We start from the raw sequence: 239,337 nt of genomic DNA, 5'->3' as shown, positions 1-239,337 counted from the left end.
GCACACTCATAGCTACACATGCAAGGGTTTTTTTGTTGCTGTTTTGTTTTTTACGTTTTAACAGCCGCCTACACAGGTTCTATGTATACGTAAATATCACATTCAAAAACTTTTCTTCCTACAAGACAAAAGATTAGTCTCTAAGCAATTGAGCTTTCAGGCTTCAAGTGATTGGGCAAATCAGTACCTATAAACATCGCTATTAGCGGATTAAAACATTCTACATACTTATGCTCAGGGGAGACACCATTTTAACATGCAGAACTGTTTCCATCAGTAAGACACACAAGACAGATGATTCCCATATGCTAAATCTTTATTGTGCAGCTGCTGTTCAGAGCTTTTATTACCCTTCATAGACACACATCAAAAAAGAATGTACAATAACAGTGGCTAGATTGACGGGCAATGTAATAAATCTATTTGGTGGTGGTTTGTACACATGCAGTAATTCTTGTGGTGCAAGAATTTTAGCCAGGAGGCCAACCCAACTGACGACCACCCAGAACATGGAGATGTACATGATAGACAGACTGCCCACCCTCAGGCCCTTCATTCACAACCATCCGGAATCCATTGGTCAGGCCCAGGTTAGCAGCACACTTCTTGCCAACAATCATTAAATGCCCAAGAAGCTGGAGGAGAGAGAAAAAAAGAAAAAAAAAAAGAAAAAACACACAGAGAGGGGAGGGGGGAAGGGAAGGAATGAGAGCAGAGAACCATTCAGAGAAGCCAGTTAGCTAATTCCTTATAATTCAACCATTGCTGTCCAAATTGCTGTCTGTCTGCAACCGACATTTTCCAAGTAAAGCTACAAAGACTGATTATGCATAAGACAGGAAAGAGAGCTATGGAATTTTTTCAAGCAAGGCAGTAATGGACTACAAAAGAGTCACAGAAGCTAAATTTGTCTCAGGGTCAAAGCCCCCATTATTTCTTCAGGCAATGTAAGCAAATCTGGTGGAAAAGAAACTTTACATTGTCTTGCATGGGTTTGCAACATCTTTGAACTTCATTTTTATAGTTACGAATTAAATATTCAGCACCTGTCATACAACTTACCCTTTCTTCACCCCCACCCTGCCAAAAACCCCAAGCCCTATTCTCCATATTAGAATAAGTACTATTTATTGTAAGCCAGGAAAATAGATATCAGGCTGTATTTCACAACATGGCTTTTTGCACTAGAAATCCATATCCAGAGATGCGCATTACTTTATATCACTAATTTGACTGAAAAATTCCATTGCTGTTTTAAGCTAGAGGCAAAGGATTATGGTGTCAGAAAAGCTGAAATAGCCTACTTTGCCTCTTTGTAGTGTCAAAGGGAAAGGAGGGGATGGGGAAGAGCCTAGTAGATTTTGAACTAATTACAGTCAGTTTGGCATGCAGAGAGCTTCCACAATACTTACAGATTCATCAGAGTCTTCTGCTTCAGATAATCTGACAATTGGCTTCTTAGGAACCACTAGGAAATGCGTTGGAGCTTGGGGTGAAATATCATGGAACGCAAGGCACTGGAGAAAGAGTAAACAGTTAAAATGTAAACTACTACCTTTCTCTGAAAGCAAGCTAATCAAATCAATACAGCCCAATAAACATATACAGAAGTAGAATATCAGATACCCCAGAAGTAGAATATCAGATACCCCAAATGCAACCAAAGATGTTGATTTTTCTTATTATTAAAGTTTGCCACTTGCTATACACAAATACCTATTTACAGAGAACTGTTGGTATAAACACAGAATGTCGATTTTTTTCAAGTATTATTTAAAAGTAATAGCATTCGCAATGAGAAAAAGTTACCTGTCAATTAGCTTCGTGATTTATTATTTTCTTATATGCATAAGAACTAAGAGCTGACTGCATACATTCCTTCCTATAAAAAGTATATTCATGCTTATTTCACCTTCTTCTTAAGGCCCTATTTAATAATACAAATGGCAAACAACTGCTAACCATCTTTCAGTTACATCTGATTATTGCCTTGGTCAGATGTAGGAAGGCAGTTTAAAAGAATCTGGAGTTATCTGACTGAGGCTGTATTAAAACGCTATCCTTAATAACATCAGGTATTTCAGAGAAAGAACATTTAAAATAACGTATTAAGGCTTCAGACATCTCCAAATTGAGACAAGGGTATCACTGAAACATTGAACACTGAACACCTACCTGTAGGAAGCAGGTAACTCCCGACTAATTTTATGGAAGTACTAAGATTACTAGCAATCAGAAACTGCATGTAGCAACTCACTGAGTTGCATTAAATCGATCTCAATACATTTACCTCCACATGCAAAATCATGAGGTCAAGGAGAGAGGTGAGCATTTCAGGTTAGAGACTTCCAATATGTGGAGAAGCAGAAGAGAAGAGAAGGCAAAGAGAGAGGCAAAGGGAGCCATGCTGTTTATGCAAGCGGCCAGCCATAGAACTGGAAGTTGCCACTGCAACAGCCACAACCTAGAGAGGCCCATACTGTACCACCCATAGACTCTGCTACTGCTAATCATTGGGAACCTAACCTCTGGCTTACTTGTAAGACTTAACATCAAAATTTTTGCAATTTATGGTCAAGTTATGCCCCAGAGTAAGAGTGCATAATTCTAGCACATAATTTAGATTCCTCAAAATACATATTTCCTAGATGCTTTCCATTTTTGTGCATCGGTAAACAAAATTTCCTATTCACTGGCCAACTCTATTGCTTTTTAATTCTATATAGAGCACCTGTGGCCTTTGCCAAGAGTAAAGGTGATGAGAAGCCCCATCTTTGCCTGCTCTAACAATTCATTATCTTGTATACCTCCAACATGCCCTCCCCTTAAGCCACCCCTATGTAGATGATGCCCAGTTGTAAACCTCTCCTGATTAACTGCTTGTTTTTCCCAAACCAAAAGGGTGGATAAAAAAAGAATGGATGAATGGAAGTAATTTGTACACAATTGCTTAAAATTAATTTAGATTGATCATTTCCTAAGTGTTTTTCCAGATTTTTCCAAATTTCTTATTCTGTGCGGTTCATATAGAGGCAGAAGACAAATGGCTAAGCTGAGTCAAAGAATTTAATGAAGTAGATGAGTGGCAAATCATTTTCTATGGGGCAGAAAGTATAAGTTTTGAACAAAAGCATAATCCCAGAAAGCCTGTGAATGGCCAGTAACACCAACCTTCATTTCAGGGTGTTTTGTTTATTTTTATTTCAGGTGCAACAGCACTGATAAGGCTTAATTCCACAAAGACTTTGTACTTTTTGCATCTCCTTTGCACTGTATATCAATTAATGATTAATTAATCGTTACAACCCTCCACATAACATTTCCTGCCAACAATAAACAGATTTTCAGTGCAGTGAACAAAGTGAATTAAAGATCATTCACTATAATCACCTAAACTCTAAAACTAGTTCTAATCTCCCGCATACTTTAAATTAAAATCGAGTGAGATACTGCAAACAATTAGTCTTCCAGAAAATACTCTGGATTCATGGCAGTCAAAGTGGATTATTTACTCCCAAGTCGCTCATCATTAAAGTTCATAGCCTATTTCTCAATCAAGCACACTGTTCACATTACATTGCTGCAGTCAGCACAGCTGAGGAAAAACCTAATGCAAATTGCACCTTGACAAAAGAAAGGAGGCACATCTTTTTGTAATGCAGAGCAGTACCACAAGAACAATTTTTGGAAAGCAGTGCACATTTCCAACATTCTGGCAAAGAGATGGCAGCTTAACACTATTGTGATCCATTAAGAAAAGCACTGTTCCAAGCGATGCATTGCTATTAAGCACACAGATGAGGAAAACAGCACCTTTGAGTAAGAGCTTGTTTTCTATGCCACAGATAAACCCTATTTTCAAAGTGCTTAGTATTCAAAAAAATCATATTGGATACTAATTTAAAGTTAATATCTTATAGCAATTTTTTGTTAAGAATCAAACTGGATTATTTGGTTCCCAGCACACTGCAGTGCATCAGCAATTTTTTCAAGCACGCTGTTAACACAGTCACACTTCACTGCAGACATCAGGCCAGAGGCATTTTTGCAGCCTATGGGATGAGTAGCTTCCAGGTTTTTAAAAAGAATTAAAAAAGTAATTCATTAATAACCCAGCTGGGTGGTTCATAACCAAAGCCTGGCACAGCAGAGCTGCAAAATCTCTACAAAGCTATTGCGAGGCCCGTCACCATCAGCATTTCTGGTATGGAAAAACAGCCAACTACAGTCACTGCTCAGAAGCGCGGGGTTTAGATACCTGCAACCGGGACCACGCGGGGTCTGAGCTTTCTAGGCCCGCCGTCCCACCGGGACGCTCTACACGAGCGGCGACCGCTCCCCGCCGCCCCTGAGCCGCGGAGCCTGCCAGAGGCGCCGGGCCACAGCGGCACCACGCAGCAAACACCGGCACCGGCCGCCTGGCTGCGCAAGGGCGCCCCGAGACCAGCGGCGCAGCGTCGGGCGCCCCCCTGCCCCATGTCGGGGCCTTGCGGCGGAGGGAGCGCCACAACCCGCCTAGGCCCAGCCCCCCCGCAGCACCGCCGCCTGCCGCCGGGGCGGCCGCGCCCCAGGAAGAGCCCCCGCCGCCTCCCGCACCTGCTCATCCTCGTAGATGATGCTGGCGGGGATCTCCTTACGGATGATCTTGCCGAAGATGGTGTCACCGCCCGGGCGGGCGGCCTGCGCCTTGCTGATCTCGTCAGCCATGGCGATGTGCTCACGCGCGGCGCCCGCCGCCTCAGCACTTCCTCCCCGCGGCCACGCCCCGCCCGGCGCTCATTGGTTTAGCGGGGGGGGGGGGCCCGCCGGCAGGCCTCGCGTCGTGATTGGCCTTCTCGCCTGCCCTTTGCGGTTGTCGCGCCCTGGCGGCGCATGTGCTCTCGGTGCCGCGGCGTGTATCAGGGATGGGGGAGTGCGCGGCGCGGCGGGAGGGAGTCGATGGGATGGAGGGCCGGGGCCGGGGCCGGGGCCGCGCAGTGCGGTGGCGAGTGGCAGTTAGAGCCGAGCGCCCCTCGTCGCCGTTAAAGCCGGTAAAGGTCAGGCGCAGCCCCTTAGGAGCTAGGCCGAGGACAGAGGCAGGTCGGGCTGTTGGCCGCAGGTTGGAGGCTGTTTGCGCGGGGCCGTGGCCGGGCAGAGGCCGCGCTGTGGCGTCGTCAGGCATGGGCTGGTGGCCCCAGGCTGAGCCTGAATGGGCTCCTGGGCCTGTGAATGGGGGGTGTGAGTGGGTGTCCTGGTGAGGCTGGTCAGGGCCGTTAAGGCCTGTTAGTGTTCCCAGGGCCCTGATGCTTGACATCATGTGTAATTCTGGTATGAAGTATGTAATTCGTCTTTCACTCATCCAAAGGAGCATACCTATGTCTTTCTAGACTTGGATTCTCATTATTAATTTAGTAGGAGTAAAAAAAGGTAATTGTTTCAATTCCGTCCAGGGTTTTCTTTCCATGAGAAAAGATGTTAAACAAAATGTTTTGGATCAGTTCTGATTAATAAACCTTGATTATGCCAATGTCATCATTTTTAAGAAGTAGAAATTCACTTCGAATGCTTCTGGGGAATGAAAGACAGCTGTGTAAAAGTGTGTTGGTTGTAAATTGATGGGTTTCTAATTAAATGTCTGAAGTGATGAGATTTTTCTTTGAAAGAAAACTAGTAATGTACTTTTTTATGTCATTCATAGTTTGGCTCTAGGATTGTGGGCACTGCAATTTAAACCAGATTGAAGAGAATTAATAGATTTAGTGTTTAAATTGTTTGTTAATTTTTTGCTTGAAAACAAGATATACAAAAGTCTATCATTGTGTGCAGTCCTAGGCCGGTCCTTTTTATTATTTTTAAGGTCCCATTCAACTCCTGTTGACACCAACAGGAGTCTCTTAATAGGTCTTGGCATGGTGAAAGGCAGCATTTGAATCATTTGTGTTAGTCACATCAGAAAAGGCCTTGTGATCCCAGCAAGAATTATGATATTATTAAGCCTTTTGAACAAGCTACTGGTAAGCATGCTAAAGCTGTAAAAACCTTTCTCTGCTCCACAGTTAATGTGATTGTGCTGGGGGCCTTGTAGCCCCCCAGTCTCCCTCCCCAGTGCCCCCACAGCTGCCTGCTGTTGCTGTGGCTCTGCGAGCAGTGGTGGTCAGCACGCATAGGGGTGCAGGTTGCCGGGGGGCTGCTGTCACCCAGCTGGTGTCACAGTGCCAGTGTCGGTGCCTAGTTGTTGTGTTGCTCAGCATTGCCTTCTCCTGGCTTTATGTTGATATTCATCCGTCTCCCATCAGTACGTTGGGGGAGCTGATCTGTGCTGGTGTTGTGTGATTTTAGGCACGCTTTGTTGTACCCCAAAAAGCACTTAGAGGCTTGTTACCTTGTAGGCAAACAGAAAACCCTGACTTCGGTGTTTCTGTTTAAAGCTCCTAGGTCTCGTGGTGACAGAGAGACCTTCCTGAGGTGAAATATCGATGCCTCAGCTCTTTGGGCGCAGGCTGCTGTCGGTGCGGGCGGGCAAGCCCAGCGCGGAACGAGGGTGGGGGCCAGCGCGGCCCGGGGGAGCAGTATTGGCAGGGACTCCCGGAACCCCCTTGGTGTGGGGGCGCGCCGGAAGATTTGCAGCGTGCACTTCCGGTAAGCCCTGTCGTTTCTTACCTAGCGGAAAAGGAGGTAGCCACGGACCTCGGGGCGGCGCCTTCCGATTGGCTGTTGCTGAGCGCGCGGGGAGGAGGCGTGGCGCTCCGCGGCGGCGGGCAGGCGGTGCGGCCCTCGCCATGGGGAGCCGCGGGCAGGTGAGCGTGGTGCGCATGCGCGGCCCTCGCGGAGGGGCGGGGGGGGGTGCTAACGGTCGCCGCGGGCGGGGTAACGGTCGCCGCTGGCGGGTGGGTGTCTAGCAGCCGGGGGAGCCGCGCTGAGCGCGGGCGTCGTGTGGCCCCTCTTGGTGGAGCCCTGGGCTGCCCGCGGTCCCTGAGCAGGGCGGGCGGGTGTCCTCTCTCCCCGCGGCCTCCTCGGTGCTCGGGGTCGCCTCCAGCCCGGTGGAGCGGGGGTCTATGGGGAAGGGGCGGAGGGGAGCTGTGCGGGGCGGCCTGAGCCGCTCTGCGGCCGGCGGCGGAGGAGCGCTGCACCCGGGCCTGGCTGCCCGGGGCCATAAGGAGGGCCTGCCCCTGGGGCACGGGCTGCTTGTCAGAGGGGAAAGGGGGGCTGACAGGAGGTGTGGGGCCGCTTGAAATAAAGCATTTGAACTCTTTTTTGAGTGAGTTGTGTTTTAGCTTGCCACAGACATTGAGGGAAGGCGTGCTCTGATGGCTTGATGTCACGATGTGCAAATAGGATTGGGCTTTTTGTCAGTCATAACACTGCTTGGTGCTCAGCAGTTTGGAGTTGATGGTAATGTACACAGCACTGAAGAAGACAGGCTGTGTCCCCCCTTGGATTTGCAGTCTGAGGGTGTAAATACTAATTGGACTTCAAACATATTTGTATACTTAGGGATGTTGGGGAATTTTTCCTTATATTTGACTGGAGGGTAGGACCTTTCTTCTAGCACTTGCTAGCATTTATAGCATCAACAAGCAGAATTATGATGGGAAGGTGTAGAAAAGCAATGGCAGAAAAGCAGGTGCTTGTCTCAACATTTCATTTTTTTCCAATGTAGCCTGCTTTTGGGGGGATTTGAGCCCCCTGTCTCAGGACAGAAGTGTTATAAAGCCTAATGTTATTCCATTGGGGTATTGGTGGGGGAGGGGATCTGTGCTTTGCTAAATGACTACAGTGCTGGAAGGAGTCAATGCATTGGTAAACCCTGCTTCAAAGTCCTCTAATGTTATCCTTGTAACTTCTGTGACCTGGTGTTACGCAAAATATTATGTGGGGTTTGCACAAATAGGCAAATGGCAAAAAGCGTTAGAGGAAGATACCTGAAAAGTATTGATCAAAGAGAGAGTTTGAAATAATCAGAAATTATGGGCCATGGTTTCGCCCTACATATGTCTTTCACTCAAAATTACTTGTAATGTTAATTTTGCTATTTGCAAAGATGGTAAAATATTACAGACTAGAAATATTTCAAGATGCACTGTCCAAATAATTTAGTCAAATCTCCTAAAATATGCCTACAGAAGAAGGGATTTACATGCTAGCTCTTAATTCTGTTCATTCTAGTTTCCACAGTTTTAGCACATAGGAACATTGCAATTGAAGACAACCTAGTCCTGGTTAGCTGTGAATTATTAAGGACAAAAAAGGCAAAAAGGAGCTAATGTACTCTCTTTTATATGTATCTGCTCACATTTGTTTGTCAGATCATGCTTTAAGTCTTCTAAAAGTGACAGAAGTTTTTAATTTAAAGAAACATTCTGGATACTCTCAAACAATTGGGAATGCACTCATTTATCTTCTTTCCAGAAAGGTCTGTAATATAAGTATGTCCTCAACAGCAGCATATTTAGTCATAAATTACAATAAAAATTATAAAGCACTTTACTCCATTGAAGTAAAGCAACATTTGAATTCGTTGCTATTTGTAAGTTGTCCTTTAATATTGTAAGTAATTCCATGATACTGTTATGTTATAGAAGCAGTATTGAACGGGAAGATTACCTGTTGTTACTGTTTTATGACTTCTTCCCCATCTTAACTGTCATGTTGCGTGTGTACACTTCTGGAGGAATTGTTGTAAGATTTAGCCAAGTAATAGCTGAGCTGAGGGTGAGAACTTAGCTTGAAAATCTAAAAAAGTGTCGATACAGAGTAGTAGCTTTCAGAGAAGCTTGCCATCTCTCTCTGTCATAGAGAGACTGAAAGTATGAGCAATGCTTTTTTCACAGCCCTGCTGGGATATATTTATTCGCTGCTGTCCCAGGTCATTGCTTCTAGGGGACAGACATGTTTGCATCCCCAACTCACACATACAAAGCATGCTAATGAAGAAGGTGGTCATTTCTTAGATATAGTACATGTTTCTTGTGCTTTCCTTCTAAGAAATTTTCAGAATATTGATTGTGAGAAAACAATCTAAGATTATGAGGAAATACCTAAAATTGTGCCTTCTAGAGGTGCCTGAACACACAAAGAAGTACCAAAAATAACTTTTAAATGTTCCCAGACTTCTTGGTGCTTGTCAGTGATTGACAAAAAGTCAAGGTTTCCTGGTGTTTTCCATAATTCACAACAATATGCATGAATAAACAGCCAAAACCATGTGTCTATGAGCTGTCATTCTCCATGTTTTTGCATTATATACATACTGAGGTCTGTCATCTCTACATTGTAAATCCTAATCCTTCTGAGTGTTTGTTCTTACTGAGGTTTTTGTCTGATGATATGATAGTTATTTTTAAGAAAGGACTTTGTTTTGTGTTGGTTTTGCCATATCACCTGTAGAAGATCATACCTAAGCATTATACAGAGACATTAAAAATAATTGTGCTCATTAGTTAATCTGCTAGTTGAGATCCTTTAAAAATTCTCTTTTCTCACATGTGAGAATACTTCAGCCATTTACATTTCTTTCTTTCTTTGTAGTCAAAGTATTAAATCCAATGAGATACTCCTGAAAGTCTGTTTAGGTGACTTGTACAGTTGTTCTGATTGTATTTTTTTTATATATTGGCATGAGAAATACGTTTGCATTAATGTATTTTCAGGATTAGATCCCTGTCATGCAAAGTGATTATTTAAAAGCATAGTGGCAGTACTCTCTTGCATCTCAGATGAGTTTGAAACATCCAGAACTGTCTAGGATTTTGATTTCTTTTACAGCTGCTTTATCTGCAGATTATTTGATCAAGAATTGAGACATAGCATCTGAGAAACTGATTTTCAGCTAAGTTACATACTAAATGGAAAGAACATAAATTTTCAAGCAAAAGCAAAATATCCTTAATTGCAACATGCTCATTTTAAATAAGAATTGTGTTAGCAAACAAATTCTATTGATATTTTGTTGACAGGTTTTGAAACTTTTTAAATTGTTACACAGAACCCGACAAGAGGTTTTTAAAAACGATACCAGAGCCCTGGAAGGTAAGATATTTTTGTTCTGTGGTAGATGTGCACCTCTCTCTGTGCGGAACTTTCTTCTGCTTGCATGTTACATTGCCTGACTATGTTCGATTCTTAAAGTGTCATCATTGTGGCTATGAAGACTGGAGAAGGTAGCTAAAAATTTCCCCTATTTTGGAGGAGGTGGAGGTGGCTGGTGTTAACCCAAATCAGTTCTGAAGTGGCAGATAGTACACAACTATGCTAATGCTCCTGTGGGACCAGTGAGTAGGTGATGCAAGAACCAAAATGCAAGGGAAGGAGACCAGAGTACTTCTTCTGTTATCAGGATTGGCTTATGTCAACTTGAGGTAACTGTAATTTCAGCAATAATTTCCTTGTCTCATCCAGTTTAGCTGTTCAAGAGAAATGGTTCACTGTATTTGTTTCTTTCTCACTTTTCTTTGTAACTTTACCATTTTTTCCCTGTTTGTTGTGAGAGTGTGTGGTGAAGACAGACAATATGAAGTCATTAATGCTATTTTGTCCTGTTAACAGAAGCAACAGTGCTAATACGAGGGAGGGTATGGTAATTCCAGTTTATGGAAAAATAGATGGAAGGGAGATAATTAACATTCATTTGGGTTTTCTTCTTTACCAAATGTGTTTGTACATATTTTGTAAGAGAGAAGAAACTTAGGGGGGAACTAGTGAAAACACAGTTGGGTAGTAGGCAAAAGAATATAGCTAGAAAGAAAATAATTCTTAAAATAATCTTCTTTTAAATGACTGCCTTCCTCTTTTAATAGGCAGTCATTGAGGAAACTTCTGTGTGTCCATAACCAGACATCCTATAAGTTGAAACAAAAACCTTGTTTTTAGACTTGTGCCATATTTGTTAAGTATAATGTTGCTGAAAATGTCTCTTTTTGGAGCCTTCGTGATCTGTGTGGGATTTTTTAGCTTTTTTTCCCCTCCCCCCTCCCTTCAGTCCAGTCAAAGCATGTTTAACTGTGCTAAGAATTTGACTTGATCCTCATGTACAATTGCTGTACAGGAGGTCAATATTGTTTCTATAGTAATGGAAACTTTCAGTAATAATGTCTACACATTAATTCTTTTTAAATCTCAGGATACTAGATGAGCAGTCATAGCATTATATTTTATCCCTATACCAATAAAATCAAAATAAGACACTATCATGTGAATTCCATGGAAATCTTGTATTAAAAAAACTTTGGGTTGAATGCATCAGGAAGGGGATGAATTTTTTCTTTTAATGGAAAGGAGTAGGTAGCCAAAGGAACGCAGACATAAAACCAGGTTAACAAGCTGCCTTGAGACAGCTAGAAAGGCTTTAGGAATATGGGTTTTGAGCCACTGACAAAGTAAAGATGAAATTGTTTTGTTTACACTTTATTTCCTTACTTCATTTAGCTGCAAGACAAAAGATAAACGAAGAATTCAAAAATAACCAAAATGAGACATCTGCAGAGAAAATAAATGAGGTACCTCTTGTTTTGATGTTTTTTTCCACTTTGCATCAAATTTCATGCCTTTTTCTGAAAGAGTATCTGAACTAATGCAGACATTTATTGAGACATTGAGAGTGCCAAGTGAATTCTAAAAGGTGCTTCCATGGATCTTTGTTTACAAACATATTGATACCTCCATTGATATGTAGTATGTCATATAATTTTGCATGCATCAAAATACATAAGGAAAAAGCACCTTCTAGTACTTTGATGCACTTATTCTGAGGTTCATAATAAAATTAGGTGAAAGAAAACTGTTTAATGTTGCTGTTTTTTCATGTAAATATTTCGTGTATTTTTCTTAGAAAATTTTTTGGAGCTTGGATCACTTAAGTTTACCTGTCTTTGTTGTATAGATAAGTACACAAAAATATGGAGAAATTAAATAATATTCTGCATTATTGACAGAGATGGGAACTTATTTTGATTCCTGATTGCAAGTTAGGCATCATTTAGCGGCAGAGGGAGAACTGTTAACTGGTCATGGCTTTATTATAATATAGAGGTATTAATTCTACCACTGTTTTCTGTTTCTTATTTCCTTATGGTGAAAACATTATATGCCAAAAGGAATAGGATATTTTGTTTTGTCACTATTTTTATGTTACTTTTGCTCAGTTGCTATTTTAACACTTTTTACTATAATTTTTCCAAAACTTACTGAGGTCTGAAATGAAACTTACGTATTTTAGATGTTTTTAGTTATTACTACCCATACTGAGGGAATGATTTAGTCATTGTCGTTCATCCTTTTAAGGAACTATTTATACAATGTCGTTTGCACCAGTATGCGGTTTCTACTACTGTTCTTCTACTGTTGGAAAGAAATGCCTCCATCTGTCCATTGCAGAAATAAATCTGGATATTTACGTCATTCCAGCCACTGGACAGTAATGTAAATAGTTCTGGGCATTTAGTTAGGATTTTCTAGCATGTCTGCTTGTTTCCAGGCCCCTATAGTAGTACCTCTGTGTTTGTGTCCTGGACTTCTGATCTGTTTAATTTTATGTTCTTTTCATTATTGATATACAGGAAAAATACTTGCTGTAATTTCTAAATCTGTATTTGTTAGGAATGGCAGCCTACAAAACATGCATATATTACCTTTTAATATGGGTTAATTGATATATTGATTCAATGCGTAAGTGGCAGAAATTCCAGACTTCCATCAGAACTATAGAATCCTAGAACAACATATAAGCTGTCATAGTCATTATTGAACATACATATATGCTGAAGTGACATTAATGCAGAGGAACTGAATCAAATGACAGTATAGGACTTCTGAGAATTTGGACACTTATTTGTATAAACATGGGTGTGGTATGCTGTTTTGCTTTAAATATCAGGTTAAAAAATGAATATTGGCCAACCAAATGGGTTTTACTTTGCCAGAGCAGAATGCTGCAGTTTCTTCTGAGTGTGACATTAAATATTTAGGTATGAAGTGACCTAAGAAGAGGGGAATAACCATCTGCAATATTAGAATGTGGAGTGCAGTGGCTGCATCTACCCTAGCATTTTAGTTCATCAGGAGTGCACTACTCAAGTTGTCCTGGTCGTCTCCGCTTACTGTGATTTGGCTTGTTTTGTGAAGCGGTCTTAGAGCATGTGGCTGGATTACTTTAAGGTGGAGCTGAAGTGAAAATCATACTTCAAGAGCAAGCTTAATGCATTCTAGCTTCTAATGGGCGTTCAGTAGGGGCAGTACCTAGCAGGGCAGTACCTATCTCAAACACTTTAAAGGGGAAAAGGGGGGCCAGAGAAAGATCACGTAGTTGTCAAGTCCTTAGGCCTAACTCTTATGCTGTGAAGATTTGCTCCTGTTCGTACACACTGCTTCCTGATGTAGATATAGATGTTGTCTCCCAAAGTGTCTCACTTGCACAATTTCATGTATTTCTGACAGAGGTATAATGCAAACAAGTACTAGGCTTCTGCTGATCACTCAGCAAAATTGACAGTGTGCCTCTGTTTATCCTGTCAATGGGGGAAGGATTTCCAGGGCTTTTACTACATAATCATGCTTCTGTTAATCCTTACATTGGAGTGTCTTGCTCCTGCACTGCTTTCCTGTGAAATCTCAGTATTGCTAACTCTTGCTGTATTTTGCCCCTATTTTTGTCTCCTTATTACAAGAGTAGGAATGTTAAAAGAGCCAGATTATCTATCTCACTAGAGATAGTAAGATGCTGCTTTTGAGTCATTTGCCAGTGCCTGTAATTATTGAAACAAGTTACTTGTTTTGGTAATTGTGTTCTGCCTTATTCCTTTGCAGTTTTAACTGCATTTATAGGTCTTATACTGCTGCATGTTTCCAACCAGATGACTCGTTTCCTTCCTCAGGTGCTGTATGTCAGGGTAGCTAATATATCAACTTGTAGGGTACTCCAGGCTCCCGAAATGAAAGCTATGTGTAGATAGTAGATAGCTTTCTGAGTAATAGAATTGACTGGCTTTGGTATTTGAATAGCTCTCTAGTATGGAAAATGCCTACAAGGTTAATTGTATATCACTTAAATTTCTCAGTTCTTATTTTTCTTCCTTTACTAGCTTCTGAAAATAGCTTCAGACGTTGAAGTGATTCTCAGAACTTCTGTTATTCAGGCAATTCACACAGATTCCGACAAAATATGTGAGTAAAGCTGCATGTTAAAAAGATGTTAAAAGACGTTGAAATTTAGTAAATAAATATAAAACTTGAAAACTAAACAGGGGGACAGAGAGGGAAATGTCTGTCTATTGTCCGTATATCTGCCTGTACACTTAGTAATTTAAGCCTGTTGATTAATGTAGAGATCTCAAAGAGGTAAAGATCTCAAAGATGCAAAGTTTCTACACAGATTTTGTGAATTATGGAGGCTTGATAGAGAGGCAGAGGCTACCTTTAATGTCATCACCGAGGAAAAGAAGTTATAACTCGGTTATCCATTTTTGCTCCTTATCCATTGGGAGTGATAGCATCTAGCTGGCAAGTCCATGTGCCTCTACTGGCTGCTCCATCAGCATATGTTTAAATCGGCCACAGTATCCATAGGTGCTACTCAATAGGTAGAAGCTGCTTGAGGAGAATTAAGAAATTAACGTTTGCTGCCCATAAAATAGCTTTTTCCTTTAGGTTTGAGTGTTGTCTTTTATCTAAAACCTTGTACAGTACTGACATTTTAAAATTTAATGTACCTGACCAAGTTATGTCTTGGAAGATTTGTGACACAGTGATGGCCTGGATGCAGAGCCTCTCAAACTCTGAAATTTTGGCCATAGGATGTCAATCAGTAACAGAAAGTTCATCCCTGAATGCCATTCTATAAGCAGGTTTTAGTGCATTTGCACCTTTCCTGAGAAATTTCCATTTGCACCTTTCCTGAGGTTTTGAATACTGTCAGCACTTTGAACTAGACAAATCTAGTATAGCACTTACTAGAACTTAGTATCAGTGGCAGTAGAGTGTATGCCATTAGAAAATTTCTGGAAGCAAGTTCAGAATTTGTAGGGATCTGAGACAATTATCTCCTTTTTTTGCTAGCAGTTTATGCTGAATAACATCATAAGTGTGCTATGTAAAATTGTACCTATAAATGAGTGTGGTTTTCACTGCTGTTCCTCTTTACTGAATATCTCATCCTGCTGTTTCTATCCTTGCCTGCTTGTAAAGCAAAACTGAGCTTTTAGGTGTAGTAAATTGTACAGGTGTTCAATTCCAGTACAGCTATGGTTAAAGAACTTGCAGCAGAGCAAAATCATCCTTTCTGATCCTTAATCTTCACACTCTGTGGTGACTTTTATCATGTTGATAGAGTTACAGTTAGCTCCCTTGCTACTTTTTTGGTGTATTCTTATATTAAATGAGAGGCTTGGGCTTCATTTTATAAAAAGAGGGTGGAAATATTTTCGTTTGCAGAAACAAGAATAAGTATATCTTTAAAACCTTTCAGTTGTCCAGAAGAGGGAGTTTAATGGAAAATGAAAACATTCTTATATTTATGGTTTTGTAGTGTACAGTTTTTAGAATGAAAGAAATAGTGTGAACTTAAATCACTTCTGAATAAGCTCTTAAGTTATTAAAATTATAGTAAAAACATTAAAAATCTTCTGTAGTATACCCTAAAGTGGCTAGATGAATTGCTGTTTGTTTGCAAATGAAAATAGGTTAAGTGAATTTAGTTGAAAAGTTTACTTTTCATAATGTTTCATTTTATGTGCTGCATGTTTGTTTTAGAAACTTTGTAGATGAAGGTTTGCTTTGCTGTAATAGAAAGTATATTGGCCTACCTGGAAAAAATTAAGTGTTATAAAATATTTGTATCTGGGCTGTATTTAAGTTAGTATACTGCCCTTATTTCATCCTGAGCAAAAACAGACAAAAAAAAGTAATTAGTTGTTATGTTGCATGAAAGAGGAGAGGGGAAGGAGAAGCTAGGTAAGATATGTTTCCAAAACCTGTTGCTGCAGCTTGTTTTCCCAGGAACCGTCAGAATCTTCTCATGCTTAACTTTTTGTATTATAGCTGACAATATGTAATTTAGCCATCTGGTGGGGGGTTTTTTTGCAAACTTGCATCTCTAAAATAACTATTTAGTATATATCCTGAAAAGAAAAGCCAGAACTAGTTTTGAATAGTGAAGAAAAATACTGATAAGGTGAACATACTTCTTTTATTAAATGAGATTATTCAGTGCTGTCATGACTTTGGAAACAGTGCACAGGGCAACATTACTCTTCTTAAGAATCTGAGACAAAGCAGTGTATAGTCATGTTTGGATTCAGTGATAAGTCTTTTAAATGTTAAATTAGGCAGGATTTTGCTTACTAAAGAGAAGAAATTTTGAGTTACAAGCTTGTTAGTCACTTAACCTTTCTGAATTTTTTTTTTTTTTTTTTTTTTTTTTGCAAAATGTTTCAGTCTGAGTCACGTTATTCACTAGCATACAAATGTCTTGGTTCTATTTATTTTACTTCAAATTAAGCTGATAAAAGTCAAGCTTAAATTTTAGTGATACACCACACATGCAGTATGTCCTGATGATTTTGATGTGCTATGTTGACTCTGTACGTTCAAAACATAGCTTTCAAAAGGACAGTAAAAAAAATTTTCTTCTTTCAGTCTTTATCTGTTTGGGGTTTTTGTTTTGTTTTTGATAGTTTAAATCCATCCAATTCCTATTTTTTTCTTTTTGTATTGCTTTCATGCACCTATTGTAGCTGTATAGATCAACATGATTTGTCGTGAATTTACTCATCTGTGTTTTCTCTGTAAGAGAAATACAATTGAATTTTTATTTAAAGCTCTTAGAAACTTATTAAATGCATCAGTATCAATCCACAGATGCAAAAGAAACATATCCTCAAGGAAATCAGTTTTCTTTCTTACTTACAATATATGGGAAAACAGTGACTTTGGACAGAATGTTACTCAGTGTTGCGTGTGTGTGTGTCTCTAATGTTTTATGGGTTTACTGTACCCTTAGTACCTGACCTAGTCTGACCTAGTCAAAGAACAGCATTATGCTTTCAGCCCTTTGTGCTTTAAGTTGCTGCTACTTGAGCAAATGTGACATGACACAGCTCCTTCCCTCCGTGCAGAAAGGCCAAGCTGATGTCTGAAGAGCCAGATGGCCAGAACTTTGAGCCAGGAGCAGGTTAAAATGGTGCATAATTAGACAAACCCTAACATGCTGCCATTCTTTGAAGAGTTAGTGGTGATAACTTTCATTTGATTCCTTCATTTTCTGTTAGCCTTTGAAAAAGGTGTAACTAAATTAATATTATGGATCTTAAATCAGATGGGGGGAGGGGATATGTCAAATTTGATACTCATTTTTGAAATTGTTTAAGTAAACATAATCTGACTCAGGATTGTCAGCAATGTTAAAATTGCCATTTTCTCTCTTACTAAAAGTTATTGCAACACTTTGCCCTTTTTATGGATTCTTAATGTCATTAAAATATTTTCCGTGCTTTTAAAGGGAAAAAGCTGAAGGAAATATTCTGACAAACAGAACGTAAATGTTAATACAGTTTTGTCTTAGGTAGTTGCCATTACGCTGCCTGTCAGCTTACCAGACTCTCCTTTTAGTAACTTGATTTGTTGTTTGCAAATGTAAAAACAACTTTATTATTTTAAATAGTATTTTCCAGAAGGTGGTATTCTTACAGGTTTTTTTTTTTTCCTGTTACAGTGCTTGTACCCAGGAAAGATCTGCTACAAGACAACACTCCTTACTTTGATAAACCAACAAAAAAGCATCAATCCTGAGGAAAATATGTCCTTCTCCCCCAAAGGTTAATATCCTGTAATGAGATCTCTGAAAACCAGTAGCAGATATCTGTTTTAAAACTAAATTTGGAAAATAGTAAATACTGTTAACAGGAATACAGAGATTAAAACCAAAACACCGTTTTTATTGTGTGCTATGATACCATCATGCAGTTCTGAAGGATACTTTTCTTGTTTGGAAGGTATTAATATTTCCATAGAAACTCAAGATGCATACTGTTTTCCTAAAAATATACTTCTGAACTGTGTTACTTCAGCCAAAAATGGATGTTGTTAATTATGACAATCATCAAACAGATTGTTTTGTGGCAGTTCAGAGGTTTCACAAAACCTAAATGCAGGTCTTAATCCTGACAATATTTATTTGTAAGTTTGTCATCAATGATATGCTGCTTTGAAATAATGAAAAACCATCTTGTGATTTACCATTAAATTTATGCTTTGCAGCAAAAGCATGATTTCTGAAGTTGTCATTAACTGTACACTGTAACTGTACTGTGATGTTTGAAAGGGTTCTTTAAGGTTTATCTGAATAAATTATTCAGATTTTGCAGATGGGAAAGCGTGTGTAGTGTTTTTCTTCTCCTGACGCACCTTTGAATGAGCAAGAATAGCAGAGTTTGTGTATCTGAATAACAGTGGAACAAGAGAGCTCAGCCATAACCTAAGCTAAGGATGTTGGTTTAGATCATATGGTTTATGGATTTAAGGTTTTTGGTTTATCTTGTGATTACAGAGTGACTTCCTGAGGCATTTATCAAAGAAAAGAGGATGGGTGCTTTTGAAACTTATGTAGTCTCAAGTGATCTGACTTGTGTAGAGTGAATTTATGGTGAGTTTATTTACTAAGCCCTTACTGCTTGCATTTTTTTAGTAGAGAATCATTTCTTTCTCACTGAATTACTCATATAAACCTGTTCGTTTTAATTTGAATTGCAACCAGATATAACTACAGTGAATACAGAATCTTCTCTGTGCGAAATCAGTAACAGGAACCATACTGGGATCTACATAAATGTAATACCACACGAAAGTGTGCTACCTCACAGCTCTCTTTCAGATCTCAGTGATCCTGTTTATTTTTAATAAGCCTTGAAGGTGCCAGTATTGCATCTGCCTATAGCTTCTGACATGGTTTCACTGACTGGCTAGAAGAGAAAAGTAGTGCCTGTATCCAGTTTTTCTCCCCTCACACCGAGTGGCAATGGGACAAGTACTCCTTTTCTTAAAATTGTCACCTCTGCCTGCCATTGGCAGGGTAGCCAGCAGAGAATATACATTGTCCATAATCCCTCCTTCATCTTACGATCAGTTCAGATGACCCACTGATATTGCTACCACTGTGGCTCAAAGGCATCAGGCGAATGGTTGGGGATAGAACGAAATGAGTGCAGTTCTTACTCGTTTGTTGCAATCTGGTGGCTCCACTAGAAAGCATGTCTTGGTCCATTGTGGATGCACTGTTCTAGGCCTCTGTGCCTTTTCCTTCCCTGAGGACAGGCTGTATCTTGCTTCTGGTTTCCCATCCCTTTGCAACCTTAACTTTTCTTGTCTTTTCTTTAAGGAGCATGAGAAAGGGGAGGCAAGGGAGAGAGAATAGATGGTAGTTGCAGTTGTAAAGAGAAAACAAAACAGAGCATCAGCTCTCGCAAAGTGACTAATTCTGAAGCAGAAATGATTAAGCTGGGGTTGGGCAGGAATGACACATTATACAACCATTAAAGTATAGATCGCACAGCATGCTAGAATTATGGGGGAATTTCTCTCTCGCAGATCCATTGCTTTAGGCTATGGGAATAGTGTATGAGTAACTTTATTTTTCAGATTGGTTTCCTAGTACTGTTAGTTTTAGTAGTGATGTAAAATAGTATTGTCCATTACCATGCATGCAAAATACGAATTTAAAAACTTAGTGATGTCAACAGTAGATGGCACTCTTCTGTATGATATGAGGAAACTGCGAGTAGAGAAACTATTTTCACATGACTATTATTTTGTTCTTGTTCTGCTGTCATGTGTTTTGGGTTTTCATTTTTAATATGACTTAACACATGAATAGGAAGATAGTGCAGAAATGGCAGCCCACAAGCTGAGACTTGGAATTCTACAAGTGTTTTTGTGCTTCATTTTGCTTATGTGTTGAATATTCTTAATAAAAATATGGAATGACTCACCTGTATAGCATATACAACTATTGAAAGTGAAGGACACGATCAGAGAAGTTGATAGGGTTTAATGGTCATAGGAATAAAATTCTCCTTACTCTCCTGTGCAGTATGTTTATGGTTCTGCTGCATTAACTTTCCATGTTCCTGCTGTCCTTGTGCATTCCTGGGCAGCAGACACTAACTGAGTTTTCAAGTGCTGAGATGAGGAAAATCAAGCTGATACACAAAAGACTACTAATGTCAGAGACTGACAAACCTGTTAGTTGCTCTTGTTTCAAGGTGATCTTAAATGAGAGTCTGGGGAGTATCCAGATGTGGGATAGGGAATTGAGCCTAAAAGTATCTGAAAGTTACAGTCCCTGTCTAGCCCAGCAGTTGTTTGCTTTCTGCAAACTGAGCTTTCCAGCCTTGAAAGACTCTCACAAACCTGCTTAATGAGCAGCTGGTAATTAAAGGCTTCTCTGTGCTAGTTGGTGCTAGTGGTTATTCCTCTTCCTGTGATTCTCTGCTTACCTGTTGGTTCACGTTCCAGTATCTAATCCTCTCCCACAGCTTACATTTCCATTTTCATTTCATTATGACTATGAGTCTGTTCTTGATACTGCTGGCCTTGTCCTCATATATACTTGTTTTTTTTTTTTTTAAGAAAAGAAGTTTTGTTGCATTCCTTCCTCAAAGTTTGAAGTGTTAGCTGAAACTGTCTAAAACATTTCACTTAATGACATAGGAGGGAAGAAGATTGATTCTCTTTAGGAGAAACTGGGATTTGACAGGCTCACAATAACATGATTCAAACATGTTAAACTTTTTCAGATTTACTGGAGCTGCAGAGTTTTAGAGCAGATCTATGTGCCTTCCTTTCAGAATGTGCATCATCAGCCTTATAAGGCATAAAGGTAGTATCTCCTTAAATTGTTGCTTAATGTGTAACTAGGTATTATTCAAACAAAATTAACCCCCCTGTAAAAATCTTACGCAGTCAGGCAGGAAAGCTTCTGTTAAAAAGGGATAGCTCTCTGCTTCATCAGATCTGCTATAGTTCAGCTACTGTAGCAAAGAGGTCAATATGGTGTATTCAGCTAGATATTTACTGAAGTCCCAGGGGGCCTCTGACCTGTACAGATATACCAGCAGTGCTACTCAGCACTACCTAGGCTAGCTGGTTTAAAGGTTGGTTTCAATAGGTCTACGTAAGGTAGTCACATGCATATGCAATGGTTGGTAGGACAAATGTCACCTCAGTGATTACACTTAATAAAAAAATCTAAGCACTTCAGCTTTTGACGTCATTTACCAGAGATGTCTCTGTTGCTAGAGCCTTCTGCTCTGGCATTCTCCTTCAGGAAATCTTGGCTTCGTGTGCACTGTAGCTTTAATGAAAGCATTAATTACAGCCTAGCAATACTTCCTGTTTAAATATTGGGGGTTTCTTTTGTTCTGAACACCTTTCCCTCTCCTTTAACATTTTCAAAGTATGAGGTTTCCTACCTTTTTCTCTGTGAGCACTAACTCAGGATGGGGGTCAAACACAATTTTAGTATGGTTGCTATAGTCTGATCTTCATAAAGCACCCAAGTGACAGATTTAATCTATGAATTGATTTGTTTTGCATGCATAGGATTTGAGTTGGAAGCCTTTATGGTCTTCCAATGAAATAAGGTGGCTTTTGTAATTTAGCAGGGCCAAGTGAATCCCTTGCCTTGCTCTATTCCCATGCACTTCAGTAAAGGAAACCTTTAGTGGCTATTTTTATAGGCATTGCTATCCTACACCACGATGGGACCCCATAAAGAGTTGATCTAGAAATAGCGTTAAGAATTTAATCTGGAAAAGTGGCTCATACCTTCCCTGAGGTGCTGAGTTTTCAGGGGTATTTTTTCAGGTATTATGAGATCAACAAAACAGTGACTAAATCTAGTGTTAGCTTCTATTCCTTTACATTAGAGGTCATACCAACTGAAGGTGCTGGACTGAATGCTGTGTAGCTTCATCAGTGCTGTTTGTGTCACGCTGGACCTGTAAATGAAGTAATTTAGCTTCAAGTACTGGCAGTTCTTTACACTTCCTTTACAGAAGGGGAAAAAATACTGACAATTGAAAACTAAAAATAAAGGCTGACCAACTTACAGGAAGAGCTGAGTCCTAGTACTTCCCTGCCTTAGATAACTTTTTCCAAACTACTTGCAATGGGAAATGCAGTTTATCCTAAATTTTGGAGTTTACTGGGCTGTGAAATCTTTGATATTTAACTGTACTTGGAATTAAGCACAAATCGCAAAATGAATTCAGCATGAAGGCTATTATTTTACAGCTACGAAGGTCTGTTTTGATAACTCTAGTAGAAATTTAGCTGTCTTTGTTGGTATAAGATATGTTGTTTGAATGGGGTATGCTAAATCTGTGATGTAGATACCCCGTTCTCTCTAATTCCGGTGTAAGACTTCATCAATGAAGCTTTTACGAAAGCTTCATTCACTTTTTTTAAAGTTTAGCTTTCTGTGCATTTGTTTTTAGAAAGAATAAATCTGGGGAGAGGAAAAGAGAGGAAGGACACATCTTAAAGTACTTTGTTAAATAACAGTATAAATAACTTGCTTTTTTTATTACCAAATCTTTCCCTTTAGTTAGCATTTTTAATAATCTAGATTGCTTTCTGAAAGAGAATTAAAAGCATCTACTTTCTGTATTACGCTTTCCTTTTTCTCAGAGACTATGTGCTTCAACTTTCCATCTCACCTACCTGTAAGACTGTGACTTAAGTCCAGGATTAGTCAGGATTAAATAAACAGCCCATGAAACTATGATCTATAGAAGCTGGGAGGGTGGATGGCACCCTCCATGCTAGACCATAAAAGTGGGAGAAGTTCTCCTGTTTCACCTGCTACTGCAGTAGTGGCAGCCCTTTCCTCTGAGGTCAGTGGCTTTATGCAAAAGTTGATTCACCTTTGCAGATGAAAGTCATCTCCCTAGCCGAGCATGAGTATTTTGTCAGTCTGCTCTCCATGCAGTAAAACTGTGGCAGTGAATAAGAGTGGACTGCAACCCGTACAATACTCTGCACCTTTTCCAGGCAGTCTGTAAAGGAAAAAAATCAAAAGGTCATTGCAACACTTCCTTCCCATTCTAAGCGTGCATTTAAGATAAAAACCTTTATTCCATTTGCTCTCCACCTGCAGATGAGACAGCACTGATGTTTCTGTTGAGATCTTTATCTGTCCATTCATACATTTTCTGTTTGGAAAGGCTGCTGTCCTCTACTTCATACTTCTTCCTGACTGTTGCAGAGGCACAGCCTGAAGTCAGTTCCTTGTGGGATTTTTGGAGAGTCAGCACAAACTCAGCCCGTGAAGTATGAGTGCTTTTAAGGAGAAGGGACGAGCTTGTCCTTTCCACATAGCTAGCTGTGTCTAGTTATGTCCCAACACCAAGAGTGTGGCCTTCAGGCTGTAATTCCTTTGGATGTGATTTCAAAGGCTACATGTATTGTAAGCTTTCTCCAGCAGCATGTTGCACTGGAACAGCAGGGAGGCGATCTCCTATGTAACAGCGTAGTACTTAGAATTCTTACCCAGCTGGAAGTAGTCCCTGAAGGATTTTCCCTTTAATGTTAAGAACATGCCAGATTTTTTTGTATTTTCAGTATTTAATTATGCATGTGGTTTCCTCAATAAATTTTCTCTGAACATAGATCTTGATTGCGGAAATTCAAGCAGACAAGTGATCTCGCTGAAACCTGCAGAGTTGTCCAGTACAAGCTGGGGCAGAGGGAGGGAAGGGGGGGGGGGGGTTGGCTTCTGTCAAACCAATAAATGAAATGCAAAACAAATGACCATATAAATGAGGATGAGGGCATTAAAATTCATAGATGGAAGAGCAAAGGAAATAAAAGAACATTAAGGACAGCTTTTGCACTAGTGAAGGAAAAATGTTGATATTCCAAATGGTTCTTTAAACAGTTTTCCACTATAAATGTCAGGTTTTCATTGTTTAATTCTAGTCTGCAGTGCAGCTAAAGGTGAAAGGCAGAATGAATGTATGTGGACTGAAGAGGTACAGAAAATAAAATTGAATAGAGAAATAATAAAGGCAAAAAATGCATTCGATTTTCATTTGTTTATGTTTCAGTGCAGTCATAATTAAGACTGCAACATGACCAGGATAGTAGCTCCTTTGAGCAAAAAGATTAAGGTTCAGTTATCTGTTTTGTACCAAATTTCCTGTATAGTTTTGCCTAAGTCATTGCTTTATTTCAATTGCATTCAGTGGGACTTAGATAAATAAATACTCAGCTGCAATGACTTAGGGAGACTTCCTTCTGTGTCTTGATTCCTTATGGAGAAAGAAAGAAGAGAATTTCCCCTGTAAGGGAATTGTAAAACTCTTAGATACTATGATGAGGATCATATAAGAACCTCAGATGTATTCCAGATTATAAGTATATAAGGTGCAATAAAGCATGGCAATTTAATGTGAGACTAATACTATACTTGGAAAAAAAACAAAAGGAGGGAGAAGACTCCAGGAATAGTGAGGTTCATTTTGCAGAGTTTCTCATGTGTGTTTAGAGAAGAGAAGCCATGGAGAAAAGCTTCAGGCAGGCAGGTCTGTGCTCCTCACTGCAGTTTTGCTTTAGCTACTGTGTTAAAAAAGACAAAATTTAGGGGATTGATGATTCCAAGGACCAAAGACCTGGGGCGGAGTTATAAAGGGTACAGTACCTGCCTTTGTCAGATGGCAAACATATGTTACGATGCACCAGTTATGTCAAATAATGAATCACACACAACAGCATGCAGTTTGACACCCTTCCCCACTCCTCTACAACAGATTTGTAGTTTCATGTTCTGCTTTAAGATGAATATTGAAGTTTCTTTCACAATTTTTTAACCATTTTTCACTGAATATTTGAAACTGTAAGCATTTAAAATGGAGGAGGAGAATGAAAATGCTGGCACACACACTCCATCATTTTAGGGCAGAGGACCCCAAATTTGCAAGAAAAAAAGCCGTTTAAAAAAACAGAACAAAGTACACAATACCTTGTTTCTGTGGTCAAGAGATCCAGTAAAGCTTACTGCAAATTTCATCATCTTGTTTTTGTACAGTTCCATTTATTTAAAACTGAGTTTTCTAATAGATGAAGTAGTTACCTAAGTCAGTTGTTCAAATATACAGTAACTCAAATCATCACAGAAGCTAATTCAGTTGACCTCTCAATGAGTTGTCCTAAGTGCAACTTCCTCTACTCCATGTGAAAGAAAGAAAATAGATAGGGAAAACTGAAATTGCACAGAAGAGAAAAAGCATGAGAGCATCTGAACTGAACTACCTGTAATATCTGGCGTGGTTCTGAAATTAAAATCCTGTTGAATCCTAGAAAAACAACTAGAAAAACTTCCTTTGTGGAAGTAATATGACTCTCCAAGTTTTAGTAAGAAGAAAGGAATCAAGAAGAATTTTGTTATTTTGTGAATTACTTAGAGGACTAGTTTGTATTTGAAAATTGATAAAGGTTACTGAACAGAGATGCAAAAAGTTACCATAAATGTTTATTAAAGCAGAACAAGAAAGAAAATATATTATATCCATTCGAATGTGAAATTATAAACAAACTAAGAGTAGCTAAGTGGTAGTTACCTCCAAGTAAGTATCCATATACATAAGGAACCACAGCAGAATGAGCCAGATTTTTGGATGCTGTAAAATTGCATACTTTCACAATGCGACTATCCTCCAAGTAGTCACTTGTTTCCAGAAGGAAAGGTAATAATAGTAGGATGTTTTCACAGGCTATAAGTGGGGCTAAGAGGATGACATCTAAGCAGGAAAAATACAGGCTGGATATCCAAAAAAAAAAAAATGGAGCTTGACTCCCACTAAAGTCAGTTTGAGTCTGCTTAGTATATTCTCTTAGGCAGGGAAATACTGCCTCCAGGAAAGAGGACACTCTATTTACTAGGACATTTAAAGCCACATTTGCCACAATACTAAAACGTATGCAGTAGTTAGTGCACACTGGAATGAGTAGGAATGAGGATTCAGCTGGACCCTGGGAAAATAATCAGTTGTACCAGCTAGATTATTTGTATGTTAGAGTAATTCAGAAGAAATGTGTCCAGCTGCACTGAAGGCAGCAGGAGCTGAAAGAAAAGGAGGTTGTTGTACCTCCATCATCCCCCACCAGACAATTAGGAGAAAAGGAGAGAGCTAATACAAAAAAAGAAATTGTATTGCACTTAGTTCAGTGGGAGTACAGCCTTCTGTACTAATAGACCGTTGATCTCTGTAGGCAGGAAGTCTTCCTACCAGGTGATTAAGATGAGAACTGTGGGAGCCACTAGACCTTTTTTTCTTAATATTTTACATATGAATATTGTGCACTTGACTTGTCCTACACATGCCCTTCATGAAGTCTGTGCTAGAGCCATTTTCACAGATGTTGCCAAGTGCTAACTGTTAGTGTTGCATTAACCTGGATTATTTAAACCTTATCCAGCAAATGGGTTCTGGCTATCCTGCCCCTGGGGAAAAAAAAAAAAGCAGTTAGGAATCATTTGAAGGGGCTGTTGATATCTCCACCAAGTTAAATGTGTGGGAACTTGATCCCACTTGGGGAAGCAGTGGAAGCACTCTACTTGCATGAGGTTAATTTAATAGTTATGGTGAGGTTGTGAGGGGGGTCTCTTTTCATGTCTTAAGTTCTGTGTCTGCTTGCCTATTTTATGTTTGCCCACAGCAAACTTTGACTTGGGTAGAGTTAAAGTCTGAGAGCAGTATACAGAGCAGTCTTAGACTAGAGCACCCATCTGTTTTGGTCTTCTTCCTTCAATATTTTTGTCATTTACTCATGGTCTGGGAACAAAATGCCCCTTCTATGTCAGTGTACAGGGACTGATGCTAACATGTGAAGCATATTACATACGATATTGCTGTGCAAGAATAAGAAAGCCTATTTTGAATTCTGTGAAGGACATGCTGTCCTTCAGAAATAAATATTCAGAACAGAGCTGCTCTTTCCAATGGTTAATGGTGGGAAATTGTCTGCCTTATTTGGCAAACAATTGTGGAAGCATCTCAGGTCATTCTTTCTGAAAGGTTGATAGGTTTTTCCCCTCCTAGTGAACTTGAAGAAGAGTTAACTGCAGCATATTCCGTGCCAGGTAGCTGTATACACAATATGTAAATGCTTGTGGATTTGCTGGGTCCATTAAAACCAGAAAGGCCAGAGCTTCTCGTTGTCCTATCATAAGCCAGCGATCTCACGACAAGGAAGTAGAAAGGAGTTGTATGGAAATACAGGTTTATATCCGTGGGGTGTGTAGCTCTCAACCACAGCATTACCGCTGCAGCAGTGGGAGAAGACTTTGAGTAAGGAGTGTCTTGCCTCCTTCAAGCGTGACTTTATATGAAAATTCCAGCTGTGGTGCATATTAGTTAGAATGCGATCTGGCCAGTGTTTAAGTAAATACGTGTCCTTGCTTATATAAGCAGCACAATTAAATGCAGTGCTTAAATGCTTGCAGAACTGGCAGCTTGTTTTATAATGATAGTTTGCCAAGGAAACAAGGAATTTGGGAGTAAATCTTTCCTGCCTTATGCGCAGAAGCAATCTCATTGAATTCAACCTCTGTGCGTAACACAAGCAGGATGTGGCATATTCTTCTAAGAGTGCCAAGCTGATGTTTGCACTGGGTATTTTGGGTGAGTAGTAGCCCAGAAGCAATACTGCTATCAATAGAAGGGCTGTGTAACCACTCATTTAATTTCTGGAGCCATTTTAAATTCTTGCCATGGAAAAGATCTATATAGTTCTATATACATCTTCACCATGGTGATTGATTTCTTTTCAAAGAAAGTAGCTTCGTGATTTGTATCTTGTGTTTCCTACCTCTACTGACTTCCAATGCACCTCTATGAAAAAAAATATATAGTACAGTTAACTATTTATATATTGGACTGTAGCAGGAGGTATTCCAACAAGATGCAGTTACAGAATCACCTGCAGAGAGCACTAACAAAGCCTTCAGGCCTTGAACCTGCATTCGTACATGAGATTTGGGGGATGAAGCAGCAAAAATGTCAAAGAAACTGAATAAAAGCTCACACTGCTGCATGCTTACACAGCCGTGCAGGTTCAAAAAGTGAAGTCACATGCTGCTTCACATGTTTTAACTTCCTCGATTTGTTATGCTCATCTTTAGGCCTCTACATATAGTACAGTAGTGATTTAATGGATATAAAATGACTTAAGGGATAATTTGAACACCGGATGATTTTTTGAACAATAAGTGCTGGCATAATAGGGTACTCTAGTTATTCATCCATCTGTGTATTTGAACATGTCCTTAGGCAACCTTAGATGAACATAAACACCTGAAATGCCATAGGTGCTTTATGCCTTTTGTCTGTGCATTAGGCTCATTTATTATATGTAACAATGTATCTTTGTAGAAAAGACAGATAAACTAAAGATCTGAATGGAGTTGATCATTGGCATTTAATTTAAAAGCTGATGCCAAATTTTGTTTGGGATCACTTTCTCAGAGCTCTAAATGACAGAACATATTTTGGCCAATTCCCAGAAGAGCTTAAAGAGCCTGATCTCCTGTCCTAAAGATTAAACCTGATGGGCTGAAACCTTGGCTTCATCCCAGCTAAAATGAGGGTGGGTTGTTGCAAGTAGGGCATTCACTGCAACCTTGTCCCCAGCCCTGTTAAACAGCAGTGGTTAGCAATGAGCAGTCCTCCACGGGGCTGCTCTTAGCGTCCCTCCTTTCCATGTGCTTGACACAAGCGGAGCGAGAAGGATATTGGGGGAGATGAGGGAGATGATGGACATCCCCCAAGGTGAAGAGCTGAATAAGGCAGAAGCTGTAGCAGATTTCTGAAAAGATCAAAATGCTTCTCAATGGCTCTCTCCAGGCCCTTGGAAATCCACAGTAGTTTCGTAATGCATTTCAGTGGCCTAAGGGTTTCCCCATTTATCCCTGGGGAGCGCAGCAACTTCAGGATCAGTTATGAAGAGACAACTACCTGGTGATACTGGCCACAGAAACTCGTCTGTTTGTTTTCTCCTTTAGCCAGGGGACTTTGACTTATCCAACAGCCCCTTGGCCTTATGTAGTCCTGCTGTCATTGCAAAGCCTAGCAGCAGGTTCTGCCAAACTGCTTGCAAGCCACATACAATTCAGGAATTTGCCCTGCTGATGCATTAGGTGTTGGCAAGTATTTTTTTTAAGTTGCAAATGCTCTATCAATATGCAGGTTCTCATGTTTGCATTTTGAAGCCAGCATAGAGGGACTAGATGCTAGTCATTTCCCTAAAGATTTCCTTACTGTTCTTCTCTGATAACAACAGTATTCCAGGCTAGAAACTATTTGGGGGGGGGGGAGGGGGGAAGGACTCCTTTTTTTTTTTTGCTTTCAAGATTCAAGATTTCTGGAGGCAAACTGTTAAAGGATTCACTGTATTCTATGTTGAATGTCAATACCAAGAAATTAAGCAAAAGAACGTATGTGTCTGTTATTCTTCATGCATGTCACGGTTCAAAAATTAGTTAAATTGGGTACTTCAATGGAGAGTTTTTATCCTAGTTTCAGTTTGGTAGGCCAGGTGCTGAGATTAGAGGTGGAGGTATTAAATGGACAAAGAAAGTAAAAAGAAACTGTATGGAAGGCCTGAATAATTGTAGTCCATTGAATTTCATTATTCAGTGACATTTGACTGCTTCTTCATCGTCTCCAGAAAGATGAATTTAGTGGTTCAGGTCAAACTTCGTAAAGCCAAGAGCTGCTGCATAAATGAGTATCAATTATGATTATTTACCATTTTTAACAGCAGAAAAGCATATGCTGGGGGGAAGAGGCCTTAAAATGTAAATAGAAGATCTGATCCCTGCTTTCAGGAGGTTATTAATTAGTTTAAAACATAATGCAAAAAAGGGAGAAATGGAGCAGAGTAAAACAGGAATTCTGCCTGGCTGCTCAGCCTAACAACAGAAAGAACAGAAATTTGGTTTTAGGATATGCACGTGTATTTTGTTAGCAAAAATACACAACCAGAAATTTCAGGTGCTGAACAGAAATGGGAATTCAGGAGAGATTTCATGAAGAAAGAAAACCCTCCCTGGTTTTACCAAACAACGTATGTGTCAGAGATGGTTTGACAGAAAGCGAGGGCAGCGGCAGGAAGAGAAAACTGTAGCATGAGGTTAGCACCCCAGCAGTGCGGAGGGCGAGATGAAATAAGAAGCTGAATTCCTCGAGAGGAGCTGGCTCGCGCTTGACCTGGAGGGTACAACACCAGCACTGAACTAGGTGTAATGAAGGAGGGAGCGGGGAACAGACTGACCTGGTCAGGTTGATAGCCCAGAACAGTTTTAGGACCTGCGTTACAGATTAAATGGCACAGGGGAGCCAAAGCGAAAGATGTTTCAATAACCATGGTAGTGGATATTGGAAATTTATACTGGCAGTTTAGCTATTAGAAAAGGAAAAAGAGGGCACGCCTTAAAATCTTATGTAGAAAAAAGATTTGGTGTGGTGTTATTTCTTCATTTTCTGCTTGTAGCAAGAGGTAAGTGTTTAAGATAAAATCTCTCTGGCCACGTTAGTGTAGAAATACTGCATTGGTTGTGACACAGGACTGTTTTGAATAGAAAACAGGAAATTAATCTCTGATTGAGATCTGTTTCTTATCACTCTTGTCCTACTTTGAAGTTCTTACATCCAAAGTATTTTCCCTGCAAGCACAAAATTGTTTTCTTAGTAATAACTCCCCTCCCTTCCTCCCTTCTTGAAATGAGCCTTTGATTCTCTTGCATACGCTGCCCTAAAATGTATATAGTGTCTGTGGGAGCTAGGTATCCCCATCAGAGCCTGGAGTGTCTTTCTACGTGTCGGCACAGGGGCATAAGGGAGTGTAACGAAACTTGCCCACGCTGTTTGGATACAGAAAGGAGGAGAGGTCAGATGCGCCGGAGCTGCCGGATGCCTGTCTGAGTGGGACTCCGGGGTTGCGAGAGGTGGGAGGAATATTGGCTCTGCCTCCACAGTACACTGGCACACGCATTCATGGCAGCAGAGAGCAGAAAATAGCCTCCGCCAGCAAAAAGGACTGGACCAGGTTATTGTTCTCAAAGGCAGGGGGATGCAGATTGCTGTTCACAGAGCCACAGTCATGTTGTTGCGCTGTGTTGGTGGCACCCCAGCTACATGCATTTCAGAGCGACTCTTTACGGCTTTGTCTTCTACTATTAGGTGCAGGAGTGGTCCGCTATTAAACTTCGCAGTGACTGCAGTGCATTTGCATCCGCAGCATACAAATAGCAAGGTGGTGAGAGCGCACTTTTCACAGTGGCTGTACGGAATAAAAACAGATTACTTACTTCAGTATTCACCGGAGTATGCTGCACAGTCTAAGGGCAGAGGGGTGAGCTGGGAGTAGGTCCATGGAAGAAGTGAATATGAGTGATCAGCAGCTATGCAAATAATCACAAAACATAAGACACTTTTTAAGGCGAGGCTGCTTTTTTAAAACCCCTGTACTTCAGTACATACTCTATGACTTGCCTGTGATCCCTGATGACCTGCTCTGCACTGCTTATGTGGAGCCAGTTCCCAGCTCTCATCTTTAAATGAACTTCCCCACAAAGAAGGGGCTGCACAAAATGGTGCGTATAGCCTCTGGCTGTGTTAACATCATACTGTTTTTTCCACTAGGCTGGCGAGAAGAAATCACCTGCCTTTGCTGCTGTACATGGCCCTCCCCTGACCCTTCAGCAGATCTGAGGCCTGGAAGAAAGGTGTGGGGGAAAGGCAAAGGTCTGGGACTTGGGGGTTTTGGAGGTCAGGTCCTCTTTCATACTGTGTGACTGAGATAGATGTAACAATATTGCTGGGGGAGAAATGCCCCCCTCATACTTCTTACTAGTCTTCAGTGCTTCAGGTCATATCCCTGTTATTCTTGTCCATTTTTGTACAAAGAACAATACCTTTGTTCCTCTTTTGTAATCCTCAGTGCTAGTGCCCTTCTCCCTTAAACAAGGAGACACAAGTATATTATGAACTGTGAGTCTGGTACCTATGTGTGTGATTTGTATGTCTGACACAAACGCATCTTATACATAAAGTCTCTTGCTTACAGCAGTATTTTCATCCTGTCACCTATTAGTTAGGGTTGATGAGATTATTTTCAAGGGTTTTTTACAGTGGAGCAGTAGCATTTCTAGGGCTTAATATCTGGAATAGCAGATCTGTGCGATGAAGAATAGGCCTGTGGGGACCCGATACTGTTCTAATTTTTGTGCAATTCACAGCAGGAATTCTTGTTAGAAATCACTCATTAAAGTTGATTCAGTCAGATGTGGTGCAGTACTGCAGTACTCTGGTGAATTACATATACATCCTCACTATGCTTCAAAATGAATATTTTACACGATAAATATTTTCTGAACAATAACCATTCAGCAGACATGCACTAGCCAGAAAAAAGTTGGGGAACATTTGCTAGTTACCAAGTAACAGCCAGATTCTGATGCCCACAACAGGATAGCAATTATTATATGATCAGTCTCATGCTGGAAGTTTATAAATCACTTTAATAGTTGTCAGATCTGCTGTTTGATGTTGTACCCTTCTACGATGTAGAAATAAAGAACAGCCACAACATGTTTGCATTTAGCTAGAAGCAGCTCTGGAAGTTACGGTTATATGGTTAACAAAATGCTTAGGTGATGGTACACGTTGTGTGTGCATTTACATATGCATTTATAGGTAATTCTTGAATCTCCAGAGTCATCAGATGTGACTTTGAGGAGATGATCACAAAATGATAAATCATGAAGCCCTGACGCCGTGTAGCTGCAATTCTGAGCGTGGAGTGCAGCTCAGGGTCTGAACTGTGTGTCTGTGGGCTTCCTGCTCCGTGGTACAAGCCGTGAGTTTGCTAGTCTTGACCTCAGCTATGCAGGCCAGTGCCCTAGGTGGGACATAAGGACAGATTCAAAGGCTTCCTGCTGCTAAATGCAGGTACCCCATGTAACATGTGCACAACAGTTGTGTTCCGAGTTAGCTTAACCACATGCTGATGCTATGAGGTGTTTGCCAGAAATACATTTTGACAAACATAATACTAGTGGAAGTTGCACAAGGGATCACCAGGGACATAAAAGCAAGGCAGAGGTATGTTCAAGGCGCTGTCAGCATGATTTCATTGTTGGTTTCAGCTGATCAGAGATGAGGTTGCCACTGAAAGGGGAAATTGCACCTTGTCCTTAAGTACATGTTCTTGCTACCTCTTTGATACCAGAACCTGCAATTGTTTGGCAAGTCAGATTGGCTTGTTGATCTGGCTGAGATCTACCCCCGCAAGAAAAAAATATTAGACTTCAGTGAGACTGCTGTGCTGACATGACTCATGGCTGAGTGATCACTAAAGCCAGTGCAAAACCATGGCAAGCATGGGAGCTGGGTCTAAGGAGAGGAGCAGGACTGCCCCTTTTGGCAGCAACACAGCCATCGACTGGCTAAGGGTGACAGTGAGACCATACCCTAATTTAGCATTCCCCTTGGTTCAGGTCAAAGCTGTTCCTGTCTCTCAGGGGGAATAACAGAGTATCTGGCAAAAACAGTTCCTGGCCTCACTCAGGAGGAATCTCTGTTTTGGGGTACAAAAGTCTAAGGTGCCGCAGGTGCAATTTACACTTCTGTGTTCCCTACATGAATTGGATGTGACCTTTATTAATTGAATCCTTCTTTATTCTTTTACTCAGCTACAGCTGTGGACATTTTCAGGCTGGCTGCAGGTCCTCTAAGGGTTCTAGTAGTCTTTATGGAAGTTTTAGGTAAATTGGTACAGCCACAGTCAGACTTAAATCCTCATTATTGAGAACACATAAGGGATAAGAAATGACCATTAGATCCAGTCCCTCCCAGCAGTCTTCCCAGTCTACGCTTCTATTCAGAATGATCATAGCACCTGCTTTTGTGGGGCTGAAGTCTTGCTCTTTGACCTCTCTGCCTGCCTGGTCCCACAGAGAGCTATTATGGACATCCATAGCAAAAAGATTTTTCTGCTTACCCTGTGGTGAAGTGAATGCCACTGGATATAGATAACTCTGTCTCTGCCTTGGTTACAGTATGAAACAGTTTCTCTCTGTTCTTGTAGAAAATATAAGTTTTATATTTTTAGTTTTTCTTCATGCCTGAAACACCCTGGGAAAGAAGGGATTTCATGGCCTTGTAAAAGCTGTGCTCAGAATAGCTGTCAGAAGTAAAATGACTCATAATCAATATTAGCAGGAAGGCATGCTTGATGCAAAGGAAGTGTGTGGGCAGAGGAGCGAAATAAGCCTGTTAAAGGAGCTAGCAGAAGCCTCCAAATATAGAAGTTGGTGGTAATAAATACTACTAAAAAAAAATTTTGAATCGATGATAAAAATGAAATATATGATTCTGGTGACTGATATGTGATTCTTTTTCTCCTCCCTACTTACCTGCCTTCTCCACCAACAAGCACCTAAACAAGTCATAGCTTCTGCAGTGGACGTGCTCCACGTTCCCAGCTCTTGTCACTACAGAAAACACATGGGGTGTCTCCATAGAGGGACAAAGACCTTGCAGTCCTGAATGTTGTATCCCTTACGTTTTTGGTGCCTGATTCAATAGCGGACCTGAGCTGATACCCTTGGCTTCCTGTATAATGCTTGAGATGAGCTATGTCCTTAGGAATGGGGCTCATAAAAGCCATCATTAGTTTTGAGTAGGGGACTACGTAAGTGAGAAATGTAGGAAAGAACAGGCACCAACATTTGTGTGCTCCTTTCAGGTAGGAGGATATCTGCTTCTCACTGGGCTTGTGAGGAGCTATCTGCCTTTCCTAACCCCTTTCTATAAGACACCCCTAATGTAAATCAGCATTCACTTTTTTTATTTAAAAAATTGGCCAAATTTAAAAGTATCCATTATTTAATCAGCTTTTCCCTGTTAGTTTTATAGCACAGTGGTCTAATATAGCACATATAAACAACTGATACTCACTCCTTGTTAGTGCTGGGAAGGCTGATAGTGCTTTAGCAGAAGTAACTACAGCAACTGTACAGGACGGCTCTTTTGAAAGAGGATGGGAAGGAAAGGGAAAAGAAAGGAAGAGTAAAGGAAGCCAGAGGGACAGGGGAAGTTCACAGAATGAAACTGCCTCTTATCAGTGTCATTCTCCACTTTTAATCATAAACATTCCTCAAACCCTCTGTATGTTTCACAACTCCAGAAAAATTTTCAGTCTCATTCAAATCTATAGTAAAATCCCATATATCCTAAAAATGATGTTCATTTGCAAGATGTACCAAAAAAAAAAAAGCCAAAGTGTTAAGACAATTTTAATAGATTGAAGCCCAGACAAAACTTTTGCTTCTATACATTTGATTTTCAAGGTTTTAAGTTATCCCCTGTCGGGTTAGTGTATGACACCTACTAACAAAATTATCTTTTAAATAATCTCCCCATCTACAAACTCAGAAACCAAAATCTGTGCTAAAGTGACTTCAGGCCTCCCCTAGCATCAACATGCAATGCCATCCCAGCCAGCCAGCTGCATGGTCAGCAGATGAGGGCTACACCCATCTCTCATACCACACCCACTTTCTAGTAGACCTAGTCACCAACACCTGGCGCTTGCATGATATTCTGCCCTCACGACTTGTAAAGCTGTTTTGTAAAATGTTAATCAGCAGCCCAGGAAAGAATTGTCATTCTCATTTTACAGATGGAGAAACAGCTGCAGAGAGGTTAAGTGGTTTATCTAAGGTCTTGGAGGAATAGAGCGGAGAATATAGTTCAAGAAGCCTAGCCCTCATGACCTTGATTTAGCTGACGCTTTCTTTGCAAGGCACCTCATTATTCACATTTGCTTTTTTGTATAATGGCGATATTTAATTCCAATTATAAGAAAGGAGAGCTATGAGGCGTGGTCAGTTACGATAATGAGGCTAAAATCATGAAGAAAATACAAGAGAGTGTTTACCACTAAGAGGAATACAATGTTGAGTAAGTTGTGGGCACGTACACTATCAGTTCTGACTTCTGCAAGCAGACTCTGCTAAATCAGCAATGGGCATAAGTGATCTGCTGCATTTCCAGATATGGGCTTAGTTACCCCAGGGCTGTCTTTCATGCATTCATGTTTTAAACTGTATAAACTATGACTTCCTGAAAATAAAAATAGCTTTGTTAAACTTAGACTTTCACTAAACTATTTCAGATTACATGTGGCAGGAAAAGTATTTCTTTACATAATAAAAGTTTCTGGCTAGTGACAAGACATTTTAAGACCTAAAACATATGCAATGTCCTAAGTCCCCTCTCCTCCTCCTCCTCTTCTACTTTTTTTTGACTGTGCTTGACTTTCTTCTCACACTGAAGTTTTTAATAACAATAAAACTCAAAACCTTACAGCTGAGTTCTTCTATCAGACAGAGAAGTAAAACAAATTAGAGCAGTATCAGCATTTTATCGTTTCTTTTCTGTGCCCAGTAGAACCCTCAGCTGTGCTTAACATCATGAACGATCTCACTGAAGGTCATCGAGTTGCCCCCATACAAGAGATAAAGAGGAAGAAGCCATCTTTTGTACTAATGAGGCAGAATGCCATTTTTAGGACATGTCCACAGGTCACATACTTAATGAGATGGCAACTCCTAAGGCTAAGTGCCAAGTTGTGTAGTTGCAGTAGGCAGTGTTTGACTTCATGCACTCGCTTCAGAAAAAGTATCAGGTGAGGGAAAGCGGCATGTAGCAGAGCACAGTGATGCTGAGTGTGTGGCTATCCCTACGGCCTAATAGTTTGTTCTGTTTGACTCAGAAAACTCCCCCAGCAAAAAAGAAAACTACTCCTCAGACTTTGTGGTATGATAGTTCATGGGTTTCTGTCAGTGAAGTGAGGAAGTTTGGTATGTGTGGGTGAAGGGCTAAGGCTTTAATAATGTTTTAGAGTTATTTTAATGATATTTTCCAGGGAAAAGAAAGAAGCAAAGCTAAGTTCTGGAGAGCTCTGCTAAGGTGCGGACATAAGCAGCACACTACACCATCTTTGTGAGCTTATCTGCAGGCTTGAATCACAGGGGAATGTTTGGGGTGCGTTTTGCCTGTCCAGCCCAATTTGTGTTTCAAGCAAGTTAGAGAATGTGGTTTTTATTCTCTTTTTGTGGTAAAGGGGCCCTTCACATCATCAAAGAATGGGTGTTCGTTCTGTCCAGCCCAATCAAAAGCACATGCCAAGGAGCTTTTTCCCTGGCTGGAACAGTGCACTGAGGAAGGTTCCCCTTCGTCCATGGCTATTTTCCCTGGTGTCCCTCAGTAAGCTCCCTTCCTCTCACTTCCGCAGAGTTGCAGAAGGTCTATCACTGTTCACGACTGCAAACCCCCTCCAAAAAATTGACAGCAGAGAAAAAAGACAAGGGAAGATGTGTAGGAGAGAAGAGCAGCTAAGAACACAGCTTTCTGCAGCACTTCTCATTGCTGCCAGGCTGAGAAGAAATTCTAGAGCTATGTACAGCATTTTCTGCAATATTTATTTTCTCTTGGGTAATAGAAGCATGGAATGAAAGAAAGTCAGTGTGTGGAATGAGCAGCCTTGCCGTATTAGCATCTCATGGCCATATAAAGACAGTAATCTCTCTAAAGTTGCTCCCGTTGTTTCTGTCTTGGTAGCACCGCTGGCAGTGACTCAAGAATACAAAACGATTTACAGCAGAACCAGATACAAAAGGGGAGAAAGGCAAACAATGAGGGTGTTTTTAGTGAATTGCTTGCCCCGTTATAGATGGGTTTTTTAGAAGTTATTTTTCTGATTAGTTTATATTTAGACACTGTTATTGGTAACTCTGCTCTTACTGGTATGCACCAGTGACTCAGACTGCGATGCACTCCCCTTCTTGACTCTGGGACAGGAGTTTATGGTTCCCGGAGCCTCACGGGACTGGTTCTCTCTCTCTCTGTTGACCACGCATGTACGCACACAAATATAATGTAAATATTTATTATTCCTCTGTAGAGAATACACATACAGTAATCAAGCAGATCTTGAATGGCAAGGGACTGACAGCCTATCTAATTCTGAAACAATATGGAAGTGAAACGTTCTCTGCCTGGCTGTTCATTTTCTGTTGCACATCAGTGAATTCAGTTGGTCTAAGTTAACTTTTAGGGCACTTCCACATTTCGAGGTCTCTGTCACAACAGGTTTATCTGAAACTTAAACAAGTATATACAAATACTGCTTTTTTTCCTGTATTGCCAACTGCAGATCTAGCAGTTATCTTTCTCAAATGAACAAAAGAGAAAATAAATAAGTATCATATGTGCAGAGTAGGATTGTAAGATGTCCTGAATATAGGCTGAGAAGTCAACAGTCCTGAATTCTGAGCCAGATCAGAAGTCATTTTCAAACTTTGCTGACAAAGTTACATAAATGCAAGTAATCCATACTTAGGTGTGTATTATAACAGGGTGCACAGTATTTCAGTGCCCCTTGGAAGAGACAAGCCTAACACACTCCAGCCAAGTTTTGTTTGTGGATTGCTACAGTTCGGTGCATGATACGCTAACTCTAAATCAGAAGTCTGAAATAGTTCAGAAAGTTGATTTCTACATGAGCAGGTAGCCTGGTGCAACAGCAGTGGAGCAGCAGAGCAAAACACTCCATGCTGAGGACCTGATATCCACACTACACCCATCTGGGAGGTTTTAAAGACAAATGCAGGTGTGAACTAATTGGAAGTTCCTGAATCCATTTGTCTCAGTGCCTTAAAGGCAGATTGATTACAAGCAGGAGAGACAAATGGAGGAAAAGGAACTGCTGGAAAACATAACTTTAGCTAAATTTTATTTCTGTCTTTTTTTTCCTTTGGATTATAGAGCTGCATGGACTAAGCACCAGCACAGACATATTGTTGATGTCAAATTGGATTAAAACAGACCACTTTGTTAAAAACCAATAGAGAAAAATGTATTTCAGTAGGTGGCCTGGAACCATCAGAGTGGTACTAAAGCCACCCAAGTCCTCACTTCATCCCTTCTGATCCTTTCTTACTTTTGGTTGTTCCGTCTTGGTTTTTATTTTGACTGTGAGCTCCTCAAGGTATGATCTATTTCTACATAGGTAAGAGCTTTCTTGTTTTGGTTAAATATGACATAATGGGGCTTAGGGATGCTGGCCCAAGGCAAAAAGTAAACAAAACTAAGAATAATTATATTTAATATTCTGATCTTCCATTAAATTTTCAGCCTGCTCCTGCTCCCTATTTTCAAAGCAGTTGACCACCCCAGGAAATCAATAAATACACATCCATTTCCTTCATCATGTGGGTGAAGTCCAAAAGGACAGAAAAGCCAGAGAAAGTGTTATCTTATTCAGGAACATACACACCAGTTGTTACAAAATTTGAAAAGAAATTTGACAATTGTGAGATTTTCCAGAACATTAGCATGGGAAAAATAGGCTGTGTCTTCACCATGGGGTAAGTGTGCATGTCCCATACTCTGGTCCCACCAACACCTGGAAGAGAGGACCTGCTGGAGCACTTTGCAAGTCCCCCACCAGCTGCAAATCGTGGTTACCTCTGTGCAACCCCATCAGTAATGTAGGAAGAAACACATGGAGCTGATGCTGATGGCTAAACATGAAATCCTCAACAAGGCTAAGAAACTTTCTGATAGCAGAAATGGTCTTGCCTGTTCCTGGGAATTAGTTTGCTTGTGCAACACAACTGCTAGACAAAGAGGGAGATCTGGGGGGAGAGAGAGGATTTTTACAGCTTCAAGGTGAGAGTTTTGTTATTTTTTGTGTGTTCTTTTGAAGTGTCATTTGAGGGAAGTAGTAGGAAGAAACTTGTAAAGGAAGACCAGAAAATATTTAATTGTTCTACTCCCACACTAGATTGAGCATAATAAACGGAACTTGAGCCCTGTGTCTCTAATTTGATTCTTTGAAAGTCCCTCATTCTTTTTGCCCAAGGCAGACATCTATTTTCCTATCATAGTTCCTCTGAAACTAACATAGCTCTTGGGGCTTGATCCAGCTTCCATTGAAGTCAGTGGGAATTTTTTAATTGATTTCAGTGGGAACAGAAATAGGCCTCTGGGATACATCCTTGCATTATTATTTATTTCTCTTCTGACAGATTATGTCATCATAAATACATCCTGCATTCTTGAGGAAGGCGCAAACAAGATGGGTAGAGTTTCACTCCCCAGCAAACCTCTTGGTTTATTCCAAATCTAAATTGGGCTAGGGAGAAAACCTGAAAGACCAAATCAAAATCTGTTCTGTGACCCAAATGAGTTAACACATTTTTTTGTTTAAGCCCCAATAGGCATATGCCCCCATATTACACCCAGTTTTCCACTGTAAGTATCTTATAAATGAAACCTTTTACAGTGCCAAACTATAAACTTTGATAGTAGCTTCCAAAAAGGTTTTTGGTATGATAGACTGATGTTATTCTTTGTTTTAAATTCCTAGCTCCCTGGATAGAGCAACACAGTGCATTAACTACCAGGTGGTTCTGGTTTCATCATGCTATAATCTGCTTCTGATCCCAATGAAACAAGTGGTGGTTAACCTGTTTCCAAATGTGTATTTGGACCAACATGGCTAAAAATACAGAAACCAAAGGGGAAGCAATCACGTGATGGACATGAAACAGTAAAGTACATACTGACTTTTCAAAATTATATATCCTTAAATCCTCCAGGGCACAGTCCTATTTATGTATCATTGCCATTTGCAGCTCAGCTGTAGGGTGCTTGAGGAAAAGACCCTTTACCATTTCTAAGAGGTATTCAGCATAGAAATCCTTGGAATGTTTTCCTAAATATATAAATGGGTGGCACATTTTATATAGTTGTACCCTGCTACTATTCTGCACTTTTTCACTGTAAGTTTTTTGATATACGCACACTGTAATCAGTCTCCTTGTCAGGGATTTTTTTAAATGGAAAAGTATTCATTAACATTTTGTATGGAATGTAGGTAAGACTTGGGTGAAAGTGGTACATTTTGAAAGGCCCAAGATTTCACTGAAGGACTGTAAGGAAAGACTCCTCTCCGCACTGCAACCACCTACGGTGCTGCTGTGGCTACCTCACGTGAAAAGCAGACATTCCTGGAATAAGTGAAATACAACACAGGGCAATAAACCTTGGTCAGAACTATTTTCAGGGCCATTAAAAGTGCTGGTGGTAATAACAACACACCGATCATCCGAGGTCTCGTCTCACTAGGAGGAGGCCTAATATAAATGTCACCACAGTAAGAAGGAAGTTTTGAAGGTCTCAGCTACACCAGCTCCAACCTGCTGGGCCGCCCTTGCTGCTGCCTCCTGGGTGGAACACTGAAGGCGCAGCAGCAAGCTACTCCCACAGACGGCCCATAGCTGCAAAACTCACTTCTTCTGGCACTCCTCAGAAAGCCATATTTGACAATTTTTTAGTTTGCAACTTACCAATTAACTGATATGAGTGAACCATTTGATTGCAGCAGGCCTTTCAAAGTACTAAGGCCCCTTATTCTAGAACATTTGTTTTTGGATATAGCATGATTGTATTTAATTCAGGTTAGATATCCCGGTGCTGTGATATGTTAGACAGCAAAGTTGTTGCTCAACAATGACATCTGAGGAAAGTTTGCTTTAAGATTGAATATGGAATAATGAAGGGAAGGAAAATGGTTGATTAAATGCTCCATGCTCACTTTTGTCCCATAGGGGAGAAAAGGCAGTCATTCAAGACCCAGAGGAAATAGGCTTTCAGAGAATATTTGGATTTATAGTGCAATTAGCTGGTAGAACTTAATGCCACCATATACTGCTAAAGGCATACAGCTGGGGGGAAAAAAAAAGTATTATTACCTGCCTATGGCAGGTATGATATCCATCATGTCAGTGGGGTAATTGGATAGTCCTATTTTCAAGGCTATGATCTCATCCTCCCAAAAACATAAATGTGAAAACCTGAAGAGTTCTCTGAAGCTATTTTCCTGTTATTCTATTTGCTTTCTTTTCAGTTTTGTGCTAGTTTCTTTTTTATTCCTAAGGAAACAAGGTTTCTCTTGACGTACTTCAAGTTGTGCACACTGTGTAGGTCTGCGTGTTTGTCATAAGAAAGGTAGAAAGCTCAGATTTGTAAGCTTCTGCAAGTGTCACTAAAATAAGTGGACCAAAAGATGGGAAAGACACTGGCCAGAAGCTGAAAAGTCACAGAACGCTATTTTCCTTAGTTAGACTGCAGAGAAATCACACAGTAGAGACATCATGACTGTCTCCACTGCAAGAAAAGCTGTGGTCATCTGACTTTTTACTAGACATCAGGGAAGCGATCTCAGGACAGAAACTGTAAGAAACTGAAATTCGTTAGTTCCAGCATTGATGGAACTCCGTGCTATTCTTAATCATAGTTCAACTTACACGCGTTGTTTTGTCCTCATTTTGGCACAGCCTAAGATCTCACTTCCCTTTGCAAATCTGAGACTACAAGTCAGAATGGATGTGACCATCCATTTCCATTTCAGATAAACATTCTTCTATCAGATATTATGGGCAACATCCATGCAGCTTGAAGTCTAGCTGTGATGATATGTATAGCATTGCCTGTCACATGCGGCTAGAGCTATTGGTTATTCCCTGAGATTCTGGCCATAAACATTTCATTTTTATTTCCTCAACACCTGTGAATAATTTTCTGGTGCTAGAGAGCACATTCACTCGGGCCAGTCATGTGCACCCTACTGCCAGCGTTATTTGCTACATCAGTGGGCTTGTTGTGTTTGGGAACAACAGGCAGGTGCTTGGGCCCAGCCCCATGCAGGCAACTGTACCACGCTGGGGCAAACTCTGAGTCCGGTGGTGCAGCCGGATGTGCGAAACCACACTTTCTCCAAGAACGAATAAGTGAGACTTACGACCTAGTGATAAAAAGCTGTGTAACTGCACACATACATACATTTTCTGTGGATTGGATGACACCTGAGTTTAATTTTTGAGGCAGCTTCACATATACCTTGCCTCTGGCCTGACCTGAAGGTCTCCTGAAACCCTCCTACAACTGCTCTAGTGCATGTACAACTCTAACCATTAGCAGTAGCGGGATTCTGATTCTAGGGAAAGCTTGGCACGTTCTTCCTATCCTGTCATTTAGTTCTTTTGTGAGCCCCACCTCTTCTGACCAGTGCTATGGACACGAAATAAACACCAGTACTTAATGATAATACGGTTTGAGGTTCCAGTTGCAAGTTCAAAGAGCAGAAGCTTCAGGGCACACAGTCACTGTTCATATGCTGAGGGCGGTTGTTTTTCTCTCATGAATATGAATGCCCCGTTCAAAACAAATGTCGTCAATCTCTGGTGGCTTGGGACTGAAAGTTATTCCAAATTAGTCTAGGAGGTTGGCAGGAAATCAAAAATACCAACAATATATGAGTCGATGCAACTCACCACCAGTTACATAAATGAAGGAGGCATCGTAATGGAATGGCTGACTGCACAGCCAAATACTGTTGCAAGCAAGCTTTTAGCACTACCTATCCATCAGCTGAATAGCTTCTGTTTGCAGGCTCCAAAATTAAATACCTAGTTAAACTAGCCGCAGTAAACAGTGTAGATTAAAAAAAAAAGGTAATGGAAAAGGTACACTGCAATTTATAAGGTGAAATTTAATATGAAAGCGTTCTAGTATAAAGAAAAAAGGTCCAGACACTCAAAACACTGGGTTATGAAGCTAAACCTGCAAGGTAAAAAAAAGTAGTCTCAGTGAAGGCAATGGTATGTCTTCCAGTTAAGTCATTTAAGGTCTCAGGTCAGGATCAGATTGGGGTACTTCCCTGTGTTTGGGAATCCAAAGAATGTTTCATGGAGAGGACAGAATTCCCCTTACAAGAATAAAACACCCCCAGTGCTGGATACAGCATCCTGTTGTATTTTTCAAAGCCAGAAATAGAATTATTCTGAAAATATTAGGAGTGCTACTTTTGGGGAAAAAAAAAGAGAGAGAAAGGGTTTGAACAGCTTAAAGGAAAAAAATAGCCATGGTGATTTATATCGTTTCTGGAATAAAAGTTGCCATCTGGTTACCACTCTCAGTTACACTGAGCTGGCTCTGCTGGAGGGACAGGCAGGTTAATACCAGCGAGAATGTGAGTCCACCTGGTTTGCAGTTTAGAACAGGGCTGGTAGGGCCCCATTCAAAAAGAGGAGAGAGTACAAATCTTCAATGAAAGTGGAGATTAAAGACTCAAAAAGAAAAATAAGGAGAAGGTTAAAGAATAAAAACAAGGTAGCATTGTCAGCTTTCAAAATGTGGGCAGGATGTTGGTAAGGATGATCATAAATGGCTCAGAGACCCAATAAGTCACTTACCCAAAGTTCCTGTTGATTTCAGAGGATCTTTTCCAGGATGAATAAAAGAAGCTTCTTAAGAAAATACTTGATCATAGCCAGCACTACTAATGAGATAAGACTGTAAAACTCTCCATGCCATTAATAAGGCACGTAGGAACATTAACAGCAATGTAGAGAAAATTAGATGTCAAAGAGGATTCCAGGTTTTTTCTTTTTCCTCCTGCTCTATGACCATCCCAACTGGTTTCATAGTAGCGTATTGCAGCAAAGCCTGCTTTTTACAATGCCTAATGGAATAGCTCCTGATATCTGGTAAGACCAAGAAATCAATATTTTCATAAACAGGAAAACAAAGTTAATCCCTAGAGCTTCTGTAATAATAGTAAAAATAATAGCATAGCATCATTTATTATTTGCATCACAATAGCAAGTAGAGAAGCCAAACAAATTGGAAGTTGCTTAATGCCAGGCAATGTGCAAACATGTAAGAGCAACATGCAACCTAAACAGAGAAGACAGCCAGAGGGTGAGACAGGAAACAGAGACACTAGGTGGTATCTAACTGTGACTTTTCAGGGCCACATACAGGTGTACAATAAAACGATGGCAAGTTACAGAAAATGCATTAGAAACCCAGTTATTGGAGCTGGTTCTTGCAAGCCAAAGGAATTTTTTGCATGCATACTTAGTGTAAAAATGCTACTGTTTGTGGGGTTGCATTTCTATCAGAAAGAAAGGAAAATGAAAGAAGGTATCATTCAGAGTTTTCACTGCAGCCTCACAATGAAGCAACTATATGGTATTCGTTTTCACTATAGCTATTTAGCAAAGTTCCTTTCTCATGGAAATATTCCTGTTGGAAATATTCCTCTTATCTCAGAAATTCCCTTTGGATCTGCACTTGGTAGCTCCTTCTGTTCATAGATCTTCTTTTTATTATGCAGAAAAAGTCTGAGCTACTTTGCCAAGTTCAGGCCTGTACATGTTAAGTGAGAAGTCACTGAGCTAAGAGGACACGTACTTTTCCATTCTCCTCTCTCGGTGAGTTGTAAATCTGCCTCATGCTAATTTATCAAAAGACCACCTTAGCTTGTGCTCCAAGTCTCTGCCCTATGGATCTAATTTGGAAAGAGACACACCTACATGGCCATGAGGGCTATAAGGCTCTACCTATAGAGCCATATGGGGCAGGCATGGATGTCAGGCTCCACACGGGCCGTCATCAGGCTGCTGTGTAGAGGGGCTTATATCCGAACTCCGTGCAGGTTCAGAGGGATTGCTGGGACTTCAGGATCAAACTACTGCCTCTTCTGGAGAGAGCAAGTAAAATTTTCCCTTACCCTGACTTGTTCACAGGAAGGAACCATTTAGAGAAAGCACTGGAAGGTGACTATCCCCCATAGCTTCCTCTTTCAAATCAGGCAATTTTTCCAGTAGTCTGTGGAGAAGACAAGTAAGAAGTTGGACGTGCTTCACCTCCCCGCTTGTGCTCAGCTCCGCTTAAAGCTGACAGTCATGACCAGACTCAACTTCAGCATTAGGTTATGAACAGACCCTTGCAAGTGATTGACCCAGCAGAGCTCAACACGTTGCTCCTTGTTAGCTGAGTCACATTAACTGACCGTACTGCTAGCTCTTTGCCTGTGGCAACTGCAAAGCCAAACGCATGTGCTTAGACTGCCTTCACGGAGATACACAGTCACCACAGGTAAGGAAGGCAGCTCAATCAATAGGTGACAAGCACTTGCAATTGCTGGTCCACACCTTCACTGCGTTGCATACAGCTGCACTAGAAACAGAGGAATCCCATGGTGTTTACGAGTGTTATGCCCACACACTGCTATTTAGCCACAGCTAAAATGCTCATTTTATTGTTCATTTAAAAAAGAGAACAATGCATTGTATCAGTAAATTTGAAATTAAAAAGGAATTTTTCCCTTTTAGAAAGTAATCATTTGTTCACATACACCATCAAAGGCAGCAAAAAATGTATTTCTATTTGTTGTGTTGTTGTTATATGCTACCTAACAAGCATTCTGGCACACAGGGTGGGAAAAAATATCAGTTATCATCAGAGGTTCATATGGAGTTAATTCTGCTTGGCCATTTTTATGCTTAGGTAAGACCCTGAAGACAGAAGTAGAGGAAGAAGAAGTTTTTGAAAGATATGGTTATTGCATATTACTATCTTTGGACATGGAAGAAGTAGTAAAAGTAGTCGACAATGTGGGTAAGACTGTCAACAAGGTGGGAAAGAAATTAGGGGAACGGTCAGTATTTAGTCAGGAGGATATTTGAGAAACACTTAGAAACTGGTAAAAGCAAAGTGCCTTAGCTCTTGAGGAACAAACTGTAACAAAGCAGAGTCCAAACTGCTGCTCAGAGACATTTGTCCAACGCAGTTCAACCTGCCGAAGATTTAATTGAGTTCATTACAGGCATGGCTGGCTCTCTACACAGTTTGTTCTCACACACAACATGATTAGTACTTTGTTAGTAACCATGGCAGCTAAATATGTACCATCCCTGCCAGAAGCAGAGCCTGGCACATGACTGTCCTCCGACAACTATTTGGCACATGCTTTTGCAACATAGATGAGTCTCCTGACTGTGCTGCTGGACCTGGTTTGGAGAGGTTGGCTTCTTATCGGTTTATGCCAGGGGGCTACTCGACCTGCCTTTGGGCACTCTAGTCTCTGTTGAGACACAAGGCAGGGGACATACCCAAACTATGAAAAATGCACCAGAACCACCTCACACAGATAGCTGTGGATGCACGCATTTGGCACAGCCTTCTGCGAGAGGAATTGCTGTGGGGAACAGCTCAAACCATATGCGTTATGACAGGATCTGATGCAAATGCCACAACTGTTTAAGAAAGTACAGTGGTACTCCTAATGTGGACAGTCCTTCATGGGAATCATGGATGTGTTAGCAGGTTTGGCCTAAGATCCCTGAGACATTCCTGTGATTCACCTGCTCCTGCATGAAATTTGGCCAGTAAGACCTGGAAGTTCTTACTTGCATCACATGTCTTAGATTCACGGTATTGAAGTGACATATTGTATGCATGTCCCTCTTCTTGGTTTATACACTTGACAAAACAGGATCATGTTTCTGCAGAAAGTTTTCTGTGTAAATATACCTACTCCGACATCTTCATTTAACTACTTAGTTTTCTGCATGAGCTCAACATAGTTTTCTGCTCAACAGAATTTGTGTTTGCACGTCTTCATCAGTATTGCTTTGCTCCTCCTCCCCAAAATTTTTCAGGAGTGAAGTCCTGAGAAACAGAGCTTGAGGAAGAAAATGAACTAGTGGTTAGACTGACTGGATCTGCACTCAAACTCTGGATTAAGTTTCTGGTTTTACCACATACTATATGTATGACCTGAGGCAAGCCATAGTCTCTTTATGCTGCAATTCCTCCTCTGCAAAGTGGGGATAATAATACCTTCTCTACATCACAGGATTCTTGCGAAGAAAAGTCCATTAATAGTAATGAGAAGCTTAACTAGAATGGTAACAATGATTGCAGCTGTTTGTAGGCATCGGATAACGATGTTCCACCATCCTAACGTGCAATTGCAACCCTGACCACAGGGCTGGGACCGGTGATTTTCAGTGGCTGGATCTGTGCAAGGGAAGGTCAGTGGCTGGACGAGTGGTCCTGTTCAAATACCCCTCACACACTGTCCTTCAGAAGGCAATTCAGAAATTACCACATGTGGCACAAACAAAGGCCTCTTAGAAAAATGTTCAAAATCATAGAAAAGAGTCTGGAAAAATAACAAAAGCCAAGAGAAGAAAGAAAATCAGTGGAAAGCATTGCAGGAGCACTGCCTTCTGCATTATACTGTCAGTTGATATAGGTTTCATTAAGGACACGAAACCTGTATTGCTAATAAGTCTAGATGTCAGAAGTATTCATATAGACTCAAAGAGCAAAAGCTTTTGAATAATTTTTCATATGTTTAATATCATCTTCCAGATTGCTTTATAACAGTTTGCTGATTTAGGTATAAATAGGGAAACCTTCCACTGTATAAACGCATCTCGCCAGTCTTCTGGAGACTTGGGTGTATCTTGGTGACATTGCCCAAGCTCAGCTTAGCGGAAAGTCCTTAGCACTGCAACATTTTCCATTTTTACCCATGCAGCTGACCTACACATTATCTTCAAAATGAGGACAGCTAGCACACAGGTGAGACAGAGGAGGATGACAACTTCTCTTAATTTGGAGAACTGGAACACAACATAAGCAGGTTGTCACTGGGTGTAGCTGCCAGCGTTACCTTGCTGTGAGGAAGATCTGATCTCGCACGCTGGCCATGGTTCATGTTTGATGCGTGCTTGTCACATTTAGCTCGGAAGAGTGAAAGCTTTTTCTGTCTTTTGTAAAGACAACACACGGCCCAGTCAAATGGAGTCAGGGGCGCTGCACTAAAAGGTCGCAGTGGTGCAACACCTATGGGTGTGCAGCGCCCAACCGTCAGCCCCAGCTGTTCTGCACAGCCAGACTCACGCTGCCATCATGGACAAGAGTCTTGATCCTGCAAACAAAATTAGCAAGATGTGAAAGTCCATCAACTTGGGCATGGTTTATAGTTTCTTTTTTTGCCAGTCTGACCACGACCGCGCCAGCTCTCGCACGCTGCTGCTCCACAGCTCTCCCTAGACCCTGTGCACGCCAGGACGGGGCCAGCTGCTTTAACGCCGACCGCCCCGGCAGGTGCTGCACATCCCCACGCAGCACAGGAGCGCCTGGGCGGCCCAGACCACCTCCGCGGGGCTGAGGCGGGGGCGGCGCAGCGGAGCCCCGGGCCCCCACGGCCTGGCCGCGCCGGCGGCGGGCGGCAGAGGGCGCTGTGGCACCGGCCGCGGCGGCGGGCGCGGGCGGCTGCGGCGGCGGTTTGAACGCGCGGCGGCGGCGGCGGAGGAGGAGCGGGCGGTATATAGGGGCTGACAGGCAGCGGCACCCGCCGTCGCTGCCGCCCGGCCTCCTTTGTCCCCTCCCCTCGCCGAGCCGGCAGCGGCACGGAGCGGGCCGGCCCGGGGATCCGCGCCGCGCCGCCGAGGTCGCCATCTTCACCCCCCGCCCCGCCCGCACCCCGCCGGCCGGGCGCGCCGCGCCGCCGCTCCAGGGCGGCAGCCGGCCCCCCCTCCCCCGCAGCGCCCAGCGGCGGCCGGGCCCGGGCAGGCAGGGAGCCGGGCCGCAGGGCGCCCGCTGTGCTCTCCCTCCCGCCCGCCCGCCGCATGTGACCGCCTGGCGGCCGCCGGCCTCCTCCATTGATCGCGGCTCCATCGCCGCCGCCCCAGCGCCGCGGGGGGGGCGCGCGGCTCCCGGCAGGAGGCGCGGAAGGTGCCGGCGCGGCGCGCAGACAAAGGAGACGGCGCCGCCGCGGGCAGCGGTGAGTGACGGGGGCGGCGGCCGGGACCCCGCAGCGCCGCGCAGCCCGCCCCGCTGCCGGGGGTGCGGCGGGCAGGTAGCGGGGGGGGGAGGAAGCCCCGCGGGCGGGGCCGGGCACCGCGGGGGTCCTGGGCGCTGCCGGGAGCAGGTAGGCGCCGCGGCGGCGCGCGGGCAGCGGTGCTCGCGGGCGTCCGGAACGGCCGTTAGCCTGGGGGGGCGGGAGGGCTGCGGCAGCGGTGAACGAGAGCTAGGGGTGGGCGCGGGGCGGGCAGGTGGTGCCGGGGGCCCCGGGGGCGGCGCCGTCACTCTGCGGGAAGCGGCCCGAAAGCGCCCGGCGCGGGCGGGCGGCGGCCGCGGGGACGCGCGGGGGGCGGCGGGCGGGCGGGGCGCGGCGCGGTGTGGTGTGGTGTGCGCGGCGGGGCGGCGAGACCGGGGAGCACGGGGCGGTGGGGCTCCTGCCGCGCAGGTCGGCTGGGAAATAGGTGGTGAATCTCCTCGGTTTTGTCTTTGAGCTCTGCGGTGATGCCCCTTGGAGGAATGGCATATACCCTTCTTTTAATTTGCTTTAGGTGAAAAACAAACTCTAGAGTTAATTCAAGCAAAACCCCTAAACAGACCTTTCCACACCCATTCTACATGTATCCCTCCTGTACTGCGATAACTGTTCAAAAATTGTAAAAGCAACTCCCCCTAGCTTTGCAAGCATCTCTGTTTTTTTTTATTGATTTATTTTGGTGATGGAAGAAGCTTGTGTAATGCTCAGGTGCTGGCAGTCACTCTTCAACCTGCATTAATGTATAGGCAGCCCTGGTAACTGTAATACTGACACAGTAACTTGTACTTAACTGGAGTAATCGAAATTGGAACTCGCTCTTCTTGCACTCGTAAAGAAATGTTAATCGATGCCGTTTGCTTAGGGAATCTGTTTAGTAATAGCTCAGTGAAGCTACAGATCTCTTTCTGAAAACTGCATTTTTCATTTTGTCAAAACATAGATAATAACTTTGAAAGCCAACAAATGAAATAAGTTTCTATTGTAATTTCTTTCTGGGGGGAGAAGGGGAATATCAAAGATGAAATTGTAGAGAGTGGTTCTGTGGATGCTTACAACCATTAGCGATCTAAGTACCAATTCAAATTGCAGTGAGATCATTCCCCGTGTATAAATTCTGGTATGTGCACAAACTTAATTGTGTGTAAATATTTGCATCATTGCTCTCTTAAATCTAGTTTCTCCCATTAGCTTGGTTTAGAACCTAAATCTAAAGACATATGTCTGGATAATTAAAATTTTTCTGCTAGTGAATAATATTTTCTACAGGCTCCCTGTATTGAGAAAGGATGGTCACTTTTCTACAGCAAAGAATCAGTCATGCTGTATTCAAGAAACTTTCTGTTGAGGTTTCTCTGTATTTATCCCAGGTTGTGTATACATATCAGAAATTTAAAAATTGGTGTTATAGACTATTGTAATCCTTTCGTACACCGAGTGGAGAACACTGAAACTGTTGTTACATGTAGTTTGTTTTCCAGAAATGTTGCAGCTGTATCATACATTATCTTTGACTGAGAGGCTGTTTCACCAATAATTTATTGACAGTTTACTTACACTATCATATTACAAGACAAAAATCAATTATTTTGAAGCCTGCTAGTAATTCTGACCTTACGGGCATGTCAAGCTCTGCGGTGGCTTGCAGTACAGCAGTCTGAGCAAAGCTAGTGGAGACTGTGGCTTGTCACGATAGGGAAAAGACAGGAGTGTTTTGAACATCCTGTCATGGTTTCTGTTGTCCAAAAAAATAAAATGAATTGCTTTAGAAACAGGAAGGAGAGAAGAGAAATTTGGTGTGTGTTCTAGGTGACTTTCTGCATTTTTTTTTTTTTTTTTTTTTTACTGTGGTGTTTTTTTCTAGGTATCAGAGCATTCATTGTGATGATAAATCATTAGTCATAGAGTAGTGACAAGAAATCACATCGTGCCCTATGGAGGTGTTGCAATAAACAAGAAGTGTTAATCACGTTCTCGCTTTGTCTGTCTTCCCCAGTAAGAAGTGTAGTAGACACTAATTGTTTTACATCTCCAGAAGGAGTACTGGTTTGTGGTGATGAAATCATGTTAATCAGCGCTTGCTGCTATAATTCATTGTCCACTGGGGAGGAGTTAGCGTAATGCCTGGTAACTTGAGCAAAGCTTGCAGAGGGTTATGATGTTTATATGCTAGAGATTGTGACCCCAAAGGGGTGTAGGTGTGTGTCTGTGGGGTTTTTTTCAGGTGGGAGTTGGCCCATTTGGATTTCCTACTTGAATCTCAGTACAGTGTTATACAAATCATATTTTTACATTATTGACATATGAGTTGCAAGTAAAACATGTCTCCATCTGTGGTGTATGATGGGGGGGCAGTTCCTAGGAGAACAAGTTGAGGATTTTTTTTCCGACTGTAAAAATAGTGTTGAGATGCTTGCTTTGTTTAATGCAATTTATAGGCCAACCTTTACAATAAGGCATGAAGCATATTGTTGAATTAAATCTAGTCAATAATATAAAAATTTAGAAAAAACCCTCTTTCTGGAAGTGTCTCTCTTGCAAGTCTCCTTTCTTTCTTTGTTTCATTTTTGGAGAACTTAAATTTCTCAAAGTGGTAAATTGTATGTAAGCTCAGCACAGCATACAGCTAAGAAAAATCTCTTACTAGTCTTTTTTTGCCGACTCTGTCATGACTCCTGTTAGCTCTGGTTAGTGTGTGCAGACCTCCACTGGGTTCTGGTGATCTGACCTGAATGATGCAGTTATGCTTCGTCACCTCCGTAGCTCTGGTATCTGTTTCTCACTGTACGCCTCTCTGTATGCTCAGAGATGAGAAAGTAAGTGAAGAATAGCATGGCTTTTCTTCCAGCCTTGCTAGTATCTTGTTGTGTCATATTCATAAAAATGCCACTAACACCTATTTCTGCTTGTTAGTTATGTCTCCTACTGTTAATGTTAGCCTGTAAAGCAAATAAATGAGTTTTAAAGGAGCTGAGAGTTAAGTGAGTGATGTGAAGGTGTCGGTCAGTGTCCTGCTACCTTAAGCACAAATTCAAAGAAATATTCTTATCTATGCTGAAAGGTTGTGGGAATTAGCTGCTGTTTTTTCCAGATGCATAGTTGGTTCACATGTGTGTGACTTCCAGTGCTAGCTTTCTTAACAGGGTTAACATGAAGCTTTCTTTAGTATTATAGCTGTCTTGCTGTGTTCATAGTCCTCTAAAAGTGCTGAAGTTAAGTATGCGTGGTGATGATTGCACAACTAAATGGTCCCCTCCTTGGAATATACCATTGAATGGAATAGTTTGAGATGTGTCTGAAGAGCAAGGACATGGTGTTCCTTCTCATAGCCCTGGGTGGGGGGAGGAACACCCCTGTAAAGCATGAAGCTCCTGAGATGGGCAGGTTGCATTGCTTTTTGAGAGGAAAGAAAAAAAAAAAAAAAGAAAATCCATCAATCTTAGGAGGCCTTTGAGCATTTGCAGTCTCCTAAAGGTTTCAGCAGGAAGTCTTGATGAAGCAAGCCTATCTGGTGTGATTAGTGTCTTTTGTTTTAATTGTGTGATTACTGGAGTTGTCAAGAAATAATGACAAACTTGAAAAATGAGCAGCCTGAGACAGGTGGAAGTGGATAAGAGAATAATCAATCAGCTGCAGTGAAGGTGTTAAAGTGGGGGCTTCACTCAAAATAGAGCAGAATGGAGAGGGACCTGAGCAGTGAGAACCTGGCAGTTATCATAGAGAAAATGTAAAAAAGTTGAGCTGGTGGTTTGGGAGAGGGTCCTGTGAGAGGGTCTATTCTTAGTACCTGTTATACAGCTGGGTAACTGTACTTGAGGACCCCACAGTTTCTTTCTAGTTCTGTATTTTGTGTGCAGTTAGAGGTTGATAGGAGACTAAAGTACTAGTCCAACAATAATTATTATCCCAAGAGGAATAAAAGTTTCCCTTGATGAGCTGCCTTCTGTGAAGGCACAGTTCAGTGAGCGCAGACCTACTTCGAAGCACTGTTCCATCTTTCTCTTAAGTGTTACATTAACAGGAGGGTTTAGGAGGAGGGCATAAGGAGGAAGACATAAGGTGACAATGCAATTGTCAGCAGGTTTTGCAGGCCACTTCCTGAAAGGATGAATACACTATGTTAACTTCCGTCTTCTCTGATTTGGTTTGATCTCTCTGCCTAATAAGATCAGCAATGTTTGTCTTAAGATGTCAAAGGAGGGACAGGTATCTGCTCTGCATGCACAGTAGTGCATCAGCGCGGTACGTGGGGAAAGCAAGCTGCTGGCAATGACACTGCCTACAGGAGCTGGGAACTGCTGTCAGACCTCCTTCAAAGTTATGGTTTAGGCATATTTAACAAATGAGTACCAGAAATGGGTCTCTGGGGATTGTGTTAAACAAATGGCTTGCTTATTTTGTTGATATTAAAAGTATGGGTCATAATACAGGCCAGCATCTAGTACTGTGAAAGGTCTGTCCTGCTGCAGGCATCTGAATAGTTGACTTGATACTATGGCTATTAGAAACATATGACTAGTTATACCAGGTTATCAGCTCAGTCCTTGGCTGGACAGAGTTTGAATCCTCTCCCCACCGTATGTGAGCTGTAGCTGAAGTGGCATGGCAATAAGGTTAGCTCCCACTACATAAACCATTGCCTCTGTGTGGGAAGAGGGGCACTGGAGGAGAAATGGGGATTCTTCCTTCACACAGTATCCTTCACAGAATTTTCATATGAATGGTGAGGGGCTCCTGAAGTTAGGAGGAGATTATACCAAGTGATGACAGCTCCTATTGAATTATTTTTTCACAGCAAAAGAATATGGTATTTACAGTTGTAGCTTAAGCAAGTGGGGATAAAATATTATAACTATCTCTAACCATTTAGACCAAAACAGAGAGCTATTTGTTTCATCAGTATATAAATCACTGTATAAAGACAAAACAATGCATGAACCAAATAACTGGGCATTACAGACTGCATCATTGTTTGTTGAGTATTTGGGTGTTTTTGTGCTTTTTTACAAACTACTGCACAGCTCAAGAAAATGTTTTTGACTGTACATGCTTTGAACTTTATCAGCCATCACAGTGTATTGATTTGTTTCTTAGGAAAGCTTTCTTTCCACAAGATAGTGGTGTCACCAAAGCCTTTCTAGTCAAAATCCCAATTGTCTTCACAGAAAAAATAAATGTATTTCCTCTTTTGGATGAGGTTTGCAATTTCTATCTTAAACTCGGAGCCTTTTCTATCTAAAGGATAGGCTTATATTTGTATGGACTTGATGCATCCTTTCTTTGACTTCCTTTTTGGAGAGAGATCTTTGTCATCTTTCTTTTAATCGCCCACTGATTTTGGAGACTGACTGTTTAGATCTTTTTCAAAAATAGCACTTTCATAAACTGAAACTGGCTTCCTTGTCAAAACAGTCATACTATTAAATATTGAATTATTACATGTGGAACGCCCTTTGTTACTTTTATTGGTTGCTTTATCTTATGGCTCATGTTCAATAATTCTTGTGCTGACCGATAACATCTTTTTTAATTGGCCCCACGTGATGCAGCTATTCTCATCAAACACCAGTTGCTGAAGGAGCTCAACCTCCTCCTTTAAAGCTTCCTGAGGACTTCTTTTTTTTTTTCTTTCTTTTTTAATTTGAGCTCAACTACCTATTTCGCCTATTAACCCTTGGATGAATGGGATCTTGCCCTGATCTTTTGTATAAAAGTCCTTTTCTAATAAGCTGAGTTGTATAAGGCTTGTTCTGCCTTGAGATAATCAAAAAAACAAATAAAACTGATGCAAGAAAATAGTTTAGAGTTAAGAGCAGTATTATTTACCTGACCTGTATAAACAGATTCCATGATCTGAGAGGAATGGCTTTCTCCACCCAAAAGCATGTGTTGATATTTCAGAAGGAGTAGCTTACCTGACACTGGTGACATATCTGAGAAGCCAGCCAAATCAAAGGTTCAGAAATATCCATTTAAGTGACCTCTAATTCTTACTGACAGTCTTCAAATAAAATTATATTAGTTTAGATACTTTGTGAACCTCTTCAGGTATTTTGTTTTAGTGTCCTCAAGCATGTGGTGCTTTTATGATTAACTTTGTTATTGAATGAAAGAGCTATACATGCACTTTATGGGAAAATTTTATTGCCACCACTGTTACTGGTGTGTAGGGGAATCATATGCTGAGATAGACGAAGACTATGTAAGTCAGTAGCTCTGAGCTTCATTTCCTTCCCTCTCCTATCAAAATTTCATCTCAGAAATATTCAGGTGATCTGCTGTTATTCTGAGCGTGTTGCTGATCTTATGGTTCAATCAGGGCTTACTATCTAAAGAAGTCTTTTTTCAGTATTAAAATAGTGACTTTATCTCAAAGATGAGAGCTGAACAGACCTGGTTTTATTTGACATGGTTGTAACTTGTTTACTGCTCAGCTGTTATGGCTAAATCTTTGCGATGCTCTTGGAAAACGCTGGTTGAGCTTGAGACTATATGGAGGGAAATCTGAAGGGACACTATGTCAGTATAGCTGCTTTATTCTGAGATGTATAATTGACTCTAACATGCTACTTTCCATATGTCTTTCCCTCCTCTTTCCCCCAGATCCCACCATTGCCAAGCTTAGTAGGTGGGCTCTAAAGAAAAACCTGTAAATCCTGGCTCTGGAGCCTCTTGTTGGCCCATGCACGATTGCTGTGCACTTCTTCCACTTACTCCAGGCCTTTTCCTGGGAAGTTGGTAGGAGTGATGAGGGACTCCTTCCAGGCTGAAATTTTTGAAGCAGAACCCTGCCTGTGAAGTTAATGATGAAACTCATTGAGCTCCGAACTCCATTAGGACTGTGGCTGCACGGAAAGCTGACTCCATCTCTGCAGGAGCCTATTTGCAAGGGTAATATTTGTCGCTACTTATGGGCAAGAGCCATCATGATGTCTTGTCCCTGGCACCTGTTTGTTAGAATCGTAATTGCTTTAGTTGTTTTTCCTGAGTCTTTTACAAAGTAAAATATGAGACATTGTCACAGCGTATGTGGAGAATCAAAGTACAGGAGGTCTTGGTGGACTGGTTTCAATCTACCATTTGATCTGGGCAAAAAGAACCAGAGCTGTCTTTGCTCCCAGTCCTGTGCTTTCTTTGCTTTCAGGACGCGTGTGTACTCATCAGGATAGTGGAGGTGATCCTGACTGGTTAGGGGATTTTCTTTTGTTGCTTTTTTTTTTGTGTTTTTTACCTTTATTTGAAAAATATCACAAATAAAGGTAATCTGGGTGAAGAGTGATCCCTTTTGTGGGAAACTTGCAGAACAGGAGCAAAGAAGTTATAGTCAAAATAAGTGTGCATGTTAGTGAAAATCTGTGCAGATAAAGAATTGTTTTAAAGAAAATAAGATTCTAGTTGTTCTGAAAGTGACACTTCTGTAGATAACAACTCAAATGTTAACAGATAGTGAATGATTCCAGATTATGCTTTTTGTACTGAATTTGTGTGTATTTCTTTAATCCTTTAATTTCTCTAATCCTTAAATTTAGTTTCTTTTCTTTCAGGGACTGAAAGTGTAGTGTGAAGGCTTGACTGTTGCTTTGTTTCTACTGGCTGAGGTCATACTAAGATATTTTTATCAGTGCTCTCCTGTAAAGACAGCTCTTTAAAGAATTATTTGTGGCTTATTGTCTCTTCAAATGCAACTTAATTTGTATTTGTGTCTAATCAAAGATGCTGAGGGCACTTCAAATACCACACTCACTATTCTAAAATCCCAGGCAGCAAATTTTGCAAATCACCATGGTAATGTGTGTGTGGGAGGAAGGCTAAAGTCAGAGTCTGCATTTAATATTGCATATGTTCAGTGCCACTAGCACGGCTTGTTCTTTGATGTATATGTGTTCCTTTGCTTAATTAAAAAAATCAGACCATAAGCAGCCTTAGCTGCATCATATTATTATTTCACTTTTATCTGATTTGTTGCGATTCTGAAACAATCCACTGAAATCACTTCATTCTCAGGATAATGGCTGAGTTTTCTTCCTGGTCAGAAAATGACGCACAAAGATCTTGTGAATGTGAATGTAACAAACTTCAGAACTTTTTTGCTGCCTCTGTAAACCTATCTTATGGATGGGTTTAAAATTCAGTGTTTTACAAGAGGAGCCGCATACTAAGGACTCTACTGCTGGTAACTCATCTCCCCTTGATTTCATGCGAAGTCACTGTGAATGTTTGAGTTTCTCAGTTTTTAGGTATGCCTGGATGCTTTTGTGCATGCGTTTGTTGCCTTAGACAAAAAAAATTCTGAAATGCAATCAGCACTAGCGGGTTTTTGTTTGTTCTGAGGGAAGGTTTTTAAGAGGAACTGTGTCTTCTAGAGTGCTAGAACTGGTTCGGCTAAAAATAACAAAGCTAATGGTAGGCTATTTTCTTAATTATTAGTCTTATTCAGCAATCAAACAAGCTACTTCTGCCACTGCTGACTACAGTTAACTTCATATATAGTGTGTGTGTGTGTGTATATATATGTATAATCTGTTTAAACCTGGCTTTTCATGTTTTTCATGATTTTTTTTTTTTTTTTGGTATTAGAGATGGCCTGTGAGAGTAGGGTGTCTTGCCCTTTCATTGCCTAGAAAAATGGTATTGCAGAAGCACCAAGAGGGCTATAGAGTTGAAGTGATCTGTCTGCATCAGAGCTCGAAGGAGCCTGGGGAGGCTCACAAAGAGCTCCCTGCGCTGCTGGCCAAGCGTCTGGCATGGCACGAGCTGTAGATCTGAGCCATCGTGTGTATTCAGATCATTTGGTGTACTTTTTTTTTTTTTAACAATACTGTTCATCTGTTGTATGCAGTTTATGCTGTCACTGAGGTTTTTTCTTCTCTTAAATGGCAGCCCTGCTTTTATGAGGGTAAGTGTGGGAAGTGATGACTTTGAAGGTCTTTACCTCATGATTTTTTTTTTTTTTGAAGGCTATGACCTGTGTAGGTAGTGAAGCTACTTGGTTAGCTAGTGACTTGCTGGGCCCCTTTGCTTGTTGAAGGATGAGATGTTTAATCTGCACTAACTGAATAATCTTTTTTGCCAGCTCTTTAAATGACAAAACTTTAGGATGCGTAGGACTCTGAACACTGATTTCTTGTGACCAGTGTACTATTGACTTTTTTCTTCTGTCAAATCTTAAAGGTTATTTCAGTCCTCCTACTTCTAGCCTGTGCAGGATTTGTACCAGCACTAAGGTTAGTTGTCATCTACATGAGTCAAAGCAGACAGTCAAGGGATTATTCAAATTGCTTTTGAAGCAAAAATTTAAGTAAATTGCATTCTTCGTGTGTTAAATCAGTTGAATTAGTCACATCATATTCTTAGTCTATGTTACTTGGCAGGTATGAAAACATGCTATCTGCTTCTGAAAAGTATACTATTAAATGCACCCTCCTCCCACCAAAATCCTAGCAGTATTAGCCTCTTCAAACTGTTTGATTATGGAAAAAAAAAAGCCCTTAAGTGCACTGGATGAGATGGCTGTTAGATTTGTGTGTATGGTGGCAAAATGACCTGAGAATGGAGTATTAGCTCACAATTACATTCTCCTTTCCTTTTAAGAGAGGCTTAGGCTCTCAAGCAGTAGTATAATGCACACTGAGTTTCTGTGCAGTAAAAATGGAATATATAAAATTGGAATGAAATACAAGCAGATTTCAAGCCTTACAGAGCTGGATCTTTGCATTCCCAACCTCTGACCCACATATCTTTAAGTCTTCTCCTTAGCCATGTCACTACAGTGTAGTCCATTAAGCATCCATGTAAACACACCTGTGTCACCAGTGAGCCAAAGAATTTCATGAGAACAGAGAAGAAATAGGAAAGCTTGATGCTGACGCAGATAAAATATGACCTGAAGGTCAGTCTTATAAGTGGTCTGACTTCCAGTGGTGTCAAAGGGTGTTAGTTGCTTTTCTTTTCTCTGGGGAAGATTTTTTGAGGGGAAGGGAGGTAAATGTAAACACTCAAATACTGAAACAGCTTCATGTTGGTAATTTCTAATGGGGGAAGTAAGGGCTTAATCTGAGGCTGCTTACTGGGAAGTACATTGCAGTAATAATAGGCTTCATTAATAGGGTCACTGTATGTAGCTGTGATCTTTTAACCAAGATAAGGATTTCTCAAAAGCGATTGGTAAGGTTGGGGGCAAGGTGTTCAGAGATCGGTGTGTTCAGAGATCGGTTTAAGTAGGCTGCTGTCCCAAGTGACTAGAGATGCCTCCTTCCTTCAGAGGCACCTAAGTGTAAGCTGCTGCTCTAAATTGCCCTCTGAAGGACCTTAGTTTTGTGAGGCACATCTCCCCCTGACAGGAGCAGGAGAAACTAGAGGTAGCTTTCATGATTCTTTGTCCTCAACTTAAATTTATGTTGTTTTTCATAATATCTTCATCCCACTTTAGCTTCCAAATATTCACGCTGCTGAACTCACTGACATTTGTTAATTCCATTCACATTCATTATGGATCTATTACATGAACTGATGTACCAGTTATAAGCTTCATAAGGAAATGATAAAATCTGCTCTACTGGCTATCTGTCATCCTCTGTATGTGTGTGACTGCTGAAGATGTGATGTGACTTCTAATTAAGGGTTCTGCCTTTGGCTCGAATGGAAGGATGATTGGAACGGAGTCCACTCACACCGTGCAAACCTAACCCTTGGCATTTTTTGCATTTCTATTTGTTAACAGCTTGTAAAAAGATGAAGAAGTTGGCTGATCATCTAAACTTTGTATTGGGCTTTATCTTCATTACATTATCTCTTTGTGGATAAACTGTTGAATTTCCATGTCTGGATTTTTAATGGAAGGACTGAATGCTTGCAGACTATATAACTATTTGACCATTAGTTGTAAACTCATGGCCTCTTTAGCTTAGGAAATACTTTCTTTCCTGAGATAGAAATGCATTTTATAACCTTTTTCTAAACATCTTTTGTAGTGTCTTCAGGTTCTTCATCAGATCTGAATCTGTTCTGCCTAATTTGAAGAACAAATTAGAAAATGCTGTGTGGCTCCATTGATGTGTTTTCCACTGAATTTGATACACTTAGGAAAATGAATACTATTAAGTCTCTTAATGCTTATAACACTCGCATAACTGCCCTGGCAAAGTAGACTTGTGTTGCATTTCAGTTCTCTAAAAGCATGTATATTTCCACAATAGAAGCCCAATACTAATAGATATGTTTCACCTATTTAAGATGATCTGTGTGCCATTTATCATACTGATTTTTGTCATCTTTATTTTCATAAACAGCTTTACGCTCAACTTCTCAAATAGGCTGATGTGACTCTTGAGCTGTCATGGACTAAGCAAAATAAACAACAGACTGAGCAGATATTCTAGGGATAATGGTGAGACCACCTGCTTATGTTGTAACACTAGCAATTTCTTGTAACTGGTTAAATCGGTAGTTTTATTTTTATTTAGAGATACAGGAAATACACCTAGTTGGTAAAGACTTCAGACAAGCAGAAAGCTTCCAACTGTTATGCAAATTCTGACACTTAGATAATTGTTATTTATAGCTCACATTCTTAATGAACGAGTGGTACAGTTAAGTCTGCAATAAGCTGTCCAAACTTCTCATAGAAAGCAGTTACAGCTCTGATTAGGAGCGTGCCTTGGCAGTACCTGCAAACACAACCCTTCTTGCTGCTCTGCTGGCTGGTACTCCCAGCCAGCTAAATTAGTCGCCTTTCATGCCAGAAGTGTACCGTTTATAGAAGTGGTTTTGTGAATTAAACTGTCCATGAGGGTGCGGGTTGAGGCTGCAGGCTTCATTCATCTGGGGTTCTGAGCAGCTGGGACACAGTGACTTACAGCTCCTGGTCCTGATCTCGCTTGTAGCTGACTGACTTTAAGATGTTACTGTGCAAAGATGGCTTTTGTCATTTTGTGGTGCTGTGCTTACACCATGGTCTTGTGTCGTGAGTGTTACTGTTCAGGAAGGTGTAATGCATTTAACTTTCTACTTAGCCAATTTATCTTTAAAGAGGGGTGGATGAAGGCATACTTGGCTTAGCATTTCTAAATACAAAGTTAAATATTAAAATGGCTAATACAGAACTGCCATCTTTATATGTGTGGTTAGGATGTTACAAGTGCCATTAACAGCCATTTAACATGAGCTCTGTCCTAACATTTATCTCATACTGCAACAGGATACTGCAGAATTGCTGTCTGTTTTTTTTCTCAATAAAATATACTAATATGAACCTTTCTCCTGTTTTGAATTCAAGTTGCATTACACCTAAGTGAAGAGACCCATGTTTTAAATGAGTTAAATTAGATGGTTGTCCTATCTATATCTCAGATGCTGACCACAGATTCTTTAATTAGAAGGTAACCCACTTTCAATGACATTTCAGTTGCAGATTTGAGGTCTACTGTAAAAATGCATGTCTTCCTTGCTGGCTTTCAGGGTTTAATTTGCTTTCTTATTAAGCGTGTTGGGTAACCAGTGCAGTGTCATGTGTTATAAGCTGGCTGTTCAGCAGTGTTGTGTGAGAAACAGCTTGTAATCATGATATGGTTATTCTACCAAGGGAAAAACAAAACTCTATTTATAGATAGTCTGAAAATAGGCTTCATAGAGGTTATGCTGTTATGAAAGATTTTAACAGGCAAATTATTATTCGTCAATTTTGATTCTATTTTTTACAGCCTGTGATCATTTTTGGACTCTTCCATGAAAGCATATATATTACCTGCTATTTAGGGGAAACTTTTAATGCTTCCAAGTAAAAGAAATTGCCCAAATATTAGTGTTACGATACTGAAGTGTGTGGGGGGTTTTGTGTGGTTTTTTTTTTTTTTTTTTTTTTTTTTTTTTCTTTTCTCAGCTCATGCTTCTACTGTGGTGATAGCCTCCTGCTTGGCTGTGACTAGATGCCCAGTCTGCAGGACCTGTATTTCTGTAAGACTTCCTCTAGCTCTTGGTCTGTTAACGTCACCCTCTCGGTATAGTCGGTGAAGCCCTGTGTTCTGTTGGTTACTGTTTACTTGTCTCTTACTTATGCTCCTGAGGTAACTAAACATACGAAGAGCAACACAGAAGCTGTTCTTTGCTCCTCCTGAGTCTCCTTAGCTGGAGAAAGGAGATCGAAGTCTCATTCTTCCTACTTGTTCTCACCCAGTTGTCCTGGGCTATGCAGTAATCAAATGTTACTGTCACTGAGGCAGTTACAGCCACTTCCAAATATTGCCCATCTTCCTAATCCACTGCTGGGACTTCTTCCTTTTTCGACTGCCTGGATTTCTACCCTCACAAAAGCAGTGATCAAAGGTTTCTGTCTCTCCGATGTGTAACACTGCCCAGGCAAGCTTCCCTGCTTCCTTCCCTTCCTCCCTAGCATTCTTCTCTGCTGTTTTTCTTCACTTGTAATCCATTTCACCTGGGCTCATCTGCCTCAGCTTTTTATTCCTAGTCTATATATTTTCTCTATTCAATCTTATTTGGAAAGCTACAAGGGTAAAGAGAAAATGTCTTCTTCATTTTACTTTTTTTGGCTTATGTCAATCTGAGGAAAACCCAAAGACTTGGTTCCTCAGCCTGTGAGCAAGGACAGGCTAAAACACCATGAAGAAGCCCCCAGTGCAAGTCAGCAAGCAAATTTGTTTTCATTTGGTGGGAAAGGTAAGGGAGCTCAAGTGTAGAAGAGATTTAAAAAATAAAAAATCCACAAAGCAGTACCCTACCGAACAACAGAGGAGATGTGTAAAACTTAATTAAAAAGGTAGTACTACTTCCACCATATTTTATAGGGCTTTTAAGGTGTGAACCAAAGATCTGCCTAAATGTATTTTGTGAGGGGTTTTCTTCCTGCTGTCCTCACAGCTCCTGTCTATTTCCAAATGCATGGATACTGTCAGGACAGCTTGTCTTTACAGGTGGAAGATTTCTGAACACAGGGGTGTTTGGTTTTTTTTTTTTTTTTTTTTTTTTTTTTTTTTTTTTTTTTTTTTTTTTTTTTTTTTTTTTTAGTACTGGTTTAGCCCCAGTAAGTAGTTCAGTGGTCATTCATAGCAGTTCTGGAGCAGCAATTCCTCTTGTCATTCAGAGCCAGCCCTTACCAATGTGTTTCCTTTCCGTTATTGCCTGTAGTGCTTGTAATCCATCCTTCCTTTTACTGAGAACTGCTGAACTTGTTGGCAGGTGCAAGGAACAATAACTCAATAACAAACTTGTTTGCTAACCCTCACAAATGTCATGAGCTGTAACTGCCAAGCTATGCATTTCTGTTGGACATCTAGTACTAAGAGGTTATTTCCTGGACTACCTGGTATTGCCGGTGACCTGGAGTCTAGCCAGTGAGAAGGGGTTATCTAGCTAATCTTTCACACAGAAGTGATGGAATATACCTCTCGCTCAAGGACCTTCCAACAGTCCCTGCTAATACTTGGGCCTGACTGTAGGAAAGGGGGCAGCCAGCGTGAAGGCAGATGTTTGCTTTGAACCCCGGCACCTTGGTAAGCCCTCGTGTCGGCAGGCTGGCAGGATGCACGACCTTCCATCTGGGTTATGGAAGCACAGGCAGAGTTGCCAAATGCGTGTTTCTCATGCAAGTTGTGAGACCTTTGGCAGCCCTCACGTAAGCAAACGGAGCGGAGGAATGCGGAGGCTGCACAGAGGAGGTCGCGTCACAAGTGCTCCCGCAGCAGCCGCCTCGAGCACTGCTGCTGCGGCCACACGGGAAAGCCTCTGGCGGAGCTTCCTTGCAAGCACGTGTATGCTTCTGACACCCGGATGAAAGACCTAAGCCATCTCAATGGGAGTCAAGGGTCTGTGTACCCATTCAAGCTGAAATCAGACTGCTGAGCCTATTAGCCACCCTGTCACAGCAGTAGGATGTTTGCTGTGGGATTTGTGCCCTGGAGGAGGCAGGGAGGGAGCAGCTTCCTGGAGTCAGGGAAGTCGCTGAGAAACAGTCCAGGTATTTTAGGTGGGGGGTTGGGGGGGGACATTTGTTTGGTTAAGAGGCTCTGGAGAACAGCTGACTTGAGTATTATTCCTTAGGGAGTTTCAGTGCTTTCCAGATATGCTTAATGCTGTTGCTGTTCAATATTAATTCTAGTGCCATGCTATGCGGAGGCTTTCAGGGATGCTTCAACGGAGTACAGCGTTAGCAGCCCCAAGGGCATCTCTCTGGAAGCAAGCACATTAGCTTGTGCTATCATCCTCAATTTGCTGAAGGCTCAGTGCTCTGCTTGTTTGGCAGTATCAGATTCGGTAATACAGTGAGACGACGACACTAAGCTGAGACTGGTGCAGCACAAGATTGTGCATGCCGGGAAGTGCACCCATCTTAATATGGTGTGGATAATGGTGGAGTTAATGCTCTTCAAATCCTCATCTAGTTGTGATGTTCAGTATGTAGAAGGTGTGCATCTGTGATCTTACAGTGGTAGCGTGTTGTTTTCTTTCTCCTCCCTTCTGTTCAGTATGTAACTTAATTATAAAAATACCTTTAAAAGGACATTATTCAGTTTCTGGTTATTTGCATGTACTTAAAAATAGCAGGGAATGGCATTCCTTTAGTTAGTCTTGGCCTACATGTATTAGAACCTTTTAGTTTTGTGCAAATATACTTAAATTTATGAGGTACATAATCTATATCTTTATGGAACTGTTGTGTTTAATTGTATATGAAGCCCCGTTGAGAGATTTTTAAAGAGTTAGTGTGTTTCTAAGTGGTTGTAATGCTATAATAGGTTAATTTTTAGGAATAAGGTACTTAGTATGTGTTACAGATTTATATGCTGTCATTCCAAGCTTCTGGACTAGTTGATCAAGGACCTGGGGATGTAATCGTGCATTTATTTCTTTATTTGCTTGGACAGCCTGTGCTGTGTAGTGAACTGGAGCAGGGAAATGATATAGACAGAAAAAGGTTATTTTAAGCTGTGTTGCTGCTGAACCTCTAGCCACAGTTAGATGTCACAAAGACGACTGCATCTCTCACGAACGAATACCATTTTTAAGGTATGCTGCTTTTTTTTTCCTTTATACACACAGATCTGGTCTGAACAAATTCAGTTCATTGGTGACAAAATGTTCAAACTGGGACCTACCTAGGTTTAATGGTTTACAGACACTTTTTGTTGTGCATTAGTTTTCTTCTCATGGAACAAGCTGGAAAAAAAAATTAGATAGCAAAGGCTATTAAGACAGTGGGGAACAGAAGTCTGCCTTCTCACTTCCCCTTCTGTAAAGCAGAGTCTTGATAACTTGACCTTACATGTAGTAAGGTTGCACAAATGAGCCACTTAGCCACTAAGGGTGAGGTCTGACGAGATGGCTAATCTCATCTAACAGTTAGCTGCTGTTTGGCTGGACAGTTCTGCTTGCTCCTGTCTTGCATCAGTTCTTGTGCAAATCTGTCCTTGGTGGACTGATTTGGGTTACTAAGCCAACAAAATATTCACTGGAAGGGAATGTGCAGCCAGAAATTTAGAGAGAGATGGGCATAGAGAAGAGGGCCATAGGGAAGAGAGGCAGCTCTTTGCTGGTAACTGTGTCAGACTGCCTTGGGTATGTTAATGAAATGCACTTGGAGCCTGTCTTTGGCCTTAGATTTTTAGTTTTCATAACTAAGTTATGCCAGCAATGTAAATATGGGCTACTAATTTTTGTAGTACTAGCACAGCATGTTTAACTTCCTAAGATGCAGTGTTTAGGTATGTAAAAACATTTAAAAACCAAAGTTTGCAGTTACAGAGTTTGAAGCATCTTAGGATAAGAAGGAAGCACCCAGGAGTGCACAACTCTGCTCTTGCTGGCACTGAAGTGAACAAGGTAGCCTCAAATCCTTGAACTCATGCACTGAGGGCAGTAGCTCAGCCTCCTAGGAGTTGACATCTGACCCTACAACGGGGAGAGGGGAAGAAAGTCTCAGACTCTCCCTTCTGGTAACTGTTTTCTTTAAGCTAACGTGATGTTACGTTGCTCTTTGTAACACACAATTTGTATTAAGAGTTGTAATAGATGAGCTTACTTAGAAACTCCCCCTGCCACTTACCTTCCCTGCTCCCCAGAATTGGTCATCTCTTCAGTGAAAAACTTCCTGCTCAACGAAAGGAAACAGAAAACTGGTTGTGAAATTCAGGTGGGCAATACTGCCAGTTTGCTTTTTGCTCTAATAGCTTAGCTAAACACAGATGACAGATCTATGAATATTCATTGTGATACCAAAACTATCAAAGCATGGTAGGGATTTGAACCTGAAGTAGATTGGATCTGGTTTGATGGCTCTTCTCATGAATTCTAAGCAGCATTTCGAATGCCTTCCTGGCAAGGAGCCCCTGATGAGAAGTCCAGCAGAATTATGATATGCAAATGTCCTTTGTGTTCATAATAAAAACAGATTGATTAATATTAATATTTAATTCAGGCCAACTTTGACAGGAGGTCCAGGTGTTTTGTGACCCTCAATTAATTGAATGAATTACTTTTGACAGCATTAAATTGTCTTGTTGCCCCAACAGACTCATAGTATTCGTGGTATGTGAGGCAGCATGTGCCTTATCTAGATTTCCCTCCCTAATTTTCTTGCATAAGTATCTTCTCTGTGCATTTTCTAGTTATTGTCTGGCAATTTCACGTTCCTGATCCTCTGCTCAGGCTAAGGCTTTAAGTACATCTCCAAATTCTTCAATAAGATGATAATTCTTTGTGTTGTACTTCTCATGGTTGTAGCAATTTATCTAGTATTTTAATTCCATGTTTGTTGTTGGTTATTGTGTTCTGCTCAGCTTGTGAAGTCGGGGTGGACTGGTCTCTCATACTTTCCAGTTCTCAGGAAGTATGTACGCATGCTTTGGTGTGGCTTTAAATAACATAGATGAATGGTCAGTGTTTTTGAGCTGAATTTGCATTCAGCAAAGTTCTGAGATATGTCTGTTCCTATCAAATTTAGTAACTGACATGTCCGCATTGCATATACGTAGGGCTGATTTTTGGTAGATTCTGTGGGTGCTGATGGGACAGTAAAACTACTGCTGTTTTCTTGTGAGCTTAGAATTTACACACACAAAACTAAAGTTGCTATTAAGAACTATTTTAATGTTTTCCTTTAGTGTTTCATATTCTAGTGTCTAAAAATCCAATTGAGTTTTGGAGAAAGATTCTCTTAAATAGCAAGTTATTTAGGAAATATGCATGTGTTTACAAAAATCTCTTACATATGCTGCTTCCTCAAAAAAAGTTGTATGTTTTGTGGAACACATGACATAAAGCTGCTGTGGGGGCGGGGGGGAACATGCAAAATACTGTTTAACTCCTCAGGTGTAAAATAATAAATTTCTTTCTATTTCGCCATATCTGGGTTTCTGGGCGCTGTTCATACAGTAGTTAATTCAGGTAACGGCCAAAACTTGATCTGTTTCCCTAAAAATACCCAAAGCATGCTGAATTTTGTTTAAGTACATGTAAATAGCTAAAATGATGTTTTTCTTTCTCTTTCCCTTCCCTGTTCCTTTGACAACTTTGAAGTATTTTGAGTGAGTGCGATTGACAGTACCAGGCATGTTTGGGCTCATCCTTCATGCTGAGCACTTCCTTTCTACAAACGCACCTGTTTTTTCAGCTTCGATTTCACTATTACCTGTGCAAACTTTTTGGCAGAGCCTGGGGAAGGAAGAGCCTGTACATGAATTTACCCTGGAGAAGTATGTGACGAGGAGGTGGTTTTATTATTAGCCAGTGAAATGGGAAGTATAAGTGGTGCTCTGAAATGGGGGGCTTTGCATGCCCCAGCTGGCCCGGGGGTCTCCAGTCTGGCCTCCCTTGCTGCTCTGCCTCAGGAGCACCCCGGGAGTTTGTACGTCCACCCAGTGGAGGAGGTCACATGGCCGAGTTGGAATGGCACGTGGGGATGGGGACCTCTCTCCTCGAGATCCCATTGCAGGAGGAGAGGAAATGATACTTGGTGCAGATTTTAAAAAGTGCTGTGGAGGTGGATGGAAGAGGGAGAAGGCAGCAGGCAGTTGGGCAGCAGATGTAGGGATAACAGGAGCAGGTAGAAATGCTGGATTTGCATGTGGAGAAAGCTGGGAGGGGAAGATATGGAATATTTGGGACAGAGGAAGAAGGGATGTACTGTGAGCAGGAGGAGGAAGGATTACATGTGCGTGAGAGATGACACAGGAGGAGACGTGGGGAGGAGAAAGGACTTCTGGAGCACAGAAGTCAGGTTCAGTGATTCCCTCGAGGAACAGGGGGAGGCAGGGAGTGGAGAGAATTCAACAGTGTGAAAATACTTGGTTTTGGCTCTTGTGCCAGAAAGTGAAGTGAAAGGGAGTTCCCGAAGTTCCCAACCTGTTGGCTGCCACTCCTGTACATGCTCCAGGAGTGTCTGCAGGAAGCTTCAGTCACAAGTCAGGAAGTACAGCCTTCCTGACCTGCCTCACTGGGAGCGGTGGAAACTGAGTGCAGTCTCTCCATAAACACTGTCTTACTGTATGTCCTATTCTTTCAGTTAAAGAGAGAGAAGGGGCTTTAAAAAAAAAAAGTGAGCGAGGTCCTAATATATATCTTAACTGAAATATTTGGAGGTTCAAACTGACAGTCTGGAAGGACAGTGTTGCTCAACGGTGCATCTGGGCCACTCCCTGCTGCCTCTTGGCTGGGAACCCTGCAACTCTTCTCCTCCCCGTCCCCCTGCAATCGCGTGGCTGGACTTGCATCTTCACGTAGCCAGAGCATACCTGTTTCTTGTTGCATAGTTTTTGACTATGTGGTAGGCGGGTGTACTTTCAGTCGTGTGAACAAGAAGGGCATTAAGGCCTGTGGTTCTTCATAGTTAGCATATTCTTCATTTAGTTTTATGAAATACTGAAACTTGCTCTTCCCAACTGCTGAGAGCAAACTCGGAACAATCTGAAAAAAAGATAATGTTTTATCCTTAATACTTCCATTCTAGTATCGCTACATATCACTGCTGGTCTAGAATATTGGGGTGGGAGGAAGTGGAAAATTACTACTTTCTCTTCTGGAGAGAGTGAAAATAATAGTGAATTTTGGAAGAGAAATGCTTTTTTTATTAGCAAACAACTTCAGTTTGTCAAGGAAACCCTTATTCCATTCATTTCTAGCACTAAAGGCTTCTGCAACGTTTCTGCAATACACTCCTGTTGCCAGAAGTACTGGCCTAAAATACTGGCAGACTGCATTCATGGTGGTGCTGTGTCTGGATACTGCCGTAGAAAAGCCTGCATATCTTCAAAGGCTGGAATGTACCTTTTCTGTTGCTTGATTTTGTACTTTATGGTTTTCAGGTTTCTTTCATGGGCTTCCTTTTCTGTGCAAGATTTTCATGGTTTTAGCTTCCTGAAAGTGTGTAAGGAAGTGCTTAGATTTCATATGTACCATATTTGCATCAGTTTTGTATGACTATTTAACTTTCAATTTAATCATTAATTTGGGAGCTTGGAGCAAGGGCAAAAAAAAGTCAGTTCACTTCTTCAACTGAAATTGATGCGCTCTGCTGAATTTAAGGACAAAGGAAAAATTAAACATAGTGTGTGGGTGGTTAATATCTATGTTTAATGAAGGACTCCTTGCTCTTCCAATTAAGCGTATGCAACTTTATTTTTCTATCTGCAACTCTTGAGTTTTGGTTATTACATTAATCTTGAAGTAACACAGATGCAAAACTGTGCTATTCTGTTTCTTCATTTCAGATGCCTCTCTGTACAAATACTTATTTATGTTCTATTCCTGCTGTCTTCTGCACTCAGTATGTTTAGATCAGGTTGTCCTCCCCTTCATTGTTAAACCTGGGTCAAACAGCTGGGGTTGTACAACTAACTCATTCAGCTTCTTATGTGTTGGGGGGGGGGGGGGGGGAGGACAAGTGTTTTTGAGGACCTGGTACCTTAAACGTTATGTTTACATTTTGAAGCAGAACATAGCTGGTCCAGCTCAATGAACAGTGTTAATGCAGAAGTTCACAGTGTCACTTTTGTTGTCATTTTTCACAGTGAAGTGCAAGGTGAGGAGCAAAGTTGCTGAGGCTTTGTGTCTGTAGAAACCCTAAAACAGAAGAAAGCTAAAAAACATACTCCATCAATAAGAAAACTACTGTCATGGAAAGCAACTCTTATACCTGTCTGTATGAAGAGAATATTATCCAAAAAGTAGGATAGTAGAGTGCTTCAGGAAAACTAGTTGATGTCTAAATTAGATGCTTAAACTGGTTTGTTCTCCTTTGTGGGTAAGCCCTCCTGCAGTGTAATGTATGATGTGAAACATGACATCCTGAAAAAGCTGTACATGTTTTCTGCTGTCTTACCCTTTTCTCTTTTTATAAGTTCAATTTTATGAAGGAAAAAAGTCCGCCATTTTGTAATTAAGCCACTAAATCTGGGAAGCCCAAGAACATAATTATGGCTTCTACCACTATGAATAATCGTATTTCCACAAAAAATGCCCCAAGCCCATGTGGTGTAATGCTCATGATGACGAGCCTTCTGCAATTAGAAGGCTGAAGGAGAATGTCCTGAGACTGCTTAAATGTGGGCATCCCACTTCCCTGGGCAGGCTGAGGGAAGTGTCCCCCAGTCCTTGTCACAAATTGTTTAGTGCTTGCTATCTGTCTTGTATGCATCAGCTTTGTATTTACCTGCCGACGCATATCCACTCAGAAAAGCTACCAGACACTCTGCTTGTGTTATATAGTCAAATGAGATTATAGGTATCAAAAAATTAAGAAACCCTATTCTACAGCATGAAACTAATTGAGATATTGAAGACCTAATAATTCATGTTGGTCAGTGGCACAAAAGAGCCAATGTGAAGTTTAAGAAAAATCTGATCCTTGCAGCAGACTGGATTCAAAGGTAAACAAAAATGGGGATCAACATTTCCTTTACCTCTTCTAAATATTCTTGAATTCAGGGTGGAACCTCTAACCATGCCATGTAGAGAGAAATTAATTTTTTTGGCCTGTCTTCTTCCTTCTCACAAAAGAAGGAAAAGGATTATATTTTCCATATTAAGGATCTAATATCAAGAAAGGAGGAAGAAATAATAAATATGCTTTTGCTAATGGCCTGATTTAACTTTGGTTTCATCTTTGCCCACAGAAAATATCCTACCAGTCATATCACTTCTGCATCTTCTTTTGAACCACTGATACAGGACACTAAAGGACATAGAATGGATTATTCTATATGAAGGATGGGTTTTTTATTTGTTTGTTTTTGGGGTTGTTTTTGTTATGTACTGTTCCCTTAATTGGAAGAGCACTTTGAGCTTTGTCCTTTGAAGGACTTGCATGCTCTACTGAGCAGCTACTTTAAGCTTTGGCTCCTAGATTCAAAATACTGTCTTGAAAATCTTACTGGCATTCCACCCTAGCATGCAAGTTGGACAGATATCTTGCATTCTTTCTGTAGCTTCTCAAACCCCTAGACTGCATGTTTGCTTCTGTCCAGAGCTTCCAGTTTGGCTGAGCAGTGTGGCTGCTACCCCTTGTCCAGGAGAGACTCATCTGGCATGTGTTTCTCAGAGCAGGCTTCATTCAAATCATGTTAGGCTTCTCGCAAGACACTGTCACTTTCTTTCAAAATATAATGAGTAAATTAACTTCCTACTTCTCTGGCTGCTTAAGCATGAGCTAGTAGCTGTGCAGTTTTTCAGGGGTTAAATTTCCTCATTTGACTGGGGGCTTTCTTTCTTTCTCTGTATTGAAATGTGTAGCAGTCATTAATCCTTCTGGTCTTTTTTTGATTCTTAATAATTAATCCTATCAGGAATCTTAGATACTCTAGCCAGCAATAGATCTTATAAATTAGGGAGGGAGGGTGAGCAGGCCAATATTGACATTATTCCTGTTGTATAATAGCTCTTTGCCTCTCTCTGGCTGGATATGTATGACTGCTTTTTTTGAGGCTGATTTGTTAGACTTCATTCTAGGTATTTGTCAGCAGTTATTCTGTCAGTCAAGTTGGGACAACCAGCCTCGAGCGTGAATTACATTCGGCTGCTGAACTGAATCTACATATCTTCAGCGCGTTGGCTGGTTGGTACAGGAGTCTTAAGAACTGGGAGAGTGGCCTCAAGCTGTAATTTCCTTAAATCCCATTGACTGGCAGAAGAGGAATGCTGCTTTTCTGAGTTGAGTCAAGCAGGCAAATGGTAGTGGGGGAGTTGCTGTGGCTGCACACTTTGTTCTGTTTTTTTTTTTTTAATTAGTATGAATGAATTCAAAGTGAGGATGGTAATGCCAGCGTAGCCCCCTTTATAAAAGTAGTCTTTTCAAGTCAGTGCCAGTATTGTTTGAGAAGATTTTTACGATGGACAAGTGGAAATCTGAAATACCTGCCCACAAAGAAGAATGGGTGGGTCATAGTTATGGGATATATATGTAGCTGCAAAGAATTTCTATTTAGAGTATTGTTTGGATTGGGTTTGAGTGTGGAGAAGCATCATGACTAACTGTTGGGGGAGGTAGGGGAATACTTGTTTAATTTGTAAAACATCAAGCCAAATCTGTAGTTGAGTAGCCTGCTCCTCCAAACCTGGTGGACTTCTGAAAATCAAACTACTCGGTTGTGTTTCAGGAGGCTTCTAATATAAAGCTCCTAACTCCAAATGCCACAAACTGATGCTGCTGTATTGAATGGTTTCTACTTTTTAACGGATGGTAACTTGACAAGTAAATTGAAGTCTGTGCTGTGATACAAGTCTGTGTAGTCCCATCTGATTTTAAAGTACAGAGCCCTAGACTTGTATGTGCACAGATGTCACTGCTTGATTTATTTCTTGCAGGGAAAACAAACTCATGGAAGATGGTTAAGGTTCCTCATTGTAAACAGAATTGCCATAGAAGTGTGATTTATTGTCAAAATCTCCTTATTTACCTTCAGATAAGTCAGCCTAGAAAAATACTCTGTCAACAATTGCATTCTTTTAAGTACAATGACTCTCTTGTTTCTGTACGCTTTCTTCTGCTCTCCATCTACCTACTTAATATCTTCTACACCATCTTTGCCTCTGGATATTTAGATACTTTTCAGCTAGGCTTCCTAATGCAGAGGGTTATCTGTTGTGGTATCATGACAAGTGCTCTTACTTCCCCCTTTTTTGCTTATTTGTTTAAAAACTAAACAAAGCTCCCACCCAATTCTTTTACTTTGCATCTAAATTTCAGGCCTATTTCAAGAGTATGGTTTCTCTTGCTCTGTTCTGCTGTGCTCCTCTCTTCTCACTCACCTCCCGCAGTGTAACACCGTAACCTTTCCTGTTATTTTTCTACCTTTACCTGTCCCTTTCTGCTGCTTGTGTCTGAAAGTAGCTGTGGTAGTAACTCCACTGGTAAAAATCAGATGTGCCAGGAAGTTAAGGCTGCTTGATAGCACTATGTTCTAAAGTCTTTCTTGGGAATGGTTGGAGCAGAAAAGTAACTTTTTCTCATTTTAAAACCTTGGAAAAAGTTGCTAGCTCTGTAAAAACTGAGGTTAGTGTCACTTACAAACCACATGGCTCAGTGCACAATGCTAATGTGCAGCTCTTGGATGCTCTTTGTTAACTTGATGGAACACGTTGGTGCGGTTAGAAACCTCTTCTAAACCGGCATCAAATTCCCAAGTGCTCAACTGGCTGTATCAAAGGTGTGCAAAAACACACTATACCAAGAGCATGTCCTTGCTGCAATCTATAGAGGTGGGTATGCTTTCCTTTCTATACGTTTTTAACATGTCATACTATGTCCGTCTACCAGCAGCTTCTATGGTAGAATTAGAAATGCAAGTGTAACTAAACTGATAACTCAGTCTGATGTTGAGTGGAAGGTGGGGTGTTTTTTGTTCTTCCTTTTTTTGTTTCACTGTGCTTTTCAAGTAGTTCAGAATCCTAGAAGGAAAACATGTTCATACGATCCAGATAGAGTAGCTTGTTTTCCAGAACCTTGTTTTCCAGAACCTGGTTATATTCTGAGGTTGTGTTCAAAAGGGACAAGCAGCTCTGAAAAGGAGGAACATCTGTCTCTTCAGAAATTACAAGCAGTAACTTCTGAGTAAGGCTTTCCAGTGTTCCACTGTCATGCCGCTCATATTTGTATTTTTGATAAAGTATTTTTTGAGATGTTTCATTTTCAGTATTGCAGTAAAATGTTATTCACCAAAAGTAGAAGAGAGTTTTAGACATTTGTTTTTAGAACTGCAAAATTCCCAAACACTTTGCCTCTTCCCTGTCGGAGTAACAGTACAGACTTAATGAGTGAAAGCTGTTGACCAGTGTGCGCTGATTGTTAGTACTGGTTTTACTGACACCATCTAAATCTTATAACTGTCTGGGCTACCAGCATATTATAAAGGAAGTCAAATCATTGTCAGCATTTGTTTTGAAGTCTTAGTCACTGAGGCTGACAGCTTTGTGCTTGTGCTCACTAAAGCAGCCAGAGTACTTGATATATTTATGCTCACTCACTCTAGTTAAATTGAAATTGTCAAAAATGAATGTAGTAGCAATCTAAAAAGCAGATGCAGTCTCTTTTGGCAAATATCAGACAGCATTATTCATCATTTTACGTGCTGAAGAATTGCAGTTATTTCAATACCACTGTGTGTTTCTCTACCCCTTCTGAGTCTTACGCCTCTTTATTCTTCCAGTTACTTTTGGCTGGTGTGCTGCCTAATCTGAAATACATTTTTTGGTTCTGGCAAATATATACCTTTAATGCAGACACTGAAGGTCTTCTCAGCAATTGTTCTACCATCCCAATCGCAGATCTATATAATAGGAGATGGAGAGAGAGGTATGAAAGTAGGCTGAGAAAAAACAGGTGGAATCAAGTATTAAAATATGTAGTATTACAGGTAAACATGGCACATTTCCTTTGTTGTTGTTGTCTTATTCCCACTTTAAATATTTATATGAAACATTCACATGGAAGCAAGCCCACAGTTGCAGGTTAAGGCATCACAAATTCTGGATTAGAAGGACAATTAACTTTCTGTTGCACTGAACGTATTTGAGTCATGGCCCTGATATTGTATCAGTTGCATAGTTCAGGACCTCTTTATTTAACCTACTGAGCCTCTCTTTTCTTTTTTCTTTTTTCTTTTCCCCCCTTTCCCCCCAGGTTATTCAGTGCTTTACATTGAGCTGAGACAGTTAGGTGTAAAAGTGTTGCCTTTTTTAAATTGCACGCTTTTACCGAAATTCTTTTGCAGAAATTAGGCCTGTTTGTATCAGCCTTGCTTTGTGCACATTCAGATACAACCATGTGAGGCTTAAGACCTCAGCAGAAGTAGCAAGAGGAAATAGTTTAGGGAAGATCTAACCTGTTTCTCTCAAGGTTACCAGGAAGTAGACTAGACTGTCTGCATATGTCCTGCATTAACACAGAATAAAACATTACCCATATACCCTATAACATCATCCTATCACGCCTATAGTCTTTCCAGAGTCGGATCACAGGTGTCTGCTAGCTCACTGGGCAAGTAACAGCCTCTTCATTTTAGACCATCTCTGGAAGTAATCATCTGCCGACTGTTTAGGTGTGTGATAGTGCATAACCTTGTCAGGAGACTCTGGTAATCTAACGGGCAGCAACCGCTGTGATTCCTGTTGCCTTTTGTAGAGACTTGGGTGCCTCTGAGCTGGAATAAATCCCAAATGTTTTCTCCACGGTTTATAAAGAGACTTTCAGATAGAGAATTGCTAATCTGATGGCATTCAGTGAAAAAACTACTCTGCCTCTTCAATTAAGGTATTCTAGGACCTGAAAATAATGGGCCTAGGAAAACTGAGGTTTCCTTTGCACGTTTTGCCAAGCCATAGTCTGGACATATTACATTAGAATACTTTTTCATCTTGCGGACTCTCTGAATATGCTTATTAATGCAAAACTAACAATTATTTTGGTTGCATTCCTCGAAATGTAACTAATCTTTCCTGTTTTTACTGTAAACTAATTATTTGCCTGTAACTTCAAAAAACATGTTTCATGAGTTGTTATATATTGATGCTCAGAATTCTCATGAAGAGCTGATTTCTTTCTCTTCCTCTCCCCCCGCTGTTCAACAATGGCTTTGTCGCCTAGAGAAAGAGGGGTCCAAAATGAGCACCAATTATTTCTGCCTATTTTTCTTTCCTCTGACACTGCAAATGCTAAGCAGCTTCTTTATAGAAGATTGACAATATGTTGGCGCTCATAAGCAAGACAGTACCAAAACCAATCCAAGAAACAAATTATGGTGTAGCTTTTTTCCTTTTTCTCCCTCTTTCAAAATGTTCTGATTGTAAACACTATCCTTACCCTTTTCCCCCTTGCAACTGGCAGTTTTGTGTTAGTGTTTCTGTGGAATGGATCCAGTAGTAAATACTACTGGAAGATTTAAATTGAGCACCTGGAAGGAAGTTTAGCATGAGTGAACAGTGCCTTTGACCGCAGTATTGTGCCCTGGCTTGGTAATTACATCCTCTTCTGTTTTGTGTCCTAAACTGGCAAGTGTGTTTATATCCAGGAAAAGGGCAGGATTTCTAAATCTTTTTCTTGAAAGTTAGAAATATTTGGAGATGGCTTACTGGTTTTAAAGCAAGTGTAATTTCACTAGTTCTTAAGTCACACTGTAACAGTAGCTTCCCATCAAATCGTGAGTAAAGGAGTGGATCATCGATGAAGAGCGTCTGAAGAGCTCTTCTCTGACTTGGCACAACCTATGGTAGTGGCATGCAGTTCTGTAAGGGCACAGGATTCCTTGCACAACTGTTCATATGTAAATAGTCATGATTGAGTGGCTGGGCTTGTTCAGGCCCTTTCTGGTGGGGGAAAAGGGGGGAATGCTCTATTCTCTCTGTGTGCTCTGAGAAAAAGATAATGAAAGCCTTTGTGCCCCCCTCCAAAGACCTGCATTTCAACAGGAATTGGTCATGCAGCTGCAACCCTAGCAACAAGGCCTTGGAGAAAAGAATTAGGGCGGCCTTCCAAGAGCATGGCCATGTCTGGAGATGAGCAAACCAAACTGGTAGCATAGTACTTAGCAATTAAAATATAGAAGAACCTGTGTCTGCCTCTGTTCCCAGGTTTATTTTTGGAACTGTAACACTTACAGACCGAAATCCCCATTTCGATTTTTAATAAAATGGCACGTCAATGCCTTAAGACTCATCTTAAGGGTCTTCATTGTTTGTCACTTTCAGCTGTATCCTAATTTGAGCTTTAGGAGTTTATGGTATCAAACATAATACCAAATAGTAAAAACACTCTCAAGACTCTAAAACTGAAAAAAATTAGGGATATCTCTTGAATTCATAGTGCTGTTTGATACAGTACACAATTTACTGTCACCAGTTAAATACTACAAAGGAATTCAGTTGGAACAGATTTGTGCAGTATGGAACACACAAAATCCTTAAAGAAGCAGTGGTTTGAGGAACTAATTTCTTCTGAAAATTCACAGGACTCTGTAAGATTTGTACTGGTGCTTATGAAGTGGTTATGCTTATCGTGACAGCTGTTTCCTACAGAAACTAACCATAAATGTGGCACTTGTAGGATGTGGCAATCTGATCCATTTGCATGCAAAGTACTGAATGAATTGGGATAACGCTGCTGATGTGAATACAATAGGCTTCATTAATTACCCAGCTGCGGAAAGTGATTCACCAAGCACGGTTCTCGGGGCCTGTTTGGGAGAGAAGGGGTGTCTGTTGGAGAGAGCCTGCATAATGAATACCTTCCACCAAATGAGCTGTGACTGAGTGGCAGACAAAGAGGGCTTTGGGGAAGTAACCGCTTATTGTGCGTGAAAGGATCGCAGCCGTATCTGGCCTGCACGCCGTATCTGGCCTGCACACCGAACCCAACGTGTGAGCCATCGCTTCTGCTTCCCTGGGGGAGACGGGAAATCCAATCCAGTTGGGAAGCAAGTACACCTTGCAAGTGAAGGCACTGTTGCTGTATCATGTTCTTTGTGTTACTGAATTGGAGAAAGGTTACGTGAAAAGACTGGTTACTTCAGTTCTGTTTTCCAGCATTTTGACAAACGCAGTAGCTGTTTTTGGCAAGATACATACTGAACTTTTGCTTTCTCTTCCCCTCTCACCTCCTGTGCGCAGTCTCTAACATGTAAGCTAGGAACTGATCGTCAGTCAGAGCCCTGAGCGAGCAGCAGCTCTTATGATTCCTGGATGTCCTTTGACGTGATTTACGTGGATCTGGGGCAACTGCGAGGCAGGAGCGCGTTCCTGTCTGCTGACTCTGCTACAGAGGCAGCAGTGTCCCACACGGGAGCAAGGTGGAAAGCTGCAACAGCAACATCCCAAACTGTTTTAGTAAGATGTACTGGAGCTTGATTATAGATGAGATGAGTTGCTCATTTCTTGGCTCTTCTTCTTTCTTTTCTTTTTTCCTCCTTTTTACGTCCTCACCCACTTGCTCGCTATTCAGCCTGTGCAATGGAAGAAGACTCAAGGTGGAAATTGGGAAGAACATGTTCCTCCACAGAATGTTTGACTTGCTGTTAAAATGTAAAGGGAAAGTCTGACATCTGTGTTATACTTGGAGACACCCAGAGTTTCAAATAACAGAATACTTGGTATTTTTGTGAAAGGTAGGAAAAACAAGGAATTATAGTCAACTGGGTTGGGATTTGAGTCTGTACTCAAATGCTAGATTGAACAAGTATACCTTCTGCTCTTTGCTAGCAACTTTTGTAAAGTTATGAATTTAAAGAGCTTCAACACCCTTGAACAGCCCTTTCTCTTAACTGAGAAAGAGCAATCATGATGAAAAAAACATGTTAAAGAGCAACCATGACTTTGATTTTATATTCATGTTTCTTAAACCTTAATCTAAACTTTAGGTAAAAACTTATATCCTAGGCAGAGGAATTGGTTTTCTACCACCACCCCTTGAATCTGCTGACAAAGAAATCCTGTGTACATTTGGAAATGGACAGTTACGTGGCATTTGGAGAAGTGATCTCATTTAATATAGGAAAACTTTACATGGTAAACTGAATTGTCATGTTACAACTGTTTAGTAATTTAGTCAGTCAAAGCAGTTGCTGCTCCTCATTTGAGTTGATTTAGTTAAGTCAGTGCTACATGCAGACTTGATTGTATCCTCCAGCAAAACCCAGCGAGTGACTCATCTCCACACCTTCACTGGAAAGGATTATACAAATGAAATACTATGATGGTATTAAATAATTTGCAGAAGAGAACAAAGAAATGTGAAGGCAGTACAAACTTTTTTCAGCAGGGAGGATTCCACTGTATTTTACAGCATAAATTTTCAGTAATTATGGAGTTTGCCAGCATTTGTGTACTGTGCAAAAAGAAGGCTCCCCAGAAAGTTTGTAAAGGTCAACAGGAAGATATTTGCCAAAAGTATATACTTCAAAGCTGTTACGGTCTCTTCTTTGAAAGTGGCTGCAAAACTCTTTAGGAGCTCAAGTTAATCGGGGGGGAGGGCAAAAGCTTCCATAGGACCTAAGGAAATAGCATATCTTCTCTCAAAATCCCCAACTCTGCAGATTTACTTTTGTAAAATCAGAGTGCTAGTCTGGGCTAAGTTTATCTTCTGAAGCCTTTGTCTATTTAATTCTTGTTTCTTACTCATCTACCATAGCAGTTTCTAGGAGGAAATGAAGCTGTTTGACTTGCTGCTTAGGGTCTCCAACCAGCTGTGATCCCTGCCAAGGGCACGGTCCCGCTGTATTTAAATGAGACCATGCTTATGTTTTAAAGTGATATGTTTACCAGCCCATGCTCATGTTTCAAAGTGGAACATGTACCAGTATGCCTAGGCTTTTCAGATGCTGTCAGTACTTGTAAAGGTTGTGGATTTGTGTGTTAGGAATTCTTACTGATCTGTCATGTTTCTCCATAATAACACTTGGAGCCAGGATGATCCTTCCGAATAACTAGTACGTATTTATCTTGTGGTCTATGGCAATAAATACTTGCCAAGAGAAATAACTCTGACAGGTAGCTTAATTATCGGCAAAAGAATAGAGTAGGACACCAGGCCATGGAGAACAGCTTAAGTGATGTTGGTAAAGCAGTTTGCCACTATTAAGCTCGGAAGCTTCTGATGTTAAATCCATCATGATCTAAGCCTTATAATTCATTTCACTGTGTCTGTGGCTTGTTCTGCAGTCTCCATCAGCGTAGTCTACAAAAGAGGTCTTGGAGGAACCTGAGGAGACTTCCTTGAAGTATGCATCTGAAGTATATATTCAGCATATATCATCTTGATGCAGGGAGCTGCAGTGGCTGCTTATGGCTTCATTGTGTATGTGAAAAAAAGATTGCCTGCTCTGTTGGCTGTCCTGCAGCTGATCTTGAATAAAGAAACTTGTGCTTCCCTTTTTCAAGTGAACAAACAGTTTTGAGTGATGTGAGAAACACTTGAGTCTCCCTGCTTATATTTATAGAGAATCTCGTCTGGTGTGGCAGCAGCATTCCTCTGGTAGCGAGGAAGCAGGAGTGTTGCATTTCATGTGTCCGTGTTATTTGAGACCTCTCACGTTTATCAACAGAAGCGCTGTATGTCTAGTGACTATCTTGGCATGAGAAATACCATGGTCAAAGTGTTGTTTATTTTTCAGGCTTCCTTAGTTTTTTGGCAGCCTTGCTTCAGGGCAGAAGGTTGGAGAGGTGGAGGATGAGGGCCGTACTTTGTGTGTGTGTTAGCGTTTGGGGTTTCCCACCCCCTGCCTTGCAAGCAGGTAACTTACAAAACAGCACGTAAGAGATACTGCTTGGAGATCGTATGCCTCCGATCTGTACCGCAGTTGCAGGGGCTGTTTCTCAAATGCTTTTTCTTGTACCTAACCTCATTTTTCTCCTTCCCTTTTTCCCTTTCTCCCCCGCCTAATTCTCCTGAACGATGTCTCTGTCCTAAGCAGCGTTCATTCGGCGTGGATGAGCCCGCGCTGTAGGGGTAGCACGGCAGCAGAACTGTAGTGCCCGCGATGGGAAAACACATGTAACATCATTACTGTGCCAGCTTATGGCGGTAAGATTTTACTTCCTGTTGCTAGCATGTGCTGTAAGGAAACAGTGCGCTGCCTGTTTCAGAGTGCAGTATTAAGAGGTTTTTTCTTCTCTCTCATGGTGTGTACATGGAGGGGAGAAGTATAGATATAATAGATCAATAAATCGATATCCTTGAGGAAGGGATGAGAAAGCCAGAGGTAGGCAGGGGTGATGTCTGAAGCCGAGCCAGGCTGGTGCAGAGATCTGGCCGATGCGGGAGGAACGGCCTCCCTTCGTAACTCGGCCCCTAGGAGTGCCCAGGGAGGGAGAAGGGGCTCCTCGGCAAGAGGAGCAGCGCTTTCTCTAGGAAGTGCGGGGCGCTGACCCTGTTCGTACCTGAGCACCTGGTTCACATCCCTTTGGACGGCTGGTGGCTTGTCGTCCCCTCGCTCACAGGGTTACTTGGGCTTGCCTGTGCTGCTTCCCCCTCCCCTCCCACCTCGTCTGAGTACCTGGCAGCTTGACACACCTCGAGGGCGACTGCTCTGTTTGCCTTAAATATTGGCAATAAGATGAAAGGTGCACAGAACTTGAGCTGATACCAACTTAAGCCTTAACCACAGCAAATAGTATAAGTTTCTGGGGTTAATGGGGGGAGGAGGAGGAGGAGGGAGATGTTTGTTGGTTTGGGGTTGGATTTTTCTAAATTGTTGGTTCCTCCCTCCCCCTCGTACCTTTATTCCTGTCCTAGGAGCTGAGCTCTGCCAGATAAGTTGTCCTGCAGAAGGCAGATACATAGACCAGACTGACAGTGGGTTTTTTGTTTTTGAAACAAGTGGAATACATGGATTGCAAAAACATGAAGCTAGATTGTGAAGCAGGAAAAGCTTCCACCAAACCTAGATTAATTTAAAAAAAAGAAAACCACAATATTTTGTGTCTCTACTTTGAACACCATACATGATGCAAATAATGGTGAAGGGCCATCTGGCCTCTGAAAGAGCGAGGGAGCCGTGAGAGGGCTGTTGGAGAAAGGAAGAGTGTTAATTTCAGGGGAGGAGATAAAATTAATATACAACTGTGCTCTGAATTATTACTGAAATGAAGGTGCATGTTTTTAATCTCTCTAGAAAGCTGTTCCAATGATTACGCTCAGTGTTAATGGACTCCCTGTAATTCAGTATCTTCAAGTGACATTCGGATACCTGTTTAGAAGAACATTCCAAGTCAAACCAGGAGTTAATGATCTTCATTTTCATTCAGTTATGACTTTAGTCTGTCCTTTGTGTAGAATATTGAATAACAACATTGTAGAAGTCTCTTCAGGCTGGAAAAACCCTTGGTCTACCTGGATGCAAAACAAAAATTATGATAAAAGTTTGAGAGGCCTTGTTCAACTTGGCTGTCGCTTGTCCACACTACCAACTTTCAAATGTGAATATTTGTTTTTCCTTGGAGATTTAAATATAATAATAATAATAAAAGACTGAAAATTCGGCATTTCAGCAAGGTCATTGGTTGATTAATAGCCTCTGCAAGTTTCTGTTTGCTGTTCGGACTCATTAAAAATAAGAGACTGCTTTCAGTTTAATAGTGCTTGACACAGAACACTTGCAAGGAAATGCAGATTTATGATATGGTGACATACTTGAAAAAATTTGCATCAGTAAATAGGATGTTGTGTTTTTTCTTCTGGTAACTGCTGTAGGTCAGCATTAGTAAGTCAGCTCTCCTTCCAAACCATATTTTGTATTTCTTTGCCTTATTTTCCTGTGTAATTTCTCTCATCTGTAAGGCATTTGCCTCTCATCTGTGGTCTCGTGCCTTAACTATTAAGTCTGGGTCTTCCGAGAAGTGATTAGGCTTTCTAAAATTCTCTTATGTCACAGGAAATCCTATTCCAAGTAAAATATGGGAGTCTAGTGACTTAAGTAAAACTACTATGAATTCATTTGGGTTCAGTAAAAAATGGAGTGCTATCTGACATGGCTGCAAAGTTGTTGTTGACTAGTAGTAAAGAAGGCAAATCTTTTTTTTCCTAGTGTTTTTTCATATTTTTTGGATTAGCTCTGGTTAGACTACAGCAGACAAGTAAACACTTGCATGTATAACCACTACATGTGTAGTATATTAATACTTTACATAAGTAAGACTCTTATTATACTCATTAGGGGGTTTTAAGAAGGTTGCAAAATGATGTTTTACCAGAGAGCTGCTGAGTATGCTACAGGCATTTTGTAAACACAGAAGACAATACTGAGATGGGGAAATGAAACCAGTAAGAGTACATAAAACTTGGGAGGTATCCCACACTAGGTCCCAGTGTGGATGCCAGAATTTCACATTTTTAGTGGAGACATAGTATCTGTGGATTGTGAGCAGCCACTGTGCATTATGTTCATACCATAGCTCATTGCATTGTCTTCCCCACCTAAACAAGCATTGAAACTAGTCCCTGCTTAAAATGATAGTGTTAGTTGAGAAGCAACCTGTCATATTACTATGTGACCTGCAAAAAATGACTTAATTACTATGTTTGTTCCATGTAGCAAAAATCAAATGATTGAAAAGATTCTTCTTAAAAAGGAGAATGTTGTGATTTTTACCATCAAACATAAAATTAATTTGAAAAGAAGCTGGACCCTTCTTTCTGGATCAATGACTAAAACATCTAAATTTTTTCTAACTAAGAAAATATGAGCCTTGTTTTGGGATTTCTTTAAGGCAGCAAAAGTATGCCTTTGGATCTGAAGTTCATTAAAATTCTTAATATATTAACTTTATATTGATAGAATACAGTGGAAGTAGAGATCAAGACAGATGTGTAGAGTTTCAAATTTATCACTGCCTAAAATTATCAACACTGAATATTCACTTGTTTTTCAAGGCTCTTGAAAAAGAGTTCTTTGGATGCAGTTTGGAAAAAGTTCTGCTGAGGACTTACCTTTTTGGTTTGTTAAGAGATGCAACATTTTTATCTTGTTCTTTCTAATGCTTGCTCTTAACAAAGAGAATATTGTATGTTGGTCTTCCAAAAATTGCCAAATATCTGTTGGCCTGCTTTGGAGGGAAGTGGGGGAAGTGTTGTCTGCTGTCTGTAGCATCTTGGAGCAATTTCAGTGCCCTAGCCCTGCAAGAAGGCATAACCTGAAATACAGAAAATGGTAGGAACGCTTCTGCTTAGAACCAAGTTGGGGAAGAATGGTTGTAGCACCAAGGCCGTAGTTATCCTGAATTATAAAATGTTACTGTCGTTATGCCTCAGTTTCCCACCTTCGTAAAGGGGAAGAGGTCAGGAGACTTCCTCAAAGTCAGGGTGTCATGGCAAAGGCAAGAACAAAACCCAGATTTCCTGTCTCATAGTTGTGTGTCTTGGTTTTTAACAATTGAACTAATTATTCCTGTTAAATACCTAGCAATACAATTAAGGAGAATGGGATACACATAATGATCTGTAAAGTGGGTAGAAAGCTTTTGCATTATTCCAAATTCCTGGTGTGCTTACTGAATCAATTTTATTTTTTTGTAATGAACTTTTTAACATATGGTAAAGACTATTTGATTTCTTTCCCACAGAATCATTAAAAAAAAAAAAAGGATGGAAAAGATCTGCTTGTTCATCTGTTGATTGATTTCTTTGCCAAGTTGTGACTGTTCATCTTTTTTTTTTTTTTTTTTTTTTTCCTCCCCCCTCCCGCTTCCTCCTTCTCCTCTTCCCACTTTTTCTAATGCTCTGTCTAGTTTGGTACTAAATGACTTGTGCTGGAGCTTCCACCACTTGCCTTTTGAGACTCTTTTATAACTTAGAAAAAAATCAGGAATGCTTCCTGATAATCACCTTCTGTTTTCTCTCCCCCTGCTTAGAGCTCTTACTGTAAGTTATATATTCATTTAACTGAGGTTAAATTGATTAAATCTGCTTTAGAGTAGGAAGGGGGGCCTTGGAGGCTGGGTGTCAGATACGTTTGCAAATGCGCATGTTTGTATCTTGAGAGGCATAATTGCCTGGTAAGGTCAATAATCTGATTTGTGCTTTTGGGCATAATAAATATTACATCTAATTAAAGGTGTGCTTTGTGCCTCCATCTAGGTTATGAAAGTGTGACCATACAAATAAAAACCTTTTGTATTTGTTTGATGTTCAGCAAATAGGAAAATAAGCTAAAGTAGTTGATCTCATATGTATTCCTTGTTACTTTTTTTTCCCCTTCATTAGTGAAAACACTGAATTGGTTACTTTATTGCTCTCAGTGATTAAAAGTATTGACTCAATAGGTGGGGTTTTTTAGTGGGAATCAGTTAAATAAGAAAATCACCTCTGTAGTAAGCATGGGCACCTATCTTGCTCCTCTACGGCCCGTAGAGTCAAAAACGAAATTGAAACAAAGCTGTCACACAGAAATGTCCAGGTTGGCTTTGCTGTAGGCTTTTTTTGAGTTGATGCACCTTTGATTCCTTCATAAAACGGAGCGATACACAGCGTTTAGGGCGATTCTTAAAAGCGCAGATCGTTGCAGCTCCCGGCAGCGCTGCCCGTGTGGAGGGACGGGGTGCCGAGCTGGGGGACAGCCGCTGAAGGGTCCTGCGCGGAGGGTGGGTGAATCTGGGTCATGTCTGTGTACGGAGGTTGCAATAACTAGTCCTCAGCTAACTCTGTGGCGTGCTCAAATGCCCTGTGTGGCTCGGGCACCCTGCTCTGCTCCTGACGGCTAGCTCCCTCGCGCACAGACGGCTCCTCGACACAGCGTCCACGCACATGGGGAGCGAGCCAGCGGCAGGATGACTGCTACGTGGTGAAATCGTAGCGCAGACGAGTGTCCACCAGCCTCCCTGTGTAGGCTTCCTGTATGCGGTGAGGGGCTAATCCAGCTCCATATGCAGATCCCTTCTAGTTTTAGTTGTTCCTTTTTTTTTTCCTCTGTTCCAGAACAAGTTCTCTGTTTTTTGTTGTTGATGTAGCTTGTTCTTAATGTAACTCATGGATGAGAGACTTTCAAAGGCAAAAAAACATAATATAGGAGCATAACTGTAACTGAAAATTAATAGAAAGTCAGCAGCAAATGCTGTCTGTGGCTTTGAGCTTAAATGGCAGATTCTCAGATTTAGGTGTGTGTGTGTGGGGGGGGGTTGTCTTGTGCTCCAGTGGTAGCTAGTTTCTAAACCAAACCCTCCAAGTCAGCCCTGTGAACCAAGCCTGGTGCAAAGAGCTGGAGGTGAACACTTGATTAAAATTATAATTTTATTATTTAGTTTAACTTTTGCTTGTTTAAGGAAGGCAGACCCTAGTTCAGACTCACGATAACACAAGGGCAGCGGTTGGCAATGGCTTGTGCGAGAGAGGTGTTGCCAGCACACCTGATGGGCAGTAGAAGGTACTGCTTTTCAGGCAGCTTCAAACTGAGAAGCAGGCAACTTTGCTGTGAGCTATAATTTTAATGTGTTAGAAATCTTCTAGAAGCAAAAAGGCTAGCAAATAAACTGTGAAGGTAAATTGAGCAAAAATGTCGTGCTATGTAAATCTTTGTGGCCCTGCATACAAACACAGAGCAGATTTACAACAGTGTGCACTCTTCTCTCCAAAATGGCTTGTTTTGTATGCGGCAGAGTCCTTGCGTGTTAAACAAAACAAGCCTCAATGTAGCAGAGGTAGCGCTGAGAACTGCAGCACGGGGAGATTTTGGGAGAAACATCAGCGGCAGTCCGTACCATCTCTGCTGTTAGATGCACCGGGTGAACTGAGATTGGAGTCTGAAAAATGGGCTCCTTTCATGTGACTCTTAATGCCTTTTGATGTACTTTGTTGTTTTTGTTTTTTTTTTTTTTTTAAGCTTATGATTTTAGAAGGAAAAAATACTGCTCTGTTTAATTTTCAACTAGGTCACACTGCCTAGCCAGCATGACTGTGCTTTGCAAATTCAGCGAAGTTTTCCCTGTAGCAAATAAAGTAGTTCTGTGCTTTAAAGACCCTAATTTTTATTATGTGAAATGAATTTAGTCTAGAATGTATTAGGAAGAGAATAGGAAGGGTGTTTCTAGTGCAAAGTATACTTAAGAGCAAATAAAAAGCAGTGTTTTTAGGGAGGAGAATTAATAGCAGATGCATGGGGATGTTGAAGCCAACTGGCTGAAGCAAATTTGCAGTCAGAATAAATGAGTAAATGTGCTGTAAGTGAATCAGTTTTTCGGGGGGGGGGGGGGTACCAAACCCATAGTAATCTAAGTATCCATCTGTTAGCTCTTCTAGCTTTTTAAAAAAGCTGTCACTTACTTGTGCTAAATCATTTAGTTCTTGAAGCTAATTGCAGGTAGGCGTGTGGGCTGTGGTGGGCTGCCCCGGAGGGGCCCTCCCCGCTGACGGGGGAGGCAGGGCAAGTGCTGGCCCCACCAGCTTCCCAGTTTACCTGCCCGTCTGCTTGGCTGGTGCTGGGAAACAGCCCCGTCTCAAACAAGTGAAACCCTCCCCTTTCGCAGGAGGGATTGGCAAATTGTCAAAGGGACAGGGCAAAGGATACAACTGAGAGGGGAGGTGACTTGAGACAGAAGAGGGGTTGGGAATGAGCAGCCAAGGGACTGCCTGCTGAGGCCAGGTATATGCAGAACAGTTTGCCTGGCTGTGTCCTAAGTAACAAACATCTCAGTCCTCTCCAGCCATGTCCTATGGAGTTGAAGGAACTGGGTTTGTGTGCATGAAGTTTAAAAATGCTAGATCATTTTCAGTGAGTTTTTTCACTGCGCTACAGTATGTAGCGTGTGTGTATATGTATATAGGCATACAGTCAACCATACTACATATAGATTTTATAAAGTATAACAGTAGTGTGCTTATTAGCATACTATACAGACAATCTTTCCTGTTCATCCCAGGGAACTGAAGGGGTTTTAGTCTGAGAAGCCTTTGTATTTATCACAGTTCCTGCCACTGGAGCATTTTTGAAGTTTTAAGAAATGGTGGTGTTAAGATGCCTCAAAAGTCACAAGAACACCACACTCAAGTGGTTATGCTGTGAACCATTTTAAAATACCTTTTGTTCGCGTGCTTTTAAATCGAACTGAATAGCTAGTGACACAGGATCAATGTTTTAATCATGGCAGATCTTCCAATCTTTGGCAGACGGAGCTCGAAAGCCGCGCGCTGCGTGTGCCGTGTCCCAGCTAAGAGGCCGCGCAGGAGCGTGACCGCAGGCTATGTGCTGCGGGCATGTGCTGGGCGCTGCACAAGGACGGCTTTGCAGAGCTGCTGCTGCTCTGCCGAGGAGTTCACCGTGGGGCTCGAGCGCTGTCACCCTGCGGTTAGCTGGCGTCGGAGCAGGCACGTCACGTGGCCCAGGCGCTTCCTTATAGCGAGGCCCTGCCCGAGGATCGAGATGTGTAAGGTTTCTTCTACATTTAATAGACAAGCGTTGCAAGCTGCTTGCGGTTCTGTCAGCAGCTTTGTCTGCAGAGCTGAAATGAACTTGACTTGCATTCGCAGGTATGTACAACTCATCTTAAAACTAGTCGGAAGACTAACTCCTATCACATAAAACTGACTCTCCTGTATTCTGGGCTTTTTTGCTCACTGGATACCTACCAATGTAGGTGAGTGTTGGGCCATTGCGTACATGGATCACTTTGTAGGAAAGCCAAACCATTTCCAGTTTACAGTGGTTATGTTGTCAGTAAAGCTCTGGTTGCTTTAACCAAGGCTCAGATGTGACCCATAGGGCATTTTCCAAACGGGCAAGGGATTTTCTGGCAGTAAATGCCTTGAACTTTTTGTGGGTACAAAAGGAATACAAGTCAGTGTTTCTTGGTGATAAGCAGGTCATTTCTGAGGAGGCAACTTAACTTCCTGCACACAGAGATTTCGGAGCAGAAGTCACTGTTCTGTTGAGTACGTACTGTGTTATTACAATATTACTGCTTCTGGAACGCTTTGAAACAGCACATCTTGCACAGCAGTTTGTAGCTTCAGTAGGTAAGTAATACAGGTATCTCCAATGAAGTTGTATTTCAGTGTTTGAAATCTGCCTCTCATGCACAATGTATTTTTGTTTTAAGCTGGCTGTTCGTATGTGCGGCTATCTTTCTATATATGTTATTGAATAGTGACTTTTCTTGAAAATCTGTATTTTTAAAAATACACATATCTCTACCTGATTTTCTTGAGCTTTTGTTTGGTAAGGTGGTTCTTCTCTTCTTGTATATGAAAAGATAAGCCACGCAACAGAGACTCGATCTGCTCTTTTTACCAGAAAAAGTAAATAAATATATATCACAAAAGGAATTTTGAGAATTGTTTATATTTAATATCATGTTTGCAGTTAAATTTTTCATCCTCCTCCTTGTGGAGTTGAGCGTTATGTCAATGATTTGATACAGGCAATATGAGAGTTTCTAGTCTAGCCTTTCTTCCAAAAAGGTATATACTTAATATTCTGATGCATTAGAGTATCGTTTGCAAATGACTCGCAGAACTTGATGGGAGAGAAGGAAAGAGAAATACTTTCTATTTAAGTTGTGTGCAGTATCTGAATCAAGCTGCAATCTGAAGGTGGTCCCGAAATAGGATAGAGTTACAGAGTTTCCTCTATGAAACAACCCCTGTAGGTCCTGTTGTTGCCGCTGCTAGCTAGTTATGTCCCTAAGTGCATGCATAATGGCTTAGGGTGAACAACTGTAGGCATAACAATCTCAAGACTTTTTTCCCTCCCTTTCTCTCCTCTCCCTAAATGGCATCCTGTTTTGAAAAAGAAAGGTCATTTTCTGCAAAAGAAAAGGTGCTGTTGACTTCCAAAATCTCGTTTCATACTGGCTATTACTATAATGCATACAAATTTTCCATACCGTCTGACCTTAGGAACTTTTTTCAGTCTGTAGTTCTCCTTAGCACAGACTAGCAGTATAAAGCTGCAGAGTTAAAAATTAATTTTGTCACTTTGATATTCACTGCATATGACAGGATGGTCTGTCTTAGCCGTGGGAATCATGTATTTACGGTCACTGCAGGTACTGAGTTACAGATGTCACGTGTGGCGCCACGCAGGCGTGTATGCGGGCACAGTCCTGCTGTTTGGCAGGCTCCTGCTGCAGCAGGACGGATGGTGCAGTTACCTGTGCTGTGCAAGTCCAAAATCTTCAGTGTGCTGCTTGCTTAGAAACCCCATTTCAGCTATTTTGGGGGAAGAGGCTTGTTCTAGGACTGCAGAACAAAGACGCTTTCCTGTGTTACGGCAGACTTAACTTACAACATGTGAACCCAGCTTCTGCGTTTCAGCAGTTATTTTTAGGTTTTTCTTTTCCTTTAAGGGACTTGCAAAAAGCCTGGGGGCAGAGGAAGAGAAGAAGCTATTGCTATATAAAGATGAAACCTGACCCTGGTGTCCGGGTGTCACTTTGTGCCACGTGTTGCACAGTACTGTCTTAACAGGACTAGCTAGTGGTGGAGGAGAAGGGAAAAAAAACAGTCCCTTTTATCAGATTTTCCCCCCACACACTCGCACGTGTTGTGGTCTCGAGGCAAGTGCACGGTGAGCACTGTCACACGCGCATGTGCTTCTGCCTGCTACAGCACTCTGCCTGAGACTTGCTTTGTCAGCCTACTCTTGGCTCCCTGTGCTTATCGTGAAAGTAAAACTTTAACAGGCTTATTTAGTCCTTCCCAGGTCTCGTCGGCTCTAAAACTTTGTGCTGCACGGTCCTGCCACGTGCTCTGGTAACGTGCTGCGTTAGCCCACCGGACTTGGTGGTGCTGCTTGTATTCCTGCTCAGTCTTCTGTCCAGAGATGGACTTACAGAGTAAAACAGATATGTTAGTCCCCTGTTTTGAGATTTCCAGTTGGGAAAAAGCAACATGACTCCAGTGCAGCAGTAGTCTAGCTGCGGCCTTGCGTCTCTGTGGTTCTTGGGTGGCCGCGGTCTGAACGAGCAGCGGTTAAGAGTGGCGGAGGTCGGAGCTGGCAGACGCGGCGCGTGCCGAGCCGCCGAGCAGAGGTAGTGCAGGAGACGTGTTCCCAGTGGGAGCGCTGGAAAGCGAGACGGTGCTGCCGGGCAGCTGGGCGGCAGGAGCTAATAGGTGTCAGCCTCCCGCTCCGGTAAGCACCTCGTCTAAAGTGATCTGAGTACTTTTTTTGGCTTAATTTTTAGAAGTTTTCCCTTCAGCCGCTCCCCGCACACCCATACGTGTGTGGAGTTCAGGTCGTCCAAAGCAGCTCGTAATGGAGAAGCTGGTGACAGGGCTAGAGAACAGATACAAGCAGGTGGTGGGGCCGTGAGCGGCGGCAGATGGCAGACAGGCCCTTCTGCGGCCCGCTGGACAGAGCTCGTGCCGTCGCCTCACTCGTGACCTGGGGAACCGAAAGCGGCCGCCGAAGGCGGCCGCGTGAGCCGCCGGGCCCTTCCTGCGGGGAAGGTCTCATCGCCGCGTGCCCGGGCGGCCCTGAGCGCAGGCGATTCATCCGCCGCCTCCGAGGGTCGCGTGCCCTGGCCCCAGCTCCGGGGTGCCCTATACGCCCGCCTTGTCCTGGCCCACGCCGCTCGCTGCTGTTCTGCCTCCTGCACCTGCTCCTGTAATAGTTTGGGTGGGAGGGGAGGAAGCGATAGCAATGATGTGCTAGTTTTTGTTAAAATGTCTGTGTGATGGCCAACTTATGAAAGTCAAAATCAGCAATGGCAGTGTGCCGTGTTCCTTAACTTTTTTGAAATGAAACATTGAATATATTGGTGAGAATTTGCCCCTATGAGCTCCTGGTGCTTATTTTTCATTGCCTTTTCTTCCTCTGATTCCCACTTACTCCTTTTCTGTCCTGAGCCTTCCTTGGAGATGGCTTTGCATTTGTTTCCTTTGGGAAAAGGAATATAAATGCTGCAAGCAGTGCTCACCTGTTGTCATACAGCAAAGCAGGCGAGATTCCCTTCATATATCTCCTGTCCTCTCTAGCTTGTCATGGCTGTCTTTTTTTTTCCTTTTTTTTCTTTCCTCTCCTCCCCCATAGACTATACCATTCCTGTAATACTACACTGGTGTTAAAGTGATGGACTCAGTAGACCCTGATGTTGATCAGAGCCTATCATTATTTTAAAGGAAATAGGGGTTGTTTAGGGAGTTTTTTTTATTCTTATTCTTCCTGGAAATAGTACTCTGCTCAGAGCCTGCCTTAGAGCACTGAGCGCGATTTGTTTATTTTCTCTCCCTGACTGGTATTACCTGTTAGAGTTAGCAAGACGACCAGCGGAGGAAAAAAAGAAGGTATTCTTTTGTGCTATCCTCAATGGGGTTTGTCAGCCGAGAAGATAACATTACTGACCGCTTGAAACTTTAAAAAAAAAAATCCTTTTAGCATGATTGGGCAGAGAATATGAAGTACAAATGGGCAGGGAATATGAAATCAGATTTCTTAAAGCATAGCTGACTTTTCTATGGTGTAGAAGTCCTAGGAGTGGATTCTCAGAGGCTTCCCCCTTGTTCTTAAACTTTTTATTTTTCTTCCATAGGAAAAAATATTTTTATAGGTGGGACAAAACATATTATGCCTAGACTATGTCTTAGGTAAGACAAAATAAAGGTATTTTGTCTTAGGTTTGGCTATTATTCAGAAAATAAATTTGCATTGTTAGTTTTCTGTTGGTCATCTTGTATTTTTGTAGGTCGTAATGCAGAAATATGAAATCTTGTGTTGTGCCTCTTGGGGACGGAGGTTCCTTTCTGCATACATGACAGATCTGTGGAGGGGGGAAATAATGAACCAGGTATCGTCCTTTTGGGAAAACTGCATTGAAGCTGTGCTCATTGAAAGCAGTTCTAGTTTGAAGGCACAGAAAGTCTTAAAATGTCAGTGCTGGGAAAGAGGTTACTTGCACTGCTTAGTCATTGATGCAGTTTTGCCTGTTAAACTTGGCTTGGTCGTAAGAAACCCAGCTTCTATGTTTCAAGCTGAACAGAGGTGATCTTAGTGGGACCAGTGCAAGATTGTCTGTTTTACTGGTCTGTTTTGTCCCCAAAACCAGGGGCTTGAGGCCGGGCCACTCGAAAGCAAAGCGACCAGAGATTAAACCTCAGGAAAAGGTGGGGGGAGAATAAAAAATGAGCAGGAAACTTTTGTCGGTGATAAAACAGATGTTCACGAAGTTATCTTTGCCCTGCCAAGGTGTTTGAAAGAGCCTCTGTAGGCTCCGCTTTAAGCCTTCGACTTGCAGACGACGCAGCTGCCCCCAGCCTGAGCGAGCTGCTCTTTCCTCTGCCGAGCAGCGCGGCTTCCTGCCGCCACCTACTTTATAGCTTCCTCCAACACGGTATGAAAAGCCTGGTGTTTCTCCTTATTTGCTTGCTGTGGTTCCCGTCCTCTTTCTTTTGCTGCCTTCCCTTTGCTCATCTTGAGCAGGCGCGTTTGCTGCGGGGAGGCCTGTTGGCATTTCCCGCTTGTAGGAAGCCATCGCAAGCCGGAGGTGTTTTGGCTCCGGTGAAATATGAGGTTATTCCTGAAGCTAGACTTTGGCCCATCACCACCACCAAAAAAAAAAGACTGACTTAAGGATGGGCAAAACTTTAGTGTCATCCTATTCTACCATTTTTAATGCTCCTTGAAACTTCACATTTGAAAGCAAAACACTTTCATAATAATGATTGGCCTTTGTGGATGTGAATTTGTGGTGAGCTTAATTTGAAGTACAACTGATTCTCAAGTTACTTAAGGCAGAGAGGGGGGAATTATTTCAATATAAATAGGAAAAAACCTAAGAATTGATTCCAAATGATTAATAATCTCAAAATAAAGCCTTATAATAAAATCTCCTAATTGATTATAAGCAACTTATAACATCCAAAACAAAATTTTGTAAGGGAAAGGACATGAATAAAACAATTTACAGAATCGAGACCTGCGTTTTAGTGTTTAAACATGCACAAAGAAGCAAAACGAACTTTGAAGAAGCTTCTTCAATGTCTTTATTCTTAGCTTGAAACAAAACATGGGGCATTTGCATGGAGGGGGGAAGAAGTGGGAAAGTTATGAGGAAGTGGGGGGGGAAAAAGGATTTTGGCCAGGCAGCTGGTGAAGGCTGGGTTTCGTCCAGCAGAGCTGCTTGCGGCTCAGGTCTCTCGGGGTGGGAGAGGGCACGAGGTAGCTGGCGCGTCAAAGGCGGTGCCCAAGGTCCCTGCTCGTGGGGTGCCTTTGGTGGCTAGGCTGAACCCCTGCCCTCAACTTTGCAGAAGTTCAAAAGTTTTACCAAAGACTTGGGGAAAATCCCCAGTGCCAGTTCAGGTGCGAAGCGTGCTGGGGAACAGAGCGCAGGTGACAGTAATAAGAGCAGTCTCCTTTTGTTGCTCAAGCATGCTCTGAGGTTCGGAGGTTATTTTAAGCTAGACATAGAAATGCAGGGCTTGATTTAAGAACCTCAGTGATTTGCCCTGCTTGGCATGTATAAAATTTCTGATACAAAATAGGAAAGCAATTTTCTTTACAGGTAGTTTTTTAAACCTATACCACTTCTTGTACAGATAATTTCAAAAATAGCTTGAAAATCAGGCTGGCGAGAGAGTAAAGACTTTTCTCACTTCCTTCGTGAGCTAAAAAACATCCCCCGCTTGCTGCAGTTTACTGTGTATGGCAATGTGCTGAAGCTCAACCTTCCTGCTGGTTGGGACCCACCTTCGCTCCCCCCACCAGCCCCACCATTCACTTCTTGCTGCCGCTTCACTAGGTATCTTTTAAGCAGCAAGAGGAAATGGCATGGGTGTAATAGCATGTTCAAAGTGAAAAAGATGGAAAAAGTCTTTTAAAAAGCAAAAACAAACTCAGATACTCTTTTTTTTCTTAAACGTACAGCTTGCTGCCTTAAAGGCTTTGTTTCATTTCTGCAAAATTTGTCTTTCATGGAATGATGCTTCCACATCAGGAATATCAGTAATTTCTTTCTTATAAACTACTCAAGACTAAAATACTATTTATAATCCTAGTCACAAGTTTTTGTACAGGGTTTTTTCCCCCTCCCCACTACTCTGAGCTTTGGAGCAAGACTAGTTAAGTTCAGATGTGATGTTAGCACCTGCAGTCTGTCTTTGTCTTCCTGTGGTTTTATTTGCTGCAAGTAATTGTCAAAGAGCTGTGTTACCACACTTCCTCTTTGAAGCTATAGCAAAGAATACATAACCAAAGGATATTCAGGGTTGACCCTTAAAAGGAACTTTATAGGTGTTTTTTTTAAACAAGGGGGCTGTTTTAAGCTGTATGATTAGTAAGTGGCTTTGTCCTAACTGTGCTCTCCGTGTGCAGTGTTCCTGTTTGCATCAACCAAGGTAAATGCTTTCTAACCCCTCTTTCACCAGTGAATGTGAAGAGCTTGGAGGGGTGATCTGGTATTTTTTCTCCCATCCCCTTTCCTGCTCTGTTTCCTACCGAAAAGCTCATACTCTTTTAACAAGAGAAACTGCTGATCCTGTAACACGAGGTGCTCCACACCCACTAACAGCTAGTGCAAGCTTTGCACATATCACCTGTATGACTGGTGTATAACAATAAGCAGTAGTTTCGGTTTTGCACTATATCAGCCACTGCAGAATAAACTTTGGAGCAATGATAATTACCTCGTTGCTTTCCACTCTGAATAACACAACGTATTGCATTTAAGCATCTTCACTTCTTTATAAAACCGAAAACTTCTGTAACAGGGATAAAATTAGTGATATATGAAGTATGAAAGATGTAGAATACGGCAGAGAAGTTCAGCATAGGAGTTTTATGTGTTCTTGAATGGTGGATTGTGTTACTCTAAGTTGCATTCAGAGCTCGGAAATTTTAAATGGGACAGAAGCAAATAGATGTTTTACTGTTGATTAGTGTGATTAACTTCCTAGCTGTGAGAAAATAGTTGCTGTCTTTTTTACATGAGTTGCCTGGTGTTCTGGCACTTCAAGAGCACCATAAATTATGTCAAGAGCAAAAATGAAGAGTGACGGAGCTGTTGTCTTGTGCTGTGTGCTTCAGCCTGGGGCCCCGCTGGGTTATCCTCTTAATCTGGGAGGCCTAGGCAGACCAACGCAGCAGTACTTGTAATGTGGCTTGTTATTCACCATATTAAAAGCTTGATCCTAGGAGAAATCGGGGGACTGGCTGTGAGGCAGTACCGCCACCTAAAATCTCATTAATTGTCGTTAGACTTGGGATAGGCCAGTCTTTGCAGGACTGCTTTCTCACGAGATGGTCGTGGGGCTGATCCTGTGTAATTACCTGGCTGGGAGCTGCAGAGGTAATCAGCACGGTGCCTTCTTTTTAAAGCCAGTAATTAGGGAAAGTGAAACAGAATTTTCCTGTTTCAACTCGTTCTTTAAACAAGCTACTAACAGGGTAAGAGACCTACTAGCATGTTGCTGTTGACTCTATGGTGTTGATATCTCTTTCTGCCATCAGCTTAACTGCTGCCTTTTTTTTTTTCCTGCTCTGATGCAGCAGATTTGTACCTGGCTTTTTTTTATTAACTTTTCTGCTGTAAAGATCACGTGTTTTAGCAGTGGGCCATATAAAATTCCAGCACTCTAACAACTACCTCTGACCTCTTGTTTGCCTTTTAAAAGGCAGAGCTGCTGGCAGCTTTCTCGAGGCTTGCTAGAAATGATTTCTTCCCACTACACTTCTCCCCCGTTGTACCACTTCTCCAGCAAGAGAGAGCCAGCGTGATATATGTGTTTATAGCTCTGGCAGGTCACCATGCATCGGGCTATAGAATATTGTCACTCTGAGCTCTTCCTTTCTCCTCTTAATTTCTCTTAACCTGAGTGGCTGCTATTAGAGGAGCGTTACTGGGTTTCAGAAAAACTTGGAGCATATCTTCCTAACAGTAAAAAAAAAAAAAAAAAAAAAAAAAAAAAAAATTAAGTAGGTATAAGCTGTACAGTTACTGGGCTAAAAATGTCAATTGTTACATGCTTAACAGGAACTAACCACCTAGTTGCAATTTTGTTATATACTCAATAGGATCAAGTCTAGAAACAAAATAGGTGGTGTGCAAATTCTGAGGCGGGCGAGAACAGTGGTGTATTCTGTCTTTCCAAAGCTTTGCTGTGTTGGGCCAGCTCTTGCTGTTTCAAGGTGAGTAAGGCTTTAGTATCTGTCTAGAAGAACTAAGAACGTGATGTGAAGCATCTTATTGCTAAGTGAGAACTTCTTCAGAGACCTTTCGTGTATGGACCTACATCCCTGCATTTCACACAGTTGGATAATTCCTGTGGTGTGGGTCTTTGTGTTTTAAGTTCTTAACACCTATCCGGGATCTAGCTGATCTTCTTTGAGGCAGAAAAATCTTCTTTGGACTAGTGAAAATATGCAATATTAGCATTGCACCAGTACTTCTTTTTGAAGCCTCTCTCTGCCACAGGAGAGGCTCTGTAGAGGGATCCCCCCACCCTGGGGCATTCTTCTAGTAAAATTGCTCTCCACTGTACAGTATTAGTAATAAGGAAAAGCAGTAAAGTACCTCCCCCCTCACCCCCTTGATCTCTGTGCAAGGAATGATACAGACAGCGATAAAAGCTTACTTTAAATGTTGCCAGTGGCTTTTTCAAAACTGGGAAAGACAGGTGCTTTTGCTAGGGCTTTGCTACTTAGGCAGCGTTTCTGCAGCAGGTATTTATTTCTTAAAGTACCCCTGCTAGTCTCTCAGAAGGTGACGAGTGGGAAAGCTGCCCAGAGGCTTTGGGCTAAGCTCAGGGAGGGTGCCACTGGTTTGCTGTATGCGTGTGCCGTAGCCAATGGTCCTGGAAAGTACCTGGCTATTGCTGGCTGCACCCTAGTACAGTGACTTGGGGTGTGTGCAGCAAATTTGGGACCTCATGGCTCTAAGTGTGCGACTTGTGGAGGACTGACAGAGACAGTAAATAGGAGCAACGGCCCTGCCACAGAATAACTGGCTCACCTAAGCCAAGGATGAATTGCCTGCGTGTATGTACGTTAGACACGGAGTTGATGCATCCCATAGAGTCCCCAGATCATTTGATAGTGTAAAGAACTGCATGCAAATAATCATAGCTATGGATGTAAACTTTGTATGAATGAAGATGCAGTCATATTTAGAATTACTAAGGAGTATAAATGTAAAATTTTCTGAATACTCTTCATTCCCATTTTTTTATGAAGTAAGTGCGAGATAGATGGCAAGATAAATGACAGGAGTAAAATCTCTTAGGAATTTTTATTGCACTCTTACCAAAGGAAACTGGGTTGGAGATTAACCAATAAACTTCAGTTCAGCAAAAGAATGGTTGGAATCTGGAGCCTCAGTTGTTCCATGTGAGGAATTTTAGAGGTTTGTGGAAACTGTTTCAAACTGGACGAGTAACTTACTTTGAAAGCAACTCTACGTGAAGTAGCAAGGTGGAGAGAGTGAAGGAAAAGTACCTTGTGTTGACCAAATCTGCCCTTCTTAGAAGTTTTCAGAATATGGAGGGTTTGGGGTGTTCCCCCCCCCCCCCCCCCCGCCCCAATTTAGAAAAAAACATGGCTCTGGCAGCTGTGCTACAGGGCTGTGGTTGGATGGTATTTACACTTTGCTCTGTGAATGGACTGGGTAATTTTTCCATTGGGAACTAGGAAGTGCCAATGGGTAGAATTCCTTAAGAAGCTAAAGCAGCGTATGGTCAGTTGCCACTTCTTAAAAAGACATTTGAAAGTTTGGAACAGATCAGACAGATGGCTGGTAAAAGACTGGACACCAGTTCTTTGCACTGGTTCATCTAACAAAAGTTAGAGATGGAAGCTGAGCTTTGTGCAAACTTCTGGTATATGCTATTTTCAGCAGTCGCTGTAGAAGTAAGTGTGTGACTTGTTTGCTAGTGTCTCTCTGTAGTTCAAGATATTATCAAGAAATCACTGGTGTGGGTGGCTGTCTGCAAGCGTGAGATGCTATATCTTCTTTCTTTCTGATGTAATGCGCTTCTCCATTTTCAGGTTCACATAACGCTAGGGACCAAAGACGCATACGTAACACTTCCATGGTGCTGGGACTGACCTTCTGAAGGAAGATTCTCAAATACTATTTTTTATCTTCATCCTGCTTATCCTGGGACTGACTTGTCTTTGGAGAAAAGTTCAGCAGAGGAAAAATTTTTCACGTTGGAACCATTATAACTAAATTTATTTAAAGAACTTGCTGCCTGGAGACGCTTCTGCAGAGTCTGAGTCCTGCTCTTCACCTGTGTTTGCACTTCAGACTATAAACAATGAGCGAGTTCTGGTTGTGTTTCAACTGCTGTATTGCAGAACAGCCTCAGCCTGTAAGTATGAATATTGGCACTGTTCTGTTTGTGTACAATTAACTGCATTGTTCACTTTTTTCTGGTTTTGTTTTAGCTTTTTAAATGAGTGCTGTTGGACTAAGCTCAGTGAGAATTAAGGAATTACCTACCATTTTGGCTTAGCTGGGACAGAAAAATGTCTGTTCTAGACTGATGTCATGCAGATATTTTCTTAAGCTTAAATCTGTCCAATGTCTTTGAAAAGAACCTTTATATTTTTTGAGTTGGAGAGAGGGAGAAAGGGGAGAGTGAGGAGGGAACTAACCTTTCACTCTAAAATCTGCCAAAAAGCAGCTGGAAATCTGGAAACCTAATGACTTCTGGTATTGTCTAAGGCCAGTCTTCGGGTATGGCTGGATAATGCTGACAAAAGGGAATATTTCTGTTAAGAAATACAGGGTGAAATACAGTCCTCCACCTTTCTTAGCGTTCGCTTAAATGAAGTCAGGATTCCAGCCTTAATCGTTTTGGTGATTTGACATGAAACTTTGGGAGGATGGAGGGAGGCACTCATGCCACAGATGCCCCGTTTTCTAGGATTTGGAGTGGCTGTAGTACGTACTGACCGAGTACATGCAACTGGATAAAACAGCAATTCAAAGCATTACATGAAAGAAAAGTATAAAAGTACAAAAATGTTCTTGCAGTTCATACACCTGAAAAAGTAGCTTTAGAGTGTGTTCTTGGGTCCAGAAAATCTGCCCGCCATGCAGGGGGAATTAATCAGGAACTTGATTAACTCCTGAGAAAAATCCTTGTATTGAGTGTGGCATCTAGATCAAGCTAAACGAATGTGTGGAAGGGCCAGTCATGTCCCAAAAGTATGTGGAAATGAGCACAGTGACTACTGAAGGATATGAGAGAATCCCAAAGGGAATAGTGCAAGCTCACATTAATATGCTCAGATGATAATATGTTGCTTTAGGGGAGGCAAAGGATTGAAAAGCCTAATGTCTGATGACTTTGCAGTTGCGCAAAGCCAGATAGCAAGAGTAATCCTTGAGTGGTAACACAAATATTAGAAATGTGAGCATTAGCATTTCAAACAAATAAATGCAACTTTATCTCACTTCTAGTACAAGCGAAGGGAAGGATTTATCTTGGATACCACCATAGGAAGTTGCTGTCCTCTCCTGTGCAGTCCTTCAAAATGTTATTTGCAAAGTTTTTGAATTATTATGTTTTTAAGATATTCAAAAAACATACCTCATTTTTAGTTTAAGGATGGAAAATGAAATACTGTCTTTTTTCCCCCAAGATCTGTCTTGCTCCTTATTATGATACAGTTAAGCTATTGCCTGAGAAATATGTGATATTAACGATCTGTGGGTCATGACTCATGGAAAGGGTGGAGAACATGCTTCAAAAGTGGAGAAAGAGGGGAAACAACCCTTTTTCATACGTTTCTGCTGATGTGATGGTGTGCATTTACTTAGAAAATTAAAACCGTCCTTATGTTTAAGATACAAACAGCACTTTGTTAAGCACTGACCTAGTTCCTGAAATCTGCCTTTCAAATGCTGTAGGAGCCTTCTTGTTAGGAAGTGCCAGAGTCCTTCAGGAGGCATCTCAAAAAGTAGCTGTGGAAATAGGTACTTCGTTGTCCTTCCCTACAGCGTTGCGCAGCTTGTTTTGCTCTGCGTGGTACTGTGCAGCAGTTGTTCGGCCATGCACCGTTGCATCAAACGGAGTATTTAGTCAGTATGTGTGTGTGTATATATGTGTGTGCGTATATATGTATATATATATTTATATCTGAATGAGCCCAGGAGCATTTTTGTTCTATGATGTATGAAGCAATGCATATACCATCGGTGTAAACAGATGGATAAATCTGCCTAGTTGTAAGGGAACAGTTTTCCCTGTCTCTGTACGTGTTGTGTAATCACGTGTTCAGGAAACCTGTTCATTGAAAAACATGCTAATTTTTAGTGCAAAGATACTGGTACTTACTGCCTTGTATCAAAAGGTAAGGGGAAATCTGCACGCTTGCAAAAAGCTATTTTTCCATCCCCGGCTGTCAATTTAATCTGTCAATTGAATCCAGTTTCTCAGGAGAAACTCTGTCTTCTGTCCAGTTTCATCTCTTCCACGTGCCTTCTTTCACCCTGCCTCGTGCATCTCGGCTTTTCTCATGGCCTGACTGGCAGAGCGGCAGCTCACTTTCAGGCTCAGCCCTTACATGAGGCATGCTGCTTCTGTCAGAGGACTAACACGGGCTCGTAGAAATGCGAACAACCAGTCTCTCAAAATAAAGACCTTTAAAGCAGGAAGCTACTTAATCTGCTGCTTATTCTGTCCCGTGCTGAAAATGTTTTTTCCATGTTTTTAAACTTGGCGTTCTCTGAAGCATGGATTTTTTTCTCATCGTCTTTGTCAGATGCTGATAGCTGGGACACCTTGAATGTCATGGCTGTTGACATAAACTTTAAGGTGGTCGGTTTTGGGGGGACTTTCTCCTGGTTTGTTTTCCTTTTCACTGGAGGAAAGATGCAAAACTTGAAGTAGCTGTGTGTGATTCTCTGATATTTATAGCTTCCATTAAGTTGATGGGCTTTCAATCTCTCTTGAGAGGCCGGAGGCAGGAACAGTCTGTTGCTTCCTTCTGGCAAAATCCCATGTTATTGTGTTAGCTGTCTTCAATGCACACCTCTATTCTATGCAACTATAGTGCACTTAAAATGGAAGGAAAAAAACCCCATACATGCAGAGTCCTTTCAGTGAATTTGGTAGGAGACTATTATTCAGACTGTATCCTAAGACTTTTTTTAACCTATTTCCGATACTCTGCAGGCCTTCCGGAATTGCATTCCTATTCTTTTCCAGTGGGTTTTCATGGTTTTGAACCCTAGATGCCCCTGCAGAGAACAAAAACATGCGTGTACCTTCTAGGCTTTGTAGACAGACTTGTAAACGCGATGGCCATAAAAATACATTACTTATCTAATTTCACTGGCATCACTTCTCTAATAGTATACCCCAGAGCAGTATAGTAACACTGTTGTGGTTATATATTAGTGTACTTTGGGAGGTTCCTTAATTAAAAAGACAGGCTTTAGGGTATTACCGTCATCTTTATTGAAATGTATTGTTTGTGTATCTGTAGCCTCTTTTTTGTCCTTTACCAGGGCTAAGTGGGTGCACTGTGCTGCTGTGAAATAAAGCACAGGCTTCTTGGAAAACAGTGTTGTATTCTCACTCCTGAGGTTACTTTGGTTGCTAAATATTTCACTTAGTGTTTCCAAGACTGTAAGATCATGGAAGGGGCATGTCTGAACACAGCTTTATTCTCCTATGAAATAGGATGATAACTGAAGAACTTGAGTATGCAAGGAGACAAAGCTGGGTGGTTATAAAGCTGAAGGAAGCATGTTCCTGATGGCTGGGCTAGGTCTCACTGCTTAACGGCCCAGAGACTTTTCCATACCAGAACCCTGGAAGGATGTGAACATAAGGCAAAGAAAGGTATTTTTGTATCAACTTCTGTTTTTTTTCTCATCAGATTTTGACTGAAAATACATTTTTACCAGAATGAGGACTTAAGACAACTGATTGGTTTTGTCTTTGTTTCCATGACACTATGGAGGTGATATTAATCTCTTAAGAAATGGCTATGGGGAAGTTTTTCTTAGTTCTTTAAATGGCCTGAACTTAATCTTTTATCTGAACCAAACTTTGTTTTGTTTTGAGAAGAGTGGCACTTTCTATGATTGCACCACATTTCTTACAGAGTATCAGTGGGAAGTGTAGCTCCTGTAAGCTGATTTTGCACTTCTAAGTGACTAGATGATGATTTCCTCCCATCCTCCAACATGCTTCCTGTGTGCTACAGCCTCATCCACTGCTGTGTTTCAGTAACTTCTGCCAAATCCCTGCCACCAGATGCTTTGCTTCATAGCAGCAGCTTTGTGAGCCTTGCTTCTCCTGGGGCTCTGCGTGGAACATCACGCCCATGGCTGCTTCCCTTGGCTGAGCTCGTAGGAGTCTGTCATTTTCCTTCTTTTTTGTGTCTTTGTCCTGTCCATTTTTAACTTGCAAAGTTAATTCTTGGTCTGAGAAGATTTGGTCACAATCTGGTGCACTCCCACCTGTGTTTGGGCCACTGCCCAGTGCAGTTGTGAAGTTGAACTCTTCAGTTTCCTTTGATCTTGTAGTAAAATTACTGCTCTGCAATAAAAGAATAACCTATGGTCTCCTTCTCCTTGCTCTGAGCTTCCTTCTCCAGTTACTTAACTTCTTTGTCCCTTGTGCCCTGTTTTGAGGATTTCATTTTGCATATTGTCAAAGGGCTTTTATGATTTTGCTGAATGCTGTGCCACAGATTAGAAAGTGAAGTTTTCTTTGTCCTTTTTCAACATATGAAATAGGTATGAAAGATCTGGATTTAAAGTGGGGAAGCCCATATTAAAAGAAGACAGAAAAGCAATTTATTTTCACTTCTAGCCAGTCTTGTGTATCATTTCTGGTCAAGTGACAGTGTTACAGAGGCCAAAAATTAAATTTGTACAATTGTGAGAGTTGGGTTTCTTTTCAGATGGTTTCCAACTAGGATGTAAAACATTTATCCAAAATTTTTGTTGCCCAAGTTGAATTGGGCCATGCTGTTATACTGAATGTTCCTGCCTTAGCTTTTCTGAAAACTAAGGTGTTCTGGAGGCTTACTGGGTGAAACAGAAGGGGGACAAGTTTTGAAAATTGCATTTAACTTGGTCAGAAGACCAGGACCCTGTAGAGCCACTTCATAGTGTACAATATTAATGAAGAGGTGGGAGAACCTTGATGGGCCATCTTTACTAGTAGACCTGACCCCTGTAATGAGAAGACACTGACAAATACTGACCTTGTCTGGTAATGGAAACAGTACACATACTGGTGTATTTATTGATGGAGCAACACTACAGAAGACGTAAATCATCTTGACACTGGTCACTTAAGGAAACTAACCACTGATGTGGTCACCTCTAGCTCTTTTCCTGGAGAAGGAGATATCTATGGCTAAGCATAGATCTACCACTGTAAGACCCTGGACACAATACAGGTACTGAAGCATTCAGTGTAATCATAAATGCAGAATAAATCGCCTTCAGTCAACATGCATAGAAAATGAGGTATTTGCTGTTGAACTCTGGGGCAGGTTCAGTATTACAGTGCTCTGTGAGTGTAGGTTCTCACTCAAAGACAAAAATATTCAGGCTTTCTTTATTAATAAAATTTGATCAACCTACCACATACAATAAGCCTATTAAGAACTTCAAAGGTAGAAGGTGACAATTCTACAGAGCGCCCAGATGTTGTTGTATTGAATTACGTTATTGAGCTGGAAGTTTTGGATGTTTCAAATTCCCCCCCCTCCTTTTTTCTTTCTTTTTTTCTGCTATTCAGTGATGTTTCTGTAGAACTAGCCTTAGGGAACACCTTGTTAAAAGGGGTAGAGCTAAATAAGCAGCATATTTTTCAACTCTGACCTGTGTGTTCTGCTTTTTTAGCCTAATAGGGCTGCTTTAGATTTTTCTTTTAAATTGATCCCTGCATGTGTTGAAATATTTGATGTGATGTCCAAGTAGTAGTGTTTACCACAAAAAAGGGTAGTATTCTGCAGGTATTTATGAATACTTGAATGGAAAATAACTGAGTATTTTGAGATGCTTTATTATGAATGAAGCTGTGAATTTTTTAGGAATTCTTTCCTAAAGAATTCCCTATCTTGAAGATAGCTGTATCAATGCTATTTATTTATTTAATACACTACTAGTTGATGGGGAAAATAGCTCTTTAGGGGGAAGAAATACAAGAATTATGCTAACTTTCTGTTGATGATGTATCCTGCTCTTATCAGCATATTGAAAACATACTATACCCTTCTTCAAATATCTACAGACTATATAGAGCACAAGTTTTCTGTTTAAACATGGGGAGGTTCCCTAAGTTAGTGTCAGCCTGTGAATTGCTTATTTTATATCTCTTCTCCTAATTTTTCAGCAAGACGGCATCTTCAAAAGCAAAACCCAGCATGAGTTGCTGAAAAAAGGAGCTGCCACCAGAAATGGTTGATTTCTGCCTAGCAAAAGTTGATAGTTTTGCAGCCAACCTTGGAAATAGTGTTGAAGCGTTTTCCAAAATGAACAAATCCAAAACAACCTTTCTGCATAACTTTTCTTATGGAGGTTAAAGCCGCACAGTTCTGATGTTTTTTGACTTGCCTTAATCTTGGCTGGCTGCTTGGTGGTTCAGTGATTTCCCACCGCCAACTCTGCTTTCTGTGTCAAATTAGGGAAGATTGGCAACCTGAAGATGTCAGCCTGTGGCATTAGGGGCACTTCTCCTTGCCAGCACCTAGAGACAGAAGGAACTTGGGCATATAGCCCAAGAGATTTGCAGTTTCCACCATCTCTGTGGTAGTATGCTTTGTGTTAATGGACAGAGAAGTCAGCTGTTGCCATGTGGCAAAGTGTATATTTGCTGTACCGTAAAATATATTTGTGACAGCGAAGGGAGTGCAGAGAGTAAAAACTTCTGCTGCTGCTGTCTTATTGTTTTTTTTATTGAGAGTTCCCTGTAATGGAGCCAAGGTACTTTGTTAAAGATAGTTCTTAAGACCAATGTGCAACACAAGATAGCCCACAAAACATTCATTTTAAATGGCTTGCAAATCATGAAAACTGAGCTTTTACTATTGTAAAGGTCTCTGCGTATCTTTACATCTTTAATTCTTAGACTTATAAAGTCTTTTTCAGACATTGTTCCTCAAACCTATGGTTCTGCAGTTCCTGTCGTGACTCTTGCTTACATGTCAGACATGCATGATATCAGAGTTCCTGTTTAATTATTGCAGTTATTCTTCACAGATTCTCAGAGACCTTGAATTTGTAAGGTGCTTCCTAAGCCAGAGACTTTAATAGGTAATGCTTGCAATGATTTTTTTTTTCTCCCTTTTGTCTTCAGGGTGGCTTGGCTGTTCACTCAAAAAATGCCAACTTTTGTAATTCAGGATTTATATCCTGCCACCGAGTAAGGAGAACAGAGGAGCATGGGTTGTGCCGCAAAACTGTAGCTGTGAATCACGCTCTGATGCAGACCGAGGGAAGTAATGCTTCCCCCAACCCTGCAATTCATTTTTGTTTTTCAAATAACTTCAGAGTTTTTAGCTACCTGGGTGCACCTTTAACAGAGGTGTCGTTCCCTGCAGCTGAGGAAAGATACCATCTTCCTTTGTCTTTTCTCCTTCAAATAAATGTGTGACACTGAGTGATTTGCTGGCATGTCATGCTCTGAGAGTGACCTGACACTGAAAGGGAGAGGCTCACCTGGAATTCCTTAAATAGTTTTAAGCTACTTCAGCTTTTCCTTCTTTTTTATTTTTTTTCTCCTCTCAGTTGTAAATTCAGCTCCTAAGTCTCAGAAAATAGTGCGGTTGTATAACAAGCTGTCTTTGGCAGGTACAGAGTCTTCCTAATTATTTTTCTCTTGCCTGTGGTAGGGATGTTTTTGCAGTGTGATCTTAACCTTCCTTTGTGTTCTGCTTGACTGATGGCTCAAGGTGGCCGTTACTTACTGTACATAATAAAAGAAGACAGCTCAAATTTCTGAAAAAATCAAAGGACTAGCTACTTCCTAGTTTGTATGTTCCCAAGTGAGAATATCTTAATTTTGCCTGATCCCTTTGACGGGGCTCAGTTAGGGTTTTGACTCAGGATTGTTTACAGTTGGTCCATGGTTACTGGAGTGGATTGGGAGATAATTTGGGGCTAGATAGGGATTTGTCTCTTAACTTTGCCCAGTTCAGTAGTACTTTGCTGGTGTAGTCCTGCATTTCATAACCCCCTCAGGTCCTAGCAGAGTGGTGCTGGCCAGTGGTTTGGAGCAGAGGTGCAGAGCTTGTCTTGCCACGCACAGCAGGAAATGCTTAGCAGAGGCTGCCTTGCCCCTGCTTTACTCCCTCCCTCCTCCTGGGCGGCTGTGGGGGGGCACAGAGCTTTGGAGTTTCACTTTGTTAAATTGCGACCTCCTAAATCTGCCTACCTACTTAAAAACTGAAAACCTTTCTGATGGGCAGTGAGCGTGGTGACACCTGCACTCAGGTGAGTACTATGGAGACTTGTGGCAGGAGCATAATACAGTATCCTCTCGTTCTGTCCTCAGGTTGCCCTAAAACCAGTTAAAGTCTTGTCCCCCCTGAAACCCCTGGGGCTGTGCTGCTGACTTTGAATGCAGATTTTTGCAACTCACCCCCCCGCCTTATTTGAGAGGGAGGTCAGCCTTGTTACCCCTGTTTTGGAGTTGGAAGAGTGAGGGCAGGTTACTTGGAGAGCTGTGTGCTAGTGAATGTCCTGGGCCTCAGACCCTCCAATCTTCAATGAGTGAAGGACAGAAAAATTGGTTGGGGCATGTAGGATGATGTGGTGCACAGAGGAAAAAAATCAGACCAAAATTAGAATAAAATGGAGAAACAGACCTGGATAGGATTGAGCAGATGATAATTAGGTGATTAGCCTGGAATGATAGAATTGGAGAGATGATGTCACTTCAGAGGTTTCAAAAAGACGATTACATAAACTAATTATTAGTCTTTACCTCATCATGTATATTTGCATAAAACTTGTCTTTTGGGGTGCTTTATCAGCTTTGGGAACTGAAGAACCAATGCTATCAGGAATTAAATTTTCTAAAGAAAGCACACTTGGCGATGTTGAACAGGGAACTGAAGCTGTATGTTGAGGGAGTGTATGATCTATGAAAGGAAATTACTACTTATGATTCATAAAGTTCCTCTGAACGTAGGGAGCCTCCAAACCAAACCCACTCCAGGTAAAGTTTTTTAAAGGCCATAATAAAATTAATATAGGACTTTTTGTTATTTAACTGCTTGCTTGGAATAAATCTTGTTTTAAATATAGCTTGCTGTGCTCCAGTTATTTCAAAATGTTTAATTTCTGGGCACTGGGATGATGGTTAAATAGACCAGTGTTCAAATGGGAAAATGAATCCCTCTAGGCACATATTCCAAGCAAATTTGCTAGAATATGCATGCATGCAACATAGATGCACACACACACACATGCATATGTATTGGATTGCATGTTTGTGGTAACAGCTGGGCATTGCTGAGCTTGTGAAGAGAAAGAGAAATGCCAGCACAAGAATAGGCGTGCTGATGTACAGAATAGCAAGCAAGGGAGCCTACAGGGCCTTTTGTTCAGGGAAAAATATCAAATGCATCCTTTCTTTTTGTAACATCATTTCATTTTCAAAGCTTAATTCTGCCTGTTCTGTTTGTAATGCAAAGAAAGGAAGGTTTGGGGAAGGGGGAAAAAAACCACTTAAATCTGTGTACTTCAGAGAATAAGGAAATGGGCCTTATGAGAGAGAAGTAGTAAGAGTGAGCTTAATGACTGCTTTTAAAACTGTATATTAAAACCTGTCAACTTTTTTTTTTTAAACACTTTAGGTTATGTGCAGTTTTTTTGTGTGTGTAAACTGAAGATAGTGCAGATCTGTAAAACACTGTGCCACCAATGCTAGGCCACTCTCAGTAGTGAGTGTGAGGAAGAAAAGGTGTTTAAAGTTGCTATGATAAAAGTAATGTGGATAAAACTAACTGGAGGACTAGAGTGGATATAAAAATGGATTTCTGTATGGCCCTACCCCTAAAGGAATGAAACGTCTAGGCACATACATCTCTGGTCAGCTTTGCTGAATTCAGATTAAAATGGCAATGTTCCCATTATAAAGGGAGAGTGATATTCCTGCACGGAGAGAATAGTCCAGAGGAAATAGTATCTGCTCACTTTAATGCATGCACAGCCCCCATTAAAATGTGGCAACAAACTGGCTGGTGTGTGGAGATGGCTAAGTTAGCAGATCTAGTGGCCAAAGCAGAACTAAAGGCTGCGACGTTTTCTGCTGGCTGGAGCACTTATGCGTTTCTTAAATAACAAAGAAGTGCAATCGGTAGGCCTTGGTTTCTCTGTTTTGTGAAGGATGTGTTTCGAGTGGCGGGTTGTTCTTTGGTTGGGTTTTTTTGTATTTTTGTGGAAGGAAGAATCTGCTGAATTCTAACATCAAGTAAGTAGTTACATCTAATAAGCTTTTTCCTATCTGAAACAATGTATTAACATACAAAAGGACCTAGTGTGTAATACTTGTGTGAAATTACTACGTTGTAACATCTGCAGTAATGTTTTACAAACATGAGGGCGTCTTGATTATCCTTTGAAGACAGTAAGATTGGTCTCCTCGTAGGCTGCCGGTGTTGTGCTTCATTCTGCCTAAATGCCATGCTACGGTATTTTTGTCACTCTCTCTGAACTTGACACCAGTGTAAATATTTATTTCTGTTTAGTCTGTTTGATGTAAGCCCTTCTGTTTGCACTATCTTATTTTTTTATAATAGGAAAAGTGATCAAGCACTTATGATATCTTAAATTGCATAATAAGTTATGTTCCAGAATTGGTCAGCTCACTTTATTCCTCAGTGAGGAAGAAAGAGAAATTATAAAGAGAATGAGAGGATTTTGTTTGGTTTAGGTGTCCTCTTAATCTTTTTCTGTAATAAGACAAGATTTGTCCTTTGAAGCTTACTCTGAAATATGACTCTAAAACCTGTTTTACCATATAGTCATTTGTTGCACAGTAGAATGTACCTCAAAGGATCACGTTTTATGAGGAACAGCCCTTTAAAATAAGTAAAACTTCCAGTTGCCAGGTCTACAAAGTCAGTCCGGGTTCAGAGAGTCAAGCTGAGTCCTTTTCCCACACTGGCACAGTAAGTTTTCTGCAAGTAATCCCTTTGCTTCAGCTCATTGGAATTTAGTAAATAATTTGGTCATGCCCAAGAAGGAAGAGAATTCAACTTCGCCTGAGCTGTGGTGCCTCTGCAGGCATTGCACGGGTGAATACCACTAACAACTTGCTTTTTGTGACCAAACTCAGCAGATGCATTCGCGTTTGCAATGCACAAGAGCAGGAATGCTGCAAGCGGTGTTAAATGTGGTGCAGTACGTGCTGTTACTGGCCCCCAGATAGGCAAACAACCGTATCTAAGTTTCAGATTGTATTTATCCAAGTTTACTTGTTTCAGTTTCTTAAGCAGAAGCATCCTGTACTTTGCCGCCTCTGATAGCACACACAAGAGTGGTCTGAAAATGAAGTCTTCAGGGAGATGGAATTGGGAAAGGTACAAAGGTAGATACTTGGGGATGGGTTTCTCAAAACTTTTTTCCATAATAATTCCCAAGAAGGAACATTTAGAGTCTCAGTGAGTGCCCATTTCTTCTCTTTGACATTTTTTTAGTCTTGCAGCTGGAAAACAAAACCCCCTGCTGTTCTTAGAGGGGAAATTTAAGTGCTTGCCCTCTTTCACATTTAAAAATGCATTTGATTCATAAAACATGTATATTGTATTGAACATTCAAATAAACTTTAAGCTACAATTAACACTTAAAAGCTTAAGGAATGGATGTTTAAAATAGTCTGGAATGATGTCACAGAGCGACCCAGGGTCACTGCTGAAGCTGTAATGGTTCTATTTTTACATGAAAGCAGCTGGAGCATGAACCAAGTATACATTGTTTTTGTAAAAAAATAAGCTTTTTAAGCTTCTGAAAAGCTGTATCAACTTCCTTCTTTTCAGGAGGGATTTTAACACAGCTCTTGCAAATGATTTAGGACAAAGGAAGGTGAGGGAATTGCCAGAAGCTTAAAGTGGCAGGATTCCTTAATATTGCTTTCTATCATCTTGCAGTTGCAGAGCCTTTGGGGCTCTTCATGGAGGATAACTTGACTCAGCTCTTCTTTCCAAGAAGAAGAACCAGTGTGATATGAGGGGACATTCATGGATGGCCGTCAAACGACAGAGGCTTTGCAGATACCTGTAGGGGACTGGGACAGAGATAAGAAATTACTGGAATAGAAAAGAATAAGAAGCAGAAGCAGGGAGGGCTCCTGAGAAGTATGCTAGGATGGCAGATACCAGTTACCTGACAAGATTTTTTTTTTTTCTTCTTTTGGTGTGGCTGGGGGCATTCAGGCAGGCAGTGAGGAGCGGGATATGGAGTGAACACCAGAAAGATGCTAGGAAATTAGCAGCAGCACAGCCTTTGGAACTTCAAAACTGCTTCTAATGTACCATTTCCAAATATCTGAAGTAAAACGGCAAGGAGACCTGAGAAGCTCTCTGTAGGGCAACCATAAAGTGACAGCCTATCTCTTATTAATGCCAGGTTAGACAACTTGGATTATGCTTGTTAAAAGTGAGACATTTCACTTTGATTCATTACTTTTTGTCCTAAATTATTTTGATATGGTATGTAGCTGTCTTTGGTGTAAAATAGTAAAACTATAGAGAAAGAAGCATGTAGTCCTAAATGGCTGTTTGGGGCAGCAGTTGTGGAAGGCTACTATATAGCCTGTGCCCATACTTCATATGCCGAACCTCACAGCATCTCAGTGAAGCTCTTGTGCAGACTTTTAGGTGGAGGCGAGGCATAGAGATCATGTGGGACATCTGGGAAGGGTGAAGTTCAAGGCAAATTCTGTGCCTTGATCATGGAAGTGTGCTTTTTTTTCTTGGAGTGATACAGCCTGATGCTATGGCATAGGGATCTCCTAAAATCTGACAAGAGCAGAATTTGGCAGGTGTCATGTTGGTGAACCTTCTGTTCAAAACCAGCTTCTTTCATTGGCGTAGCTGCTGGAGTTCACTGGAGACCTGTGTGTTGGGTTTTTTTTTTAAAAAAAAAAAAAAAAAAAAAAAAAGTACCTGACATTCAGGCTATGAAACATAGGGTGTTTTTTAAATGGTGTTTTGGGTGTGTGGGGTTATTTTTTTTTAAGCTCTTTTTTTCTTTCTAATTTAGGAACCATAGCTGTTTTCTTGTTAGCAGTTATGATTCAGTTCTGTATCCACAGCTCTAGTTAATGGAAAAATGGAGTTGTGTGCTTATCTTTTTAGGTATCATATGGTTTCATTTTTTGATGAGTACAAGGAAAAAGATTTACTGTAAATAATCTACACTTATGATTATGGACCTGGTTTGCAAGTTCTCAGACTGAGGCTCTTTGGAAAACTGCTCTGTTTATTGCTTTTTCTCCTCCTCATTCTCTGACTTACTTAACCACTAGTGATAGTAAATCTGTGGCCAGTCGCTGCTGGTGGCTGTGTCTTGTTTATGCTATAAGCCGACTACATTCATGGAACTGGGAAGCAGTTGCCCTGAAGTTGCCAATAATACAAGAAGCTGGAGGAGGCTGAGAGAGCTCGGCAGTGCTTAATGCATTGCAATGCTAAGTTTCCCTTGTTTTGCTGATTACTACAGAGCCAGGTTTTCCTATTCTATCTCTTTTTAAGAAGCTCCTGCATACAGGCTTCTCCTGGCAAGACCGGTAGATCTGAGATACTAGGAAAGCCACTAACAATTTTATGGAATTCTTCAATGGATCCAACTTCAGAATTGCCGATATTAGATGGAGAGAACAAAAAGTGTGCAAGCAGGAGACACTTATGCAATACTAGAAATTCTGCCATTACAGTAATACATTTAGTATCGATTTGCTGTAACCATTGAGTTTATAATTTGTTAAAACTTATTGCTAAACTAATGAAAAACATGAAACTTGTGGAACAGAAAATGAAGTTAGCTCATTTGCTGGACTCAGTGGATGGTTGAGGCTTTCTTTTCAGTGATGCCAAAGTTTTGTTGAAGACCTCAGCCTATCGCTGCTGAAACTGAATCTATTTCTGCTGCCAGCACAGGCAGGAATTTGTATCCCACAGTGTCATTACTTGCATGCTGTGTGGGGAAAATGTTGGTCAGTAATAACTTGGCAACTGCTGCCATCACTTGTATGGAATTATAACCAAGTGAGTTATTTCTTTGGATGGCCTGAATCCCCTTTATTAATTCTGAGTTAAATTTTGAAGTGAGATGTAAAAAGAAAGCCAAGTGCAAAGGAAGTATGGAAAGCAAGTCTAGTTTGAGGACGCATCTTCCCAGACTAGTATGTTTGCTCTAAGGATAATGAAATAACTATATTGATGTAGACAACTGCCACAGTACTCCATCGTGGTTGCTTAAGATTCTTCCCCTGATCATCAGTGTACCTGCTGCATTTTTATACTTTTGTCTGGTTAATCACATAACATACTACACAAATATAACAGTGTGTTTTCCCATAGTTTCTCTGGTTAGTGCCACAGTCAAATCTCAATTAAAAATTGGAGCAAACGCTCTGCAAGGAGCTGCTAACGAAGCAGGAATTGTGGAGAGGCGCATACCCTTTTGAAGAACAAGCAGTGATGATAGTGAGTGCCTCTCAGCGGGGTGCCTCATGTAAGGAGTGCTTGCTGTATTTTGCAGAAGACCTGTGAAACAAGGAGGGGTAGCCTTGTCATAGAAATGGAGAACAAGCTAGGAAGACTTTCTGAACACTATGAGCAGCCAAGAGTGCCTCTGAAAATGAAAACGTGATTTAAAAAAAATTTTTTATGGCAAATTCTCAATAATAAGTGTACCTGAGATTTTGTGCATCTTCTTACTGCAGCTAATGGAGGAGCAAGGAGCTTTTGCTACAAATTTTCCCCAAAGCTGTATTCAAAAATACGAATTTTAACAATTAGGTTAGGAATATGGGACAATCTCTCCTGACAAAAATTTAAATACTTAATGGTTGTTTACACTCAAGACCTGTGGAACTGTGGCATGCCTCAACTAGACTGTGCAAAAGTGCCTGTGTATGCTTGAAATTGGTATTTTCCATTTGATATGGGGTTGGATAAGGCAGCAAGGATTTCTTCATTTTGCCAAAGGAAAGCAGCACAGTTCATGATAGGACTTTCTTCATGTTCGGTGTTGAGCTGAGCTAGGCAGGAGTCCTGTGCTCAACTAAACGTGCTCCAGCACAAGGGCTTTGCTCGCTTGTTTCTTCCAGGCCTATGGGTTTGCAGTGGCACACTGTTCTGCTAACCCTTTGCCCTGCGCTTCTGCGGGGGATTTGGTAATTAGCTCCCTGAACAACTTCCATCTCATCTCTTACTTTTTTTGGAGATCTGCCACACTTAAGGTGAGATGGCATCTGTGGGCACAGGCCTTTGTGTGGCAGCTCACACTGAGAGGGAAATTGGAGCAAGCACCAGTGCTTTCTGCGGTTGGGATTTTTTCTTCCAGAGAAAGAAACTTTTATATAGTTGTGCTCGGGTCAGATACTGTTCTGAATATGTCAAAAGCTAAGCAGACTGCTGTTTTAAGTCTTAAGCGCAGCTGTTGGTATAAACGCTTCCAAGAGTTGCTGGGATCCTGCAGAGGATCCTCCAGTTGCCGGTATCCTCCAGAGGAGCTTCTGCCCATACTACATGTGGGATCAGCATCTAAGCAGTCCTAAAATACTGGACCATCCCTTGTTAAATTGTCTTGGATTTTTCTTTTTTTAATGATGCCATCACACTCGCATGCACTGGTGAGATCATCTAAATGTATGACTATTTTTTCATAGTATGGGTAGAATATGGGAGGGTGTTCCTGCCCGTGTTGTATAGATTGTAACTCCTTTTTTTTTTTTTTAGGAAGCACAAGCAAAGACAGACTGGACCATAGTATAATGTCTTGTGGCTTGTATTTGTTCCAGTGAATTACCTAAATGAACCAGGCGAACAGTTTTTCAAAGATGACAGTCAAATTGGGAGCTTTACAGAAGTCTTCATAGGAACAGGAGGTGGGATGGGCGCTGCAGCAAACTCGTGATTCCTTGTTTATGAATCCTCTTCCCTGCTATTAAATTGGGGTGCCTAAGGCTGTGAGCCAGCACTTGCTCACCGGTGAGGGAACTGGTCAGGTTGCCTTTGGAGCAGCAAGGAGAATGCAGAGATGATGATGAGTTGGCACAGGTGAAAAATAACCTAGCAAGGAAGTACCAGTGGGAGGATTTCCAGGAAGGTCCGCAGTCAGGTGTGTGTGTCATGGAGCTGACACATGAATTACTTCCCTTTCCAGAAGGATTTGTATGGAAAAAGAAATCATTCAGAGAAGTCCTGAGAAGTAAGTAGTACAGTACACCATTAGAAAACCAGGTGAATATTTAGGTTTTTCATTGCCTATGTGTATAGACAAATAAGCTGCCATTACTCGGGTGAAATGCTTTCAAGCTGGGAAGATGACATGCACAAAGGTTTTTGAAAACTGATGAATGTGCTATGTCTGTGCGTGTTGACTCCTGAGGATATTATTAAGTGTTGTGGCTTTGTTTTTGCCTGCAGCATAAGCACTAGAGCTTCCGCCCATGAGTTCTGCCACTAACAAATATCAGTGCTGTAATTCCAGAGGATGCATCTTCTCCCAGCAAGGGAATTCCTTTGAGTTGCTTGTAAAAGGTTTACTGAAAATACCACCTGTGCCCTTATTTGTTGGCACAGTCAAGGGTGAATCACAATGTGTAATACTAAATTGCTGCTTGGGAGTTCATACTGGAATGGCTTAGAACTATTACCCTCGGAGGTAGATGTTTTAACTAGCTGTTCCAGAGGAAGTATTAGACTTATTGATTGGTTTTGTATTATGAGTATGACTGAGGATCCTATGTCAGACAGTGGCTATTACTGAGATCCTGTTTGGAAGCAATATTTCACTTTATTTCTGCTTTTGCTCTGCTTATCTGTAATGGAGTTTGGTATGTGGAGATTTCTGATTTAGATTGTGTTATGCAAAATGGGGTATATACAGGAATACAGAAGGCCTATATATATGCTTCCATATAGATGTAAATATGTGCAGATGTGTGTACGCAGGGTGTAACAAACCTGTTTCAGCTAGCTAGCTAGCTCTAGGAAGCCTTATTACAGGATTTGCAAGCATAAAATACAACTTCTTAACAAAAGAACTTGAATGCACAGCTTATTTAAGGACACCTGAAGCTTTTGTTTGTGTTTTAGTTGGGGGGTAACATTCATTTGGTCGAATAAGAGGGGTTTCATGTTGTAAGTCTTGACGCGTTTCCCCTAGAGAGCTGTGACTCTCATCATGCTAGTTGACCTCCGAAATATTTCCTGTGTTCCTTTTGGAAAAGGTCAGCAAGTAAAAAGAGAGCGAGCTAAACATGATACAATTCTCAGCGTGTTGCTGTCAGGACTCTTGGAATTAATTGTTTTGGAGAGAGTACTAAATATTTCCAGAAGGCTTGTATTGGGATGTCTCTGCATTATTTGTTTACTCTGTCTTTTTTTAAACATTCTGACTGAGCACTGCATTCGTGTCCTAGTGATGTCAGTGCTCGCCCACTCCTGCTCCATATTCTTGCTCTTCGCCACTATCCTAAGTTGGAGACTCGGAGGGTGGAAGAGACCTGGATGCCATCTAGTGCAACGTCCCCACCCAGTAAGAGGACCAGCTATAGCAGGTTGCTCAAGACCACATACAGTAGATGGTTATCTCCAAGCCTGGGAGCTCAACAATTTCTTTGGTTCACTGTTCCAGTGTTTGACCACCTTCATAATGAAAAACTTAAGTTAGTCAGAATTTTCCATACTGCAACTTGAGGCCATGGCTTCTGATCGTATCGTTGTGCACCTCCGAAGGGTCTCGCTCTGTGCCCCCCTGGTAGGGGGTTGAATGCCACAATAAGACCACAAGCAAATTTCTCCTTTTTCTTAAGGCTGCACAAACCCACTTCTTTCAGCCTCCCCCTGTATGTCAGGTCCTGTAGAGCTGTTGTCCCTCACTGGTGTCCCAGCTGTGGATTCGCTCTGAAACCTGCAGTGGTAAATGCCGTGCTCCCAGCTGTTGGATCTAGTGAAGTGCACTTCTCCTAAGTAACAGCTTAGGCGTTAGATGTTATGCTGCTCAGCAACTGTGTGAAAAGATTGCATCTCGAATGCAAAGTTTTGACTATCGTTGAGCGATCACAAGCCGGTATCACAGACTTTTTGGTATCAAAGGCAGGGCATGAAGCAACTAAAGTAGCTGCGCAATCAGGACTGCGTAGTCTGTCTAAAGACATTGAAGCAGTATGGCTGCAGTAGTAGATAACTGGTGTTAGTGACTGTTCTTTTTAGCTATGTTAAATGGGCCTTAATTACCAAAAGTAATGAACTGTTGTTGTTGGAAAGAAAAGTTTAGTTAGTGGCAGAAATGTTCATTTGCCAAATCATGTTATAAATGTTATCTTGAAATTGTACTAATGTGTATCTTGAAAAAGACAGTAGTTATTAGCTATACCAAGAAATTGATTCTGATTTATTACATGTCTTAAAGCTGATTTAAGCCTCGAGAATTGAACAAGTTCCCTTTAATGTGGGAGCTAAACACATTTCTTAAAAGACCTATTGTCTCTTAGTCATTTGACCTCATCTGGCAAATTTTCCTGTTTATTTAGAAAACATAGGCTACAATTGCCAGTTTTGTCATGTGATGACTAACACCATCATAATATAATGGAATATTGTGTAAACAGATCCAAAAGCACACACTTGAAAAGACTGAAGAAGGTGGTGATGTGCTGAATTTGCTAAAAACAAAGGAGCTGTTTGACATAACAGCAATACACAATAGTGTGAGGTCTTCATTTACAAAACAGATTAATTTGCAGAAAAGTTGTACTTAAAATTAGGCCGAAAGACGTGATGAAATAAGCTCTTCTGCCATTTTAGTTTATTTGCCTCTGACTTATGTTTATAAATGCAGAGCTGCTAATTCCTTTGCTTGTGCGTTCAGAAGGCTATCAAGTGTGCTTATTCTTTTTTTCCCTGTCACTTGTCAGTCAGTAAATGAAAATGATGTTGCCTAAAGGCTAAATCCAGTGTACATGTGATATGCCATTTATTGGATTCTGTGAGTAATTGTAACTGCTTAAATTATTTAAAATTTTCTCTTTTCAATCCTTTGTTCTGTTTCCAAACTTTTCTTTAGCTAGAGGAGTCTGGCTGCATCTTGGATCTGCAGAAAATTCGATGACAGCTAAATGTGCTGCTGGCCCACTACTTATTTCTGTTGCGAAAGAACTGGCATGAAAACCTGTTCTGATTTCCTCTTGCTTCTATTCTGATGAAACTGTATTTAGTAAGATATGCAGGAAAGGACTTCTTTCAATCAAGACTTTTAAGCAATCTGCTAGATACTGCCTATGTAAGTGATTCAAAAATTACTGTTAGGAAAGGTAGTGGCTTTTTGGTGTTTTCTCGGTGGAGATCACATTGCTGGCCTGAACCGCACTGTGTTGGACTTTAACCCCCACCCATTACTGTTTTGGAATAAGCTTATCACTGAAATACGGTGATTTGGAGGGAGTGGATGGCATTTTTTCTTGTATATTATCTTAATTGTGCTGCTTTATGCGCTGCTTCTGTATTAGACCTCTTGATAAGCGTTTGAACCAGAAAATGCTAGTTCTTCATTCTCGATGCTTTGGGGAGAGAAAGGGGTCCCTTGCAATTCCATATAGTTAGCATCACTTTTCCTGTAGAAATACTTGGTGTTTGAAAAGTTGGAAGTTATATATTAAAACTCTGAATATATGCTACTGCCTGGTTGGAATTGTAACGTGATAGTGGATGGTGTCTCTTATTTATGTGTGTGTGTGTGTGTGTGTGTGTGTGTGTGTGTGTATATATATATATATATATATATATATATATGTATATATATATATATATATATATATGTATATATATATATACACATATACACACACACACACTTTGTTTATATATTTATGTTTTATATATTAGATATATATGTATAAATAAAAACACATTTCTAGGATCCCTTTTTAGGGAGAAAAGCATGGAGACATGCATCCTAAAGGCACAATGCACAAAAGACGAATACAAGGGACCCCTGGTCCCACAGCCTCTCTGTGGGGCTCGGCGGAAGGTGCTCCGAGGCCATTTCAGCTGGTTTTGATGGAGCAGCAGTGGGCACCCGTCACACCGTTCAGACCAGGGCTCCTCTGCAGAGGTAGAGCCCACGCCTCACTGCTGAGTGCGATGCTGTGAGGATGGGTCGGGCTGCGCAGCATGCGTTACGTTGGTGGAAACGGCCACCCTGAGCATGTCAGAGATTTTTTTGGCAGCAGAACAGCAGGTATGTGGGAGGACTCAAAGCCACTTTTATGGGGTGATCTGATACTTCCTATTCCAGGCGAGTACCTCACTCTTCCTGTGAATTAATGTGTGTAGGATCAGTTGGGTGGCCCTGCATGGGAACTCCTTTGCTTTTGCTGTTAGTGTTTTCTCTCAAGAACAGGTAAGAAGGGTAGGAAAGATCAAAGAAGGAAGAGAAAATCAAGGGTGTTTTTTCACTTCTGGTTTCTCTTCTAACAGTACAGATTCTCCATCTTGAAATGACTGACTATCTTGTCTTTGATTAAATCCTTTCCTTAGTTTCACGTCTTACTCAGACTTATCTTTGGCTAGCACTGCTTTTGAAGTTTCAGCTGAGGTCTTGAATACAAAGCTAGTAGCAAACAGCTCTGGTTCAACAGGGATGTGTATCATTGAAAGCTTTAATAGATCATGTTATCTTCAGGGAGAAGCTATGAAATACGTATCTTGATTGGTGTGGAGGATCCCAGAGAGTAAATTAACAGATTAGAACAGCTTGTTTTTGCACTGGGTGAGCGTAACCTAACCCTGCAAGGATCGACAACAGGAATCCTCAAAACCAGAAAGTTTAGCCATTTGAGGGCTGTTTGTGAGGGAAGGTCAAAAAACACAATAGCTCAGAGCCTCCACTTAAATCTGATAGTTCCTATTTCAAAAAAGAGCTTAGCAAATGGCATACTTGCCTATCACTGTTCTGATAAGCCCGTGCTATGGGGTTCATGAGCAGAGTAGCTCCTCACCCTGAAAGCCAATGCACTAGACAGCTGCAAAAGTGAACAGGAGCATATCCTTTGCTTGCGTTTGTCTCGCCTCCCAGGAGAGTGGCAGTCGTAGCAGTTGTCAATAGGATATTTTTTGAGGAGAGTTTGTAATTTGGATTTTTTCTTTTTAATGTGGAAGATGCATTATATTTCTAAATCATAGTGTGGCAAAGGATTAGAACATGTGGTTAAGGATCCAATTTATTAGGATTCATTATGTTCAAAATACCCTGCTGTTGTTTAAAAGCCAGGCTTGCAAAGAGCTATAGTGGGGAGTAAATTGCTTCTTACTGTATTAAAGGATGTCATTATACTGACTGAGAGGGGAGCAGCGGAGCAGTCTGAAAAACCGACCCTCCTGTTTTGGAGACTATTTCAAAAGCTGTGCAACTTTCTAGTGTTCATGACTTCACAGGCATCCTCCTGGTTTGTAAAGAGTAAACTTTTTCTGGAGGTAATAAACGTACGTGATTGTTCCCTGACCACAGACACTAGTTCTGTGAAGGAGCCCGTTACAGCGTCCAGCTGGATCGCTCGCCTCTGTTCACTGGGAATAGTTTCCCAGGAGGGAGTTAGCAAGTAAATTTATGAAGTCTTGAACCAGGCTTTGAGAGGAATTATGTTCTTGAGCTACCCTCTTGCCAAGAGTGATGATAAGCCTGTTTTATGAGAGTAATCATTTAAGGAAAGGGAAAAACCTACTTTTTGTCTCGGCTAAGCTCCTGAGCCTAGTGAGCGTGGCTGACGTGAAGCAGTCCTGCCAGGTGAGTGTGACCTGCCGAAGCCTCACGCCGTTGGGATACCCAAATCAGATATAATAGTGTGGATACCTTGGTTTCCATGGTCTGTGTTCCTTTTGAGGACTGATTAACTTCTTAAAAAGAGGCTTACCAGGGATTAAAGGAGAGACTGATAGAAGACTGGAAAATGAATCTGGGAAGCTGACTTTTTACTGTGCTTCAGATTAGGTGCCAAAGCGTGAGGGTTTTTTCCCGATGAAATATCAAGGCTGCTTGATGTTAAAATACAATAGATGTTTCTCATCCTTTTACTCAGAAAGGAAGATTGTAAAGCACAGGGATTATGCCTCAATAAATGTTGCTCTTTAGCTTTTCTGCATGCATGCCTTTGTGGCAAACTTACAAATTTTGTATTGAAATAACAGGGAAGCCAAAATAACAGATTGTCATAAAGAATAATAGAGAGAATCTTGCAGAGTAAGCAGAAATGATGACAAGTATGGACCAGGGTTCCTCTTCTACAGATAATTAGATAGAAAGGCAAAAAACTGTCAAAAAATGAAGATATATCATTGTACATAATGTATGTATTTATGATTTTATATATGGATCATTTCATATTGATTTGCTTCCGTCTGTGTGGTGTGCTGGATCAGACTAGTTCAGATCAGCATGTTACTTTCTTTCCAATTTAGTTTACTATACCCTATTCTTTTTTCCAAACAGAGAGAAATATTAAATTAAGGAAGAATGCCTGGATGCACTATATATATATATATGTGCCCAAACCATATATATATGGTAGCATACTCAATAAAAAAATCTCACAGTTGTAAGGTTTTGGTAAATATTACAAAGGTAGCAGTTGGCAAGTAAGTTTTCTTTGTCCTGTTTTTGTTTGAATGTGAATCAAAAATATTCTCCTAAATGAAAAAGGAGCAAAACCACTATATCTGCATTAGTTTTGACCATTGTTCTTTAAAAATAACATGCTTTGATATTCAAGTCAAATGTCAAAAGTTATTTTTAATACAAGGTGCAGCTCCGGTTTGTTCCTGACATAAATTAGTCGCTAGCATAGACGTGGTCCGTTCTTTCCCTTCGTAGACTCAGTTGGTGGGTGTTCTTCTGCTTAGTTTCTTACAGTTTACTTGAAATTACTGCAGTCTTAAGATATCAAAAGCCAGGAGAACCTGTAGAGCATTGCTCTGAGAGGAAAAGAGTTGACAGCTTTTCTTGTGTGTAAAGTGGAGATACGATGAAATAGTAGGTGACAGGGAAAAAGTGACAGGTGGAGGAATTTTAATAAAGAAGCATTGTTTTCAGAAATTGTATGTGTTTGCAATATGGGAATAACTTATGCTCTTTGAATTTCTTCTGTTTCTTCTATGTATCACTTTATGCTTAGAAATCACGTTCCTGATCTGCATCTGCAATACCACTTTCTTTTGCGAGCTGACAAGGGCCTTTGTCGAGCTGAGAGAGAGGCTTCTACAATTAAGATTACCATAGGCTCGTGGAGTGAGGGAGCAGAGCCTTTGAAGTGGTATGCATCAGTTATGTTGCAGTCAGACTGGGATTTAGGATGTGTACCTCGCTGATATCTTCCAAAAATCTGCTGTAGATTAAGCAGAACATGCTTTTCTGCCAGAAAACTTAACTGGTGGAGTTAAAGCTGGAGGAACAGGTTACATATATCATGCCAGAGGTTTTGACTTGGAGATTTTTTTTGCTTTTGATCCCCTGGGTACATAGGTTACTACTTGCAGTGACTTCTGGTGATACCTTTGTATGCTTTTCTCTGCATTTGACTTGACTTTTGATTTCTCCTTTTAACAACTTCCAGAAAAATAACCTTTTGCCTGCTAGGATCTAAGTGACATCATTTGAATCTTCTGCGATATATTGGAGACCTGGAGAAATTTCAAAGGAGAAATGTCAAAAACTTTACTGTTTTTCCATATATGTGCAGGCAGAGAGATGAATGTGACTGAGCACTGTTACCACCACTATGCAAAGGCTTGAGCTAGAGAAGTGCAGCCCAACTTCTGTACAAAACTTTGAGATGGTCAGAAAAGATCATTTCTCTGCAAACCAAAAATAAAAAAGGAATTTAAAAAAAAGCTTTGGTCTGGAACTATCAGTGGCAATTATTTGTTTAAAGAGACAGATTTCAGTTTTGAGTTTCTAATAGTAAGTAGCTTTTTAAACTATAAGATGTTTTTCAATAAAATGCTTGTAATTTTGCTAACTGGTAGGCAGAGTATAATTAGATTAATATTTTTAAACCTTATCAAAAGTTTCAAAACCTTACAGGGTTAAATTCACTTGCAGGCGATGCAAATCTTGGTTTTCTGAATCCTGATCTTAAACTTCAAGAGAGACACTAGCCTGTGTGAGTGCAAAAGATCATTCATGGCTTAAGAATAGAAGAGACATCAATTCTTCCCTGCATTACTATGGTAACTGGAATGTGATACGGTTTCAGGGCAGCTGCCATATGTGTGCAAAGCACAGCTTCTGAGCCGGGTCCTGAAAATGCTTCCACTCCCCTCCAGCCTTTATCGCACAAACTTGCATCCCCTGTACTGCTGATCACAGATGGCTTTTTCTTTTTGTGGGGTAAAGATGACCTGGTGTGTCCTTTGGAATTCAGATTCCTTAGAATTTGCGAAGAGAACAAACTGAGGAAAGCCATTAAATGATATTTTTATATTCCACTTCCAGGATCTCATAACAAGAAAGATAACATACATTTAACAAGTTAGTTAATCGTAAGGTGATTTTTTTATTATTATTTTTTCTCCCCTCCCAAGAAAACATCCACAAGAAACACAGATACAAGATATCAGCAGCTCATTGTGGTTAGGTTATCTGAGTTAGGACTCAAGTGTTCTGCCAGAAATATCTCCCTTACTTTAAAACAAGCCTTCAGTTGTATGCATGTTAAGTCCTTTGCTTGCATCGTATACATGATAAGTTGTTTTGTAGATAACCTTCACAGTTGGATCTCATTATTGGACTGATTAGTGATATTTATATTCTAAGGTTAATTATTTATGGTATGCTTCCAAATGGAGGTTGGGGTACAGATGAAGGCTAACTGGAATTGATTTCTGCTGCTACAAGAGTTTGGGTGCTTCTAGGAGCTTAATGACTGTCTGCATTAGGAACAAGCACACAATAGGCACAAATGATATATTAAGGGGAAAAGAGCATAATTGGGCTATTTCTTCTGAAGTGAAAGATGAATATGCTACTTCTGTGCTCCTTTCAGATTAAATATACTAAATTTATTGAAGAATCAATCCATGTGTCAGTTCTTATTGTTTATAGAATAATGGTAGTGCATGTATTCTTACAGGTGCAGGACCTCAGAAAATAATAAGTTCAGAATTAAATCCTAGCAATGATGATGTTTGTGGTGTGATCTGAAAGTTTTGTAGGCTTTTCTAAGCATGCTCCCTGACTCCTCTCTCCTCTGTTATATCCTTCTAAAATAGGTGACTTTTTACTGTGCTTGCCATATCAATTCATCCAACCTAGTCAGTCTTATTAGCTTGCTGGATGAGGCCATCTTCACTAAGAACCAGCACATCTTAATAAGAGCAGTTTTGTAGAGCAAAACAATTGATATTAAGGAGCCAAGATGTCTGTTAAGTGCATTCTGGAGTTTACTTCAGACTGGACTGGCATGTCTGGTCCTGTGGCCTCAATATCCACTAGCAGCTGGAGTGCGTCAGCTATGGGCAAGCATCTCTGGTTCAGCTTCATCTGAAAGAAACTCAGTTTATGTACTCCAAGGTTACCCTGCAATTCCAGTCGAAGCATGGTAAATAGGGACAGGCAAAGTCACTTCAAAAGCATGCTCCTGAGCCAAGCTAAAAATGTAATGTAAATGCAAACTAAGTGCTCCTGCAGCAAGACAGCAGCACTTGATTTGCTTTTAGCATGAACTGCTTTAGGGTCTTGATTTAGCAGAGCATTAAATTTAGTCCTGTTGCTTCAAGGCATCAGTGGGCATGTGCCAGGGCGTAGCTGGCTGATGGCCTCAGCAAAGAAACTTGCTGAAGAGAAGAATCAGTTTGATGGCAGTTCCCTTTAACTAGTGATTACTGGTTCACTAGCTGATGATTAGAGGATAATCACTTCTAGGCTTTCATGAAAACCAGCACTTTAATGCTGTTACTGATATGCCGATGTTCTTAGCAACAAGCATAGAAGGAAAATAGGTTGAGTTGCCCCAAAAAAAAGGGTTAAGTTCTTGAAGGGGACAGACTTTGAGATTATCTCTGGTTTTGGTCTGAATCAAAACACCAGCATTTCAAAACTATTAAAAACAACAGTTCAGGGCTTTATTATTTAGATTTACACAAATGACTCTGATTTTGTTATTCTCAAAAATGCAATATAAATTAAACTACAAAATTGAAACAATTATGAAAGTGTTTTGATGGAGTTGTGTTCCTGTGGCACAGGACTCTCTAGAGATTCTTGCCCCTGTGGAACAAACTATCTCAGCATTTTACAATATTATATTGTGTAAATATAGAAAATGTATTTAAAGTAATTATTACAGGTGGGGACGCTATGAACGCTTCAGATCAGCAGTTCTCACCCAGTGTAGGCATAAAGATCTCTCCCCTCAAGTTAGTCACATATGGCTTACTAACTTGTATCATGTGTAACTTAAAGATTGCTATATATATAAGCGAGTTTGACTTCCAGATTGAAATGTTAATGCATTGAAACACACTAATAGATTCTGCTGTAGCTATTGATATCTCTCTATGAAAAATATTAATGCTTTCTGGTTTTGAGACATCCAGATTAATTTCCATAAACACTTTCTCCTTGAAAGCCCTCAGACTACATGAAAATGGTTTTTATACGGTTATTTTATTTGGTCGAGCTTGTCAAACTTGAAGAGAATTCACTAATAGGTTTGGCATGGGACAGGTCATCTTGTTTGGCGTTCTCTAGGTGAGTGGCATTGCCTTCCCCTTTCCCACCCCACCCCTCGGCTGTTAGATATTGATGCAGCAAGGTACTGAAGCCTCCTGGAACTGGCTTTAGCAATAGGGTAGAGGTACAGGAAAGGACCAAGTGTTTTATGCTTGCTGGCTAAGGCCCATGATACATCCTCATAGCTGTGGGCTCTGATTCATAAAGATTCATCTGTAGCTGTGTTTTAACAGCAGCGAGTCTGCTCACAAGGCATGTCTGGGTGGTCCTAAGATCTTATTGCAGGCTAAAAGTGGGGACATATCTAAAAATGAGATGCAGCAGACTTGAGGACAATGGGAAGCTTTTAACTGAGCTCATGTGGCTTCTTAACTATTACACCGCATTTTGTTTCACCTCCCTTAAGTTGAAATACTCCTATTGTGCTCTGTGGCTCTTCTCGCCGTTTCAACGCAAGGTGCTGGCCTGCGGCAGCTGCAGGCTGTGTGCATCCCTCTGCTTGAGCTCGCTGGCTCTGGCCTAGGAGATGAGGACAGAGGGGTTTCCATTTTACTCCTTCAGACGCAACGTTCAGCTGGAGGCAGAGCACCAAGGCAGCTTTTATTAGAGGAAGTCCTTGCTGCCTCTGATTTCTCATTTGCTTGTTATTGCATTACATTAATACAAATTGAAGCCACAACCCTGGGAAAGGGGAGACTGAGGTTAAGTTGTTCTTGCATTATGTCTCGCAGCACAGGAGTTGAAGCATCTTTAGGATGTAATCTGGCATCCTGCCTTAACATCACCCTACACCCCTGCAGCTTGCAGTCATGCAAAGTGCAAGTTATCTGCATATCCAGGCTCCAGGAGGAATATGGCTGTGACTAAATCTGGTCAAATTCAAGGGATTGTTCCGCAGATCAGTGAAGAACATCCCTAGAAATAGGGACGTAAGGTCCCTTAGTGCCATAGCAAGGCAACACAAATCCTGTAAGTTAGCAGTTTCATATGCTCCACTAGTGCTCTTTGATTCTTGTTTCAAATAATTAACCCTCAAATTTGATTTATCACATCATGTTTAAATACAAATACAGTGACAGAACAATACAAATATAAATACAAACAGTGACAGAAGTCACTGTATGAAACACTGCAGATATTGTTTAATACATGGTGGGATGTACTAAGGCTATTTATGAATATTTGGTTGGCCTAAACATTAGGAGTGATCTCGGTGCAGCTCTAATGGTCTGCTGTTGATCCTCCAAATAAAAACTAGTGTGGTATTACTAATGTGTCAGTTCACCAGAAAATTTGAACTCTGCCTTTCAGTTCTACAAAAATACTCTATGGTGTACAAAATATTAGTGTTAACAGTTAACTTTTATATTTATGATGCATATTGGTTTTGTCTTTTTAAATGAACCTCACTCAGATGGTTTCTTTACCTGCCTTTCAGAAAAGACGACGGCGGATTGACCGAAGCATGATTGGAGAGCCTACAAACTTTGTCCACACAGCTCACGTAGGATCAGGAGACCTGTTTAGCGGAATGAATTCGGTAAGTGTGAGCAGATGAAAAATATTTCATCTTAGACAGGATCCAGGAACATTTTATACGAATACTGTGGCTGGAGCAATTAGTTGAAGGAGTGATTCTCTGCTGAGTTCATAAGCGTTTCTGTAAAGCGTAAGAACAACCTGCCAGTGTCTTAAGTCCAAACCTTAACTGCTTGCATTCAAGATTGCGGAGTATCATATAAATTTCTGTATTTATTGACAATATGTAGTACGTGCTGTATAAACTGTATAGGCTATGTGTAGAGTATTAAAAAAAGAATTTCAGATAGCATTTATGAACTAAAATAAAGTATATTTCAAAATATATTAGAGTATTTTAGAATAAAAATCTCTGTAAAATATAATTCAGATTAGATTTCTTATCTTAAATGTTTATAATCATTTTTGGTGTAGTTTATTTAAAACTCTACCTTTTCTTAGTTCATGGTTCATACAAATATTTTTGTTTGTCCTTGTTGAGGTTTTCTATACTCTCTTAACCCTATTTGTGATGCAAATTATTTCCAGAGCAAGCAGTGCTGATGTCATGGGCAGGGTTTTGTGGCTTCCTGTAGGTGATAGGAACTATGAATGTTTCTATATCTTTGAAAGTGAAAAACAGAGGCTAAGACAGGATATTGAAAGGGAGTTTATGAGGATAGATTGCTTTTGTACTACTTAATATTTTCTGTGAAATGTCAGTCTGTTTTTAAGGGCATATTTGTTTTGTTAATAAGTGATCTAAGAAAAGGGTGGTATATAGAGAATGAGGCAAAAACGCTGCTTGATCTTAATAATCCCCTTTAAAGTGAGAAAAAATGTTTTGGAGATGGTGGATTTTGGTAAAGGGGAAGATGGAGTTCTGTCAGAGGTAGCAGACCAAAGAGCAGAGCTGCAAAGAAAGTCAGTTGTACTGTAGGCAAGTGAGGTCATTTGTAGCTTCCTAGAAACTATAATTTGATTTCACAGCTTATTGAGATCAGGAAAAAACTCTTGTAACTCAGTAGCTACTGGGAAAGAGCAAAACCTTGGAAATCTGACACGGCGAACAAAATACTACTTTTTCCTAAAGCAACATAATGGATTGGAAGTGATCTGTACTAAAGCATCTGTAAACAAGTTAAATAGACAAACACAGCTTCAGCTTGATAAAATTCAATTAAAGCTCATTATCTATTAATGCAGTATATTACATTAATATTTAAAACTGTATAAATTGAAATGATGAAGTGAGTGAGAGGTGGTCTTTATTAGAAAATGCGTGGCTTTTTTGTTTTTGTTTTTTTAGCTGTTTGCTATCCCTCCGGTGAGAACCTTTCTTGCTCTCACCACTGAGCTGCCTCATGGGAGGTTGTGGTGGTTGCCTGAAGCTTTGCTCTCCCGCCACAGACACGCACAGACACGCACACACTTTGCCCTCACCTTTGCTTTGCATAAAATTCAGTTCATCTACAAATAATAAATAACCACTGTTGTCTGTCTGTGTGGACTTTCTTTCATTTTTGAACATTCACACCTGGTTAATGTGCTGCATCAATGACCAGAGTGATTTCTCTGATTCCAGATCAGGATTATTTTTTGCAAACTCTCTTTCTTCAGAAGCACAAATCTTCTTCACGTTGCCTGTTTTCCTGCCTCCTTCTTGGTAAATCACTGTGTAATACTTCATCCTGTCTCCTTGTACATCCTTTACACTGTAATGTGCAAGATCAGTCTTATCGCCATGTGTTTTTTCTGTTGCTTAACTTTCTTTATAGTATGGACACTTACTGCTTCGTCAATCTCTTTAGGCCTTCCGTCTTCTGAATACCTTAGGTGAACCACCTGGAACTTCGCTAGCTTTTTCCCCATATAAGTTGGGTTCTCCACTCAGTGTCTGCTCTGTGGCTTTTTCATCAGCGTTGCTCTTTATCCATCCTCATGCTCTCAGGTACAGTAGTTTTCAGACCACTGAAATATTGTGCTTTTTGTTTGCCTGCTCTGCGGAGAACCTTGCTACTTTGTCAAAGGTAAAACTAAACGGTAGGAGCTCTCTGTGCACGCTTCCCTTCTCCTTCCCAGCACCTTCCTCCTTTTCTTACCTTTGTATTCTCTGGTGAAGCTTCTTGCTTTATTTTTCTGCTTCATACTCTGCAGTTTCTCCTTTGATTTCATGTATTGCAGCCTTAGGTTTTCTCTTGTTTTCTTTCTCAAGGACCATCTGTGCTAGTTTCTAATTCTAACAGGGAGGAAAAAGGGAAAGGAAGAAATTAATGAGATAGAGCTGCAGCACAACAGATTGTATGATCTTTAATTGGGGCGACCCTTTTCCCCATCCAAAGTTCTTGAATCCTTAGAGTAGCTAAATGAGACGTAGCGCAGGAAAGAGTGCTGCCGTTATGTATCGTCAGAAGGCAGTGATATCTTTGAAGGGAAAATTGTACTTTGTTGTGCTTGTAGTCTAGATTGCCTCAAAAGGAGGATGCTTCGGGAGTGCTGCCTGGTCAGCACAAGATCTAGACCTGCTTTGTGGTCACTGTTTTTGACACCGGATGTCTCCTATGTTAATTTTTCGTGTACAAGATGGCCACCGGACTGTTACTGTAGTCGAGCTTAATTTTGCTGGAGGGTTTGTTTGTTTTGCTTTAGGTGCAACAGCCTCAGTATTTTAGACTGATGCTTGCTTGCCCACTAACACAAGCATCTGTATGAGAGACTTTGGAAGGACCCGTGAGAGCTTACTGTCTGGTTTTGCCGCCCGTGTTGATACGCTGTCGGTGGGGGAGGCCGTCAGGCTGCGAGGCGAGTGCAGTGCCACGGCTGTGCAGCCAGACATGCCCTGGGGCTGTGGGGGGGTTTTCTAGCCCTGCCTTGCTAGAGCTAGGGTTCATTCAGGTGATACGAGTGTTGGCCTTAAGTCATTCTTCTAAGTACATCTACCCGCAGATTAACTATTTTCTGAAATAGACTGATTACACTCAAACTCCTGTTACCCAAAGACCAGCAGAAAATGCTGTGATGATCAGCGTGGAGAAACAGGAAAGTTTTCAAACCTACCCCGTGAAGGTGGTTGCAGTCTGCCTCCACCTTTCCTTACTGGTTTTGTGGTCTCTGGTGTCAGACCCACCAGAGCACCAGCTCTTAACAGGTCTCCCTGGAGAGAAATTTCAACATCACCTTGCTTTACCACAGCTATGGTACTTGAGCAAAGCACCAAGCTAGCAGATGGCCTTACCTTGTGCTGTGTAAGTACATAAAAAGGCTCAGATCTTTTGCATCGCACTGCAATGTGCTGTCAAAGGCAAAAGCCCTAAAACAGGATTTTTTTCACATTGGTTTGAAACAGAGCAGGCAGGAAAGAGCAGTGCTGATTTACTTCTGGCAGGGAAGGCGGCTGCTTTCCTGTCTGCAAAGACGAAACTCAGTACACTCTTCTAAACAGACCTCCACAGGAAAGTATCATGCAAACTACTCAGAGATATATCTCCATTTTTGAGGTGTCTATGAAAGAGCATACCCGAAATAATTTTGAGTAGGGCCTTGCAGACAGTGGTTTCTTGCTGCAAGTCCAGTTTCAGAAGCTGTACCTTTAAATACATATGTTACTTCATGTTTGTGGTGTACTTGCTCTGTATGCTCTTGGGTGTGAATAGAAAAAAGCCAAACCTTTTACTCTGGAGTTCTCTTCCTGCAGGCACTAGAAGATGATTATTTTGATTCATGCAGCACAAGCACAAAAGAAAACTATGCATTTGCTTCCTTTTTATTGAAGAAAGCAATGAAAGGCAGAGTGGTGTGGGTGGTGGTGGTGGGGTGCATTTGTTTGCGTCAGCCTAGAAATAACTTCAAATAAATTATTTCCAGAGATGTTGATAGGTTGAGTATGTTTTAAAAAATAAATGCCTTGCTGATTAAAGGGATAATATCAATTAAGGAAAAAAGTTTATTCTACTAAAAAAACAAACAAACTTCTGCATCCCAAAGGCTCCTTTTTGGTTTACAAAGCCCTTTTGTTTTAAATATTCCAAAATTAACCATACAGTGCAGATACTATCCAGATACTTCTGAAATTGTCTATTATATTTTTAACTTGGTGGTGATGTTAACTTCACTGCTTTATCATACTTAGCAAAGAATGGTTCCCATATAACCGACTAAATTACAGCTTGTCAGATGGAGTGGAGCTGGAAGCCAGCAAGAGATCTCATTTAATTTTCTTGAGTAATCAAGCAGCTCAGTGAAAGCCTGAATCAGCCAGTTTTCTTTGGGAGAGAGGAAAACTTCTGCATCAGCACCAGTCCCTCCCTCTCCCCTGCTGGGCTGCCAGCAGGGCTGATGCTTCCAGCATGCCGACTCCGCCGATGTCCTCATGCAAAAGTAATGCACAAGTGTTAATGGATAGAGCGTGTTGGAAAACCAAACCAGGCCAAACACCAAACCCCAGGCAAGAAGAGAGCATGGGTCCCTTGCAGCTGCCTTGCTTGTTTTCTCTGATGCCCTTTCCCTTGTGTCTCCAGGTGAGCTCCATTCAGAACCAAATGCAGTCCAAGGGGGGCTATGGAGGCGGCATGTCTGCAAACGTTCAGATGCAGCTTGTAGATACAAAGGCAGGATAACCTTGGGGAAACCTTTCCAGTAAGTATCGCGCTCTTGCTTTTTAGGCACCGGTAGAATAGTAAGGAAGAACGTCCTGCTGCGTGTCAGAATTAGTTCCCTATAAATAGCTGCGTCCTTATGATGCACGATTTGAAAATGCATTTCTGGGTAGAAGGTTTGGTATCAGTGTTCAAAACTCAGCTTAATATGTGTTTTCTGTGTTACAGGTTTATGTGAGTTCCTGTATCTTCTTTCCTGTGTCCCCTCTTTTGCCTTGGTGACTGCTTTCTGTGTTCATGACAAGAGAGAAGTGATGGCTCGTTGTTCACCCGTTGTGATTACTCCAGTGAAAAGTTGCTGTTCTGCTCTGATGATGCCATTTCTCAGATTGGTCCTACTGTGCCTTTCAGTGGCATGCACACATTGGCCTCTACCAGCACTATGGACGTAGAGCTGTTTAGGATTGTTTTTAGCTTTTTCTTTTCCTCTTTTTTTTTTCTTTTTTTACTTTTGGATTTAAGGCAAATTAAAGCATCAACCGTAGCTTCCCTCATCCCTCTCACAAATACTAATGCACAGCATTCAGTTGCTCTTTATTCTTTAAATCTCTTCCTCCACTCAAGTAATTTAGAATCGAGTGAGGTTTCCATTAATATTTTTAATCTCTCATTGTTCATATCCATTTTTGAAAGGTCTGGGACCTGCAAGCACAAATGATTGTTTCCTACAAAATCAGCAGAGTAGATGACCGCATGCTTTGTGAAGTTGCTTTGTATGGTGGCCCGTTCGGTGCCAGAAAAAAAAATTGCTTGCTGCGGACTGATGATACTGTTGCTGGTGAAAATTTAGCTGTGGCACCAAGTCATGCCTGTCTCTGAAAGAGGACTTGTAACTTAGCTGCTTCAGAGTTATGTCTTTATTTTAGTTTTTATCCAACTGGTCTTGAAATAATAAAGAGAGAGCTTGCATTCATAAGGCATTTGTTGTAAATGTTCAGTATATTTATTTTGAAAGAGCTGACCTCGAGACTGTAAACCAGTGTAGTACCGTATCTTAAGTGTTGTGGAAGCGCTTTAGTCTATTTAAAAAAAGAAAAGCATCATGTTTGGCTGCTTCTTTTTCCTTTTACAGTTTTTCTTAATTTTAGGCTGTACGGTCATTCCCAGTAGCAGCATGTCAAACTGCCTGCAATATTAGCTGCAGTTTAGTAGACCTCTCTAAGTAGTTGGCAGTTTCTGTGTACTAAATATTTCGGGGCCATGGAAGTTGCTAAGAGCAACATATTAATCTGGCAGAACAGATGCCAGTGAAAACAGCATACAGGGTGACTTTTTACTAAGTCAGTAAAAAGCCTTTTGCTCAGGTTCCAAAGCATGTTTCTCTTTCACACGTTGTGAAAATTGTATTTTACTATTGCACTGTTTCCAGATTTTTCTCTGTAAATGGTCCTTTTCTTTTATTTTTTTTCTCCCCCCTCCTTGTTGGTGGTTTGAAACAAGTCAATGGTTTGAATCCTGATTGAGTTTTAATGTGGGGAAAAAAATCATCCTGACGGATAAGGCACACCTGAGCTTAATCAGATTCATTTTTATACATACACGTGTTTATAAAGACAGATGCTGTCACAAATCATTCTTTCTTCTCTTCCTATCATTTCCCTGATTTCACATTGCAACAGCTATCAGATTGATTTTCAACATGTACGAACCTGCCTACTCCCGTCTCCCAGTTCACAACCAGTAGGCAAAACGCAATGGCCATGGAGGTAGTTGGCCTTCCCTAAGTTGTATTCCAGTGGCAGGTGTCAGTTATCTGCTTGAATAGTTCCAGTTAGGTTGGGTAGTCTTCACCGATAAAGGTACTGATTCGTGACAACACAAGATCAGGATGTTCAGTTGTCTGGGGTGCATAAACACATGGCAATGCAGTGATTTCTTTTTATTTTTTTTAAGGGGTCAGCATTTCCAATGCCACTTTATCAATGAGTCTTAAATATAGTATGATTACAAAATGGTTTTAACTTTGTCATCAGTAACTGCAGCTGAAATTTGCTTGCTTAAACTATCTTGCCTTTGTCAAAATGTCTTCAGCTCAATAGCCAGAAAAAAAATTTGACATATTTTTATAACAGACATACTTTTTTTGTACATTGTGTTCATTCTTGAATAAAGTCAGTTCAGTGTTGGCTTGTAGATATTAAAAGGAAAGTATTGACTTTGATTCAATAAATGTTTTCTTTCAGTTGGTGGCTTACCCTTTTTCTTTTTCATAAGTTACATTTGCACTAGAAAAACGTTTGCATCCTACAGACAAACTGCTGGGGAAAATTCTCAGAAGAGTAACCTGTTAGTGTAAGAAGAAAAAGTAATTTGCAGGCGTGAGTTTTTTTCATGCCACTCGACCCTTTTGTTGACAAGTGGATTAAACCTTAATTTTATAAGCAGTTTTGTTTCATTGATTTAGTGTGTTTACCAGGGGCATCTGTAAGGACTTCAGAGAAGGTTTCTTAATATGAAACAAATCCAAAACCTCTCATGCAGGTTTTCTCCCCTTTGGGCTTCCTGCTTCCTTGCTCTTGATAGTGATGCAGATTATTTTACTGTGGTGATCTGTAGAAGACCAATTAAACATGGTATCACAATAATATGTACATATCCATTAAATCTACCTGCAAGGCACAGTGCCATCTACTCTGTGTTTTGCTTAATTCATTACACTCTCAAAGTTAATTCCTCAGGAACCAATTTACTACTTTAAGCTCATGCTAAATTGTTTTTAAGAATGGTACTGAATTATCTGCCATGTGATAAGCTGCTGAAGGAAAAAAGCTGCTGTTAAGGAAAAAAGCTAGTTGTAAAAGGAAAGAAAGATCAAGAGAAAACCATGAGATAAGGATCAACTGCAAAACATTTTTTTAAATAGTTCAGGTTATGGAAGATTTGTACTGTGTACCCTGGTGGAAAAGCAAATAAAGAAACAATGATTTAGCCAGAATTATAGGAGTATTCACTACTGAAATAAATGTTTTCACAAATCCAAGAAAGAAAGGTCAAAAAGGAGTTACTGCACCCACAAAGCACTAGGCTTACTAAAGCATTTAAGATTAATGTGTTAAGATTAAAAGATGCTTTAGCCATTTATTAAAATAAATTATTTGACCTCTTCAAGGGAGTCTGCTTGCTCATGCTTAGTCTATAGCCTGTTTAGCTGCCTAAAGCAGTTCAGTCCTGTTGCATCTTTTTAAAATGAGAAGATGCTGAATTGGCACCCAAATCTCTGAACATAGTCTTGCTCCCCAGTGGCACTGCACTTGGCCATTGTATAATATACCAAAAAAAAAAAAAAAAAAAAAAAAAAAAAAACACCTCTCAGACCCAGAAAATTAACGGTTAAGGAAAGCATAGATCTCACCCTATCTGCGTATTGACACATTCATATCAAGTACAGTACGTATTTCATCACAACATAATTATCTTGACTTGAGTACTCCATTTCTTTTGGGGGGAACAGGGTCTAATTTTGTTTTTACTATTTTGTGTGTATGGCTTTGAATAGAGCTGCCTCTTAATGAATTGACAGTAATTTTTTTCAACCTCAGGGGCAATCTGTATCTGTTAATGCCTTACTGTGATTCCTGATTTTCATGTTCCTTGAAGAGCTCTATTACACATGCTGCTCACAAGATTTTGTGAACTTTATATACTTAAAATATATATATATATATGTACACACACACTATGTTCCATTCTGAAACTAGGATGAAATAGCACGCATTCACCAAAGAAAAGAGTATTAGGTTTTTATTTTTGTGAAAACAATTGAGTGGAAGAAGTGGGGCCAGGACTAAGGCTCAAGTAGCATGTGTGCCCACAGATCAAAAGCTGCTGCTAAGGATCTCAGAAGAACGGGTACGGCCCTGGATTCTGGAGTTCCAGCTCATAGCTGGGCTATTGCATCTGTTTGAAATTCAACAACAAAAATTCCAACTTCTCATTCCGTGTCCCTTTTTCTGTCATCATGGCTTACCACAGAAAACCATGCACATTTACTCTTTAACATTTTATTATTCCTCAGAAACTGCTTTTAACATGAGAGAATGATGAAATCTGGTCTAGATTGCAGATTCTGTGGTATAATGCAATTTCCCTGAGCACAGACAGTTACATCAGGGCAGAAAACACTTTCAGAATAAAGATTTTTAAAGACTTGGCAGTTGGGATAAGAGTTTATGAGGCTTCGTATTAACTCTGCGAAAACATACTGGTTGCAACCACAGACCAGAATATAGCTATACCAGTGTATTACTGAAGGTAAGAATGGCCTTGCTCTTACGCACCCGTAACACCTAAAAAGAAGGCTCAGCACAGTACTACCTTCTTTCTGAAGAAGTTACGGAGTTCACCTGTCTGCCTGGGCCTGAGGCCATGCGCAATGTGGGCTATTTGGAAGTTAAGCAATCCTGAGTGTGGCTGAATGATGTTATTTCCAAGCAGGGAGTAAGATTCCCCAGAATGAGACTTAATGAAAATTTAACTTTTTTCTATGAATAACAGTCTGTGCATTGAAGTCACTATAGCTGAATTTTGGAGGGTTCTTCAAGCACTCTGTGTTAGGCAATAAGGAGAAATCTCTGTGCAGACACAGTATTCATGATGCAAAGTGCTCAGTGGTTACATGTGCACATGGTCACCTAACATTACTAAGTCGGCTATACAGATGCTTGAATGCATTATTTAAAGATAGGCACTATTCAATAAATAATTTGATGAATACTTAATTGTATTTAGCATCCCTAATTATAATATGCAAGCATAACGTAGTCCTGGCTGTAGATCTATATAGTGACAATGACATTAAAGCATATTGAATATGATGTCTTGGCTCTGCCAAGGATTAGTAGAAGTGCTTCAAAGGAATGTCGGTTGCACTGAATGAGGTTGGTCCCACCTACTTATTCTCAAGTTTTGTGCCAGCACTGTGCCTGATTTGGCTATACAGCTGACTGGATTGGGAACTAACCTATTTTTTGGCCAAATTTTTTTAACCTGGATCAGTTTCTTAATGCTTGTGCAGAGCGAGCATAGGAGCAAGTGGCATGGGATCAGAAATCATCTCTTTTGGGGGCACTGGTGGCTTAACCTGGCTGTTGAAAGACAGTCGTAATTGCACTTTCAGCATCAAGCTTTCTGAAGGAAAAAAAACCATTCAACCTGGTAACTATGCTGCGCCCGCAGTGGCTACGCTTAGCGCGGTAGTGTAGTTACCAGGTTGAGTGGTTTTCACTGGGAGTGAATCCACCCCGGCCCTGTGGTTCTCTCACTTCTGCCGTTGCTGCTAATTGCACCCATCGCCGCTAAGCGAGATGTGACTTTCTGCCTTCAGGCAAGCTGACAGAAATTACGAATTGAGACTTCAGACAGGTTCTCAAATGAGCCCAGAAGATCAGAGTGCTGGTAGACTTGGCAATAATTAGCTGAACACCAAACTTGCTTCCTTAAATATGGTGCAGAAAACTATGACCACATTATGAACAACTGAGCTGTCACGCAAAGGGCAAAGTTCAGCTATCATGACACAGTTATTCAAGCGTTTTGTGGGGGCTTTTCATGGCAAAGTTGAATAGTCTGCAGCCCAGTTATTTTTTTTCCCTAAATCTGCTGTTCTTTCCTTAGATAGTAAGATATTAAGAGAGCCTTTTAGCAGAAAATAAAAGTAGACTGTTATGCTTGGCATGTTAGTTCTTTTATGTGAAGTGGATGCTTTACCTTTGGGACTTGGCCATAGTAGAAGACACTCTTCGTAAGCCACGACACACACACAGCGCTATAGGAGATCTGGTAGGTCACACCAAAGTCAGCTTGCCTGGATTTTTCTAGCACTTCAAGAAGATATAGATAGAAGTAAAGGCTTACAATAGGTTTTATCAGAGTAACAGTGACTTTAATGGGAGGAGGTGTTTAAACATGAAGCAGAGAACGATCCACTATATAGATAGACATTATTTTTCCTCAAAACACTAAGCAATAAAAAAGCTTCATGTACAAACGTCTGCATTCAGTGAGTGCCGGTTTTCTACCAGCGTTGTGCATGTCAGAGCCACGGGCAACTGCTTCTCGAGAACGCACATGGTTTCTCCCAAGCTGCGCCTTCAATGTCATGAAGGGGTGGTTGGTTTTTCCTTTGTTTTTCACATCCCTCACCATTACAACAGCCTTTCGAGGCTGCAAATAATTTGAAATACCTGCTAGGAGATATAAACACACTTTGCATTTTTGCAGTTTCTGGTGGGAAGTGACTGAGTACGTCGCTGATCTGATGATACAGCAATGGTGTGAGTAGCCCTCATGCTCCATACAGGATCTGGACTCTCTTTTCCTACCTGCTGCCACGTCCTCACCAAACGCGTGAAATAGGCTGTTATGCAATTATGTTTCTCAAGATGTCACATCTCGGAGGAAAGGTGGGTATTACTTGGAGTGGATTCTGAAGTGCTCAACCCAGTTTTCATAAACGGCAACAACTCTCGGGAAATGGCTGAATCAGCCACATGGAAATACGTGATGGAAGTAAACGCTAATGCAACAGTTTCGTAAAATCTAGGAAATGTCCCGAAACAGTTTATCTTAGCAAAACATCTTTACAGCTGCAATAAAACATGCAAAGACTCATAATCCTTGGAGAAGTGTACGCTTCCCAGGTGGTTAATGCTAATGTACCTTTTGGCACGCTGCAGCCTTTTTGCGCTTGTCACGGTTTAACCTGCTGGAGCAGTAAGAGTCCTCTCTTGTCGGGGGGGGGGGGTGCATTAAGCAGCAGAGATAACGCATGGATGGAGGGGTTGTCATGTGGCATTTCCCTTCACACTCATAAAGGAGAAAAACATTTCAGAAAGTGGAATTAGGGAGTCTGTGACCACATTTCAGCCAGCAACGCTCTGGGTTTGGGAGGACAGGAGATGGGGGAGGAGGGACACCTTGGATCCATGGCCAAGCACCGCACCCTGACCAATTACCCCGGTACTCTTTGCGAAAAGGAGCTGTTGGCAACAGGCACAAAACCAGAGTCCAATGCAGCAAGGCTTGTTCATTTTTCACTGTTTTAGGTAGTAGGTGCCAAGCTTTCCACTCTCTTTGTAAGCTGCAGCCGACATTCGGTCTCCAAATGGCATAAGCAGGGTCTGTTGTAACAGTGGGGTACGAGCAGCCCGGGGGAGCAGGGCTCCGTGGTGAGCAGAGCTGTGAGATGAAGCTCTGTTCGACAGCTTGGAAGCCTGTCTATTAAACACAAACTAGTTTTTCTTACTGTGAACATAGATAGGGTGGTGTTCAGATGCGACGGGTACCTGTGTGCACTTCCAGGGGTGGGGGTTAAAAAAGAAAAAATCAACAGAAATTACAACTGCTTCACACCTCTTAGAAAACTATTCAGCAGTCCATTTCCACACCCCTTTGCTGGAGCTGCAATCAGGATGATATTGCTGGTAAGGGACAAAGTCCCTGTATTTCGTTTTATTAGCTAGAACCACCCACTTTTATCTGTTTACATCTCTCAGCCATGGCACAGATGCTGCTGTTCTTGGAGCCTGCCAAAGCGCGCCCAGTGCAGTCCTTGGAGGGGAATTAAATAACCATGCCATGGGCTGGTTAAGAGCTCCCTCGCTCCTCCGCTGAATCATAACCAGAGCAGTGGAAATATGCGATGGAAGGAAACGCTGCGGCCGATGCAACGGTTTTGTAAAACCTAGAATTTCAGAGCTGCATCAAGATGACTGTTTTAGCAAAGCTTAATTTTAAACAGGTTTTCTGGCCTTTTAAAATACACTAGCATGGCCAAGCACGCAGAGCGACATGAAGCTGTGCTGACCTACATAGATACTGCCCTTGCCTTATCCCAGCAGATCCTTCTCCCGGCCGCCCGAGGTGCTGGCTGTCCCCAAGGCCTGTGCTATAATGAGACGCAATCGTGTCTTCTCTAAGAATTAGGATCTGCAGCTATCTGGGCCATGAGGCCCTTCTCAGTTTCCGCACGTGACACACATCTGCCTCCTGCATAGCGGCACTCCGAATATTCATCCACAGCAAGGCGGAGGCCAGGCCAGTGCTGAAACGATGTTTTTTCCCAACCCAAAATGCCAAAGCCACTTGACACGAGACGCTTACAGCTCCTTTTGTCAGCTAAGAAAGCCCTTCTGCAACCAGAGTCTCTAAGCAAGGGCACTGGGCTAACACAAGGGAAAGGCCGGCTGAGAAATAACAGCGAGGAGGACTCTCCCTCCTGCCCCCCTCGAGGAGGGTTACTGCAGCCCCCTCAGATAGCGGCAGGGCGGGCAGAGCTGGTTTTTATCAATACGATGGCCAGGGCTGTCACTGCTCTTGGAAAAAACGTGATCAAATATGTGCAGCTGCTCCTTTGGAGAGCTTTGCCGCTGAGGAAAGCTATCCACACCCATGAAGAGAAATCCTTCTCCATGGGCCTGACATGCCTGCTAAATTTATGCTTCTCTGTAAGCAGGAAATTTCCACGGTGCTGTCCAACAAACCATGCCATATGGGCTATAAAAGCCCCACGATATGAGCAATCTTGATGTTTGCATCACAAGATGTTTAAAAAGTTGTGATAAATATTTGGATAATTGGACAGTGGGCACTGGTCGTGCTGGACAGGCAGTTGCATTAGATAGCTCACTGTGCCAAGGTAAAGCCAGTTTCACAGCAGACCAGACTGAATATAGGCTATTTTCCAAGTCAGAATCCTACAGTTAAATCTTTTGACCATAAATGAACCTGTGAATGAGATGGGTCTTTCCTCCTCAGGCCAAGTGATACGTACGCATGGTCCAAGATTTCACTGCCTTGCATTTTCCTTTGAATGACTTTGCACTGATTTCTGGTGTACCACGTCATCTGCGTTTTTGTTCCTGCTCTGCCTATTACTTAGGGGGGGTTCTGAAAACTATTTCTTAAGACTTTATCCGCTATTGATGCTGCTTCTTTCCCACCTGAGGTCAGTCTTAATCCCCCCATTGTAAATGGCATCACAGCCACATTCACAGGGATTATGAGGAACAAGCAGCAGGAACTAATGTATTTAAGTGAGGTTTACAATAAAGAACCTAGGTAAATTAGCCCTAAAGATCTCCCGGAATGCTCCGCAGGTAGCATTAGCAGTGTTTTGATATTCGGCTGGGGGTTAGCAGCCTCTGAAGGGTAACAGCAGCACAGCATTTTGCTTTTGTAGCACTGCATCAAATGGTGGCATCCCCGGCCACAGCCTCCCTTCCCAACGCGGTAACACTTACTGAAAGGTTACTTCAGTGAGGCACACAAGCACACATGTGTAATAGACGCTTTGAAAAGTAAAACTAATTTATTTTGTATTAATAATTATATGGATCCGTTAACATTTTTTCATAGTTCTTTTTCCCTTAAGCTAATTGCCCTGTCCCTTGCCTGGATGCTGTGCCATGAAACCCAGAAAGATAAGCCAGCTTTAGACGCAGCAGGGGAACAGGAGGGTTCTCTATCACGTCAGGCAATTACCACAAGATATGAAAAAGCAGATCTTCTGAGAAAAGTAAAAAGGGTCACATCACTCTTGTCAAAGAGCCTCATTTGTTTTAATGAAATAATTTATTTGTACAAGGGCTGCAGGAACTAAGCCGGGAGAGGACACAGCTCGTCTCATTAAGGGTCACTTTCCTTCGCAGCTAACTTTTACTTTGCTAATTTATGTCAGCAAAAGCACTTAGGATCGCCTGGGTGAAGAGCGGGAGAGAACCTCTCACTTTTACATCCCTGCTTCAAATCCAGCTTTTAGTTGCTCCTAACACAAGCGATGATGTGCCAGCACGCAGGCCCAAGCTCTGCCTTCTGCCAGGCGGCTGTGGAAAGACGGTCCCGTAGCCATGCCCGTGATGGCAGAAATGCCAACCCGCATGCCCGAAGACAAAGCTTAACACACATCTATTTTCCTTCTGCACAGGGTAACTAGTGGAGGAATGCGATTTTTGCATGTAGCTCCACGCTCTCATTAGAGGTTTGCACTTTAGGTCATGCCATTTTGCTCCTGTAGCTGAATGCAATGTGAATATTGAGTTTGATTGTTCGTGGCTCTTTAATTGGCAAGTGCGTTTGATTGTGCATTCATGGGTTATGGGAAGCAATGGAAAAATCCCAGCCTGCCTGGAGGATAAAGTGCACAGAAAGGTGTATGCTGTGGGACTGTGTTTCTTTAAGAAGTCGGGCACACAGTGTGGCTGCCCAGCTGCCCCATGTTGCAGCAAGTGGCTGAGTATAAAAGCCAGCAAAAGCAAGCAGGCTGTTGCAGGGGCTCTTCAGAGTGAGCAAAGGAAAGTTTAGTAGTCTCTGTTTCTAGGCTGTACCAGCTCTCTCTGGTCAGGTAAGCCTGCCTTGATAGGGGAAGGTGGGCGATGTCTTTGGAGCGGTACTATGGTCGTGCCCTGAAGGAGGGAATGCTTTTGGGACAGGTGATTACGCCTTTTGGGTTGGTGAAAATGTGGCAGAGAGGAGGGCTCAGGGAGGCAGATGACTCCTTATGATTCAAGGAGGATGGCAAGCTAAATGGTGTGAGCTTGTTGCAGCTGACCAAAAACTGAGGTTTTTGTGGCAGCCCCCTTCAGAAAGGGGTGAAGGGCTGGGTTTTGTGCAGGAGTGACTAAGATGAGTGATGCAGCTCGCTTGCTGATGGCCTCAAGGATTATTTAGCTCCTTGCAGGAGCTTTTGTGCAACATGTGTGTTTCCTGGTCAACTTGCCCCAGCAGCCACAGTCTGTGACTTGTCCATTTTCCACAACATACACTGAGCAGAAGTATTTTAACTACCTTAAGTTAACTACCATGTGCCTGAGAGTTAATGCTACCTTGAACCTGCTTTCTTAGCCTGCCCCATTCCTACTGCATTAGCCCCCATGTTAGTGTGCCGGCGCTCCTCTTGCACACAAAGTGGCCAGGTGAGCACTAAGCTCTGTCTTCAAAACACTGCACTAAGAAATCTGCTACCCTTGTTCCTATTAACACCTCTGACTTCCCTCTGAGGCTATACTGAGGATTTTGCCTGCTAAAGTAGTGTGTAAAGGTTTGGAGGTCTCTTGGGGTTACTGCAAGTGTTTTGCATCCCCCCATGATCTTCTGTTGCCCTTGTTCCTCTTCATGTGTCTCTTTGGGGTAAGTGACACCAACTAGCAAGGAGCAAACAGACACATGGGGCACAGGTTTCTCAGGCTACATGAGAGGAAAAATGAAATGATCTAATCCAGACAAAAATAATGAAACTTTGTATGGTGTTTGTGTGTGGTCTTTTTTTTGTTTTGTTTTGGTTTTTTTTTTTTTTTTTGAAGGGGTATGACTTTGCTTCCTTGCCATTGCAGACCACTCTGCAGCTTCTGTAGGGTAACCTTAGATGTCAAACCTAGGCAACCTCATTCCTTATTGAGCACTTGGCTGTCAGTCTTTAAAAGGCCTAAAGTCCTGAAAAAGCAAGTAGGTGAAGGAAAAACCCCTGTGTAACATTGCTTATCCTGTTCATCTTGAACACTTTCCTTTAACTTCTCTGCTACAAATCAATTTAAAATGGCTGGCTCTGAGCTGGGCAAAGCTGGGATGCGTGCTGTGCCCTCATCCCCACAACAAGCCTCTCTTTCTCATGGTTGCCTCTTTCAGAGGATTTTAACAACCTGCTGTTTCTAGCTCTGTGATGACCTTGGAGCCTTCAGCTCCTAGGGGAGGTGAAAAAGGCAGCAGAAAACAATGTACACTCTAAAAGTTAAAACAGAGTTGCTGTTTGATATAGTGATGTATATGCCATATTACTGTACTACATTCATGTGCTAGAGCTTAAATAGAAAAGCCTAACTGGCAGCTACCATGCTTTTCTGCTGGCAACGCCATCTCCAGTTGCTCTGTGCATCCTCACTTCTAGCTACGTGCCTTGCTCCTAAGCATTTCCAGCATGGTCTTCAGCCAGAGACTGTGACCTATCAGTTTCCTGCAAGATGCACTGAGCAGAAGTATTTCAACTGCCCTAAGTTAATCACCGCATCGGAAATACAAAGGCTCTGCTGTGTGTCCCTTAAGGCTGTCCCATATCTCTGAAGACCATACCAAAGGAAACCGCAGGCTGTATTTCTCCCTCCCCCAGACTGAGACAGTAACAAGTTCCAATGAATTTATAATACAAGGAAAAAGCTACATATTTTCTGCTGCATTTGGCACTCAGAAGTAAGCACTACCTAGCATATATACATATGGGGGAGGGAGAATAAAATGAGTAACTCGGACTATTATGCTATCTTTCATAAACAAGTCTGGTTAAGTTCTGGATCTCTTTCTCTTGCCTCCTCTTAGGGCTGCTAAACAGTTGACTCCCCACTGTCAAAAATCATCCTTGTTCTTGGACATCTTTCACCTCTTACTTCCCTATAAATAAGTTTGAAGAGCTGTCAGTATAAAACCACCTTTATTCTGGCTAGGTGGAAGAAAAGGCACTCCTAAACTGGAAGGGAATATGCTGTTTTCAAAATATGCTGTTCAAGAATACTACACATGGAGCAAAACTGTACATGCACCAGCAGGCCCAAGTCTTGACTCATGCTCCAGCCTCTTATTGGCTCTGCTTGGGTGAGAGGTTACACAAAATAATATGGAGTCAGCCTGATCAGCCTTAAGCTCAGGTCTTGCTGCAGTTAAGCATTTGGCTGTGCACCTTTGACCATCAGGAGACACCAGATACTTTTGTCAAGCGAATGAGAGCTCTGCTCCCTGCAGTAAAGTGCAAATAAAGACCCTGCTTCATAAAATAAGAAGCAGGGTGATGTATGCTCCAGATAGGTAGATTAGTGTGAAAATGTCACGTGTTTATAACACCTGTTTTCTTGTGCTAGTTTGTAGCAAGACAAGCTTTGACATCTGTCAAGCACTGGTTTCTCCCACCAGCCTCCCACTTGCTGCCACGCTCTTCCCACGCTGGTAAAACCAGCCCAGTCTCTCTCTCTCGAGCTGCATCTCTCACAAAACGTGACTGTAGAGACTTGAATGAAGGCATCAAAGCAGGACGCTTGTCACAGCTCTGCTGAGAGCTGAGCACTGACTGCTGAGCTTGCGCTGCCGCATTGGAGGTGCATGTCCTGCCGCAGTCTCCTCTCCTTCCCATTCAAGCCCTCTGAGACTGCTGGCCTGAGTACCTTTCTTGGCCAAAGTCCAGCCTATGTTGCCAGTGCTGCTGCCTTATTTTTTTCTTGCTTGCTTTTCTGCTCTGATAGCCCCATGACTTTGTGTGCTGCTCATTACTATTTTCCTTTCCCTTGCCTTGGCCTTATTTTAGCTGAAGAGAAGTTATTTAAGGCTGCAGTAACTGTCAGACTGGAGATTGCAGTCACTAACTGTCAAGCTCTGCAGAAGCTTGTATCGCAAGCATCTTTGTGTTTGCAGCATCCTGGGAGGTGTGTGTGCGTGACCATAAAAGAGTAGTATTTCTGTAGCTCATTTGGGTCCCATCTGCTATAGAGGAACCTCTTTGGGCTGGGAGGTCTCAGGATCTGATGCCCATGGGGGTGGCACTTGATGGGGGAGTTGACCTCTCATACTAAATTGAGAAGTCTTTTCTCAAAGCTTGAGAAATTATTAGATACTTGAGGAAGGATGCAAGATGAAGATAAAGCTTCAATGTTATGAGCTCCTGAATACAGGATGGACTGTGGAGACTCAGCAGCCACACATTGTTGTAGATACACCTCCTACTATTTTTGCACTTGATTTTGGAGCATGTGTGCAGAATATGGCTTTTTCCTCAAACACCACAGACCTCTTCCGCAGGCAGTGGTGATGGAAATGTGCCTGTAGCAAAACAAACTGCTAAAAACACAGGCAATTTCTTTCTTTTATTTTCTTTTTGTGGTTTTTGCCTCTTTAGGTAAGAGTTTTAATGGTGAGGGGAAACAGAATGGTAGCAGTGTATGTCATGAGCCCAAATAAACTGGGGGTAAAGCAGCAAGCTCACAAGGAGGCTGTGAACTCGGCCATGAGGCTGTGGGTTGTGTGGAGTGCTCAGATCTATGATAGCTAAGAAAAACACGGACTGAAAACAGCCTGTGGCTACTAAGGACAAAAAAAGTCTCTAGCTCAAGTGCTCACAATACAACAGTGTGTACCTTGACTCAAAGAAAAGGTCATAACCATGGGCAACACTCTACCATTTCTTTGTTCCTCTTGCAATCAGAGATCAGGCTTCTTGAATTCTGTTTCTGTAGTCCTGTTCATGCACAAATAGTTTTGCCAGACTGAGGCAGGAATGAGCACTTTGAAGAGGGTTTGCTCACCAGCCAGGAGCTGTTCAGATGCTTCAGGTACCACAAGCCTGTATTTGGTATTCTCCTATCTGGGACACACCTGAGACCTTTGCCTTTCAGGTGGGATATTCATCTGCTGTATCAAATCAGAATGCATGTGCCTATATACAGTGTCTATGTGCAAGTGAATACTACCAACAGGAAAAAGGATATTGCAGCTTGGTCAGCATGCTGGGGCACCCATTTATTTCTCTTCCATAACTCCCAGTGGTAAATGCAGGAAGAGAGTTAGATGCATGTGATTCTCATACAGTTTGATGCAGTTGGCTGTCAGTGCTCCTGTATACCCAATGATCCTCGCTATAGGCAATTCTGAGAGCGTTGTGGACATTTGTCCAGTTTCTGGGACAAAGTGGCAAGAATACACTGCTACATACATCTTTAGCAGTGGCAAATGAGGAGCCAGAAGGTCAGAGAAACATGTACCTCCTAAAGTGAGAGAAGTGTAACTTCTGTTTTGCTTTTTTTGGTGGTGGTTTTTTACTTTGGTATCTGCGCTAACCAGTATCTATAAGCCTTATTAGCAGTCTCGTAGAATTAAGAAAATTGCTGCCATGCACAAGTATGAATGGTATAATGTTGGCTCCAAAATGAGAGATGACCGAAAAGGGACAGTTATTTTGGAGTGCAACTTGGAGCCTGGTTTTTTTGTTGATAGTTTGGGGGATTGCAAAGGAAGAAAAAGGCAAAGCCAGAGAGGAGTAGAGGTTGTATCTGGCTGTTTAAACATAAATTGAAGCCAGGCCAGGTCATGCTAACCTCTTCTCAGTTTTTCCGCTGTTCCTTTCCATTTAACAGCAGGTCCAAAATACAAGAGCTTAGTGTCAAAAGCTAATAATTGTTTTGGTACACTTCTGAAGTCTCTTCTCCAGTATAAATCTTCCTTAACTGGTAAAGCCAATGAAACTCTCTGACTCTGCCAGAAGTGGTGTAAGTGTAGGCTGCATTCCTGATTTAGGAGCGTGCATAGCCAGTGCCTTCCCTCAAGGGCAGACCATGCATGCAATGAAGATATGTATCAGCAGCAATTTTCGGACTATATCTGTAATGTCATGCTTAAATGATATAGATAAATCTCTCTAAAGGGAGAACAAGGGCTTTAGGATGCTTAAAAAACATTTGCATAATAACTTTTTTGGTATTGTAATAATACCTAGAGGCTCCAGCTGAGGCTGAGGACCTATAAATTGGTAGGCTTTGCACAGTTGGAGACAATCTCTGTAAGCTCTCCAGGGAAATCTGAATGAACAAAGCAAGAGAAAATATTACTTGTAGGTAGAAAAACCACAAATACAAGGAAGTGTACCTCAAAATTGTGTGCTTTCAGATTGTGGTAGAATCTCCTTTGAAGAAGGCAACAGACCAAACTGAAGGATATCCACAGTAAGAGTATGTAATCTGTTAATCAGTCCTTAAAATATATTGCATTTATAGGCTTTATCCTTTCTATACCCTCAGAATGTGAGGCCCATGTTGAGAAAACTGTCTAAACTGTAACTCTTGCAGTGTTAGATAAATTTTACATTATCACAGGCTCTTCTGTAGGAGAGAGGTGTGCAAGCCCAAGCTTTAAGTGGGCATTAATCTAGTTCTTTTCTTTCCATGAACCAACTTACTGTATAGTAAATACAGACACCAAGCCAGAGGACATTGTAGATGGCATCTAGTGTAATTAAAAAGCTAGTCTAAAGGGAAACCACATTGTTTCAGTGTCATTCTTCCTTGGAAATAGCTCTTGCGGAATTTTCCAATGAAAGAAGACTTCTCAGAGGAGAGAGATGAGAGAATTCCTATTGCTCATATTAAAACTTCTGAAAAAGCAAGGCTATCTGCTCATATGTGGTAGAACAGGAGTACAAAAAATGATTCATGCTTTCTTTCTAAGCAGAATTTCCTCATGTTTTCTTTCCAACACCATCTTGTAGGAATGTGATCATCCTCATAGCAAACAAACCAAAACTACTTGGTTTTTCTTTGCCCTACCCCCTCACTATATGAAGAGCTCCAGTGTTATCTTCATTTTGGTCAAAGTCATTCAAAGCAGTTGTGTCCCTTCTGATATCCCTTTGCTGAAAGGGCAAGTGCCTGGTTTTTGGTCAGCTCAGATACAGCTGTCCATGTAGGAGTGGTGCCAGTGAAAGGTATCTACAACACAGACTAGATGAGGATATCTGTGGCATGTCCTGAGTCAGGTCCTAAAGTATAAAAGGCTTAGCAGTCATATGCAGCTTTTACTCAAATAATGGAGAATAAGTACATAAATACAACCATTATGAAGGTTTTTCCTGTCTTTATTTTGCACCTTAGGTCAACTGTCTGGACTAGTTTGTCACTGGAGCAAGCCTGTCTAATGCTGAACCTCTTGGCAAATATAAAGGTACTGCAAACAATAGATTTAACTGCTCCCATGTATGCAGATAGTTCTCATGCATATAAAAATGCCTGATGAAAGTCCATTGAGTAGGCTGCTCAAACACAAGCTCCTCCATACGTCCAAGCATATGCCTGGCTATACATGAATGTGCACACACATGAATATATTTCAAAGTTGCCAGGGAAATTTTTAGTTACTTTGGGGGGGGGGGGGGGCAGAGTGGAGGAGAAAGGTCCTGAGCACCATCAGGTTTATTCCAAAGTATTAGCTCAAGTCATTTGGTGTTGCATGTTTAACATGCCAATTTTTCTTTTGTCTAAGATTAAAGAGAAAATAGCTTTTAAAACCCCCCATCTTCTCTCCATAATTCTATTAGAAATATTTCAAACTATTGTAAAATTTGCATTTTACAAAAATTCAGAAAGCTGCCATAAGTCTTAAGCTATGCTAAGTTACTAGACTTGCTGCATTACCGGCAAGAAGTGTTCCTGGGGTATCTAATAAAGACAGAATTCCTCAGAAATTGGGGATGTGGGTGCCTAGCTCCTCCTTGCTAGCAGAATAATGGAAAGGCTGTGAGTCAGAGAGCCCAAGCACCACTGAGTTACTGTATCTTTGACAGATGAAGATATCAACTTTCTGGACTAAGATCAGGTACAATAGGTGAAGGAACAGTGATATTCTCAGCCCAAAATATCTCTTCTTCTTGTGACTCCCCAACAGCACTCTTAAACTGATTATTTATTTTCAACATATGAGATGAAAATGGGAATATTAAGTATGTCCTTCCCCAACCACAATTCACTCATGTCACCTAGCATATACTGTCCTCATAAAACTGAGATGATTTTGACATAAATTTTTTTGAGCAGCCCTGGACAGTGGTAGCAATCAGTGTGGTTTTGACAGTAAAAGCAGCAGATCCTTCATTTCTGTACATAATTTATCAGAAAGATCTCACTCAACAGAAATCTGATCCACTGTTTTCCCTGTTGCTAACTAAATATGACACAACATTTAAGAATTAGCAGAAACTGCTGATTTCATGAAATAGTAAGGGGGGGAGGAGGAGGGGAAACGGGTTTACTCCAAAACAGCCAAAAGCTACAGAGCAAGCTTGGCATGGTAGCAAGAATTAAATCTTCTTCCATGTCCAGTATTGAAAAATTAGGTGTGTTGCAGTGTTAACATACACTGTAAACACTTTCCCATACAGCTACTGCACTTGAACACAGCAGTGCTACAGATAGAAAATCTAGTAAGGCTTTAAAGCAAGTGTAAATGCAGGTTTAAAAAATCTGACCTAAAAATCTTTGCATGCACCATAGGAAGCTCTTCTTCCTTTGTATGTTTTGATTAAAGAATTGGGCTTAATGTGAAGCAGGAAGCAGAACTCTGCATCACCACGTGATTGTGTTTAGTCACCAAACCTCTTATGGTATGTCTTCTGGTGGTACAGACATCCAAAGACATATGCATATGGTATGGGGAGGATGAACTTCTGGAAAGGCTTAATTCATATTTTAAAGCTTTAACACACTGGAAGCTTTCAAAAGCAATTAAGTCTATGTTTTTAATGCAAGGCAGACTAAAATTTAGAAGTGTTACTGTACTCTCTTGCTTAGCAAGATTGCAGAACATGGCATGGGTATTGGTCATGTATATTGTCCTTTCTTGCCTAAAGCTACTACCAAGGGACTCCCTGGACCATCACTGCATAAGCCTTTCCAAGGACATACACATTTCAATCATTCCACTAAAGACTAAACCAGCAGTAGCACCAGGGCTGGCTCTTGCCAAAGGAACAGCTGGAGGTGGGGGGTAGAACCATGTGCTGCTACAGCTAAGAGAGCAGCACCACGCTGCACAGGAGGGACCTGTGGGTTTGCATGGGATAATAGCAGCATCTGAACAGGTGAAAAGCAATTGAGTGAGGTGTCTACCCATAACAGCATGCGTCTGTCCAAGCAAGATCCTTTCCTTTTGGTGTTCTTTCTACACAGCTCACTCTCTCCATGGCATCTGAGCATCTCTAGCTCAAATGCCCTGCCCTAAATCACTGAGGAAAGCAGACCTCCCAAACCTGCAGGTTGCTGACTTCAGGCAAAAGAGCTGCAAAGATCCAAAAAGCATTGTTATGCTGTTGAGAATTATATAATCACTAGCCTCAGGGGTCTTTGCTTTAGAAGGTCCGCGTTGGCAGTAAATCTCAAAATACTAAATAGTAACAGGATTCTGCTGACACAGGAATTGAAACAATTTGGTGATGCCTCTCTGAGCCCTTTGACTTACTGACCTCAGCATATTTCTGGCTTACAAATACAAACCTGCGAGGCATCGCTGCGGTCTTCCTGGACCGTCAAGCCAGTCACAAATTTCCAATTAACCTGTTGACCTAGCACTTGCAGATAGGATTGAATTGCTGATCAGATAAAGGCTTTGTCTGGGACAGCAAGCAGTTATCTTGTGGAAGCACATATAAGTGCTAGTGCTAATACTTGCACTCATTCCTTGTACAGATAAATCAAAGCTCTGGGCAGCACTGCCAGTTGGGAAGGCTTGTTACCTAGCTTTACATCCTAAAGTGCATGTTCTGAATTTTTGTAGTAGTAAGCGAGGAGAGCTTGTTTTCTGGCAACAAATGTGAAGGAAACACTAATCTACTGAAGATTCAGCCACCAAAACTGAATTGACACTATACTGATTTAGCCTGGTGGTGGTTTTCTCAGTAGGTGTAAAATCCTCCTCATCCCTGACCTATCTGTACCCCATATTTCAAATAATTTAATGATTAGACCTTTCTAGGTGATGCTGAAACAGGACTCTCCTCAGTAGCAGCACAGGGCTTGGCACCTTCATCACATCTACAGTGTGAGGTAGCAATTAAAGGGAATTGGACTAATATGTAAAGTTTGTTTTATCCTCAGCAGCACTGGGTATGCATGATGTAGTGTGCCCTGCTAAATAAGAGGCCCCAAGAAAAGGATGTCTCAAAGTAAGAGTTCCCAAGCATTTACAAGACAGCCCAATTTCCCAGATACACAGGTTGTAGAAATCTGGGTTTGCAGGGGACTATACAGTTTTCCTGTACTGACCACAACTCAAGGCCTTGAGAGTTGCTCCAGAAGATTAAAAGGCACTCCAGCATTACAGATAGAAATTCAGATTTGAAAAATTGAGTTGCTTGCTTTTTTTGAAATGAAACATGCCATGATGCCATTTGTTTCAGTGAAAGTACAGAATGAAAGAGATCAGTTTGGTGCAGATTTATGTACTGATGACAGGGATTTTCACATAGAAATGCTAAAGCTGGTGCTAAAAAACATCTAGCTTCCAAGTTCAATACGAATGGGAGCAATCAAACAGCTAAGAGGGTGTTCAGGAATGGGGGCAGGAGCATGAACTGAGTATTCTGCACAACAGCTGACTAAACATGTAAATTGTTATTGACTTCTTGGCTCATCTTGGAGACAAATGATGCAGTTCACACACTTAGATGTACTGTTTAACTCCGCTTACAGGTAGATGCAGCTGCAGTCACAGAAGCAGCTACTGCCCCCCGCTACCTGCCCTGTCCCCAACCCTGCTGCTGGCAAGTGCTCTGCAGGTATTTCCTGGCAAGACTGCTGCCAGCAGTCCCTGCCACCTCGTCCTCTGGCCTCTCCCCACTGCCACGTGCTTCCCTCAGTTTTTCCTAGCTGTGAGGCTTGTGAAACTTTGAAGCCAGAAGTTGCCCAGACCAAGAAACTGGCCTAGGTTAAAAGTGACTATTAAAAAAGGCAGCAGCTTTGCTCAAGGAACAAATATCCACAGGCCCACAGCTTCCATAGTGGGGATGGCTAAACTGAAAACATGTTGTTTACAGACCTACCATTGCTTCTGCCTCGTGTGTAGATTGCTGCTGATCTCGGCTTATGCTATGACCTGCAGGAAGGTGGGAGCAGCCATGCCCTTGCTGGCTGCTCCTGCAGTGCTGGGCGCAGTAGCCTCTGCCAAAGGCCAGAGGGAGGAAGAGAAATTGCCCACTGGAAATAAAGCTCCTTGTGATGGTGAGCCAGTGCGCTGGGCTTTAGGTAGCAATATGTCCGTGCTTCAACTCCACATGTGTTTAAGTTTTTTCTTTGCAGAAATATCACTATTAAAATGAAATTTCAAATTCTGGAGTGCAATTCTGTGGCAAGGGCTTGCACAGCAAGCCAAGGAGACTTGCCCAGTAAATTGGGTAGGAGTCTGTGGTTGTTTGCTTCTGCAAATGTTTAATTTCCTATCACTTTTGAATAATTCTGGCTTGGTGCTGGGCAGCTTTTAAGGGGATGAAAAACTCTGGTAAAACATGAAACCAAATTAATCTTAAGCCACAGTGGTGGTGGTTTTCTGTTCCAATTCCTTTACATTAGAATAATAATAATGAAATAACTCCTCTTTCTCAGTCTAATAACTAGCCAAGAGCCTCCATTTTTCACATGGTTTTACATTACAGACTTGCCAGTTAAAGCTGGCAGTTGCTCAGGCAGATGAAGCTACTATTGCTGCCCAACATAGGTAAGTCAGCAGAAGCCCCTCATGTAGACACCATTACACTGGTCTGGCTTCTTTCTGCAGAAGATGAGGAATGAGGGAGGGGGAAGTTATCTTACATTATCATTAGCAAGTATAGTTCTGCAAGAGTAGCTACACCCTGGCTATGACCATTTTCCTGGCACTGTTCCACTTCTGTGGTGAAGGGCTCCCAGTGTAGACAGAGAATGTAAGCACCAGAAGCATGTATCCCTTCGAGTACTGCCTGATGCTTCTGATATATGAAAGTGTACCTTTTGTCTTTGCTTTCTCCTGTGAAGTTGTTAACTATTTCTGACATACAAAAAAAAAAAAAATTTGAAAAGAAAAATCTCAAATAACCCCTCTTGCTTAATGGCCAGAACTCAAGTTTAACTTGCCCAGACTAAATTTTTATAGAAAGACAAGTAACAATGATAATGTATTTAATGCTGCAGATCTTATTCTTGAGAGTGCAGCTTAAAAACAACCATCTCCTAATGCATGCTAGCAATAACATGTTAATCATTGTCTGCTGTCATTTAAAGGCCTTTACTAACTAAATCTAGTACATTTATGACAAGCTGTTATTATTTCAGTAAAATGAAACCTGTTCTGGATACAGTGCCTTTGACAATGTCTCCAGATTTCCCTCTGCTGGGATACTGGCAACATTACTCACCAGAAATAAACCACCACAACCTGGTTGGAATAGTCTTGCAGTGAACACTGGTTTTTAAGTTTAGGAAGGTGCAGTGTCTACTTACACTTATAACGCATGTGTAGAGAACCGCAGATCAGACTGATCTGTTGTTAAATTCCTATCTGTGGCTTAGATGGCCATTGGCACTTTAGTCTTCCAAGATAAACCAGGCTGAGCAGGTGCAGCAGAGGAGGTGCTCAGAGATGTCTCCATGGGAAATTTATGGGAATTTTAGCTTTGTTTTGAAACAGGTGTAATGTCGGTTGCTGCACAGCATGATGCTAAATCCTCACCGTTGTGACCACAGCATCCAGTCTTCCCCTGTTCCCTCCCCCTCTCTCTCAGGCATTACTTGCTCTGAAGGCCTCTTACTCATGTTCCTGCCAGCAGAACTGGTATCAGTGACTCTGGCTTTCATTCTAGTTAATGTAATTCCCCACTGGGACAAGAAGGTAATGTTACACACCAAGCTGCTTGAGCTCAAGAAAAGGTCCTGTTCTGCTTACTGCAATGAGAGGGGGCACCATGTACATCTTGTGCAATATGCAGTTGGTTCCTCTGCTGGCGAATAGGGTAGTTACTGGTGAATTCAGCTCAAGGAGTTTTTCAGACTTTTTTGGCTCAACATGATTTTGAAAGCTGATATGTTAGAGGATGTAACCCTGCTGGGAAGGGAGTGGCTAACAGTTTAATAAAGCCAACTTGACAGCTCCCATTTAAAAAAAGTACATGCTCCTTCTGTCTCCACAACAGAATGAGATAGCTATGGCACTGGACGCAAGTTGGGAAACTGCAATGCTAAGTTAGTTAGATACTAGAACTATCTTTCACATGAGAACATTTTGCTTTCTTATACTTTGCATTCTCTTTCAGTTGATCTTTTTTGCTTCCTCTTGCCTTTGCTATAGAAGGAACAGGCAGACAACCAGTTCTGCTCCTATTCTGAAGAAGTCAGCGTTTTTGGCTCTCCCTTGTACTACAGCCAGCCAGGATGTTCCTGTACCAATACAGATCCCAGGGCAGCCTTTACTCCCGCTCTGCTGAATGCAGGCTGCCTTTGTGCCACGTGGAGACTATTCCTATCTTCATGCACGTGAACAGTAGTGGGTTTGCACCACTAGATACAAATTTGATTCAGATATCACATTAGATACCATTTCCTTTACCTGCTGCCCTAGCTTGTCTGTCCTCTTGCAGTTGCTTTCTGGCAAGTAACAGAACTTGCTCTGTTACAAGGGGTATGTTTGACTCCAGAATAAGGATCTATTCACTCTTTCCAATACTGCAGCGTGTTGCAGAGCTGTAATACTCTGAAAAATGCACTCAGAAAGCTTTTTTTTTCTTTTCCAGGTAGTGCATTCTGTTAGCTCCTATCTAGTACACTACTACCCCTCCTTCAAAAGCGTTGGTTTATGCTCTGTTGAGTTCAAATATTCTTCTTGCAATGTATTTTACAGGCATAGATTTGTTCTCAGAATTGTCTGGGAATCCAGTTCTGAACTGCCTGGGAGAATTCATCTTTCACAAAACCACAAGGGTGTGAAAACTAAAACAAACTCACTTCAACCTCCCACTCCTGACTTGCTGCTGTATCGCACAGCTGATGAAAAACAAACTTCTTCCCTGCGGTGGGGTTATGTTAACTTCCATGGCTTGTTCAGCCTTCCATCGCGCTGCTCGGACTGCTTTCAGAATAAAGCATCCTGGCGGTGGCTTTTACAGCTAGGACAACCTATTCAGGAGAACGGAGATCGGAGCTTGCTCAACTTACTCACTTCATACTCGTTACAGGGTGATAGCCAATGTCAACAAGTATCCACCTGAGTTTGGTTCACAGCAGTTTCTGATAAGGTATTGTATTGCAGAGCCACCCACACCCAGTCTCCTCTGAACTGGTGCTACCTAGTTTGCTCTGGGTGTAACCTGGTCATCTCATCCAGGGCTCCTTCTTAGGTTGAAATATTACTAAATATTCATGGGTAAATTTACTTGTACCTGTCTTACAGATGGATTTAATAGTCTGTTGGCAGAAATCACAGTATGTACAACGGCAGTGCCACAGCATTCTTCTGTAATATGTTAAAAAGCGAGCGTGGCAATTTTGCTGTCAAAGGAACTGACTAAGGAAAGCAGAGAATTGAAAGCATGACCAAATGCTGTGGCATGTACTTAGAGATTACTTGATCTTGTTCTGAAATTAAAGGCTGGAGAACAATCACATGTCTCTGGATTTTCTACAGCAGTGTTCAGCCCTGCTTGCCTTCAATTGACAGCATGGATAAAACTCCAGCTAAGTTTTTCTGCTCTGCATGTACCCCTTAAAGTCCACATTCTGTCAATTTAAAGAAGCTTGATACAAAACAATTAGGACCCAGAATGTTTCCACTCGCAGGCCATCATTAACGGGGTGGCTTTGTGCCTGGGAATGCTGTGGTGCACCGTCGTGTGCTGCGCAGAGGTGGGGCGGCCTTCCAGTGGGTGGCTTGCTCTCGCATCCCAGAGTCTGCTCCCACATACATTAGAAAACCAGGTCTTGTTGGGACTCCTATTTAAAGCTACTAAACTGAGCAGTATTTTATTATTGCCTCATGTTCAGAGCTCTCATGAGCAGAACATGGTTACTTTTCAGCAAAATGTGACACTTCCCCAAAGCAATGCTGCCTACCAAACATCTCCTCTGTAGGCAGTTAGTTTTGCTCCACGAAGCTTCAGTATCCCACTCCCCCAAATTTGCAGCCCCTTAACTCTCATTAAAATCAAGTCTAAATACTTTGCTGTCTTTCTGCACAGGCCACCACCCCTCACTGTGCTGCTAACCAGCTGAGATAGGGCAAAAGCTGAAGCTATACCCTGGTTGCTTAGAGAGAGTGCCAGATTACCTGAAGGTACCCCCTTTTGGGGGGGGCAGGGAGGGGATCGGCACAGCCCCAGCCAAAATAATTTGAATCCGAAGTGTTCTGGGCATGCTGCAAAGCCCATCTGTTTGAGCGAGAGAGGGGGGGAGTTCTGGTTAGCACTAAAATCTGAATTGAATGATATAGTGGTAGGAGCAGCAGAAGAAAATAATTCCTGCTTTTCTGCTGCTTTTTTTTTTTTTTTTTTTTTTTTTTTTTTTTTTTTTGCATTTAAGGGCAAAGCTACCCAGAGTGAAAAAGCTGCTTTTGTGTGCCTGGCCATCTCGTTACCATACCTCATTCAGGATGCTATCTACAGGCGCACATTGGTACCATAGCTTCACCTCTTTGTTTTCTCCAAATAGTTTTCCAATGTGTCCCTTAGATTAGGAGCAGCCTCTGCAGGCCGAGTCCGTCAGTGACTGGCATAGCTAGGTACTGCTGGAGTTGTACAATAGGCACAGCAAGATTTCTAATTAGACTTCTCAAGACCTTCACTATTTTCTATTTATATAGCATCATAACTATCATTACTAAGCCTAAAGCACCAGATAATTTAACACAGCCTTAGATGAGCTGAGCCTAACCTTCAGATGTAAATAGGCAAGTATTAAAAAGCAATTTGCCAAATAAGGTCTAAGATTGCCAGAATAGACCCTGCATGTTTTTGATGAGCATGTCTACAGTTTTTTTTACAATTACTGATGTATCAAGCATTGCCCAGCAATGAACCATACGACTAATAAGATGTTCATATGCTTCCCCAAATCACATAGGCTGGAAATAGCCTATGCAAGATTAGATTGGTATCAAACTAATCTTTTTGATTTGATACTAGTCTTAAATCTTTTTACACTAAAATTACTCTAGCAGCTGCTCTGGAGCAGCTTATTTTTTGCAGCAGTGTGAAGCACAAGAAAAGGTTGTGCTCAAAATTCTCCTGAGGTACAAAGAGGTGGGAAGATAAATGGCTTGCATTTTCTGTAGTTACTCTTGTAAATTATTCAGGAAGCAGGACACACTTTAGCACACTAAAAGCATCATTTTGTTTCGCTCCTAAAAATAGATGGACTTGAACTAGAATGCCAGAACTCTTCAAACATATTAAAAAAAAAATCCTCCAAATAAAATATCACAGGTCAAGATTATCTCTATGATGGTAGCTACAACTTGGACTTCGGTCTCCCCCAAATGTTATAGGTATTATTTAAGTTCAATCTTAGGAAAAAAAATCTAGAAAACTGCATGAAAACTAATTTGTACAACTTGACAGTTTCTGGAATTATACAAGAAAACTTTTGGAAAGAAACGCAGAGCCAAGCAATCTGGCAAACTATTAACATTCTATACTTCCCGGCATTATTTAAGAAAGTCCTTTTATATGTAGTATTTATCCTCCTGTAACTATTTCAAAGTACTTTTAATGGAAACAAGAAAGAGAAAGTGAAGTCAAAGCCATTATATGTGAAGAAATGTTATAGATCTGTATTTGGATATCAGAATCTGTGTAAGGCTCTAATTTAGCGAGACATTTTGATAATGATCCCATTTTATTGCCTTGGGCAGATGCTTTGACTTAGGGTGGCAATCGTGGTCTAACAAGAAGCATTAGACTCATTTTATGCTTTTCAGACAGTGGGAAAGAAGCCTTGTTTTCCACTTAGATTTTTAGCCTCATCTATGGGTGAAAAATTAGATTATTTTTAAATTAGCTGTTCTCTAGCTTTCTAACCAAACCAATCTGCCAAAACTGTACCAGTTCTTTTGCTTCTGCAGTCAAATATACAGCCTCAAGTCTTCAATTTGTTAGGATAAGCAAGCATGAAGCCATTAATGGAGCACAAAAATAGAACAGTTTCTTGAAAGTTAAAACACACTACAAAAATCCCTCTGGTGGTGATAGGGGAAACCAGGGCACAACTGTACAAATTCTCTCACCTCTTCTGAATTACAATGGAGTTAAATGTATTACTAATATTGTAATAGTGGTAGTTTACCTATCAAGAATCTAGAAAAGAATGTTTTCATGTGTAAATGTTGAGTTTCTTAAGCTGAATCAAGTAAATGGGACACTAGGGAGAGCTGCATTTCAGTGTTAAGATAACCTTTACATTTAAAAAGTATCATTAAGAAATAGAGTGGTTTCTATTTTTTCTTTAAAAAGTATCTATACTGAAACTTGGATTTGGACAGAAAAGTTCAAATGCTGGACATCAATCTGATCAATTAGGGAAAGACAGTTCCCCCACAGAGGGCTCGGAAAAGACTCGGTCGAGAAAGGAAGCGAGAGCTCTGTAGGGATGCTGCTGCGGGAAACGCAAGCCAGAGCTCATTACTGAATGTCAAGCCTTGAGCCCACTGGTAAACAGCCAACTGCTAGTTGCAATATAAGTTCCCTAGTAATAAACTAGGACTTAATTAAATACAACTGGCTGAAACTCTAAATCTGAGCTAGCTGAAACCTTTAAAGTTTCAGCTTTTTAAAATAATAATAATAATTAAAAAAAACAACATAGAACTTTACAACCCAGATAAAAATTCATGGACACTGTCAACTTTCAACTCTCTCGTGCTTATCTAAACCCTGTGGCAAGTAAGGCTGTTTTCCAGTGAGGGTTTCCAACTGACATTGTAATTTGGGGTTTTCAACTGCATTGGTTAAAATAATATTACATTGACTTTTATTAAATTTGGCAGCCATGGCAAGCTCCCTAAATTAATACAAACCATGTGCTTGGAGAAAGTAGCTCTTAAATAAAAGAAGGGGAAAAAAAAGTTATAGACTAGTGTTTAAGTAGAATAAAGCTACCTCTAAAAGTTTGACTGCTTGAATCTTTCCATTTGGCTGACAGCAACCACTTTTTATAAAGACAATGAACAACATGAGTCATGTTGAGGCATGTTCATATTACTAAACATGAAAAATTGAAATTCCAGTGCATTTGATACGTAGTTATTAAATAGTTTAGGAAATCTGGATACAAGTAGAAATGGCTAAGTGACTGTGTATGTAGCCAACTAGCATCTGTGTGCAAAGTTTTGAACAGGTATCCTCCTGAGAAAGCTTAACAGTCTCAAGGGCTGTCTGGCCAGGTGGCTCATCTGAACCAAACAGACAGCTATGGCTCTTAGTCAAATATTCAAACAACATCCAAACCTTGTTGTACTTTGTGTATTCTTACCCTGCCGCATTCAGGATCTCTGTTCCTGGAGATCAGACAGAAAGGATAAAATGGGATCTCTTCAAAGCCAACCAGCTGGAGAAAGTGTAGTTGTTAGTGAATGATCTTGAAGAACCAAATGTATTTTTTTCCAAAAATGAACTAGCTGTGGTAGAAGCAAGCACAAAACCCTTCAAATAGGGCCTTTATGCCCATCACTTGTCCTTATTATCCAGAGTTACTTTCCATAAACACTTCACCTGCCAAATTCTATCCTTTACTTCCTTGGTCCAGCTGCTGGTGACTTTTACAGCACTTCCATTAGGAAATAAGAAGTACATGGAAGCAGAGTACCAGAGAGTAATAATTCAGGCAACAACAGATATCACTAATTGGCAGTAAGTCCATAAAACTGTCACTGCGAATGAGCAAAGGCAATGAGAACAGTTGGGCTGTTGGAAAATGAGGATGCTGCATGTTGTTACAGGGTGAGAGGCACCTGGGAGAGGAAAGCTGGTATGACCATTTAGGATGGGAAAGATTTGAAGATATAATTGAACCACATCTCACACGTGTGTAAACATGTGACTATAAGGTTTGGTTTAAAATTTCTGCATGAGGAAGGAAAGGAGAAACAGCTTAACTAACCCTTTGACAGCCTTCCAGGATTCAGCTACAAGTATCAATAATGCAGAGCAAGATTCAAGTAAGCTTCACATCTATTGCAGTCAGTAAGACTAGGAGTCAACTCTCTAGTAAAACCTCCCTTGTCCAAAAGGGGCAGCAAAAACTGCAGGCAGCTAATTTCTCACAGGTTCTTACCCCTCTCAGGTGGTTCAAGCTATTTGTCCTTCTGCCTTTTGCTTCAGGAATGAATTGCAATATTTCTTGAAATAACCACCATGAAGTGCACTTAGCTTTTTTTATTGCTTAGCTAATGACTGAGGCAAAACCTAGCTCTAAAACTGTCTTTCCAAATTCTCAGACAGTCCTGCTATTTCCAAGGAACTGCAATGTAAGACCTGAGAAATCTTTTTTCTGAGAAGGCGAGCATTATGTTTAAAAAAATTGCTTTGCTTTTACAATGACAAGTGTTTACTCTCCTTCATGATGGAATTCATTTAGCACAGTCTTAGCTTATTGTGTAGCACAACTCGGAGCCAAAGTAAACAGAGATGTATTATTCTAGAGACCGAATCAACAAGACGAGGAATGCACGTTTGAGATTTGTCGTTATGAGGAAACTGAGAGTTATGTTTGTCTTCTCTCCCTCTGCTAATGGGCAGAGCAGTTCCCTGTATTTGTTGCCCTATGGCAGTCCAGGAGGAGGCTAACACAGATTGCTCTTCCTCTTCCCAAGTCTTAGACTGGTCACATATTGCTTTTCTGCATCCCCAATCCCCGCAAGCAGTTTACATGGGACCAGCGAGGTTATAGCGTTGGGGCTCTGTGAAGGATGTATGCCAAGAAAAGATTCTTCTCCTTTGCCTCCCCCTTCCTGCCCCAAGAGGTTAAATCCATCAGTCCTTGGTGATTTTTGAAGCAGTTATAAAGAAGGTAACTCTGGGTTAGGAATGTGATGCCAGCACTCTTCAGATACTTCACTTCATTTTGACATTTACAAATATCCAACACCTATTTTTAAATTACATCTGTCTACTGATTCACAGGTTGGACTAACACCCTGCTCAGGAATGGAGGAGATATCAAAGATAACTGGCTGAGAGGATGAACCACACCACAGCTGCAGCTGATGTTTAAGCAGACTAATCAAGGACATGTACCTTTGCCTGAGTTATATTAACATGTATTTCATTTAAATAGGGGTGGATGAACTATAGGGAAAGTGCATTTGTATAGACGGGAAGCCTCTTCCCTTAGATAGTATGATCTTTCCTAGGAAGTGACCTCAAATTAAAACCACATTCTTCAGGAATAGTTTCGAGTCAGTAGTACTCTACTGCTTCAGGTGTGATACTATAGATTTTCTCTTGTATATGCCTTCTCCCGTGCTTCTCCCCTTTTCTTTACTGCATCTTTTGGTAGAGACAGCTCACAGCCCACTTGCTGGGTCTGACTTCTATCAATTCTTCTGTTACAACAGCCACTTGAACAGAGTATCTGTGTATGAGATTTAGGAGTCCAGCCTTTCGGTGGCTGGGAATTTCTTTTCTGATTCACAGTCCCATGCACAGATGAGCTTAAAGATATTTTATATGCACAGTCTCCCAGAAAGTCACTCTCTGCAGACAAAGGCTTATTATAGTTTAATTGACTTTCTGTCAAATTGTGTTAAAGTGTTTATTGAAAGTAATCCATATAACACTTGTATGAGATTAATTTCTGGTTGTAAGACCTAAGCTCATTCAAAGGGAATCTGAAGCTCTGTGCTTCATCACACAAAGTGGACGTGCTTTGCCAAGAATGGAAACATTCTCCATTTTTGTCATTATATACTATATACAGTGCACGAAACCAAAATCCTGGCCTCGTTCCCACCCATGTTGCTTAAACATCAATACAGGCACTAGGTTCACAGCTTTGTATTTAGGGAGAATGCAGTATTTTTCCACTTAAAAAATGAGCATATGAAGCCATCAACCCCTACTGCTTCAATTTTCATTTATGAGAGTTTGTAGTAACAAAATCATTCTTTGTAAAGATTCTTTCTCCTGATTTGACTGAGGAAGCTGGAAAGCAGGTTATTTTTTTCCACAGGATGCTAATCTGCTTTCTTTTGCAGTGGAGCACCAGCTCACGTGATCCTGAGGATTGCCTCTAAAACAAGAACCTTTAGATTGAACTGTAAAAATCTAGCATTATACTTCAATATTTTCCTTGTCTGATTCCTTATATGCAAAACAGAAGCCAAGAAGCCAGTCCAGTTGTCCAGTGTCAAAGAGGAGCTTCAGTCTATTAAAAGGTGACACATCAATGTGAACGGCCAGTTTATATTTGCAAGTTAAGGGGGTTTTACAAACTGTGTACACTGACACCTCAAGATTGTCTGATATTTGGTGGAAACTGCATTACGTGAGAGAGGCGCGGGGGACTTTTGTTGTACGTAGCGGATTACCTGATATAGTGTGGTCATCTTTCGAGGTTTTTAAGCTGATTCTTCTTCAGAGCAACAAAGTTGTTTTCCCACCAGCAAGCAGAATGGCAGGGGGCAGAGGCAGAAGAAAGACCTGAATTCCCACCAGGGATTTTCTTGCCACAGGCAGGTTCAGGAGGGAGCCATTTCTTGCCTGCTGGTTTCACTATGTAGTAACTTTAAAGTGGTTTTAGTTCGATCAGGACTTCCTATGCCCTCTTTCCTTTTTCTACTCTTCAAGCTTCCTTGTGTGCTAAGCAGAGTATGAAACTGCCAGTGAAATCATTTATCTTTTGAATCCAAAGTATTAAAATGGTTTCCAAACTTGGCAACATCAGTTGGTGCAGTCTTAGCATCAAGTGAAGGAAAGGTGAAGGAGACGAGTTCAGGGCTGCACACAGAATACAGTTTGTATTAAGTATCTGAAGTTGGGGAATGCATGATGTAACCTCCACAAGTGCTAATCCCTTACTTTTCGTTGAGGCTGGACATTTGCAGGTTTTAATTGACGCTTATTCCTGGATTGCATGGCAGGGATGAATAAGTAGACATGATATGAAAGCAGCAGTAGAAATTGCTTTTTCCTGCATGTTTCTTAGCTAGAGAAGACAGTAGCTAACTGCCCTGATTTACTCCTGGGAAGCCTAAAGAGACTTGTAGAAAAAGCAAAGTGAAGAGAAAAGGAAAATCTAAGTAAAATTGGCCCAGCTGAGCTCATGAGCACAAAATGCTGCAAAATATTGAAGGCTTAAGTGTTAGGGTGAAAGCCTGCAGGACTCCCAGGTTGAGATCTGGAGAGGAACATCGCTCTTTTAATTCTCCTTTCACTGGCATATATACAAAGTAAAATAAACTCTCACCTTAAGTTTCTGGAAGAAGAGGCTGCTGTAAAGTAACAGGAGATCTGTATCAGATCTACAGAATGCTGCGAATATGAACCTATTATTTTCTATTGAAAGTAAGCAGTTTATGAACAGTTTTACTGGAAATAACTTAAAATACAGTCGGAAGCCAGACTCCCAGCTTTCACTGTTGAAGCTATTAATACCGGGGAGAAAACATTCCACACGAGTCTTGCAACAAAGGTGGAATACTTTCACACCGTATTAGAGAGATAGGTTCAAAGATTTGACATTTTACAATGTTTATGCATCATTTCCTGCATATTATAGTTCTGTGATGAAATGTATACTTAAAATGTCAAAAAGTATAAATATATGGGAGTAGAGGCACACACCATGCATTTTCTTTGTTGGTGTTAAAGATTGAACATGAGATCACTACTGAAAATGCTATTAGGCTATTTTTTAGCATGTTATTCAAGAGGAAAAGAAAAGCCAAGCCTTTTACATAATCAGACTACATCTTCTGTAATGTTCACCAGTGGAAAGAAGTTAGCATCTAGGACTTTGGGGAACCACAAGATGCACATAGGTTTTTACAAACCAGAAATAGTTTTGAATCAAAGATCTAAAAATTTTATTTTAATCTTTGTAGCTATCAGACAACATACATTGTCAGCTAGGCTTTCTATATTTTCAGGTGAGAATTAGACACAAGAAATCTAAGAGCAGTGTAAAAACTGAACACTGGTTTAAATGCTATTCCCTGGTTAAGTTGAAAGCGTAATGATGAAAATGTTGAATCCATAAAAACTGAATATTATGATTAAAAAGGGAGGAAAAAATCTCAAAGACATGAATCTGATATCGGTATAACAATTCTGTGTATAATTGCGGGGAGGGGAAGTCACGCAAACCCAGCTAGTAAATGAGGCATGGATGGAAGAAAATATAGGATAATGTGGTTCAACCCCCCATAGCTGTTTTTAATTGCTCCATAATACTGCAAAATAATGATATGGTGTTTTTTTACAACATACCTGTGTAATTGTACAGTTCGTATCTCAATGCTGTCATTGCATTGAAATTATCAATATTGGTCATTTGTATGAAGAATTATACTATGGCTCTACATACAAACTGAACGCACATGTAAAATGTGCATAAAATTTGAGCACCTAAGGTGAGCACTGACAGTTTCTTATACCATCATTAAATGACAGTTTCACTTCTATGCAAATTAAGTCCATGGACCTGAAAAAAGGGGCGCATTAGCATAGGTATTTTTTAAACCCACTGCCTGCATAAATTATGTAACTAACATCCTGCCAGGCCTGCAAATTTAATGAGGTTCCCCATTGCTCTAAAAAGAATTAGCTAATTTTGTAATGATGACTGATTCACAGATTCAGAAAGGACCTTTATAGACGTGTAACCTGGCAGCCTACATAAGCACAAGCCATAAAAATTCCATGCATTAATTTTTGCATCAGAGTTAGTAGACAGTTTAACAGATCTTCTTTTATAAAGAAGATGCCCAGTCTTAATGTTAACATTGTTAAATCTTCATGAGGTAGCTGCCTGCCTATGAAGTCTATGTGAATGTGTTGAGAGATTTTTTCAGGGAGAGGGAGCACAAATATAAGGATTGACCCAATCAAGTCCTTGAATAAAACCTATTCTTGGAAGAATTTAATGTATTTTGGACCAATTTGTCCTTCTGTTGCATCAGTCAGCAGCACTGAAGTGTTCTAACTGAGGCAAAAATACATCCCATTACTTCCATCTTTTTTTATACATTTGCACCAGGCAACTAAAACTATTCCACTTGGGCAAGAATTCTCTCACTTTGTTTACACTTTACCACAAATACTACAGTTAAAAAAAAAAAAAGAAAGAAAAAAGGCAAGCAGGCAGCAGGCCAGCTTCCCATCTATTAAAACACTGCTTATGTGGAATGGCTCCACTGCAGCTGACAGAACCCTTCTGAGGCCATGGACCTCAGTTTTTAAGAGAAGGGGAAGCCTCAAGTCACCAGAGTCAGGTTTGTATATTGTCAATTAAAATAACCAACGTTTTGCTTGGGTATTCACAAAAAAAGACCAAAAAAAAAAAAAAAAAAAGAGGAACATGGATGAGCTCAGTAGCTGCATGGCCTCTCCTGCCTCCCACCATAATTTCTGGGTAGCCTATGTCACTTTCTACAGCTAAGTTGCAATTTAGGGAAATATCTCAGCATTAAAAATGCTGAGTTGTCTTTGAGGCAGGGTTATAACATAACAGTGACAGAATTTGGGAATAACTCGATGTAGCCATTTAACCCAGCATTTCATGTGGTTTGGCTAAGATGTATAGGGAATCAAATACATGCAAGAGCAGCCAGCCTTGCTCTTTGCAGTCCTTTAGGCTGCGGATTGTGTGCTACACAGTATTTACAATACTATGCATTGCCTGGTGGGAAAGGACGTGTGTGGTTTAGCTAATAATTCTGACCTCATTCTGTGTAGGAGAAGAGTTTGACTCACCAGTACAAGCTGAACACAAGGCGTTCAAGAGTGAGATGGTGTGTGTTTTACTAGGAATTTTGAGATTTCACAGTACTCTGGAATATTTTGTCAACTCTATGTAACAACTGTTTGTGAAAATGGACACAGGTAACACTTATCCACAGTTTTTAATCAAAATCTCAGAGGGACGGAGGCTAATTAATTGCTGCTGCAAGACAAGATTCAACTTCGGCTTAGTATCCTTTCAAAACCAACATAGGATGGAAGGCTGCCAAACAAAACACATGTATTTGGCACCCAAGAAAGGAGGAGGTCCTTCAAGTTAACAACACAGTAAAACCACACTTTTGATAGTTTCTCAAAGGAATAGGGTGGTAAAGGATGCAATGATGTTCCTACTTTCCGTTAGTCTTTTCTGTAATCGCTGATAAGCTACTAAAAGCGAGGATGGCAACCAAAACTAATCAATTCTTATTTTGTCTGATGAGCATCAAGGGTCCAGAATGTCTTCAAGCTCACTCTGTCTTTCAAAAGGGTTTTAGAGCCTAATTTAACGTTAAAATCTGATTTTGGACCAGACACTTCTAACAAAACAAAACCCAGAAATGTGAATCCTAATCCAGGACTTCCTACACCCAGCATTAGACAATGCTCATGACCCTCCTTGTGCTATCTTTTGGCTTCATAAAATAATTTTTCCCCTTGCTCAGCAACAGGCAAGGGGGAAGAGGAATACCGTCTCCAGTACACCCAAAAGTCTCGTCCTGGTTATTTTGATTTTCTGGGAGTTAGAGAGATGGATCTGATCCTGAATCTCTTTTTGATGAGTGCTTTCACTAGTACCCTATTCCAGCAGCAGCAGGCATCACATCCCAGAGCAACTCACCTGCTTTTTAGACAGTGGGAATCATTTTCCTCACTGGCAGCTACGGTGTGTGTCCTGGTTTCGTGTGTCCTCCCTGTCAGGGTGCGTTGCAGTGCTGGGTTTTGCATGTGCCCTGTCTGTGCTTAGCACAGGATGGGGAAAGTAAGACTAGGAAGGGTTTTTCTGAGGATTAGAAAGTTCTGGTAGGGACAGACCCCACTATTTGCAGGGTAGAAGCCACTTCTGCACTGAGGTGGGCTGACCCTGCATTTTGCTGTAAGCCCCCAACATCATGCACTGAATATTCTCAGAGCAGGCGTACCAAGCCAGGCTTCCCCGTTCACCTCAACAGCACCTGAGCTGTTTGGACTGGTGCATTTTCTGAATGCATGTTCTAGTTTTAAAGTTCCCTGTGCCCTAAGGGTAGAAGCATCCAAATGAGGTCACCTTTTCACTCACACTACACTCTAATGGAGACGGCACTGGGTTTTAGTGCCAATGATGTTTAAGGCTTGCTTTAGATGCAGTAATGGGCCAGAGCACCTAGCCAGGCATTCTCCGAGATGAACTGGAGGTCTGAAATATCCTAGCAAGTGAGCTCATTATTAAGAAAATGGGGAACTCTTTCCTTTTTCCTAGATCTGTGTAAATGAATTGTCATCATACATCATTAATACTGCGTAAGTGTAAATCAAAAGCAATAACTGTCCATTAGGGCCAGGCTTTTTACAGGGGCCTAAAAGCAAATTTACAGTGACCTTTCCCCAAGCATCTGTATAGGATTTGCCCTTTGCCAATGGTCTCTTCTGGAACCAGTTACTAAAGTAAGGCAAAGCAGAGCTGGCCCTGGGACATGCTTAGGTAAGAGAGGAGAGGGAAAAAGAAACCTTTTTCAACCTTTAAAGTCATGACTGAAACCCAGTAGGCACAAGACTTTTTGTTTCATGTAATCGCTCTTGCTGTGCATCTAAAAATCTAATGAATTTCTTTTAAAAACCACCATTATACAATACTAAGTACTGTAAATTATGTGTTTAACAAGTGACGAATGGAGCAAACAGGTTATATAGACATTACACTGGAAGTGTTTGAAAGGAAGTTCACAGTGCTTTTTAAATGTCTTATCAATTTAATAAAAAGTCTTCTATTAGCTTCAAAAGCAAAAGGCCACAACTTCCAAGCAGTTCACTAGCTTTGTGCAAGGTACCTAATAGCTTCAATGCTATGCAATTTTTTAAGTCTAAGGTAGAAAACAAAACAACGGCCTAAATTCTATTTTCAAGGAAAACTGGATATAGTTTTAAGCTCACAGAAATGGGGTGGGGGGGAATACCAAAACAGTGTGAATGAAAGTGTGCTAGGAATATAGTTGCCAGCAGTGGCAGGTAATATTATTTATCTGACTTTATTTGAATTTGTCCTGCAACGGAAACATTTTGGGGTATTTTCTAGAAATCCTGCTGTTAATCTTTGAAAAATGTTGCAAAAATGTGTTAGTAGGTCAGATAAACAAAACTGTCTCAGCTACTATTTTCTTTTTATATTCCCTTAATGCTAAGAAAGTTTGCGGAAAAATGTGGGTTTTTCCACTTCTCTCACTTAATGCAGGTGGTCCTATTTCAATGTCCATAAGCATCTATTATGTAAAGACAGAAAAATGGTCTTTCCTGTACAAGCTCTTCTATGCAGATATTTAAATTACATGTTCCATGTTAAATATCTATGCTGCTGCTTTGGCATGTGAGCTCCTCACAGTCATATTACCCTGTGCGGTAAAACTTTGCCCTACCTACAAGAAGTATGTAGCTGTGCCGTGAATCAAACCTTGAGCTCTCAAGTCTCAGGCTAACGCCTTGACTGCCACACGGGAATTAAAAGCAGTGTTACATATGTGACAGGCCTTTTTCTATCTAGCATCAACAAACGGTAGAAAAAAATCACATGACCAGTGCTGTAACAAGGTACCTGCACTAGAAGTATGCCGACATGCATCCTTATTCCCTGGGCTTGAAGGCTGACGGCCCTTGGGAGGGACAAGAAAGGCTAGGTTCCTTACTGAAGCTTTTCCTGGATTCTTCCTTGATTTAAGAAATATACCCAGTTAACAACTTTCTACCACTACAGTGAATTTGCATAAATCATATAAAGTAAAGTTCTGATTAAATTTTATCATCTCCGACATATTTTTCCTAGTTAATCTGTTCCAACTGGTTATATATAAATATATTGCGTGGCCGATATGCTTTCGCAGTTTGGCGTTTTAACAGTAGAAATGCCTCAAGATCCTCGTTATCCTAATACTAGCTACTGTTTGAGGGTATTCTTAAAAACTATTGCTCTATGAAGAAAATCAGGGTTATCCTTCTTTAACTGCTGTATCAGGAGGCCCATAGGATACTGTTTCATGCTGTGTAACCATATGTCCTAGGACAGGAGCACAAAGCCAACACTATGTCAAATTCCTTGAAATTCCTTGCACGTAAGCAACCAAGTGCTGCAAAAATAGGAATGCTAGAAAGAATCAGAAATCCTTCCAGGCAGTTTTCAGCTGGAACTAGGTCACCAAATGATAGTTCTTGATTAACATTCAAAAGTTTAAAATAACCCCAACTATTTTTTCCCTGAATCACAAAGATCTTTCTGGATAGTGAGAGTTGACATTACAGAAAGAAATCACACTTTCCTGTGAGAGCAGAAGTTTCAGACTGGTTACAGATCTATTTTTCCAGAATCTGTGGGTGTCTGAGCTTGGCATTTCCATTTGAAGCTCGACTCAGAAGGAAAGCTCCGCTGAGGCTGACAGATAGAAGTGTCAAACGGAGTGAAAGGAAGAGCAAAGAGAGCTCCAGCTTGCTTCAGAGCTTACTGAGGGGACCAGTTCACTTGCCATGAACTGCCGGATTTCAGTAGTTGGTGTCACTTTGCATAACAAACCTACCTTTGTCCAAGATGTACAGGTGCATATCTTTAAATGGTCAGTTAATCTAGGCTGACATTTCCCCCACCAACTGGTAGGAAATGTCTTCTGACTTCTTGAAGCCTTTAAAAAGATTGCTGTATCATGTCACCAGAAGATAATCACAAAGCTTAGCATATTAAGTTCTGTAATGTGCAAATATTAGAAAACTCAGCTTGATGGTGTAAGACTGGAGGAAGTTATGTTTTGCTTCCTTTTTCTACTGTAATATGAGAAATCAGAATTTCCCACTGTGTTGGTGGTACAGCCATAAAGAGAATTCCAGTTACATAGCCTCTAATCAGAGCATGCTGGCCTTCTTAGTCCAGCTTTCTCGTGACTAATGTGAAAAGGGGGAGGAAACGGTAGTTGCATGTATAGCAACCATAGTTAAGCCCAGTAACATGCTGCCTACTCAGCACCGCAGCACTGATTTAATTGGGGCACAAGCAAATGCTAATTTGTTAAAGAACCATTTTGGCCTACTCCACACACGCTTTTGTGCTGTCATAAGTATTTCAGGACAACAACTGGTTTCCGATGATTTAGCTACACTTAGGGCCAGCTGATAAGCTCTGGCACAAGATTAATGCAAACTGTCAGTCCCTTCTGCCATCCTTGCACTAACAGCTATATACATGGCAAGTAACTGAAGTGATAATATCTTAAACCACACCATCTAAATCCAGTTGAGGATCCTAACATAACTATGTAATGCATAAATAGTCATAAAGTTTGCTGAAGCTTGTCTCCTTCCTTTAGAAGCTTATAACGATGTGGTTCCTTAACAGGAATATGAACAGCCAGCATCCAAGCTGCTCCACTAACGCTGCTGGCAGCTTTGGAAAGGCGAGCTCACCTCCCCACCAAGCCCTTGGTGACAGCAGGGGTTGTAACTGTGAGGGGATGGTGCTGGTGCTAGGAGAATCAGATCCCAATCACAGGTGGAGGAATTGCTAGATAAGGCCAATGATACCTGCTAGGCTCAACTTCTAAGGTGTTTTACAAAGGACAACTAGGGGAGCAAGTCAAATGGAACAACAAAGCCAAGATATTTTTTGATGGTTTAGGAAGAACGCAAATGAGACATCAAGAACCCTTTGAGAAGTTGCACCTCATAAGACAAGGCTGAGCCACATCAGATGTTTTTTTGTTGCTTCCTTTCTGAACTGCTGAAGAGAGTTGCATCTCAACAATCTGCTCCATTACTTATGGTAAGCTTCAACCCTGCTTAAAATGCTATTAAGACATCATGTAAACACTATGATTTTTAAATGGCATTGATACAATTGCTATTTATCGTATAGCAGCCACTGAATTGCATCTTCCTTGGCAGCAGAGATGTGCCTTTTGTTCCCAGCTTTCCTGTTCTCCAGTAACAAGTTGATACCACAAAGGCAAGAGTAGCAATGGTATGTCTGGGAATATGGATGCTGTACAGAAGCATAAGAGAATATTTGAGTCATATAAGCTTTTATACTTGCAGGCTTCCCAGGACATGCACTAGAATTTTTTTCCCTGTCATGTATTACACATACCATCTCAATATAATTTGATGCTTCCCATGGTAGCCTCAGCCAAAACACAGAATAAGCGTATGGGCAAGAATGTGCAAGAACACATTCATCCATTTTTAAGCTTAATAAGATTAAGTGAAACGAGAGCTTCTCCTCATCCCCTGCCTGCGTAACTCACAGGTGACTAATGTTTAAACTTTAGATTTTCACAGCTTTTACTATGCATGCTACACATTACAGAAACAGCTACACAACTGAAATACAGGCTAGACCCTCTGTGTGCTCCTTAGAATCCACAAGGTCATGCCAGCTGAGATACACGAGAGATTTAAAATATTCTCTGAGATACGGATTTCTTTTAAATCTTCAGAGCTACAATTCTATCTTTATCAGAGGTTTGCGTGTTTGAGCGGACAGAACCCAGTGAAGAAACAGGAAGAGAAGAAAACTTCACTGTTGGAGTTCTTTTAAGGATGTGAAAAATATTCTGTAGTGCTTGAGCATAGGATGTTATGAGCTGTGCTCCTGCCCAAGATAACAAACTGCATGTGAAGCTCATGTACTACATGTTTAAAATAATCCCTCCCTATACATATGCAGTTTAAAAGGGACATTGCTAGAAAAGAGGGATCTAAGCAATCAAGTTAGGCTACTGCACTCTGCCAGAGTGTTAACTATTGTGGTACTGGCCACACCGACCACTTTGAACTGGGCAACTACAGCCTGAGTGATGCTGGCGTAGAGAGCACCTGCCCCTCCGCCACACTGTGCCATCTGTTCAGCTGTGCTGCGGGAACTCGTGTGCCATGGGCCTGTGAATCAGTTCAGAGACTTATCACAGCTAAAAATAATCCTGGGGAACTATGGACTTGGAGTACTGCTTTTCCCGAGAACAACTAAAAGCAAACACAAACTCCAACACACAACCTTTCTGCATCCCAGTGCCTCACTAGCCAGGGGGTGTTTTCAGGTTGCTGCTAAACACAACTTAATGGAAGGTCGAAGTAAAGGAAGGTTGATTTAAGGAAGTGAAATATCTTTTAGGAATTAGTCATAAACTAATCATGCTCTATTAGTTCATACAGCATTAACCAGGGAGGTATGTTAAAAAAGGATCAAGCTTATTTCTTCTGAATGTTCTGATTTTTCCTGAATTTTAGGTTAATATGAAGAGAGTTGGAAAGTTCCACTGAAGTCCTCAAATACTTACATTGTTTAATCATTACAGTTTCTGAAAGAAGCACTTTACAATAATCAGGACCCAAAGCCCATTTGGGACCAACAAAGAACTGTCATACACACGTAGTACGAAGTGATCGTATTTGACAGGTACTATTTTCAGGATGCTATTCCCAGCCCTTTAACATGTCTTGGTGAGCATATACTACTCTGTAGTGCAAATCTGCTCTCTAGTGGCAAAAGCTTACCACAGCAATTTGATCAAAATAATTTCATAGAAAAATTCTTACTTAATCCTGATGAAGTAAATTGAGCACTGTTTTGCAAGAGTGGGTAATAAGGGAATAAAACAGTTTAAGGAAATCAGAATTTGAGCAACTGAAACTAAGAGTAGGTAACTGTTCAGATCTACTAGTGATTCTAGTTCGTCTCCCTGTGAGTAGAGGAAAGATCTCTTGTAATATAGACTTCACTTACTTGAAATATGTTTGAGGTAGACTGGCTAATCACAAAAAGGACCTTAACAAAAAGGAGCTCATTTATTGCTGTCGTGAACCATGTGGAGTTTTATCAGGTTCAAATCAGCAAGCTAGCAAGCTTGCAAGGCTGGAATGTCAACTCCCAATGCACATGCACGTTGTTACTCGTCAGTAACATTTATTTCCCTTTTAGCTAAAAGTAACCATAGAAATAGGTGATAGCACTGCAGTTAGATCATTTTAATCATTTCCCTGTTACATCTTTCATTGCGTAAGTCTTTAAATGTTTTGTCGTTTGTAGGGCTTAAAATTCTTCAAACACAGCATATTAAGTTGGCAGCACTTACTGACAAGGAAGTGTAAGAAAAACTCAAAGTGACTATTTGTTTTTACTCACATATGTGGAAGATGTTAATGGAATTAAGCAGAGGCTTCATGGTAGAAAGACTAGGAAGAAATATTGTACAATAGAATTTACAGAGCTTAGGCATTTCACTTTGGAGTCCTGTAAGCCTTATTATTAGCTTTCAAAATCATGCTTGGGTTCAGAGATCAGCCTGAGTCGCACAACCCTTTCTAGCTATTCAGCTGCTTGGTTCTTCAGTTTCGTAATTCACAGATAAATGGGTGTTTCCTCACAAACACTGGGAAATTAAACTATGATAGCTAAATTGGCCATGACTCCCATATGTTAGTACTTGGTTGAAATATATACATGGGTCGAGAATTGAACTGCCCATTTCCAGCCCAGGATATAAGGCTACCCAAACTGGCATTATAATATGCAGAAGTTCAGCACCAGTTGCATGTGCATTTTCAGCTGAGGGCAGAGATGAGGGTGATAACCAGTTCTGCTATAATCTCCAATGTACCTGAAATTTGAGAGCATATTGACATGATAAAGTTGAGTTCTATGAGAGTGACTGCCTTAAGAAGAAATATTTGGAGTTCTCCTTATATTGATGTATGTGTATGATTTTTGGTGGATTTCTCATTTCACACTCAGAAAAAGAAAAAGATTAAGAAGAGTGGAAAAAGAGTGGGTTAACACACAAAATGAGGTTGGCCTTAATGAGAAACAGAGCCTTCTTAGAGTACACTGACTTTCTTAATTGTCAACCCTCAAATGTGGGAAGGTAAGGCAGACCCACAACTTTTGTAAGCTGTCTTTCAAGGCACTGCAGTGAAAGGTTTACACCAGTTGAAGACCTGACCCTAGATTTTCAAAAAGATGCTTCTTCAGATGTGTGAATGCATGAAGCTACATAACCTGTGTGCTTGCAGGGTGGTCCAGAACACCTATAAATAGCTAATCCTTTAGCACTCTCCCTCACCCACTACGTTTTTGCACTGCGAGAGCACACAATAGTTTCTGGTTGTGCATTAGCTCTCCTTATACTGTAACTAGGCAACAGCCCTATCTAAGAAATAGCTGATCCTTGCCCCAAACAGCTAGCAATCTCAGGGAGCAATGAGACAACAGCTGAATATAATTAACAGAGTGTGGGAGACAGACAGGCTGGTCTGCATAATAGCAGCAGTCACAGTGCAGCAGCTGCCTAACCAGCAAAAATGCTCTGGGCTGGCACTGTGTGGGGGACAGTCCTGCTGGGGGACTGTGAGGAGGCAGTGAGGTTGTTTTGTGTTTTTATGAAGCTTCTTGTTCCTTGTATTTTGCAGTATTGGCAGATTCCTACTATGACCAGGTTGCTGTATGGAGGGAATCAAAGTTCTGTGAGAATCATTGACAAAGGTATTTGGTTTTATGTACAGAAAAAAAAAGTAGCTGTGGGAAACCAGTGTCCGTGGAAGCAAACTGTGCACTCTGCGAGAACAGGGCACCTTGCTGTTCTGGCTCAGACATGCTTTAGGCAGATACTCTACAAGCTGCTGTTTGTATTTCTATCCACATTTTTATTCTGTGCCATGGAAAAAGTATCTGCAATACCAAATTCAAATTCTTCTCAGCTCAAGATCATGCTAAAATGTCAAGGGATACCAGTTCAACTGTCAGTCCACAAGCATGTATATCAGGACTGACATTAAATTCAAGACACAAGTGTTTAAAAACAACATGTAACAACTGCAAGCACCATCCATCACATTTTCTGAGACAGTCAGGTTAAATGTTTTTAGGTAAATTACTTAAGAGAAATTGAAGTTTATTTGTTATGGAATCTGTACTACAAAATAAACAGATAGTTCAGATGACTTCATTAAATTTTCTAATTGGATGTTCCAGGACAGTTACGGTTGTCAGGAAATAGATGCACCTGCTGTTTCCTGATTCTGGTTGATTTGTGTACATAAAGACAATAAGCATTTGAGGAGAAAAAAAATCTCATAATCCACTCTTATAAGTAAGACAATCTCTAGTTCAATCCCAAATTATACAAAGCCATACTTCCATTTTTTTAAGCAAAGCTAGCCATTTCTACTTGCACCCTCTCATAATGGGGTATAACTGCTTCATATCATCCCTTTTGCATGATACTACTCAAAAGCATTTGTACAGCCATGAACGATTTGCCCCAGCTAGGCCAGTCCCAAACTATCACATTACAAAGCCATTGCTTCACATCTGTAGTTTCCAATAGCAATGAGATTAGCTCTGATACTACCTGATGCTTGTAGGAAGCATTGGGTCAGATACAACTGCAGCAGTTCCAAAGGGCTCAGAAAACAGAGGTGAAGCCCATTACTGCATGGCTAACTGCAGAAATTGCTCAAAGCACTCTTAGCTAGTGTTTTGCGTGAGCTCAAAGAGAACAGGAATTACTGTGCTGCAACACAGATATGCAAACTAACCTTTTATTTTGGGAGCAAGATACTTCATAAGACATCCATATGAATCCTGGGGGGGTGGGGGGTGGTAATCAAAAAGCAGAAAAAGCATCTGAATACCAGAGGAGGGTGGGAAGGCCTCATGCTTAAGATAACATTCCTCCCAGCAGGACAGTCAGGAGTCAATTACTAGCCACAGAAAGAATGTAGGGCAGTATGTCAGATCCCGGTAAGATACTTTTCTAGTGAGATGGTGTTAGTATTTAATCCTTTCTGGCTTGGTTTTCCTCCCTCATTTACTTCTTCTTAAATTCTAAAGTATTATTGAAAAGTCACCCTTGACAGTGCAACATAACCAGCAGTTTTGATCAAGGATAAAAGATGATGGCTTTGGGACATTCATGTTTCCTGTCTTATAAGAAAATATAAAGTGTGTTTCATAAGAATGGAAAACCATCTTGACCTTCCAACCCTGAAAACTGGGCCAGGAATTAGATAATAGCTTGGCTTTCATGCTGGCCCCCACTTCATTACCAAAAATCAGATTTGGCAGCCGGAATTTAATTTCACTTTTCCTCACCCAAAGAAAATGTTTACTAGTTTCTTGACTAGAATGTGGATCAGTGGTGCTAAAAGGAAAAATATCAAAAAATTCCTCCCAACTCTTCTGCTCCTGAAAAAAAATCCCCAAAACTCCCTGAAGCCAAGAGACCTCTGTAGTTTATATTAAATCTACATGTATTAAATACCTAATGAATGTTTGTGAGCCAACTGCTGTGACTGGGACAATGAAAAAAGGTAATGAACTAATTATTCTTTACATGTTGAAAACCCACTTTAACACAGTCTATTTCCTTACAGCCCTAGCAAAAAACCCTTCTGAAAGGTCAGCGAGTCGTTCCCTTTCAGCACCTTGGGTACCCTCAAAAATCACCTGGAGAAGACAACCTTTCTTTTCCATGTGTGTTCTCATTCAGCACCTATGACCACCATATCTGAGCTCCTTCTACTAAGGTTTTCAAACAGCGTGACTAACATCTGCCATATGTTGTTTGCACTCTCATCCTTTCCCCAGGGAGGAAATGTGCAGTAAAGAGTTTTATTTTCAAAGGGATTTGGGTTTTCTTTGTTTTGTTTTGTTTTTTGTAGCATATGTAGAAAGTTAACTTATCTGAGCTTTGGCCCAAAAAAGGGAAATTCATTCAGACCTCAGCCTGACAAACATTACCCAGTCAGCAATGTTGCCTCTGTGGGTGGCTAGCACACCTCAAGTGCCTCTTGAGTACGACTGCAATGTTGTGTGGGTGGGAGATGGTCCTATCCCTGCCAGTAAGGGTGTTAAAGATCAAAACCCAATACCGTGAGTTTCATGTGGAAATCCAAAAACATGCAATTACTTCAATGTTCTGTGTACTTGCTGCAAGGCACCAAGCATGCAGCGTGTATTTTGAATCCAGTTCAGTTTCTGAGCAGTATTGAGCTCAATGGATAGTGCTTTTTGTGGCATATGTGACTTCTTTGTTTTTCATGACTCATTACACTTAGACAGGAAATATACTTAATCATAGCTGTCATCTAACAACATCAACATCTAGCAAGAGGTATCCTAAAATGGATTTTTTTTTAAACCAAAGCCAGCCACATACAGTCTGGAGCACTGGTATCATTTCCACAATTTTTTGATCCCTTACCTGTGCAGTTATTGTTAGCCTTCTCTATAACTGCTTTAGCTAGCTGAACTTAACCAGTTCCTAACTGCCAGGATATTTGAATCAGTAAAGCATATGTAATGCTTTACTGTATACACTCTTACAACGTAATAGTGAATACATTGAAAGCGTTCGGTTGGGAAGCTGGAAGATGTTTGAAAGAATCCCTAGAGCAGGCCTGAGCAATCTAATTCCTTTCAATGTCTGCTTTTTCTCTTTACAGTATCTTCTTTGCCTCCTGACTTTCAGGTTAGCTGTGCTAATTGCTCTTAATAATAGGAATACTCTCACTGATAGAAAATGCACTTTCTGAGCCCTGACAAAGAGTAAACACCATGAAGAAAGAGAAATGTATTTCTGAAAAAAATTTAAGTAGTTGTCTAATGATAGATATATAGGAACAGATTTTCTATATGGAAACTAACATACCTGTCATCTGAAAGGTATATAACTACAAACAGAACAGCACTCAGGAATCAGTAGTACATAGTTTTTCCAGTCAAGTATCAGTGTGCCCCAATATGAAACCACTCGAACAATTTATCTTTTTCCACACTGAATAGAGAATAAGAAGTTTGTCAGTATTGGCACTTTTTCTATCTTGATATGTTTGATAGGAACTGGATCAAGACTGCTATTCAACCCTATGCAAGTCACAAATGCTTTAAAAATAATTAAATTGTGATAGGACCACCTCTAGGTTGGACTCAAACTAATTTCCTTCTCATCCTTCTATTAACTCACAGGCAGAGATTTTCAGTGGAGGGGCCTTCTAGCATTAGAAGTGTGCCTTGTTTGGCCGAATGAAAGGGCTTTTTAAGATTTGTAGGGACTGCAACAGCTGTACCAAAGAAAATAAGCATCACCTGAACTAGTTGCTGAAGTGTGTGGGTAAGCAAGCCCTTCTTACAGCTCTGAGGTCAATGAATCAAGAAATGACAGCTGGTTTTCCAGCTTCCCCCTCTTGCATTCTTGCTTCCCTTTCTTAGCACAAGAAAAAAAAAAAAACAAAAAACAAAACCCCACCAAAAAATCCCCAGACTTTTCCAGGAATACAGCACAGAATGTGTAAGATAAGCATAATGACCTCTGTTGTTTTTACTTTCCCACAGCACTGTTGCATGAATGCCTGTGGCTTCAGCGCAGTGCCACTCTCTGGCAGTAGATGTCCCCTTGTGCCTATCACTTTGTAAGAAAGGCTAATAGTTGCAAAATTACATCAGCTTTGATCTGCTCATCTACACAATTTTTTGACTTTGCTTATTTTCACAAAGGTCTGAGAAAATGCAGAATATGTTGCTTCTATGTTTTCTGAAATGCAGGACTGAAGGATTGAGAGGCAATGTCAAAAATCCGTGAATCTCAATTTAGTTTTCATTTTATGCCTTCAAACAAATAAGATTAGGATGATGATTTTTAGTTAACTTTGCCAATTCCCCATAAAAATCATGAGTCAATCTATAAAAGACACTCTTTCTTGACTGCAGTTTAAGCGCATTTCCTCTCTAACATGGAACTTGTTTCTCGTAATTGAGCACCTAAATATCCATTCTCGCTGCCTGATTTTGGCAAGTTAGTATATAACTGAGAAAGTAAGCAAAATAATTGCAAAACTTTGAATTCGATGTCTTTTTGCTCTGTATTTCTGAGGGAAGCAGAATCCATTTCTGAATGTGTACTATTTTAAGTGTGCACAATTTTAGTTTTGGGTACTAGAACTCTACCACTCTTCTAAATTAGTGAGAGCAGGAGCAATCCTCTTAAGTCAGGTACGAATGGCCACTGCTGTCTGTTAGAGCTACTCCAGTGGAGTTATGGAAAGTTTACACCACTTACCAACACTTGCCCTGGTGGGGAGGCTCAGGATCCAGCCAATAATGATGTTTTTCAAACCCTGCAATGTACTTTTGCAAATTCTTGGGGACAAAAATCCAGTGCAGATGTTTTGCACAAGTTTCTCTATAAGGGGGCGTAAGTGTGGTTAAGGGAAAAAGAACAGCCTTATTTCTGTAGCTAGCCACACATGTCCATTTTTGGTTAAAATATTTAACAGAAAAATCATTTGGAAAATGTATTATAATTCTGCAAATGTTTTTTACACATTTGTCACTCCATATGGAATAAAGAAATGTGTCTGGGAATGCTGGTACCACAACTCCAAATTCTTACTGTCTCGCTCATTTCCTGATATGATCCATACACAGAAACCCTTGAAATATGAATTGACTGTGAAGACTACTGTTGCACAAGCCACTGGATTCAAGATAAAACTTTCAGGTAATTTAACAGTATATGATTCCTGTTTCCCTAGATGTGCTTGGAGCAGGAGGAAACACAAGTGATGCATTAGAGAACAGAATACAGAAATTTGAGGAACTACTAAAGGAAAAATGCAGCAGAATCCACCTAGTGCTTCCCTTTTCTTTTCTATGTAAATATAGACATGATCCAAAGAGCTACACCAAGGCATTTTAACTTCCAGGTTGAGAAAGAACTAAGATTTCTTATATCCTATATCCTTAGAAATTCCTCTGTATGTTCTTAATGTGTTTCTCCCTTCAATGAAAAGCAAATGTGTTATAATTGAAAAACACAACAAACCTATCAGGAAAGAATGTGACCAGATTAATTTATCCCCTAGTTTTGACAGCAACTGTCAGAGCTGATAAAGTTGATCAGTTTTTTTTGCACTGAAATTTAGTATAAAAAAATCCTTTTCAAGCATGAAACATTTGTCAAACTTTTCTCTAGCTGTAATCATTGACACCTTCTCCCCCAAATAATCAAGTATTCACATTTGGTTCAATCAGTGGTCTCTGTTACTGATACTAGTGGGAGCAAATAAGCTCTCAACTCACTTCTCAACTTTCTAAGTGCCAAGATAGTTACCATGTCACCACCTTTCCTCTCTTCTGGAAAAAGCTCTCTTGGGAGAGCTGTTCCATTTGGTTACTATGTTTAAGGAATGAGCAGCTGATTTCAAGATGCTTTATCATCTTAAATGTTAATTAAGATAAATGCCATATATTTAAATAATCAGTCAGAATGCAACCCAAGGGATTGAGAATATAAGTCACAAAGAAGAAACAGCAACTGAAACTAGCTAGCTTTTTTTCCAAAAACGAAACGGCACAAGCCAGCAAAACTCCAATCCGCTACCTCTCTCAGAAGACCATTTTAAGACATCAGATGTCCTATTTTTAACATGAATTCTACAGTAAAACAATGATATATGTGGGAATTTATATTTAAAATATCCTACCACTTTAGCCACAAAATTGCAGTCATTTCACAGAATCACAGAATGGTTGAGGCTGGAAGAGACCTCTGGAGATCGTCTAGTCCAACCCTCCTGCTCAGGCAGAGTCACCTAGAGCACGTTGCACAGGATTGTGTCCAGACCACTTCTGAATATCTCCAAGGAAGGAGACTCCACAGCCTCTCTGGTAACCTGTTCCAGTGGTCAGTCACCCTCACAGTAAGAAGTTTTTCCTCATGTTCAGATGGAACTGCCTGTGTTTCAGTGTTTTTGCCTGTTGCCTCTCATCCTGTCACTGGGCACTACTAAAGAGTCTGGCCCCATCCTCTTTACACCCTCCCTCCAGATACTTATATGTATAGATAAGATCCCCCCTCAGCCTTCTCTTCTCCAGGCTGAAGAGTTGCAGCTCTCTCAGTGTTTCCTTATAGGAGAGATGCTCCAGTCCCTTAATCATCTTAGTGGCCCTCCACTGGACTCACTCCAGTAGCCCCAAGTCTCTCTTGTATCGGGGAGCCCAGGACTGCAGCCAGCACTCCAGGTGTGGCCTCACCAGGGCTGAGTAGAGAGGGAGGATCCCCTCCCTTGACCTGCTGGCAATGCTCTTCCTAATGCTGCCCAGGATACCATTGGCCTTCTTGGCCGCAAGGGCACATTGCTGGCTCATGGTCAACTTGCTGTCCACAAGGACCCCTAGGTCCTCCTCCGCAGAGCTGCTTTCCAGCAGGTCAGCTCCCACCCTGTACTGGTGCATGGAGTTATTCCTCCCTAGGGGCAGGACTCTGCACCTCCCTTTATGGAACTTCATGAGGTTCCTCTCTGCGCAGCTCTCCAGCCTGTCCAGGTCCCTCTGAATGGCAGCGCAGCCCTCTGGTCTATCAGCCACTCCTCCCAGTTTTGTATCACCAACAAACTTGCTGAGGGTGCACTCTGTGCCTTCCTCCAGGTCACTGACGAATAAGTTGAACAATACTGGACCCAGTACTGACCCCTCAGGGACACCACTAGCTACAGGCCTCCAAGAGAAGGGAAGAAACTATTAGGATAATCACAGAGCATATTCAGAGAGAGCACGGGCTAAGATGTGCCAGTTTTTTCTTTTGAAATTGCACACTAACTTTAGCGGCTGATGCAAACAATTGTGTGCAGCAGACTTGTCTTCCAGTGCAAACATATTATAGAAGCTAAGCTATACAAGTACTAAGCATTTCACTAAGCATCTTCATGCTGAAGAGCACACTGGTAAATTCTGAAAAGCTTCAGAAAACGAGTTAGTCTTTTCTTTGATCCAGCAGACTTTTACTAGATTTTCAGAGGTGTCAGAAAGATCAGAATCCATCTTATAAATCCACAGACATTCATCGTATTAACAAAGACTGCTTTGTTATCTCAAATCTCTGTTCAACCTTACTGTTCAGATCCCTCTGACAGATACATTTCAACACTTACTTTGTGCAGAAAAGTGGGGAGAGGTTTCTCAGTCATTTGATTTTCTGGACTTATCATTTTATCCAGTTTGTTTATCTTTTTGATGTCAACTGCTTACAATTACAGTTTCGTGCAACATCTGGGGCAACTGTGGATGCTTAATAATGAAGAACATTCACTTTGTATTGCACTAATTGGCTATGAAGCAGCAGTTGAAGAGAGTAACTATGTTTTTACTCAGATAAATGCATATGGATTAAAAGCCAGGTAAGAATTGCAAAACTTGAAAGAGTAATGCTCTACCAATTCAAAAATATTTTTAGCCACATCTGTTCTGAATTCATAGCAGTTATGTTGCAACTCTCTGGGTAGCAAATATATGCAAGGTGTTGCCTGTCAGGCTTGACTAGCTCTGCCAACACATTCACACACATTTTACCTATAATCACAAAGAATTTCAGCTTGTGTTCTGGTATGTGTTACGTGGATCTGTAAACACTACAGTGCCTTTCTGAACTTCAGTATAGTGGCAAGAATGATGAGTTGGCAAGCAATTATTTTGTGTTTTTCTGGCTGAAATTGTGTTGCTTCTTTTATATGCAATTTTAGAAGTGTATCTTTAAGGAGGCAAACTCCTTCATTGGGAAAGCCACGCTTTAAGATGCTGAAGTTAGCATAACTTTTCAGACTTCTCTCTACTCTGGTAACTCCATCTAAAGTCTCTTGCTTTTAAATTCAGGTATGCTAGTAAGAGTTTTACAGTCACATGCTGGAGACCACATCATTACCATTAAAATACAAAATCACCTAAATAGCAAATGAGCTAGATCGAAGAAAAGGAAAAAAAAAATCAACACCTGTTGAAGGTGTCGCAAAGCCAATGAGTGTGTTACTAATGAAGGTGTGCTGGAACCAACCCAGTGGAGGTACCGAGAGCACAGAACATTCGCAGACATCAGTGAAGAAACCCAGCCAGCAAGGAGGAAAAACAAGGGTTATGTTCTCATAGCAGCTCAACCTGCTCTCGGAGCTCCTGGAGATGGTTTGTGATGGTTTCTAGATTGCTTAAAACTTGAATTAAACATTCAGCTCTGGCAATCTGAGAATGTTAAGACAGCACTTGATACTAAAATACTTAATGCCCCATGATGCTACATGGATGTAAGAAACTACCAGAAATTGAGCCCTGTGCCCCATGGTCAAGAGATGCTCTTGCTTTTACTAAAATCAACAAATGCTTACTGTCATTCCATTTTTCCCCAAACCAAGAATAACAGTGATTGCATACAGCACAACTCCACCCCAGTTGTGATGTGTTCTGCAATACTGCAGACAGTATTTTTAAATTGCAATGCCTGCAAAAGATTAGTAGTTCTTTTCTACTTTTCATCAGAAAAATTCATTGATAATTAACAATGGAAGTACAAGGAGGATAAATCTGTTGTTAATCTTCGAATATGATCTGCTACCTGGATGGATTTAAGACTTAGATCTGAATTTGTCCTGCTTGATGGATCATTGCCAATTTATTAAGGTTGGTGCTGGAAGGTAGGTACATTTTGTGTTTTCTTTGTGTGTTAGGTGCAGTAACTCCATTGGAATGGCTTTGCGTACAAATCTGCCCATCAGGTCTATCTGCCTAGATATGATTGGGAAATAGCTATTAGTCAATTCAGTGTGAGCAAAATATGGGACAAGAAGTGAAGAACACTAATTCAAGCTGTCTTATTTTAATACAGTGCTCAGGTTTCTAAAAGAAATGTGATTTAGACCATAACAATTCAGACATTGGTTATACTATTTAAGACGAGCCCTCTCTTTGTCCTGCTTTCTCTAAGACCCTGTAATTATGCTCCAATAGAGTCCTCAGGTTCTCAAATTCCCTTTGGAAAAAAGTACTTTGTGGGATTCCAGTCATTGGACCTAGGGATCTGACTGCATCTTATTCCTATTATTGATTGTGTACCCAATATTGTAGATACCCATGCTGGCAAAAATAATCACCAGTAATACCTACCATGTTAAAACACTTGTCTAACAGTATATTATGCAAAACTGCTTTTTGATGCTATGATTAAAGCCCAGCAACTAGAATATGCCAGAGAAACACTCTGTTTTCCCCACAGGCCTGATTTTGCAGTTGGCTAGATGCCCCCAGTTTTTACCAACGTAGGCACAACTCCCACAAAAGAACACACTGAGAGAGAGGCTTTTAAGGTGCGATAATATGTTCTATCCTGCAAACAGCTTCAAAGCTTAAATTTCTGTGTGTTTCACTTATCATAAGATAATAGCATCATCTTTTTTTTTGTTTCTTTTGCATCACTGGCTTTAAGCCTTATGACTGCACACTGCTAGCACTTCAAACGTACTGCATTTTTTTTACCTGATTTAAACAACTTGAATAGATGGTTTACCCCTTCTATTTGAACTATTCCATTATATCAGCTATTTTCACATTTGTAAATACTTGTAAGACATTTTGACCAAGGTTGACAAGTTTTTCATTGATTCGTAAACGTAAAAGAGAAAAAGAGATTAGTTATAGCTGATACCTTCCTGCAAGCCAGCAGCCAACTATTATAGCGTTTTCAACAAAGATGAGGCAAGGTAAAGGTGAATTCAAATCAGCAGGAGGCTAAGATATGAGTTTAATATACTACTAAGAATACAGTGTTACTGTTAGAAAGCTACCTTTCTAAATATAAAAAGACAAAGACAACTACTACAGATCTCCCACTCCCTGCTCTTAAAGCTATTCATGAATTTTGCACAAAACAGTAACGGAGTAAGGGGCGTGCTTTTTGGACCAAAGTTTTGAAGCAGAAGGTGGACACCAACTTCTTCTCCAGCTACATATTAGGGTGGGGGAGAGGAAGGGGTGAGCCACACATCCATTTCCTTCTGCAGTGGAGGCACCTAGTGCAGGAAGCAGCTCTGGGCTGCAAACACCCAACCTGAGTATGTCTGAAGCTTGAGTAAGAGACGTGTGGAATTTAGCCACACAGGACACATTAGGTAGCTCTGCAATAGCAGCATTACAACACTGCATATAGGTAACTGGCGCTCTCCTGGGCAAACACTCTGGTTCAAACAGTGTCTGTACTTCCAGTGGTCCTAGCAGCCTGGCTGAGAGAGATACTGATCATCTTCCCATGTTTGTTGGTTTACATCTGCTGGAGGCTCTTAAAAATTTCTAATACAAGTTTTTTTTGCTCATGTCAGAACTGGACCTGCATGTTGTCAGTTCCATTTTAAGGTACTTAATGCTGCCACGTATTGGAAATTCAGGTGCTTAGCCCAGTGCTGCCAAACTCACCTGGATAACAGCCACTGAAAAAGAGAAGTGTAAGCACAAGGAGCACTGCTGTGCCTACATCTCCGTGCTAAGTCAGCTTGTTGTTTCAAAGGTCTACATGTGCTGAAAATGCTTTGAGAAGAGGACTATGGTTGCTCTTACACAATTGTAATAGTCATTAACTCCAAACAGTTGAGGTCAGATTTGGTTCTCACTGTATGCCAGAAAAATATCACATTTTCATTTTATGCCACTTCATGTCACATTTGTTCATGATGCCATGATACAGTCTGGGATAGCTGGAATGCACCACCACTCTGACCAGGAGGTGCCTTACTCATACACAAAGCTAGTGTCAGAGGTTGCAATTTCCAGATGTTTACTAGGCAGATCTAAGACAGGTTTCTGCTGATGAAGTTAAACCAGAGGTACTTCACTACTGAACTGGGATTATGCACATTTCCAAGATGCAGTGGCACATGGCTTCAGATAATACTAAATTTATCCTACACTCCACTCGCCTCGTGAACAATTACTCCTCCAGGTGTCAGGTAAATTATGGAACTTGATATTCAAGTTCTTCTTTTCTTGGCACTTGCACAATACGCTTTCACAACACCTTTCTGCTTCCCACTAGGAGTTGGGACATGTTTTTTGGACCTAAGACTGCTCCCAACTGACTTGAGACATTTTCTGTGCTTGCTACCAGCATCATCTTGGTTAAGTATCAGATTTCAAGATTTTAAAAAAAAAGGAAGAAAAAAAAAAAGGAATAACTAGTATTACCCTGCTATTCTCCTTGCCAGTACAGGGTTGCTTTCCCAATGCTTTAAGGCAAGGCTCTTGGATTATTTTTTGAAGGTAGCCACACAGTCAACAAGTTACAATTGGGCACACAAAAAACACAATATAAGCTAAGCTTTGCCACCCAGCCTGTGTGAGAATGGTGACAAAGACTCCCTTGTGTCCCTGTCTCCTTTGTCATCATCCCTCTTCTGTGTGCGTGTGTGGGGGGGGGGGGGGGTGAGGGGGGAGGGACTGAATGACTCCCAGGACCTGTTCCCACATTTCTCTTCCCACTCTCCCCTCCATGTGCATATCTCCAAGAGAGCAATGCAAGCAGGAATGCCAGCAACCACTGCTATCCCCTACACAATTAAGTAAGGCTGAAGGATGGCGTGTCCTACTGCCATTCTCCCCCCTTCCCAGTCCATAAAGTATCAGGTTGAAAGCAGCTGGGGGCAAGCCCCAACAGGGTAGGAGGGGGGTGGATGTCATTCCCTCACTTCCATCCCAGCTCCTACTCTCTCAGACTTAACAGAATAAGAATGAATAAGCCAGAGGAGGAGCTAATGGAGGAAAGGAGGAGGAAGATAACTTGTACTGTCTGCCTCTGTGATATTTAGGAAAAATAAAATTCCTGATAGCCCTATTAAGGCCCATTTTTCTGCCTGTGGAGTGATCAGAGAATAACTTTAGATAACTGGCACACAAGTGCTGATTTGGGGGACCTGGGCTGGAAATTTGAAGCAGGATAGGGGAAACAAGTGGGGTGGTGAGGAAGGTCTGGAATAAGAACAATTTAGGAATACTGTGCAACTGGAGGTTTTGGGGAAAGATGAAATTTGACACTTCAGGAACAGGAATTTCCATAGGGCACTATCTCAATAGCTTTTGTTAGGGCTTTAAGTTCAGATGTAGACTCAAGACTTCTTTTCTCTCCTCTTGCTCCCTGGCCACAAACTCTGCCATCGCAAAGGACTCCTCCCTTCACCTCCCTCTCTTTTTTTGCTGTCACGAGTACAGCAGCCTTAAGCAATTAGCAGCAGTTGCCTTGTGTTGGAACAATGAAACTACTGAACAATAGGGATAGGCTCATCATTTTAAGTGACCCAGCCCTAATATAATCCAGACCAGGAACTCAGAATTCACTGCCAGAATTACTGATAAGTATGTTACTAACTTCACTGCAGTTCAAGCTGGAAACAACTCACCCCGGGTCTCCCAAAATGGCCTTCCGAGTCTCCCAATCACACATGCACACTACAAACACCAAAAGTCAGAATCTGACATGGAGAGTGGGGGCACACCTTAATCAGCAGCTCACTAAGACAGCTGATATGACGAAGACAGCTTCTGGGGGCAATTTGGGACTGGGCTGCATACCAAACACATTCATAGAGGCTGGTGGTAGCAGTAGCCAGCTCCCAAGAGCCCAGGACTCCTCTCCAGCATGATGCGATGGCCACACAAGTACTTCGCCATGACCAGAATAATCTTCATGCAGCTAAAAACAAAAGGGACACTCATTGTCTCTGTCTGGACTCTTGAGATAGCCTCAAGCTGCATTTTTTTCTCTTTACTGTGCAAAGGCCAGGGTTTGAGAAGGGTAGCATTAAGTTCAGAATTTGGGGGAAGAATAGCTATTACACACTTTGGTCACCAGTCAAAATGAAGTTCATTGATTTTAAAAATTAGCTACTGTAAAAGTATAACTGTTTGCTTGTAGTAGGTATAAGCTACAGCTTACTTGTAGTTACCACAGCACTGAAGGTTTTCCCTAGGATCTCTTCTCTCACCAATTGCTGCCCAGGGTTTTTTCAACCATCCTGACGAGTAGCGAGCGAAGCCCCAAGGAGTGCAGTTCCACCCACTGCTCTCCCAGAAGACCGTAAGAAGCCCTCTACTGCCATTTTGTTTCAGAGAAGTATCTCCCAAATGTCTCCTGAAACAGCAATGTCCTTTGTGCCCTTTTCATCAAGTGCTAACTCACTTGCTAAGCAAACTTCTTTCCAACTCCCCTTCCCTCCAGGCCCTTTCAGAAAGCCACTCAAGGCCTGTGTTGCTGCGTACAGGGACTCAGATCACCGCCCCACATCCAGGTGCAGGCAGGCAGGTTCACGAAGCTCTCTCTCTCTTTTTCTTCATGGCAGTTTTCGCCCTCCAGGATTGTTCAGCTTTTACGGCTGTTCACTTTGGCAAGGTTTTTAAAGTTGTAATTGCTCTATTTATTTGAAATGACTTGTAAAGTTATTTCTGTTGTACTCTGATTTTGCTTTTGCCATTAAATTTATGAACCAAATATCGCAGCAACTGTTTTTTGCAGCAACAAAGTCACCAACTACATATATATACAGACATGAAGTATAATAATGTGTTTTAATCAGGTATCTAAGTACAGATTCTCTCTCTCTCAACCAATTTCAATCTGATACAGAATGAAGCTGAAGAAAGCCTACAGGTATTGGGAAAGTTAAACCAAGATTACACTGGGTTGTTTAATACTGCTTTTGAAATAGAAATGCTGAAGCATGTACAAATACATCCAAGCTTATCTTCTTAAATAAGTTCAGTTGATAATTAGTGTCACTTCTGAGAACACTGAAGGAGTACACAACTTTCTAATCCAGCCTCGCTCCTTGATCAAGGCCTCCAAGAGAGACCATAATTTGTGATAACACTGAGGAGAAACAATTGTAAAATTATGTTCCCAAGCTCAGATTTACACTAGCACTATCGGAAAAAACATACATTTATAAGCCACCACTACAAAACTTAAGTAATACAGCAGGTTGCCCTTGAGATTTCACATGCAGTTGTGGGGGGGTGGGGCTGTTGCTTGAACTTGTCCAGCAATGTAGACCTGAGCATTTTCTCAAAGCAGTGAAAAATCTTTTTTGCTGGTGATCATGAGACTGGCATAGTTGCTACAACCTTTTATTTTTCTTTTGGGGGGGGAGCAAAGCATGGTTCTCTTCTTCCTCCTCCTCTGTGCTTTCTTCCTTCTTGCAGCTTTTAATACTTGTGACATCAAAGGCTGCTCCAAATTGGCATCTCCATCTACCTACTTCTTCCCTTGTTTCATTAGCACTGCTCCTGAAACCGTGTTGACGCAGTCCGTGAGATGCTGCCATGCGACTTACAGCCGGTGGCAGCTCCGAGGGCTGCACGCTATGGCTGCGCGAGGGGCGTGCAGAGCAGCCCAGACCCCCCGGACCCGTGGTGGCCCCACAACCCTCAGGTTGGGCAGGAGGAGCAGCGGCGGCGGCAGGCGGCCCCTGAGGAACCCCTCATGGCGCAGCCCGGGCCGCCACCTGCCGCAGGAGCCCCCCGCGCGGGTGTTTTGCGCGCTTTCTAACGGCTCATCGCCGTGCCTCGCGCCTCGGCGCGAGGGCGGCCCGACCGTTAACGGACGGCCGTGCCTCGCGCTGCACCCGCCCCGGGGAGACAGCCGCCTTCCCCGCCGCCCGCCCGGGGCCATGGTGCCGGCGGCACACGGCGCGACCGCCCTGCCGCGCCCCCTCGCTCTGCGCTCGCCCCTGCCCCCTCCGCGCCTGCCAGGCGGCAGCACGCTCCCGCCGGGCGGCAGGGGGCGCTCGCCCCGGACCCGGACCCGGTCCCGGTCCCGCGTCCCCGCCCCTCGCGCCGGCGTACGGCGGCGACGCTCGGGCGCGCCGCAGACGCGGAAGCGAGCGGGCAGGCGCGGCGATGGCGGCAGCGGTGGGCATGGGGCAGCAGTGGGTGCTGGTGGAGATGGTGCAGGCCTTCTACGAGGTGCGGCCCGGCGGGGTGCGCGTCCGGTCCCGGTCCCGGTCCCGGTCCCGTGGAGGGGGGAGCCGCCCGGCTACCGGCGCGGGGCGGGCGAGGCGGCAGGGACCCGCTGCTGGCGCATGTGGGGCAGGGGGCGCCGCGGAGCCGGCTCTGTCGGCGGCGGAGCGCGGAGCCGAGCCGGCCGCGGGCGGGTTCGCGCGTGTCCCGTGGCTGTCGGAGCTTGGGTGATGCGTGTGAAGGCGTCCTGCTACCGGGCTGTCTCGTGTGGTAGCCGGTGGGATCGCTTATTTCTGAAGTAGAGAGTGGGAAGATAGAGCAGAGCCCGTGCTTGGTCTGGTAACCGGTGAGCTTTGTTTGGTCGCGGGGAGAGGGGTTTCTCGCAGGGGTAGTGCGCCCAGAAATGCAGAGTGTGTCTGTCTTCAGATTGTGTTTTACCTTCATTGAAATCAGGAACTCCCTTTGAATCAGAGCCCTTTTCCTTGTTATGTAAAACTGCTACTGTAGAAGTGTGTGTCTGTGTGTATGCATACATAAATGCGTACACTAATATATATATTTTACTATATTTTACTATATTTATCAGTTTATAAAGTTATATGTGAGGTTTATATTTGGGCATTACAGCCTGGTAAGGTGAACTTCATGAACTGCATTCTTTGAGTACAAGGTCAGGGTTGGTATAAACTTTATTTTTTTTTTTTATAAACTTTACAAACTTTTAGAAAGTTTATAAACCTTATTTGCAAAAGAAGAAAAAACCTTTAAGTGTTTATATCAGAGTTCTCTTGGAGGAGATCAGCATGGCACGTTTGTACTTAGACTTTGTTTCAGGATATAAAAAGCGTGCCTTAATGATGGGCAGTACTGCCGTGTCAACAATCCACTTCCTTTCCTTTTCTTCCTCCTAAGTAAATTGACCATTGGGAAAACAGGATTGGCTTTTGAAAGCAGCAGAGATTGAATATACCATGTATTTTTTAAAATAACAGACCCTTGAAAAAATTGCAGTCTGTGGTATCGGTGTAGTTTGTGGATTTAGGTGACTAGAGGTGAGCAATTTAACAAGTGCTTAGCTAGCTTCTAGTTAGAAATTGTTGCTTCTGTGTCTTTCCTAGGTGGTGCTTTAAACTGCTGTCAGGTAACACGCTCTTCTCACTCTGTTGCCTGTGGTTTTCTCCATCTACAGATCAGGAGCTCAGTGGGGGTGATACTAATGAGTCCTCTATTTGATTTCCTTTCTCTGCAAAACTAGGCAGGTGGAAAGGAAGCAGCAGAGCCCTGGCATATAATTGGGAGAGTCTTGGAATAGTTTATTCAGAGAAGTTTGCTCAATTTTACTCTGTATTAAATGTGAACAGGTAATGTGATTCCTCAGGATTCAAGGATTAGCTAATTTTTACGTGTTTCTGACATTGTTTGTAATGCCAGGACTAAATGTTGAGTGCTGGACTAATAGTTCCCAAAAGACAGCCTCAGGATCTGGCACTTAAACAAATGCTGTTTTTCAAGAGCGTGGTGCTGACAACATCTGTTCCTCTCACTGAGGTTGCCTTCTCAGTATCGTATTGGCCCATTTGTTTTGTAAAATGGGAAAAATACAGCCTGGTACTCCAAAGGCAATGACTGGTAACTTTTAAAGATATTTATACTAGGGCTTGCAATATAGGCACAGAAGTGCTTTGCTACCAAAGCTAGTAGTACATGTGGTGCACTGAATGCAGGATAATTGTAGGTACAGAGAAGCATGGGAAGGTAGTTTGCAAGGACATCTGTTGCTTCTCTACTGGGTCTGCTTGTGTTATCCTGGAGCCTGTACCGCAGATGTGTTCCTAATTTCTTTGCTGAACTAAAAAGTGCTCTACAAATGATAATTTTATTGTTTGTATTCTAATATGCTGTAGAACTCTTCACTAGTTTTAAAACTTGGTGTTCAATTTCCTTTTGTTTCTGGGTATGTGATGCATTCCGTTTCCTTTGTTTGCATGTCAGGTCCCACCAGAAGCTGTTGATACTTGGAAACTTTTCCCCTGAGTTGAACATGGAGTGTATTAATGTGTATGCACTTTCAGTCCTTTACAAATGATTGACTTTCACAGCATAGATTGGAACCTTGCTGGAATGGAATAACTAAACCAATCATTTAAACTAGATGTTAAGTACTGATACCGTAGTTCCACGTATGCTTTAAACTCATTCTGCTGCCAGAAGAAACTTGCCCCGCCCCCCCCCCCCCCCCCCCCCCCCCCCCCCCAGCCATCCAAAGAGGCTAGCTTTAACTTGGATCAGTTCTCTGTTCTGGTTTACTGTGTACATTTGTAAATCCTCTTGTGTCCACACAAGAGAGTAAGTGGCATGGGGGCAAAACTGCTTTTGGTGTCCATGCTGGGTTATACCAGCACAAAGCGCCTGTCAGACTAAGTGTTAGAATGCAAAAATAGGCTCTGTGGGCAGGATGATGTCTACTTGTAAGCACTAGTAGCTTTTGCTGTCTGTGATTTACTATTGGACTATATAGTTGCAAGAATCTGTGCTTGAAGTTGGTGGCTATCAGTGAGACAGACCTTCAAGCTCTCAGAAACCTTCAGTTTGCTATTGTGAAAGCTTTCTGCTTGCATAGTTACTGTTGCAACTTTTAAGGTCTATGTGCAGTGCCTCAGCTCTCAGTACTCAATTCATTGCATGTGTAAAATTGAAACTACTTATTGTATCATTTTAAAGTTGTTTATTAACAAATAGAGTAAATCCATTCAAACTCAAGTTAATAGCCGCATGGAGTAGTTGCAAAGCAGTGCACTTTCATATATTTATAATTTTTAGTGATTCAGAAATAGGTATCAGCTGGCGAAAAGCAACCTTGTTTCTTCTAGAAGTATAATTAGTGGTGACAAAACTGTTGCAAAATATCAGATTTATTCAAATAGAATACTTTTATGCTTTATTTTCAGGCCCCAGCTTACCATCTCATTTTGGAAGGAATTCTAATACTATGGATAATCAGACTCCTTTTCTCCAAGACCTATAAGCTTCAAGAACGATCTGATCTAACACCTAAGGTATGTTGGAAAAATATTCTTCTTTAGAGCATCAGTTTATAGCTGTTAATGTGCTCAAACTTCAATGAGTTGAACGACTGTTGCATCACAAATTGGGCTAGAGTTTTTTTTTTTTTTAGTGGTGATTTCAAAGGATTTCTTACTTTGGAGTAAGAAACTGCTTAGTACTTAAACACTGGAGATTTTGCTCTTAATGTAAACGCTGTAGTGGAGAGTTTAAGTATAAAAGAACTGATGTGAGCATAGAAGAACTGCTGAGCTATGAAAACCTGGCACCAGTTCTACTTTATAGATGGCTTTCTTTTAAAAATGGAAACTATATTTAAAAAATATCCATGAATTATTGGATTGTAAACAGTAGGAAAATAATCAGTCTATGCATGTGATATCTGTGAGCAATAACTCTCAGAATTTAAAGTGTTAAGTGAATTCTGGAGACCTCTGTATTCTAGTTGCAATGCAGTTGTCTCAAACAAGGCTGTAATAGTGTGTGAAGACTGAAATTTCTCCATGACTTCTGGCTGGAGACTATCAGGAATGAATAGAATTTGCTCTGGAGATTTCCCAGGACTAGTTTGTCTGAGGCACGGTTTGCAATTGGGCTTGCTGCATAATGTCAGAGGATGCAATGAATATATCTGAAGGATGCTTGGACATACTGTCTTAATGTGAAAATGCCGGGATGAATAAGAAGCCTTTAATTTTTTCAGTGACAGATCTACTATAGGAATGTAATGCAATGTGACAGTTGGCTTGTTTGTGTGAGGTGTTGGTCAGAAATCGCAGGTAACTAACAGGCTTTGTTTGCTGGAACTTAAGAGACTGCTATCCTTCATGAATAGCATAAAAAGCTGGAATTTCTTTGTGATGCAGAGGAGGTTTGTTTCATGAGGTTGCAAAACAGATTCATGGGTATTTTACAGCAGCCCTTTTTATACCTTGTCATTCCAAATATATAATACACTTGCATGCTTTGATCTTACTCGCACTAAGGATACATGTTAAGCTTGTGGGCTTTACAGTGCAATGTGTTTCAGGATCATTGAATAGGATGCAAGGTCTGTAGACATAGGGCTGTAGAGGTGAGCAAATCTGCAGGAAACATGCCGTTTAGAAAGGGAGTACCTGTTAAACAAGCTTAGAGTGTCCTAGCACTGTAATATATTTTTTATAGGAAACAAGTAAGAAATTAACTGAGCAGGAATCGAGAAAGGGCACTTAAGTTCTGTGCTTGAAAAGGCTTATGAACGGATCATCCAATTCTTGATGTTTGCCTTGTTTATGAAGAACGCAGAGGAGGAGTGAGTGCGAGGAGGACTCCAGCCTGGTGAAGCACTGAATGTTCAGATCATCTAGGAGGACATGCTGCAGCTTTTTAAGTAGCCCCTGGTTGTCTTTAAATCTACTAGGGAAAAGTCTACTCTCAAACTAGGATAGTTCATTGAATAGAGTTTTCTTGCCAGATGGTTTTGATCCCTGGTATTTTGGAAAATCACTTTTTTTTTTTTTTTTTTTTTTTTTTTGAAAGATTCATCCTCTTTGCCATAGATGGTGGAAAAAAGCGCTTTGTTACTCTTGCATCAAACTGGATGCAATAATTGGTGACCTGAACAAAGCTGAAACCTTCTGAAATAGTGAAGAAACCCATCCTAAAGATGCGTTCTGAGTTTGGTCAAATGTGTAGCAAGAGTGCTTCCAAACCAATTCTAAGCAGGAATCAACTTTCAGACTGATTGTCTGTCATCCTTTAATAACAAAATTTCCTGAATCATGAACTAGGAAGATGGAGTACTTCTCTGTCACTGTCGGTCCTTGATAGCTCAGGATTTCAGGAGGTACTAATAAATCAATGGCCAGACAGGATGCTACTTATATAAATTCTTGTGGAATTCTCATCAAAAATGGAATCTCTAGAAAAGTAGCAAAGTGCCAGTGAACAGTGGAATGGGTTACAGGAGATGGCTTGTTGCAGGATGATGCAGTGCACTCTCTTCAGCCACCAAGTGTCTGTATGAAAGGAAGAAGCCCGCCAGATATGACTTTTACTCTGAAATAAATGATACTGAGCTTCTCGCAAAATCTCTGAAGTCCTAAGAGCAACATCTTACATCTGTGTATGGGAGGAATAGTTGCTTTCCTTGGTTTCAGAATTTCCATTACAGCAGTAGTATGAGAACAGTTTTACTACAGCGATATTAGTCAGGGTATTGGTGAGTTCCTGTCAGAGAAAAATGTTTAATAAATAGCCTAGAAATCTTGTAGACCAAGAGAGCTGCTGTCTCTTGCACAGGTAGTGTTCAGGCATTGGATCTTCTGCAGAGAAGAATGGAGGTAGACTGTTCTTATAAAGGTTTTCAGTTGTTTTGAGACAAGGCTCCCTACATAGGTGAAAGTTCTTTTAAATATTAATACAGCTTGAAAGAGAGAAATTTCTAACTAGCATGCTCATTGTGCCAATTTACGATATGCTGGTGTATTATACTATGATTCTGTAAATATCAAATTAAAGACCCATGTTTTGAGGAGTGCAATGACTGCAAATAAAAAGAAATCTGTGTCAATATGCACACATTAATATGGGTATTACACTGTTTCAAAACACTTGTGTTACCTAAGAGCTGTCTTCATGAAGGTAATTGTTACCTTGTTTGAAAACCAGGGTCAGCAAAGCAACTTGTTTACATAATTTGTCTTGGATTTGTTTGCACCTAAGTACTTCCCTTACCCAAAGTATCTGGTCTTTAAAAATAGAAATTAAAAGGAAAAAAAAAAGAACAGCAAACCATAAGCATATATGTATGTATGCATAAAAATTATAAAAGAGGAGTAGCTGAGAGAGGAGTTCGCTTACATTACAGCCAGAGTAAGAGAAATTGGCAGTTTGGCACTGGGTTTTTTCATCAAAAGGGTTTTGTCATACAGTGAACTGAGGAGAACTATGTGAATCAGGTATATATTGAAGATGTTGCAGTTGCAAATTAAAAACTGTTTTCTTTGTATACTTGAAAATTAACATTTTTATTCTTTGTATTGGTCTGAAGTTTGATGCATCTGTGGAAGGTACAAGACAGAAGTGCTGTTCTAAATGTGAGGACATTGGAGTAAAGGCTTTCCAAGACAGTCACTCTATGAAAACCTGCTTTTACTGTATCTTAAATTGTAATTGGTAAGAGAGAGAGAGATGCTCGTAAGCATTTACTCTAAAAGGTCAGCAGGAGAGGCCAGCTGGCTGGCCCAGTTGTAGTTTGGATGGCCTCTTTAGGTTGAGGTTGGTATTGATTTCAATCTTCAATATCCCTGGTCCTCCACTGTAACAAAGAAACTTCTGTCGTAGAAACTTTTGGTTCACTACTTCCTGTGCAGTACTCACAGAAATACATGTGGAAGGAGAGGACCAGAGACCGGAAGTTACAAATGTTTGACCTTTATGTCTCTATGTCCATTAAATTGCAATGATGTAGCAGATGAGAGTGAACCTTAGCTAGAACTAGTGAAGGTTTGTTGTTGAGAATGATGCTTACACTTCTCCTGTGTATTGTATTTTGTGTTGAGGGGGAAAGAAAAAAAAAAAGGTCAGGATATTGCCATGTCTTGTCACCTGTGTTGTTAGTTTCTGTGTGCTCCACACATTTCAAAGAATGGATCAAAGCTTCCTACAACTTAGTATGAGTGGGAGGGAGAGAAGTACTAATTAGGAATTGCATATTGCCTTGATGTTTACACATCTCAATTACAATTTTATTATGCTGATTTATTGTAGTTAGTGTCTTTGTATAAATACCCTTTTTCTTTCTGCTAAACTCCATATTAAAGAGGTTTTAACTGAATTTCTGCATTTAAGTATTTAAGCTGTTCAATGACATTTTGTACCCATAGTTCAACAAAACTAAGGCAAAAAGAAAAAAGCTAAGTACTTGCTTGCTCAGCTTTGATTCTGTCCTCTTGAAGAAGAGAGATATTATAGTGCCTGCTCTGCTTTTGAACTATGTTGTATAAAAACCATTTAAACCTTCTTTACTTTCAAGTCTTAACCATTTCTGCAGAACAAATGCCACACTTTCTAAATCATTCCCCTTTAGGCATCTGATTTCCGTGTTTATCCTTCTGTAACTGACAGGCTGCACCATTTCCCACCTGATTTATGCCATTTCCTAATGCAAAAAAAAAAAAAAAATTGTGCTCTAAAATGAACACAAAACTGTTGATGCAAGTTACACAGTACATCAGGGATTTGAGGCATGTGTGTATGCCAACTATAGAGGAGCAGATTGAAGACTGTATGAGCATGCATCGTGACATCCTCTTCTGGTTTTCAGAAGTCTTTTTGAATCCTGTTGTGGAAAGGTATAAGATACTACTGGGCAACTGTACACAAGAATATATGGGGGTATTTGCTGGATTATGTTGAAGATGACGTTTGTTTGATAATACAGTGCAATAGTGAGGAGTCGTCAATAGTATTCACGTACAGCTTAGTTTATCTTTGCTCAGTTCTCGGTGCTCTGTTATTTATTTGGATTGTTTTCGAATGAAGTATTCAAATTTGCACCGTGCATATGAATGGCATTGGTATAGAGCAGATGTGTACCCCCTGCCTTAATGCTTAACTGTTTCCCAAAGAAACAGAGCAGCATTCCAATGCATGTGCTGCAACTGCATGCAAGGCTCAGTGGTCTGTCTACAGCGGATAAAGAAACTAAGCACTTCTTCTAACATAAGTGTAGCCACTTCAAAATATTGAATATATTTAAATTTAATTCTGTTGCACATATTAATGGCATTTATTTCCTTTCAATTATATGCCCCTTGGGTAAAATTCTAGTAAGAAATCTAACATGAAAAAGTAAAATAAAAAGGTATTTAAAGTACATCTGCAAAATATTAGAAATACAAGTGACTATGCTCCTATAAAAATATCTTTTCTGAAATACAGAACTATTGAAATTTCCATTTGAGTCTTGAAATAGACCTTTACAGAACTCTTGGGATATTAATTAATATTCCAGAAATACTTTAAAATGAAGTTATTCATTAGCTTAGTAAAAGGAAAGCGATGAAAGTGAAGAAGAGTTGAACATGTATTATTGCCTATGGTTTCCTTTTGATTTCTAACATCTTAATTTTTTTTTTTTTTTTTTTTTTTACTTTGAAGTCTTTGAAAGGTATATTTGAAAAAAATCAAAATGGAAAAAGTTATTGCTGAGTTATTTTTTAAAATTAATGGTAGTATTAATATTTAGGTATTGAAATAAGCAGCCTTAAATGTTCTACTGCTTTGAGAAGTAATAGAGAAATGTAACACCGTTGTGGTCATAAAATTCAAAGTTAGCATATTAACAACTGTGTTATCAGATGTGTCTTGTTATACTGGTAAATAATCCTCTGTAAAAGTTCTTCCTTCATGTATGAAGAAAGTGTTAGATGATTTGCCTTAGTAATTGCTGATGTCTTTTGTGTTGTGTCTCGTTTCTTAATAAAGTAAATTTATGTGGGACTAGTCTAATGTATATGGGATGCTGGTCCTCTGCATGTCCTTCAGCAAATTATTTAACTGAGTTTTTCTATATATTTGTAAAGCACTTTGAAAATGAATATGCTTTTGCTATTCCTGCATGGTTAGGCAAGGATGTGGATTAATAGTTGTGCTGCTCTTTTTGAATATTTTGCAGTCTGTGTTCTCCACCACATCCTGCCCGTATATGTGTTATTTTGCTTAGTGTTTTAGTACCATGGTTGTTTAAATAGCACTGTTGAATGTTTTAGAATATGAAGTGAGGTAATTTGTATTCAATTATTATTCAATTTGTATTCAGTTACTCGCATATACTGTAGAGGAGGATTTTCATAGTAGTCGGAGTGAAATAGTACTGATTAAAATTTGGCAGGGACACCAAATTAGTATCTCTTCTTTTGATTATCTTACCATAAAATCTTTAATGCACAGACAGTTGCGCTGTCTTTGTTTACATCTCATTCCCTTTGAAGAATGCAGAGCTGCTCAGTTGATCATGCTGATATAATGCCAATCTCAAGTGTCTCAGAAAGGTGTCATATACTGGTGTGCAACATTTCTCATATATCTGTTATCAGCTATTTATTAGAATATATTTTTTCTACTGGAAATCTTTTTTGAGCAATGTATTTTTTTCTCTTCTTCAGGAAAAAGAAGAATTGATTGAAGAGTGGCAGCCAGAGCCGCTTGTTCCTCCTGTATCAAAAGATCACCCAGCTCTCAACTATAACATTGTTTCAGGGTAAATCTAACTGAAGTAAATTGTTTTTGTTTCAGCTTGAACACTTGATGACCATATTTTTTAGCATGTTGCTAATTAAGGGTTTCAATACCCCTAAAAGCTTTCATGAATGAATTGCCTTTATAGATAACAGGACTGGATTTGCCACTGAAGAGAAGGTCTCCTCTGTGCCACCTTATCAAGACAATCTTAAGATAATGTTTCTTAATTTAAATGCTTTAATTCAGCAATTTTTAAAATATTGGTGTGGGGGCTTTATCTTAGCATTTATTTTGGGTCTATATTGTTTGGTTTTAATTTGTCTTTAATTTTGTTTGAATATTAGGGTAGGCTTAGAGGTCCAAAAGTGGTTACCGACTTTTGCGGGACTGGAGTTAAGGGGACTGTATCATCACAAAACATTTCAGATGAGACTGATTTTGTGGCTAGCCGTTTGGTACATCATGAAACGTAGTTCCTTTTAAAGGTAGTAGATTTGGACAATTAAAAATGGAGATGCTTGATGGCATAGTTGTTTTGTGAGGAAATTATGGGTCAGCATTACTTTCTTATGTGTTTTGAGGCTTATAAGAACATCTGTAATGATTTAGCCAAGAGTCGCAGTATTTCAGAAATTGCTTTGAAATTTCTTTCCCAAGCTTCAACTTTGTTTATTTATATTGGTAACTTATAAAATGTAAGCATTCTTAATATCCTGCCAGCGACACTAATATTTTAAAATAATGTAGTGACAGAGCACGATCATTTGCTCTCATAAGTAGCTCCGTTTTGACGGCTCAGCCACCACATTGAAGAAATGCCTGCTTTGAAAAAAGGATGTCTATTTTAATTGACTTCTGTTATATGAAGAAGGATTGGGTTTTTTTTCCCCCTCTGTTGTTGTTCAGGATTTTGAAACCAGCAGTACCTTAGAGTAAAGGGAGGGTTTGTTTTTTTTTTTTTTTTTAAAAAAAAAAGATTAGAACAAAGAAACCTTTTAGCTTGATTCAGAAAATGCTTAAATTATTTAGAACCTTCCAGTGCAGGGAACATATTCCAATAGAATGTTAATATGTTGTGGCTGTTAAACTTAATAGCAGCTGTGAGGACAACCTGGCATCTATCTGGTAAGATTTAATCTGCTAGCTAACCACCTTCCTGTAAGATGCGGAACAGCTATGAGCTTGAAACTTGGCCTGTAAACTTAGGCTACATTTCAGAGTTAATACAGAAATGAAAGTTTCTTTATCCTAATTGCAACTCAAGAGCATTTCTGTCCCCTTTTTAATTAGTATTTTAGGAGGAACCATATTGATGCTAACGGGGTAGTCCTCTTTCCCTGATTATCATGTGTTAATGTCTTCCATGAACAGTGACTTAGGTATGCCTTATTTATATTCATTTGTAGTGGTTTAATACTCCATATTTGATGTAATGTGTGGATTGGGTTTGTATAGCCTTATGACTACTCTAGGAAGTATTAAATATTTCAGTAAAATCTTAAAAGTTATTTTGACTGACAGTCTGGAGGGAGGGCAGACTCAATGTGTAAAACAGTTTGTGCCTCATATCTGTTAACATGCTTTTTCTGGTCAGCATTTTTTTTTTTTTTTTGCTTAAACAAGATTCCAGTGATTTATGTTGCTGAATGATAAGCAACACTGTGACGATACAATGATATCTTAAGAAATGTGTTATACTAGAGGAAGCAAAATGAGGGAAACTGTAAAGAAAATCATTTTTTTCCTCTTGCAAAGACTTATTGTTCATGTTGTTCTTGAGGTTGAGAAGAAGGCTTTATGATATTGTTAACATAAATATCTTGGGTATAATTATTTACTGCACTAAATTTTTCCATGAGTGGTTTCTGCTTAACCATGAATGTTTCTTTAGAAGGTTGGGTAAAAATCTGATAGCAAAATATGGCCGTGTTTTGGTGAGGGCTGCAGCTTTGTCTGGGGCATGTTGTTAGTGAACATTAGTATATATTCTAGGACTGAGAGGTAGTGCTGGGGAGGCAAATTACTTTAGATTTACCAGATTAATAGCATGCTGGGAATACACTGATCCCTGTGTTAATGCCCAAATGCATAGGCATAAACCTGCTCTAGCAAACACCTGTGAACATAAATAGCTGTTTGACTTTTGGTCATCAACATTTGGTACAGCTCATTGATGAGCCAGATTGAGGAACTGATCCAGTTTTAATTTCAAAGACGATTAGTTCCCCAAGTCAGTTTGCTGCACGTTTGTATAAAGTTACTGCTGTGCAGGAGAAGGTGCATAGTAGTAATGCAGGACTTCTTCTTTCAGCTGTATCAGTTTAATGTGACAGAATGACAAAGAGAAGAGATTCATGGCACATGCAGCGTATTAGATGAAAACTTTCCAAAGCTGTTTTGCAAGCTTTACAATTGCTCGATCAAAGCAGCATATACTTAATCTTCAAAGTGAACAGGTTTAAATTTTTTTTCATGTTTTTTCAGAAGTTCAGGCTCTTCAGTGTTTTTCTTAAATTGTTGCAAGTAACTTTGACTTAAACTTTGTGTTTGGCATACGTTCACCAAATATACCCATTAAAGTATTGTCAGCACCTAGATTCTGAGCAGCTGTGTGCAAACACTTGACATGTGAGCAGCATTGTTTAGTTTTGATTGTTTTTGAAAACTGCATGATGCAGTGTCCACATGGGAAAAACTTGTTGGAACTATTGTTTTTGAGAAATAGTATAGGATCTCAATATTTGACAATATATATGGAAATGGACAGATATAAGGTTTTGCATTCAGGCATAGCTTTGAGACTTCTCACTGCTTTGAATGATTTAAGTGAGGCTTTTGAGTTTGTAATATTGAATTGTATAATTGCTGAAACAAGGTTGGTATTGGACTACAGAATATAGATATGATATTTATATTTAAAGGGGTAATAACTACTTTTCTCTTTTCTTTAAATTTTAAGTAATTGTTTCTCTAAACCATAATTTTTGTAGGGCAAAAATATTTTCCGTTCTTCCCTTCATATATACTGTGCTCTCATTGTTCTTTTGTTCATATTGCATGTTTACACACTTTGTATTTTCTGATTACTTGAGTTACTCAAACTCGTATGGATTAAACAGAATTGGAAATTGGAGATGTCAGATAGCCAGAATACTTTTATCTGCTTACAGCTAGTATCTCTATTTTAGAATTACTCTTCGGTACAAGAATGGTATTGCATGTTTGCTTTATGATAAAAACGTTGTTTTAAAATTTGTTTTTATCATTGAAGTAGCAAGCAAGTTTCCTTCTTTTCATTCACAGTATTCCTTCTTCCAAATACACATCACTTTTAAAGGAGAAGTTTTATTCATCTTTTCCAGAGTTAACTTTGTATGAAATAAGTTTTCAATAAGAATGAAGAAACTAAATATCTCAGGAAGAAATTTAAGGACTCTTTGTAAAGCTACAGGAATATGGCTTTAGCTGAGATTGGTAGTATATTTGTGCCTTGACACTGAACTTTTATATCAATTGGCAGTTAAAGAGGAAAAAGTGGGAAAAGGGAATTTTGAAAATGCTTTTGCCTTCTACTGTTGAAAAACAAAGCTCAGCTACTGTTTGACTGTTTATGAAAACAGTAACTCTTCACTCATAACAATAGATCTCTCTAATCTTTTTAGTCCTCCCACTCATAAAATCACCGTTAATGGCAAGGAATGTATAAACTTTGCATCATTTAATTTCCTTGGACTTTTGGATAATGAAAAGGTTAAGGTGAGTGCTTCCTGTTATTGTGTATTGTATGATTCTTTCAGTTTGTATGTTAACTCAAAATTAGAAATGGCTTCAGAAAGGACAGACTCTGTCAAGGAACTTCTTGCTACTTCTAAATAGCAAGGAAAATTATAAACCTTGTAATTCTGTGTTATTTACATTTTTTTCTAAAATTTTTTAAAATTTTATCTGATGCACATATTTGGAGTTGTTGATTATCACGTTATATTAGTATCTACTATGAGTTTTCATTAGAACACAACGATGCTTAAACACTAATCTAAAATAGCTGTGATGTGAAATAAATTCACAGAATTCAGTATACTGTTACACTTTCTGTTAAGCTGGTTATGTTACAGTGCAAGAACTAGTACATGTACAGTGGCATAAAGTTGTGTGAATTGTATAGAAGAGTTGGTGGTCTATTTTAGGAATAAATGTTTCATGTAATTTTTTTCTGTTAAAGAATGCAGCCCAGGCATCTCTGAAGAAGTATGGTGTTGGCACTTGTGGACCTAGAGGATTCTATGGTACTTTTGGTCAGTAACTTTTTTTTAAATTTACCTTTAAAGATGTTCAGACTGGGGTAGTGAGTTGGACAAAATAGTCCTACATATAGGCAGCAAATTATTTCCCTCACTCTGAAGAACAATTACCCTCTAACAATTTTTTTTACTGCAATGGTAAGGATCAGCAGCATTTATAGCATTGGTTTTTATCAGTTTCTATGCCTTTTCTCACTCTGTCCTTTCAGTACTGCTCTTGGAGGAAAGCTACAAAGTTAAATATAGTCTGCTTTAGTTTTGATCACCACAGTAGAGAAAATAAGTGTATTAGCCATCTAATCAAGTATGAAGAATTTGTGAGTGTAAGTTAGTAATATGTTTTTAAGTAGGCCACAAGAGGGCAGTCTGACCTTTGGGTTCTATGATAAAGCTTAGTTAAGTTTATCTAATGTAGTAAGAATGTAATTTTTCTTTATTTATGACCTTAATGTTTTAATTAAGAGGTTTGCATGGTGTGAGAGGGTGTTACTGAGGGTTTTTTCACTCTTATTAAGAAGAAGCAAGTTGTTAAATATCAGCCTCTGGAAATGGTTCTTCATAGATGTTGGTATTTTAAAATACTGACTGGAAACTAGAGAGTAATAAATGAATAGCTGCACAGTTGTAGGCTAAAAACATTGATTTGTTGTCTTGTGAGCTTTCCTGATGCTTCCCAGAAGTAGTGGAATTTGCAGCATGTTTGTACTCAAATGATTTCATAGAGCTAGGCTTGACCTGAATTCAGCATAAGACTAACTTGGACTTTTTCAGTTAATCAAATTAGTCCTTTCCATGATCACATAGTTGCTACATCTATTTTAATTTCATAAATACTCTATATATCAGAACAAAATTGAGTCTTTGAACATCTATCTTAAAGATCGTTCATTAGTCTGGAGGTATAATTCTTTTCTAAACAAGGTGATGGTAGCGTGTTGATTACTAGTGAGCTTTTAGGAAGCTAGGTTCCCTCAGTTGATCATAGTTCAGCAGTAATCTGTGGGAATTCATTCAGGCTCTTTAAAAAAAAAAACTGAAAAGCTCAAGGAAACTTGAGGACTTTAAGTCCAGCCTGATTCCAAGCTTAGTGAAATTTTCCACTTTGGTGCTTCTTTTTAGTAATTATTTGAGATAGATTGTGATTAAAAGTTGGTTATCTCTAGTAAATGAGAGATTCTCCAGGTTGTTTCCTGCTCTCTTTAGTGGTCTATTTTTTGTATTTAATTTGGTTGCTGTTCATTGGCTTCTGAATTCATTGCATAAATGCCTCATTTCACAAAGCAGGGGGTACAATCTGTAATATTGCTGCATGACATCACTAGACAAGAAACAGTGTTACTGACCAGTTTCAGAGATCATCTTTTACAAATAAAATAATTGAGAATTGGTTTCAAATTTGAGACAAACACCCACTACTCTGGTTAGATCCCAAACTGGCTTCCCATGTCTCCTTGTCATTAAACGCTAAAATATTGCAGGATTATTAATCTTGGGTATGAAACGCTTGTTATTTCCGTGACGTTGAACTCGTCAGAAGCTTTCTATGCATTGTGACTTCAGTAAATGAGTTATGTTGTGTCTAGAACTATATAGTTCCACTCTTGCTTCCCGTATAGGATTTAATTGATGATTGTCAATAGTTTTCACTCAGAATTAGTCCCTCTTAGGGGCAGACATCTCATAGCGGTATTAGCATTCGCTTCTTCTTGGGAAGGTAGATACCGTGTTCTAATTTATTCTGAGTGGAGACTTGATTCTTTGTATCTCTGTCTGTTTGAAGGGTTTTCTTAGATTTAATGCGACCCTATTAAGAAATTCTTGCTTTTTCTCTGCTGTATCCCGGAAAGCTGCATTGCATGCCTTTATCCCATGGTAACCTTGAAATGTCAGTATATTCATGCATGACTCTGAATCTTTATGGTCATTTTCTCCATAATGAGAAGGTGAGGGTTGGTTGGTTTGTTTGGTTTTTTTTAGGTTTCGTAGGTTACCTAACAGACATCGTTTCAGTACTCTTCCGAACCGTGAAGATAAGGGTGGGCTAGGAGAAAAGATTTATAAAAGGAGATGTGGGCTTTTGGTCTCAGTAGTTCTACTCTTGACTTGGATGCTAGCACATGCTAAACTCTAAACTGGCACTTTTCTGCAATTGTTGACATTACTAGCTATATTAAGGTTTCGTAAGTATGCAGAAAGATGTTTCATTCATATCTTCTTCTGTGCAAATATACTGTAGTTAGTGATTGCAGCTCTCCCTTCAGGTGGGCTAATCCAACTGATGTAACCTGACTGAAATAACTAAAGCAAATTATTGCAATGAAGAATAGGCAAGTTAGGTGGTATCCTGTTTTTATTACGGTGGAACAGTAGTGAAGCCTTAATTAATTGTATTTCAAATTCACAAGTTAAACAAAGCATTGGCTAGAAATATCAACACAGGAGTAACCATGGCTCATAGGCTATTGAAGAATCTATGTGTTCAATTGGTGTTTATTCATTTGAACTTAGTTTCCATGAACTTTTTGGATAATTGCAAAAAGATAACATTTGGCTAGAGGTGATCTTACAAGTTGCACTTGATCTATTCTAACGACCTCTATTTGCCCTGAATTTCAGTGTTGTTTTCAGCTGATAAAAGGTGCAATTCCCTAACTACCATATTTGCTAGCAGAAGCACCTAGTGGCAAGATAGTCAAACAATTAAAATAAGTGAGGCTGATATGGGTTGTCTTGCTTGGGCAGAGTACTTAAGCTTGTGGTCACCTTTCTGCTTCTGGCAGCTTCTGAAGTAACTCCACTCACCACATGGTATTGCCCTTCTTAATCTTTTGATTTAGCATTATTTTGTTTCTAACCTGAATGATTTCGACTGAATTGATTTGGGAAATGTATGTATGATTTTGTCAATTGATCTTAAGGGTGAGTAATCTCTGGCATGGAGATGATGACCTCTTCGGTTGGCTGAATTGCATTTGGGACACACAATGTGATTGCAGCCTGACAAGAGCAGTTTCCAATTATAGTGATAGCGGTGCTAGATGCAGTGGAAGCCTCAGCTTAGAAAAACTGATGATCTGCCAACAGGACCTCATTAACTGCTATAAATGACATTGCTGTTTATTGTCTGACTGTAGTAACTATGCTCCCTAGTCACACCAGGAAGCCTTCCTCGTTTACTTGTGGTCTAATCACAAATAGATTTTAATTACCAACGTCAGAGCACCACATTACTTAAATATTTTCAAATCTAGTAAAGCTGCTGATTAATAGTGGCTTATACTTGTCAGTTTAAGATTGGATTGATTCCAGCTGTTTTTTTGGTAAGTTATTTGTTGTAATGCTGTTACTACAAGTAAACAATCATTAGATGATTGTTAAAGCAGCCATAGTCTTTCTGATATGAAAGCAATGAAACTGTCTAAGTTTGTTTTAATTTTTCTCTCAAGTAGATGTGCACTTAGAATTAGAAGAACGACTTGCAAAATTCATGAGGACAGAGGAAGCTATTATATACTCATATGGATTTGCAACAATTGCCAGTGCTATTCCTGCATACTCAAAAAGAGGAGACATTGTGTTTGTGTAAGTACTGTTTTCTCATTGGGAAACTGCAGATTTAAGAGTCCTCCTTCAAATATTTTTTTGATTATTGTAAGTCCTATTAATTTAACCATTTAGAACATAATGCTATTTGTATAACAAAATACTAAAAAGCTCAAATGTCTTTTCTTTTTTTTTTTTTTTTCCAAATACTCCAAATACAAACCAGTTACTGCTTTTTTTCCAAGGAAAAGCAGACTTGGGTGCTCAGCTGAAACACAAGGTGTGTGTATACAAGGGTGTATGGAAGTCTGATATTAGTTTTCTTCCTAAGAAAGTGTATGGTCATATGTGCTTTTCTCTTACTTACTGCTGGCTTTTCACCTTTCTTGCAAGCCAGTTGTTCCCATCCTGCATTTTTGCAATGGATTAGTTGGATAAAGATCACTATGGATTAACATAACATAAGAACAGCTATACTGTGTCAAACCAAGGATTCAGCAAGCCCAGTATCTGGTCCCTGAGAGTAGCCAGTAGCAATTTGTATAGGGAAGAGTAAAATACCAGGAGAAACAGTGTAAAACACTCAGAAATTTCTGAGCCAAAGGGAAGATTTAGGTTTTAATAGTCCTTCATGGATTTTTCTTAATTTTTCCTATTGTTTTCGAACCAATATAAATCTCTAATATCCAGAGTGCTCCTGTGACATGTAATTTCACAGTTTAACTGAGCATTGTATGAATAAATATCTTGGTGTTGAATGTAACACCTGCTAGTTTCAATTGATGCATTTGATTTTTATAAAAAGACACAGTGAACAGTTGTTGCTTGCCCATCTTCTACATACCACTGATAGTTTTGTAGTTGTCTACCATAAACCATTTTTGGTTGTCTCTTTTCTAAGTGTAAGATTCCTAGCCTAATAGACTTCTTGTATAGAAGTTCTCTCATAACTTTGATCATCTTTTTTGGTCATCTTTGAACACTTTTAGGTTTTTTTGAGATGAGTGACCAGAATTGCACACAATATTCAAGATGCAGGTGCATCCTGGATTTAGCTGTTTTGTATTGTTTCAGCTTCTCACTGGAAAAAAAGATCTTCCTCTGTTAAAAAAAATAAATAAATAAATAAAAATCTTGGTTTAAATGACTGTGTTTAGCATGTGCAGAAAGTTTGATTTAGTTGCCACTTTTAAATAATCATTAGGTGTATGCACCTGTGAAATTGCCACCCCCCGCCCCCAAAGGGACTTGCTTTTCCAAAACTTAAAATGGCAGATTATTCTTTAAACTCTGAGATAATTCCCAAAGAGTCTTAAAAATCAGGTTTTGAATACTCTGAAGACAACTGCAAATGTTTTTAGGCACATCCTTGTGCTTTTCTTCTAAGACGCAGAGAAAGACCCAGGAAAGTGAGCTGCTGGGATGATTACTAGGGCATTGTACCCAGTCCATGGAATGTTGTGCTCAGATGAATAGCTGTCACATACAAACAAAAGGACCAGTGCAGACTTCAGGGAAACCTGTAGGCTTGCTTTCAGTGCAATATTTCAGTGTTATAGTGTATCGAAAATCTGAGAAGCTTTGGAAATATGTTTCAAAAAATAAATAACATTTATGATGCTTTAATAGATCTGGTTTTAACTACACCTGAGTATAGATATCAACTCAAAAGCAGAACAGTCCTAGAAAGATCATTGGCCATCTTTCTTCTTTGAATAAATGCTAAACCAAGTGCAAATTTAAATGGCTTGATGTATTTACAGAGATGAAGCTGCCTGCTTTGCTATTCAGAAGGGATTACAGGCATCTCGTAGTAACATCAAGTTATTTAAACATAATGATATGGCTGACCTTGAACGACTGTTGAAAGAACAGGAGACCGAAGATCAAAAGGTACAGTTCCTTTGATGAAATGTTTGTACTCTTTTGTGCCCCATCACCTTTTTTTTTTCCTTACTGAGTTCTCTAACTGAACGGATGCAGTACTTATAGACAGTTATTTTGTTTTCATAAATCTCTATGAAAAGTTGATGTTGCATTTTTTGCATTTGTCAATGTAACCACTGGAAGTGAACTCACAGGCTTTGGTGGCAGGGGATATCACTGTGTACAAATGACTGCAGTATAGAGTTTCTCTGGTGCTCTTGCATGGTTTTTGTCCTTTAGGTGTTTGAATAACTGCATTTACTTAACAAATTGTACCCATTAATTATCAATTTGAACGCTACACAGTAAAATCAACACAGAAGCGGTGATACTAGTCCTAAGTTTGATTTATAGGAGGAGTGCGATTCTTTTTTTTTTCTTTCTTTCACTTCTCAGTCAATTATCTATCTTGCACTGAACTCTTGAGATGTTCTCTCTTTTTAAAAACTATATTTGGGGTCAACTGGATGACTCACTTCATACCCTGACAGGCATACGGAGGGATGCCCAAAAGCAACTACTAAAATCAGCATCAGCAAGTCCAGATAATTTGTGTGTATGAGTTTTAAAAGAATCTACTGAAGAACTAGCTCCATTATATTCCTCAGTCACAGAATGCTGGGGAAGTTGCAGACAACTGGAAGAAAGCTGATATTGTGCTAACACTTAGAAAAAGTAAACTAGATAAAGTGGATAATTGTAAGCCAATCAGTTTAACATCAATCTAAATCAATAATGGATCTGATTAATAGCAAATTTAAAGGAGCTAGTCTACATACATTTGTGGAAAATGCATGTTGTCAGATAATCTCTACACGAGATTTTAGATTTAGTTGACAGAGTAGTGATGTAATCTGTTTGTGTAACACATTCGGTTTGTTGGAGCAGAGTGCTTTGACTGAGCTACATGATTAAAGTTTCAGTAAAATGTAGCTAGCTGAATGTGAACATAAAGTTGGTGGCCAACAAGCTTAATGTAGTCCATATCTGTATAATCATAATCAAGATATTCTGAGTAGGAAGGGGTAGGTCTTATCACTAGAGCTGGGACAGCTTGTGAAGTGGACTGTGCCTAGTTTTGGTACCTACCGCTCAGGAAAGACAAATGTTCTCCAAATCTTTTCCCAAGAACTCAAAAAGGTGATGAAGCTTAAATCCTACTAGTATTTTCTGATCTAGGGTATTAAAGTAAGTAACAGGGGAACTATTATTTGAACATTGTTTCATTTTATATAAAGGTTTAGCACAATCAAATAAGAAATTAAAACTGGGCAATGCTGAAGAAAGTAATTGGTGAATATTAAGATTAGGGTAGTGTAACCCATGGAACAACGTGTGGTTTTTCCATTGCTAATGGTTTTTGAACTAGAATGTCATTTTAGAACAGCAAAAGTCAAATCATACATTCATAGTTTAAACAGAAAACAGTGCAGGATATTCTTATGGCTTTTATTGTTCAGAGACCAGACTGTGACTTCAAAGTTGTGAATACTTTTGGATCGTGTCTTATGAAGACAACTGCTTCCAAGAGGATTGTGCTTCGTTGAGAATCTGGTCACATAAACCAGTTTTTGAAAAGCTTTCTAAATGCTCTGACTAATGAGAGAACATAACTGTTCTGAATATAATAGAGACCCAGATTTGCAGTATTTGTTCTGTAGTTGTATTGTTTGTATTTTAGGCATAAAGTTCAAATGAACTGGTTATGCTTTGTTATAAAACAAAGAATCTTAAATTTTGTGTGAGAGATAAAGCTTTAAAACTATTAGAAAAATAAAGAAAAATAGTCCAATGACACATTTCAACTTCTATTACAAATGATAAATATTAAATTTAGACTAAAGTAAAAACTTACTTTAAAAAGAGATGTTATTTTCCTTCCCTTCCCATTACCTGCCTCCCAAAAAACCATCAGAGCTTCATTTGTTAGTAACAATTGATACAAACTGAAACCATATCTTTCTCTGAAGAATCCTCGCAAGGCCCGTGTAACTCGAAGGTTTATTGTAGTGGAAGGATTGTATATGAATACAGGAGACGTCTGCCCTCTTCCAGAATTGGTAAGTGGTTTCAGTTTGCTTTTTAAACTCTGCATATGGACACATTTGACAATAAAACAGTAATATTGTGCAATTAGGCCTACAAAGAAAAGCTTTGCTTTTACTTTTTAATTTATCTCTTTCCTTCCTCAAATATTTGTGAAATGGGGATTCCATATTGACATTTTATTGAAATTCCTGATCAGTAAGTAATAGTGGATTGGGAAATAAATATCCAGTTAAAGTCTTAGTTTTCAAGCTGTAAAATTACTGTATTTTCAAAAGCTGTATGTTACTAAATTGTTAAACTAAAATTGTATCTAAAAAAACTGAGTTTCAAAGAAACTGTCATATTGCTGTAATAAACAGTGGCTCCAAGGAACACGTTTATTATTCAACATAAATTGCCTTGTTATGCAGGAAGGCAAAAAAAGCTGGTAAAGAAAGAAGTGCTGTGAAAACATATTATCCTGAAAGTGTTTGATAACCTATCAAGAAAAAACAAAGTGTTTTTTTGTACGTGACCATTGGCATTTTTGAAATTTACTCTATCTTTAGCATTAAATAGTAATAATGGTTGAAAGCTTTTTCAATGTCTTAATGACAGAACTCAACTCTGGAGCTGACATTTTTGCAGTATTCAGGATACTATAGTTGTCTGTATTTACCTTGTCTCCCCCACCCATTTTGTTACCAAATTCTGATGGGCTTGTCTTGTGATTTGTATTATTTTCATTGTTTTAGATAAAACTGAAGTATAAATACAAAGTTAGAATTTTTTTGGAGGAGAGCCTTTCCTTTGGAGTCCTTGGGGAACATGGACGAGGAATTACTGAACACTTTGGCATAAATGTAAGTGCCATTTTCTTGTGTTTTTTGTTGTAAATGAGACCTGTAGAGAGGCAAATTCTGCTACTTGTTTCTTGTGGCATTAACAATATTTACTAGTGTATGATAGAATCCTTAACATACCTTTCCCTCTGTTCACTTACCAGCAGTAAAGAGTCCAGGGCTTGGCACTATTTTCTTTCACCTGCTTACCTGATTTTTTTTTTTTTTTTTTTTTTTTTTTTAGAATATTTATCTTTAGTGAGGAAGATAAACAGGGGAATTCTTACAGTGCATAATTTTATACTTTTTTTTGATGCTTAGTGAAATTATGATTATGATATTCTCCAACTCCATATGCCCACAAAGCAATATGCTTGCACAGAAATATTTGGGAGTTGGGGTAAGTCAGAAAAGTCCTCTCCGTGGCCACTTCCCAATAGTCATTCTGCTCTATCGTCTTTGACTCCAGGGGAAAAAATTAGGAGAAAGCTTTTGTTAGTCCTTTCAAAGGTGGTGTCCTACTCCTTTACTGGCAGATTCAGCCAAAATATTTTCCCAACACAGCAAGTCTGTCTTTTATAGTTTTTCTTCTGCTGAGGAGTATTGACATGGAATGATCTATATATTTTGGAATCCTTGCAGCTCTTTACTACCACAACCACCTGAACTGGGGAAGGAAGAAATGCTCTTTTGGCAGCTAGTGTCTCCTCAGTGTGGAGCATCTTTTACTGCCTCCTAAGGGCAGTGTCAGAATTCAGTTAAGAAGTCATTTATCAAATTTTGATATTCTATCTTCTCTCTACTTTCTACTCATACCCCTACTTTTTCTTTGTTTTCACTTTAACTATTCAATCCAGTGTGTGGAAAAGAGAAAATGAATGATAAACAGCTTAAGGAAAGGAAACAAACTGCTATGATGCTTGCCAACCACTTTCTGATTAATTGGCTCATATGTAAAATCCTTTTACACAAAGTCTTTTAGTCTTGTCTACTCAAAATGGAAATTTGTACTGATAGTCGTCTGTATGCATTACAGAGCATGGCAAAAAGAAGAACTTGTTTGCAAGTAATGAGTGAAATAAGACAATTACATCTCTGGGGTCCAAACTCTGATTTAACTAGGCTTGTGCTGAATTTTAGTTACATTATAACTTATTGACTGCTGTGGGACTACTTACATTCATAAAGGACACCATGACACTGAGTGCTTTGAAGAGTTGTGGCCCATGTCCACATAACTTGGTTTTTTTCTGTTTGTGTTCTGTACATTACAAAGCCTGAAAGAGAATGATCTTGTGTAAATTGTATACAGATCCATAAATCTTAATTTCTAAAGTCCCTTCGGTATAGTTTGAAATTATTTCAATTGCAGCTTCATTTGAATATGCGATTTCATTCTGGACATTCTCTAGTATTTATAATAATACGAAATAAGACATGTTTGGATGTGTTTTATAACTAGTCTTGATTTAATCAAAGGCATTTCTTGATAACTTAGTTGTTAATTTAAATGGCAGATAGATGATATAGATCTTATCAGCGCAAACATGGAAAATTCACTGGCTTCTATTGGAGGATTTTGCTGTGGAAGATCTTTTGTTATTGATCATCAGGTAAGCCAGGTCTTATTTCTATATGGCATGGCAGGATTAGTTATTGAGAAATGGGAGTGGTTTATCAGCTTACACGCTATGTTATGATATAAATTATGGCATAACATTCGATTCTATGTAGAAACTTTCATGTTTTACAGAACATGATAGATGGATAGGAGACCTACTTTTAAATTTAAACAAATTTAGTTGTAAAACATTTTCTATATTGTTATAAACAAAAAAGTGGATTTTTTTTTCTTTCTCCCCCCCCAGCGATTGTCTGGTCAGGGCTACTGCTTTTCTGCATCCCTACCTCCTTTGTTAGCTGCTGCTGCTATTGAGGCTCTGAATATTATGGAAGATAATCCAGGTACTTAATTCAGGAAAATCCTATTCTTCAGTCTGTCTTCACTCCAAACTAACAAATCATTTTTTTCCCTACTTTGATTTCTTATCCTTTTTCATTTATATGTTCTCTCTCTTCCTTTTCAGCTAACCAGTTTTGCACTCATGATTATTTTTCTTTTTATATTTCCTATACTGCTTTTCTTTTTAACAACCTTTTTTCCCCCTGTCCTTTTTCCAGATAAAAATGAGTTACTTGAGGCTAAAAGGGACAGAGGTGGTAGCTGTTAAGCTCCAGATAAGAAGTTACTGTTCTGCTTTACTGTCTGCTCCATCCTTTAAAATGAATGTCTTTAGGATAAATGGAGGAATGGAAGAATAAAGACAAAAGAGTGGGGAAATTCTTCCTCAGAACTGAAGGACTCTTTCATTTCCACTTTCACTCTTATTGTTGTTGTTGTTCTCCAAGTGAGCATTCAAGCAAGGATCTCAGGCTGGATCATGGCATAATCACTTGGGCTTTTGACAGGACTAAGTATAGTACGTTTGGATGAGGTTGGAAAGCCCTGGTTTTCTAGAACCTAAGAATGAATTTTTGGGGCAAGCAGTATAAGAGGAGGACAAAACTGGCCAATTTTTTTTTCCTCCTTCTTTACCATCTATAGGCTGAAGGAGGTCTGCAGAGAGTTGTAACATTTAATTTGTCATAAATAAAAGCAATAAAAGTCCAAGCAGGAGGGTCTTGTGTAGTCCCTGCCTGGTCCTCAAAAGTTTAAACAAAATCAACAAAAAATTGAGAGTAGGTTTTGGGTTTGTTAGCTATGATGAGGGGTTGACCTTAACTTAGGGAAAGAACCAAGGTTTGTAAATCCAGGAGTCAAAATTTCCTGTTTAAGAGTCAGGAATGAGTGGGTGAGAGGATCAAGGAGGAGAAGTCTGTTTGGCTGTAGATATTTTATACATATAAATAAATTGGATCTGTCATTTCAATCCCCTTGCTAAGTGTTTGTGTCATCCTTTCCATGTGATCATGAACTAGTGCAGCTGGAGTAAAGAGATAAAGGGAAATAATGTGTTTTTCAGATCTTAAAAAAACCTGCCATTTCATGAAAGAAATGGGAGTGAGGAACATTAGAAAGAGTAGTGAAGAAACTTAGTGCTTTAATACATTAATTTTCTTTCCATTTTTTATTTTAATCTTAGACTTACAGAAATGTAAAGCAAAAACAAGGTCTGAGGGGTTTCTTTGTTTTGTTTTTTTTTTCTCTAGACATTTTTCAGACTCTCCAGGGAAAATGCAAGCAGATTCACAGAGCTTTACAAGGGTAAGCTGTTTGTTGAGGATGTTGGGGGTGGGGTGGGGCTGTGTTTCATTTTGTTGTGGGGTTTTGGTGCTATTATCAATCTGTCCATTCCTTTATAAGGCCAACTTTGAAGAACTCTCCTTGTCCCAAAGTGTTTCTGATTCTACTCATGCTCAGATCAGAATTTTTAGACAAATTTTCTAAATCCCTTTACAGGTATTGAAATGAGATTGTACCTTATTTCTAGTGGGGATGTTTACAAGCTCTTGGGTATTTAAGTCTTTAAGAGAGTGCAGTGAGGTTTTGATGGTGCAAAGTATTGATAATCGTGGTGAAAGAAATGTATAAGTAAAAGCATTTCATTTGATAATACTTACGAGCATAGCTTAGCTGATGTTCTTTCAAATGAAAAAAAGCACCTTGCAATCAACTTAAATACAATATTGTTTTTACATAGGAGATTTGGATATTAAATAGTAATAGAAGTATTGATTATTCTGAAGGCATAAAGCAAACTGCTGGAGTTTATCTGAAAAATAAGAATTCTGTTTAAAAATTTCCTAACAGTAATCTATTTTAAAAGGTGGCTGTACTAAGTAATTGTATTTTTATGACAGTTTTTGATATTAAAAGTTATAAAAATTTCTTTGAATATTCAAGTACTGTCTAATTTGCAGATTAGTTACATAAAAAGTCTATATTTTACACTTCATTTTCTTCAGCAGTTTCCTGTTACATATTACAGAAATGCACAAAAACTAAACACACACACACTCTAAGTCGATAATGCATTATTAATGATACTTTTCTTTTTAAAATGCATTGGTCATTTATTCAGTATGAGTTACTTTTTATTTCAGATAAGCATCTGCATCTTGACAGCAGTTTACTGTTCAGCCCGATTTTTATGTTAGAACTTTTCTGATAGTCTTTAACAACATTCAGTTTCTTTGGAATAATTCTACCATCAAATAATCCTAGTCTCCTTTGATTGTGTTTATTTTGAAAACACATAGGCTTTCAGGTCAGAAACATACAGATGCTCCTAAATTTGAAATCTTTTACAGCCAATTAAAAATCATTAGTGTCTTTTCTTTACTAGAAATAGCATCTTATGGCTGAGGTAAAAGGGAGAGTAGTTGTAATATTCTTCTCTATTTGTCATTTTTAGGTGTTAATTATAAATACATTTAAAATACAGACACAAACCACGTGTAAGGAGAAATGATCAATCTTTTATTTGTTAATATCCACTACAAAACAGTACTGGACAACACATGGCTAACATTTGATTATCCTGTGACTGATACTAATTTTTTTTTCCCCCCTTAAATTCTTTCAGTGATGAGTATAGTCACAAATTAACAAGTGGACAAAATGCCTGTCCTGTAATAGGATTTTTCTATTTCTGCCTTATGGAAACTGGTGTGATAACACAGCAGTAAAATTATATAAATTGCAAAGGGAGTTACTTCTTGGTCACACAGGAAGAGTGCTTGTAGGATTTAATAATATCAGATGATTGGGCAGCTGTGTAGCAGGTAAACTATCTCAGCAGGTGTGTAAAGCAGTATTGGAGAGAAGATCTGAACTAATATTTGCATGATCCTGTGTGGTGTGGGTTTTTGTTTTTAATTAGTAACAATGCTGGAAAATAGGTGCAACTGTTTAAACAGAAAGCAAAGTTTTCAGAATGTTTTTTTTTAAATGCTGTTTCATTAAATACACTCTTCTTCCTCACCTAATCCCAGCTACTGTTTGACTACAATTTTTTGTTGTGCTCTCCCTTTGATAGAATGGAACTGGCAGTTTAAAAGGGAGCATAAAACAATAGAACTGTACACAAAGAAAGTGAAAAAGAATGTACAACTTTTTTTCTCATAATAGAACAAATGAGAGGAACAAATTAAAAATAAAGGAAATCTTTCTTTTAGCTGAAGTGTAACAAACCTGTAGAATTTAGGGCTTCGTGTGTAAGGATAGGTGCGTGATTAACCCCCTCCCTAGTTTTGGTCTTTATATGGGTCATGGAAAAAAAAAAACACAGTAGTGTTGTAAGCTAAAAGAATGACTGATGTTGCTTCCCATATCAGGTACAAGCCAAGCGCTAGTTTATGGAAGAACAGGATTCTTCTCAACCTCTCATAGAACTACTTTCTTACTGTCTGCTGCAGCTTATATAGCATAAGAAAATGCAGTAAGTGGTGGGATGTTCAACTAACACAAGTTAGGAATATTTCTAGCTTTCTAAATAATCTTAAATAATGTGGCTGTCTGTCCTGTACTTAGAAATCTGTAGGATCTTGGTAAATAGAAATGAAGATCTGCTGCAGGGGGACAGGCTGGAATGGGACAGGATTTTGTGCTTGCTTAAAAAGCTTGGAAGTATTAAGTAGTATTCTTGAAATAGTTCATAACTCATTGCATATCCTGAACTTGGGTTGAGAATTTTCAAATAAAATTCTCAGAATTTTTCAGGATTCCCTAAGGCTAAGAGTCTGGCCTTGTCACTCAATTTTGCAGCTCAGCCTCCAAACTGAGGTGCAGCGAGCTTTGAGGTACACCCTTTCAGAGAGCTCCCTGAGGTTACATCTGTACTAGTAAATTGAGGCCAGGAAATGTTCCTGGGCACTGGAACTCAATTGTCTATACTATTACATTGTTAGAATGGTCTGTGGCATGGTTTTGGCCCAGGCCAAGTAGCACTCTTTGAAACAATTCCTGGATCCTGTTCAGAAGTTAGCATGAGCCAGGAACCATTCCCAATAGACAGTTTGGATGTGGCCACCCTCACTTGGAGACTCACATTATAAAAGTATGGATGTGAGTCATTCCATAACCATTGGCCTCGGAGCCAGAGAACAGTCCAAAGCACGTTTAATTTACTAATATAGAAGTAGCCTTGAAAGGAGCCATGGAGTTCAGGAGCCCAGTTTTGTTCCTTTGTTACTTCAAAAACAGATCTTTAAGATATCTTTCATTTTCACGTGAAATTTGTAAATTTTTTTTTCAGAATGAAATCTTTCTTTTTCCAGCATTTTATATGGAAAGGGAATTCTGATTTCAGGAAATTATAGTGTGCATGCATTGGATTTTAAAATATCTCTTTGATTTTAATTGGGCAAAGGTTCAGGAAAACATAGTTAATGCTCTATGTGAATGTTAAAATACTGTCTTCAAAAAACCTTATGTTAAACTCTGCTGTTTCTTCAAGCAGTTGGATAGGAAAAATTATATAGTTCCGTTTACTACAGCTGTGACTGACAGAAGAAGTTTTTAAATTAAACTCGAGTTTGAAACCTGTAAGCATCCTCTATGAGTAGCTAATACAAAACATGTTGTTTGGGCAAAGCCTCAAAGTTTGAATGGAAGTGATACAAAGCTTGCTTCCTACCTGTCTTTTCTTGTTTCCTGTTTTTGAAGGTGGGGGGGGAGGTGCTATTTATCATTACCTGTTTTCATTGAAGACTGCATGGTGTATAATTATAAGCTAATAGTGTGTCAATCTTAAAACCTAATTGTAATTAGTAACTTGTGATCTTTGTAGTATATCAAATGTGTATTTTGTCTTAAATCCATTTGCTAGAGAACAGAGTTTAAATTATGATAAAGCTTTGTGTGAATTTTATTCTCACCTCCCTTATTTTTAGAATTATGCTCCTTAAACATCAGGTCACTCTTAGAGAACATAACAAATAACGGGTGCATCATACTGTATATTCAATTTGTTTTTCTACTTTTTAGAGGACCTTGAACTGCTTTTCCTGGTTCTTTATACTAACAAACTTTGTCTTCCCTGATTGCTAGATATGCACTGTTGTACTGGGACACTTGCACTGTATGCGCTTGTGCATTAAAGAAATTGCCTCCGTTTTGTTTGTGTGCAAGTGTAGGTAAATGACACCAGAATGTTTGCGATTTTGTGGCCAAAGAAGATGATGCCAGTTTGACCTGTCTTTCTGGACTGGACTGTGAACTGACAGTGTTGTAGAAATAATGCAAGATGCTTGTCATGTTAGAGAATATTTTTATTTTTTCAAGCTTATAATTGATTTGGTGTGTTTGTAGTGCCCATTCTTTCTCTTGTAGGTTCCAGTTTTGCAGTTATGGATTTGACATCTTTTCTGTTCTGAGTGGGTTTTGAGCTTTGTAAAAATAGGAGACTTATTTTAAAATAAGAATATACATTTACATGTGTGTGTGATGAAAGCTCACCAAAGTCAGGAAATCAAAATTATGGTTGATGGTAGACATGTAGTGCATTTATGGGATCTGCTAAATTTGGGTCACTGAGGTCTTGCTATGGTGTTGGATACAGGTTTTTTGAAGGGAATAATTCAGTCCTGTGTATCACAGAACAGTTGAGGTTGGAAGGGGCCTTTAAAGATCATCTAGTCCAAGCCCCCTGCTCAAGCAGGGTCACCTAGAGCACGTTGCCCAGGACCTTGTCCACATGGCTTTTGAATATCTCCAAGGATGGAGACTCCACAACTCTGGGCAGCCTGTTCCAGTGCTCAGTCACCCTCACAGTAAGAAGTTTTTCCTTAGATTCAGACAGAACTTCCTATTTCAGCTTGTTCCCTTTGCCTCTTGTCCTGCCACTGGGCACCACTGAAGAGTCTGGCCCTGTCCTCTTTAAACCCTCCTGTCAGATATTTAACCACATCGATAAGATCCCCCCTCAGCCTTCTCTTCTCCAGGCTGAAGAATTGCAGCTCTCTGTGTTTCCTTATAGGAGAGATGCTCCAGTCCCTTAATCATCTTAGTGGCCCTCCACTGGACTCACTCCAGTAGCCCCAGGTCTCTCTTGTATCGGGGAGCCCAGGACTGGAGCCAGCACTCCAGGTGTGGCCTCACCAGGGCTGAGTAGGGAGGGAGGGAGGATCCCCTCCCTTGACCTGCTGGCAACGTTCTTCCTAATGGCACCCAGGATACCATTGGCCTTCTTGGCCGCAAGGGCACATTGCTGGCTCATGGTCAACTTGTTGTCCCTCAGGACCCCCAGGTCCTTCTCCACAGAGCTGCTTTCCAGCAGATCAGCCCCCAGCCTGTACTGGTGCATAGGGTGAACAAGGTGTGGAGTGTAATCAGGCCATGTTTCAGGACCATAGCAATCAAATTCTAAGAACCTGATTAACTGTTGTCTGCACATACGGACATGAGAGTTATTCTGTTAATGTAACTGGTTTTTGGAAAAGCTTTTGACTTAGTATTAGAAGATATTCTAAAGATTTTCTACAGAAATAATTAAAAATCGGATATATTGCCAAATATAGACCTTGTTTCTTCTAAACACATAAGTAGGTAGAAAGATTTATTATTACTGATTTTCCTAATGCAGATTCTAAAAACTCAAGTTAGCTAGCTGTATTTTTATCAACAAACTGTAGGCCTGATGTTAACAAATCTCCTATATTTTTGAAAAGATCCTTTCAAAATCCTTTATTTTGAATCCTTGATCTGTTTTGCAGAAGGAGGAGTTGGCTATTGTAATACAAAAACTTGCTCTAACTTAGATTTAGTAAATGCCTTAGGAAAGACAAGTTTTTGTGAAATATCCTTCTCTTGTCACTCCTTGCCTGGAAAGTGGAAGCTTTTACTGTCTGGAACTATAACACTTTGTTCAGGTAGGATATATACATTAAAAGATTTTTTTATTTATTTTAGGATTTCTGGCTTAAAGGTAGTGGGAGAATCTTTTTCTCCAGCATTGCACCTACAATTGGAAGAGAGCTGTGGATCTCGAGAAAATGATGTGAAGTTACTGAAAAGAGTTGTAGATTATGTAAGTGTCTCCATAGCATTTAAAATATGTCGTTGCCTTTTAATTTGAATAATGAACCAAGTGTATATGGGTAGAGCAGTTACCCTGTTTCTTGGGTAACTTGCTGGAATGTCTTGCAGGAATGCCTGCCCTGAAACCTGTTTCTTTGCTATCTATAGGGCTATATTAAACACCATCTTCTAACCATTTCTGGCTGAAAATGGTTGTAACACTTGATAAAAAAAAATATATGCATTTGAACTTTGTACTTTAGAAAATGATTATTTCCTATTATGTACTTCAAAACTCAAATTTACATTTAAAACAGTTGCTTAGAAAACTGGCGTTTGTAAGAATACAGACTATCCCTTGAACACAGTTCTGTTGGTATATTTGAACAATCAGATGTAGTTTTCTGTAATTTTGCTTGTTTGAGTCCATGGACATGTGAAAAATCTCGTTATGTTTTGTACTTAGTATTTTTTCCATCTTTGGTACACACTGGTTCTCTTTTTCTCATGTGAAGGAGGTGGAGGTTGATGAGGATCATGTATATTTTAGGTGGCAGGTAAACAAGACTGCACTAGAGAAAGAATATAGTTGATTCTCCTGTAAAATATATTTAAATATGATTTAATATTCTAATTAAAGACTTTTTGCACAACCTTCAAAACCTCCATTTGGGAAAGAGCTAATGATTATTCTGACACCAAACTCATAAAATTTTGTGATCACTGAAGACATTCAACAAGTTTATGCCACCTCAAGTTCCCAGATTGATGACTGCTCTGTTTTCTTTATCTGTAGTGCATGAATAGTGGTATTGCATTAACTCAGGCCCGCTATCTGGAGAAAGAAGAAAAGTGTCTTCCTCCACCTAGGTTAGTAGAAAGTCAATTTATTATTGCCTTTTATTGGATATGACTCTTTATCTCTCTTTTCATACAATGTTGAGGTTCTGTTAAGTAGCCTAGATTGAATAGTGTGTTAGGTGGGAAAAAAAACCTGCTTTTTGAGTTTATTTCCAGTGACTGTTAGAGGGTGCTAATATGCTGAAATAACTGTATCAAAACTACCTGAATCTTAGAGTTCAGCATGATAGAGGCATATTTCCTTGAGCTGCACATCTGCAGGTAAGAAAGAGACCAATTAAAATTATGCATTTCTTGTGTGTTTGGAAAAAAGTAGTCTGACCATTTCTATTTAGTCATACATCTTGTTTCTGACTGGATTTAAATTCATAATCCTTTCCCTGGAGGTAACAGTTTTAATGTGTGTTGAAATTAGGTGCAAGAAAAGCCTAAAACTGAGGACAAGGAGTAATGGCTATTGTGACTGTTCTGGCTTTCTTTTTCTAGTATTCGAGTAGTGATAACAGTGGAACAAACGGAACAAGAACTGGACAAGGCTGCATCACTTATTAAGGAAGCTGCACAGTCTGTACTGAATTAGACTGCTGTTTTGGATACCTTTTTTCCACAAAGTATCAGGATATGTTTTACACTGTATAGTGTCTTGACTTCCACTTCAGATATTCAAGTTCGTCCACCGATGGCACTGAAGCCTTACTGAGTAGCAAGATTGTCCCAGAATGGTACAAATGCAGTGAGGGGAAGAATGCTGAATTTCAGAACGGGTAAATGACACAGTGTGTTTACAACTTCAAACTCTACCATTTAGTAGCATTCCTTAAAGTGGAATATTGACATTGCACACAATTTTTCCTAAGTTTCTTCTTAAAAAGCCTTAAATTTATTTCTTCACACCCTTGAATGTTTTCAAAAATATGTGTAAACATTCTTTTTTTCCCCAAAAATCATTTAAAATGCATATTTTTCTCTGAATAGTCTCAGAATGTAGGAACTTCAAATAAATTTCAAGGAAATTTTTTTTCAAAATGAAGATAGCATGTTCCTAATACTGCCAAAAAGGAAATATAGCTCTTAATGTGTTATTCTTTCAGTTATATTAAGTTGTTTGTTATTGAATCACAGTGAGAACTTCAATTCTTATTTGTTAACCGTTTCTGGAAGCCAGTTTTTCAGAATCCCTGGCCAGATAGTTCAGTTGTCTAAATGATAAATTCATATTACACACTATTTGCTTACTGCATTTCATATGTAAATATATGCATGTTTGACATATTATAGGTGAGGATTTTTTTTATTATTAACTTTAATGCCTAAACTTAAACCTCTAAATTGTGAAATTGGTGCAATTGCATTATAATATGTTCAGTCGGGGGGCCTTTGCACCAGTCTTGAAGAGGATGCCTAAACAATATGAAGAATGAACCAAAGTTCTGAAACAGCCACTGAATAAACAGCATTGAAGCACTAAAATGTGTGTGCTAAGTTGCATCTCTAAACAGCTCTGCCTTAGAGGGGAACACTCACACATAGATATTAAGATTTTTAGGTGGTACAAATACTACTGAAATGAAACTCAATATGTACACCTAAAATCCTCACATCATTGGAAAATAATTATTTGCAGGTTATGCTGTAAGGATTTTCGATAAGCACAGAGGGACAGAAACATTACACCAATCATAGAAAACTGGTAAGGGAGGATGACAGTAACCTGTAACTTATTTATAATATAGAAACTATAACTGTGTATTTCAGGATTTTTTTTTTTTTTTTTAAGAATGCCTGTTTAAAAAACTTCGTATTTTACCTGATCTGTATTCTGGGTGGTTTTATAATTGTGTGCCTTTTTGGTTGCTGCTACAGGGACTACAGTACTATTTTTGAGAAAGAACATTGTTTAAATAAAATGCTGAACATGTTTAATCCAAATCTTCATGTATCATATGGTTGAATAATGCTACAAAATCTAGTTATATTCTGTTTAACGTTCTGTATCAGATGGCTGTAGTCCATGTTGTTTCCTTCAGTTCATAGTGACCAAATTTGTACTGGCTTTCCAAGCTTCTCACCTGTGTACATTCAAGTAAACCAGCTTAAGTTGTGTTCGGGCACTTCTGTGATTGTTGCTGCTGCTATTAGAAATAGTGACTCTGAAATCACTATCTGTGCAGTGTAAAGAAACCTTTGCCCCAATGTGAATGAGTATTGCTATTACATTGGCATTTATGAGTCTCTCCCTCCCTTAACTGTAAGAGCCCGTGAGAAGCCAACAATTTAAAAAAGCAAAAACATAAAGAAGAAAGCTGATTTCCATTTTACAGGTTGGAACTAAAGCACAGGACAATCAACTTTCTCAAGGCCCTCAGAGATAATGACAGAGCTGGAAATGAAACCTTAGTGCTCTGCTTTGAGTTTGTGAAACATTTTTGTTTTGATAATACAAAATTGTATTATCAAAGGCAAATTCAAGCCTTTGATGTGTAAGTTGGGGATAAATGAGATGCTTGGATCCTAACATGACATAGTCAATGGTTTTTGGAGTTCAGGGTAAGCCTATGAAGGTAAGCAAATCACTAATAAACAATGAAATATTAGATTGCAAAATCTATATTCACTGCTCACATTGTGTTTCAAATTGTCTGCAAATGGGGAGAATTTTTTTGGTGTCACTATTGAGAGCTAGAAGCAAACTTTAGATATGTGTGTGAGGTTTTTTTGTTTTGTTTTGTTTTTTGCTTTTTTTAAATGAAGTGATGACACCTAAATTGGCAGGAAGCAATGGAACTTGTGAGAGTTTCAAAGCCATGACTAAGTGGTTCTGAGGAAAAAAAAGTTCAAGTATGTCATTAAGAAACATTATCCTCCAGTTCACTTAGTGAACTTATACTCAGCATTAAAACATTGGTAAAACTGCCTTTGTCCATTGCTGTTGTTTACAGTGCTTAGAAAATCAGCACTTAGATCACAGTGAAGTATAATGCCTTGTGGTTAAGAGCAATTGAAGTTTTTCATAGTGTATGTTTTACTGATGGGCTATATACACGGTCTCTGGTAGAAATTAAGAAGCTCGGGTGATCTAGCTGGTGGAGAGAGATAGATATTCCATGTCAGTTTAAGCATGTCTGGCCCTCTTCATTTTGACTCTTTAGAGAAATGTCTCTGTTTGACAGGGTGAGCAGATGAAGGGAATGATGGCTGTGGGGAAAAAAGGTTGGCTGGGGTTAGAGAGACAGCAGGTGATTCTGGTTAAACTTTTGACATTAGGAAGTCAGATTGGAAGCCTGTTAGAGTGCCTAAATTCTCAGTGCTCTAGGCTGATAAATATATGAATACGCCTGTTTTAGTTGCTTTGTGGTTATGTTTGGATGAAGCCAGACTTATGCACACATTTCATCAGATGTGGCAGCAAGGCTGGATTGTGGTAAATAAATGGAAAGCTATTCAGCTTTACGGTGAGGTGGATCAAACCCATAAGGGCCTGATTCTGAACTTCAAAGTTTTTATTTAAAATAAAAGTCCAGATTCTTGATTTGAATTCAGCTAATCTCTGTATTTTACCCCTGTCAATGACTGGGATCAAAGTTGCAGCTAAGTGAAAGCATTAGGATGGCAAATAGTGAGGAAAAATAAATGTTATTAATTTTTTATTAAAGATTAGTATTTGGTACTTGAAGCAATACATTCTAATTGTGAAATGGCCATCTGTTGAAATTGTCCTGGTGGACATGGTTGTTTGCAATACTGAAGGAGTTGGAGAGACTGGAAATAATTTATACTTGGAAGACATTTTTGCATAAAGAAACATGTCAGCATTATATGTATGTGTATATATATAGATTTTTTTTTTTTTAAGTAGAGGACGTGTTTTCCTTGAACATTTAAAAATAATTGATATTTGTGTAGGCTCATTGTTTTTATAGGAAAACCTACAGATGCCTTTTCTGTTTATTATAGAAATCATTATTTTTGGATAGGAGGTAAAATGCATAAGGAAAGTATTAAGAATGAAGTGGAGGTAAGGCTGAATAACTTTGATTTTTTCACTTTTGAAATATGATCCCGGTCACTGCACAGAATGCTGTACTGTCTCCTTTCTGTCACTCCATCTGGACTTTATTATTTTAAACAGGGTTGTGGAGTGTTGGCATTCACTGATCTATGAAGCTGCTACTGCAAAAGTATCTTGCATCTTAAGATGACTCGAGAACTGTACATGAGCTGTAAATGCTGCTTAAACAGAGGAATTATTTAGAACTAACACAAAGCATTTGTGTGTTAAATTGTTTCAGTATCTCAATAAAAGGAAGTGTTTGGAGATCATTTCTTGTTGTGTTTTTATGTTCTTTGGCAGTTTTCATGCTAATAAGGTAACGGACTTAGTCTGTCTTGCTATTGATGGACTGTTCAGACGTTAGTTTCCTGTCCTGTGAGTGCTAGATCATTCCAAAATATGCATAATAGAAGTCACGTACACTAATAAATCAGCCAAGCTGCAGACTGTCGGAAACTGGAAGCATCTATCAGGAAAGAACTGCTCTATGCATGACCAATTTCTGATACTTAGGTAGTGGATATTTAAGGGAAACTGCTGTTGGAAACTAGACACTGGTCCAGATATACTTTTGCTGTGACTCGGTATGGAATTTCTGATGTTTCAACAAGCCCTTAATTCCAGATGAAATTGCTCCAGACTTGAAAGACCTTTACAGAAGAATATAATGCAATTTTGCCTATCATGTTGTATAGATAATACTGTGATATTAAACGTGTTATCACCTGGCTTTGCATATGCTTGGGATAACTAAGCTGTATTTTCTAACAGGGAATCCAGTGTTGGTAAAAGCCAGTAAGTGTTGGAGTCAGAGGAGGAACAAAAGTAGAATTGGAAAGATAATTTAGCAAGTGGATTATACATTTGATGCAGAACCAAAATGAGAACTTGTATAGCTGCACAGACTTAAGATATGGGAAGACAGGAAACAAACTCAAGGTATGTAAACTAAATTCTTCAAGAAATATATAATAGGATCTAGGTGGAACCCGTATTTTTGCCTCTTGGACTGCAAACACTTAAGCCTGTTTTCTCTTTATATGTTTGTATACGTGATACTGGCCAGGACTGGTTCCAGTGTAATGTAACTGCTGTTTCTACTATATAAATAGTTTGGAGGCAATTGGAATGATGAAGACTACTCAACACAGCATTACTGATCTCTATCTTACAGTAAATAGCATTAGATTTTTTCCATTTTCTTTTCCCTTTTAAGACTGAGCTATTGCTCTGCCCAGATTATTCTCATCTAGCAATTTAATAGAAGTACCTTTATGAGATTTAGTAAATAGCATTTGGGATGAAATAACTTAACAAGCTAGTGAAATGGCTGTTCTGTATAGTTAATAGCTGTAACTTTTTGTTTTAACTTTGCCAGGGTAATATTATAACCTAGATTAGTTGTTTAGCATATTTGTATTGGGTGAAACTTTGTCTTGGTGTCAATGGTAAATGTGGACTTTAATTACAGAATCTAATTATAATATGACACCCCTTACCTTGGTATGTGGCCTTTAGTTTTTAAACCTGGGGGTATTTGAGCGACCTTTAAAAAAAAAAAAAAAAAAAAAAAAAAAAAAAAAAGTGAAATAACGGTAACAAAATTTCTGCTTATGACTGTTCAAATAGGAAATCTTATTTGTGAGAGAGAATGCCTGATCAAATAGGTCAAATTTTGATCTACCTTTTAATTTCCACAATCAAGTTACACGTAACAATTTGTTAGCAAAAAGTAATTGGCATCTTTTGAAGTAGTAAATTTCCTGGGTTTTCCGTGGGTAAAATTCCTCATGGAAGAGGTCAAACTAATTGACATAATCATATGCAAACTGTCTCGCTGAGATGTACTGTTTTTCAAACTTTTTTAATTAGCAAATTTTGAATACTTTGTACTTAAATTGCTATTTTGCAGATAACTTTAAAATGTTTAAGAATTTGCAAAGACCAGAACTCTTAAATTACTATCTTGTTCTTCAAATCTTTCATCATTTCATGCACCTTTCATTTTGAAACTACTTCTTGCCATCTTATTTTGGATTGGATAGCCACCAAAAATAAAGGCACTGTTACTTGCTTAGATAGTTTATTAAACAGGAAAAAGTGTTTGATATACAATAGACCTTGTTTTCAGTGATTACATCCACATCTTCTAAGTGTGAAGGCATATCATAGTCTGCCTGGTATGAGGCAAAGGATGTGCAGCAAGATGAATTAGATTAGGGTAATATGACGGTCTTTACAAATGAGTCAATTTTATGATGTGATCAGTCTGGTGAAAATGGTATGACTTGATGTCAGTCTTTGTTCAACTATTTTCTCAACTATTCTTAGGTGCATAATGCTGGTGAATGCTGTGCAGTTTACAAGAAATATATTTAAGCTTTGAAGCATAAGCTGAAATCTGTGGAGCCACGTAGTGACTTAAGTGTCAATGGTAACCTTTAAGTACAGAAGAGGCAAAGGCCAGTTTTGTCATTTTAGTTGCTTGTCACTTGGCCCCACAGAATTGAGTAAGGGTGAAATATCACAGCTGTGATATCAGACACGCTGGAGTTACAGGTTAAAAATGGAAACATTTTTTGAATGATGTTGGGTGAAAATGGCAAGGTTTTGACAAAGGTGACGTTAGTAGAGGGGGCCCTTGGGCTGAACAATAATCCACAAAACATAAAGCACTCATTAAATGCTTGTTAAAGAGTAATATGCTATATGCAGATAAAGAATGCAAAGTGTTCCAGTGGAGAAGGTGGACAGCAGGATCCTAGTTATTGTTAGTAAAGAAACTGTGGTTATACAAGTTAATTATCACCAAAATTGTTCCTGCTCGTCTACTTGAGTCTAGGGAATAACAGTGCACATGGGAGAATGGTGGGCCTGATTCTGAATACTGGAAATTCTTGCATATCAAGAATCATTTGTATTCTTAAGAAATAGTTTCATTCCTAAATGTGGTGATAGTGACTGACTGATCTCACAGCAAAACTAGATGCAACTGTGAAATCATATGGGAATTACCAAATGAATGAAGTATATGTACCCGTTGCAACTTGGAGGCAGAGTACGACATATGGGATGACAAGGAGAATTTATTATGCATCCAGATGTCTTTCTAGTGAATACAAGTGCTATGCTGGGCTAAAGAAAGAATTGAAAACAGCTAGGTGAAAAAATAATTGACCTCTAAACAGTTCTGAGCAGATCTAAGAGAAGGTATCAGATGGCAAGGTTTGAACAAGTTATGGTTGCTTCAACCCTCAGAACTTAAAAAAGGGTTCAGCAGATATAACAGCTTTGACCACATAGATTCTCAGTGCAATTAGCAGGGCAAAAGAAAGGTGCAATAAGCCAACCTGTGGGTTGAAGGAATTCTTGTCAAGATGGAAAAATTGCAGCAAAACTTGCCTTTGGGACAGTTTGTTGTGGAGCTGTTGATGGACAGCATGAAACTTGCACAATGCCTCATCTGTTTAGCGTTTGAATTTCTTATTCAGTGGCTGACGGAACTGTCGCAGTCCTTTGCTTCTAGAAAACAGAAGTAGTCTCAGAACAAGGTCTTAGTCTGCTAGCAAACATTTACCTCTGTGTGTTTGTTTATTCTCTCTTAAGGCAGTATTGATAGATTTGAGGAGACAGTGCAATGCTCCTCCTCTGCTTATCTGCTCCATCTCTATTCAGTAGTACACAGCCCAAAAAGCCATTGATTAATCCTGTTCTTTTAATCCTTTGCAAACATCACAGTCTAGCTTTTGCCAGACATTAATGGCAAGAAAAAGATTGGAGCATCTGTGTTACAGATGACACTAGTACAGCAACTTCTAGAGCAAAGGATAATTTCATATGGATCACTGCCCATGTATCTAAAGAATCTAGAGATGGAAGGGGGTTAACTTTCGGGTTTTCTCAGAAGATCCAGGTGTGGGTCCCGTCTGCTGGTTATCACTTTCCTTGCAGTGAAGATATCTACTGCCTTGACATTACGAAATAATCACTGAAGTTCTTGCAAGAGCAAGCCATGTTACTGAAATAGCATGGGAGCGTTGTGCTGCATTTCAGAATGGTCTCAGAAGGTATGACCTCCATACTACCTGCAGCTTTTCTGCCTGTTTGTTTCCGTAAAGTACTTCCAATATGCCAGTTTCCCAAGAACTACATGTAACTTGAGAATGTTCCTGAGCAGTAATAATAATACACAGTATCAACTATGAAGTCCGGCTACGTGATGTTACATAAAACTACTTAACAAGCAAAAACTTCTTTCTTGGACGCTCAGTCACTGTGTTTGTCATGTTTCCTACTGTGGAGGCACCAGAGGCAATATACTTGGCAGTTATCACAAGCATTTTGGTGTGGTGTTCTAAAATTACTCATTTTCATGAATCCTGCATCCACTTGAAATGTCTTAGCTGGAATAGACATGTACTTAGTACGTTGGTGCGGTGTTTGTTATCCATCACGTTGTACCAGTGTTTAAGAAAAGTGTTTTGCAATAGATAGGATATGCTTATGTTAAAGGAAAGCATCGCTAGTGATAACCAAAAAAATAAATAGAAATGCATACTTTTGTGTGTGAGAGAGAGGGAAAATACACTTTGTTCCTTACATCTGAAGTTTTTCTTAGACCAATAAGCATGTAAGGCATGAGTGCCCCTTACGCAAAAGCATGTTTAGCATCGAAGAAAGTGTAGTTAAAACTCCACCTGCCATTAATAAGCAACTGCTTTCTAAAGACTGATTTACATCTATATATTTTGTTTCGGGATCTGCAAAAAGCAGCATGTAAATGTTATCAATAGCTGAAACTTCTTTGGAAACCTGACTCGGTGCGTAAGTTTGTCAGAGAAATGTATCTTCAGCAAGAGTCTATAAAGATCTAGCACACTGTCAGTCCAATCAGAAAGGAAAGGGGAAACTTTTAAAGCCAATAATGAGGTTACATATTGTTTACTCAGTATTTATGTTCACCTGCAATTGTAGGGTTTGTATTAAGGTTTTGTAAGTCAACAAGTCTATTTAACATTAGCTTTTAACTTTGCCTATTTCAAAATACCAAAGTACCAATGCCTTTCATTGGTTTGGGGGAATCCTTAAAACGTAGTTCTTTGATCTTTTGAAAAAGAGTTTAAATTTATTGTTTCTAATGTATGTTTTGAGTATGTGAAGCAAAATAATGACCAGCCTCATCACATAGTCATCACATAGCCTCATCACATAGACAATGGAGCATACTGGGGGATTCTTACTTATATAGGTATAGTATTGATAATATTTTATTACTTTATCTTTGTAGTTTTCTACATTATTCCCAGTACATTTTTTGACTATGTGTTCATTTTTAACTTTTTATTAGACAGACAAAACATTTGACTCCTACAGGTATCATCTTTAAAATTCAGATCCTGGACCACTGTTTCTGTTTGGCATAGCAATAATTTTCTCCAGCTTTTGCAAAGAGTAATGGCACATCTCAGTAGAACTGCATGAAGCTATGGTTATTAGTGTATGTATGTATTAGACAAGAACATTTTAGTAATTTCCAGTGTTAGCCAGGTAAGCCTCCTGGCATCAGTAGTGATGGACAGAGCATTTACATAGGGTGTCCCAAGCAGCTTTGGCACGCTGCATAAGGATAGAAGTAAGAGTATGTAGAATCCATGCCCCATAAGAGTGAGAGTATTGTTTATTATTAGAGTCATGATTTAAGTCATGCGTGTACTTAATTTACTAGTGCTAATACTCACCCCTTAAAGTAAGCGAGTGACCTTGTAGGGTGTAGAGATTATTGATGTTCATCTATCTGTACACCCTTTTAGCCAAGTACACTCTATATGATCCTAATGCTATAGGACCAGAGCATTTTTGTTGATATTCTGATCCTAATCCAAAACTGTAGTTAAACTGATTGTCTTTAATCTTAATGTTGTTTTTTTACCATCAGCCTACAAATGCATCTAATTCTGACTGGGACATGTGAACCAACATAGCCTACTGATCAATTCCAAATCTCTACCTTCAAAGGTCTCTCCAGCATCCTTGTTTCCTTTCTCCTTGGGTTTTGGCCTGTTACTGTTATTTATCAGTCTAAATTAGAATAGTATTTCAGTAAAAGTAGGCAAAACTAGACTTATTTTTGAGGTGTGTCAAAGGTTATTGAGAATCTTGAAGGATATGAAGAAATAATTGACGTTGAATATTTTGTTGAATCCTGTTGGTATTAACTGTTGCATTGATTGACTTAAGAACTGTAATATGGAAGGCAACTTTAGTGTAATAGTTAGATCAAGAAAGCAATACTTTTGCCCTCAGGCAGGTGGTTATGTTTTTGACCCAATATAGCTTCTTTAATCATTTAGCTATACAGCAGATCTGAGAAGGCTCCAGATGGAGGCTGAACCTACGACCCCCTAACATAAAAACATCTATGATACCAATTACACCATCTGTTGGTCATAAAAGCACATTCTCTATCTTTTCTTGGCTCTTGTGTTATACAAAAGCTGAAGGGTGATATTTGGGACTGTTCTAGTTTATCCATGCACTTTAATGCAGAACACATTTTCACAGAGAGAGAGAACAAAGCACAATAGCACTAAAGTTTAATTTACATTCTCAGTCAGTGAAAACAAAAATGAAAATAAAAAACAGTTGTCTGAGTCATTATTTATACCCGAACTGTGGCTTCAATTGTACTTTTTTTCCAATGCTTATGACAACCCCCTCCAACAAAAACAACAAAAGCCCCCCCCCCCCCCAAAAAAAAAACTTCTATCACCCCTCAGCTTCTGAAAGTCCTGAATAGAAAGAAGATCTGTAATGGTAACAGGAAATTATGACAGTATTGCGGGTTACATGGATCACGTCGATAAATGACGCATGCCTAATAATCTTTCTAACTTCTACACTTGGTGATTTGTATTTGGTGGTAGCGATTGGGAATGTAGTGATTGTGAGTGTGAATTTGTAATACTGTTATGCTAAAGATTCAACTGGTCCACTGCAAGTACCCTCAGAATCTCCCTGAATCTATCCCATTGTAACTCATTTTGCAGGCTCATCAAGCTGGTTCTGAAATGATTGATAGACTTTGAAGCTGGATCCCAAATTTTGTCCTCCTGTCGCATGTGACATTTAGTCTAGGTGATTTATTGTGGTTATCAGAAATGATACTGGAATACCGAGGGCTGTAATATAATGAATGATATGTAATGCTTTTTAAAATGTATTCAAATAAGACATGTAATATATATGTAATATATTAGGGATAAAAATGATGGCATAGGTCCATCAAAGCAAAGATAGGAGAGAAAGTGTGTGACTGGCGCAGAATGGATAATTGAAGTTTTCGGTCTTTCAGGAACATTCTCTTCTCATAATACAAATTTTCTTTGTAGCATTTGACTGCATTGTAGTTCAGAATAGTAATGAACAGTTGTGGACGCTATATCCTTAGATTCAATGACTGCTTTTGCATATGTTGTCTTAAAGTTAAGAACAATTTGGAGAACTACATGACTATGTGGTGGCGTGTTGATCAGTAGTCAAAAAGACCAAAAAGTAATTGTTAAAGATAAGCATGATCTGTGCATTCTGGTACTGATGGTTCTGCACTCAGTCATCAGTAAGGTATGTACAGTGTTGGTTTTTAAGAAACCTTTTATTCTTTAACCTGCTATTTATCTGTTTAACACCAAAATAAATTACCATTATAGTGCATAAGTGGCCTACATAGAGTAAGTGGGGGAAATGTTTCTTAGAAGAAAGTTCAGAATCTCCAAACCTTCTGTGCCCTTTTGTGCCTTGGATGGTGGCTTTTCAAACCAAAAATCAAGCACTGAGTAAAGCACAGTTTAGTTTATTGTTAATACATTGTTTTCTTACTGTAATTCTGTCATTACTTTTTAATAAACCATCTTTTTCTTTCATAAATATGGTATCTGGAGAAGTAAAAAGGAAAGAATTGAACAATGGAATTGAAAAGTTTCTCTGGAATCTTTGTTTTTGAGGAAACTGAGCAGAGTATTTCAGTTTTCTATTTTGATTCATCCCTTTTGTATACATCTCCATAGGATTGTACCACAGATTTGGCAATTAAAAGTAGCTGTGTAGTAGCCAGAAGGAAGAGGAAATAAGTAAGTGTGTTCAAATGAGCAGGATATATAATGTGACAAAAACACAATTCAGATGTTTTTCTTCTGCCACCAGGATAATTGAACATACTGTCACCAGAAACCTTACGCTTGGCTAGTACTAACGTGTCCCTTTGAAAATGAGTGTTTGATTTGCATGATTTATGACAGAATCTCTATTCTGAAAAGTAATACTGGCACAGCTTATAGCAGGAAAAAATTATGTCTGTATTTTCTAAGTTGTCAGTTCAATCTCAACTTTGTATTCATTTTCATAGACAAATTTGGATAATTCAATGCTTGTTCATCTCAGTGAAAAATGACTGTATTTCTTGTGATAGAATTTAACATTTCATTGTGGTCACAGTTTCTTAATAGATTTCTTCATCTATTAGTAGTACCAATCTTGCTGTTTAAAAAAAAAAAAAAAAAAAGTCTTAGGATCTCAGAAGGTTCTGTAATCTGTTCTGAAGCAGAATCAAGTAAGATGTACTGTCATGCTTCTCTATCATTCTTAAGATCTTTTTGCATCTGGTAAATGTTCTCGTTAATAGGCTTTTTTGTTTGTTCAGCACTGCCATCCAGGAGGCTGCTGCAGATAATAAATCTTCACAGTGCCATTCAAACTCAGCCCAAGTGTTAAAGGAGGGAAAGAGGCAAGGTTCTCTTGGCATCTCTTCCCTCACTTGAGAGCAAAGTACAGAATTTTACCCAATGTAAACTAACTTTACATTGGTGTTTTGTAATGACTCCATTATTCTGTATTGGGTTACTGATGTTATGGATTCTAGGGATAGAAATCTCAACTGAAAGCACAAACTGAAATTGTACAGTGCAAAATTTTGTGTTTCTTTTCCCATGCCTTCATCAGTTTCTTCAGCTCTCAAGATGTTATAAGTAATGCAGATGGAATTCTGCATTGAAGACTTCTTAAATAGAGAAGAAAGGATTTTCTTAAAAATGAAGGCTAGTCTTCAGCTGAAGCAAAGTCTGAAAGTCAAAACAGTATGAGTTTTTATATCCTGATCTGAGATGCAGGTTTTATTTCTAATACTATCACAATTTCTGTGAAATTGTGATCAACGTCCCCATAGGTTTGGTTTCTTCCACTCTAAAAAATGGTTAACATGGGTACCTTAACTTAGGGTTAAATGCATTCATGTTTCCATAAGACTTTGAAAAAGTCTGAAGCAAGAAGTTATGTAGTACAAAGTATTTATTGTAAGGCAAATCTCTATTTTCAAGTCTTATGTCTTCAGTTACTTTCAGAGTCTGTGCTCTGTAATTTACAGTAACGCTTTAGATCTCTTTAGGAAACAACTTTCATCTGAACTCCATCGTAACTTCTGACAGACATGTATAAATACCATACTAAAGGAACATACATAGGCATTAATATTAAAACTTTTTAGATAAAGTCTGTTTTGAAGGTTATAGTTATCAGTGTATGTGTTTTGGATAGAAAACTCTCTCCTAAAGCTTAATAAGACCAAATAAAGCTAGATGGAATAAAACTGATAGAATTACATTGTAAATGTTAATGTAAATATAGTCGTCTTGGCGCAAAAGAGTTAGTAAAAGATGACCCGATAAACAGAGATGTATTGGAAATTGTTATGTTAATCTACTAGGCATTCTTTTTTAAAGTTCAGTGCTGTGAGATTGCACCAAGTATTCCTATATATGGTAGTCCTAAAAATGTTTAACTGTAATGTTTAATCCCTTTGTTGGAAGGTATGCATGTTTTTATTTATATAGAATTTAGTTATATTACTTTTGTTAGACATGTCTGATTAAAATTTGCCAAGAAGGTTGTAGAATAGCTCCCATGTGGATACAAAGTTTCTTTTTATAACATTTCAGATTTTATTGTTTCCATAAGTTTTCAACTTCATTCAACCCTTTGTTTCAAGTCTTCCCAACAAATTTTAGTTGTTATTGTTCAAATCTTCTTTATAATGTATTGCATCAGGTTTTAAAGCAAATGCTGACAGCAGCAGTATTAGACCCTACATACCAAGCAGATACCACATGGTTTGAATAACAGGCACCCCTGTTGAGTGTGGATCAAATCAAAATCCTTGCATAGTCATTGTACAGTGCACTGATAGAAATCTCTGTCTTTAAAACTGCTTTTTGATGTAAAAATGAATTCTTCTAGAGTTTATCCTATCACTGATGCATGCATGTAATTCCCACTAATGCTAATGAAAGTTGAAAACACTATGGTTTTGAGTAGTCCTAGAAGTCATCTTGACCTTTCATACCATTAACTAAATAAAATGAACTGCATGGAGTTTACTATAGGTGACTGGAAGGCTAACTTTGTTTAAGATCTTAAAAATCATAGTCCTGTCTTCATTATTATCAATGCTAAAGATGTAAGGGCTTTTTTAATAGCCTTTGGCCCAGAATTCTTAGCAACAGTTCCATCTTTTTCTGCTATTCAAAATTGGAAGGTAAAAAATAAAAAGAAAGAGCAAAAATTAAATTTCCAGGAGTAGCATTAACTCAGTCATGTTGTATAAGAACGTATCAGCTTATATTTAGTTAAATTTCTGTTGGGATGTTATTGCCTGAAAATACAGTAATAGATAATTTTATGAAATTGCAAATGTAAACAGAAACAGGAAATATAGTCCATCTATACAAGTTTTTTACTCCTTATTATGTTACTAACTCTGCCATCTTTGTTTTACTTTAATGAACTATTTTCCTTCATTGTTTCCAATGAATTTAAACAAAAAAAATGTAGATTTGGGACACTGATGGCTGGCTTCATTAGAAGATCTTGTGAAGTTCTTTATTTCAGTAATATCCACATATAAGTGTTTAACCATGTGTGTGGTGTATCATTAATAAAATATGCATACACCCAGTATACAATTTCCATGTTCCAATAAATCAAGCTCTTGTTCACAAAGAAACTTCCTCAATGAGGCTAACATCCAAGGCAAGCTGTAGGTTTCACATTCAGCCGCATTGGCAACAGTTCTATTCAAACATATTCCAACTTTTCCCCCTTTTACAACGGAAAGATTGATTTCTCATGGTTCAGTCCTTCCACCCAGATATATTGCTTAGTTGGTTTTATTTCTAGTGCCATGTGTGGTTCAGAAATCACTCAGTCAAGCAGTCTGCTCCATTCAGGTTCGTTTCCGTGCAAGCAGCCCTGTGCACTGTATGTCACTATAGAACAGAAGTCTACTGGTTCCCTTCATACCCTTTCAAAAGTGCAGTTATCTATGCTGTCTTTTCCTCTATCCTGTTTAATTAAAAGTTATGCATGTTTATAAATAGACCACCACCTTATGTTTTACATTGTAGATTAAATGGGGCTATCAAGATAACACGTAGCTTTTTCTGTCAACTCAGTCTATGCCTTCTTGTCTGACTCAACTGAAACTACTGTAAATATTGAGTACTTCAGAACCAACCATGGTCAGAAATGATATTATCTTCCAACTGTCTTTATTTTTCCTATTATCTTTAACATATGGGCAGAGAAAAGTGCTGTTCAGACTCCCCAGTTGTCTTTGATGTTCCCAGAGGGCTTCAACCCTAAAAACAGGCTGTTACATTTCTCCACTTGCTGTTTTTCTTAGTTGGGTTTATTCCTGGCACTGTACGTTTGTTCTGTAGTGGCTGAGAACCTGACAGAGGACAGTTTTGCACAGGGTCTGTATTTTGCCTGGCCTGCATTGCATAATATCAGCTGTTGCACAATGCAACAGCTGGCACATGCTGGGGCCTTTTAAATGAACTCTTCTCCACAAAAATGACACTGGTGTTTCAGAGATATCATCAAGTCTATGCAATAGCTCAGAGCATCTGAGTCAAATTAAACTGTGCTATTTAATTTAATTACAGATTTGTTGTAAGTACTATGTTAAAGTTAACTGCTGATGCTGTTATAGTTGGTTGGGAAAGAAAGATGTCAAGAACTGCTCATTTAAGAGGCTGTCACATAAGGCAGATAGACACTTGCATAGCACAGCAGCTGATGTCATGCACGTGATATAAAACTTCATCAAAACCTTTGGTTCAGTGATTTTGGAACAATGTAGGACCCAAAGCAAGTTTCCTCTTCTGCTTGATCTCAGTCATATTACAGCTGTTATGGGACAGCCATAACGACTGATCTAATAATCCATTCTTGCCTATTCA

General features: G+C 40.2%; 4 protein-coding genes and 1 long non-coding RNA gene across 9 annotated transcripts; 4 read left to right on the top strand and 1 right to left on the bottom strand.

The window, feature by feature from the left end:
• Nucleotides 1–298: 298 nt before the first annotated feature.
• Nucleotides 299–4,775, bottom strand: LOC112978805 (adenosine 5'-monophosphoramidase HINT1). The gene is made up of 3 exons (XM_026092535.2): nt 4,597–4,775; nt 1,413–1,517; nt 299–635 (listed from the first exon to the last, which is right to left on the bottom strand). The coding sequence occupies exons 1-3, from the start codon at nt 4,705–4,707 to the stop codon at nt 471–473; spliced, it is 381 nt and encodes a 126-aa protein (XP_025948320.1). The 5' UTR covers nt 4,708–4,775; the 3' UTR covers nt 299–470.
• A 1,840-nt stretch (nt 4,776–6,615) lies between these two features.
• LOC135323457 (complex III assembly factor LYRM7-like) lies at nt 6,616–18,340 on the top strand. 2 transcript variants are annotated; one of them, XM_064499991.1, is made up of 5 exons: nt 6,644–6,776; nt 9,936–10,008; nt 11,404–11,474; nt 14,055–14,136; nt 17,681–18,340. In XM_064499991.1, exons 1-5 carry the CDS (start codon nt 6,759–6,761, stop codon nt 17,755–17,757), a joined length of 321 nt encoding a protein of 106 aa, XP_064356061.1. In that variant the 5' UTR covers nt 6,644–6,758; the 3' UTR covers nt 17,758–18,340. The 2 variants fall into 2 exon arrangements, with proteins under 2 accessions (XP_064356060.1, XP_064356061.1); XM_064499990.1 differs by lacking the exon at nt 14,055–14,136 and having other exon boundaries at nt 6,616–6,776.
• A 199-nt stretch (nt 18,341–18,539) lies between these two features.
• LOC135323460 (CDC42 small effector protein 2) lies at nt 18,540–134,931 on the top strand. 4 transcript variants are annotated; one of them, XM_064500655.1, is made up of 5 exons: nt 18,540–18,610; nt 99,681–100,006; nt 128,015–128,116; nt 132,612–132,729; nt 132,918–134,931. In XM_064500655.1, the coding sequence occupies exons 2-4, from the start codon at nt 99,953–99,955 to the stop codon at nt 132,708–132,710; spliced, it is 255 nt and encodes an 84-aa protein (XP_064356725.1). In that variant the 5' UTR covers nt 18,540–18,610; nt 99,681–99,952; the 3' UTR covers nt 132,711–132,729; nt 132,918–134,931. The 4 variants fall into 4 exon arrangements, with proteins under 4 accessions (XP_064356725.1, XP_064356722.1, XP_064356723.1 ...); XM_064500652.1 differs by lacking the exon at nt 18,540–18,610 and adding an exon at nt 49,281–49,746; XM_064500653.1 differs by lacking the exon at nt 18,540–18,610 and adding an exon at nt 49,874–49,893.
• A 4,042-nt stretch (nt 134,932–138,973) lies between these two features.
• Nucleotides 138,974–176,326, top strand: LOC135324236 (uncharacterized). The gene is made up of 3 exons (XR_010385604.1): nt 138,974–139,150; nt 172,055–172,198; nt 175,840–176,326. It is a non-coding gene; the product is annotated as an uncharacterized LOC135324236 (long non-coding RNA).
• A 14,675-nt stretch (nt 176,327–191,001) lies between these two features.
• Nucleotides 191,002–227,316, top strand: LOC112978761 (serine palmitoyltransferase 1). Its single transcript, XM_026092453.2, has 15 exons — nt 191,002–191,191; nt 194,134–194,241; nt 200,401–200,495; nt 204,139–204,232; nt 204,699–204,771; nt 208,227–208,359; nt 210,084–210,213; nt 212,217–212,306; nt 213,030–213,137; nt 214,634–214,729; nt 214,985–215,081; nt 216,327–216,381; nt 222,028–222,145; nt 222,932–223,005; nt 223,483–227,316. Exons 1-15 carry the CDS (start codon nt 191,126–191,128, stop codon nt 223,574–223,576), a joined length of 1,431 nt encoding a protein of 476 aa, XP_025948238.1. The 5' UTR covers nt 191,002–191,125; the 3' UTR covers nt 223,577–227,316.
• Nucleotides 227,317–239,337: the final 12,021 nt, after the last annotated feature.

Source organism: Dromaius novaehollandiae, chromosome W (assembly GCF_036370855.1).
Source record: "Dromaius novaehollandiae isolate bDroNov1 chromosome W, bDroNov1.hap1, whole genome shotgun sequence".
Lineage (NCBI taxonomy): Eukaryota > Metazoa > Chordata > Aves > Casuariiformes > Dromaiidae > Dromaius > Dromaius novaehollandiae.
Note: the sequence above shows the minus strand (reverse complement) of the source record. Positions and strands in the feature narration are given on the sequence as shown.

What these genes read in the sequence shown, in the direction of transcription:
- LOC135323457 (XM_064499991.1), top strand. An exon ending in CGATACCAGAGCCCTGGAAG is followed by an intron (nt 10,009 to 11,403) that starts GTAAGATATTTT and finishes TACTTCATTTAG; the next exon opens with CTGCAAGACAAAAGATAAAC. An exon ending in CACAGATTCCGACAAAATAT is followed by an intron (nt 14,137 to 17,680) that starts GTGAGTAAAGCT and finishes TTCCTGTTACAG; the next exon opens with TGCTTGTACCCAGGAAAGAT.
- LOC112978761 (XM_026092453.2), top strand. Translation starts at nt 191,126, where the DNA reads ATGGCGGCAGCGGTGGGCATGGGGCAGCAGTGGGTGCTGGTGGAGATG. An exon ending in AGGATTCTATGGTACTTTTG is followed by an intron (nt 204,772 to 208,226) that starts GTCAGTAACTTT and finishes TCTCTCAAGTAG; the next exon opens with ATGTGCACTTAGAATTAGAA. An exon ending in AGAGGAGACATTGTGTTTGT is followed by an intron (nt 208,360 to 210,083) that starts GTAAGTACTGTT and finishes ATGTATTTACAG; the next exon opens with AGATGAAGCTGCCTGCTTTG.
- LOC112978805 (XM_026092535.2), bottom strand. Translation starts at nt 4,707, where the DNA reads ATGGCTGACGAGATCAGCAAGGCGCAGGCCGCCCGCCCGGGCGGTGAC. An exon ending in TCATCTACGAGGATGAGCAG is followed by an intron (nt 1,518 to 4,596) that starts GTGCGGGAGGCG and finishes CTCTTTCTCCAG; the next exon opens with TGCCTTGCGTTCCATGATAT. An exon ending in CAGAAGACTCTGATGAATCT is followed by an intron (nt 636 to 1,412) that starts GTAAGTATTGTG and finishes TCTCTCCTCCAG; the next exon opens with CTTCTTGGGCATTTAATGAT.
- LOC135323460 (XM_064500655.1), top strand. Translation starts at nt 99,953, where the DNA reads ATGAGCGAGTTCTGGTTGTGTTTCAACTGCTGTATTGCAGAACAGCCT. An exon ending in TTGCAGAACAGCCTCAGCCT is followed by an intron (nt 100,007 to 128,014) that starts GTAAGTATGAAT and finishes CCTGCCTTTCAG; the next exon opens with AAAAGACGACGGCGGATTGA. An exon ending in TGTTTAGCGGAATGAATTCG is followed by an intron (nt 128,117 to 132,611) that starts GTAAGTGTGAGC and finishes TTGTGTCTCCAG; the next exon opens with GTGAGCTCCATTCAGAACCA.